General features: G+C 51.9%; 1 protein-coding gene across 8 annotated transcripts; it reads left to right on the top strand.

Annotated features, from left to right (window-relative positions):
- The first annotated feature begins 8845 nt into the window (after positions 1 to 8845).
- CTNND1 (catenin delta 1) lies at positions 8846 to 184264 on the top strand. Of its 8 annotated transcripts, XM_069233071.1 has the most exons (21): positions 9016 to 9250; positions 85163 to 85225; positions 111470 to 111595; positions 113935 to 114202; positions 119089 to 119160; positions 135275 to 135424; positions 136015 to 136541; positions 136979 to 137445; positions 137780 to 137963; positions 143276 to 143393; positions 146972 to 147122; positions 150785 to 150802; positions 159576 to 159644; positions 165489 to 165616; positions 169248 to 169398; positions 176558 to 176750; positions 176991 to 177105; positions 177594 to 177681; positions 180531 to 180581; positions 180744 to 180829; positions 182591 to 184264. In XM_069233071.1, exons 4-21 carry the CDS (start codon positions 114011 to 114013, stop codon positions 182600 to 182602), a joined length of 2772 nt encoding a protein of 923 aa, XP_069089172.1. In that variant the 5' UTR covers positions 9016 to 9250; positions 85163 to 85225; positions 111470 to 111595; positions 113935 to 114010; the 3' UTR covers positions 182603 to 184264. The 8 variants fall into 8 exon arrangements, with proteins under 8 accessions (XP_069089170.1, XP_069089173.1, XP_069089176.1 ...); XM_069233069.1 differs by lacking the exon at positions 85163 to 85225 and having other exon boundaries at positions 8846 to 9250; XM_069233070.1 differs by lacking the exon at positions 85163 to 85225 and having other exon boundaries at positions 8992 to 9250; positions 113932 to 114202.
- The last annotated feature ends 88245 nt before the right edge of the window (positions 184265 to 272509 follow it).

The raw sequence follows: 272509 nt of genomic DNA on the forward strand, positions 1-272509 counted from the left end.
TTGAAATGCCGGTACACAATCCACGTGTTGAATTGACGAAGATTGAGCACCAGGCGGGAACTCCCTCCATTTTTCTGGACCAGGAAGATAGTACTGATAAACCCTCTGGAGTGAGGATGAGAAGGAACAATGGCCTCTTACCGAAGAAGCGCTTCTACTTCTTGATCTAAGAAAGTACTCTCTTGATGGGAAAAACTGAGAGGGGACGGAATCAACGTTTGTTCAGGAGTTGAATAAAATTCCAGATGATAATCTGCTACCGTCTCTAGCACCTATGAGTCGTGTGTGATTAAAGACCAGTTGTGCACAAACATACTCACTCTGCCCCTCAATAAAATCTCCCTGGGAGAAAGAATTGTTACCTGATTGAGAGGAACTCTGGTTGTACTGTCCTCCTCAGTGAGGCCCCCTGGGATTGCGACCTCTGTAACCTCTGCCTCTCGAAGGGTAAAAGTTGGAGTTGTTTTGGTAGCCGGAGGTTCCTCTGCCTTTATAGTATGGACGGGAGGTCTGGGAATTGAACCGGCCTGGCACTCGACCTCCGAAGCATCTGACCCTGTGAAAAAGACCACTGTTAAACACCTTCTTGATTGAGATTTGGGCCTTATCCAAAGCCGAGAAGGTAGCAACATATTTGGCCAGGTCTTTGACGAATCTGTCGCCAAACAAAATGCCATTAGCCGCAGGACCTGCATCAGAAAGCACTAATTCTGCCAATTTATGATCAATACGCAGCAGGAGAGACTTCCTACGTTCCGTGGAAATTGAGCAATTGGTGTTTCCTAATAAACAAATGGCCCTTTGGGCCCATTCTAGCAGGACGTCAGGATCTATTAATTTTTGGGTCTCTTTAGCTTGAACCGCTAAATCTAAAATCTTAGTGAGGGGACCATAAATATCTAACAACTTGTCCTGACATCCCCGCCAAGCTCTCTCAATGCCTTTTTTCAAATCCTTAGCATATTTTTTAAGGAAAGTCACCATGTGAGGATCCAGTTCAGGACTCTCCGTAACCTTGCCGGAGAAAACAGTGCAAGGGCATTCTGAACGCAATGTGCTGCAAATGACCTTCTCAAAACTTTTCCGGAGTCTGGATTGAATATACTCTGCCACCTCTTGACATGGGGTTCATTCCGTGGGACTGGGATGTACTATAGCATCAGAATCAAATTGTAAATTCTTACTGGGGGGGAATCAAAGGGTCCCCAGCATGATGAGTCTTACGCTTGCGTTCGCCCTGGGTTTTGTTAGGGGTTGACTCATCGTCCAAATCAGAAGAATTGGACTCCCCAGATGTATTCAGGGTAGTTTGAAATGAAGGAGTGGATTCATGACTCTTAAAGGCTTCATACTCTTGATCATTCAAGATCGCATTAATGGACTGTTCCAAAGGGTCATATGATGATGACTGGCCAGGCTCATTTATATTGACCTCTACAGGGGTGGGCTTTCCCGAGCCTGCGCCAAAGCGCCTAATGCCAGAGTTGAAGATAGGTTGCGCAGACGGGTGCAGGGCTTTCACTACAGAATCTTGAACGTGGAAGTTTGGAGCCTCCACAAGGCGCTCTTCCATGTGCTGATCATAGTGTCCAGCATCATAAGCTCCGTACTGGTCACCGTCTCGGTGTTGCTGGGCCGTGATTTTCAGTGGAAAAGTAAGATAATAATATAATAGAGGTCGCAAGTGAAAGTGCACTGTTAATGTATATGGGGATACCCAGGTGCTAAAAGGGAGCTACCTCCCTGCCGGTATTTCCAGATCAAGTATATCAAAAAAGTGAAGGAGGCAGCGCCCGAATCCCCTCGAGTCAAGCTCTATCGATTATTTCAGCCCCTCCGGGCGTAGATCGGGGGCGCACGGAGCACAAATATAACTTTCTCTCTGTGCCGAAGCGCGCTCACACCGAACTCAAAAAACGGGTCCGTGCGCATGCACGAAAACGGCAACAGAAAGAGGACTGCTCTCCACACTCGGCCTCCCCTGGCACTCCTCACCAGCGGCATTTGTAATCGGCAAATATTTATGCTGAAGTCAAAATGACCTTATCGCAGCGAGTGCGAGCGACAGCGTACCACAATCAAGGCGCCTGAAGGCAATAAGCCACGCCAAACATAAATAGAAACATATTGTCAATCATGAAATCGTAAGGCAAAAGGTGAAAGAGGACGAACTATAGTATTCATGCTCTATATACTAGATGGTGGGCCCTAATTGGGGGTCATAACGAGGCTGTAAAGCTCTTGGGAAATGTAGTGCTGTTTTCTTATTGGCTGCTGTGTGTTGACAGTAAAGAAAGAGAAAGCATAATCCGAAGCCTCCGGTCCTGACATAGAGTCATGGTGTAAACTTTGCTTGGTACACTCGTACCTGTATGATCATCAACACCCCCTATTAACGTTCTGTTGCTCTCGAGCTAGGTTTGCACTATATAAATAGCAACACACACAACAGGCCCAGCAGCTGGGACTACTCTCCCAGGCCAAGATGACCACTTTGGTACCGCAGTCTGCTGCTCTCAAGCTAGGTTTGCAGTATATAAATACTAACACACACACACAAAAGGCCCAGCAGCGTGGACTGGTATCCCAGTCCAAGATGGCCACTTTGGTTCAGGTACCACTTGCGGTTGCTCTCAAGCTAGGTTTGCACTATATAAATACCAACACATACACACACACAACAGGCCCAGCAGCCGGGACTGTTCTCCCAGGCCAAGATGGCCTCTTTGGTACCGCGCTCCGCTGCTCACGTGCTAGGTTTGCACTATATAAATACCAACACTTGCACACACACAACAGGCCCGCAGCGGGGACATTGCGACTGCTCTCCCAGGCCAAGATGTGCGCTTTTATAACGCACTCCATTGCTTATAGGTTTGCACTATGTAAATACCAACACACATACACACAATAGGCCCAGCGGGGGGGCTGTGCAACTGCTCTCCCAGGACAAGATGGACACTTCGGTACCGCGCTCTGATGCTCTCGAGCTAGGTTTTCACTATGTAAATACCAACACATACACACACACAACAGGCCCAGCAGCGTGGACTGCTCTCCCAAGCTAATATGGCTACTTTGGTACAGGTACCACGCACGGTTGCTCTCAAGCTAGGTTTGCACTATATAAATACCAACACACACAACAGGCCCAGCAGCTGGGACTGCTCTCCCAGGCCAAGATGTCCGCTTTGGTAAAGCTCTCCGCTGCTTTCAAGCAAGGTTTGCACTGTATAAAAACCAACACATACATACACACAACAGGCCCAGCCAGCGGGGACAGTGCGACTGCTCTCCCAGGCCAAGATGGCCGCTTTGGTGACGCGCTCCGCTGCTCTTGAGCTAGGTTTGCACTATATAAATACCAACACATACACACCAGGCCCAGCAGCGGGGACAGTGCGACTGCTCTCCCAGGCCAAGATGGCTGCTTTGGTAACGCACTCCGCTGCTCTTGAGATAGGTTTGCACTATATAAATACCAACACATACACACCAGGCCCAGCAGCGGGGACAGTGCGACTGCTCTCCCAGGCCAAGATGGCCGCTTTGGTAACACGCTCTGCTGCTCTTGAGCTAGGTTTGCACTATATAAATACCAACACATACATACCAGGCCCAGCCAGCGGGGACAGTGCGACTGCTCTCCCAGGCCAAGATGGCTGCTTTGGTAACGCACTCCGCTGCTCTTGAGCTAGGTTTGCACTATATAAATACCAACACATACAGAACAGGCCCAGCAGCCGGGACTGCTCTCCCAGGCCAAGATGGCTGCTTTGGTGCAGGAACTACTCCGAGGGAACTTTTGTCTAGTATCTTCTTGCAAATAACTGCCTTCTACTAGAACTTTTTCATTTACCATAGAATTGTTTAGGTTGCATTTCATATTAAATATTGCAACCCTAGGTGCAGAAACATATTTATTTAGTCTTAAAAATTAAGAAATAAAAATGAAATTCAAAAGGTTAATGATTATATTTCAGTTTTCAGGGTAAATTGTATCGTTTATACCAGAGGCAGGTGCAAACGACGACGTAAGAACTCGTCCTTACAGCAGCACAAAGTTGAAAATCTGTCTTTTTTTTAAACACTAACGATTTTCAAGATAAAAACACAAGTTCAATATTAGGTGATCAGAGCATGAAGGCTTGCCTCTTGCCTTGTTATTCAAATCTCAGAGCGGCCAATGGGATGAGAGATAGTTTAAAATAAACACACACCTAACTTCCTGGCGCCGCATATGAAGGCATCCTCTAAACACATCCTCTCCGGGAGCCTCGGACTCCTGCTCCCTTCCGGACAAAACAGCTTCACTCCCCCTCCGCCTCCCCGAGGAGCTGTAATCAGCACTGCAGCGCCTGGCATCCGGACAGGTGGGCACATGGGCAGTGTCACCTGCTCACCAGGGGCAGCTGCCAGGCCTGGCTGCAGTGCGCCCTGGCACCGGCAGGGGGCGCTCCAGCACCAGACATCCCCCACGGCCCTATGGTGTGCCCATGCCCCACCCTGGGTATGCGACCCCCCCACAGCCCTGTGGTGTGCCCACGTCCTACACTGGGTATGAGACACCCCCACAGCCCTACCCTGGGTATGAGACTACCCCCACGGCCCTGTGGTGTGCCCATGCCCTACCCTGGGTATAAGACCCCCCCACAGCCTTGTGTTGTGCCCATGCCCTACCCTGGGTATGAGACAGCCCCCAGCCCCACCCTGGGTATGAGACCCCCACGGCCCTGTGGTGTGCCCAAGTCCTACCCTGGGTGTGAGACCCCCACAGCCCTGTGGTGTGCCCACGTCCTACCCTGGGTATGAGACCCCCCCACGGTCCTGTGGTGTGCCCACGCCCTACCCTGGGTATAAGACCCCCCCACAGCCCTGTGGTGTTCCCCTGCCCTACCCTGGGCATGAGACAGCCCCCCAGCCCTACCCTGGGTATGAGACCACCCACAGTCCTGTGGTGTGCCCATGCCCTATCCTGGGTATGAACCCCCCAACCCTGTGGTGTGCCCACGCCCTACCCTGGGTATAAGACCCCCCCCCCCACACACACACACAGCCCTACCCTGGGTATGAGACACCCAGCCACAGCCTTACCCTGGGTATGAGACACTCCCCCCCCCACAGTTCTGTGGTGTGCCCACGCCCTACCCTGGGTATGAGACCCCCTCACTCCCAACACAGCCGTACCCTGGGTATGAGACCCCCCACAGTTCTGTGGTGTGCCCACGCCCTACCCTGGGTATGAGACCCCCCACAGTCCTGTGGTGTGCCCATGCCTTACCCTGGGTATGAGACTACCCCCACGGCCCTGTGGTGTGCCCATGCCCTACCCTGGGTATGTCCTGTGGTGTGCCCATGCCTTACCCTGGGTATGAGACCCCCCCACGGCCCTGTGGTGTGCCCATGCCCCACCCTGGGAATGAGACCCCCTCAGCCCTGTGGTGTGCCCACGCCCTACAATGGGTATGAGACACCCCCACAGCCCTAACCTGGGTATGAGACAACCCCCCCCACACAGCCCTACCCTGGGTATGAGACCCCCCACGGTCCTGTGGTGTGCCCACGCCCTACCCTGGGTATAAGACCCCCCCACAGCCTTGTGTTGTGCCCATGCCCTACCCTGGGTATGAGACAGCCCCCAGCCCCACCCTGGGTATGAGACCCCCACGGCCCTGTGGTGTGCCCAAGTCCTACCCTGGGTGTGAGACCCCCCACAGCCTTGTGGTGTGCCCACGTCCTACCCTGGGTATGAGACCCCCCCACGGTCCTGTGGTGTGCCCACGCCCTACCCTGGGTATAAGACCCCCCCACAGCCCTGTGGTGTTCCCCTGCCCTACCCTGGGCATGAGACAGCCCCCCAGCCCTACCCTGGGTATGAGACCACCCACAGTCCTGTGGTGTGCCCATGCCCTATCCTGGGTATGAACCCCCCAACCCTGTGGTGTGCCCACGCCCTACCCTGGGTATAAGACCCCCCCCCCACACACACACACAGCCCTACCCTGGGTATGAGACACCCAGCCACAGCCTTACCCTGGGTATGAGACACTCCCCCCCCCACAGTTCTGTGGTGTGCCCACGCCCTACCCTGGGTATGAGACCCCCTCACTCCCAACACAGCCGTACCCTGGGTATGAGACCCCCCACAGTTCTGTGGTGTGCCCACGCCCTACCCTGGGTATGAGACCCCCCACAGTCCTGTGGTGTGCCCATGCCTTACCCTGGGTATGAGACTACCCCCACGGCCCTGTGGTGTGCCCATGCCCTACCCTGGGTATGTCCTGTGGTGTGCCCATGCCTTACCCTGGGTATGAGACCCCCCCACGGCCCTGTGGTGTGCCCATGCCCCACCCTGGGAATGAGACCCCCTCAGCCCTGTGGTGTGCCCACGCCCTACAATGGGTATGAGACACCCCCACAGCCCTAACCTGGGTATGAGACAACCCCCCCCCACACAGCCCTACCCTGGGTATGAGACCCCCCACGGTCCTGTGGTGTGCCCACGCCCTACCCTGGGTATAAGACCCCCCCACAGCCTTGTGTTGTGCCCATGCCCTACCCTGGGTATGAGACAGCCCCCAGCCCCACCCTGGGTATGAGACCCCCACGGCCCTGTGGTGTGCCCAAGTCCTACCCTGGGTGTGAGACCCCCCACAGCCTTGTGGTGTGCCCACGTCCTACCCTGGGTATGAGACCCCCCCACGGTCCTGTGGTGTGCCCACGCCCTACCCTGGGTATAAGACCCCCCCCACAGCCCTGTGGTGTTCCCCTGCCCTACCCTGGGCATGAGACAGCCCCCCAGCCCTACCCTGGGTATGAGACCACCCACAGTCCTGTGGTGTGCCCATGCCCTATCCTGGGTATGAACCCCCCAACCCTGTGGTGTGCCCACGCCCTACCCTGGGTATAAGACCCCCCCCCCCCCCACACACACACACACAGCCCTACCCTGGGTATGAGACACCCAGCCACAGCCTTACCCTGGGTATGAGACACTCCCCCCCCCCACAGTTCTGTGGTGTGCCCACGCCCTACCCTGGGTATGAGACCCCCTCACTCCCAACACAGCCCTACCCTGGGTATGAGACCCCCCACAGTTCTGTGGTGTGCCCACGCCCTACCCTGGGTATGAGACCCCCCACAGTCCTGTGGTGTGCCCATGCCTTACCCTGGGTATGAGACTACCCCCACGGCCCTGTGGTGTGCCCACACCGTACCCTGGGTATGAGACCCCCCCAACCATACCCAGGGTATGAGACTACCCCCACGGCCCTGTGGTGTGCCCATGCCCTACCCTGGGTATGAGACCCCCTCAGCCTTGTGGTGTGCCCACGCCCTACACTGGGTATGAGACACCCCCACAGCCCTAACCTGGGTATGAGACAACCCCCCCCCCCCACACAGCCCTACCCTGGGTAGGCGAGAATAGCCCCCCCACACACACACACACAGCCCTACCCTGGGTATGAGACCCCCCACGGTCCTGTGGTGTGCCCACGCCCAACCCTGGGTATGAGACCCCCCACGGTCCTGTGGTGTGCTCACGCCCCACCCTGGGTATGAGACCCCCCACGGTCCTGTGGTGTGCCCACGCCCCACCCTGGGTATGAGACCCCTCACGGTCCTGTGGTGTGCCTACGCCCTGTCCTGGGTATAAGACCCCCCACAGCCTTGTGTTGTGCCCATGCCCTACCCTGGGAGTGAGACCCCCTCACCCTGGGTGTGAGACCCCCTCACAGCCCTGTGGTGTGCCCACGCCCCATCCTGGGTATGAGACACCCCCCACAGCCCTACCCTGGGTATGAGACCCCCCACGGTCCTGTGGTGTGCCCACGCCCCACCCTGGGTATGAGACCCCCCGCGGTCCTGTGGTGTGCCCACGCCCCACCCTGGGTATGAGACCCCCCACGGTCCTGTGGTGTGCCCACGCCCCACCCTGGGTATGAGACCCCCCACGGTCCTGTGGTGTGCCTACGCCCTGTCCTGGGTATAAGACCCCCCACAGCCTTGTGTTGTGCCCATGCCCTACCCTGGGTGTGAGACCCCCTCACCCTGGGTGTGAGACCCCCTCACAGCCCTGTGGTGTGCCCACGCCCCACCCTGGGTATGAGACACCCCCCACAGCCCTACCCTGGGTATGAGACCCCCCCAACCATACCCTGGGTATGAGACCCCCCACGGTCCTGTGGTGTGCCCACGCCCTACCCGGGGTATGACACCCCCTCACTCTCTCACAGCCCTGCCCTGGGTGTTTCCTGGAGTGGGGTCACTGAGAGCCAGGCCACCTCCCTGGCTCAGAACCAGTGACACTTCCGCACAGGCCGCGGAGGGGGAGCACTGTGTACCCCAAAACACATCTGACCTTTGAGTGCAGGGCGCCCCCTGGTGGGATGGGCGCCCCCAGCCTGTGCAACAGGCGCTGTGACCTCACAGGCCCCCCGCTGGGACCCTCCCTTGTGTGTCCGGCCCCAGCCCTGCAGGACAATGAGGGAACTTAGGGAGGACAAAAGGAGTGAAACCCCAGACACAGGAGCAGCGGGGGGGCACCTCCCCCCGCCCCTTCTCTCCTTCCTGGTATGCAAGGTGTGTCCCCCGTGACCCCGCCCCTGTCTCTGTCCCGGGGGGGGGGCGCCCCCTCAGTATGCACAGAGTACATCCAGGTGTACACTGATGTATTTTGTGTGACCTAGCGCTTGGGTTGGCTAAAGTTCGCCTCTCGGTGCTGTGTACAAGCCGGGCTGTGATTGGCTGGGCCGGGCCCCTGGTTCATGGCAGCCTCCTAGTGGCTGCCTGCCCAAGGTGACATCATCCAGGGTGAGGTGACCCCCCCTCCCCGCCCCTCCCTGTCTTTTTTCCTGTCTCATTCTCAGCCTTCCTCCCTCCTCCCTGTGCCTTGGGTCCAACTTCCATTTTAGGTGCTAGAGCTCCGAGGAGAGGAGCTGCCCCCCCCCGGAGGGTCCGAGAGCGCCCCCACCCCCTCCTGGCACCCCTGGACTTGGGAGCAACCCCCCTTTTGTCCTGCACTGGAAGCGGGGAGCTGCCAGGGCTCCTTGTTAAGCTTCAGCCTTCTGGATTTTTTTTTGTGTTTTTCATTTTTTTCGCTGTGACAGGAACTCAAGAGCACTCGGGGATATTTTGTGTTTTATTTTTTGTTTTTCCTGCACGTTCTGGTATTTTGTCGCGACTTTAAATTGGGAAGAAACAGCAGAAAGTCACCGGAGCAGCGCAGGGCTGCGGGGCCCCGAGGGAGGTGAGTACCCGCACTTTTTCCGGGGATGTTCTTAAAGTGCTGCTTTAATTCCGCCTGTTTTGGGGCGTCTTGTGCTCCAACGCGAGTGAACACCTTCAGCTGTGAGAGGGAGTAACAAGGGGCGTCCGCCCCCTTCCTGGGATTGCCTGAGACTTTGTTTCCCCTCTGCTTGTTTGTTTATTGTAAGTTGTGCGGTTGTTTTCCCCGCACGGGTGGGTGGGGGCCCCTCTGTACCTCCGAAGTTGTCGTTGTTGGTAGAAGTTTGTGCGCCTGTGTCCTGCCCTCCCCAGGGCGTGGAGCCCCCCCTCCCTGCCAGGTGAGGCCTGGGTGTGTACCTGGGCGGCTGCTTCCTGGGCCGGAGGGGGGCGGCAGCTTTCAGAAGGCGCCTTCCACCGTTTTATAGTTCTGTGTGCCCCCTCCGGGGGGTGTTCTTGGTATCCCTCTCATTCCACCGTTTTATAGTTCTGTGTGCCCCCTCCTGGGGGTGTTCTTGGTGCCCCCCCTCTCCCTTCCACCGTTTTATAGTTCTGTATGCCCCCTCCTGGGGGTGTTCTTGGTGCCCCCCCTCTCCCTTCCACCGTTTTATAGTTCTGTGTGCACCCTCCGGGGGGTGTTCTTGGTGCCCCCCTCTCCCTTCCACCGTTTTATAGTTCTGTGTGCACCCTCCGGGGGGTGTTCTTGGTGCCCCCCTCTCCCTTCCACCGTTTTATAGTTCTGTGTGCACCCTCCGGGGGGTGTTCTTGGTGCCCCCCTCTCCCTTCCACCGTTTTATAGTTCTGTGTGCACCCTCCGGGGGGTGTTCTTGGTGCCCCCCTCTCATTCCACCGTTTTATAGTTCTGTGTGCCCCCTCCTGGGGGTGTTCTTGGTGCCCCCCTCTCATTCCACCGTTTTATAGTTCTGTGTGCACCCCCCGGGGGGTGTTCTTGGTGCCCCCCTCTCATTCCACCGTTTTATAGTTCTGTGTGCACCCTCCTGGGGGTGTTTTTGGTGCCCCCCCTCTCCCTTCCACCGTTTTATAGTTCTGTGTGCACCCTCCTGGGGGTGTTCTTGGTGCCCCCCCTCTCCCTTCCACCGTTTTATAGTTCTGTGTGCACCCTCCGGGGGGTGTTCTTGGTGCCTCCCTCTCCCTTCCACCGTTTTATAGTTCTGTGTGCCCCCTCCTGGGGGTGTTCTTGGTGCCCCCCTCTCATTCCACCGTTTTATAGTTCTGTATGCCCCCTCCTGGGGGTGTTCTTGGTGCCCCCCTCTCATTCCACCGTTTTATAGTTCTGTATGCCCCCTCCTGGGGGTGTTCTTGGTGCCCCCTCTCATTCCACCGTTTTATAGTTCTGTGTGCACCCTCCGGGGGGTGTTCTTGGTGCCCCCCTCTCCCTTCCACCGTTTTATAGTTCTGTGTGCACCCCCCGGGGGGTGTTCTTGCCCCCCCACCCCCCCCCCCCCACCCCCCCCCGTCAGCAGCTCCCTGTATGTGAGTTATTCCAGTGTGTGTCTGTGCACGCCCCTTGAAACAAGCAGTGCACACGTTGTCATTAAATACACTGAGATTGCGAAACTGCGAATTAAGGGTGCGCTCTCTTTATTCAATCCGGGGTGCCAGGGCACGCGACGGGGGGTTCTGGACCAGTAATTGATGTGAATCGTTTTAGGAGACAGGGTTGTGTTTTCAGTAATGTTTGTGTCTGGGACTGTGGCTGGGGCGTTGAAAGGTGCCCCCCAAATCCCAGAGCTGAAGTGTCTCTTGTGATTTTTCACAAATGCGGTGGCTTCTATCAGGTGCGTCAAAGCCACAGCTCACTGAGACCCAAGGGTAGGCGCCTCCGAGTGAACACGTGTCTGTAGCGCCAAACACCCAGAGCGGTTTTATTTTCATGGTTATTCAAGCAGTGAATAAAGGTGTCCTCCTTTTAATCGCTCCTTTGTTGCGCGTCCTGAGTGTCCCTTTGAACCCCAAGGTTTCTGAGTCTCATGTGGGAACCTTGGAGTTACATGTGGCTTTTCATAAACAGCTGAGTAAACACGCCCGGGCCCCACCACCCGAGGGTAGGCGAGGGGTGGACGGGACAGGTGGAGAGGGGCCTACCTGCAAAAAGAGGGGGGGCACGGCTCCCTGCAGGGTGTGTGTGTGTGGGGGGGGCACGGCTCCCTGCAGGGTGTGTGTGTGTGTGGGGGGGCGGGGGGGGTCAGGGTCTCTGCAGGGAGTGGGGGGGGGGGGAGCTTTCAGGGCTTGGGTGGGTGAAGTGGGCACAGAGGTGAATGGAGGGGAGCCCCCTAGACTTGGGTGGACGGAAGGCACACCCGCAGGACTTGGGGGGGAGAGGGGAACGCAATGGCCCCCCTGCAGAACCAGTCGTGATTTTGAAGGGCGTACAGGTGGTATGGTGTGTTGGGGGGCATTCTGTAGGACGGGGTGGGGCCCTGCTGGACTGGAAGAGGGGTGCTGGCCGCACAGTTGGGGTACCGTTTCATTACTGATTGACACCCCTGAACCCTCTGTCTGCACCTTACTTGCTCTGCCCCTCCCCCTTCCAGGTTTTACTGCACTGTCTGCCAGTAGGGAGGGGGCTCCCCAGTAACCTACGAAGGACCCTCGTTACTCTCAGGGTTGGGGGCGGGGGAGCTGCAGCCCCGCCCCTCACCCAGGTGTGCTCAGGTACCGACCACCCCGGGAGATCAGTGGCCCTTGCTGGGGTCGCTTCTTTCTCTTTGAGAGTCAGCGCTGTGAGGCGAGGGCCCCTCTCTTGCCCAGCGCCTTGTCAGTAGGCGCTACAGGGTCAGTGCTGAGATTATACACTGGGCTGGACGGGCGAGGCCCACAGCTGTGCCAGTGTCGTGTACATGGTTAGGATAGAGACCCCGTGTGCATGTGTCATGTGTACATGGTTAGGATAGAGACAGTCGTGTGCCAGTGTCACGTGTGCATGGCTGGGGTAGAGACAGCCGAGTGCCATGTGTGCATGGATGGGGTGGAGACAGCCATGTGCCTGTACATGGCTGGGGTGCAGGCTGGCTCTGGCGCGGGCCTGTGAACACATGCATGTTAGAGATGTGTGGGTGCCAGTCCGGGGGTGCGGGGCACTAGATGCCAGCTCTCGGTGGCAAGGGGAGGCTCCTGGGGGCTCCATACAAAGCTCTCTACATTGGCGATGCCAGTCCAGGCGATGCTGGTTTCCGCCTGGGGTTGCATTCCCTGCAGAATTGGCTGCTGGTTTCAGTGAGTGATGTGTACTAGAAGGGCTCTGAGCTCCCTCAGGTGTGAAGGTCATTGATGGTCCCTGCACCCCCCAGGGGAAGGCTCCCTTGCCAGAAGACCAGGCCGCCACGTGGTGGGTTCTGTGTGGTAATTCGTTAAGTCTGTTCTTCAAACCACAGATTCAGTCGGTGGTAGGCACGTGGTTTACTCAGTCGGTGGTAGGTACATGCTCTGGAATGCTGCCTGCACTGACCCTTCTGGCACTGAGCACCTCAAGAATGGACTATGGGAACGCCCTCTGTCCTGGACTTCTGAGTATCTGCTGTACAGACTTCAGGTGGTCCTGAATGTGGCACCCCGCTTTCTCTTGAATCTACCCGCAGGATGCGTATGTCCCCGCACCCTCCACTGACTCCCACTAAGGAAAATAATTCTGTCTAAGGCATTGGTGTTGGTTCATGGGGTGCTTTATCAGACGGGGCCAGGCTGCCGCAGAACAGGGTTCAACCTGTATGCCCCTACAAGACATCTGTGGGGTACTAGTGGCCTTCTTGCTAAGATTCCCAGAATTGGGTGCTCTAGAGCTGGGGGCGGCCACTCTTCGGCCTAGGACCACCGGCATTGGATTATCTCTTTGGATTCCGTCTGTGTTCCCAAAAAGGTTGAGACCCCATCATAGGATCCTTCATCACACTGACCATGAGCTGAGCGCCAGGACACTCCTTGGAGTAGCTGTGTGCGGTACAAATAGCTTTTCATTCACGTGGTCAGTGGGACCAGATAAACCAGGCTGCTTCTGCTTGTGACCACAGACCATGGAGATGCCAACGGCCTTGAGAAGCACATGTCTTCTCCAAAGACTGGACTCTGCCGTTCTTTTGTTTTTTCCCTCCTGGTGGGAACTCATCACCCAGAGGATGTCCTTGGACACCCACCAGCAGGGCTCGTCATCTTAGACTGAGCTGGTGTGGTCCTTAGTGGAAGATGTTGGCCAGGCTTGGAGTTGGCCAGGCTTGGAGTTGGCCAGGCTTGGAGTTGGCCAGGCTTGGCCACCCACAGCGTGCCGTACCTGGCTTCTGAGCCGAAGCAAGAAGGTGCCAAACCAGGTTTGGCTTCATTCTTCATCTCACAGATAATTGTGATCTGTCATCGCTCGGAACTGTTTTGTCTGCACTTTCCATTTACTCACATTCTGTTCCTTATCAGTTTTTAATCTCCCTCCCCTCAAAGTATGGTGGCTTCCGACCATAGACCTTTAAAATCTAATTTCTTTGGGAATTTGTCAAACCCTTCCTAGAGCAAACTCCATCGGCATAAGCGACACTCCAAGGACATTGTATGGACTGCATGGCTGGTGGGTGCCGAGAGCAAAAGAATTGTTGGGGAACTGCTTCTCGGACAGGGCGGAGCTTGATGTGGTGAGATGCGAACATCTCCTCTGTGACTTAGTGTTGCGTCCATTGGAGCCTCAAAGACAACTCTGACCTCCATTTAACTTTGTGCTCCAAGTGCCTGGAACCCCTTGGAGTTGAGGATGGAATGATTTGTGGTGATCTTAAGCGGTGTGGTATCAGCCTGTGATCACGAACAAAACTCTCAATTTTAGAAGTTCTAAGGTGGAGTGGAGCGCGTTGTCGTTTCCTCTTGGTGGCCATGATCTCAACACTGCTAGGTCTTTGGTGATATTGGAATGTAGTTGGTGGCAGGTGCCGCTGAGCAAACCCTACACGCATTATATCTACAGAAGGATGAACTGAAGATCAACAAAGCCGATTTGCCAGGAGCAGTGTAAACAAAGCATAGTGGGATGAGTAAATGAGGGATATACTCCCAATTAACACTTCTGGATTTCTTTCCTCCTCCATTACTCCTGTCAATCTAACTAACAAACTCTCATATCCGCAACTCAAATTAACTCTTGATAATAGTAAAACTGTACTCATATTTCCCGATACCAATCCATCACTAATTCTTGTTGGGTTCCGGAGTAGTGTGCTACTCGCCGAAAAGCACTTCAACGCCTCGTCAGGGGTAGTAAGCACTATATAAATACTATTACAATTACAATATTGTGATAGGGACTGCGAGGCAGGAGTGAACGCTGGACATGTTCATATACACAACGACCAATTGTCTTAAAAAGATTGCAAAAAGCATACCTCCATATGGGGTGACCCCAAATTATATGGAACTCAAGAAGATTACTTGAATTAGGTATTAATTCCAGGTAGGATTTGTAGATCTTTGAGACCGGCTGTGTAGTCCTGGTGAAGCCCATAAAGTTTGGGCCGAAACATCAACATATTTTAGGTTATTGGAAATCCTTGACAGTTCTGGTAGATTTCCATTCAAAACAAACTGAAGGCACAACCTTTGCTTTTGTGATTTTATGTGAAACTGCAAATATTTGCTCTGTCAAGGAAACTGCGCCGTCTGCACTTAAATTGTTTACCTACAACGATTTATATGAATAAAGTAAGCATCTTCTGAAAAGAGTAGCCCTACGTGCATCTGTTTGTTTATTAATGTGGTTAATAGAAACGTTATACTAAAGAATGAACAACCGTCTTGCTCAGGTACAACCTTAAAAACGAATCCCATGTTAGAGGTGTAACGCTTACGTCTGCTTTACTCCAGGCCCTTTTGGCTACAGAGGGTCTATCTGCGCTAATGTTTATCCTGAAAAGTGAGCGGGGATCCGGCCCTCCTGTGCTTGAGTTGAACTGACAGTGCCAATAGGCCTGGGTTTCATGTGCGGAGACTGAGACCCATGTAGGGGCCCGCACTTCAGTGCCCGCACTGTAAGCGGAAGGATACACTAGTACACCCAATAGCATTACGTGAAAGACTGCTACTCGGCCTGCTGAGCCTTGACGTTGCCAACGTGTGAACCTATTGGCTGAAAGGGGCAGGTTGAAGCAACCAATGGCAAGGCGCCGGCCCAGAGCCCGCCCTGTATACACTGTGTGCAGAGAGGCCTGTTGACTGCAGAGTTGTCAATGCCCAGACCTAAGGACATGACTTGGTTTGTAAACCCAGGAACCGCCTCTAGTCAGTGGGCACCTCTCTGCACGGTTTGTTGTTGGCGCTTCAAGGTGGCAAGGGCCGGGCTCTCTTGACAACCACCACCCCCCAGCTGGTGTTTGTTCATCCCTGGCCTGGGGGCTTGGATTGAGTCTGAGCCTCATGTGCCCCCCCCCCCCCCCCCCCCCCCCAGCAGCTGGTCCCCCCTGCACACCTGTTGGGTCACTTAGTGGCCCTTGCATCTCTGCCCTGTGCTCGCTGGGGGCTGACAGGGACATGTGCACCAAGGGCCACAGGTGGCTATTTCTGTGGCTTACACTGGGGATGTGACGCCACACGTGTCGGCTGAAGGTGGCAGCTGTGGGCCCTCAGCTTGGCAGTGACAGCTTTGTGACCCCCCTACCCATGTTTGTATACAGACTGTGAGTGGTTAGCGCCGGCCGTGTGCACACCAGGGCATGTGGGTGGCCAGAGTGAATGCATGGAATGCATACCGTGTACCACGTGTGTATGTGGTGTGCACGCTGTGGAGTATGTCTGCCTGTGCACGGATTGCTTCAGTTGTGTGACTGTCTACAGCTTGGGGTGTATCATTAGTACAAGATGTCTGTCCTTACACTATAGGCCGTGTACATTGAGTGCATGCAGTATACCACCTGTGTGTGTGTGTGGTGTGCACGCTGTGTATGTCTGCCTGTGCACGGATTGCTTCAGTTGTGTGACTGTCTACAGCTTGGGGTGTATCATTAGTACAAGATGTCTGTCCTTACACTATAGGCCGTGTACATTGAGTGCATGCAGTATACCACCTGTGTGTGTGTGGTGTGCACGCTGTGTATGTCTGCCTGTGCACGGATTGCTTCAGTTTTGTGACCTGTCTACAGCTTGGGGTGTCTGATCAGTACAAGATGTCTGTCTGTCCTTACCCTATAGGCCGTGTACATGGAAAGTATGGACCGGCCTTCTCTGGTTCTAGTCTCTATATAGGGGGACAGCAGAGCACATATATATAATATACCCACTCCCTTAGTAGAGAGCCCAGATTTCCCCCTCGAGGAGCGCTCGGATAGCGGAGGGTGTTGGCGCTACATGTATCCAAGATGCGGCGCTACAGTCAGTGTCCGCCTGTTCTGCTTCAGACCGGGCCCCGGCCCCCCGGATATTCACATATATTGATTTTACTATTGTTGGCAGAATGCGGACTCGGTAACCCACACTTTGGATTCAGATCTGATTTGCATATCCAGTTCATTTGTTTGGGCAACGAAGGCGCTTCGATTTGTTAAGGTGACTTGGATGTCGGGTGTGAATACGTTTTTAGGGGGCGCGGTTGAGGGTCTCTTTAAGTGGGGGGGGATTGTGGAAACTATTGGACCCCAGGGTGGGGCATGCAAAGCTCTTCAACTAATACAAAGTTACTGCAAAAACCAATGACTTATTTTAAGCACAATCTCCCGCCCCCGGTATAGCGCTGCGTTGCTTTCCATGGCGCCCTGTGCTGTACGAGTCAGTTCTTGATGCAGCATTTAGACGCCGTCAGCTCTCTCCAACTTTTCAAAAAACAAATAAATACAACTCCCTAGGTGTGCGCGGCTTCAGTTTCATTGGTCTGTTGACTCGTCGCTCACATTCTGCCCACCCAGCTGGCAGGATAGAGCAGAAGCCCCGCCCTCCCGGCCAGGGCTGCCTCAGCCTGAGTGACTGTCTCCGGCTGGGTCGTCTTTGTTTCCTTATCTTATTTTTCTGCCAAAATATGGCGGCCACCTTGAGAAGGTAACACTAGCTGTATTACTTTTAATGCTGCTTTCATATATTTGCAAAAACAGTCCCGTTCCTGGCTTGCCATAGCAAACGGATTGGCTTTGCTAATGCTTGTTTGATTTGGTTTTCTGAGGTGCTCCAGGAAAGGCTTATTTATTGCTGAAATTACCACACTTTCAGCCACGTGCAGGGCCTGACATAAACCTGTATCTTCTTTCACCCCTTTCCTTGCAGCCCCCCATTAGTTCCTCACACTCTTTGGCCGCGATAGAAGTTGTGCTGAGTTCTGGGTAGAGCGCCATGAAGCCTCTTCGGTTTAGCTGCTTGATATAATACTCTTAAATAAGGGCTACTGGCGCAAAGAGGACAATACTAGCTGCAAATATTGTGTGTTTTTCTATTTAGTAATTACGGGGTGTGCAGCAGTGTGAAGAGCTTTAGGGGTGCACAAGTGTCATAGTGAGTGAAGACCTGTGCAGAGCAGCAGTGCTATATACTGGAGGGAAAGGTGTATAGTCTGCCTAGCGCTATATTGCTGTTTTGATGGCACTTTCATGCCTCTTGTGAGGCCTAGTGCTTTCTGAGTGGGCCGACTGCGTTCTCTATATAGCGCCTAGTCCCCTTGGTGATCTTCTGAAGCGCTCTGGTGTGGTTCTGGTTCATGGCCGCCCTTCAGATCATCGTGTGTGAGTCACGAATGACCCGGTGGACTCGTGGTGTGCCTAATATCACACTGCTCATGGGGGCTGAGGTGGAGAGCATGGGAATGCTCTTGTGCACACGCAAGTACTCACCAGCGTTTGGATTAAGTGTCAAGTGGGTACCCTGCTGATTAAGTGGATGGGGGTCCACTCAGTGGCATCAAGAGTCCCAACCGGTAAGGGGCGCTGTAAACCACCCAAGAAGTGCTATGGGGACTCCACCCGGGGATGACCGAGGACCTGCTCACAGGGATTCTTATAATGGGGGCAACGGAGGGGCGACCCGTTGGGGGTGATCTTAAACCACCAAGGGGTGGTATCTGCAGTCTGCACATGAAGGGTCCTGGTGCTATAGTGACTTCACAGTGGATGTTTCATGCAGTGTATAAACCTACTAAGACTTCACTCCAGTGGATCACAACCTGTGGTCTCGGGAGCCCTGGGGGGGGGGGCCCGCGAAGCCTCCTCCAGGGGTCCATGACTGCTTAGAAAATTAAATAATATTAACAGATCCGGCCCCCAACTTTCAGTTATGACTCTGGGGGATCGTGATTCTTAAACCGAGCTTATAGGAAAAAGTCTGTTTTATTTTTTAAAATGTTATTTTTTGCATTTATCAGCCAGGGGGTCATTAATGCAGCTGTAGCACACGTTTTACAGCATTTCCTCTAAATTTACATTTTAACGAATTCACTGAAACAGTGCTTGCTTGGAGCAAGTGGTTTCTGGTGGGGGGCACCCACACTTATTTTTTTCTACCTCAAGAATTTCCTGCAAGCAAAAGACACACATGGGAAAGACTGAGGAAGAGAAAAATGGAAAAGCGTTACAAAGGGAGAAAGCTGCAAGCGAGCTGAAGGGGCAGGGAGTAGCGGTAAATGGATTAAAGAGGCCTGAGATGGCTTCAGGATTACGCTGCCGGAGGGCTTTGGGCACCGGCACGTTTTTATTTACAAATTGAGCACTGTACTGATACAGGGAAATAACAGTTTTAGGTGATGGGAGCAGGGCAGGTCCATTCAACTGAATATTGTACAGATGATGTGTGGTTTGAGTTGAATTTAGAAAAGCTCCAACCTCCTTATTCAATTTATTTTCTTTATATACTTGTTTGCAATTTAAATAAAATGTCTGTATATGCATTTGATGTAACACTTGCTTCGGTGTTTTGTGGTTCAGATAATTGCTAATGTTTAAGCCTGGGTCTCTGGCTTGCAGTAATGACTCAGTGGGAATCCTTGAGTTCCAATAATGAGAAAGTGGGGTACACAGATATCAAAAGGTTGAGAACCACTGCTTTGCTTAGTATCTAAGTGTGACATCTCCACCAGCATGTTACATCTTCAGTAAAGTTATTTGTTTTCCATTTAGAGCCCCCCTTTGTATTTTTTTATTTTTTAAAGCCTTCATCCCTCTGCTTTCCTGAAGTTGTTGTGCCCCAGTAGTTGTAATTTCAGGGCGTGCTCAGGCCAGTTATGACTGTTGTGCACGTCCAGTATCTGTGTGATAACTGTTTTTTTTTTTCCTCCGAGTTGCAACTAGACTAAAAAAAGCCAGAAGTGTTTTGTAAAGAGTGAGGGTGGGTGTGGAGGGTCAGTCCCACGCAGTATCATTCCACACTTGGGCTGGGGCGGTCAGGGCTTGAATCACAGCAGGACGTGCGGGTGGTGTAATGTCATTGTTTTCCCGCCGTTCCCCACCCCAAGGTTTGGTTGCAAGGAGGATGTACGCAGGCGGCGGGACATCTTTTGTATCCAGCAGCAGAGAAGTCTGGTCTGGGTGCGCGGTCACACCACAGCTAACAATACCCATAAAGTGGCCTCTGGGTCCGCCCCTTTCAGCCATTGGCTTTTATCCACCAGCTTGTTCCAGGCACTGGATAGAGCCTCTGTCAGTCATGTCTTGTTCAGTCCACTGGAGTTTTATCTCTCCTCTAATGCTATTGGCTGTTTGGGTGTATCCTTGCAGCTCTGATCCAGTGCTTGCATTGGACTGTATGTGGGACTACTTTCCAACTTTAGCCCTCACTGTGTGCTACGTCTGGCTCCAGCCGGTGTCTAACATGCTTCTGCTGCAAGTGTTGGCATCTTAAATTCACGCCTATATATATATATTTTTTTTAATAAACCTTTATTTGAGGTTTTCAGCAAGTAAGGTTCTTCAATGCACTGGCGTTGGTTATACAGATATTCTATTCACAACTAGCAGAGCGCCTGTGAGAGGACAGTGTGTTGCTGTGGGGGTTGTGTATAGCTCGGTGTGGCACCCCACTGCAGAATGGGTTTTCAGCTCTGACCAGGGCCCTTCGGAGCTGACGGCACCTGCATTACTCTGGGGGTTTAACTTCCATGGCTGCCTCCTGGCAGGGAGGGTAGGGGCTCTGTGGGCATGCAGCGGGTGGTAAGGGTATATATCTCAACTCCAAACAAGACCTCGCCCAGGAACGTCCCTCAGGTCTGGGTGCCCTGTCTCCTCCTGGCACATCTCGTTCTAGGTGTGGTGAGGCCCCCGGGTGTGTCTCGGGGGGGATCTCTCTGTAAGTGTCAGATTGTGCACTGCAGGATGCCATGTCTCTGTGCCATTCCCTGGTCAGGGGCCGTGTGCGACTGGCCCAGGGCATCGCCACCCTACGCCGCAAGTGGGCGAAGCCTCTTCCCCCGTCTTCTTCACCAGGCCTCTTCCCCCGTCTTCTTCACCAGGCCTCTTCCCCCGTCTTCATCATCACCAGGCCTCTTCCCCCGTCTTCATCATCACCAGGCCTCTTCCCCCGTCTTCATCATCACCAGGCCTCTTCCCCCCCGTCTTCATCATCACCAGGCCTCTTCCCCCGTCTTCATCATCACCAGGCCTCTTCCCCCGTCTTCATCATCGCCAGGCCTCTTCCCCCGTCTTCATCATCGCCAGGCCTCTTCCCCCGTCTTCATCATCGCCAGGCCTCTTCCCCCGTCTTCATCATCACCAGGCCTCTTCCCCCCCGTCTTCATCATCACCAGGCCTCTTCCCCCCCGTCTTCATCATCACCAGGCCTCTTCCCCCCCGTCTTCATCATCGCCAGGCCTCTTCCCCCCGTCTTCATCATCACCAGGCCTCTTCCCCCCCGTCTTCATCATCACCAGGCCTCTTCCCCCGTCTTCATCATCGCCAGGCCTCTTCCCCCGTCTTCATCATCACCAGGCCTCTTCCCCCGTCTTCTTCACCAGGCCTCTTCCCCCGTCTTCTTCACCAGGCCTCTTCCCCCGTCTTCATCATCACCAGGCCTCTTCCCCCGTCTTCATCATCACCAGGCCTCTTCCCCCGTCTTCATCATCACCAGGCCTCTTCCCCCGTCTTCATCATCGCCAGGCCTCTTCCCCCCGTCTTCATCATCACCAGGCCTCTTCCCCCCCGTCTTCATCATCACCAGGCCTCTTCCCCCCCGTCTTCATCATCACCAGGCCTCTTCCCCCCCGTCTTCATCATCACCAGGCCTCTTCCCCCCCGTCTTCATCATCACCAGGCCTCTTCCCCCCCGTCTTCATCATCGCCAGGCCTCTTCCCCCCCGTCTTCATCATCGCCAGGCCTCTTCCCCCCCGTCTTCATCATCGCCAGGCCTCTTCCCCCCCGTCTTCATCATCGCCAGGCCTCTTCCCCCCGTCTTCTTCATCGTCGTCAGGCCCCTTCCCCCGTCTTCTTCATCGTCGTCAGGCCCCTTCCCCCGTCTTCTTCATCGTCGTCAGGCCCCTTCCCCCGTCTTCTTCATCGTCGTCAGGCCTCTTCCCCCGTCTTCATCGTCGTCAGGCCTCTTCCCCCGGACTTTACTCTTTAATTACCGAGGGTTTCACTCCAGACACCGGGGAGATGGCCAACGTGCCCTGTGGCATGAGGGGGCGCAGCTCTGGGTGTCGGGGTGGCACTCTGTGCAGGTCGGTTGGAGTGCTTCTCATTACCCTTTCCTGTTTTGTCTTTGTGGCTGGAGAGTTTCAGTCCGGATGAGCAGGTGGGTTGTAAAGTCTCGTCCCCACAGGTGGAGACACCAGCGCTGCTTGGAACCTCCAATAAGAGCCCTCGAGGCTTCCCCCTCCCGGCGGTGCCCCTGCGAGAGCCCCTGGAACCCACTTCTTAAAATAAACTGAACTCTTGGGCACCCTGTCTACTCTCCATGGCTGCTGCCCACAGGGGCTGCTCGTTACTTTGGGGTCTGTTTCGCAACCATTGCTGTGTGTGTTGCTGGCCTTTGATGATCAGTCTGCGCGTCGCACTGATGGTTTCTTCCGTGGGGTGGTCAGTGTGGAGTGTTCTGCTCTGTGCACTGCACCCACCAAGGATGAGTAGGTAGATGAGTGAGTGCTACACCCAGGTGGACCAGTGCTGAGCTGCTTTGGAGGTTCTGCCCCTGAGATGCCCCACCCGCCTCCGGTGGAGCCCTCATTCGTCTTCATGCAGCACTGATGGCTCCTGGCTCTTTGGCAGAACTGACATCTGCTCACAGCTTCTCTCTCAGCCCCCCTTGTTTACACTGATCAGTCACTTTACACGGACGCTCACTCTTCATGGAGCGCAACAGACAACCTCCGACTCTCTTGAAGAGGAAGTAAAACTGAATGTACAAGAGTCCAGCCTTCGTGGCAAAACTCACTCAGTAGTTCAGTCACGAGCCAGCGATAAAGGCTGTCGGTCCCATCGGCTTTATTACAGCACATTTATGGGTCAGCAGGTCGGTCTTACTGCTTGTGCTAAACTTGCGTTAAAGCCAGTAGGCCTTCGCGGGACGGCGGCGGTTACACGGATGAAGCCGGCAGGTACTTGGTGACATGAGAACTCACTCATTACCGTAGCGGGCAAGAGATCTGCTCTGGGGGATCCCTTCTGAGACCACAGGGGCGGAACATGTGACCCTCTGACGACCCCTTTAAGGCTCTTCTCAGGTGCCAACTCTAATTTGGCCCAACCTTGTATTTTATGTGTAGTGTCTGAGGGTTTTTTTTGGATTACCTTTTAAGGTCTGTAATTTAGGCGATACTAGTGAAAATAAATATTTAACAAAAATACATACTTAGATGGACTCCGGGTCAGCCCTTTAGAGCTGTTGGTCTGCTCGGGTGTTACCCAGGATTCGCCTCCACTCGCTCACCTGGGCCATTGGCTCCGCCCTCTTCAGGCATTGGCTCCGCCCTCTTCAGGCATTGGCTCCGCCCTCTTCAGGCATTGGCTCCGCCCTCTTCAGGTATTGGCTCCGCCCTCTTCAGGTATTGGCTCTCTTGTCCTGCACTTAACAAGCACACCTGTCGCAGCGCCACCCCTGGTGGATTCCTCCTCATTAGCCTTCCATTCCCTCGTCGTACAGATCCCCTTTCACTGCTTCACATTTATTTCTGTATTTATTATTATTATTTTTGTTTTGAGAAGGCGACCTCCCGAGAAGCTGCCCCTACGGCTGCTCCTTTAACCTGCGGGTCACTGCACCAAGAAGTCATCTGCTTGTAAACCAGGCAGCCAGCTTGGAATGGTATTGCCCATGGTGAGTCCATGTAATGTTCCATGATGGGTGACTGACCGGAAGTGTGCTGGTGGCAATGGGGCAGAATGGAATTCGCTCACATTGAAGTTAGCCAATGGCTGAAGAGGGCTGACCCACCGTCCCATACTGTAGTGGGAAGGTGAAAAATTGAATGACTCAACAGACCATTCGATAAAGAAGGCTGACAGCCCCTATAAGTAAATATAGATTGTGCATAGAATTGTAATAACGCCAGACTTAAGAAGATACACAACTATTAGTTTCAAGAGTAAATGTTTTAATTTCTCACAAATGACACCCCAAACTCTGATCACTGGTAAGCCTCACCCTTGCCCCTGGTCTTGTGGCACTTGAAGGCCAGGGGCCCCGTAGAGAAGGGCCCTCGGTCTGCCCCAGCTGGGGTAGTTTACATGTCCGAGTGCCATGGTGGTTTCTCTCCTGCCCAGGAGAGCAGTGGGGCTGTTTGCTGGTATCTGACAGGGGTGGTGGGGTAGCTGGAAGTCACTCATGACTCAAACTGCTGGTTGGGTGGTCTTTCTTGAAACCTCTGGACACCCCTCTGCAGCAGCCCCTCGGGGAGGGGGGGTAAGCTGGAGGTCATTCATGCCTCAGGCTGGTGGTTGGGGTGGTGTTTGTTGAAAAGAGCCTGTCCCCTCTGGACACCCCTCTGCAGCAGCCCCTCTGAAGGGGGTGGGGTTGGCTGGAGGTCACTCATGCCTCAGACTGGGGGTATTTCTTCAAACGAGTCTGACCCCTCTGCAGCAGTCCCTCTGGGGGGCTGGCGGTCACTCATGCCTCAGGCTGGTGGTGTTTCTTTGAAGGAGTCTGTCCGCTCCAGACACCCCTCTGCAGCAGTCCGTCTGGGGGGCTGGAGGTCACTCATGCCTCAGGCTGGTGGTGTTTCTTTGAAGGAGTCTGTCACCTCTGGACACCCCTCTTCCGCAGTCCGTCTGGGGGGCTGGAGGTCACTCATGCCTCAGGCTGTGGTGTTTCTTTGAAGGAGTCTGTCCCCTCTAGACACCCCTCTGCAGCAGTCCCTCTGGGGGGGGGGGCTGGAGGTCACTTATGCCTCAGGCTGGTGGTGTTTCTTTGAAGGAGTCTGTCCCCTCTAGACACCCCTCTTCAGCAGTCCGTCTGGGGGGCTGGAGGTCACTCATGCCTCAGGCTGGTGGTGTTTCTTTGAAGGAGTCTGTCCCCTCTAGACACCCCTCTGCAGCAGTCCCTCTGGGGGGCTGGAGGTCACTCATGCCTCAGGCTGGTGGTGTTTCTTTGAAGGAGTCTGTCCCCTCTAGGCACCCCTCTACAGCAGTCCCTCTGGGGGGGGGGCTGGAGGTGACTTATGCCTCAGGCTGGTGGTGTTTCTTTGAAGGAGTCTGTCCCCTCTAGACACCCCTCTTCAGCAGTCCGTCTGGGGGGCTGGAGGTCACTCATGCCTCAGGCTGGTGGTGTTTCTTTGAAGGAGTCTGTCACCTCTGGACACCCCTCTTCCGCAGTCCGTCTGGGGGGCTGGAGGTCACTCATGCCTCAGGCTGTGGTGTTTCTTTGAAGGAGTCTGTCCCCTTTAGACACCCCTCTGCAGCAGTCCCTCTGGGGGGGGGGGGGCTGGAGGTCACTCATGCCTCAGGCTGGTGGTGTTTCTTTGAAGGAGTCTGTCCCCTCTAGACACCCCTCTGCAGCAGTCCCTCTGGGGGGGGGGGGAGGGGGGGGGGGGGGCTGGAGGTCACTCATGCCTCAGGCTGTGGTGTTTCTTTGAAGGAGTCTGTCACCTCTGGACACCCCTCTTCAGCAGTCCGTCTGGGGGGCTGGAGGTCACTCATGCCTCAGGCTGGTGGTGTTTCTTTGAAGGAGTCTGTCCCCTCTAGACACCCCTCTTCAGCAGTCCGTCTGGGGGGCTGGAGGTCACTCATGCCTCAGACTGTGGTGTTTCTTTGAAGGAGTCTGTCACCTCTGGACACCCCTCTGCAGCAGTCCCTCTGGGGGGGGGGGGGGGGGCTGGAGGTCACTCATGCCTCAGGCTGTGGTGTTTCTTTGAAGGAGTCTGTCCCCTCTAGACACCCCTCTGCAGCAGTCCCTCTGGTGGGGGGCTGGAGGTCACTCATGCCTCAGGCTGGTGGTGTTTCTTTGAAGGAGTCTGTCCCCTCTAGACACCCCTCTTCCGCAGTCCGTCTGGGGGGCTGGAGGTCACTCATGCCTCAGGCTGGTGGTGTTTCTTTGAAGGAGTCGGTCACCTCCAGACACCCCTCTGTGCTCACACACTCTGGGGATGTGGCCTCACCACAGCATCACCACTTCCTCAAGTGCAGGCCGGAAGGAGGCGATGAGCTGAGATCTGTGTAACCACAAGTGCCTCGGATTGGGGTGGGGGAGGCTAGAAGTCTGAGGAGCACAGGCAGGTGGAGGGGGCATGAGACGGGCAGGGACAGGTGGAGCTCAGAGGAACAAAGACAGCCCCCCCGCTCCAGTCTCTTGCACGAGTTTAAAGGCCTAGCGCTACGAATGATGTCTGGTGAGAGATGTTAAATGACGCTACTTATGAGTCTGCGGGCAGTGAGAGGGGTCTGGCGGTGTTGGGGGGGAGGGGGGGGGTCCCCTCACTCGGGTGTTCACTCTGTGAGTACTGCAGAGGCGGTGAGTGATGTCTGACGGTACTGGGCGTCCTCGCACAGGTCTGCACTCTGGGTGCACAGGGGGATATGAGTGGTGTCTACAGTGCTAGGGGTCCCCTTGAAGGGGGGGGGGGTGGGGGGGGGTCTTTACTCTTGGGGTGCCTCACGGCTTGGGAGGGGTGTCTAACTGTGCTAGGTGTCCACTTGCGCAGTTCTTCATTCTCTGGGTGCTGCAGGGGCTGAGGGTGGTGTCTGACGGTGCTAGGGGTTCCCATGCACAGGTCCTCATTCTCAGGGTGCTGCAGGGTCTGAGAGTGGGTGCTGCCGGGGCTGAGAATGGTGTCTGACGAGTCTAGGGGTCCCCAAGCACAGGTCTTCATTCTCTGGGTGCTGCAGGAGCTGAGAGTGGTGTCTGGCGGTGTTAGGGGTTCCCAACTCACAGGTCCTCATTCTCTGGGTGCTGCAGGGGCCGAGAGTGGTGTCTGACGGTGCTAGGGCTCCCCAAGCACAGGCCTTCATTCTCAGGGTGCTGCAGGGGCAGAGAGTGGTGTCTGACTGTGCTAGTGATCCCCAAGCACAGGTCTTCAGTCTCTGGGCGCCTCAGGGATAGCACTCATTCCTTCCCTCAGTCTCTACAGAGCACAGTTCGCTGAATTCCTGCCGCTGAGCACATGGTTGGCAGACTGAGCGCTGACAACAAACAGTCAAGTGTTGTGTGTCTGACCCACCATGGACCCAACACACAGGCCTTTGTTGACTCTGAAGCCATCAGACACCAGCTTTGACAATGTTTTCCGGTGTTCAGTGGGGGTGGCAGGGCTGCTGGGGGGAGGGGGGACTCTTTTATCTTGTGCACGAGAAGGCCCAGTCACCTTGCTGAGCACTAGAACATTCCCCCGGTATGACCACACTCCACCGCCCCCGGCCTCAAGGCGCTTATTTATCTCCTGTCCTCGAGGTGTTATCAGGAGAATGTCCAGACCCTGAGTCACACTGAAGCCCTGGGATGGGACAGAAGGAAACCCAGGATGTGGGCGGTCCTGGCCTCAGCTCTCCACAACTGGGGGTGAGTGTTCCCCTTTCACCCTCACTTCACCCAGAGACCAAGACTGCCTCAACTGAGGGCACCCCAGCCTGGGAGGCTGCAGCTCGGTCTGTCTTCACTTTCACCACTGCTCCTGGTGAGACTACAGCTCGGTCTGTCTTCACTGTCTAGACTTGCACCACTCCTGGTGAGACTACAGCGCAGTCTGTCTTCACTTTCACCACTGCTCCTGGTGAGACTACAGCTCGGTGTGTCTTCACTGTCTATACTTTCACCACTCCTGGTGAGGCTACAGTATGGTCTGTCTCCACTGTCTATACTTGCACCACTCCTAGTGAGGCTGCAGAATGGTCTGTCTATACTTTCACCACTCCTGGTGAGAGTACAGCTCGGTCTGTCTTCACTGTCTACACTTTCACCACTTCTGGGAGGCTGCAGGATGGTCTGTCTTTAGTGTCTAAAACTAGGAGGTACGAACAGGGTACCACACACGGCGTCCTCATACACTGAGGAGTATGAGGCACACCCAGTTGTCTTGACAAGAATAGTCATATACATTTCGTCATGACATGGACATATGCAATGAGCCCTGATGAAGCCCGTGTATGAGCGAAACGCGTCGGCTGCTTTTATATGAAGGAATAACGAGTAAAGAATCTATTTAAATGATGTGGGCTGGAAACACTTCTAAATATTGAGTGTTGGGTTTTGTGTTTAAAAACCTTTGAAAGTAGATTTGACATAAGTTGCCTGTTATTATTGGATATATCATTCCCAATGCTGGGTTGTTTGACAGCCATCACATAGAGGTGGACAATGCTCCTACACCAAGGGAGTACCTTGGTCCTTGGCTGTCCAGGTTATTTGCATGTATTTGTAATCTAGCATAGGGTAGAGCCATGTGTCCGTCGCCCCCAGACCCAATGATGCAGGGACCCGGCACCCTAAAATCTAGAAAGCGCCCAGGACGCACAAGAGCCAATCAGGTGCTCTGGTTTCGGGTAGGGTTTCTTCCTGTGCAGGGACCGTGTGCAGAGTTCATCCCCTGCCTGCCTGGGATGGTGCTCGATGCCGCTTGTGGGTGTGATGGGTGTTACTTGATCTCACCACTAACACCGTCCCCTGACACCGGCCAGGACTGACTGTCGCATCCCACTGCTGGATCTGCTCACCTTACGGGGTTGGTGAGCCTGCTTCGGAGGTGGCTCCAGTTCTCAGTGTTTACAAGAACAAGGATTTCACCAGTAACTAGTATTTTAGCTTGGAGACATCCGTTCACTGGAGGCGCTTGGAAGCAGAGGGCAGGGGTGGGAATCGCTGGAGGCGCTTGGAAGCAGAGGGCAGGGGTGGGAATCGCTGGAGGCGCTTGGAAGCAGAGGGCAGGGGTGGGAATCGCTGGAGGCGCTTGGATGCAGTGTAGGCAGGACTGGTATCACTGAGGGAGCTTGGAAGCAGTGTAGGCAGGACTGGGATCACTGGAGGCGCTTGGAAGCAGTGTGTAGGCAGGACTGGTATCACTGAGGGAGCTTGGAAGCAGTGTAGGCAGGACTGGGATCACTGGAGGCGCTTGGAAGCAGTGTGTAGGCAGGTCTGGGATCACAGGAGGCGCTTGGAAGCAGTGTGTAGGCAGGACTGGCATCACTGGAGGAGCTTGGAAGCAGTGTGTAGGCAGGACTGGGATCACTGGAGGAGCTTGGAAGCAGTGTGTAGGCAGGGCTGGGATCACCGGGGGAGCTTGGAAGCAGTGTGTAGGCAGGACTGGGATCACCGGAGGAGCTTGGAAGCAGTGTGTAGGCAGGACTGGGATCACCGGAGGAGCTTGGAAGCAGTGTGTAGGCAGGACTGGGATCACTGGAGGAGCTTGGAAGCAGTGTGTAGGCAGGGCTGGGATCACCGGGGGAGCTTGGAAGCAGTGTGTAGGCAGGACTGGGATCACTGGAGGAGCTTGGAAGCAGTGTGTAGGCAGGGCTGGGATCACTGGGGGAGCTTGGAAGCAGTGTGGGCAGGACTGGATCACTGGGGGAGCTTGGAAGCAGTGTGTGGGCAGGACTGGATCACTGGAGGAGCTTGGAAGCAGTGTGTAGGCAGGGCTGGGATCACTGGAGGAGCTTGGAAGCAGTGTGTAGGCAGGACTGGGATCACTGGAGGAGCTTGGAAGCAGTGTGTAGGCAGGGCTGGGATCACCGGGGGAGCTTGGAAGCAGTGTGTAGGCAGGGCTGGGATCACTGGAGGAGCTTGGAAGCAGTGTGTAGGCAGGGCTGGGATCACTGGAGGAGCTTGGAAGCAGTGTAGGCAGGACTGGTATCACAGGAGGAGCTTGGAAGCAGTGTGTAGGCAGGGCTGGGATCACTGGGGGAGCTTGGAAGCAGTGTGTAGGCAGGACTGGTATCACAGGAGGAGCTTGGAAGCAGTGTAGGCAGGACTGGTATCACTGGAGGAGCTTGGAAGCAGTGTAGGCAGGACTGGTATCACTGGGGGAGCTTGGAAGCAGTGTAGGCAGGGCTGGGATCACTGAGGGAGCTTGGAAGCAGTGTAGGCAGGACTGGTATCACTGGGGGAGCTTGGAAGCAGTGTGTAGGGAGGACTGGTATCGCTGGAGGAGCTTGGAAGCAGTGTGTAGGCAGGACTGGGATCGCTGGGGGAGCTTGGAAGCAGTGTAGGCAGGACTGGGATCACTGGGGGAGCTTGGAAGCAGTGTGTAGGCAGGATTGGTATCACTGGAGGAGCTTGGAAGCAGTGTGTAGGCAGGTCTGGGATCACTGGGGGAGCTTGGAAGCAGTGTAGGCAGGACTGGTATCACTGGAGGCGCTTGGAAGCAGTGTAGGCAGGACTGGTATCACTGGGGGAGCTCAGAAGCAGTGTAGGCAGGACTGGTATCACTGGGGGAGCTCGGAAGCAGTGTGTAGGCAGGACTGGGATCACTGGGGGAGCTTGGAAGCAGTGTGTAGGCAGGACTGGATCACTGGGGGAGCTTGGAAGCAGTGTGTAGGCAGGACTGGATCACTGGGGGAGCTTGGAAGCAGTGTGTAGACAGGGCTGGGATCACTGGGGGAGCTTGGAAGCAGTGTAGGCAGGACTGGTATCACTGGAGGAGCTTGGAAGCAGTGTAGGCAGGACTGGTATCACTGGGGGAGCTCGGAAGCAGTGTAGGCAGGGCTGGGATCACTGGGGGAGCTTGGAAGCAGTGTGTAGGCAGGACTGGGATCACTGGGGGAGCTTGGAAGCAGTGTGTAGGCAGGACTGGGATCACCGGAGGAGCTTGGAAGCAGTGTGTAGGCAGGGCTGGGATCACCGGGGGAGCTTGGAAGCAGTGTAGGCAGGTGTGGGATCAGTGGAGGCGCTTGGAAGCAGTGTAGGCAGGACTGGGATCACAGGGGGAGCTCGGAAGCAGTGTGTAGGCAGGACTGGGATCACTGGGGGAGCTTGGAAGCAGTGTGTAGGCAGGACTGGATCACTGGGGGAGCTTGGAAGCAGTGTGTAGGCAGGACTGGATCACTGGGGGAGCTTGGAAGCAGTGTGTAGACAGGGCTGGGATCACTGGGGGAGCTTGGAAGCAGTGTAGGCAGGACTGGTATCACTGGAGGAGCTTGGAAGCAGTGTAGGCAGGACTGGTATCACTGGGGGAGCTCGGAAGCAGTGTAGGCAGGACTGGATCACTGGAGGAGCTTGGAAGCAGTGTAGGCAGGACTGGTATCACTGGAGGAGCTTGGAAGCAGTGTAGGCAGGACTGGTATCACTGGGGGAGCTCGGAAGCAGTGTAGGCAGGGCTGGGATCACTGGGGGAGCTTGGAAGCAGTGTGTAGGCAGGACTGGTATCACTGGAGGAGCTTGGAAGCAGTGTAGGCAGGGCTGGGATCACTGGGGGAGCTTGGAAGCAGTGTAGGTAGGACTGTATCACTGGAGGAGACTGAATCATTGGACCGGATCACTGGAGGAGACTGGATCACAGAGCAGGACTGGATCCCCTGAGGGCCCTGCCAGAGCCATAGGAAGCTGCACTAAGGGCAGGATAGAGGTGATCTGGCAGGGCCATCATCCGAGGTGCTGTTGGGCTCTCTGTGCCTCTGGTGATGTGAAGAGGAAACTGAAGCTTCCTGTTTAGAGGAAGTGACCTCATCCGGCACTTCCTGTCGAGCCCGGGACAACACGTCCCACATTGTGTCCTGCAAACATCCTCTGCTCCAGGAGCAGAGCTCACCGACCAGGGCCTCTGTCTACAGACCACATCAGGGGGATAAAACTCAAGCCATGGTCAGTCAATCAGTGCTCTCGCTGCCTACGGACCAGGGCAGGCAGTCAAGGGGTCTCTGCCTACAGACCAGTCGAGGGCTCTCTGCCCACAGACACCAGGGGCAGGCAGGCAGTCGCGGGCTCTCTGCCCACAGACACCAGGGGCAGGCAGGCAGTCGCGGGCTCTCTGCCCACAGACACCAGGGGCAGGCAGGCAGTCGCGGGCTCTCTGCCCACAGACACCAGGGGCAGGCAGGCAGTCGCGGGCTCTCTTGCCCACAGACACCAGGGGCAGGCAGGCAGTCGCGGGCTCTCTTGCCCACAGACACCAGGGGCAGGCAGGCAGTCGCGGGCTCTCTGCCCACAGACACCAGGGGCAGGCAGGCAGTCGCGGGCTCTCTGCCCACAGACACCAGGGGCAGGCAGGCAGTCGCGGGCTCTCTGCCCACAGACACCAGGGGCAGGCAGGCAGTCGCGGGCTCTCTGCCCACAGACACCAGGGGCAGGCAGGCAGGCAGTCGCGGGCTCTCTGCCCACAGACACCAGGGGCAGGCAGGCAGGCAGTCGCGGGCTCTCTTGCCCACAGACACCAGGGGCAGGCAGGCAGTCGCGGGCTCTCTTGCCCACAGACACCAGGGGCAGGCAGGCAGTCGCGGGCTCTCTTGCCCACAGACACCAGGGGCAGGCAGGCAGTCGCGGGCTCTCTGCCCACAGACACCAGGGGCAGGCAGGCAGTCGCGGGCTCTCTGCCCACAGACACCAGGGGCAGGCAGGCAGTCGCGGGCTCCCTGCCCACAGACACCAGGGGCAGGCAGGCAGTCGCGGGCTCCCTGCCCACAGACACCAGGGGCAGGCAGGCAGTCGCGGGCTCTCTTGCCCACAGACACCAGGGGCAGGCAGGCAGGCAGTCGCGGGCTCTCTTGCCCACAGACACCAGGGGCAGGCAGGCAGGCAGTCGCGGGCTCTCTGCCCACAGACACCAGGGGCAGGCAGGCAGGCAGGCAGTCGCGGGCTCTCTGCCCACAGACACCAGGGGCAGGCAGGCAGGCAGGCAGTCGCGGGCTCTCTTGCCCACAGACACCAGGGGCAGGCAGGCAGTCGCGGGCTCTCTTGCCCACAGACACCAGGGGCAGGCAGGCAGTCGCGGGCTCCCTTGCCCACAGACACCAGGGGCAGGCAGGCAGTCGCGGGCTCCCTTGCCCACAGACACCAGGGGCAGGCAGGCAGTCGCGGGCTCTCTGCCCACAGACACCAGGGGCAGGCAGGCAGTCGCGGGCTCTCTGCCCACAGACCAGCCTAGAGTCCGCGGGCACCACTGCACACCGCCTCCTGAAGAGCTGGGGCGGTAGGAGCATGGGGGGGGGGGGGGCTCTGCTCCCCGTGTTTCCTCAGCATGGATAGACCGGAGGAACCGGATTATTAGCCAGGATTACAAGAGCAGGAATGTGGCCCCACCTCTCCCCACGCCGCCTCATTCCACCTGGATTGCTCAGTGTGACCCAGGCTCCCTCCACCAGGGCAGGCTCAGACCTGCAGGGGCCCAGACACTAGCACAGCTGTCGGGGTCCCCGGGGGGGGGGGGCAGGACTAGGGGCTAGTCGCAGGGACCCACAGCACCCTTACACCTGAGTGGTCACCTGTAAACGTCTCAGTGGGTGATGGGACCTCCCGTCTCCTCTCTGGGCCTTTTATCCACATGGAGGGGGCACAAGAGAAGCCAGATGCTTGGGGGAGGCGGGGGGGGGGGTCCTGCTGCTAGAAGCAGTGCCTGTCCTGAATGCTGGGGTCCAGGGTGTGTAATCTGCCACTGCTCTTTCTGGGCTTCGGAGGCTTGCAGTGTGCACTGTATCCGAGGGAAGCGTGCACTGCTGCTGTATGAGGGAAGCGTGCACTGCTGCTGTATGAGGGAAGCGTGCACTGCTGCTGTATGAGGGAAGCGTGCACTGCTGCTGTATGAGGGAAGCGTGCACTGCTGGTGTATGAGGGAAGCGTGCACTGCTGGTGTATGAGGGAAGCGTGCACTGCTGCTGTATGAGGGAAGCGTGCACTGCTGCTGTATGAGGGAAGCTTGCACCGCTGCCTCCTCTGTAAGTGGGGTGTGAGCTGCTGCCTCCTCTAAGTGGGGTGTGAGCGGGGCTTGCACCGCTGCCTCCTCTGTAAGTGGGGTGTGAGCGGGGCTTGCACCGCTGCCTCCTCTGTAAGTGGGGTGTGAGCGGGGCTTGCACCGCTGCCTCCTCTGTAAGTGGGGTGTGAGCGGGGCTTGCACCGCTGCCTCCTCTGTAAGTGGGGTGTGAGCGGGGCTTGCACCGCTGCCTCCTCTGTAAGTGGGGTGTGAGCGGGGCTTGCACCGCTGCCTCCTCTGTAAGTGGGGTGTGAGCGGGGCTTGCACCGCTGCCTCCTCTGTAAGTGGGGTGTGAGTGAAGCTTGCACCGCTGCCTCCTCTGTAAGTGGGGTGTGAGCGGGGCTTGCACCGCTGCCTCCTCTGTAAGTGGGGTGTGAGCGGGGCTTGCACCGCTGCCTCCTCTGTAAGTGGGGTGTGAGCGGGGCTTGCACCGCTGCCTCCTCTGTAAGTGGGGTGTGAGCGGGGCTTGCACCGCTGCCTCCTCTGTAAGTGGGGTGTGAGCGAGGCTTGCACCGCTGCCTCCTCTGTAAGTGGGGTGTGAGCGGGGCTTGCACCGCTGCCTCCTCTGTAAGTGGGGTGTGAGTGAAGCTTGCACTGCTGCCTCCTCTGTAAGTGGGGTGTGAGCGGGGCTTGCACCGCTGCCTCCTCTGTAAGTGGGGTGTGAGCGGGGCTTGCACCGCTGCCTCCTCTGTAAGTGGGGTGTTAGCGAAGCTTGCACTGCTGCCTCCTCTAAGTGGGGTGTGAGCGAGGCTTGCACCGCTGCCTCCTCTGTAAGTGGGGTGTGAGCGAGGCTTGCACCGCTGCCTCCTGTAAGTGGGGTGTCCTCTGTAAGTGGGGTGTGAGCGAGGCTTGCACCGCTGCCTCCCCTGTAAGTGAGGTGTGAGCAGAGCTTGCACCGCTGCCTCCTCTGTAAGTGGGGTGTGAGCGGAGCTTGCACCGCTGCCTCCTCTGTAAGTGGGGTGTGAGCGGAGCTTGCACCGCTGCCTCCTCTGTAAGTGGGGTGTGAGCGAGGCTTGTACCGCTGCCTCCTCTGTAAGTGGGGTGTGAGCGAGGCTTGTACAGCTGCTGCCCGCCCTCTTCTCTTTCTGTGCCATAGTAAAGCTTGGTGAAATATTGTCACAATACAAACGATGAAAGGGTTGCTTGTTTGTCCTCCTCTTTTGCTAATGAACCATCAGTTCAGCTCTGGCTCTAGTTTACAAGTGTAACAGTGAAGATGTGCTGATCATAAACAACCAGGAGAGTGTAAGCAACAGACACTGCGCTGTGGCAGCTGCAAGAATAAGCACTGGTAAAGCTAATGGGTCTCACCTATGTGAGAGCTGTTGGCTTTGCCAATGTCTTAGCCACGTTGTACAGCAGCTGAAAGTTAGTGGCGTAGAGTAGTACAATTGTGGGTGTAAGTAACTAAAGTGTTAACAGAGAGGCGTATATGGTGAAAAGGAAGCCGTATGCGTGTGTTTAAAAGTAGGAAAGCACATTGCATCATGAAGTAGAAAAATAGTACGCAGTAAAAAAGACTAGAAATAACAAAGATGTGGAAGACCATGTACTTGGTCCATGCTCCAGGGAGGGGCTAGGGCAGCCAAGCAATTGAAAGATTGCAAATGAGTGACAAGGAAAACAACTAATGGTGTGCTGTGGGCGGGCTGCAAGCCCACTGACTGTAAACAATACTTTACTCCTCATTACTTGATAAACTGGACAAAGTTTTGGTTCTGGGGACCTGCGAAGTCGCACAGTGGTCCCAAGTGCAGGTCTGTCTTACACCAATTATCACTCGGTCTCTTGACTGACACCCCACAGGAGAGGATCTTGCTCACAGGCGCAGCTCCTCTGTTAGGGCGGAGGAGCGTGCCCCCCCAAGTCAGGCCCCCCTCCCCGTCAGCAGCTGCAAATCACCTTTAACAAACAAAAACATGGTTTATTATCGTTTTGTTTGTTAAAGCGTTCGGGTCCTCTGGAGTGACGAGTGGGGGGGGGGGGGGTGCACTGTACACTCCCCTCACCGCGCATGTGTGTTTGGCCGGCCAGACATGCATGCACAGTAGGCTGTGGCCTGACTGCCCCCCAGCCCCCCCGCACTCCTCGTTTCACCCTAACAAAGCCCCACCAGCCTCTCCTGCTCTCTCAGCATCAGCCTTCAGGGGTACCAGTGGCTATCTGCATGTCACGGATGACTGCAGTGGTACCTCGGGAGGGGATACTCCGCCTATGTACTAGAAGCCTTCCTTTCACTCCTGCAAGAACATTGTGCTAGTCTTCATTCATGAGAAGCGGAAGAGGTTCTTGCACTTCCTGTGTCTCTGACTCCTATCTAGACTGGAGGGGAGGGAGAGGCTTTGCTCCTCTGTAGTCGAGCATTCACACCTCAACCTAAACCCTCAGAGGTACAGTGCCCAGAGGCCCTGCATGTTCTTAATTCTGTCCGCGATGTGAGCAGGGACCTTTTGTCCAGTCTGAGGTAGAGCCCTGCATCCATGCCCTCCAGTGGGAGAGAGGGAGAGAGGCCCTCACTCCAGGTCTTCCAGTCTGAGGCAGGGCCCTGCATCCATGCCCTCCAGTGGGAGACAGGCCCGTCCTCCAGGTCTTCCAGTCTGAGGCAGAGCCCTGCATCCATGCCCTCCAGTGGGAGACGGGCCCTCACTCCAGGTCTTCCAGTCTGAGGCAGGGCCCTGCGTCCATGCCCTCCAGTGGGAGACGGGCCCTCACTCCAGGTCTTCCAGTCTGAGGCAGAGCCCTGCATCCATGCCCTCCAGTGGGAGACGGGCCCTCACTCCAGGTCTTCCAGTCTGAGGCAGAGCCCTGCATCCATGCCCTCCAGTGGGAGACGGGCCCTCACTCCAGGTCCTCCAGTCTGAGGCAGGGCCCTGCGTCCATGCCCTCCAGTGGGAGACAGGCCCGTCCTCCAGTCTGAGGCAGGGCCCTGCGTCCATGCCCTCCAGTGGGAGACGGGCCCTCACTCCAGGTCTTCCAGTCTGAGGCAGAGCCCTGCATCCATGCCCTCCAGTGGGAGACGGGCCCTCACTCCAGGTCTTCCAGTCTGAGGCAGAGCCCTGCATCCATGCCCTCCAGTGGGAGACGGGCCCTCACTCCAGGTCTTCCAGTCTGAGGCAGGACCCTGCATCCATGCCCTCCAGTGGGAGATGGGCCCTCACTCCAGGTCTTCCAGTCTGAGGCAGGGCCCTGCGTCCATGCCTTCCAGTGGGAGACAGGCCCTCACTCCAGGTCTTCCAGTCTGAGGCAGAGCCCTGCATCCATGCCCTCCAGTGGGAGACGGGCCCGTCCTCCAGTCTGAGGTAGAGCCCTGCGTCCATGCCCTCCAGTGGGAGACGGGCCCTCACTCCAGGTCTTCCAGTCTGATGTAGAGCCCTGCATCCATGCCTTCCAGTGGGAGACGGGCCCTCACTCCAAGTCTTCCAGTGGGAGACGGGCCCTCACTCCAAGTCTTCCAGTGGGAGACGGGCCCTCACTCCAAGTCTTCCAGTGGGAGACGGGCCCTCACTCCAAGTCTTCCAGTGGGAGACGGGCCCTCACTCCAAGTCTTCCAGTGGGAGACGGGCCCTCACTCCAAGTCTTCCAGTGGGAGACGGGCCCTCACTCCAAGTCTTCCAGTGGGAGACGGGCCTTCACAAACATGTCAAACAGGCCTTCAACCAGGGAAAAGTTACGGATTATCTGTGTATCTAGTGCACTAGATTAGATTCTAATCACAAACCTTTAGATACTCAAGCTAGGTCGTGTCCAACGTTATGGTGCTTAACTCTTCTTTGAGACATACAATCGCTTTTGATGACTTGTTAAGGTAAAGGTTGTGCTGCACCAGGTGTTTGAAGCAACCTGCCTGTCGCTGGACACTTCTGAAAAACTCGTGAACAAGATGTGCCCGAAACTCCTTTTTTTTTTTTTTTTTTTTAACCAATCTGCCATCCTTCTCGAGCTTAGCGCAGTGGGTCCCAACCTGTGGTCCGGGGATGGGGGTCCAGAAGCCTCCGTAGGGAGTCCATGACTGCTGAGAAAATGAAATGATACGAACCGATTAAGTCCCCAGCTTTCAGTAATGACTCCGTGGGGGGTCCCTGGATTCTAACAAACATTCAGTGGGGGTGCCCGGGTTCCAGTATTGATAAAGCGGGCGTCCACAGAAGTCCAAAGGTTGGGAACCACTGGCCTAGCGTGTTGGTTGGCGTTGTCAAATGCCTACCTTGTATTTGACTTCAGTGTGGATCATTTTGCGCTGGTTCTAAAACTGACCGAGGTGACCTCTGGGCTGAAGACAAGCCTTCCAAGCTTTGTTTGCAAGTCTTCAGACATAAAGCATTGGCCAAGCCATGGCCTCCCAATGATACTGTCGGGAGACCGAAGGAAGACCTACTGTTCCCTCATCGTGGGCTCTGCCACCTTCTATGAACGGAAACCATCGCCCCTGCTTCATTAATTGTTTGATCTTATTCACTTTTTACCCAACTTGCCCCTAAAAGGCCATGTAGGAAGTTGGCTCTGTATGTGCTATTTCAAAGTAAGGAATAGCATGCACAGAGTCCAAGGGTTCCCCTTAGAGGTAAAATATTGGTAAAAGAGATAATACTAATGCTCTATTTTGTGGTAGTGTGGTCGAGCAGTAGGCTTATACAAGGAGTAGTGTTAAGCATTTGCTGTACATACACATAGACAATAAATGAGGTACACACACTCGGAGACAAATCCAGCCAAAAGGTTTTGTTATAGAAAAATATCTTTTCTTAGTTTATTTTAAGAACCACAGGTTCAAATTTTACATGTAATATCTCATTTGAAAGGTATTGCAGGTAAGTACTCTAGGAACTTTGAATCATTACTTTAGCATGTATACTTTTTGCATAAAACACAATAAGCTGTTTTAAAAGTGGACACAGTGCAATTTTCACAGTTCCTGGGGGAGGTAAGTTATTGTTAGTTTTAACAGGTAAGTAAGTCACTTACAGGTTTCAGTTTTTGGTCCAAGGTAGCCCACCGTTGGGGGTTCAGAGCAACCCCAAAGTTATCACACCAGCAGCTCAGGGCCGGTCAGGTGCAAAGGTCAAAGAGGTGCCCAAAACACATAGGCTTCAATGGAGAGAAGGGGGTGCCCCGGTTCCAGTCTGCCAGCAGGTAAGTACCCGCGTCTTCGGAGGGCAGACCAGGGGGGTTTTGTAGGGCACCGGGGGGGACACAAGTCAGCACAGAAAGTACACCCTCAGCAGCGCGGGGGCGGCCGGGTGCAGTGTGCAAACACGCGTCTGGTTTCCTTCAGTTTTCAATGGGAGACCAAGGGGTCTCTTCAGCGGTGCAGGCAGGCAAGGGGGGGCGGGGCTCCTCGGGGTAGCCACCACCTGGGCAAGGGAGAGGGCCTCTTGGGGGTCACTCCTGCACAGGAGTTCCGTTCCTTTAGGTGCTGGGGGCTGCGGGTGCAGGGTCTTTTCCAGCCGTTAGGAAATTGAGTTCAGGCAGTCGCGGTCAGGGGGAGCCTGGGGATTCCCTCTGCAGGCGTCGCTGTGGGGGCTCAGGGGGGACAACTTTGGTTACTCAGTCGTAGAGTCGCCGGAGGGTCCTCCCTGAGTTGGTTGTTCTCCACCAGTTGAGTCTGGGTCGCCGGGTGCAGTGTTGCAAGTCTCACGCTTCTTGCGGGGAGTTGCAGGGGTCTTTAAATCTGCTCTTTGTAACAAAGTTGCAGTTCTTTTGGAGCAGTGCCGCTGTCCTCTGGAGTTTCTTGTCTTCTTCGAAGCAGGGCAGTCCTCAGAGGATTCAGAGGTCGCTGGTCCCTTGGAAAGCGTCGCTGGAGCAGGGTTCTTTGGAAGGCAGGAGACAGGCCGGTAAGTCTGGGGCCAAGGCAGTTGGTGTCTTCTGTTCTTCCTCTGCAGGGGTTTTTCAGCTTAGCAGTCCTTCTTCTTGTAGTTGCAGGAATCTGTTTTCCTAGGTTCAGGGAAGCCCTTAAATACTAAATTTAAGGGCGTGTTTAGGTCTGGGGGGGTTAGTAGCCAATGGCTACTAGCCCTGAGGGTGAGTACACCCTCTTTGTGCCTCCTCCCAAGGGGAGGGGGTCACATCCCTAATCCTATTGGGGGAATCCTCCATCTGCAAGATGGAGGATTTCTAAAAGTTAGTCACTTCAGCTCAGGACACCTTATGGGCTGTCCTGACTGGCCAGTGACTCCTCCTTGTTGTTTTCTTTGTTTCATCCAGCCTTGCCGCCAAAAGTGTGGGCCGTGGCTGGAGGGGGGCGGGCAACTCCACTAAGCTGGAGTGTCCTGCGGTGCTGTGACAAAGGGGTGAGCCTTTGAGGCTCACCGCCAGGTGTTACAGCTCCTGCCTGGGGGAGGTGTTAGCATCTCCACCCAGTGCAGGCTTTGTTACTGGCCTCAGAGTGACAAAGGCATTCTCCCCATGGGGCCAGCAACATGTCTCTAGTGTGGCAGGCTGCTGGAACCAGTCAGCCTACACAGATAGTCGGTTAGGTTTCAGGGGGCACCTCTAAGGTGCCCTCTGGGGTGTATTTTACAATAAAATGTACACTGGCATCAGTGTGCATTTATTGTGCTGAGAAGTTTGATACCAAACTTCCCAGTTTTCAGTGTAGCCATTATGGTGCTGTGGAGTTCGTGTAAAACAGACTCCCAGACCATATACTCTTATGGCTACCCTGCACTTACAATGTCTAAGGTATTGCTTAGACACTGTAGGGGCACAGTGCTCATGCACTGGTGCCCTCACCTATGGTATAGTGCACCCTGCCTTAGGGCTGTAAGGCCTGCTAGAGGGGTGTCTTACCTATACTGCATAGGCAGTGAGAGGCTGGCATGGCACCCTGAGGGGAGTGCCATGTCGACTTACTCATTTTGTTCTCACTAGCACACACAAGCTGGCAAGCAGTGTGTCTGTGCTGAGTGAGGGGTCTCCAGGGTGGCATAATACATGCTGCAGCCCTTAGAGACCTTCCCTGGCATCAGGGCCCTTGGTACCAGAGGTACCAGTTACAAGGGACTTATCTGGATGCCAGGGTGTGCCAATTGTGGAATCAAAAGTACAGGTTAGGGAAAGAACACTGGTGCAGGGGCCTGGTTAGCAGGCCTCAGCACACTTTCAATTCAAAACATAGCATCAGCAAAGGCAAAATGTCAGGGGGTAACCATGCCAAGGAGGCATTTCCTTACAGGCCATATTACCCAATTAAATAGAACTCTCTTCCAAGTTATTTTTCCGAACTCCTGAACAATCTTTTGCAAACCTTACAGACAAATATTTTATAGGCTTGCTGTAAAGTGGATGTCAGGTGACCCTACCACTATATAAAGAATTGCAAACCAATAATGCTGGACTGAGTGACCAAGATGTGGACATCTGCACATGCGTGGGGACGTATATCTGCCAGCAGCATGTCCTGGTGGTGTGTTAGGTAAGAGGCCTTTAGCTGTACCGTCTAGGTTTGTTCTGGATGTTTACTGCACAGCACTCTGCGTAGATAAGGAAGGCTATTCTGGCAAGAAAAATAAGTATTGGCAAAGACAAAAGCTGCAGCTTGCACAATGACTACCAACTAAAATGTTTTAAAAGTCTGCTTGCTCCAGTGGGGGGGGGGGGAAAAAAAGTATTTATAAAATGCACCTTTTGAGATGTGAAATAGTCCTTCATGCATTGGATTGTAGGCACGCCAGTGGCGGCGGAGCGATACACCAGGCGGCCAATGGCATGAGGTGAGAGGGTTCTACTCCTGGGGCGGAGCCACGCCTACTGTGTGTGAAAGAATTGCTAACAGTAGGTCCTGCAGGCAGCGGTGCTGTCGGACAGACCTACAAACCTCGTCTTCCTAGAAGAACTACCCGAAATGGCCAAGAGCAGTAAAGTGTTGAAGGTGAATGACCGGAATGAAAATCAGACCGTGAAAAATATTTGCCTTTTCATAACCTAGAAAGTGAAAGCCGGGCCGGCTGAGAACAGAGTGAGTCCAGGTGTTTACTTGGCAGGTGTCTGCTGAAGGACAGACCTTGTGCCAGCTGCTGGGGGGACTTCCGGGCCCCGGATTAAGATGCCCACATTCATTGGCTCGGGCGTGCCAGGATGCTGGTTTGGGGATAACCCTCAAGAACAGCCCCCCCAGTGTTGCACAAAGGCCCCGGACCGTGGGGGGCGCGTGTCTTGGTTGCTGGAGTTGAAACACAGGGCGCGCTCTTTGGTTGAAATACATTTTATTTTATTTTAACTAATGTACGGTCCAGCGCCACATTCGTCATCCCAGCAGGGTCGGTGTCGATTACCTGTTCAAAAGTTTCATGGTTTGGAACAAAGTTGGCGCTTCAGGCAGCGGAGAGAAGTTAGATTCTAACTTCTGGCTCCCAGTGAGCCTGACCTTGTGCACAGACAACATGCTGCAACTTGTAGATGGAAGGGGAGCTCCTGGCCCCCATCAATGCTGGAGCCCAGGTCACTGGTTCAGTCCTGCAGCAAATGAGGTCTGTGGCAGGGAGAGTCGACGCAGCCGGGGATGGCTGTCAGGGCTCCCACCTCTGCCTACAGACCAGGGATTGCTGTCGGGGCTCCCACCTCTGCCTACAGACCAGGGATTGCTGTCGGGGCTCCCACCTCTGCCTACAGACCAGGGATTGCTGTCGGGGCTCCCACCTCTGCCTACAGACCCCAGGGATGGCTGTCGGGGCTCCCACCTCTGCCTACAGACCAGGGATGGCTGTCGGGGCTCCCACCTCTGCCTACAGACCAGGGATTGCTGTCGGGGCTCCCACCTCTGCCTACAGACCAGGGATTGCTGTCGGGGCTCCCACCTCTGCCTACAGACCAGGGATTGCTGTCGGGGCTCCCACCTCTGCCTACAGACCCCAGGGATGGCTGTCGGGGCTCCCACCTCTGCCTACAGACTTCAGGGATGGCTGTCGGGGCTCCCACCTCTGCCTACAGACCAGGGATTGCTGTCGGGGCTCCCACCTCTGCCTACAGACCCCAGGGATGGCTGTCGGGGCTCCCACCTCTGCCTACAGACTTCAGGGGTGGCTGTCGGGGCTCCCACCTCTGCCTACAGACCCCAGGGATGGCTGTCGGGGCTCCCACCTCTGCCTACAGACCCCAGGGATTGCTGTCGGGGCTCCCACCTCTGCCTACAGACCAGGGATTGCTGTCGGGGCTCCCACCTCTGCCTACAGACACCAGGGATGGCTGTCGGGGCTCCCACCTCTGCCTACAGACCAGGGATGGCTGTCGGGGCTCCCACCTCTGCCTACAGACCCCAGGGATGGCTGTCGGGGCTCCCACCTCTGCCTACAGACCCCAGGGATTGCTGTCGGGGCTCCCACCTCTGCCTACAGACCCCAGGGATGGCTGTCGGGGCTCCCACCTCTGCCTACAGACCCCAGGGATGGCTGTCGGGGCTCCCACCTCTGCCTACAGACCCCAGGGATGGCTGTCGGGGCTCCCACCTCTGCCTACAGACCCCAGGGATGGCTGTCGGGGCTCCCACCTCTGCCTACAGACCCCAGGGGTGGCTGTCGGGGCTCCCACCTCTGCCTACAGACTTCAGGGGTGGCTGTCGGGGCTCCCACCTCTGCCTACAGACTTCAGGGATGGCTGTCGGGGCTCCCACCTCTGCCTACAGACTTCAGGGGTGGCTGTCGGGGCTCCCACCTCTGCCTACAGACCCCAGGGGTGGCTGTCGGGGCTCCCACCTCTGCCTACAGACCCCAGGGATGGCTGTCGGGGCTCCCACCTCTGCCTACAGACCCCAGGGATGGCTGTCGGGGCTCCCACCTCTGCCTACAGACCCCAGGGATGGCTGTCGGGGCTCCCACCTCTGCCTACAGACCCCAGGGATGGCTGTCGGGGCTCCCACCTCTGCCTACGGACCAGGGATGGCTGTCGGGGCTCCCACCTCTGCCTACGGACCAGGGATGGCTGTCGGGGCTCCCATCTCTGCCTACGGACCAGGGATGGCTGTCAGGGCTCCCTCTGCCTACAGATCAGGACAGGATGATGCAGATGCCCCCGCCCTTACCCACTCCCCGTGCAATCCTGCACATGATACAGAGCCCCCTCCCTCCGTCCACAGGTGCAGATCATGCAGAGATCCCACCCCCAGTGCATGATCTGCACATAACGTAGAGGATACACGTGTGTGCAGACCCCCACCCCGTCCCCAGATGCATATGATGCGGAGATCCCCCTCCCCCGTTCCACTAGTACACAGCCTCCACCCCTCCCGCACATGGTGAACAGCCCCTTGGTATTGTACCACAGGTGAAGGGGTTGCGCATGATGGACAGGCCCTTGGTATTGTCCCCCCAGGTGCCTGGTCTGTGATGGACAGCCCCTCGGTATTGTCCCCCCCCAGGTGCCTGGTCTGTGATGGACTGCCCCTTGGTATTGTACCCCAGGTGCCTGGTCTGTGATGGACAGCCCCTTGGGATTGTTCCCCAGGTGCCTGGTCTGTGATGGACCGCCCCTCGGGATTGTCCCCCAGGTGCCTGGTCTGTGATGGACCGCCCCTTGGTATTGTCCCCCAGGTGCCTGGTCTGTGATGGACCGCCCCTTGGTATTGTCCCCCAGGTGCCTGGTCTGTGATGGCCAGCCCCTCGGGATTGTTCCCCAGGTCCATGGTCTGTGATGGACAGCCCCTTGGTATTGTCCCTCAGGACCCCTTGGCATTGTCCCCCAGGTGCCTGGTCTGTGATGGTCAGCCCCTTGGTGTTGTCCCCCAGGTGCCTGGTCTGTGATGGCCAGCCCCTCTGGATTGTTCCCCAGGTCCATGGTCTGTGATGGACAGCCCCTTGGGATTGTCCCCCAGGTGCCTGGTCTGTGATGGACCGCCCCTTGGTATTGTGCCCCAGGTGCGTGGTCTGTGATGGCCAGCCCCTCGGGATTGTTCCCCAGGTCCATGGTCTGTGATGGACAGCCCCTTGGTATTGTCCCTCAGGACCCCTTGGCATTGTACCCCAGGTGCCTGGTCTGTGATGGTCAGCCCCTTGGCATTGTCCCCCAGGTGCCTGGTCTGTGATGCACAGCCCCTTGGTATTGTCCCCCAGGTGCCTGGTCTGTGATGCACAGCCCTTTGGTATTGTACCCCAGGTGCCTGGTCTGTGATGGACCGCCCCTTGGGATTGTCCCCCGGGTGCCTGGTCTGTGATGGCCAGCCCCTTGGGATTGTACCCTAGGTGCCTGGTCTGTGATGGCCAGCCCCTTGGTGTTGTCCCCCAGGTGCCTGGTCTGTGATGGCCAGCCCCTTGGTGTTGTCCCCCAGGTGCCTGGTCTGTGATGGCCAGCCCTTGGTATTGTCCCCCAGGTGCCTGGTCTGTGATGGACAGCCCCTTGGTATTGTCCCTCAGGTGCCTAATCTGTGATGGACAGCCCCTTGGGATTGTACCCCAGGTGCCTGGTCTGTGATGGACAGCCCCTTGGGATTGTACCCCAGGTGCCTGGTCTGTGATGGACCGCCCCTTGGTATTGTCCCCCAGGTGCCTGGTCTGTGATGGACCGCCCCTTGGTATTGTCCCCCAGGTGCCTGGTCTGTGATGGTCAGCCCCTTGGTATTGTCCCCCAGGTGCCTGGTCTGTGATGGACAGCCCCTTGGTATTGTACCCCGGGTGCCTGGTCTGTGATGGACAGCCCCTTGGGATTGTACCCCAGCCCAGGTGCCTGGTCTGTGATGGACAGCCCCTTGGTATTGTCCCCCGGGTGCCTGGTCTGTGATGGACCGCCCATTGGTGTTGTCCCCCGGGTGCCTGGTCTGTGATGCACAGCCCCCCTTGGTATTGTACCACGGGTGCCTGGTCTGTGATGGACAGCCCTTGGTATTGTCCCCCAGGTGCCTGGTCTGTGATGGACAGCCCCTTGGTATTGTCCCCCAGGTGCCTGGTCTGTGATGGACAGCCCCTTGGGATTGTACCCCAGGTGCCTGGTCTGTGATGGACAGCCCCTTGGGATTTTACCCCAGGTGCCTGGTCTGTGATGGACCGCCCCTTGGGATTGTACCCCAGGTCCATGGTCTGTGATGGACAGCCCCTTGGTATTGTCCCCCAGGTGCCTGGTCTGTGATGGACCGCCCCTTGGTATTGTCCCCCAGGTGCCTGGTCTGTGATGGTCAGCCCCTTGGTATTGTCCCCCGGGTGCCTGGTCTGTGATGGACAGCCCCTTGGTATTGTACCCCGGGTGCCTGGTCTGTGATGGACAGCCCCTTGGGTTTGTACCCCAGCCCAGGTGCCTGGTCTGTGATGGACAGCCCCTTGGGATTGTACCCCAGCCCAGGTGCCTGGTCTGTGATGGACAGCCCCTTGGGATTGTACCCCGGGTGCCTGGTCTGTGATGGACCGCCCCTTGGTATTGTCCCCCGGGTGCCTGGTCTGTGATGGACCGCCCCTTGGTATTGTCCCCCGGGTGCCTGGTCTGTGATGGACCGCCCCTTGGTGTTGTCCCCCGGGTGCCTGGTCTGTGATGGACCGCCCCTTGGTGTTGTCCCCCGGGTGCCTGGTCTGTGATGCACAGCCCCCCTTGGGATTGTACCCCGGGTGCCTGGTCTGTGATGGACAGCTCCTTGGTATTGTACCACGGGTGCCTGGTCTGTGATGGACAGCCCCTTGGTATTGTCCCCCCGGTGCCTGGTCTGTGATGGCCAGCCCCCCTTGGTATTGTCCCCCAGGTGCCTGGTCTGTGATGGACCGCCCCTTGGTGTTGTCCCCCCGGTGCCTGGTCTGTGATGGCCAGCCCCCCTTGGTATTGTCCCCCAGGTGCCTGGTCTGTGATGGACAGCCCCTTGGTGTTGTCCCCCCGGTGCCTGGTCTGTGATGGACAGCCCCTTGGTATTGTACCCCAGGTGCCTGGTCTGTGATGGACAGCCCCTTGGTATTGTACCCCAGGTGCCTGGTCTGTGATGGCCAGCCCCCCTTGGTGTTGTCCCCCCGGTGCCTGGTCTGTGATGGCCAGCCCCCCTTGGTATTGTCCCCCAGGTGCCTGGTCTGTGATGGAGAGCCCATTGGTGTTGTCCCCCGGGTGCCTGGTCTGTGATGCACAGCCCCCCTTGGTATTGTACCACGGGTGCCTGGTCTGTGATGGACAGCCCTTGGTATTGTCCCCCAGGTGCCTGGTCTGTGATGGACAGCCCCTTGGTATTGTCCCCCAGGTGCCTGGTCTGTGATGGACAGCCCCTTGGTATTGTCCCCCAGGTGCCTGGTCTGTGATGGACAGCCCCTTGGTATTGTACCCCAGGTGCCTGGTCTGTGATGGCCAGCCCCCCTTGGTGTTGTCCCCCCGGTGCCTGGTCTGTGATGGCCAGCCCCCCTTGGTATTGTCCCCCAGGTGCCTGGTCTGTGATGGAGAGCCCCTTGGTGTTGTACCCCAGGTGCCTGGTCTGTGATGGACAGCCCCTTGGGATTGTACCCCATGGGTCTGTGATGGACAGCCCCTTGGGATTGTACCCCATGGGTCTGTGATGGACAGCCCCCCTCGGGATTGTCCCCCAGGTCCATGGTCTGCCCATGGTGCTGGCTGGCTGTGAGTGCTGGCAGGGCCTGGCATCTTTCCTTGGCGTGAGCCTGGTATACAACCGGCCCCGCCGAGTAGGTGGCACTGGAGGCCCTTCCCTCAGAGTGGCAGGGGGTACATGGGAGAGCGCTAGAGACGGGGTGCCCCCGTGCGCAGAGGAACATGATGGCTCTGAGGGGTGCCGGTGGGGGTTGGGGGTACCTGGGCGCCGCTGGCAGTGTGGTGCCCCGAGTGTGCACGGGTACTAGAGGGGGGTGACGGGGCATCAGTACAGCTGGGGGCACCTGACGCCTGCCCCCGGGATGCCCCTCCACCCAGGGCGGTACGAGGGTGAGCTGGCACCCTCCCAGCGGGCACCACAGCCCCCCCTCGGGCAGGGCCCGGTCCTCCTGGACTTTGCCCCCCGGATGCTGATACCTGCGCGCCTTATCTCCGCACAGGGCGTTGTTCTGTGTGCTCGCTGCCCCCGAGCCCGTGCCCGCCTTATCTCCCCGCGGGAGGGGCCGGGCCCGGGGGGGCTCTTTGTAATAGCCCTAGTGAGGCACTTCAGCCGTTTAGTTTATTACTTCACTCTTAAAGCTTCTTTCACAAGCTCAATAAAAACCCTTTCAGTGTCCGCCTCCTGCCCCAAAACGTCAACCTAGGCAGAGCACCAGGACACTGGCTGTTACTCAGCAGTACTCCCAGCTCTGACCGGGGGCTCTGTGGGACTGTGCAGGGGGCGCTGGAAGTGCAGTGCCAGGGGGTGGGCATGTTACTTCAACAGTACTCCAGCCCTCACCAGAAGGGTTGGCTGTAAGGACAGCGCCAGGGGGTGGGCATGTTACTTAAGCAGTACTCCATCCCAAGCAGCAGGGATCACTGTAACAGTACTGCGGGGTATGGGCATGGTACTTCAGCAATACTCCAGCCCTCACCAGAAGGGTTGGCTGTAAGGACAGCGCCAGGGGTATGTACATGTTACTGCAGCAGTACTCCTCCCAAGCAGCAGGGAGCTAGTATGGACATGTTACTTCAGCAATACTCCATCCCAAGCAGCAGGGATCACTGTAACAGTACTGCGGGGTATGGGCATGTTACTTAGCAGTACTCCCAGCTCTGACCGGGGGCTCTGTGGAACTGTGCAGGGGGCGCTGGAAGTGCAGTGCCAGGGTGTGGGCATGGTACTTCAGCAATACTCCAGCCCTCACCAGAAGGGTTGGCTGTAAGGACAGCGCCAGGGTATGGGCATGTTACTTAAGCAGTACTCCATCCCAAGCAGCAGGGATCACTGTAACAGTACTGCGGGGTATGGGCATGTTACTTCAGCAATACTCCAGCCCTCACCAGAAGGGTTGGCTGTAAGAACAGTACCAGGGTATGTACATGTTACTGCAGCAGTACTCCTCCCAAGCAGCAGGGAGCTAGTATGGACATGTTACTTCAGCAGTACTCCATCCCAAGCAGCAGGAATCACTGTAAGAGCAGTGCAAGGGCATGGACATGTTACTTCAGCAGCTCTCAACCCTCGCCAGCAGGGTGCGCTGTAAGAGGAGTGCCAGGGTATGGACATGTTACTTCAGCAGTACTTCATCCCTGACCAGCAGTGTTCAGTCCTAAGGGCAGTGCCAGGGTATAGACATGTTATGTCAGCATTACTCCAGCCTTCACCAGCAGAATGCGCTGTAAGAACCGTGCCAGGGTATGGAATTGTTACTTACAGTACTCCAGCACAGGCCAGAAGTGTTCACTATAAGAGCACTGCCAGGGAATGGGCATGTTAGTTCAGCAGTACTCCAGCCCTCATAGCAGTCTTCACTGTAAGGACAGTGCCAGGGTATGGGCATGTTAATTCAGCAATACTCCTTCCAGCCCTCACCAGCAAGGTTTGCTGTAAGAGCACTGCTAGAGTATGGATGTGTTACTGCAACGGTACTCCGACCCTTTCCACTAGGGTTCGGTATAAGAGCAGTGCCAGGGTATGGCCATGGTACTTCATCAGTACTCCAGCTCTCATCATCTGGGTTCACTCTAGGGGCAGTGCCAGGGTATGGTACTTAAACACTACCCCAGCCCTCATCATCCGGGTTAAGTCTAGGGGCAGTGCCAGGGTATGGGCGTGGTACTTCAGCAGTACTCCAGCTCTTATCTGGGTTCACTCTAAGGGCAGTGCCAGGGTATGGGCATGGTACTTTAGTAGTACTCCAGCCCTCACCAGAAGGACTGGCTGAAGAACAGTGCCAGGGTATGGGCATGGTACTTCAGCAGTACTCCAGCTCTTATCTGGGTTCACTCTAAGGGCAGTGCCAGGGTATGGGCATGGTACTTGAGTAGTACTCCAGCCCTCACCAGACGGACTGGCTGAAGAACAGTGCTCGGCTCATTGTTAAACCTCTCGAATGGTTGAGTTACCACTGGATGCACCAGGGCAGGCTGTGGCCAGATCGGAAGGCCAGTGGTGTTGGGGGTGGCAGAGTGGCCGCTTCCCACCTATGGTGGGGGACAGTCTTTTGGGGTACTTAAGTCTCCGGTACTGGCGCCCTCTCTTCACTGGATGAGAGCATGCACTGGTCGGTCTCCAGCTCGCTGGTATTAGTTTGGGGTGATCCTGTGCCCACCTACCCGCCAGTAAGTGGGTGTGCGAGCAGGAGTACCTCTGGTGTGGGACCCAGGTATGGATACCCGGGGTACTCTTCGGGGGTCTGAATGTTGGGTCCTCTCCAGTTGTCTGGTCTTGGGTGGTGTTGGGGTGTCTGTCGGTGCCTCCTTCCCTCCTGCGGTGCATTAATCCAGATGTGTCTTGTCCTGATGTGCAGTCACTCCTCAGCACGAAGACCCATCAGTGCAGACTATACCCTGCCCACTACCCTCGGGCTCCTGCCCCTTGTAGCTGTGCCTGGGAGGTGGGCTGTCTGAAGCGTGAGTGCTCTGAGGGTCTCACTCCACCATGCTGCCCATCTTGGGGTGCACCCAGGCGGGTTCTGGGCTTTGCTCCACATTCTACATCAGTGGTTCTTGTGGACCCCTCCATTATAGGCGCCCGGGGAGCTCTGCTGGGTCACTATAGGCGTCCGGGGGAGCTCTGCTGGGTCACTATAGGCGTCCGGGGGAGCTCTGCTGGGTCACTATAGGCGTCCGGGGGAGCTCTGCTGGGTCACTATAGGCGTCCGGGGGAGCTCTGCTGGGTCACTATAGGCGTCCGGGGGAGCTCTGCTGGGTCACTATAGGCGTCCGGGGGAGCTCTGCTGGGTCACTATAGGCGTCCGGGGGAGCTCTGCTGGGTCACTATAGGCGTCCGGGGGAGCTCTGCTGGGTCACTATAGGCGTCCGGGGGACCTCTGCTGGGTCACTATAGGCGTCCGGGGGACCTCCTGCTGGGTCACTATAGGCGTCCGGGGGACCTCCTGCTGGGTCACTATAGGCGTCCGGGGGACCTCCTGCTGGGTCACTATAGGCGTCCGGGGGACCTCCTGCTGGGTCACTATAGGCGTCCGGGGAGCTCTGCTGGGTCACTATAGGCGTCCGGGGAGCTCTGCTGGGTCACTATAGGCGTCCGGGGAGCTCTGCTGGGTCACTATAGGCGTCCGGGGAGCTCTGCTGGGTCACTATAGGCATCGAGTGATCTCTGATGAGCCATTGTTGGTTTCCAGGGGCCTCTGCTGAGTCACAATAGGCATTGGGGGACCTCGAGGACCTCTGCTGGGTCGTCATTGGATTCCGGATATCTCTGCTGAGTCAGTAATTGGAATTCAGGGAGTGCGGCCCTCTTAATTTCAATAATTTGAACCTTAAAACAATATATAAAATTTGCACAAACAACGTTCATCGAGCAAATGCACTAGTGATGAAATGTTTGATTAATTCACAAACAAATTATTAAAATGTCAACGACTTAATTTGAATGGGAAGGTTGGTGTTTAGCGCTTTCAGTGGTGGCCACCCGGTGTCCGCCATGTGTTCTGCTTGATGCACGTGCTCTGATTGCAGACCAGAGGAGGCCGCTTACCCTGAATCCTCCGCACTCAGTGTCCAGTGTTACTCTGCCTCTCATTATATGCACGTCAGTCATGAGGTGTCTATTAGGCGGTTGCAGCCCCCCTGGTCGGACGTCGCAGGCACCCCGGGGGCGCAGACCACACAGGTGACCGTCCACTGCTAGCGAGCCGTGGCTCCTCCATTACTCCGAGCCCCCCCACTGCACCATGGGGTCGCAGACTCTAGGACTGGCCCTGGGTGTCTTGGGGTGCGTCAAGACCTCATGTTTACTTGTCTTCTCACTCGTTCCTCGGCTTTACTTTTGTTTTTGGGGGGGGGGGGCCTTACTTGGTGTTGACTCCCGACCCCCCAGGGGGTAACTTCCCAGATGGGGGTGAGAGCTGCTGATGGGGTTCAGACTTGTCCAGCCTGTGGAGGCTGGGGTGCAAGAGGCCTGGGTGGGCACTGTGCCCCGTTGTACTCGCACCATCTGGTTGGGGCGTCCTTGTGCGCTTCAAACAAGGTTTGGGGGCGCCAGGCTGGGGTGCCCCGAGGGCCTGTGCCCTCACCCGGGTTGCTGTGTTGCAGCTTCTCCCAGTGGTGTTTGCACCCTCTGCTCGGGGGGTGTCTGCCTCCCTCCTGTGGGAGGGGGTGCAGTGTACCCCAATGCTAGGCAGCCCCTGCCCCCTCAGATGACCCTGGGTTTGGGGCGCACTCTGCTCCCTCTGGAGGGGGCGGCCGTGGACTGCGGCCCAGAGGCCTCCCGTGCCCCGGCTGAGGTTCTTTGTGTCCAGCGCCTGGAATTCGTTGGCGCTAGGCCCAGAATGTCGGCTTTATTTTTAGACGTGGGCGGTTCGGGCTCCTGCTGCTGCTGGGAAGAGGGGGGCAGCCACAGAGGGGGCGAAGGGTGCACGAACCGTGGGGGGCTGTTCGTGCCCCTAGGGGGCAGGCAGTAGGTGATGTCCGCAGCAGGGGCCTGGGATTACACCAGGGGTTGTGCCCACCACCTCCTGGGCGAGCTACCCACCGGTGCCCGGTTTTAAGGCTGGTCGGGTGACGTGCTTGGCCGGTGCCCCCCTGCCCTCCGGTTGAGGTGCCGGCAGCTCGTCAGTGCGGGGCTTCAGTGCCCAGCTGCCTTCAGGTGAGAGCTCTTCGCCTGGTCCGCTGCCCTGGGGTGAGATGCCAGGCAGTGCCCAGCTGTCCCGGGTAACACCCCTTCCTTCAGGGCGCTCTGATGAGATACCTGCATACTGCTAACTTAAGCATTTTAGTGCCCTTCAGTCCTTCCTTGCAGGATGCCTCCTCCCTGCCTGCGTGAGGCGCCAGGCGGTGCCCTTGGACCCTTGGGTGCGGTGCCCTTGGACCCTTGGGTGCGGTGCCCTTGGACCCTTGGGTGCGGTGCCCTTGGACCCTTGGGTGCGGTGCCCTTGGACCCTTGGGTGCGGTGGCACGCGGTGCCCTTGGACCCTTGGGTGGGGTGCCACGCGGTGCCCTTGGACCCTTGGGTGGGGTGCCACGCGGTGCCCTTGGACCCTTGGGTGGGGTGCCACGCGGTGCCCTTGGACCCTTGGGTGGGGTGCCACGCGGTGCCCTTGGACCCTTGGGTGGGGTGCCACGCGGTGCCCTTGGACCCTTGGGTGGGGTGCCACGCGGTGCCCTTGGACCCTTGGATGAGGTGCCACGCAGTGCCCTTGGACCCTCGGGTGGGGTGCCACGCAGTGCCCTTGCCCCCTCGGATGAGGTGCCACGCAGTGCCCTTGCCCCCTCGGATGAGGTGCCACGCAGTGCCCTGCCACCCTTCCTCACAGGGTGCTCTGCTCCGCCGACTGTGCCAGGGGGCCCCGGCTTGGGCAGGAAGTGTCCAGCATTCTTCGGATGTTTGTCCTGCCAGGCAGCTGACTTTGGCAGAGGGTGCGTCCGGCCTGTGGCTCCCTGGGAAGGCGGGAGTGGGGGGGTCTTGGGGTACGGTGCTTTACAAGGAATAGCCACAGGCATCCGAGCTTCAAGCGCTGAAGCCCAGTAGAGTCGCTGACGCACGGTGTGCTCCTGGGCACATGGTTCATTGGAGTCCGAGCAGCTGTGCCTAGAAGAGCAGTGTCCTCGCCGTGTGGAGCTGTGGATGGGCCTTGGCGCTGGTTGTTCAGACCAGCGCCATGTCGTGCCTGCTCCAGGGATCGTTCAGGAGTGGGTACAGCTGCGCCTAGCGCTTGGAGGCCGTCCTCTGCCGCACAGTGCCGATGGAGGGGTGTGATCTGTTCCAGAGTCCTGTCTGATCCTGATCTGACAAACCCTGGAATGTCATCAGAGGACTCCATCTTTGTTTACATTCCGTCCTAGAGGAAGCCCGGCAAGGCCCAGACTCACGAGGCGCTAAACTGCTCCTCCTGCGGCCCTCCACCTTCAAGCATGAGTGATGCATGAACAAGCCCTTCTCCGGAAGTGCCTCAGAGGGACTGAACTCCCTCCGAGCCCCACCTGGCCACATCATGTGGCGCTCGATAAATACCTCAAAGCGCTTCTCTTTGAAGGACACCTGTCGCAGGCGACCTCAAAGCGCTTCTCTTTGAAGGACACCTGTCGCAAGAGACCTCGAAGCGCTTCTGTTTGAACGACACCCTGCCTACCGCTCTAACCCTCCCCGCCCCCTCAAAGTGCAGTCCAACCTCGAGCATCATGAAGGGAGGTTGTCCGGCTCAGGGCGCTATCACCTGCTGGTCACTATTGTGTCTGGCAGTGACCACGTCTGAAGCGCTGTAGCTCACAGGGAGGCCAACCTGGCGTTGTCTCCTCCTTCTGTCTTACCTGTATATTGTCTGTCTATTGATACGTTCTGCTTTTTGGAAGGCGCTTTGATACCTACGGGCCATGTCCGCGCTACATCAAAATCACAAAACAAACTGTGCTGATGACATCTCCAAGTAATCCCTGTGTACAGCTAGGCGCTTGGTGGGAGGGGCCCTGCCCTCCTCGGTGAGATGTAGGCTCCTCCAAGTAATCTAGATGTACATCTAGGCGCTTGGTAGGAGGGGCCCTGCCCTCCTCGGTGAGATGTAGCCACCTCAAAGTAATCCAGGCGTACAGCTATGCGCTTGGTAAAGGGGTCCTGCCCTCCTTGGTGAGATGTAGGGTCCTCCAACTAATCCAGCTAAACACTTGGTAAGAGGGTTCTGCCCTCCTCGTTGAGATGTAGGGTCCTTAAAGTAATCCAGGTGTACATCTAGGCGCTTGTTAGGAGGGGCCTTGCCCTCCTCGGTGAGATGTAGGCACCTCAAAGTGTACTTAGAGGCGCTTGGCACAGGAGCTCACGCCCTCCAACTTCCTGGGCACCTCTGAGTTATCCCTGTGTGCAGCTAGGCTCTTGGTAAGAGGGGCCCTGCCCTCCTCGGTGAGCTGTATGGTCCTCAAAGTAATCCAGGTGTTCCTAGAGGCGCTTGGCACAGGAGCTCACGCCCTCCATCTTCCTGGGAACCTCTGTGTGTAGATCTAGGCGCTTGTCGTGGAGAAGCCCCTGCCCGACTATCTCCTGGCTGAGAGATGCAGTACACAGCCGAGGGTCGGTGCCATGCGCCTCCCAGGCTAGAGAACTGTGGGGAATCTAGCGCTTCTGGGTGAAATCTCCGGTGTGGGCGCTTTAAGTGTTATTCACGATCATAACCCAGCGTTTATGAGCACACCTAGCAGGGCTGTCCTGATCAATCTAGTGGGATGGGAGCGGTTGTTACTTCTTTTTATATTAGGTCTGGCCATGAGGCTGCGTTTCATTTTTGGCACGTCATGTAAAATAACTAACTACAGCCCTGTAGACCTACATAGAAGAGCTTTGGGCCAGTCCCGTTCGTCCCTTGGTATGTTAGTGGCATTCACCAGGGCCACAGAGTGGCGCAGACGGTAAGCCCACGTCAGACACTGACTTGCACCGTGAGTGGTCACTTCATGATGTGCACATCCGCCTAAAAAGAAGTGCCCTTCAGAGCCAAGGCTGAAGGGGCGCCTACTTTACTTAACCAGTGCTTTTTTTCTCCATCCTAGTCCTCTTTCTGTAAATTACAGCTTCAGTTTACAGTAATTTAAACATTGGAAGCCTCCTTTGCAGCAGTAAGGATCATGTTTTCCTGTAATGTGCATTGGGTCGTGCAGAGAAACCCGCCTTAGTTTCAGTGCCCCTGCCTGCTAGGAAGCACCCCTGCCTGCTAGGGAGCACCATGCCGCCAGTTAAAGGTACATGCCTGCTAGGGAGCACCCCTGCCTGCTAGGGAGCACCATGCCGCCAGTTGAAGGTACCTGCCTGCTAGGGAGCACACCTGCCTGCTAGGGAGCACACCTGCCTGCTAGGGAGCACACCTGCCTGCTAGGGAGCACACCTGCCGCCAGTTAAAGGTACATGCCTGCTAGGGAGCACCCCTGCCTGCTAGGGAGCACCATGCCGCCAGTTAAAGGTACATGCCTGCTAGGGAGCACCCCTGCCTGCTAGGGAGCACCATGCCGCCAGTTAAAGGTACCTGCCTGCTAGGGAGCACCTGCCTGCTAGGGAGCACCTGCCTGCTAGGGAGCACCCCTGCCTGCTAGGGAGCACCATGTCGCCAGTTAAAGGTACACGTCCAGTTTCCATTGAATGTGTGCTGCGTCCGTAGGCCACGCCAGGCTCCCGCATGCTCTTTTCCTGCTAGTAAGGACACCCAGCTCGAGGCCAGGCTTCCAGCTCATCCTTCCACAGTCACGTTGGGATTCATTTTAACTATCCTAAGAGGGATGGGGACCAGGCTGCACCGTCCCTTTGGGTTCCTTGACAGAGTTTAAGCTCCCAGAAGACCTTCAAGGCGCTATAAGGAGTGTGCGATGCTGTTGTCCGTGCTGTGATTTGGGTCCAGGTGACGCACAGGTCTGTAGCGAGAAGGCCCCCACCTCCACTGAGTGCTACATTGTGAAATGAGGCTCCTCAAGCTCCTGGCAGTTATTGAACGGCTTCTGGGAGCTGCGCTGGTAGTGAAACTAGTGCTAGGAATCCAGTCACTGCCGGTGAAGCCAACAAAACTTTCGCCAACATCCCTCGAGGGTCTGGGGTGATCATAAGCGTTTGATCCTTGGCGGCCACGAACCAGAGGACTTGCAGCCCAGGCTTGTGTAAGCTCTTTAGGTCTCGCCTCCTAGACCGCGCGAGCTGACCTAGCGTCCGCTTACAATGGGCTTGGGTCCGCCCTCTGGTTTTCTATTGGATGGCCATGTGTCACTCGTGTTTGCTTGCTTTTTCATTGGCTTGTATCAGCTTTATTCTTGTATTTGGCCCACCCCTTGGAGCATGGTTGGATTACTTGTGTACTTCCGCTGCTCATTTTTAGGGAACTCATTTTTCCTTTCTGGTTAACTCTCTGAGAGCGCATGTTTTTCCCAGCGGTCTCCCTTTGCACTTCTCTCCCCTCCCCGCTTCGTGATGCGCTCATCCTCGTGTGCTCCTTCCCCTCTCTGCGTTCCTTCCCTGCCCATACTGCTCTCCCAGCTTCTTGCTCTCTCTCCAGGTTTAGACCCCTTCCCCCCCCCTTCGTAACCCTGGTACATGTTTCTCTCTCCATGCCATTTCCTCCCACCCCTGCACCCTTTGTAGTGCTCCCCCCACCGACTTCATGCGCCCTCTGTGTTGCCTCTCCCCCCACTCGCGCCCTCCATTGCCATTCATGTTTTTTTTGGGGGGGGGAGGGCATTTTTTTTTTTTTTTTTTTAAGCCATGGCGCACACGTCATTGGTGTTTACCAATGGCAAAGTGAAACAGTCCCAAAGGCAAGACCTATTGGTTTTGCCAATGCTTGTTTTCAGTATGTCACGTGACAGCTGCCTTTCGAGACATGCTTTTTGTGATCACTGGTGCCCCGCAGGTTGGACTCCTAAGCAGTCACTGGCACTGCCCCTTCTGGGAGTGTGGTAAAATGCACCGCTTGCCTTCCAGTCTGATAAGACCTCTAGCCCTGAAGTCTTTGTGGTAGTGTGAGGGGCGTAGAGGGTGGTATCTACTGTGCACTGTGTCCTGCAGATAACAGCTCAGTGGCTGGCCAGTCTCATTGTGGTAGTGTGGGGAGGTGGTGGTGGTGGTGGTGGTGGTGGTGGTATCTGCAGTGTACTGTCTCCTGCAGACAGCAGCTCAGTGGCTCTCCGAGGCCAGGCATCTAAACCAGTTGGCTCTGAACCTTGGAGCGAAGGTACCTTTGCTGTTCCGACTCCTGCAATGGAAGAAGGGGTGTTTAGAGAGGGTTTAAAACTAAGTTTGGTCTTTAAACCTGACCCTACCCTAGTGTAGTGCCAGAGCACCATGGCTGCAACAGAACATTTGCTGTTACTGGTATCCCAGCAGAAATGGTGCCAGTCACTCATGGAGTTGAATTGGCCACTAGTTTGTATGTTATGACACTTACACCACCTTGAAAGCTGTTTCTAAGCACTTTGAGGTGTGATGAAAAGCTTCAGTAAAGGCGGACTGGGTTTCAAAATGTGAGTTTTGTGGTGGAGAGATGTGATTAAAAGCAGTAGGTTAGGCAGACCTCCGGGTGGTCAGCCCGTCTCTGGGTTTTGGGAAGCCTTGACCAAGTAGAATTGGATGAATTGATGGAGCCCAGATGACGGATCCCTGAGTGTGCAGAGGTCTGCCAACCAACTTGTAATCTTCTGGGGGAGGTGCAGATTGTGGGGGCATCTGGTCAGTCAGTGGGGTAAGAACCCTTTTCCCAAGCACCCAAGAGCATCTTAATGTAGTGAGCCATGCACTGGCAGAGGGCTTCAATGGGATGAGCCTTGGCTCATATGTGCCCAGTCTGTGCCAAGCGGCTGACTAATCCCAAGGCATCTGCCAAAGGTTTGTTTCACTCATGCGTGTGGTTGTTTGGTAGAAAGGGGGCAGCAGGAAGGTTGGTCACCCTCGGAGCACTACTGCCCATTGAACTGGTGGCCTCCTTTCACACTTTGTGGGCATGATAGTGAACACTTTTGGCCAGGCTCTCATAGATTGTATGACTGTAAACGTGCTGGACCACATCCCTAGTGTGAGATGGTGAACATGTGCTACACTGACCCCTGGGCCTTTGCAATGGCTGCAGATGGAAGCCTTCCTTGTACTTGAGCGCACACAGTCCTACCGACACCCCGGCCCCTTCTCTGGAGTCGGGTTATTTTGGTACCATCCGTTAAGTTGACCGGGGTCACCTTTTTCTGCTTGCACCCATGTCTCTAGAAGGAAGTGTGGTCATTAAACATGGTCTCGGTCTTTTCACAATTGTTGTGAAAGAGGGACTGGAAAGCCTCTTGCCAGCAAGAGGTTTATAAAGTGGGTGTACTTCCCTCGTGGGGTTGTGTGGATGTCATTAGATTCTTGATGGTTGGTGGGGGGCGAGGAGGGTGAGGTCCCAGACAAAAGCCTTTTGTGTGGCTCGGCGAACGCCCCACAGAATCCTCTTTGATGGTATCACATGCAGTGATTCCACATGATCTTGGTCCCAGATCAGAAGAGCTGAGCATGGCTTTTAAAAGAAGATGGCATCATATGAAATAATTGACATGACCAAAGTGAGTGATGCTTGAACTGTGCTTGTGGGTCCAGCGAGGTATGTCTGTCAGTACCTAACCATTTCAGACTGCAGTTTTCCTAAAAGTAGTCTGAGGATTAGGACATCTGTAGGGTGCAGCCTTAAGAACATGGATGCCTACCTCCTAAATCATGCATTCCAGGTTTTGGGTGGTCCTTGTGTATGCACTCCACAAAGGGCTGGGTTGTATATGACACACATACTGGACTGAGCGTGTCAGTGGCTGGGGAAGTTTGTGGTCCTTAACAAGCTTGTTTGGTGAGGAAGTGACTGGAGGTTGAAGCATGTCTTGGGCTGAGTTTCTTTTTCCCTTTCTATCTTGGGGACACTTTGAGATTAGCAGAAGCTCCTACCTTGGCCGTATCTGTGGCGTGAGTGAGGAAGAAGTGCTTTGGGATTGGTTTATGCCCCGTTTTGCCTCTGGAGCTGGAAAGAATGCCAGATGGGAGTCGTATTTTGCCACAGAATAATTTGTTCTTTGTTGTGAGTTGTCTCCTGGGAGATCAGGAATTCCTCATCTTGGTTTAGTCCGAGAAGCAAAGGGATGCCAGTCCCTAACCAAGGTCACTGAGCAGACTTTGGGTGGAAGTTTGAATTTGTTGATGTACCAGTGTCATGTTGTGTAGCAAGTATACCTGTGCTACCTCGGAAAAAGTGACAAGTGATGAACACAGCCCCTTCCTGGATACAAATCACCCCCATTTTGCTCTTCAGGATGGTGAGAGTGTGATTCAATATTCTCAAAGGGTGGAAGGCTCTCCACACATGCAGTCCCTTAGTGACTCCTGCAAGTATGCATTCTTTAGTCCTTCCGGGTCCCGGGTGGTTCACATACCTGAGATGCCTGCCACCGACGTGCAGTGTGCTTTGACCTAGTCTGTTCTTGTCCTCTTGATAGTCTGATGTTCTGTATGACTCCGTCGTCTTCTTGAACTGGTCATACCGCGTGCCTCTCCACGGTTTCTCATGGTCTGAAAGAATACTACCTTAAAGGCTCAGGGGTGGGAAGGGATTTATCTTAAACTGGAGGCACCAGTGAGAAGTTGGACTGACTCCAGGTTCACCATGTTAAAAATTCATAAGCGACCCAGGGATGTGAAATTTAATAAAATATCTACTTGTTATTGGGACAAGTTGCTTCATGAATCTATTCATCCCATTTAAAAAAAAAAAAAAAAAAAAAATCTACCTGTCCCTTTTGTGCCATGCAGTGCGGCATCAAATTATGGCAGCAGTCTCATCATGGAAGAGCTCTGATACTAGCCTCTCATCATGCAATAGAAATGTCCTTATTTTGCCACCTTTTGCAGGTGTACTGACTGGTACTGGAGGTAGCGGTAAGCACTAGTTCGAGGGTTGGAATGCCCTTTTGAGTCTGTGCTAACATACTAACTTACATGATTTAAGGGTTGGCATCAGCTCTTCTCTAATCTTTTCCCACACCGAGAGAGGTTGGAAATTTACACCTGACAATGGCAGAAGTAACATTTCTTCCAGGGTTGGGGTTAAAAAGTGGTTGGAGGGAAACTGAACTTGTAAACACTCAACAGATTTTTCCCATGAGCAAATCTACACATGTAAATTTGTTTGAGATAAAATACAGTTCACAAATACTTACTGGCATCAATTTCCTGGTCTACGTCTGTACATTCTTGTAAAATCTGGACTAATGCAAAGGCGTGTACCATGGGCGCACATTCGTAACTTTAAGAATTGGGTCTAGCTTTAACCAAGACCTTTTTGTTTTTATTAAAATTCTGTCTCTCTTTCTACCCTTCGATCTGCTGGCTTCACAGTCTATTTCGCAAGGAGCATATGGGCACACAAATTAGTTTTGTTCAGTGTCAGAAACCAGCTACTGCAGCAATATGTGCTTTTTGAGACCAAGAAATATTATTGCTTCTTGCCAAGGTTTGTTACAATAGTGTTGGTCCAGCAGCTCCCCAACAATGACGTTTTACAAAAGCCATGTCAACGCAAGACAAGCATTGTCAAAACCAAAAGACTGACCACCAATGTTGGACTTACTGACTTTGCCATTGCTTGTTTATTTAAATGTTTCCTATAATCTTGTTCAAACTGGTTACACTGTCTTTCCATTATGAATATTTTTTTGAAATACTAACATACATCAACACATTTCTAAATGTGCTTCAAAGCAGTGGTACCTACACTTTCACAGTGGTTTGGAAAAACATTTTTTCCTAGTTGCATCTTTTTGTGAACATTTTATTTTGAAAGGGAAAGAACCATAAATCTTGCTTTCAAGCTTCTGCAGATATTTGCATCTAACGAAAGAGCATTCTTGGAGCATTACACGTACCCTCATATTGTTAAAATTTGCAAATGTGTGTACGCATTTTATTACTGGAACCACTGTCAGTAGTGCAGGCCGCGCTTACAATATTTATTTAGCGCGCTCACCCTAGTAAAGGCTTTGCATTAATGAACCATAAATAAAAGTTCGAACAGCATTAACATATGGACACAAATATTACCTCAGCTGCAGACAATTCACTTTCCAGCTGCATAATGTGGTATAGTAAATTGGTAGCCAAAGGGTTAGGCCTACTTGTCCCAAGGACAAAATAAACCTGAAAACCTGTTGTCCTTGACCCCAAGCAATATCTCCTGGGCGTTGGGCTGTAGGAATTCCACACCTCTGGCGACCACCAAGATCCGGAGGGTTTTCTGGTGGGTGAGGTTGAAGGCTGAAAAGAGATGTTTTGCTATTTCATAGATACTCGCAAACATTCTCCCAGGGCCCAATAAATTGGTTTGTAATGTGACAGAGGGTGCATTTTTGCCAGCGGGGTGGCAGTAGGATGAGTGGGGCTGGGGGGGGTTGACGGTAAGGCGGGTGTGCGTAAAGCGCAGCATATTCATCCAGTGGCTGGATTGAATATTGTGAAACCAGAAAACCTGGGATTAAACCCGGCTTCCCCGCTTTTACCAAACTGTGTGACCCTAGACAATTTTATTTCACTTCTTTCCCCCCTTTCTTCATCCTCATATAAAAAAGTACCTCAATACATGGCTACAGAATGTGCACTGTACAAAACCCTCTCCTGCGTTTGAAATAATAAACTATATTGTTCATGTATACTAGGACCCAGTCCACCACCGAGTGCTCATAACAAGAGACTGGTCTCTTTTGTTCACCGTTGGCATTGTGGCCAGGGTGGGCGGAGAATTAGTGTTTCTAGCTTCATGTTTGAAAAATATAACTTTTAAATTAATACTTCTCAATGCACTGATCAATCAGTTGGACAAAGGTGAAAAGGTTCTGCATATTAATTAAATACAGTTGTTTGAATTTTGAAGAGATGGTCCCATTTTTACACTTCTGCTGCAAGATGCTTAAAAATGCCAGCTGAGCTGGTTGGTGTCTGCATGCTGCTGGTGTCTGCAGGGTACGGTGTCTGGATGCTGCTGTGGTTGGTGTCTGCAGGGTGTGGTGTCTGTAGGGTGTGGTTGGTGTCTGCAGGGTGCGGTGTCTGGATGCATGCTGCTGTGGTTGGTGTCTGCAGGGTGCGGTGTCTGGATGCATGCTGCTGTGGTTGGTGTCTGCAGGGTGCGGTGTCTGGATGCATGCTGCCGTGGTTGGTGTCTGCAGGGTGCGGTGTCTGGATGCATGCTTCCGTGGTTGGTGTCTGCAGGGTGCGGTGTCTGGGTGCTGCTGTGGTTGGTGTCTGCATGCTGCTGGTGTCTGCATGCTGCTGGTGTCTGCATGCTGCTGGTGTCTGCATGCTGCTGGTGTCTGCATGCTGCTGGTGTCTGGATGCTGCTGGAGTCTGCAGGGTGCGGTGTCTGGATGCTGCTGGAGTCTGCAGGGTGCGGTGTCTGGATGCTGCTGGAGTCTGCAGGGTGCGGTGTCTGGATGCATGCTGCCGTGGTTGGTGTCTGCAGGGCTCGGTGTCTGGATGCTGCTGGTGTCTGCAGGGTGCAGTGTCTGGATGCTGCTGTGGTTGGTGTCTGCAGGGTGCAGTGTCTGGATGCTGCTGTGGTTGGTGTCTGCAGGGTGCAGTGTGTGGATGTTGCTGGTGTCTGCAGGGTGCGGTGTGTGGATGTTGCTGGTGTCTGCAGGGTGCGGTGTGTGGATGTTGCTGGTGTCTGCAGGGTGCGGTGTGTGGATGTTGCTGGTGTCTGCAGGGTGCAGTTGGTGTCTGCAGGGTGCGGTGTCTGTGTGGCTATAGAATGAAGCTCAGTGATCAGTACAGCACTTGGGCACGTGACCTCCATGTAACTCTTTCACTTGGATCCTGTCTTCAGAAGTGAATAAAACCTGCTATTCTTGGGGTGACGGCCTGACCCCCCTTGTCTGCTTGCACTCGGTTGCAGTGTTTCACTGGGGGGGTCACACACCTGGGTTCAGTAGAGGTGTGTACAGCAGTGTCCTATGCAGTGCTTAGTGCGGCCTGGGCAGATCCCAGCGCTAGGCGTGTGCTGTATAGTGCCGAGAAGTGTGTTTGGGACCTTTCCGCTCACAGAGTTGGGAGGTGCGCCTTGCACGGAGGGGGTCACTGGGGGAGAGCTCTCGCACTTCAGCTCACAACATTGTACATGTTTACAGAGATACAAATACAACCTGGGTATCACACTGTCGTCTTTGCATAAAAAGGAGCCTCGCAACTGCCCTTGTGTAGGGTGTCGCTATGTGTGTAGGTGCGGCGTGTGTGTGTGTGGGTGTAAGGTGGAGGTGTGTGCGTGTGAGGCGTGTGAGGGGTGTGGAATGTGTGGGTGACTGGTCTGTGTAGGAGGGGGATGTGTGTGTGGGGAGGGGGTGTGAGGGGTGCGGGTGGTGCGTGACTGGTCTGTGTGTGGGAGGGGGGGTGTGAGGTGGGGGACGTGTGTGTGTGTTGGAGGGGTGTGGGTGACTGGTCTGGGTGTGTGGGGTATGTGTGTGGTGGGGTGTGTGGGAGGGGTGTAGGTGGTGGGTGACTGGTGTGGGAGGTGGGGGATGTGTGTGGGAGGGGTGTGGGTGACTGGTGTGTGTGGTGTGGGAGAGGTGTGTGAGGTGGGGGATGTGTGTGGGAGGGGTGTGGGTGAGGTGGGGGATGTGTGTGGGAGGGGTGTGGGTGACTGGTCTGGGTGTGTGGTGGGGTGTGGGAGGGGTGTAGGTGGTGGGTGACTGGTCTGTGTGTGGGGTATGTGTGGGAGGGGTGTGGGTGACTGGTCTGGGTGTGTGGTGGGGTGTGGGTGGGGTGTAGGTGGTGGGTGACTGGTCTGTGTGTGGGGTATGTGTGGGAGGGGTGTGGGTGACTGGTCTGGGTGTGTGGTGGGGTTTGTGGGAGGGGTGTAGGTGGTGGGTGACTGGTCTGTGTGTGGTGTGGGAGGGGTGTGGGTGACTGGTGTGGGAGGGGTGTGGGAGAGGTGTGGGATGTGTGTGGGAGGGGTGTGGGTGACTGGTGTGTGTGTGTGGTGTAGGAGGGGTGTGTGAGGTGGGGGATGTGTGTGGGAGGGGTGTGGGTGACTGGTCTGGGTGTGTGGGAGGTGTGTGTGGGAGGTGTGTGTGTGGGAGGGGTGTAGGTGGTGGGTGACTGGGATGTGTGTGGGAGGTTGGGGGGAGGTGGGGGTGTGGGAGGGGGATGTGTGCTTGTGTGTGAGGTGGGGGACGTGTGGGAGGGTGTGGGTGACTGTTCTGGGTGTGTGGAGGGGTGTAGGTGGTGGGTGACTGGTCTGTGTGTGGGAGGGGGATGTGTGTGGGAGGTTGGGGGGAGGTGGGGGTGTGGGAGGGGGGTGTGTGAGGTGGGGGACGTGTGGGAGGGTGTGGGTGACTGGTCTGGGTGTGTGGAGGGGTGTAGGTGGTGGGTGACTGGTCTGTGTGTGTGTGGGTGACAGGGATGCTATTGGCACGTTAGTAAATCCCGTCCAGAGGTGCATCACAGCGCCAAGCCACCACAAGCCTAAAGCGCCGAAACCTCAGCCTGGAGGCTCGGAAGTACAGCCGCACCCCCTTTACCTAGGCCTAGTGTGTCCCGGATGTACCTCTTAATGTAAAGAACCCGACTCTAGCTTAATGGGGGCATTAACTTTGCAAACATCGCTGAACACGATGCAACAAAGAACAGTTTGTAAACAAACTGCTGGAGTCCATGTTGCTGAAAAGAGAAGGCTGTAATAAATTGTGATTTGTGTGAGCAGTCATCCCCCCCCCCCCCCCCCCCCCGCCCTCCCTGGGAAGTGTGTGATGTGGACGTGCAGCTTCATGTCCGGAGCATCCTTTGGGAGGGGAGGGGAGGGAGATGGAGATGGGACATCACTGAGCTCATTCCCTCAGGCATCCTGCAGTGAGGGGTGCGTGGGCCCAGCAGAGCCTCGGTCACTTCAGAAGCCTGCAGGCCTCAGTGCGCTGTCTGCATCAGTCATGCCTTCCTTCTAAAGCGCCCCCTTCAGGTGACCCAGAAGCGCAGACACTGAGCCAGGCTCATCCCTGAGGCAGAAGCAGGGGGGCTCCTCGCGTGGCCCAGGAACATAAAATCACTGCGCACCTTCTGTTTGACAATTGTGTTAAAATTAGATTTCCTAAGGTTCCACTTGTGCGCTCGTGTTAGGCATTTATTAAATTATCCTCAATACGGATATTATTATTTTTTTGTATGTATAGCACAAAGAAGACCCAAAGGGGTGACGGGGCGCTTTAGGGTCAGAGCATGAACACTTCAGGACCCTTGTCGTTCATTTACTACAGACAAGTTCCAGGAGAAAAATATATTTTTAAGGTGACCGTTCATGTGCAGAACTATCAGCCAACCTGCATGCCAGGGATGATGGGGAGGGCATTCAGAGATACAGGCTGCCCGCGTGCTGGGTATTCATCACTCTGGCCTCGCCGCCAGGTCCGACCGGGCACCCCTTTCACATTGTGGGGGAATAAGGTAAACACCACTAGAGGGAAGTGGAGCCGGGTCTCCCAGGAGCAGATCTCTGCTGACTCCGTGGCAGGGAGTGACTTTCAGTATTAAGGCCGCTTCTCCAGCTGATGAGAAGGTTACATAGTTGAGTGGTGGGTGGCCACTTCTCCTTCCAGTATGGCAGCGACCATCGCTCCCTAGAGATGTGGTTTCAGTTTGAACACAGCAGGTGTAAAGACGCAGCCTCAGTGTGGGACTCCAATATGGCTGCCTCTAAGAAAGCGCCTGGATCTCCCTGCCAGGATCCAGATGAGGGGGCGAGCAGCGCCCCTCCACAGTGGAGGCCCATACCTCTTCCGCTGCTCATCCACTGTCTAGGTGGAGTGATGGAGTTCTGAGGCAAGTGTATGAACACCGGAGGGGGGCCAGCACCTATGACCAGCGGGGGGATATCAGTCCACACCACATGAAGAACCTGGTGACCAGCAGGGGGATATCAGTCCATACCGCAGGGCGAACCTGATGACCAGTAGGAGATATCAGTCCTTACCACATAGAGAACCTGATGACTAGCAGGAGATAATCGGTCTTTAACACATTTAAGAACCTAGTAAGTGAAAGAAACTACCATGTTATCACTCTGAAGAGGGTGAACGGTCGAGATGAGCTTAAAATTGTGTGGGGTGGCCACGGGGAGCGCGCAGTAATCAGTTGATTCCTCGGCCTTGAGTGGTACAGGGGGATGCAGCAAATGTTCACATTGAGGAAAAAATAAACATTTTGCGCAGATTGGGTTGTGTGTGTTTGTGTGTGTTTTATTTTTTTTATTTTTTTTTATTTTTTAATGGTACAAAATGTGAACCACCTTGAGTCATCCAGCAGCTGTCTGGCAAGCCCAGAAGCAGGCCAAGGCGCATGTCCAAAGAAGAGTGCCAGTTCGGAAAACAAATCCAAGCAGTTGGTCAAATTTGTCAATGTCTGGACATTCCATAAGTCTAGACGCAGAAAGGGAGAGTTTGAAGCCTGAAGCTGCAGTGCGGCCACCGCCGGGCCAGGAGACCCAGTGAACCGGTTGGTTGCTGGTTCCGCTCCACTGTGGCATGCACGGTAGGGATTACAAATGCCAGATTGGATGTCGCTGTGATGGAGTGGAGATCTTTAGACTATATCTCCTGGAATAATGCTAGAACAGAGTTTGATTAATCCTATCAACACCTGTGGACTAGATTGCATCACCTGCCACCCACAGGAACGCTGGTCACATGGTTGTGTTCGTGGTTTAGTGCCAAATTAGGACCTGGACTTGGCAAATGGTTCAAAATATTCCTTTAGGAGGGAAGACCATGGTTTGATGCATTAGTACTTTTAAATCTCAGTCTCCCAAAATCCATGGGGGCCTTAAGAGTCCGCACACAAAGGCGGCCAATGATCTGCATCCACAGAAAAGTGGAGGTTGCGTCGGAAGCTATAACTGCATCGGCTTACTTCGCTCTCCCAGACCGTGGCATCCTAGCTTTGGACGACTCAACGTACCTCCCACAAGAATATGTGGAGATGTTCTTCAATGGGCAGAGGATCCAACAACTCATTGTTATGGCATCCAAGTCAACGAGAAGGTGGTCCGTGTGCCACTGAGGGCAAAGCACCAGACGACCGGTCCTGGTGTTCATTACCCCTGGTGCTCTCCTACAAAGGAGTCGTCCAGAACACATCCCCTAGCAGTGCGAGGGCACAGAGTGTACTCCATGTGTCGACCCCCAGAAGCCTTCTTCTCTGAAGCCTACTCTCATTGCAAGATGTTGCTACCAACGGGTCCACATCAGTGTTCCAGGTAAGAAACACCTCAGGGTGGTGCCTTAATCACAACCTCGCCTTTTGGCATAAAGTTGGCGCTTGGAGCGTTCACGAGATGCTAGTTCCTGTAGAGAAGCCAATGAGACACCACCAAGATGGAACCACTCGGACTGTCAACATAGACGACTACCTCCGGGGGGGGGGGGGGGGGGGTCACATCTTGCATAAGAAAATAGGGCTTCACGGCGCATATGTGGATCCTGTGGGGGAAGCACAAGTGATCGTGCGGTCGTGCATTAAATGTGTGGTCACACCACTATAGGAGTAGCTCTGCTGTCAGTGGTACTTATCTGCTGGGGGTTGGGTGATCGCTGGTGGTGGAACCTTTGATCGTGATGTCCTTGCATTGGTAGAACGTTCCCGGGCTTGCTTCTAGAGACCTGTCCTCTGATAGTGTAAATGTTGTGCAAGGGACAGTCCAGCTCTCTCCCGCTCAGGCTCCTCCAGGTGGAATGCCCAGAACTCTGGAATTTCCTGAGCATAAAAATTTGTAGCTCAAGGCAACTGCCTGGAATTCCATCCCACGCCAAGCATTCCTCATGTGTCCAGTCTTGGGCTAACTCTGCCCTTGGTAGACTTTGTCCTTGCGTGTCTCCGCCATGCTCTGCGACAGAGGTCACTATGGCGTTGGTTTTGCGGTTCACCTCTGTTGAAGGCCTGTATGTTCTGTAGGAGTCCCTACATGTTGTCTGTCTGCTCTTGTCCTGAAGGTACTCCACATCGGCACCACTTGCTCGTTCAGGGTTTTTGTTTCGCTGGTGGGCTGAGCACCTCTCATGGTTCCTCGACTTCTAAAAAGGACTTTGGGGTACTATCTAGGACTACTGTAAAGGGCTGTGAATGATCGTGAATGAGTGCATGACAATTTTCTTCCTCGTCCAGACTTGCAACCTGATTTAGAGTTTAGCAGATGGGAACACTCCCTCACAAACGTGACCGATATCCCGTCCCCCGTATTACGATCCCATTATATCCTATGGGAATAGTAATACATCGGATGAGATATCCGTCACGTTTGTGGTTGAGTGATCTGTCAGCCACACTCTAAATCAGACCCCAACTCTTACAATCAGAGTGTCTTGGGAGAAGATTTTTCTTTCTACAACCAGAGCTGAGTGGCAGGGTCTTTAGCTCATGGTTGTTGATTTGGCGGTGGGTTTATGTAATTTGCTCATTTCTGTAGTAAAAATGTGAATTATGTCCTTATATTTTATGCTTGTATTAGAAGAAATGAATTTCATTGTCAAGCATCGCCTTTCTTCATGCCCAGCCTTGGTGTATGTGGCGCTGTTCACATTGGGTCATGGCTGTCAATTGGGATGCTTCATTGAGTGTTGAGGCTTTGGCGTGTGGAGTTTGATTCCTCATGTTACAGGGAGGGAGCAGTGACCCTTCTCTTGGTCATTGTGTGACCGGTCCCTTATCCGCGACGCCTGACGGTAGCGTAGTCCTTTTCTCAGTTGGGTGAAGGGCATTTTACAGTTGAGGTTCAAGTGTCCTCAGGTTTCTGCCACTTTGGCATTATTCAATATATAAATGTTGGCATTATAGACTGAAGCTGTGGCGGGCCCCCGGTTCCTTGTTTTGGGGTGTAAGTGAGGCCAGGCTCGGTAGGTGTTTGGTGAGAGCTGGTGATTCTCTTGACCTCAAAGGCTTTGTGAGTTGTGTCTTCGCCTTTCTGCTAGCCCTCGTCCAGTTCCGGGACTATCTCCCTTCTAGCACCACTCTGTAGGGTCTCCCACTGGGGTACCCCGTGATCAAAAAATAGGTTTCAACTGGAGTAAAATTGAGAACCCTGTGGGGTACCTAATAGTGTTGCTAGAAGCCAGAGACCATCCTGGGACGGGACGTGTGCTAACCCCCATTTCATGCCTGCACCTACAGTCGCAAGCTGGCACCCAACAGGCCGACCAGTAGAAGAGTAACTGTGTCCACTCCAGGATCAACTTGAGCAGTGCGCCGATACCAATATTTACAACTTTTGGCCTCATGCTCCACATTGACAGGTTTCAGGGCTCCCGGTTGTGCTCAGTATTCTTCCTCTAAGGTTGTCTCCTAGGAGTGATGCTGCCATTCACTTACTCGGTTTGGAGGAGGAGAACTTTCTGAAGCACTCGAAGTTGAGTATTCATGCTTCTGCGCCGGCTTCAGGTGGACAATTGAAGAGTCCGACTGTCGTCAAGCACAGGTCACTCTTTGTAGGTGCCCAAGGTGAGGGGGAGTGAGCCAGGAATGCTGGAACCACGGATAGCCAGGGTTGGTAAATTGACCTCATGCAGACATGGCCTTTACATAAAGATGTGTATGTAATTCGAGCAGACGAGCGATTGCACACGTACCTCGATTACCTTCTGACCAGAAGACTAGGGGTGATCTACCAAAGGCAGAGGTTGCTGACTTGAGTCAGGAGATCTTGTGAATGTTGAGCAGAAGTGAGCATAGATCAGATCCAGAGAGCCCTCTGCTGATCCTTATCCTGGTGGACCTTGCCCTGCACAGTATCTTCTGACAGTGTTGTGGAGCTTAATCTCATCTCAGGCCACAACCAACTCCTTCCAGTTTAGAGTAGGCAGGTACAGTGGCCTTCCAACTTTAATGCTGCACCCCCATGGAAAAAAATAAATAATAAATAATAAATGGTGGGTGGCAAAAAATGACAACATATTTAATCATAATTATTCTATAAAATTGACAGATGTGAGTATATGTACCCACCCAAACATTGGTGCTGTGTTCAGTGTTCTCTTTTAAACACTTTAAATACATGACTGCCAACGTGCTAGCAGCAGCCTGGACTTCTTAAATGTGTAAGATAGAGAAGTTTATTGAGACATGTTCTAAAAACATAATAAAAAAATACTGTGCAATAAAATGAAATAACCTAAAACATGATATGGTAGAACACAAAATAAAATGTACAGTTGTCTTCAACCGGGCTCTGTTTGATGAAAAATAATTGTGCAATTCCTATTGCAACATTTAAAAAGTTCATATTGGCAAAAAGTGCAATTGCCCAATGACAGAACTGTAATTATATTTTTTTTAAAAACCACTGGTTTTAGAAACCTTTTACGAGCAAATGTATAAAAAGAACCATTAAAACATCAAAGCATTTTATACTTAAAAAACAAAATTGACCTGCATCATTATTATGCAGCATGTTTTTGTGCCATTCTTCTCTTGAGAAGATTAGATGACAATTGAGCGCTTTTCTACCTGTTGTATCTGTGGGCTTTTAACCACGTCCATCTCACCCTCATTCCCATCACTCATTCCTGGGTTTGCCCTTCAAAAGTCCCTTGATGTCATTGGTAAATGCTTTACGTTTGTCTCGCCTTGAGGCGGTTTTGTTACCACCTTGCAGACTGGCCCGTTACGTGGATTATTGCACGATTGCCGATACGTTTTACTGTGAGCGGACTACTTTTTTCTTTTCTCCCCTTCGCGCTGATGGGGGGCCATGGCACTTTGAATCGGTTCACACTGCGGTCCCCCAGCACCTCCCACCTGTTCCTGAGTTTCCTGTTCGTGTCTGCCCGTCCCGCGTCGTTGCTTGTTTGTAGAACTTAAGCTGCAGTGTTGCTGGAGGAACCCTTGCCCTGCTCTCCAGGCAGTAACTTTGGAAGGGGGTCAGTCGCAAGCGCTTTTCTTTCCACTTTCCTTTTGTATGTAAAATATCATTTTCGTGTTGGAGAACCTCTGTAGTGTGTATGTGGGATTGAGCCAGTGTGGAGTGGTGTATCGTTTGGTGGCCTTTCGTTGATAATTGTGGATAAAGTCGCAGAATGGCTGTTGCTTAAATAAAAACCAGTTCTGCTTTCATCCATGCCTAGCAGGAGCCATGGCATGCAGAGCTCTCAGTTCACACACATGGCCACGCCAGTGCCTTTAAAGCAGCTGTAACCCCAGTTTACTCTGCACTGCCAGTTTAAACCTGCTGACAAGGCATTGTACTCTCCTCCATGGACATGCACTCTTTACGTGTGAGTGCAGGGCACTAGGTAAAAGGCTCAACATCTGATTGTTAAAGCCGCCCTCTGATTTGCAGAATTGCTCTTTACTCGCATAGCTCTCGAGTCTCTTCAGCATCTGCCTATTCTTGTTGTGTTTGAAAGTTTCAACTTTATTGTTGCATTTGGCTGTACGCTTTAATTTTGCAGGGAGAACACTTTCTATGCCTCCTAGTTACAGCGTATTAGGTTTAAATTCTGAATTGTGTTGCGGATCATGTCCGTATCGCCTTTTCGGCAGGCTCTTTATTATACCACGAGTTGTCTCTGACAGACATTGGGCCTTAAATTTACCATAACTTGAATCACAGTCGCATTTATTGTCCCCACATCTGGCTTAGCTGAAGAAAGTCCCAAGTAATGTTTATATAATTTTAAGACGCTGTATTTCAAAATCCTAGAGCAAAACACCGATGCTCTGCAGTCGCAAGTGTATTCCATATGGAACAAGTCTGCAGTCCATGATTTAGAATAATATCCTTGTAAGTGGGAGCTGCATGTCATTGTTAGGGTCGAGTGCGCAAGCGCTCTGGCCTGTCGTAATCTTTCTGTGAGCTTTTAGCCACGCCCACTCTTGCTATTCGTTTGAGCTTGTCTTAAATGCTTCATTTTTATTGGTGCATTCTGTGAAATGTCCCTCCTTTGTGTGCTGCGTTCCCTCCCCAGGCGATTTCACGAAGGGGATATTTTTGTTGCCCATCACGCTTCCTCCTGTTACAGCATGTCATAGCCCCTCCTCCGGTTTCGGTTTGCCTTTCATCCCATCCGTGATCCTTTCTAGACATTCACGCAGAGAGCCAATAACACTCACGCTCGTGGCGGCCGTTGCACTTTGAATTGACTCGCTTATGTCAACTGTCAAATTTGTGGCAAGAAAAGTTCAGTTAGAAATTTGTAACGCTAACAGCTCTAACTTGAGCAAACACGAGATCCATTGCATTGCAAATGCTTATTTTATATCCTTTTTTATTTATGTATTTTTTTTTCTTATGTATTTTTTTTCCTTTTTCTGGTTTAGCGTGTTTTTTTTCGCATTATTTGCTTTTGTCAGACAAATGAATGTCTGCACAGGGACAGATTTCCCACTTAAAATCCAAACATGTTTGAACCTGTACTTTGTCAAAACTTTCATAGGTACTTAAATGCTCTTTTGGCCTGTAGAGCTTTGTAATTGTTACTGAACACAATTTTTGGTCGAGCATAGCAGCGCGCGGGCGTGCGGTCATTTAGTGTAACATAGCATTGAGTAAACATGATAGATAAAACACCACCAATTACTGAGCCCTGTAAGTGTCCTTTTTACTGTTTGTTTAATTCATTAGCACCAAGAAGATTTGGTGATGTAACAATCTGTAAGAAATAACATATGTGAGGACCAGCTAAATGTGAATTATATGGAACATAATGTGGGTACTCGGTCTCGCAGCATCCACTTCGAAGGTAAATGGAGGCTCCTTAGTTATATGCAGGGCCACTGGAATTCTATGGCAGAAAAAGACAATTATGAGGCAGGGTTGACCAATCTGTGGCACGAAAAGTCCAGTTATAAATTTACAGCGCCAATAGCTCTAACTGCAAGACCCTTTGTATTGCAAATGCTTGTTTTATTATTTCTGTGCGCAACTTAGGATCAGGTCAATTTGTTAGATATGGAAAGAAGTTTGCGTAATCTAAAATATTAAGTGTAAACTTAGTAGGTTTCTTGGACAAATTAATTTCTAGCCTATGAGACAGTTGAAGGATCGGCTTATTTTTATATATATATATATATATATATATATATATATATATATATATATATATATATATAATCTGATCCTTCAACTGTCTCATAGGCTAGAAATTAATTTATATATATATATATCTCAACAGATGGAACAATAACCATCCGCCGGCTGCACCAGTCCCTTGGTTAAATCCCAACCATTAGAATATATATATATATATATATATATATATATATATATATATATATATAATCTCAATGGAAACAGCACCTATGTTCCAATGCAACGATTTTTAACTTTATGGATTCTCTTGATCAGAGCTCTTCACTCTTTTCTGGTCGCGGGTAAGAGCTTCCTCCAGACATAGCTGGTATTTTTGTGGTGTGGTCCACCAAAGCCCGCCTATTTATAAAATGTAGAAGACATGTGCCTGCCATATGATGCCAAGACATTGGGATTGACTCTCATACAGTGCTTTGGACTATGGTCGTCTTGGGTATTTTCAATATGCTTTAATGCTTTGCTCTGCTAAGACTCCCATATATTGTTGTATTCTATCCGCAAAATATCAGCCGCCTACAAATCAGAGGGGGAATTTGACACCCCGTTTCATTAGGGGTGTCTATGAGAACCCCGTTATCCCGGAGTAATCTTCACACGGTATCCTGTTGGCAGCAAATTCTCACTTTTTTCATATGGCTACCCCACCTTAATGCTCACTAAGCAGCAATCCTAAATATTTATACCAGTTTACTACCCCAATCTGTTTTGCACCAAGTAACTATTTTAGGTGTTACTTTTTCTTGAGAATCACAATTTTTGTTTTTTCTAAGTTTATTTTCAGGAAATTGTCTTTACAGTTGGTTGATAGCACATCACCTGTGGACCCACAGCTGTTTTGTCTACAAGGAATAAATAATTTACATAAAGAAGCCACGGAATGTGGGTGGAGCTCAACTTGTGTATTAAGTATTTGTCTGTTTCTATAAAAAATTAAAAATTGAGTAGATCAAACCCGGGTAGATCCGACACGTATAGGCTAGAAGAGATGCCGGGACCTAGCCTTGACACAGGCCATTCTATATCTTCTTGGATAACCTTGGAACATATCCAGATCCACCTGTGCCTAGTTGGCCGTGTTACGCCTGTTCCATGATCAACGGTCCTGCGATATATTTAGTGCGGTCAGTGTTTTTCCACCATATCGAGGACACTGCAGAAGTCAATAGAACAGCAGCAGAGACTCTGATCTATTGTCAAAGATTTGTCAATAATCACCTACATGACTGGCAGATCAATGATCGATGCTAAAGTGGCCCTCCCAGGACCGCCTTGGTCAACGGAAAGATTATTGGCCAAAACCCTTTCTTCTAGGTAGTTCAATAAAAAAAAAAATGTGAGACCCTTCTCAGAAATATCTACCAGACTCCTGAATCTGTAGTTTGGCAGGCTTCTATCAACTTTTTATAATAGGGTTCTACCACAGGCCTTTCGCTGTATCCGGGAGCTATCCAATGAAATAAATGCCCACCTTCCGCTCTTCCACTTAATGTCCGGGATATTGCCTGCGGCTCTGCTCCGTTGTGGATTTAATTTCTTTCAGACTGGAGTGGTTGGATTTGCTGTCCTTGGTGTGCGACTGTGGTAGTACCTGCATCATGCACAGGCCAAGAATCCACCACAGTCCTGCGTTGAACTGCACCTGGGTAACAATTGCTGACATCCTGGGGTGACACAGGGCATCTTGCAGCAGCGGGAGAACCCGGTCTAGATCTTTGTCCACTGTTGAACTTGCAATGTCCAAGGTTTTGCTCCTTGGAGTTTCTGAAAGAACGCTTGTTAGTTCTGGATGGGATGCAATGCTGGGCTCCTATTTCTTCCTACCTCTGCCTATTCTGCCTCTGAGTCTTTAAAATAAATAAATCAAGAATGATTGGGCACAAGCCATCCTAGTGGCCTCAGACTACACCGGGTGAGTGTGGTGGCACGAAATTTTGGGCGCAAGAATGCTTCCTCCAATTAGGCTACCACTTCAGGGGGGAGTTTCCTTTCTCAGCAAGAGGATGGTTCTCTGTCCAGATCTGCACCTTCTTGCATAAAGACTGACCAACGGTAACTGACTGCTTTTGACCTGCCACCTAAGGTGGTCGATGCCATCCTTGCTGCCTGGTGCCCTCCACTAAATCACTTTGCGTGGATGCTGGACAACCTGTTGCTATTTGTGGTGCCTGTAAGACTGACTCCCCCGAAAGCAAAGCTGTTGAATGTCCTTTTGTTTTTGTCTGTAGCCCAGTAGGGCCTTGCCAGAGGCACCACTAAAGGGCATTTGCTGGAATTTGGGGCAGCTGTCATTGTTTAAACCACCCGTCGTGGTGTGACTTATAACATGTTTGATGCACCTGTCCCCTCCCAAGCGTGTTGTGATACCACCGTGGGACCCGAACCTGGTCTTGAGGTTTCCGATATGCACTCCGATGATGCGTAGTGGCTCATCTTTCGACTCTGGAGAGTGTCTGCTCATCACCCAGGTAAACTCCAGGCACTTGCAGTTCAAGCGCTATACCGCATCTTTGTCCCAGCCAAGTGTGTGCGGAGCACCCAACAGCACTTCTTACCCAACACTGACTCCCTTTCACGTGGGGCAGTCCATCACCCGCCTGCGTTCTTTGTTGCCCCTCATCCCTTGGGAGTGGAGGAGCGGCTCCATCGACTGAACCTCCAGAGCTTTTAGCTTTTACATTGACTGTACCAACAATCGAGTGGACGCTCTGTTATCTGTAGGGTTCTATAGACAGAGAAAGGGAAGGTTGTGCATATGAGGGGTTTGTTGAGGTGCATAGTCCTGTGGATTAAAATCTGCTACGCACTGGCCAAGAAGCAGCCGCAAAGGTCCGAGTCCATTTCAGTAGCGCCAAGACTACTACCAGTGTGTTGGCTTGTGAAGCGCTCATCCTTGACATCATAGGCCGCGCCTTGGCTGTGGGTGCATAGGTTTACAAAGCACTGTGGTCTTCATAGGCAGGTCCAGGGGGGAGGACAGTTTGCCCGCTTGGTCTCGCAGGTTTTTTTTGGTCCGAGTCCAGTCCACAGAGGTGACACTCGGGAGGGTACACTTTGGTGTCTATTTCAAGGTGTGCTTAGAAGCATCGGAAGAGCGGGGATTTACTTTTATGGGTGCCGTATCTAAGCGCAGGCCCTGCACCGCCTGCCCGTATCACTGTTCTATAGTGGGACCTCTTTTTAACATCTAAAAAGATCCTAAGTCGGAGATAAGCTCACTGTACCAGGATCTGTTCACGTTCCGCGTCTGGAGTGTTGAAAGGGAAATGAATGGCCCTTAGCTCTGGTGGGCTCTTATATGTGGCTCTGCCCAGTCACGTCTGTGATGGTACGGTGCCAGTGTGCAGCTGCATAGCCCCACCTAGTGGCGGGCAGGAGCGCTGCCGAGGACACTGGCTGGATCCAGTCTGGCCCCTGGGGAATATTCTAAGATGAGCAATCTGTAGTTACACTCCACCAGAAAGATCATTCCTGAAGGCTAGTCATTCCTTCTTCTGTGTGCACTGCTGTCTGCCTCGAATACCAACCACAATTAAGCCATTTTGTTGTCCAGAATCGATGCTGTTGTGGACAGCAAGTCCAGTACAGACAATTAGTTATTTAATAATGCATTAAAGAGGGGTTGGGTTTGAAGTTGGGGCTGTCAGAGAGGGAGACTTGTGCACTGTCTGGGGGGGCTGGGCCGGGGTGCACAGGGTTGTCTGGGGGGAGGGGGGGGAGCAGTGGGCTGTTGAGAGAGCTGTGGGGGTGGGGGCACTGGGCTGTCGGGGGAGACTTGGCAGGGGTGCACTAGGCTGTCGGGGGTGGGGCGGGGGGGGGGGGGTCCGGGTGGGAAAGCACTGGGTTGTCGGGGGCAGTGGACTGTTGAGGGAGCCATGGGGGGCACTAGGCTGTCGGGGGGAGACGAGGCTGGGGTGCACTGGGTTGTAGGGGGAGGGGGTGCACTGGGCTGTCGGGGGGAGGCATTGGGCTGACGCGGGGGGGGGGTTGTTACTGGGCCCCCTAATGATGAAACCCTTGACACTGGGATACAGAAGGTGCAGTTGAGGTCTTGGGCGCAGTGAGGGGAAGCAAAGTATCAACCGTCCTGAGTGTGGCTGGGTTGGAGTGTGCCAGGAAACGTTAATATAGTGCTGTTACCCTTTAGTTTCATCACTTTACAGCACTAAAACGTGACAATGAGTGTTGTAGTTCTTGATTCTATAAAATGATTCATGCACACTCCGCATTGTAGTTTGCACACATTGCGATAGTACGGACAAGCCATCAGGCTGGTGCCCCCCAGGATTGCATGTACATCAACAGTGAGGTGTTTGTGGTCACAGGCACCGCCCCAGCCCCTCGGACTCTCATACCAGCCTTCAATTACTTCCCTCACTGGGCTTCTCACCTCCTACCCCTGGCTAAACTTTCTAGTCTACTGTTTTTGGCCCTGGCTTTGTCTTCCCTCCTGCCCTGGTTCAGACTCCCTACTCCCTACTATGTTTGTGAAGATCTAATCAACCCCTCGCCTCCCCTCCCCCTTCCGTTTGGGGTCTGCCCCCCCCCCCCTCTTTTTACTTCTGGGGTCTACCAGACCCTCAACCTGCTGTGTCTGGGGCACACCTGCCGCTTGCATCTGGGGTCTGCCTTCCTGCCCCTCGCCTCCTGACTGAGGTCTGTTTGCCCCCAAAACCCAATCCATGTGGGGGGTTTGATTGCCCACAACACCCATTGTCTGGTCTGTCTGCCCCTGCATCCTCGTCGGTCTGGGGGGGCTGATATCTGCCCCTTCCCTTTACTTCTGGGGTCTACCTGCACCCACTGATCCAACCTGTCTGGGGGTCTGCCTTCTCCACTCTTCAGTCTGTTTACCCTCCCGCTCGTCTGGACTTTGCCTTCACCCCCTCTTATCTGGGGGTTTCTGCCTTCCCTGTTCCTTAACTTCTGTCTTTCGGCTTCTCCACCCCCCCCCCCCCCCCCCCCCCCCACTTGGCCATCCACCTGCCTCATCCCATCCTGTCCGGGGGTCTACCTCCCTCCCTGCCAGTTTTGAGGGTCTGTTTGCTATTCTTAGTTGCCGTTCACCCCCCCTACCAAATGTTTGAGGCGCCCTTAACCCAGCACCTTCTGTGGGATTCTGTGCTCTACACCCTGACCCCACCTGAGCCTGGTTTGCTCCTCCCAGCCCTGCCTGGCCCTGGTCTCCCGGCTCTGTCTGGCCCTGGTCTGGCTCCTCCCGGCTCTGTCTGGCCCTGGTCTGGCTCCTCCCGGCTCTGTCTGGCCCTGGGGTGGTGTGTATGTGGGTTGGGGGGAGGGATCTGCGGTATTCTGGAAGTTGTGGTGTGCTGTAGGTGTGTAATGTGGGATGTGTGCTGGAAGTGTGTGTGTGTGCGCATGGATGGAGTGCTAAAAGGTGTGCTGCAAGTGTCTGTGTGGCGTGCTGGAAGGTTGGGCTGGCGTGCTGGAAGGTGGGAGGGCGTGGGTGGAGTCCTAAAAGGTGTGTAGTGTGCTGCAAGGTGGGGTGTAGGTGGTTTGCTGGAAGGTTGTGTGTGTGTGTGTGTGTGTGTGTGTGTGTGTGTGTGGTGGAAGGTGCATGGAAGGGTTTATGGTGTACTGCAAGTGTGTATGTGGTGGAAGGTGTGCATGTGGGAGGTGGTGTGCGGAAAGGTGTGCGTGTCTGTGTGGGTAGTGTGCTGGGAGGTTGGATGGTGTGCTGGAAGGTGGGTGGTGTGCTGGAAAGTGTGTGTGTGTGGTGTACTGAAAGTGTGTGTTTGGTGTACTGGAAGGTGTCTCTCACTGTGGGTGGTGTGCAAGAAGGTTGGATGTGTGCTGCAAGATGGTGTGTGTGTGTGGTGCGCTGCAAGGTGGTGTGTGTGTGTGGTGCGCTGCAAGGTGGTGTGTGTGTGTGTGGTGCGCTGCAAGGTGGTGTGTGTGTGTGGTGCGCTGCAAGGTGGTGTGTGTGTGTGGTGCGCTGCAAGGTGGTGTGTGTGTGTGGTGCGCTGCAAGGTGGTGTGTGTGTGTGGTGCGCTGCAAGGTGGTGTGTGTGTGTGGTGCGCTGCAAGGTGGTGTGTGTGTGTGTGGTGCGCTGCAAGGTGGTGTGTGTGTGTGTGTGGTGCGCTGCAAGGTGGGGTGTGTGTGTGTGGTGCGCTGCAAGGTGGTGTGTGTGTGTGTGGTGCGCTGCAAGGTGGTGTGTGTGTGTGTGTGTGTGGTGCGCTGCAAGGTGGTGTGTGTGTGTGTGTGTGGTGCGCTGCAAGGTGGTGTGTGTGTGTGGTGCGCTGCAAGGTGGTGTGTGTGTGTGGTGCGCTGCAAGGTGGTGTGTGTGTGTGGTGCGCTGCAAGGTGGTGTGTGTGTGTGGTGCGCTGCAAGGTGGTGTGTGTGTGTGGTGCGCTGCAAGGTGGTGTGTGTGTGTGGTGCGCTGCAAGGTGGTGTGTGTGTGTGGTGCGCTGCAAGGTGGTGTGTGTGTGTGGTGCGCTGCAAGGTGGTGTGTGTGTGGTGCGCTGCAAGGTGGTGTGTGTGTGTGTGGTGCGCTGCAAGGTGGTGTGTGTGTGTGGTGCGCTGCAAGGTGGTGTGTGTGTGGTGCGCTGCAAGGTGGTGTGTGTGTGGTGCGCTGCAAGGTGGTGTGTGTGTGGTGCGCTGCAAGGTGGTGTGTGTGTGGTGCGCTGCAAGGTGGTGTGTGTGTGGTGCGCTGCAAGGTGGTGTGTGTGTGTGGTGCGCTGCAAGGTGGTGTGTGTGGTGCGCTGCAAGGTGGTGTGTGTGTGTGTGGTGCGCTGCAAGGTGGTGTGTGTGTGTGTGTGTGGTGCGCTGCAAGGTGGTGTGTGTGTGTGGTGCGCTGCAAGGTGGTGTGTGTGTGTGGTGCGCTGCAAGGTGGTGTGTGTGTGTGGTGCGCTGCAAGGTGGTGTGTGTGTGGTGCGCTGCAAGGTGGTGTGTGTGTGGTGCGCTGCAAGGTGGTGTGTGTGTGTGGTGCGCTGCAAGGTGGTGTGTGTGTGTGTGGTGCGCTGCAAGGTGGTGTGTGTGTGTGTGGTGCGCTGCAAGGTGGTGTGTGTGTGTGTGGTGCGCTGCAAGGTGGTGTGTGTGTGTGTGGTGCGCTGCAAGGTGGTGTGTGTGTGTGTGGTCCGCTGCAAGGTGGTGTGTGTGTGTGTGGTCCGCTGCAAGGTGGTGTGTGTGGTCCGCTGCAAGGTGGTGTGTGTGGTCCGCTGCAAGGTGGTGTGTGTGTGTGTGGTCCGCTGCAAGGTGGTGGTGTGTGTGTGTGGTGCGCTGCAAGGTGGTGGTGTGTGTGTGTGGTGCGCTGCAAGGTGGTGGTGTGTGTGTGTGGTGCGCTGCAAGGTGGTGGTGTGTGTGTGTGGTGCGCTGCAAGGTGGTGGTGTGTGTGTGTGGTGCGCTGCAAGGTGGTGGTGTGTGTGTGGTGCGCTGCAAGGTGGTGGTGTGTGTGTGTGTGTGTGTGTGGTGCGCTGCAAGGTGGTGGTGTGTGTGTGTGTGTGTGGTGCGCTGCAAGGTGGGGGTGTGTGTGTGGTGCGCTGCAAGGTGGGGTGTGTGTGTGTGTGTGGTGCGCTGCAAGGTGGGGTGTGTGTGTGTGTGTGGTGCGCTGCAAGGTGGGGTGTGTGTGTGTGTGTGTGGTGCGCTGCAAGGTGGGGTGTGTGTGTGTGTGTGTGGTGCGCTGCAAGGTGGGGTGTGTGTGTGTGTGTGGTGCGCTGCAAGGTGGGGTGTGTGTGTGTGTGTGTGTGTGTGTGTGTGGTGTGCGCTGCAAGGCGGGGTGTGTCTGTCTCTGGTGTGCTGGAGTGTGTGTATGTATGTGTGTGTGGGTGGTGTGCTGGAAGGTGTGTCGGATGGAGGCGGGTGGGGCCGGCACAGAACCAGTTGGACCGGTCTAGGACAGGTTCAGGTGCAGCTCTGAAGAACAGCACAGCCTGCCCCACCCCGGGCCCAGCTCTCAGGTAGGGGAAGAGACGGGTGTGGGTGGGGTGGGGGAGACCAGAGTGCAGGACCCTTGTCACAGCCAGTGCTTAACCCAGCCTTGGAGCCCAGGACACTGGGGTCTCTTTGGTCTGGTGACCTCCATGAGAACAACCCCCCGCCCCTTCCTACAGCAACTTGTGTGATCCTTACTGAGTCCAGCTCAGTCTGTGGCACTGGAGGGAGCCGGGCCGCTCTGAGGTCCCACAGTCTTACCCCTGAAGTGAGGGGGCGCCTGAGGGTGGCCTGGGGTCCCACAGTCTCACCCCTGAAGTGAGGGTGGCCTGAGGTCCCAGGGGGCTGTTAGTGGTGAGTTGGGGGTGGCCTGTTAATCCTGAATTGAGGGCGGCCTGAGGTCCAACAGGCTGTTGGTGCTGAAGTGAGGGCGGCCTGAGGTCCAACAGGCTGTTGGTGCTGAAGTGAGGGCGGCCTGAGGTCTCGGTGCTACTCCTGAAGTGAGGGCGGCCTGAGGTCTCGGTGCTACTCCTGAAGTGAGGGCGGCCTGAGGTCTCGGTGTTACTCCTGAAGTGAGGGCGGCCTGAGGTCCAACAGGCTGTTGGTGCTGAAGTGAGGGCGGCCTGAGGTCTCGGTGCTACTCCTGAAGTGAGGGCGGCCTGAGGTCTCGGTGCTACTCCTGAAGTGAGGGCGGCCTGAGGTCTCGGTGCTACTCCTGAAGTGAGGGCGGCCTGAGGTCTCGGTGCTACTCCTGAAGTGAGGGCGGCCTGAGGTCTCGGTGCTACTCCTGAAGTGAGGGCGGCCTGAGGTCTCGAAGTGAGGGCGGCCTGAGGTCTCGGTGCTACTCCTGAAGTGAGGGTGGCCTGAGGTCTCGGTGCTACTCCTGAAGTGAGGGCGGCCTGAGGTCTCGGTGCTACTCCTGAAGTGAGGGCGGCCTGAGGTCTCGGTGCTACTCCTGAAGTGAGGGCGGCCTGAGGTCTCGGTGCTACTCCTGAAGTGAGGGCGGCCTGAGGTCTCGGTGCTACTCCTGAAGTGAGGGCGGCCTGAGGTCTCGGTGCTACTCCTGAAGTGAGGGCGGCCTGAGGTCTCGGTGCTACTCCTGAAGTGAGGGCGGCCTGAGGTCTCGGTGCTACTCCTGAAGTGAGGGCGGCCTGAGGTCTCGGTGTTACTCCTGAAGTGAGGGCGGCCTGAGGTCCAACAGGCTGTTGGTGCTGAAGTGAGGGCGGCCTGAGGTCTCGGTGTTACTCCTGAAGTGAGGGTGGCCTGAGGTCTCGGTGTTACTCCTGAAGTGAGGGTGGCCTGAGGTCTCGGTGCTACTCCTGAATTTAGGGTGGCCTGAGGTCTCGGTGCTACTCCTGAATTTAGGGTGGCCTGAGGTCTCGGTGCTACTCCTGAATTTAGGGTGGCCTGAGGTCTCGGTGCTACTCCTGAATTTAGGGTGGCCTGAGGTCTCGGTGCTACTCCTGAAGTGAGGGTGGCCTGAGGTCTCGGTGCTACTCCTGAAGTGAGGGTGGCCTGAGGTCTCGGTGCTACTCCTGAAGTGAGGGTGGCCTGAGGTCTCGGTGCTACTCGTGAAGTGAGGGTGGCCTGAGGTCTCGGTGCTACTCGTGAAGTGAGGGTGGCCTGAGGTCTCGGTGTTACTCGTGAAGTGAGGGCGGCCTGAGGTCTCGGTGCTACTCCTGAAGTGAGGGTGGCCTGAGGTCCCAGGGGGCTGTTAGTGGTGAGTTGGGGGTGGCCTGTTAATCCGGAAGTGAGGGCGGCCTGAGGTCTGTGTTACTTCTGAAGTGAGGGTGGCCTGAGGTCCCACGGGCTGTTGGTACTGAAGTGAGGGCGGCCTGAGGTCTGTGTTACTCCTGAAGTGAGGGTGGCCTGAGGTCCCAGGGGGCGGTTAGTGGTGAGTTGGGGGTGGCCTGTTAATCCTGAAGTGAGGGCGGCCTGAGGTCCAACAGGCTATTAGTGCCGAAGTGAGAGTGGCCTGAGGTCCCCCACACTCTGGAGTGAGGGTGTCTGGAGTCCGCAGCAGAGCCCAGACTCGGGCTCTGAAGGAGTAAGATTACCCTCAGGTCGTCAGTGGGTGGGGGTGGGGGGGGTAAAAGGGTGTTTATCCTGAGTCCGGGGGCAGCAAGACCCGCTTGGGGCGTCTGGTAGTTGGACTGAGGTCCGACAGATCTAAGAATGGGATGTGTGCTTCGAGGTGCCCCATGTCCACGTCGGCGCTAGAGTACACTGCATTACAGCAAGGTGACCTGAGGCCCAGCAAGCAGCAGAGGTATTTGGAACAGTCAGTCGTGTAAAGGTGACTTATCTTTGGTGCCAGGGCCTGTCCGGCTGAAGCGCACACAGGGAAAGCGCTCTGGTTAATGGGCCCTGGGCTCGAGGCGCTGGAATCACACCGATGCACAGGTTGGCACTAGGAGGCTCGCCCAAGATCACACAGTAACATAGGCATAGCCGGGAGCCAGCCTGCCAGAGCTTCGGGTTGGACTGGGGCGCTCCTGGTTCACACGATGCCTCAGATCACACAGTGAGGGAGGCATAGCCGGGAGCCAGCCTGCCTGAGCTTCGGGTTGGACTGGGGCGCTCCTGGTTCACACGATGCCTCAGATCACACAGTGAGGGAGGCATAGCCGGGAGCCAGCCTGTCTGAGCTTTGGGTTGGACTGGGGCGCTCCTGGTTCACACGATGCCTCAGATCACACAGTAACATAGGCATAGCCGGGAGCCAGCCTGCCAGAGCTTCGGGTTGGACTGGGGCGCTCCTGGTTCACACGATGCCTCAGATCACACAGTAACATAGGCATAGCCGGGAGCCAGCCTGCATGAGCTTGGGGTTGGACTGGGGCGCTCCTGGTTCACGACGATGCCTCAGATCACACAGTGAGGGAGGCATAGCCGGGAGCCAGCCTGCCAGAGCTTCGGGTTGGACTGGGGCGCTCCTGGTTCACACGATGCCTCAGATCACACAGTAACATAGGCATAGCCGGGAGCCAGCCTGCCAGAGCTTGGGGTTGGACTGGGGCGCTCCTGGTTCACACGATGCCTCAGATCACACAGTAACATAGGCATAGCCGGGAGCCAGCCTGCCTGAGCTTGGGGTTGGACTGGGGCGCTCCTGGTTCACACGATGCCTCAGATCACACAGTGAGGGAGGCATAGCCGGGAGCCAGCCTGCCTGAGCTTTGGGTTGGACTGGGGCGCTCCTGGTTCACACGATGCCTCAGATCACACAGTAACATAGGCATAGCCGGGAGCCAGCCTGCCAGAGCTTGGGGTTGGACTGGGGCGCTCCTGGTTCACACGATGCCTCAGATCACACAGTGAGGGAGGCATAGCCGGGAGCCAGCCTGCCTGAGCTTGGGGTTGGACTGGGGCGCTCCTGGTTCACACGATGCCTCAGATCACACAGTGAGGGAGGCATAGCCGGGAGCCAGCCTGCCTGAGCTTTGGGTTGGACTGGGGCGCTCCTGGTTCACGACGATGCCTCAGATCACACAGTGAGGGAGGCATAGCTGGGAGCCAGCCTGCCAGAGCTTCGGGTTGGACTGGGGCGCTCCTGGTTCACACGATGCCTCAGATCACACAGTGAGGGAGGCATAGCCGGGAGCCAGCCTGCCTGAGCTTCGGGTTGGACTGGGGCGCTCCTGGTTCACACGATGCCTCAGATCACACAGTAACATAGGCATAGCCGGGAGCCAGCCTGCATGAGCTTGGGGTTGGACTGGGGCGCTCCTGGTTCACGACGATGCCTCAGATCACACAGTGAGGGAGGCATAGCCGGGAGCCAGCCTGCCAGAGCTTCGGGTTGGACTGGGGCGCTCCTGGTTCACACGATGCCTCAGATCACACAGTAACATAGGCATAGCCGGGAGCCAGCCTGCCAGAGCTTCGGGTTGGACTGGGGCGCTCCTGGTTCACGACGATGCCTCAGATCACACAGTAACATAGGCATAGCCGGGAGCCAGCCTGCCAGAGCTTGGGGTTGGACTGGGGCGCTCCTGGTTCACGACGATGCCTCAGGTCACACAGGTGGTAACAGCCCCAGCCAATGGTACGAAGGGCCACTGTGATGGAGATCACAAGCTTTGTAGGTTTAGAAGGTGTTTGTTCAGTCGGTCATCCTGCATGGGTCGGGGGGTGTTAAGTGCGTCCCCCCCCCCCCCCCCCTCTCACCGCTGCAGGATCACGGTTAGTAACTTGCTACAACTGCAGAAGACTGTACTATGTGCCGCTATGTTGGGTGGGCGCTTCAGGGATTGATGCGACCTCCGCCTCCTGCGTGCTGTCTGAGGGGGGCAGATTTTGGGTTCATGTCTCGCCTGTTCCCCCCTGTAGGGACTGCTGAAGGGTGAGGACGTCAGACGGGGAGCAGGAAAGCAGGCCGGACCCCCGGAAGAGGTACTCTTAACCTGCTGGTTACTTGGGCAGATTGTACATGCTGAATTGTTGGGGTGTGTGGGGGTGGTGGGGAGGGGGGGGGGTGAAATGTGTGGGGATCTCCACGGTCCTCTTATGCCATCTTTGTCCCCTGAGACTTGTACCCAGCCTGGATATCTCCTCTCTTCGGGATGCTGTGGTCACATCTGTGCCACGAGCACCGCGTCGAGGCGCTACGGAGCCCAGGGTGCCCTGCCTGTCAGGGGGCCTACTGGGCCAGGGGAGGGCACTACGCGCAGTGGCACAGAGACTGAGGGGAGACCCTACTGGCTCCGTTCATATCCCACAGATGGGACAGCAGAGAGCGCAAAGAAGCGAAACACATCCGTGAGAGCCAAGCCTAGAAATGCATGAATGTAGTAATGAGGGCAGAAAGAGCCTGGCAGAGAAGCGCCCACCATGGAGGCCACTCGCATCCCAGGTACCCATTTTGTGAACTCTTGAACTCTTTCAAGTGGGCATCCTGATTCAGGGTGCGGGCTCGTGATAGGATGGCAAAGGTAGGCACCTCCGGTCGGGCACCCCGCTCTCCCATCATTGCCCTGCGCTGTCCCGCCCCCCAGTGAGTCGGCATGGAAGGGGCCTGGTCTAGACATGGTCTAGACATGCTGGGTGATGTGCGCCCCCAGCAGGGGCGGTGTAGGCAGAATAGTCCAAATCCACGAACCCTGGTCTGCATAGCTCAGCTCTGGTCACCGGGTAGGGTTTCAAGGAGCTAATGTCCTGTTGATTTCCCTCCTGGCCACAGAGATGGGAGAGACCCTCCAAGACGGTGGCACTGGCGGGACCTGGAAGCCCTTTCTTCAAAGAGTTGAGGCTGCGCCCTTCGCCCGCGTTCAGCAGCTCCTCGGTGGGAGAGAGCAGCTCTGAGGTTTATTCAGTGCTGGCATCTCTGGATCCAGCTTTATAGCTGCCATGGGTATGTGCCAGTGGGCACGGGCTGTGCTTAAACAATACTGCGTGGTGTCTACGGTGCCAGGAGTGTCGGTTTTCGCCTCGTGGGTTTGATTTCTGATGCAAACCCAGCTGTGATGTGATGGGTGTATGTTTGTGAACCTACCTATAGCAAGGCGTGGACCGTTGTGGGGGGTGGGGGGTCTGGGATACAGAGGATGAAGGACGTGGAGTAGAGGGGTACCGAGGACCCCTTCTGGAGGAGGGATGTGTCTGGCACACTTTGTTTGATGCAGTTCTACACCCTCTGCGTGTAACAGCAGGCTTGGCACCAATCCCTCCTGGTCTGTAGTCTGGCACTGCAGGTGCAGTGGGTCATCTCTATGCCAGGGTGGTCTTGGTCCTGGATTCTGGAAGGGTGGGGTGGTGGCCTGGCACAGGAGGCGCGGTGGGTCTGCTGTATGCCAGGGTGCTCTTGGTCTGATTCTGGTAGGGGGGCGTGGTAGCAGTGCCTGGCAGGGGGTAGTGCAGCTGGACTGGAGGGTGATGTAGGTGGACAGGGGCAGGAACCTCTGCTGACCACTGAAGCACCTTGAAATCCCAAAGACGTTAAATGAGGGCGCTTTTTTCGAAGTGTTCGGTGGCTTTCTGGGGTGTCCGTAAGAAGGACCTGGCCTCCTCCTTTTCTCGGTCTATAGAACCCTACAGAAAACTGATCGTCCACTCGATTGTTGGTACAGTCAATGTAAAAGCTAAAAGCTCTCGAGGTTCAGTCGATGGAGCCGCTCCTCCACTCCCAAGGGATGAGGGGCAACAAAGAACGCAGGCGGGTGATGGACTGCCCCACGTGAAAGGGAGTCACAGTGCTGGGTAAGAAATCTGTAGGGGTGCTCCGCACACACTTGTCTAGGACAAAGATGCAGTATAGCGCTTGAACTGCAAGTGCCTGGAGTTTACCTGGGTGATGAGCCTCCTCCGTCTGGTATGATGGATGGAGTGAATTCGGCGCAGCGCCTGGACGGCGGCCTCCTAGCAGTCTTGTGGGAGAAATGAATTCCCTTCGGCGGAGACGCAGAGCTGGTTTTAGGTCCAGTGAGTCTTGAAGCTGAGGGCTGGGTGGATATGGAACCGGGCCGCAGGTGGTGGCCGTCTGAAGGTATCAATGTTCATACATGAAGCCATCTCCAGAGCCAGGCGCCTGCTGGTCCTTGCAATGGGCACAAGCCTGGTTTTCTTTGGAGCTGGGCCTTGGCCGCCCAGACCTGGCAGTTGTCCAAGCTGAGCTGCTCTTCAGCTGGGTGGTAGCTTGGATCCAGGTTTCCTTCAGGTAGAAGTGGACATCCCCCACATGCCGGAGGCTCCCGGTGTCTGTCGGAGACCACAGGCACGAAGATGGATCCGCAGGGATGGTGGCAGCTTGCAGCGCTGGCCTGTGGCCTTGAAGCACCTTTGGGCAGCTGTGGTCTCTTTAGCATTGATTTGGAAGAGGCCCCTCTGATTAGAACCGCTGGAACAATGGAGTTCGCCCAGTTAGTGACCCCAGGGTGTTGAGGGAGAAGAAAGAAGACCCACGGCAGGCCTCTGTCTCTTCAGTGAGGAGTCCCGTGTGTCGAGTGTTGGCTAACTGGTTGGGAGTCTCGTGTGGAGGGGCAGCCATGAGGGGCTGGTTGTGGCTGGAGGTGGGTGTGAGGTTGAGCAGGGGTCCCGTGTGGAGGGTCGGCTGTGGGGCAGCCATGAGTGGTGGTTGTGGCTGTGAGGTTGAGCAGGGGTCACGTGTGGAGGGTCGGCTGTGGGGCAGCCATCAGTGGCTGGAGGTGGCTGTGAGGTTGAGCAGGGGTCACGTGTGGAGGGTCGGCTGTGGGGCAGCCAGGAGTGGCTGGAGGTTGAGCGGGGGTCACGTGTGGAGGGTCGGCTGTGGGGCAGCCGTGAGTGGGTGGTTGTGGCTGGAGGTGGCTGTGAGGTTGAGCGGGGGTGTCGTGTGGAGGGTCGGCTGTGGGGCAGCCAGGAGTGGTGGTTGTGGCTGGAGGTGGCTGTGAGGTTGAGCAGGGGTCACGTGTGGAGGGTCGGCTGTGGGGCAGCCATCAGTGGCTGGAGGTTGAGCAGGGGTCCCGTGTGGAGGGTCGGCTGTGGGGCAGACATGAGTGGCTGGAGGTGGGTGTGAGGTTGAGCGGGGGTCCCGTGTGGAGGGTCGGCTGTGGGGCAGCCATGAGTGGCTGGAGGTGGGTGTGAGGTTGAGCAGGGGTCCCGTGTGGAGGGTCGGCTGTGGGGCAGCCATCAGTGGTTGGAGGTGGCTGGAGGTTGAGCAGGGGTCCCGTGTGGAGGGTCGGCTGTGGGGCAGCCATGAGTGGCTGGAGGTGGGTGTGAGGTTGAGCGGGGGTCCCGTGTGGAGGGTCGGCTGTGGGGCAGCCAGGAGTGGCTGGAGGTGGCTGTGAGGTTGAGCGGGGGTCACGTGTGGAGGGTCGGCTGTGGGGCAGCCAGGAGTGGCTGGAGGTGGCTGTGAGGTTGAGCGGGGGTCACGTGTGGAGGGTCGGCTGTGGGGCAGCCATGAGTGGTGGTTGTGGCTGTGAGGTTGAGCGGGGGTCCCGTGTGGAGGGTCGGCTGTGGGGCAGCCATCAGTGGCTGGAGGTTGAGCGGGGGTCACATGTGGAGGGTCGGCTGTGGGGCAGCCAGGAGTGGCTGGAGGTGGCTGGAGGTTGAGCGGGGGTCACGTGTGGAGGGTCGGCTGTGGGGCAGCCATCAGTGGCTGGAGGTGGCTGTGAGGTTGAGCAGGGGTCCCGTGTGGAGGGTCGGCTGTGGGGCAGCCATCAGTGGCTGGAGGTGGCTGGAGGTTGAGCAGGGGTCCCGTGTGGAGGGTCGGCTGTGGGGCAGCCATGAGTGGTGGTTGTGGCTGGAGGTAGAGCAGGGGTCCCGTGTGGAGGGTCGGCTGTGGGGCAGCCATCAGTGGCTGGAGGTGGCTGGAGGTTGAGCAGGGGTCCCGTGTGGAGGGTCGGCTGTGCGGCAGCCATGAGTGGTGGTTGTGGCTGGAGGTAGAGCAGGGGTCCCGTGTGGAGGGTCGGCTGTGGGGCAGCCATCAGTGGCTGGAGGTGGCTGGAGGTTGAGCAGGGGTCCCGTGTGGAGGGTCGGCTGTGGGGCAGCCATCAGTGGTGGTTGTGGCTGTGAGGTTGAGCGGGGGTCACGTGTGGAGGGTCGGCTGTGGGGCAGCCATCAGTGGCTGGAGGTGGCTGGAGGTTGAGCGGGGGTCACGTGTGGAGGGTCGGCTGTGGGGCAGCCATCAGTGGCTGGAGGTGGCTATGAGGTTGAGCGGGGGTCACGTGTGGAGGGTTGGCTGTGGGGCAGCCATCAGTGGCTGTGAGGTTGAGCGGGGGTCACGTGTGGAGGGTCGGCTGTGGGGCAGCCATCAGTGGCTGGAGGTGGCTGTGAGGTTGAGCGGGGGTCACGTGTGGAGGGTCGGCTGTGGGGCAGCCATCAGTGGCTGGAGGTGGCTGGAGGTTGAGCAGGGGTCCCGTGTGGAGGGTCGGCTGTGGGGCAGCCATCAGTGGTGGTTGTGGCTGTGAGGTTGAGCGGGGGTCACGTGTGGAGGGTCGGCTGTGGGGCAGCCATCAGTGGCTGGAGGTGGCTGTGAGGTTGAGCGGGGGTCACGTGTGGAGGGTCGGCTGTGGGGCAGCCATCAGTGGCTGTGAGGTTGAGCGGGGGTCACGTGTGGAGGGTCGGCTGTGGGGCAGCCATCAGTGGCTGGAGGTGGCTGTGAGGTTGAGCGGGGGTCACGTGTGGAGGGTCGGCTGTGGGGCAGCTATCAGTGGCTGGAGGTGGCTGTGAGGTTGAGCGGGGGTCACGTGTGGAGGGTCGGCTGTGGGGCAGCCAGGAGTGGTGGTTGTGGCTGGAGGTGGCTGTGAGGTTGAGCAGGGGTCACGTGTGGAGGGTCGGCTGTGGGGCAGCCATCAGTGGCTGGAGGTTGAGCAGGGGTCCCGTGTGGAGGGTCGGCTGTGGGGCAGACATGAGTGGCTGGAGGTGGGTGTGAGGTTGAGCGGGGGTCCCGTGTGGAGGGTCGGCTGTGGGGCAGCCATGAGTGGCTGGAGGTGGGTGTGAGGTTGAGCAGGGGTCCCGTGTGGAGGGTCGGCTGTGGGGCAGCCATCAGTGGTTGGAGGTGGCTGGAGGTTGAGCAGGGGTCCCGTGTGGAGGGTCGGCTGTGGGGCAGCCATGAGTGGCTGGAGGTGGGTGTGAGGTTGAGCGGGGGTCCCGTGTGGAGGGTCGGCTGTGGGGCAGCCAGGAGTGGCTGGAGGTGGCTGTGAGGTTGAGCGGGGGTCACGTGTGGAGGGTCGGCTGTGGGGCAGCCAGGAGTGGCTGGAGGTGGCTGTGAGGTTGAGCGGGGGTCACGTGTGGAGGGTCGGCTGTGGGGCAGCCATGAGTGGTGGTTGTGGCTGTGAGGTTGAGCGGGGGTCCCGTGTGGAGGGTCGGCTGTGGGGCAGCCATCAGTGGCTGGAGGTTGAGCGGGGGTCACATGTGGAGGGTCGGCTGTGGGGCAGCCAGGAGTGGCTGGAGGTGGCTGGAGGTTGAGCGGGGGTCACGTGTGGAGGGTCGGCTGTGGGGCAGCCATCAGTGGCTGGAGGTGGCTGTGAGGTTGAGCAGGGGTCCCGTGTGGAGGGTCGGCTGTGGGGCAGCCATCAGTGGCTGGAGGTGGCTGGAGGTTGAGCAGGGGTCCCGTGTGGAGGGTCGGCTGTGGGGCAGCCATGAGTGGTGGTTGTGGCTGGAGGTAGAGCAGGGGTCCCGTGTGGAGGGTCGGCTGTGGGGCAGCCATCAGTGGCTGGAGGTGGCTGGAGGTTGAGCAGGGGTCCCGTGTGGAGGGTCGGCTGTGCGGCAGCCATGAGTGGTGGTTGTGGCTGGAGGTAGAGCAGGGGTCCCGTGTGGAGGGTCGGCTGTGGGGCAGCCATCAGTGGCTGGAGGTGGCTGGAGGTTGAGCAGGGGTCCCGTGTGGAGGGTCGGCTGTGGGGCAGCCATCAGTGGTGGTTGTGGCTGTGAGGTTGAGCGGGGGTCACGTGTGGAGGGTCGGCTGTGGGGCAGCCATCAGTGGCTGGAGGTGGCTGGAGGTTGAGCGGGGGTCACGTGTGGAGGGTCGGCTGTGGGGCAGCCATCAGTGGCTGGAGGTGGCTATGAGGTTGAGCGGGGGTCACGTGTGGAGGGTTGGCTGTGGGGCAGCCATCAGTGGCTGTGAGGTTGAGCGGGGGTCACGTGTGGAGGGTCGGCTGTGGGGCAGCCATCAGTGGCTGGAGGTGGCTGTGAGGTTGAGCGGGGGTCACGTGTGGAGGGTCGGCTGTGGGGCAGCCATCAGTGGCTGGAGGTGGCTGGAGGTTGAGCAGGGGTCCCGTGTGGAGGGTCGGCTGTGGGGCAGCCATCAGTGGTGGTTGTGGCTGTGAGGTTGAGCGGGGGTCACGTGTGGAGGGTCGGCTGTGGGGCAGCCATCAGTGGCTGGAGGTGGCTGTGAGGTTGAGCGGGGGTCACGTGTGGAGGGTCGGCTGTGGGGCAGCCATCAGTGGCTGGAGGTGGCTGTGAGGTTGAGCGGGGGTCACGTGTGGAGGGTCGGCTGTGGGGCAGCCATCAGTGGCTGGAGGTGGCTGTGAGGTTGAGCGGGGGTCACGTGTGGAGGGTCGGCTGTGGGGCAGCTATCAGTGGCTGGAGGTGGCTGTGAGGTTGAGCGGGGGTCACGTGTGGAGGGTCGGCTGTGGGGCAGCCAGGAGTGGTGGTTGTGGCTGGAGGTGGCTGTGAGGTTGAGCAGGGGTCACGTGTGGAGGGTCGGCTGTGGGGCAGCCATCAGTGGCTGGAGGTGGCTGTGAGGTTGAGCGGGGGTCCCGTGTGGAGGGTCGGCTGTGGGGCAGCCATCAGTGGCTGGAGGTGGCTGTGAGGTTGAGCGGGGGTCCCGTGTGGAGGGTCGGCTGTGGGGCAGCCATCAGTGGCTGGAGGTTGAGCGGGGGTCATGTGTGGAGGGTCGGCTGTGGGGCAGCCAGGAGTGGCTGGAGGTGGCTGTGAGGTTGAGCAGGGGTCACGTGTGGAGGGTCGGCTGTGGGGCAGCCAGGAGTGGCTGGAGGTGGCTGTGAGGTTGAGCAGGGGTCACGTGTGGAGGGTCGGCTGTGGGACAGCCAGGAGTGGTGGTTGTGGCTGGAGGTGGCTGTGAGGTTGAGCGGGGGTCCCGTGTGGAGGGTCGGCTGTGGGGCAGCCATCAGTGGTGGTTGTGGCTGTGAGGTTGAGCGGGGGTCACGTGTGGAGGGTCGGCTGTGGGGCAGCCAGGAGTGGCTGGAGGTGGCTGGAGGTTGAGCGGGGGTCACGTGTGGAGGGTCGGCTGTGGGGCAGCCATCAGTGGTGGTTGTGGCTGTGAGGTTGAGCGGGGGTCACGTGTGGAGGGTCGGCTGTGGGGCAGCCATCAGTGGCTGGAGGTGGCTGTGAGGTTGAGCGGGGGTCCCGTGTGGAGGGTCGGCTGTGGGGCAGCCATCAGTGGCTGGAGGTGGCTGTGAGGTTGAGCGGGGGTCCCGTGTGGAGGGTTGGCTGTGGGGCAGCTATCAGTCGCTGGAGGTGGCTGTGAGGTTGAGCGGGGGTCCCGTTTGGAGGGTCGGCTGTGGGGCAGCCATCAGTGGTTGGAGGTGGCTGGAGGTTGAGCAGGGGTCCCGTGTGGAGGGTCGGCTGTGGGGCAGCCATCAGTGGTGGTTGTGGCTGTGAGGTTGAGCGGGGGTCACGTGTGGAGGGTCGGCTGTGGGGCAGCCATCAGTGGCTGGAGGTGGCTGTGAGGTTGAGCGGGGGTCACGTGTGGAGGGTCGGCTGTGGGGCAGCCAGGAGTGGCTGGAGGTGGCTGTGAGGTTGAGCGGGGGTCACGTGTGGAGGGTCGGCTGTGGGGCAGCTATCAGTGGCTGGAGGTGGCTGTGAGGTTGAGCGAGGGTCCCGTGTGGAGGGTCGGCTGTGGGGCAGCCATCAGTGGCTGGAGGTGACTGTGAGGTTGAGCAGGGGTCACGTGTGGAGGGTCGGCTGTGGGGCAGCCATCAGTGGCTGGAGGTGGCTGTGAGGTTGAGCGGGGGTCACGTGTGGATGGTCGGCTGTGGGGCAGCCATCAGTGGCTGGAGGTGACTGTGAGGTTGAGCAGGGGTCACGTGTGGAGGGTCGGCTGTGGGGCAGCCATCAGTGGCTGGAGGTGGCTGTGAGGTTGAGCGAGGGTCCCGTGTGGAGGGTCGGCTGTGGGGCAGCCATCAGTGGCTGGAGGTGACTGTGAGGTTGAGCGGGGGTCCCGTGTGGAGGGTCGGCTGTGGGGCAGCCATCAGTGGCTGGAGGTGACTGTGAGGTTGAGCGGGGGTCACGTGTGGAGGGTCGGCTGTGGGGCAGCCATCAGTGGCTGGAGGTGACTGTGAGGTTGAGCGGGGGTCCCGTGTGGAGGGTCGGCTGTGGGGCAGCCATCAGTGGCTGGAGGTGGCTGTGAGGTTGAGCGGGGGTCCCGTGTGGAGGGTTGGCTGTGGGGCAGCCATCAGTGGCTGGAGGTTGAGCGGGGGTCATGTGTGGAGGGTCGGCTGTGGGGCAGCCAGGAGTGGCTGTGAGGTTGAGCAGGGGTCCCGTGTGGAGGGTCGGCTGTGGGGCAGCCAGGAGTGGCTGTGAGGTTGAGCAGGGGTCACGTGTGGAGGGTCGGCTGTGGGGCAGCCAGGAGTGGCTGTGAGGTTGAGCAGGGGTCACGTGTGGAGGGTCGGCTGTGGGGCAGCCATCAGTGGCTGGAGGTGGCTGGAGGTGACTGTGAGGTTGAGCAGGGGTCACGTGTGGAGGGTCGGCTGTGGGGCAGCCATCAGTGGCTGGAGGTGGCTGTGAGGTTGAGCGGGGGTCCCGTGTGGAGGGTCGGCTGTGGGGCAGCCATCAGTGGCTGGAGGTGGCTGGAGGTGACTGTGAGGTTGAGCAGGGGTCACGTGTGGAGGGTCGGCTGTGGGGCAGCCATCAGTGGCTGGAGGTGACTGTGAGGTTGAGCGGGGGTCCCGTGTGGAGGGTCGGCTGTGGGGCAGCCATCAGTGGCTGGAGGTGGCTGTGAGGTTGAGCGGGGGTCACGTGTGGAGGGTCGGCTGTGGGGCAGCCAGGAGTGGCTGGAGGTGGCTGTGAGGTTGAGCGGGAGTCACGTGTGGAGGGTCGGCTGTGGGGCAGCCAGGAGTGGCTGGAGGTGGCTGTGAGGTTGAGCGGGGGTCACGTGTGGAGGGTCGGCTGTGGGGCAGCTATCAGTGGCTGGAGGTGGCTGTGAGGTTGAGCGAGGGTCCCGTGTGGAGGGTCGGCTGTGGGGCAGCCATCAGTGGCTGGAGGTGACTGTGAGGTTGAGCAGGGGTCACGTGTGGAGGGTCGGCTGTGGGGCAGCCATCAGTGGCTGGAGGTGGCTGTGAGGTTGAGCGGGGGTCACGTGTGGAGGGTCGGCTGTGGGGCAGCCAGGAGTGGCTGGAGGTGGCTGTGAGGTTGAGCGGGGGTCACGTGTGGAGGGTCGGCTGTGGGGCAGCTATCAGTGGCTGGAGGTGGCTGTGAGGTTGAGCGAGGGTCCCGTGTGGAGGGTCGGCTGTGGGGCAGCCATCAGTGGCTGGAGGTGACTGTGAGGTTGAGCAGGGGTCACGTGTGGAGGGTCGGCTGTGGGGCAGCCATCAGTGGCTGGAGGTGGCTGTGAGGTTGAGCGGGGGTCACGTGTGGATGGTCGGCTGTGGGGCAGCCATCAGTGGCTGGAGGTGACTGTGAGGTTGAGCAGGGGTCACGTGTGGAGGGTCGGCTGTGGGGCAGCCATCAGTGGCTGGAGGTGGCTGTGAGGTTGAGCGAGGGTCCCGTGTGGAGGGTCGGCTGTGGGGCAGCCATCAGTGGCTGGAGGTGACTGTGAGGTTGAGCGGGGGTCCCGTGTGGAGGGTCGGCTGTGGGGCAGCCATCAGTGGCTGGAGGTGACTGTGAGGTTGAGCAGGGGTCACGTGTGGAGGGTCGGCTGTGGGGCAGCCATCAGTGGCTGGAGGTGACTGTGAGGTTGAGCGGGGGTCCCGTGTGGAGGGTCGGCTGTGGGGCAGCCATCAGTGGCTGGAGGTGGCTGTGAGGTTGAGCGGGGGTCCCGTGTGGAGGGTTGGCTGTGGGGCAGCCATCAGTGGCTGGAGGTTGAGCGGGGGTCATGTGTGGAGGGTCGGCTGTGGGGCAGCCAGGAGTGGCTGTGAGGTTGAGCAGGGGTCCCGTGTGGAGGGTCGGCTGTGGGGCAGCCAGGAGTGGCTGTGAGGTTGAGCAGGGGTCACGTGTGGAGGGTCGGCTGTGGGGCAGCCAGGAGTGGCTGTGAGGTTGAGCAGGGGTCACGTGTGGAGGGTCGGCTGTGGGGCAGCCATCAGTGGCTGGAGGTGACTGTGAGGTTGAGCAGGGGTCACGTGTGGAGGGTCGGCTGTGGGGCAGCCATCAGTGGCTGGAGGTGGCTGTGAGGTTGAGCGGGGGTCCCGTGTGGAGGGTCGGCTGTGGGGCAGCCATCAGTGGCTGGAGGTGGCTGGAGGTGACTGTGAGGTTGAGCAGGGGTCACGTGTGGAGGGTCGGCTGTGGGGCAGCCATCAGTGGCTGGAGGTGGCTGGAGGTGACTGTGAGGTTGAGCAGGGGTCACGTGTGGAGGGTCGGCTGTGGGGCAGCCATCAGTGGCTGGAGGTGACTGTGAGGTTGAGCGGGGGTCCCGTGTGGAGGGTCGGCTGTGGGGCAGCCATCAGTGGCTGGAGGTGGCTGTGAGGTTGAGCAGGGGTCCCGTGTGGAGGGTCGGCTGTGGGGCAGCCATCAGTGGCTGGAGGTGGCTGGAGGTTGAGCAGGGGTCACGTGTGGAGGGTCGGCTGTGGGGCAGCCATCAGTGGTGGTTGTGGCTGTGAGGTTGAGCGGGGGTCACGTGTGGAGGGTCGGCTGTGGGGCAGCCATCAGTGGCTGGAGGTGGCTGTGAGGTTGAGCGGGGGTCCCGTGTGGAGGGTCGGCTGTGGGGCAGCCAGGAGTGGCTGGAGGTTGAGCGGGGGTCACGTGTGGAGGGTCGGCTGTGGGGCAGCCAGGAGTGGCTGGAGGTTGAGCGGGGGTCACGTGTGGAGGGTCGGCTGTGGGGCAGCCATCAGTGGCTGGAGGTGGCTGTGAGGTTGAGCGGGGGTCCCGTGTGGAGGGTCGGCTGTGGGGCAGCCATCAGTGGCTGGAGGTGGCTGGAGGTGACTGTGAGGTTGAGCAGGGGTCACGTGTGGAGGGTCGGCTGTGGGGCAGCCATCAGTGGCTGGAGGTGACTGTGAGGTTGAGCGGGGGTCCCGTGTGGAGGGTTGGCTGTGGGGCAGCTATCAGTGGCTGGAGGTGGCTGTGAGGTTGAGCGGGGGTCCCGTGTGGAGGGTCGGCTGTGGGGCAGCCATCAGTGGCTGGAGGTGGCTGTGAGGTTGAGCAGGGGTCCCGTGTGGAGGGTCGGCTGTGGGGCAGCCATCAGTGGCTGGAGGTGGCTGGAGGTGGCTGGAGGTTGAGCAGGGGTCACGTGTGGAGGGTCGGCTGTGGGGCAGCCATCAGTGGTGGTTGTGGCTGTGAGGTTGAGCGGGGGTCACGTGTGGAGGGTCGGCTGTGGGGCAGCCATCAGTGGTGGTTGTGGTTGTGGCTGTGAGGTTGAGCGGGGGTCACGTGTGGAGGGTCGGCTGTGGGGCAGCCAGGAGTGGCTGGAGGTTGAGCGGGGGTCACGTGTGGAGGGTCGGCTGTGGGGCAGCCAGGAGTGGCTGGAGGTTGAGCGGGGGTCCCGTGTGGAGGGTCGGCTGTGGGGCAGCTATCAGTGGCTGGAGGTGGCTGTGAGGTTGAGCGGGGGTCCCGTGTGGAGGGTCGGCTGTGGGGCAGCCATCAGTGGCTGGAGGTGGCTGTGAGGTTGAGCAGGGGTCCCGTGTGGAGGGTCGGCTGTGGGGCAGCCATCAGTGGCTGGAGGTTGAGCCCTTCAGGTCCATCACAGCCTCAAGTGGTCTCTGAATGCACTCACAATGAAGGGCTGTATTTACCTCCTAAGGCGCCGGAAGTGACGCATGGCCTGGGGTGTGGATGACGCAGGAGCACGTGGCACTCGTGACTAACAAGGGCCTCTGGATACCCCGGAGGTGCAGACTAACTCTGAGCTGCTGGAAGTGCAGATTGAAAGACAATGAAGCATCAGCTTTAGTCATTGAGTGCTCAGCAGGGGGCGCAGCTGTGACCCCCCTGCACTCTGTGACCCCTGCATCCCGTGTGACCCCTGCACCCCCCCGCCCTCTTTGTTAATGGCGCCCCCGGCCCTGAGGGAAGTAAAGTGCTTCTACATGTATGTTGTGTGCGTGCAGGCGTGTGTGAAACTAAAGGTCAAAGGGCGTCTGGCGTCACTTCCGCTACCCCGCATGTGACTTCAGGCCCGCTTGCCAGCCGTGCTTTAGTACAGGGACAGTGAGATCATGTACAAGAGCCGGCGCGGGGCCTGAATGAACCATGTGCGAGCGGTGCAGCGGCACCAGGGCCTCGCTCGGCTCCGGGAGGGCTCGGACTATAAACCCCTTTATATACACTACGGCCTACGTCACGGCGTGCAGTGCGTCATGGACGGCGCCAGTGACGTCACCGCGGCCGGGAGAGGGCGGACCGGGCCCCTGTGGGCAGGTCTGGGGCTGGTCATGGAGCAGGGACCCCCCCGGGTATCTTCTGCTCTTGGGGGTCGGGGGGGGCCCCCTCCCCAGACACAGGTGTCCCTGGGCCCCCTCCCCAGACACAGGTGTCCCTGGGCCCCCTCCCCAGACACAGGTGTCCCTGGGCCCCCTCGTGGGCCCTCTCCAGACACAGGTGTCCCTGGGCCCCCTCTCCAGACACAGGTGTCCCTGGGCCCCCTCTCCAGACACAGGTGTCCCTGGGCCCCCCCTCCACAGACACAGGTGTCCCTGGGCCCCCCTCCACAGACACAGGTGTCCCTGGGCCCCCCTCCACAGACACAGGTGTCCCTGGGCCCCCCTCCACAGACACAGGTGTCCCTGGGCCCCCCTCCACAGACACAGGTGTCCCTGGGCCCCCCTCCACAGACACAGGTGTCCCTGGGCCCCCCTCCACAGACACAGGTGTCCCTGGGCCCCCCTCCACAGACACAGGTGTCCCTGGGCCCCCCTCCACAGACACAGGTGTCCCTGGGCCCCCCTCCACAGACACAGGTGTCCCTGGGCCCCCCTCCACAGACACAGGTGTCCCTGGGCCCCCCTCCACAGACACAGGTGTCCCTGGGCCCCCCTCCTCAGACACAGGTGTCCCTGGGCCCCCCTCCACAGACACAGGTGTCCCTGGGCCCCCCTCCCCAGACACAGGTGTCCCTGGGCCCCCCTCCCCAGACACAGGTGTCCCTGGGCCCCCCTCCCCAGACACAGGTGTCCCTGGGCCCCCTCTCCAGACACAGGTGTCCCTGGGCCCCCCTCCCCAGACACAGGTGTCCCTGGGCCCCCCTCCCCAGACACAGGTGTCCCTGGGCCCCCATCCCCAGACACGGGTGTCCCTGGGCCCCCCTCCCCAGACACGGGTGTCCCTGGGCCCCCCTCCCCAGACACGGGTGTCCCTGGGCCCCCCTCCCCAGACACGGGTGTCCCTGGGCCCCCCTCCCCAGACACGGGTGTCCCTGGGCCCCCCTCCCCAGACACGGGTGTCCCTGGGCCCCCCTCCCCAGACACGGGTGTCCCTGGGCCCCCCTCCCCAGACACGGGTGTCCCTGGGCCCCCCTCCCCACACACGGGTGTCCCTGGGCCCCCTCGTGGGCCCTCCCCACACACGGGTGTCCCTGGGCCCCCTCGTGGGCCCTCTCCAGACACGGGTGTCCCTGGGCCCCCTCGTGAGCCCTCCCCACACACGGGTGTCCCTGGGCCCCCTCGTGAGCCCTCCCCACACACGGGTGTCCCTGGGCCCCCTCGTGAGCCCTCCCCACACACGGGTGTCCCTGGGCCCCCTCGTGGGCCCTCCCCACACACGGGTGTCCCTGGGCCCCCTCGTGGGCCCTCCCCAGACACAGGTGTCCCTCTGGCCCCTCGTGAGCCCTCCCCAGACACAGGTGTCCCTCTGGCCCCTCGTGAGCCCTCTCCAGACACAGGTGTCCCTCTGGCCCCTCGTGAGCCCTCTCCAGACACGGGTGTCCCTGGGCCCCCTCGTGGGCCCTCTCCACACACGGGTGTCCCTGGGCCCCCTCGTGGGCCCTCTCCACACACGGGTGTCCCTGGGCCCCCTCGTGGGCCCTCTCCACACACGGGTGTCCCTGGGCCCCCTCGTGGGCCCTCTCCAGACACGGGTGTCCCTGGGCCCCCTCGTGGGCCCTCTCCAGACACGGGTGTCCCTGGGCCCCCTCGTGGGCCCTGCACAGACACGGGTGTCCCTGGGCCCCCTCGTGGGCCCTGCACAGACACGGGTGTCCCTGGGCCCCCTCGTGGGCCCTGCACAGACACGGGTGTCCCTGGGCCCCCTCGTGGGCCCTCTCCAGACACGGGTGTCCCTGGGCCCCCTCGTGGGCCCTCCACAGACACGGGTGTCCCTGGGCCCCCTCGTGGGCCCTCCACAGACACGGGTGTCCCTGGGCCCCCTCGTGGGCCCTCCACAGACACGGGTGTCCCTGGGCCCCCTCGTGGGCCCTCCACAGACACGGGTGTCCCTGGGCCCCCTCGTGGGCCCTCCACAGACACGGGTGTCCCTGGGCCCCCTCGTGGGCCCTCCACAGACACGGGTGTCCCTGGGCCCCCTCGTGGGCCCTCCACAGACACGGGTGTCCCTGGGCCCCCTCGTGGGCCCTCCACAGACACGGGTGTCCCTGGGCCCCCCCTCCCCAGACACGGGTGTCCCTGGGCCCCCCCTCCCCAGACACAGGTGTCCCTGGGCCCCCCTCCACAGACACAGGTGTCCCTGGGCCCCCTCCTGGTCCCTCTCCAGACACAGGTGTCCCTGGGCCCCCTCGTGGGCCCTCTCCAGACACAGGTGTCCTTGGGCCCCCTCGTGGGCCCTCTCCAGACACAGGTGTCCCTGGGCCCCCTCGTGGGCCCTCTCCAGACACAGGTGTCCCTGGGCCCCCTCCTGGGCCCTCTCCAGACACAGGTGTCCCTGGGCCCCCTCGTGGGCCCTCCCCAGACACAGGTGTCCCTGGGCCCCCCTCTCCAGACACAGGTGTCCCTGGGCCCCCTCACTAGCAGTGCAAGTCTGTTCCCTTCGACCCGTGGGCGACTGGCACGAACTACAATTCCCAGAGTGCCTCTGGGTTCTGAAAGGAACGCTAGGGCTTCAGCTGCACATGGCAGGCTGAGTCTTCACAAGGAGGCTAGGTGGATGCCTAGTGAAGGTTGGAGTGGGGTGGGGTGGAGGGCATGACCCCCGGGGGAGAGTGGGAGGTGGAGGCCGCACAGCGGTCTGTAAGATCAGGCTGTCACTGTACAGACACGTGCACCCCCCCCCACCCCCGGGCCTCACCTGTTGGCTCCATCCCATGTCCCCTCTAAAGCCCCCGGGGGTGGTGGGGGCCTTTGTTTGTGCATCGCATTCCTGCAGCTGTCCCTGCAGCTCTGGGCTCGGTGACCCTGCCAGGCCGCAGGGGGTGACAGGTGTGCTGCTGTAGGGCTGGGGATGGGGGTTGTGGGGGCGACCTTGGAATTCCTTCTTGTATCACGAGCTCAGCTTCACGTGCTGATCACAGGCAGCGGCCTGTGGAGTATGGGGGCAGCTGAAGGAAGGGGTGAGCTGCAGGAATCTTGTGGGGTGGGGTTTCAGGGCCATGGTGGGGGATGCAAGACTGTCCAGACCTGGGGGTCCTGCAGAGGAAGGGACTGTCCAGGGCCATGGTGGGGGCTGCAGGGAGCTTGTGGGGTGGGGTTCCTAGAGAGGAGAGGGCTGTTTCAGGGCTATGGTGGGGGCCGCAGGAAGCTTGTGGGGTGGGGTTGCTAGAGAGGAGAGGGCTGTTTCAGGGCTATGGTGGGGGCCGCAGGACTGTCCAGACCTGGGGGTCCTGCAGAGAAAGGGACTGTCCAGGGCCATGGTGGGGGCTGCAGGGAGCTTGTGGGGTGGGGTTCCTAGAGAGGAGAGGGCTGTTTCAGGGCTATGGTGGGGGCCGCAGGACTGTCCAGACCTGAGGGTCCTGCAGAGGAAGGGACTGTCCAGGGCCATGGTGGGGGCTGCAGGGAGCTTGTGGGGTGGGGTTCCTAGAGAGGAGAGGGCTGTTTCAGGGCTATGGTGGGGGCCGCAGGACTGTCCAGACCTGAGGGTCCTGCAGAGGAAGGGACTGTCCAGGGCCATGGTGGGGGCTGCAGGGAGCTTGTGGGGTGGGGTTCCTAGAGAGGAGAGGGCTGTTTCAGGGCTATGGTGGGGGCTGCAGCACTGTCCAGACCTGAGGGTCCTGCAGAGGAAGGGACTGCGCCTGGGCCATGGTGGGCGCTGCAGGGTGTTCCAGACCTGGTGGTCTTATGAAGGATGGACTGTAGCACAGGTGGGAGGTGCGGGGTGTTCAGTCCAGGGTGCCGCAGAGGTGAGGGCTGTACCACTGCACCGGTGCAAGGCGTTGGGGTGCCTGGGGTGGTTCTTAGGGATGCACCCGTGTGGTGTGACTGATACTAGTGCTGGTCATCAGTGGTGCCACAGTGTGAAGAATGGCCCTGCGGGGTAGGTCTGGGTGAAGTGGGGGTTGCAGCGGAGGTAAGGGGGCACGGATGTTGGTTCTGCTGCCCCGAAGTCAGCAGCTGGGTGCCAGGTGTGAGTTTTCCGGGCACCTGTAGAGAGTGGCAGAAAGTGTGGAGACGGGTGGATTCCTAAGTGTAATTTTCTCAGTGGGTGAATCGCAGTGACTTGGGGAACTCCACCACTGAGGGCAGGATCTCCCGCCAATAGCAAAGTTCAAGCCAGTTTTAGGTCCAGCTCACAGCACATCCGTGGATTACCTTATGTAACCAACAGGAAGCTTTCAGAGGCTACTGAGGGAGGGGCCTCGCCACTCCCTGAGGCTGCCGACCGCAGCACAGGCTTTCATAGAGCAGGTGTGCTTCCGCCGAAAGAGCGCCTGTGTTGCAACATGTACCTCGTGGGAAAGTTTATGGTGAGCCAGCTGTACCGAGTTGGTGACTAGGGAATGATCAAGTCTGTAGGCTTGAACAGTATATGTAAAGCTCCAACCAAGGCCATAGGTCTGACTTAGTTATTGTGAAAGGCATTTGTTAAAGCCAGAGCCCGTAAGGGTGAGTTACTCAGCTAATTGCTGTAGATAGTCATTTATTTCCATGGAATCTCAATGATTACCATAGTAGGCCAAGGTTTTGGTGTTCATGACTCCCTCTGCCAAACTCTGGGGGCAGAATATTTTTTTTACTGTGACGATCTCTCTTAATCTGCTGTACAAGAATTTTATAATCTTTTGCCGACACCGATTTTTAAATATAATGTAATTATTGCTGTATGCCTTGTGGGAAAGCCTACACTACAATCAGTGTTAGTTGGTTACAGTCACACGCCAGTGATAAAGGCTGTAGGCCTGATTGGGTCTTTGCCAAAAGTTACGTCGGCTGCCCTACCTCTGAACTATTTACTATGGAAACTTGGAGGAGAACAGGAGGTCTGACTTGTTCACATGACAATCACATCTGGAAGAAAACTAACTTTAATCGTTGGATTGGTATCGCGCGTCTCGAGGCCGGTAGACCTTTTGTCACAGGGATTCTCACAGATTACCATAGGAAACGGATTTGTAATTTTTTTCTCCTGACAAATTTTGGAGTAGGAGTTTTGCACTGTGTGAATTCTTATTTTGCGGCGTGAACACTTTTCTGATTCACATGCTGTGCATTATTCTGCCATCTAGTGGTTGGTTCCTGCTTGGTCAGCTCTGATTTCTCTATATGTTTAATTTTAGGGCTGCGCACGTGATGGTTGCCTCACGAACAAACTCATGATCATTACGTTAGGCTTACAAAAAAGGTATAGATCCGACTCGTTTTATTAGGAAAAGTTGTGTCCAATTTCACCAGTCTGGTTTATTAACTCAGAAAAGCTGTCAGATAAGAGTTATAACTGGCTTATATTGTAAAACGTCTGTTAAAGACAATAGGCTTCTAAGGGTGGATTGTTACTACACAGGGCTACAGACTGTAGAGAGGTATTTCCATACGTGTAATCTCACAGATTAGTGTAGTACTCAAGCGTTTTGGTGTCGAGTACCGACAGTGACAGCCCCTGGGAGTAGAGGATTGGAATTGTGATAATCCTTGGTAGACTGTTAGGAGGACATGTCAAGTTATTACTCTGTAATACTGTTGTGATTAAAAAAAAAAAATAATAAAAAAAATAATAAAGTGTGTGTGTGTGTATATGTATATATATATATAACACACACAGCCTTTGGAGTAGTCATAGTTGGTCATTGGTCTGTTTGAGTATCATTCACTCTGTTTACACCTATAGCAGTATAGAGCATGGGTCAGTGGGTCAGCCCTCTCCATGGTTTGGTTTCATTGTCCAGTGGGGTGGTGGTGTTTTATCTGAACATGTGCATACCCCCCAAAGAAGTCTGCATCAGTGCAAGGGAAAGTGTGCTTTTAGTTTCCACATTTCTCATTTCACAGCTTCTTTTATTTATTTGCTTTTTCCTATATGGTGTATTTTTTAGGACATACTGCAGGTCCTCCAACAATGTCACTGGGCTGCTTGCTAGCCATTCATTCCATCTGCAGTGTCGCATACGGCGCCAACACTGCTTCTTAGCAGGGTGGCCATCTTGGAACTGTATTTTTCAGTGTCCCGTTGTTTAACCATTCAAAGATGGGAACCGCTGCCCATAAACACGGTGTGCGCGTTGGAGCTTTGAAAGAACTCTGTGTAGTTCCTTTGTGGCGTTTGGCCACTTGCTGATTTTGTTTATTTTCATTGGACTCACTTCTGCCGCTGGTTTAACCCAAACCCCCACACCCCTAAATTTAACCTTTTAAGTTATAGTGCTTAGACCTCACATATTACATCACTGATGACTTCTGAAATCTGTGGCGTTGCAAGGCCTGATTATTTCATTTACTTTTAACTGGCAAATTTCCATGTTTTTATGGTTTGGAAATAGTTTTGTTTTCCAATAATTTCCAATTGTTTTTAAAAACACAAATTCAAATCTTAGTACCCTCCTCGCATATAACTTCAGTTTAACCTTTTTCCCAATCAATAAAATAATAAATACATCTGAGGTGAGAGAGAGATGTAGAAAGATGCCCTTCACAGGGGGGGGGGAGGGATGCGAGAGTCCGGTGGGTGCAGGGGGCCTCCGGGTGCGACCCCCAGGAATACCCTGGTCCTGTATCCTTCACGGGGGGGGGGGGGGGGGGGGTTCGAGAGTCCTGTGGGTGCAGGGGGTCTCCGTGTGTGACCCCCAGGAATACCCTGGTCCTGCCTCCTTCACAGGGGGGTGGTGCGAGAGTCCTGTGGGTGCGGGGGTCTCCGGGTGTGACCCCCAGGAATACCCTGGTCCTGCCTCCTTCACAGGGGGGGGGGGGATGCGAGAGTCCGGTGGGTGCAGGGGGCCTCCGGGTGCGACCCCCAGGAATACCCTGGTCCTGCCTCCTTCACAGGGGGGTGGTGCGAGAGTCCTGTGGGTGCAGGGGGCCTCCGGGTGCGACCCCCAGGAATACCCTGGTCCAGCCTCCTTCACAGGGGGGTGGTGCGAGAGTCCTGTGGGTGCAGGGGGTCTCCGGGTGCGACCCCCAGGAATACCCTGGTCCAGCCTCCTTCACAGGGGGGTGGTGCGAGAGTCCTGTGGGTACGGGGGTCTCCGGGTGTGAACCCCAGGAATACCCTGGTCCTGTATCCTTCACAGGGGGGGGGGTGCGAGAGTCCTGTGGGTGCAGGGGGTCTCCGGGTGTGACCCCCAGGAATACCCTGGTCCTGCCTCCTTCACAGGGGGGTGGTGCGAGAGTCCTGTGGGTGCGGGGGTCTCCGGGTGTGAACCCCAGGAATACCCTGGTCCTGTATCCTTCACAGGGGGGGGGGGATGCGAGAGTCCGGTGGGTGCAGGGGGCCTCCGGGTGCGACCCCCAGGAATACCCTGGTCCTGTATCCTTCACGGGGGGGGGGGGGGGGGTTCGAGAGTCCTGTGGGTGCAGGGGGTCTCCGTGTGTGACCCCCAGGAATACCCTGGTCCTGCCTCCTTCACAGGGGGGTGGTGCGAGAGTCCTGTGGGTACGGGGGTCTCCGGGTGTGAACCCCAGGAATACCCTGGTCCTGTATCCTTCACAGGGGGGGGGGTGCGAGAGTCCTGTGGGTGCAGGGGGTCTCCGGGTGTGACCCCCAGGAATACCCTGGTCCTGCCTCCTTCACAGGGGGGTGGTGCGAGAGTCCTGTGGGTGCGGGGGTCTCCGGGTGTGAACCCCAGGAATACCCTGGTCCTGTATCCTTCACAGGGGGGGGGGGTGCGAGAGTCCTGTGGGTGCAGGGGGTCTCCGGGTGTGACCCCCAGGAATACCCTGGTCCTGCCTCCTTCACAGGGGGGTGGTGCGAGAGTCCTGTGGGTGCGGGGGTCTCCGGGTGTGAACCCCAGGATGGTCCTGTATCCTTCACAGGGGGGTGGTGCGAGAGTCCTGTGGGTGCAGGGGGTCTCCGGGTGTGACCCCCAGGAATACCCTGGTCCTGCCTCCTTCACAGGGGGGTGGTGCGAGAGTCCTGTGGGTGCAGGGGGTCTCCGGGTGCGACCCCCAGGAATACCCTGGTCCAACCTCCTTCACAGGGGGGTGGTGCGAGAGTCCTGTGGGTGCGGGGGTCTCCGGGTGTGACCCCCAGGAATACCCTGGTCCTGTATCCTTCACCGGGGGGGGGGGGGGGGGGGTGCGAGAGTCCTGTGGGTGCAGGGGGTCTCCGTGTGTGACCCCCAGGAATACCCTGGTCCTGCCTCCTTCACAGGGGGGTGGTGCGAGAGTCATGTGGGTGCGGGGGTCTCCGGGTGTGAACCCCAGGAATACCCTGGTCCTGTATCCTTCACAGGGGGGGTGGTGCGAGAGTCCTGTGGGTGCAGGGGGTCTCCGGGTGCGACCCGCAGGAATACCCTGGTCCTGTATCCTTCACAGGGGGGGGGGGGGGGGGGTGCGAGAGTCCTGTGGGTGCAGGGGGACTCCGGGTGCGAACCCCCTGGTCCTGTCCCCTTCACAGGGGGGGTGGTGCGAGAGTCCTGTGGGTGCAGGGGGTCTCCGGGTGCGACCCCCAGGAATACCCTGGTCCAACCTCCTTCACAGGGGGGTGGTGCGAGAGTCCTGTGGGTGCAGGGGGTCTCCGGGTGTGAACCCCAGGAATACCCTGGTCCTGCCTCCTTCACAGGGGGGTGGTGCGAGAGTCCGGTGGGTGCAGGGGGTCTCCGGGTGTGACCCCCAGGAATACCCTGGTCCTGTATCCTTCACAGGGGGGTGGTGCGAGAGTCCTGTGGGTGCAGAGGGTCTCCGGGTGTGACCCCCAGGAATACCCTGGTCCTGTATCCTTCACAGGGGGGGGGGGGGGGGGGTGCGAGAGTCCTGTGGGTGCAGGGGGACTCCGGGTGCGAACCCCCTGGTCCTGTCCCCTTCACAGGGGGGGTGGTGCGAGAGTCCTGTGGGTGCGGGGGTCTCCGGGTGTGAACCCCAGGAATGTCCTGATGCTGGCTCCTTTGCAGGGCAGGGGTCCTTTGGGTGGGGGGATGGCCTAGTGTGACCCCCAGTAATGCCTGATCCTTTACAGGGGACATTGTTGCTGGCTGTGGGGGCTGATGGCTGTCACTAGGGGTGTTAACTGTGGGGGCGATTGGCTGTGGGGCTGTGACTGGGGGTGCTGGCTGTGGGGGCGGCTGGCCGTGGCTGTGGAGGCGACTGGCTGTGGGGCTGTGACTAGAGCTGCTGGCTGTGACTAGGGGTGCGAAGTGTGGGGGCGACTGACGGGGTGTGGTTGTTTCTGTTTTGGAAATACTCAGCCCTGAGGAAGGTTGTATCATGAAGTCCCTGTGGGAACAGGACCCCGCACCCTCCTCCCTCCTGCTGTATCTGGGCTCCCCCTCCTCCCCCTGGCACCTCATGGCTCAGGAATGGCCAGGCCTTGCTGATCCGATCTCCTGTACCTGCCAGGTCCTGCCCTCCCATCCCTCACGCTCCCCTTGCGGGCCTGGCCTCCCCCTATCCCTGGAGGGCTGCGTGCAGGGATGTGAGGGAGGGGCGGCGGCCTCTTACTCACCCTCTGCACACCTTCAGCCACTTCCTCTCTGCACGGATGATGCGGACTTGACGCGGATCACACAGCGTGTGTGTTGGGTGGAGCAGGCAGCAACCCCTCTCCTTGGGGCTGTACTGGCCTGTGCCCCCTAGGCCTGCGGCCCACACCTTGGGGCTGTACTGGCCTGTGCCCCCTAGGCCTGCGACCCACACCTTGGGGCTGTACTGGCCTGTGCCCCCTAGGCCTGCGGGCCACACCTTGGGGCTGTACTGGCCTGTGCCCCCTAGGCCTGCGGCCCACACCTTGGGGCTGTACTGGCCTGTACCCCCTAGGCCTGCGGCCCACACCTTGGGGCTGTACTGGCCTGTGCTCCCTAGGCCTGCGGCCCACACCTTGGGGCTGTACTGGCCTGCGGCCCACATCTTGGGGCTGTACTGGCCTGTGCCCCCTAGGCCTGCGGGCCACACCTTGGGGCTGTACTGGCCTGTGCCCCCTAGGCCTGCGGGCCACACCTTGGGGCTGTACTGGCCTGTGCCCCCTAGGCCTGCGGCCCACACCTTGGGGCTGTACTGGCCTGTACCCCTCACCTAGGGACTGTAGTGGCCTGTACCCCTCACCTAGGGACTGTAGTGGCCTGTACCCCTCACCTTGGGCTGGTGTCTGTGTTGAGAGACGTGTACTACTGCGTCTGTCCTAAGCTCTTGGTGGCACTTAAACCTTTAAAGTATACAAAAGACAAAACTATTGGCTTTACAAGTGCTTGTCCTTTTAGTACTGCTACGTAATGGTGTCATTCAGTGGATCATGTTCGCACGAGGTCCTGTCCCTTGAGAATGGACAGGCTGTGCAGGCTGGTGCACGTCCCCATGGCCTGTCCCTCCCCCGGGGGGGCCTGATCGAAACTGCTTTCCAAGTCGAGCAGGGACTTGTTGCAGAGATGAACTCACAACCTGCAGCCCTTCCAAGCGCTGGTGCGGGGGAGCCTGTGGGCAGGGAGGGGCTGGAGGTATCTGTGGGAAGCTGGCTTCTGGGGCGCGCAGGAACCGGCGCATGGATGGATGGATTGGTGAATAAAACAGTGAATGGGAAACAGGCTATTAGGGCGCGCAGGAGAGAGGCGTACGGACGGACGGATGGATGGGATGAGTGAGAGAATGAATGAAACAGTGAATGGGAAACCGCCTTCTAGGGAGAGAAGGAACTTGGCGCACTGATGGATGAGTGAATGGAAATGCGGCTTCTAGGAAGCGCAGGGACTTGCTTTGAGGGCACAGGAACCAGGCGCTCAGATGGATGAGCGAGTGAGTGAAGCATTGAATGGTAAACCAGCTTCTAGGGAGGCCAAGAGATGGGTGCAATGATGGATGGATGAATGAGAAGCTGGAGTATACGCTATAAGTGAACCAGACTCTCTGCTGAATGAATGAGAAGTGATCTTGTAGGCGCACGGGTGGGACGGATGATTTAGCTCATGAGAAAGAAGCTGTCACCCAAGCGAGTGCAGGGACCAAGTGAACTGGACTGTGTCCCTGTACTATGTCGAAAGCAAGGTGCAGGACAGTGGGGCAATTATTCGGCACCACTTTTTACATTCAAGGTGTTATATCCACGTCCTGGAAAGGAAGTCTATCAATTCCAATTCATAGAACCAATACGTCATGCCTTTGGGACCTGTTGGCTCTGCCAGTGCTTTTTGACAGTGCACAATAACGTGGATCATTTTGTGGGCGCTTGTGGTGTTGCATGCGCGTGTGCAAACTGACGTGGATGCTTTTTTAAACATTTTTTTTTTTTATTCACCAATTTGAAGTATGTTAGTGGATTTAACAAAAACACGTGTGCAGAAGGGCTTTTTTTTGTTACGGTAGAGTGACTGCCAGCAGTTTGCTGCCTTGTTCCTATGCCTTCTCCGTCCCTCCCTCCAAATTATGTAAAAGGCCTGTGGCATTGGAGGAGTGAGGTATGAGGCGGGGAATGCAGCGCTTGGAGGAAAACAAGGGAGCGGCTAGAAGCAGACAAACGTGAAAGCAACACAGCGTGGGGGGAGGAGGCAAGCTTTGAGGAGCGCTGTGGGCACGTGTTCAGGAAGAGCACACAAGGGAGAGAGCTGGGAAACGTGCACTCTCATGGTATGATTAGGGAAAAAGAAACAAATGTTTCCCAAAAGTCAGTAGTGGAAGGATAGAAGCCAGCCAATCAGAGATGGTAAAGAGGCCCTGCTCCAGGGGAGGGACAAATGCATGAGTGACAAGGAAAGCCATTGAATAAGAAGTGAATGAATGACAGTAAAGCCACCCTATGGTAAGCGGTGGGAGAGCTGTGATCAGAGTAGGTCTTCTGCTTGTGCTGTCTGGCAGGCGGGACCAGAAAACGCTCCCGTCTCAACCTAAAATCTGTCCACGATGCATCGCCAGACATTGTCCGGCCTTGTGTTGGACACCACTGAGAGCAGGCTCACCAGGAAGAAATAGTCCCCATAGAAGAAACTGGCTTCTGCTCTGACCGCACTACTCTGGAAGCTAGAGGATTTAACTTTTTTTTTTTTTTTTTTCTTTTTTGTTCTAATTTTTAAAACCTTTTTAAAAATGTTTTTGTTTTTTAAAATATGCGGAAATAAAAAAAAAACAGCCAGTTTCACTTTTCTATTGGATTTGAGAAGTTAGACCCAAAGCATCCCATGGCAAGAACTAGCGGGCTTCCAGGCTGGGTACACTGTACTAAACGCTGTCATTTAATTACATTCTGATACTTGGTGGTACCTCCTGAACTTGTTTTAACATAGAATTTTAATTTTAATCTTTATATTTGTTGATTGGAAGCCAAAGGATTGGAGGGAGTTTGAAAGAAAAGTGTTTAGACCTCCAGGGAAAATAAATTCACTTAAGATACAATCTAAGAACATGTAAAGCAGAACCACCCCCGCCCCACACGCATTACTTCGAGGTGTTGAATTCATGACTTTAACCAAACATTGATTTCTCAACAACGTAGAAGAAAAACCGTAGAACTTTTTTCAAGAGACTTTTCCTGTCCATGTGATTCGCCTAGAATTGGCTTCAGCTTCTGAAGCGCTCGGTGCAGTTTTTAGAAAGGTTCACAGATATTTATTCTAAACCAGGGTAAAAAGCGCATTGAAGAATGACGTTGAAGCGCATAAGCGCTATGGTTATATGGTGTGCTAAAAAAAAAAAAAAAAAAATATATATATATATATATATATATATATATATATATATATATATATATATATATACTTGAGCGGGGTCTTCAAACCCCTCGTCTCTCTTGTGATCTTCGCAGATCCGATTTCATTTTAATTTCGCGCTTTATGCCAGGTATCATGTTCCGTTTGTGTGTCCACAACTAATTGAAAACTAAATATTTTTAAATATTGATTTAATTCAAAGTTTAGCAAAGGCTGCCCACCTTGTAACATTGGTGATAAGTCCTGAATCTCCACCGCTCATTTGCAAAATTCTTCATTTTTTTCCCAGTAGTTTCCTGAATTTAAAGAGCAGATTTTAACTATTGTATTTAATGTGTGGTGCAATGTTTGGTGTCCTAGAGTTTGCGGTTTTATCAGCCCATAAATGAGCTGAAGGGCAGGACAGAGTTTGAGGAGCTCAGGGGGAAGAGGGTTTAGGGGAGTGTCCTGGCCAAGTTTTGGAGAGATCGGAAAGCTATTTTCAACTCTTCCTAGACATTGTACAGAAAGGTCCTGTTTGTTAGCAAGGGTACCTTAAAGAGAGAGACCCCGTTAAACACCAGTAATTCGTTCAGGATGCTAGTCTCCTGGATTTGTTTTTCTTGAGCAGTTGAAAGGTCCAGAAACGTGACGTGAGCAGTAACACTGGTTAACCTCACCTTGTGCTCTTGGGCACCCCGCTTGTTCTCCGTTGTTACTGTGATCTGATGTTGGGGTGGCAGCTTGTTTGTGGGAGTTATCCTTGCAATGTCTCGCCACAATACAATATTGTTGGGTGTATTCGCATCAGCTGCCCCCCAGCTGGCGTCCAGGCGCTATATTGCATCCGTTGCGCAGTTTCCGCAGGGATCCCATCCCTTGCAGCCGGTTGGCCCCGCTGGCACCCGGGGTGCTCACCCCCTGTCTCTGCGCCCCCGGCTGTCTGCTCAGCTCACTGATGTCCCTTCTCTCCCCTGTCTGTGCAGCTCTCCCCTCTCTTCTGCTTCTTGGTTGGTGGCTGGGACCCCCTCCTGCTCATGGCTCTCTCCGCCTCGACGTAGCCTGCCCTCTTTAGCCGGGTGAACCCCCTCTTCCATCTGCAAACCCTCCAGGTGTGTATTACAAATTATTTCATTTCTTTTCTCTTTAACGTGAAAGGCCTTCGCAGGAGGGTGTTTCACGCTGATGTTTGCATGTGGTTGGCAGGTCACGGGGGGGGGGCGGGGGGGAGGAGTACAAAGAAAGGAAGCCTGTGGAGGGATGTCTTGGTGGGTGGGTGGGTGACTGATTGCCCACACCTCACAGATGGTTGAGTGGGGAGTGGCCTGTAATGGGGTTTGTTTTGAGCCTTCTGTTCAGGCCACCTTTGGTGATGCTGTACAGTGGACTGTTCCCTCCAGGACCGGGGCACCAGGATTGAATAACTTGTTTCTTGAGACCCTCTGTGGCTTTGAACACCAGGCGAGGGTCGGGTTTTCCCACCCCTTGGACGAGGGTGGGCTGTGGCGTCATTTGTTACTTACTCCACTGTCCTGCTTAGTTTTGGGACAGTGTTGCACTACATTCCTCCAGGGCTTGATCCCATTAGTGGCAGTGTGATGGATGGGCATCTGAGCCTGGGCCCTTCTGGTAGTGTGATGTGAGGCTCCCATCTCCGGGCTGACCCCAGGGCTAGTGTGTGTGTGTGTGTGTGTGTGTGTGTGTGTGTGTGTGTAAGGTAGACCTCTCGGGGGGGGGGGGGGGGTACAGTGTGTGGTGTCCCTCTCCAGTGCTGGGTTCCTCAGGAAGGGTACGGTGTGTGGTGTAACACTCTCCGGCTCTGCGTTCCTCAGGCAGGGTACGGTGTGTGATGTGTCCCTCTCCGGGTCTGGGTTCCTCAGGTAGGGTACGGTGTGTGATGTGTCCCGCTCCATTGCTGGGTTCCTCATGGAAGGTACTGTGGGTGATAGGTCCCTCTCTGTGAGTGAGCCTCTCGGGTAAGGTACTGTGGGTGATAGATCCTCCCCCGGGTACGAGTCCCTCAGGCAGAGTACGGTGTGTATTCCTCTTTGTGTCTGGGTTCCTCTGGGGTTTGGGGGTCCCTGGGTCTGATCCCCACTGGTAGTACGTGTGATGAAGTGCTCCATTGCTCCAGGTCTGCACGGAGGTGGGATCCCTCCGCCGCTGTGGTGGGGATCTCCGTCCACAGCTGGACAACATTAGTGGAGCGCTGCCTGAGGGACTGAAGCCGAAAGAACTGAGCCCCGAGGTGGGGCAACATTCACAGCGCAGGGAGTGACTCTCCTAGTAAGGTTAGGATTGGGGGGGCAGGTACTCTATGTAACTGGTGGCTGCTGGCTCAGTGGGACAGTTTCATAGCCGAGGCAGATAGGACAGCCCTTCTTACGCACAATCAGTGGTCTGTCGGCCTCACTCCTGCTGGCCTTCCCTCCTTCAAGATGGCTGCAGCTTGTGCCATGGATTAGTCCTGGTCTGGGATTCTGCTTCAGCTATGAGCCAGTGGGGCATCTGTGCAGAGTGGGTCCTTCTAAGTGAGGAGCCCCTGCTATGTACCCTTGGCCAAAGAGGTGACCTCTGATCTTGAAGGCTGACTGGTAATACTATAGGTCATCTGTGTTGTCGGTATTGCCATTCTTAGTCAGTTGTTTGAGAGACCCACTGTGAAGTTGCCCTTTGTAGACGAGCTGCTGCGGGAGGGAATCCTCCTTTCTAAAAGTTACTCCATTGTAATTTATTGATGCTGCATGTGGCCTGTTTGAAGCACCTAGAAAGAAAGCTCCCTGGATGAGCATCAAAGTGTCCACGAGCCCTTCTGAATCAGGCTCAGGGTTTGAGTTCTTTTCAGCCTCTGTGGGCACAACCGGAGGATTTGGGATTAAGGTGCATCCAGTGCTTAATTTGAGACGGTGCATTCAGGTTCTCTGCATCCACTATTGATTGTCTGCACCAGCACTTATGACAGCCTGCCACATGATGGCGCTGTTTGTCTACATTAGAGATAAGCAGAACAGTTTATTAATTTAATATACATTAAAACGAATTAATATCTGGTGTTTACGCCATTTTTTTGTATAGCTTTGGGGTCTGGAATAGTGACTTGTCACACTTGTGGTGTGTGATGGTACCTAGTTGTGTTGGCACCGTCACTGGCAGCGCTGGCTTTTGGTGCTGCCATCTACAGTGGCCTCTTGGCACCTACTGGGCGCATCCAGGCCCGAGCCACTCTTTGGGTTTGTGAGTTTGTGACTGGCACTGGAGTGAGGGGCCCCGGGCGGACTTCGGGTACTCACCGGGGGTGCAGGCAGCTGGCGGGGGGTGCCCCTGGGTGAACATGTGGTTTCTGCTCCCTTTCTCTCCTGCTGGTGCCTGGCTGCTGCTGGTGTTCTCTCTGCTGTCTCTAACTGGTGCTGGGGGTGTCCCCTCTTCTCTCTCCCTTTTTCTCTCCTAGCAGCACCCTCTCCCCCCTCTTCCCCTACACCCCCACCCCCTCGCGGGGCGCAGACCCCCTCCCCAGACCTTTGCTCGGGATGGAGGACCCCGAGGTGGAGTCGACGGCTAGCATCCTGGCCTCGGTCAAGGAGCAGGAGGCGCAGTTCGAGAAGCTGACGCGGGCCCTGGAGGAGGAGCGGCGCCACGTCTCTGCCCAGCTGGAGCGGGTGCGGGTCACCCCCCAGGAGGGGGCCCCCATGGCCAACGGGACCCTGACCCGCCGGCAGCAGGTAACGCTTCCCCCGCCCTCCTGAGGCCCTGGGGCCCCGGGTGAGAGCTGTGCGCCCTGCAGGTGGCTCCAGCCCGAGGCCTCTGGGCGAGAGGGGGCACGTCTTCCAGGGAGGGCGGCTCTGCATGGGTGGAAGACTCCACCACTGACTCACCCGGTGACTGAGGTCGCGCTTCCCTGGGTTCAGGCTGCAAAATGTGTGCACGGTCTACTGAGCGCCTTCTCTCTCTCTGTCCAAAACGCATCCGTTTATCACTCTTTCTGTTCCTCCTGCTTCCTTCCTCTAATCTCTGATCCGCTGGTGTCTGCGCTCACTCCTGACTCCTCACCACTTGGGATATGTCTGCCACAAAGTGCACAGTGGTGGAAATGACGCTCCCTGTACCGTAATGTGGCCGAGGGCGCATGCGAGGGTCGCTCATGGTTTTGCGCTGTAGATCCTTTGGTTGGTAGATCTGTTGGGGTGCTCTGCTGCGGTCAGGTATGTTCTTTCAGATGTTTACCTCTGCCCCTTTAGCCTTCACTCGGGGACGCAGGTCTCCCCTACGAGCTTAGACTATGCAAAATAAATAAATCCAATCCATGATTTGTAAAGCGCAGCAAATCACCCGTGAGCATCTCAAGGCGCTGAATTGTAGGTACCCACCGGGGCTGACGTCTAGCTCTGGCCGTTACACCACATCCTCCCCCCAAAAGAGATCTTTGCACCAAATGGTGCCAAGCCTCTGTCCTGACGGACCTCTGCTCCCGGCTGCAGCCGTCTCTTGGTGCGTGAAGATGGACAGCAGGTCCCGCTTTCCCCAAGAGTGGTCCAGTCCGTGAGGATGTCCACCCAGTGCACTCCACTGGAACCTGCCGTGTTCATCCCTGCTCTGCCACGGGCCTGTCCTGGTACACCGGCCAATCATTCCCTGATCCACACATGAAAAATATCTTGGCTTGCTTCAAACCTGAGGAAGTGGGGGTTCCGTCAGTTGCATTCACTGAGGAAGGTCTGGGGTGATCCTGTGAGTGCAGAAGTGTGTCAAGTCTGGAGTGGTCATCTAAAGAGAAGAGCCCACTGGGTGCCAACTGTGCCCTTCCTGGGCTTCTGGCCACCTAGAAGGGGCTGGTGCTCACTGCTGGCATCTGGAAGGTGTAGGAAGCTGGCCATCCATGTAGTGTACAAATGTAAGGAGCACGGTGCAGAGAGTACAGACGGCACGTGTTGGTTTACAGGGGTTAAGATAATCCCAAATGCTCTCTTTTGTGGTAGTGTGGGCCAGTGGTGTAACAAAGACCCCTGTGGCTCCAGAGGGCCCCACAGCACCTGGTCTGTATGAACCCCCCTCCATGTTCTTTGCAGGGTACCCCCTTCCAGTTTCGTTGCGCCACTGGTGTGAGCAAGGAGTTTAGGCTTATCTGAGGACAGTGCTAAGCATTTGTTGAACACAGACTCAAGAAGAAACTCTAGACCAATTTAGAAAAATAACAGATTTTTATACTAATTTAGACATCAGCATCTTCAAGATCATGTAAGTACTTTTTGAGCTAGTGATACTTAGACAATTAGAAAATACATCCGTCAGATTCGAGGCATGAGCCTCGAATGCGGTCATGTTATCCTACGGGGAAAACATAAACTGCTTAGGGTCATTTGCAATTGACTTATAGGACTGTTCTGGACTTAGGTAAGTAGTGGGCCAAGGTCCTTAGAACCACCAGCAGATTTGAGTTACCTGCCTGGTGTGTCCAGGTGCAGAAGTGCTCCTAGTGGTGGTTGCCTCGGATGCTATTTGGGGGGCGGAGGGGGGCTCAGTTCTGTTCTTGAGGGTCTCTACTCCACAGAGGAAGTCGCTTCTCTTGAGCCTGGGGATGGGAACTCGGGTGTAGAGATGTTTTGTCCAATGAGTCCCTGGTGTTTGAGTCTCTCACTTCTTGGGATTGACCTGCAGGTGGGTGAAAATGACAGCTGGGCCTCTATCTGTTCTGGCCTCCGTGATGCTGACGTCTCTCGTTGGTAGGTCAGTTTTTGCCGTGTTGGTTTCCGGCTAGGCACTAAACAAGTCTTGGTTCTTGCAGCTGCCTTCGGTACTCTGGGTATTGCTGCAGGGAGGCTCTGGGAAGGCTTAGCAAATCGAAGACTGGCTAGGTCGACGGGGCTGCACTCCTGACACTCTGGATCCTCGTCCTGCTGAGATGCTCCCTCTGTGGACCCGATGGTCTTCCAAACAGGGAATCGATGCTTGCAGTTGGTGCCTGCTGGTGCAGGAAGTGGCTCCTCCACTTCAAGGGGGATGCTGACAGGGGTTCAAAGAGCTGGCAGGGCTCTGGGTGGATGCTCAGCTGCAGGACGAGTCAGGACTTTGCAATTGTCGAGTCAGAAGCAGGCAAGGTTTTATACCAAGTCTGCGTCTCGTCCACAGTTCTTGCGTCTTCGGCTCTTCTTTGTCCTTCTCTTTGTAGTCAAGCTAATCTAAAGTCCTGGCGTCCAAAGGGCTACCTACCCCTGGGGTAACTACACCCCTATATGATCACTTCCTGTAGGGAGTAGGCATAACCCTGTTCCAGTGATCCTAGTTCCACCAAAAACATGATGGTGGAACCCGTCCTTTGTGGAGCACATCAGGCTTCTCACCTTAGGGGTGGATCTAGCCACGTCCACTGCATAACTAATTTCCCTCCTGTCCTGGTGCCAAACGTGACGCAGGGCAGGTGACATTCCCCAGGTCTGGGTGAAGCCAGGGTTGCATATCAAAGGACAGCTGAAGCTTTGAAACCTCCAGCCAAGATATGCTGACTTACTAGCCATCCTGTTGGCGGAGGTGAATACACCTTCCTCTAGAGCAGGCATCGTTTCGGCCTCAGTGTGGACTTTCACCTCCAGGGGGTCAGAAACCTGTGTGTGGTGGCAGGCAGGTCGATGCCAGTCAGGCTAGCACACTAGAGGATTAGTAGGTTTCAGAGGGCACCTCTAAAGTTCCCTCTGGGTGCATGTCCTAATATATCTGAGACTGTTATCAAACGCCTCGTCTTAATATAAGACATGGAGTGTATTTGGGCATTGCGCACGGTGTGTGCAATGTCGTGTTTTGGCAGTGGTTTGCTCGATTTCACGCATTCTGCAGTAGCAGTCTGCATATAATTTGTATGGGGATCCCTTAGGTGGCATAATACATGCTGCAGCCCTTAGGGACCCATGCCCTAGGTACCAGGGGTACCATTTACTAAGGACTTACATGGGTGTTAAAGTGTGTGCCAATTGTATACAGTTCAGAATTTCATTTTTAGTGGAAAGAGTACTGGTGCCTGGTTAGCAGGCTTCAGTGCAGTGTCAGTCATATCTAGCATCTAGTCGTTCAGATGAGGAAAAAAGTGGGGAGACATCTGCAAAGAGAAGTCCAGTTTCCCACAGAAGGTAAATTATTATCCAAAAGATCTTGTTTCAATAAAGTGAAACAAGCAAGTACGTACAGCGTTTCTTAAGACTACTCAGGTGCCCACACCCCTTGTGCTGTAGAGGTTGGCCACATTCAAGGATGCTGTCTGAGCTCGAGATACCTTTGGGTTGAGAGCACCTTGTTATCAGAATCAGATAGACTGCAACATTTTAGTGTCTACCAAAATATTGGTAGGTCTCTTCTGATCCTGAGAGCTGTCCTGGCAATGTCAGGCAGAGAAACCGCCAGTAGCATTGGTTACCCCTCATAACGGGCAGGTGGCTTTCCAAAACATGGTGTGAGAACGGGATACACACTTTCCAAGCAGGGGAGCAGGGTAGCCCCATATGCTAAACATGTACTGGTGTCATTGGATGGTGATAAAACATCTGAATAGTGCATCCGTATTGTTAGCTACTCGTAAAATAATCTGCTGGGGGAAGACGTGGGTGGGGGCGGGTGGGATTGAAGTGGGTGCAAACACCCGAAAACCATTGCAACTGGTGGGATTTAGGTGTGACTAGAATCCATAGGAGGTATCAGAAACTGTACCTGATGACGTCCAAGTGCATCAGTGAGGATCCACAGATTCATGGCGCCAACGGAGGGATTGTTCATGACCGCTTCCAATCCCAAAGCATCCATGGTTTCCCAGTGTCCTTCATCTCATATGTTACTCCCTTCTGGGCTTCTGATAGGTGGCACGCATGCACTCTTGGAGATCCAGCCATCTGCGTTTGTGTCACCTGTTAGACAGCCACTTGGACTGCCCTACATGCCTTCTGCAGGGACGTCTCCTGATCTCCACTACACATGGGCTGCGTTGCCGGCCTCTTCTGACCAGGCAGTGGTCTGCCAATCCTCCCTGCCCCTTTCCTGCTTTAAGAACATGCTGGAATTAGAAGTCATGCGCCCCCCTCCCCCGCCCGCCCGATCATCTGTACGTAAACCAATGTGATCTCCTTGCTCGTGAGTCAGGAGGTGAATGGCCCAGGGGTATGAGTAGTGGCTTCATGTATGAACCTCCTGTGCCTCTAAATCCCTCTTTCATAGCCGAGGTCACTTGCTGCTGTGGCCTGCACGTTGCCGTGCCCCGCATATGAAGGGGCCTCGCAGTTAGGCAAACACACAAGTTACACCATCAAGGTCTTAAATTCTGTTCATCTACTTCTGGCTACTTCCTCTGGTCATTGAGCTATTGAACGTTTTGTGTACCATCACGCTCTGCGCGTACCATCACCCCCCCTTCACGCTCTGCACGTACTGTCACCCCGCGTATCGTCGCGCCCCATCATGCCCTGCGACTACAGTCCCTCCCCGTCACACACTGCGTGTACTGTCAACCCTGCGTACCATCACACCCCCTTCTCCCATTGTTACCTCACTGCCTTTCCATGTGTTCTGCTGTTTGACTTTCAACTCTTCAGTTTTGCAATACATTCATCTTTTTTCTTTTTTTTCTTTTCAGAACGGGCGTCTGGTGGGCGATGTGGAGGTAGAGAGACCGAAATATCAAGAGCGGAAACTCAACGGACCACAGGTGAGTGTCGTGAGTGGTGACGCGGCCCTGCCAAGTGTCACACATCACGCTTCACAATAACGCATTTCCTGTCATTTTCCCTCATTACTGGAATGCGTGAGATTCACGCAAGTCCTGAAGTGCGGTAAAACCCTCTTGTTCCAGTTTCTCACTTTGCTAAGTAAACTTCGCGTAGTATTTATCCAAGGCCACAAGGTGGCGCTGGTGTACAACAGGAGGTATAGGATTTTTGATATATTACGATGTTTCTATGGTTCCCTCGTCTTAATCGCTTGACTTCGCTTGCGGGAAAGTGTCACTCGTAGTCATTGAAATGTCTCTCATAACTACACTGAAAGTTTGAAAATGTCACACACAGCAATCTGAAGTCTTGGCAGCTGTGGTGGGGAGGTGTTTGGTGGCTCTTGTGTTAACCCAGGTTAGGAAGGTTTCGGGACAGAAGAGTCTATTGTTGAAGACTTTGGAGCGATTCTGCGAGTGAGACCTTTGGTCCGGCTCATGGATATCCAGCTGTGCGGCTCGAACTAGTTCAGTGGAGGCAGCACTTGAATAAAGGACCCAGAATGCATTAGGACGACCACTGATGGGCAGAGGTGTAACCCCAGCAGGGACTTGGACTCTGTTCACCTTTGTGGTCGCACTGACCGAGAGTTAGACGAGAACCCATGGTAGAGAGAACTAAAGTCTTGGGGAGCAGCAGAGCAAGTTCAACTGCAAGTCCCCAAGGTAAGTTCCAAGGAGCCCCGAAAGTGCCTGAAGCGGTGAAGCTGGTAGCCCGGCGATGAAGGAGGAATGCTGCGTGGGCAGAAAGGATGTCATTCACACGGACAGGTGTGCTGGGGTCGAAATGAAGTATTACACTGAAATTCCAAGATACACCGGTCATTGTCAAAAGGAGTATGTAGGGATAACAAACTTCTCAACTCTGAGTCAGCTCATCTTTGCTCCACGTCACTGTCCGGCACCAAGTGTGAATCCTCTGGCGCTGTAGCGCTAGCGCGGGCCCCCTCGCACTGTAGCGCTAGCGCGGGCCCCTCTGGCGCTGTAGCGCTAGCGCGGGCCCCTCTGGCGCTGTAGCGCTAGCGCGGGCCCCTCTGGCGCTGTAGCGCTAGCGCGGACAATCTGTCCGCGCTAGCGCTACAGCGGACAATCTGGCGATGTAGTGTGAATCATCCGGCGCGCTGTACCTGCTCAACACATCATCCTGGTGCCCTCCTCTTGAGGGAATATTTCATTTCAAGCCACATTTGCTGCCAAGGATCCTGAGGGCCAGGTGGCACATTTCCCCTCTTGACCTCTGGAGCTGCCGCCCTCAGTGTTCCAGGACCTGTAGATATGTTTTCAGTTCCAAGTCTGATCCTACAAATCCCAGCATGCACTGGGCTGTCTCGGCAGCCACCTGTGACGGCGAATGCGTGCAGATCATGGGCGGTCAGTGAGGTACTGTCTCCGGCGTGGTGACCTGCAAATAGGCATGGGGTAGTAAGATGTTATGGGGGCTCAACACTTACCCCTGAGCAGGGGTGCTACTAGGGGAGGGGGGATAGTGGATTAAAGAGGCTTCTCGCCGCTTTCTCCCAGGATGCCCTCCAGGTTGACCAGAGGGAGGGTCTCTTGACAATCAGGATTGAAGAATAGATTATGCGGATGAGTGGACGGGAGCGCTGATGACCCTAGTAGACAAGGCGGATCCTGTCGGATCACAGTATGATCCCAGTATGATCCCAGCACCAGACGGGTCCTATCGGATCACAGTATGTATGATCTCAGTGGACCAGGTGGCTCCTATCAGATCACAGTATGTATGATCTCAGTGGACCAGGTGGCTCCTATCAGATCACAGTATGTATGATCTCAGTGGACCAGGCGGGTCCTATCGGATCAGAGTATGTATGATGCAAGGACCAGGTGGCTCCTATCAGATCACACTATGTATGATCCCAGTGGACCATGTGGCTCCTATCAGATCACACTATGTATGATCTCAGTGGACCAGGTGGGTCCTATCGGATCACAGTATGTATGATCCCATTGGAGCATGCAAGTTCTGTTGGATCACAGCATGTCATTCTGTACAATACCTCTGCAAATAGGGACTTTGTCGAAGGAACTATGGCCGGAAGATTGTTGTAATTTTCACAGTGACCGGGAGTCACTCGACGTCACAGGTGTCGTAGAAGAAGGTGCCATCACAGGCAGTTTGAGGTGGCCCCCTACAGCTTCTATGCTTTTCCTCAGTGTGGCCTCCAAGTTCTCCTGCATGTCCTCTGCATGCAAGCGGAGAGCATCCCACATCCATGTGAGGCCACACTGACACCTCGGAGGCTGGTGGGTACGTCTGATTGGTTGAATGACGTGTTGACCAGTAGTTTCCGTCTCTTCAAATGCTGCACTTAGGCACCAAATATTGCCCCTAAACTGGCAAGCGCGCCGCCCTCTCCATATACAAGCTGTTGTACTCTCCATGGGATGGACCCCTCCAAGGCTGAGGTACACGAAGCATCCTTAGTTGAACCCTGAGACAAGGCTACATTTACCTCTCGAAGAAGCTGTCTGTCCACCCTTTGGGGCCCATTTAGACATAGCACGAAGTAGCCGTGACTCACTAAGCTGTGAGTAAATGAGGGCATGTTCTAAATGTTTGTATAACCACTGTAAGGAAATGCCTCCTTGGCATGGTTACCCCCGACTTTTTGCCTTTGCTGATGCTAAGTTTGGATTTGAAAGTGTGCTGAGGCCTGCTAACCAGGCCCCAGCACCAGTGTTCTTTCCCTACCCTGTACTTTTGTTTTCACAATTGGCACACCCTGGCATCCAGGTAAGTCCCTTGTAACTGGTACCCCTGGTACCAAGGGCCCTGATGCCAGGGAAGGTCTCTAAGGGATGCAGCATGTCTTATGCCACCCTGGGGACCCCTCACTCAGCACAGACAAACTTCTTGCCAGCTTGTGTGTGCTGGTGAGGACAAAACAAGTAAGTCAACATGGCACTCCCCTCAGGGTGCCATGCCAACCTCACACTTCCTATGCAGTATAGATAAGTCACCCCTCTAGCAGGCCTTACAGCCCTAAGGCAGGGTGCACTATACCATAGGTGAGGGCACCAGTGCATGAGCACTGTGCCCCTACAGTGTCTAAGCAAAACCTTAGACATTGTAAGTGCAGGGTAGCCATAAGAGTATATGGTCTGGGAATCTGTCAAACACGATCTCCACAGCACCATAATGGCTAAACTGAAAACTGGGAAGTTTGATATCAAACTTCTCAGCACAATAAATGCACACTGATGCCAGTGTACATTTTATTGTAACATACACCCCAGAGGGCACCTTAGATGTGCCCCCTGAAACCTTCACCAACTACCCATGTAGGCTGACTGGTTTTAGCAGCCTGCCACACTCGAGACATGTTGCTGGCCACATGGGGAGAGTGCCTTTGTCACTCTGTGGCTAGTAACAAAGCCTGTCCTGGGTGGAGATGCTTATCACCTCCCCCTTGCAGGACTGTAACACCTGGCGGTGAGCCTCAGTCTCACCCCCTTTGTTACAGCACCCCAGGGCATTCCAGCTAGTGGAGTTGCCCACCTCCTCCGGCCACGGCCCCACTTTTGGCGGCAAGGCCGGAGGAGATAATGAGAAAAACAAGGAGGAGTCACTGGCCAGTCAGGACCGCCCCTAAGGCAACCTGAGATGAGGTGACTCTGACTTTTAGAAATCCTCCATCTTGCAGATGGAGGATTCCCCCAATAGGGATAGGAATGTGACCCCCTCCCCTTGGGAGGAGGCACAAAGAGGGTGTAGCCACCCTCAGGGCTAGTAGCCATTGGCTACTGCCCTCCCAGACCTAAACACACCCCTAAATTCTGTATTTAGGGGCTCCCCTGAACCTAGGAACTCAGATTCCTGCAACCTAAGAAGAGGACTGCTAAGCTGAAAAACCCTGCAGAGAAGACGGAGACACCAACTGCTTTGGCCCCAGCTCTACCGGCCTGTCTTCCCCCCTTCTAAAGACACTGCTCCAGCGACGCTCTCCCCCAGGACCAGCGACCTCTGAATCCTCAGAGGTCTGCCCTGCTCTAGAAGGACCAAGAAACTCCAGAGGACAGCGGCCCTGTTCACCCAAGACTGCAACTTTGTTTCAAAGGAGCAACTTTAAAACAACTGCGTTTCCTGCCGGAAGCGTGATACTTGCTACTCTGCACCCGACGCCCCCGGCTCGACTTGTGGCGAAACAACACTTCAGTGAGGACTCCCCGGTGACTGTGAGACCGTGAGTAGCCAGAGTTGCCCCCCCCCGAGCCTCCACAGCGACGCCTGCAGAGGGAATCCCGAGGCTCCCCCTGACCGCGACTGCCTGCTTCCCAGATCCCGACGCCTGGTAAAGACTCTGCACCCGCAGCCCCCAGGATCTGAAAGATCGGAACTCCAGTGCAGGAGTGACCCCCAGGAGGCCCTCTCCCTGACCCAGGTGGTGGCTACCCCGAGGACACCCCCCCCCCCCCCCCCCCCCCTTGCCTGCCTGCATCGCTGAAGAGACGCCTTGGTCTCCCATTGATTTCTATTGGAAACCGACGCGTGTTTGCACACTGCACCCGGCCGCCCCCGTGCCGCTGAGGGTGTACTTTCTGTGCTGACTTGTGTCCCCCCCCGATGCCCTACAAAACCCCCCTGGTCTGCCCTCCGAAGACGCGGGTACTTACCTGCTGGCAGACTGGAACCGGGGCACCCCCCTTCTCCATTGAAGCCTGTGTGCTTTGGGCACTACTTTGACCTATGCACCTGACCGGCCCTGAGCTGCTGGTGTGGTAACTTTGGGGTTGCTCTAAACCCCCAACGGTGGGCTTCCTTGGACCCAGACTTGAACCCCGTAGGTGGTTTACTTACCTGCAAAAACTAACTAACTCTTACTCCCTACATGCATGTGATTTATTTGAAAACTGTATATGCTATTTTGATTATTCAAAGTTCCTAAAGTACCTACCTGCAATACCTTTCATTTGAAGTATTACATGTAAAATTTGAACCTGTGGTTCTTAAAATAAACTAAGAAAATATATTTTTCTATACAAAAACCTATTGGCCTGGAATTGTCTCTGAGTGTGTGTTCCTCATTTATTGCCTGTGTGTGTGTACAACAAATGCTTAACACTACCCTCTGATAAGCCTACTGGTCGACCACACTACCACAAAATAGAGCATTAGTATTATCTCTTTTTGCCACTATCTTACCTCTAAGGGGAACCCTGGGACTCTGTGCATACTATTCCTTACTTTGAAATAGTACATACAGAGCCAACTTCCTACAACCACATAGATCTGCCTTTGCAGCAGTTCCTGCTGTCGAGTTGTGCTTTTTTTATTTTTTAAATTATAGTACTTTGGGTGACTATTTCTTCCAGATTGTTTCCCAAAATGCTGTTTGCCTCACTCACTTCAATCTCTAACTACCCCCACCCTGCACCATCTTTTCCACAGGCCAAAGTGCACCCAGTCACACCCCTCAGGGCCTGGATTTCTTTCCTCTCGGCGGCCAGGCCAGCATCCCTTTCAACCTCCCACACAGCACTCGCATCATAGCACACCTAAAGGAGCTCCACATGCACAGAGTTCAAACTCCTCACCCACACTTTCAAGGCACTAAATCACTGTGGCCTGGGATACCTAACGATTGCATCTGCTTTCAGAAACCTTAACACCTCTGCTCATCCAGAATTTCACAAATACCACGCATACAGAAAACCCGATCCGACGGTTGAGAAACCCCTACATCGCTCCTAAAGCGTGGACTGACCTGAAGCTACACATAAGAGCCCCCACCTCTCTTGCTTGAATTCCACAAAAAGCGCAAGAGCTGGTTTTTCGAGTAGGCCCAGGTGTGGCTAGACTCGTACCTTCTCAGCACCAGGATACACTCCAGGGTGATGGTCCGCTCTAAAAATCTGCATAATAGAACACCCCCCCCCCCCTCCCCTCATTATCTGCTCTCACCCCTCCTCTTGTCCTCATCCTCCTCCACCTGGTGGCTCTTTCTCTTCTGCCTTGTCTCCTTCCTCCCACTCGTCTGCCTCGTCCCCTTCCACTCAGCTTCATTCCTCCCGTCCATCGCCCCCTCCCTGCGAGCCCCATCACAAGCTGCCTGGAATGCCTGCTTTGGTTACACCCAGAGCCTGAGGCAACCTGGGGTGCCCTGATTTCCGGGTGCACTACTGGATATTGCAGCAGCTGAGCTGGTTCATTCTAGCTGCTTTTTCTCTGCACACGTTTAGTTGCTGGTTTTCTGATGAAGTGTGTGCAGAGAATAAATTAAGTTTTTTTTCTCCCGGGATACTTGTACTGCAGGGCCACAGATTTGCTTGCCCATGAACGAGCCCTGCTCACGCCTCGGCTTCCGTTCTCTCCCTTCAGTGTATTTTCCACCCCAGTATCTCATTTATGAAGATATTTCTCATCCTCCTCCCATCAGCTGTTTCAACCTCGTGTGTCATGCGGCTCTTCCTTTCAGCCTTCTCCTGTGTCATACAGCTCATCGTTTTAACCTTTGTGTCGTGCAGCTCTCCCTTTCAACCTCTTTGTGCATCATATGGTTCTTCCTTTCAGCCTCCTCCTGTGACATATGGTTCTTCCTTTCAGCCTCCTCCCGTGTTATGTGGCTCTTCCTTTCATCCTCCTCCCTTGAGCTGCCCTCTCCCTTGCCTTTTCCACCCAGTCTTCAGCCTCCTAGAGCTCTATCTTCTCCCACCATTAACCAGATCCTCTGCCTGCACCCCTCGTGTTACATTCTTTATCCTCCATGCCCTTCCTTGGCACCGGTCCACCCCTTCCTGCTTTACGTGTGGGGAGGGGTTTCTAGTGTGGTCTCTCCACTAGAAACCGTGCTTCTCCCATGCAACAAGTTCCAAGAAGAGTCTAGTGGACCTGTGGCTAGTAGCCAAGCTGTGGTTTGGGGAATAGAGGATAGCACTGTGCATAGAAGCCCGGGTCTGGTTGTCTGAAGGTGTGCTGCACCTAGAAGTACTCGCATCTACAGGTGTTGGTTGACAAACACGCTCCATCAGAGGTTTAGATCGTCCTCTCCTGCCCTCTGGTTGTAGGAAGGTTTAGCTGGTTGTAGGAAGTTGGCTCTGTGTGTACGATTTCAAAGTAAGAAATAGCATGCACAGAGTCCAAGGGTTCCCCTTAGAGGTCAGATAGTGGCAAAAAGAGATAATTCTAATGCTCTATTTTGTGGTAGTGTGGTCGAGCAGTAGGCTTATCAGAGGGTAGTGTTAAGCATTTGTTGTACACACACAGGCAATAAATGAGGAACACACACTCAAAGACTTAACTCCAGGCCAATAGGTTTTTATATACAAAAATATATTTTCTTAGTTTATTTTAAGAACCACAGGTTCAAGATTTACAAATAATACTTTAAATGAAAGGTATTTCACTCACGTATCTTAGGAACTTTGAATCCGCACAATAGCATGTACAGTTTTGGCAAAAATGGCAATAAGCTATTTTAAAACTAGACACTGCAAATTTCAACAGTTCTTGGGGGAGGTAAGTATTTGTTAGTTTTGCAGGTAAGTAAACCACCTACAGGGTTCAAAGTTGGGTCCAAGGTAGCCCACCGTTGGGGGTTCAGGGCAACCCCAAAGTTACCACACCAGCAGCTCAGGGCCGGTCGGGTGCAGAGGTCAAAGTGGTGCCCAAAACGCATAGGCTTCAATGGAGAAGGGGGTGCCCTGGTTCCAGTCTGCCAGCAGGTAGGTACCCACGTCTTTGGAGGGCAGACCAAGGGGGTTTTGTAGGGCACCGGGGGGACACACAAGTCAGCACAAAAAGTACACCCTCAGCGGCACGGGGCAGCAGGGTGCAGAGTGCAAACAGGCGTCGGGTTTGCAATGGAGTTCAATGGGAGACCCAGGGGTCTCTTCAGCGATGCAGGCAAGGGGGGGGCTCCTCGGGGTAGCCACCACCTGGACAAAGGAGAGGGCCACCTGGGGGTCGCTTCTGCACTGGAGGTCGGATCCTTCAGGTCCTGGGGGCTGCGGGTGCAGTGTGTTTCCCAGGCATCGGGTTCTTTGAAGCAGGCAGTCGCGGTCAGGGGGAGCCTCAGGATTCCCTCTGCAGGCGTCGCTGGGGGGGGCTCAACTCTGGCTACTCACAGGGTCGCAGTTGCCGGGGAGTCCTCCCTGTAGTGTTGTTTCTCCACAGGTCGAGCCGGGGGCGTCGGGTGCAGAGTGCAAAGTCTCACGCTTCCGGCAGGAAACGTGGAGTCCTTTTAAAGTTGTTTCTTTGTTGCAAAGTTGTTTCTTCTTTGGAGCAGAGCCGCTGTTATCGGTCCTTTTAGATGCAGGGTAGTCCTCTGAGGCTTCATAGGTCGCTGGACCCTGGGGAACGCGTCGCTATTGCAGTTTTTCTTGAAGTGGGGAGACAGGCTGGTAGGGCTGGGGCCAAAGCAGTTGGTGTCTCCTCCTTCTCTGCAGGGCTTTCAGGTCAGCAGTCCTTCTTCGTCTTAGGTTGCAGGAATCTAGTTTCCTAGGTTCTGGGGAGCCCCTAAATACTGAATTTAGGGGTGTGTTTAGGTCTGGGAGGGCAGTAGCCAATGGCTACTGTCCTTGAGGATGGCTACACCCTCTTTGTGCCTCCTCTCTGAGGGGAGGGGGCACATCCCTATTCGTATTGGGGGAATCCTCCAAAGTCAAGATGGAGGATTTTTAAAGGCAGGGGTCACCTCAGCTCAGGACACCTTAGGGGCTGTCCTGACGTGGGTGACTCCTCCTTGTTTTTCTCATTATCTCCCCTGGACTTGCCGCCAAAAGTGGGGGCTGTGTCCAGGGGGCGGGCATCTCCACTAGCTGGAGTGCCCTAGGGCATTGTAACACGAAGCCTGAGCCCTTGAGGCTCACTGCTAGGTGTTACAGTTCCTGCAGGGGGGAGGTGTGAAGCACCTCCACCCAGAGCAGGCTTTTGTTTCGGTCCTCAGAGAGCACAAAGGCCCTCCCCACATGGGGTCAAACTCGACTCTCAGTAGCAGGCTGGCACAGACCAGTCAGTCCTGCACTGAACAATTGGGTAAAATACAGGGGGCATCTCTAAGATGCCCTCTGTGTGCATTTTTTATAAATCCAACACTGGCATCAGTGTGGGTTTATTATTCTGAGAAGTTTGATACCAAACTTCCCAGTATTCAGTGTATCCATTATGGAGCTGTGGAGTTCGTTTTTGACAAACTCCCAGACCATATACTTAATATGGTCACATCTGTGCTTACAATGTCTAAGAATGTCTAGACTTAGACAATGTAGGGGCATATTGCTCATGCAGCTATGCCCTCACCTGTGGTATAGTGCATCCTGCCTTTGGGCTATAAGGCCTGCTAGAGGGGTGACTTACCTATGCCACAGGCAGTATTTTGTGTGCATGGCATCCTGAGGGGGATGCCATGTCGACTTTGCCATTTTCTCCCTACCAACACACACAATCTACAATGGCAGTGTGCATGTGTTAGGTGAGGGGTCCCTAAGGGTGGCACAACACATGCTGCAGCCCTTAGGGACCCTCCCTGGTCACAGGGCCCTTGGTACCACTTCTACCTTTAACAAGAGACTTATCTGTGTGCCAGGGGTGTGCCAGTTGTGGAAACAATGGTACATTTTTAGGGAAAGAACACTGGTGCTGGGGCCTGGATAGCAGGGTCCCAGCACACTTCTCAGTCAAGTCAGCATCAGGCAAAAATTGGGGGGGGGGGGGTAACTGCAACAGGGAGCCATTTCCTTACACTGGTCCTGGTCTGCCCTCTGGTTGTAGCAAGGTTCAGCTGGTCGTGGTCTGACCTCTGGTTGTAGGAAGGTTTAGCTGGTCCTGGTCTGACCTCTGGTTGTAGGAAGGTTTAGCTGGTCCTGGTCTGACCTCTGGTTGTAGGAAGGTTCAGCTGGTCCTGGTCTGACCTCTGGTTGTAGGAAGGTTCAGCTGGTCCTGGTCTGACCTCTGGTTGTAGGAAGGTTTAGTTGGTCCTCTCCTGCCCTCTGGTTGTAGGAAGGTTTAGTTGGTCCTGGTCTGCCCTCTGGTTGTAGCAAGGTTCAGCTGGTCGTGGTCTGACCTCTGGTTGTAGGAAGGTTTAGCTGGTCCTGGTCTGACCTCTGGTTGTAGGAAGGTTTAGCTGGTCCTGGTCTGACCTCTGGTTGTAGGAAGGTTTAGCTGGTCCTGGTCTGACCTCTGGTTGTAGGAAGGTTTAGCTGGTCCTGGTCTGACCTCTGGTTGTAGGAAGGTTCAGCTGGTCCTGGTCCTGGTCTGACCTCTGGTTGTAGGAAGGTTCAGCTGGTCCTGGTCTGACCTCTGGTTGTAGGAAGGTTTAGCTGGTCCTGGTCTGACCTCTATTGGTGAACAGGTGCAGAGCACCACCCAGGCTATCTACCTGCGGTTCCATCATGTGCACTCAGTCCCTGCTGCCTTCCCTCACCCCTCTTCACCTTCAGTCCTGAGCAGTCACTCTGCCGTCACTAACGGTGAACTTACCTCCGGCGAGAAGCGCTAGATCTGAAGATTGAGCATCTGTTCACGCTTTAACATTCTATAAAGGCCAAGCCATGATTGTTAAATAGAGTTTATAGGAAGTCGCCTGTGTCTTTATAAAGCGGTATAGCTATCTCGGTTCGTCGGGGGGCGCTCTTGCAGCGGTGACCAGGTGTCGCAGCGCTGGCTTTACACTTTAAGGTCCGTCCTGATATGGGGGAGCAGTGGCCGCCTGCGGAGCTGATCTGGTTCTTGTACCCCTTGGCATGGGCGTAGCTGCCAGGCCCATGCAAAACCGCGTTGTCCTTTATTTAAAATAGACTATGATGCTGAGAAGCGCTAGATGCAACCCTGGTCCGCCTGTGAGTCCGGAAGTTTCTGGAACAGATGAACTATTTACCAGGTGCCGTAAGCGCAGGAGGGCGGTGGTATCCGAGGGGCCCAGCCGGACCCCGACCCTCCACCGGGAGCCCGCCGGCTGAGGGGTCCTGTGTCCAGGGCCCAGCGGGGCTGTATGCTGGGGGGACTTGAGGGGGTGAAAAGGGAAGCAGTGGGCACTGACAGCTCTTCCCTCACGGAGGGGACCTACCCGCGCACTCTGCAGTTTCAAAATCCCGTTTTCCTTCGAACTATTTAGGATAAACAGCCCAGACTTCCCTGTTGTTGTCGAGTTATTTCTTCAGTACTTGAGTTCTGAGGGGTTTTGGGGGATTGAGGGGGTTCAGCTCAGCAGTGCCACACCTCTGGGATGTAACAGGGTCCAGTGTCCTTCCGAGCTCCGCAGGGAGCCTCTGGCCCATTCCTGCTCGCAGGGCCTGCCCTCGCCCCCTCCATCCAGGGGCTCCTGCCCCAAACCCAGTCACCCTTCCCTCAGTGTCGTATGAACCCCACCACCATTCCTCCCCGTGTCCTGTGACTCCTCCCCGTGTCCTGTGACTCCTCCCCGTGTCCTGTGACTCCTCCCCGTGTCCTGTGACTCCTCCCCGTGTCCTGTGACCCTCCCCTCTCACCTGATCCATGTACTGACCCTCCCCTCTCACCTGATCCATGTACTGACCCTCCCCTCTCACCTGATCCATGTACTGACCCTCCCCTCTCACCTGCCCCCATGTCCTGTCACCCTCCCTTCACCTGCCCCCATGTCCTGTCGCCCTCCCTTCACCTGCCCCCATGTCCTGTCGCCCTCCCTTCACCTGCCCCCATGTCCTGTCGCCCTCCCTTCACCTGCCCCCATGTCCTGTCGCCCTCCCTTCACCTGCCCCCATGTCCTGTCGCCCTCCCTTCACCTGCCCCCATGTCCTGTGACCCTCCCTTCACCTGCCCCCATGTCCTGTGACCCTCCCTTCACCTGCCCCCATGTCCTGTGACCCTCCCTTCACCTGCCCCATATCATGTGACCCTCCCCTCGCACCTGCCCCCCCCATGCTCTCCCCTCGCACCTGCCCCCCCCATGCTCTCCCCTCGCACCTGCCCCCCCCCATGCTCTCCCCTCGCACCTGCCCCCCCCATGCTCTCCCCTCGCACCTGCCCCCCCCCATGCTCTCCCCTCGCACCTGCCCCCCCCCCATGCTCTCCCCTCGCACCTGCCCCCCCATGCTCTCCTCTCGCACCTGCCCCCCCATGCTATAGGAAGGTGGCCTGCTGTGTGGTGGGTACCCAAGGTACTTGCACCTTATACCTGGTCCAAGGTTCCCCTTATTAGTGTAGTGTAGGCGGTGCCTAGAAGCCCGGCTGTCTGAGATAAGCCTCGGCTGCTCATCCACAGCTAAAGCTCTTGCAATACCACTGTAGTCACACAGCACTTACACACATGAAAGAAAATAGTGTTACAAATATAAAGGTACTTTATTTTAGTGACGCAATTACCAAAAACATACTAGGTACGTAAATACACTATATATGTACACTAATAAAGAGTAAGGCATAAAAGGTTGGAAAACAGTGTAAAATAGCAATATGCAATAGTAGCCCAAACCATACACTAAGAAAGTGGAATGCCAACACAGGGCCCCCACCTAGGTAAGTGAATCGTGTAGCGGGGTAGCTGGGAGTCCTAGGAGTACTAGGAAACCTCGCACGTAAGTAATGCAGTACCCCTCACCCCTCCCCAGCGACCAGGAATGCAGGAGTAAAACCCTGGATTTCCCCCAAACCACCCCAAAGGATGAAAAGAAGAAAATGAAGACACCCAGAACAGCCTCCAAAGAAGCAGCAGTGGAAAACCGAAGATGGAGACCTGTGGAGGGAGGGGACCAAGTCCAGAAGTGTCTGTGGAGTCCAGGGGGGAGTAGGAGATACTACCCACCCAGAGGTACCTTTTGGAGTTGGTCGATGAAGATGGAAGACAGGTCAGCGGTGCAGCACAGAAGCGGGAGAAGAGGTCCTGATGCGTGCAAAAGGTGTCCCACACTGGAAGCTGGATTGCAGATGGGTGTCGGTGAAGAATTTCAAACAACAAGCCTTGGCAAAGGCAAATTTGCAGTTGGAGGGAGAGGTGCTGCCTGGGATCAGCAAGGCCCAGTAGGACTCTACCCAGGAGGGAGAGTCACAGGGGACCCTCCATGTTGCAGAAGGCCCACAGGAGCAGAGGCAGCACCCACAGGTGTCCCACAGGACAGGGACACTGAAGTCACTGAAGCAGCCCACGCAGCACCACAGAAGTAGCTCCCACGTCGCAAGAGGCCCATGCAGAGAATCAAGCATTTCAGGAGATAGTGCTGGGGGCTGGCGCTACAGGTTGCCTGAAGTTCTCCTTGGAGGTGGAGCAAACAAGCTGTGGCAGTTGCAAAGGACACGGTGCATAGGGGTACTTTTGTGCATGGAGCGGAAAGAACTTACTGCCACCAAAGTGCAACAGCTGGTAGGGAGGGCCAAGGGGATCACTCCAGACCATCACCCGTGATGCAGTATCCACGCCATTCAGGATGAGAGTAGACCCACGCAGCCAGTTGTCGATGCAGCAGGTACCTGTGGATGCCAGAGAGTGATGCCCTCACCCTTGCAAGGGGGATTCCTTCTTCTTGTGCAGGCTGAAGAGTTGCAGTCTTAGGATGCACAGCCGGGGAAATGTTGCAAAGCTGGCAGGAGTTCCAGATACAATGTTGCAGAAGTCTCTTCCTCGTGGTTCTGCAGCTTGTAGGTTCCTTGAGGGTCCAGTTGTGCTTCGGTTACCAGGAGTTGAAGCAGAGGATGCAGAGGAGTCCTGCTGGAATCTTGCAAGCCGAATCGGAGGACTCACCCAAGAGGAAGACCCTATATAGCCCAAAGAGGGGGTGTAAGGAAATGGCTCCCTGTTGCAGTTACCCCCCACTTTTTGCCTGATACTGATGCTGACTTGACTGAGAAGTGTGGTGGGACCCTGCTAACCAGGCCCCAGCACCAGTGTTCTTTCACCTAAAATGTACCATTGTCTCCACAATTGGCACACCCCTGGCACACAGGTAAGTCCCTTGTAAAAGGTACCAGTGGTACCAAGGGCCCTGTGACCAGGGAAGGTCCCTAAGGGCTGCAGTATATGTTGTGCCACCGTAAGGGACCCCTCACCTAACACATGCACACTGCCATTGCAGATTGTGTGTTGGTGGGGAGAAAAAGGCAAAGTCGACATGGCATCCCCCTCAGGATGCCATGCACACAAAATACTGCCTGTGACATAGGTAAGTCACCCCTCTAGCAGGCCTTACAGCCCTAAGGCAGGGTGCACTATACCGCAGGTGAGGGCATAGCTGCATGAGCAATATGACCCTACAGTGTCTAAGTCTATCCTTAGACATTGTAAGTACAGTTGTGGCCATATTAAGTATATGGTCTGGGAGTTTGTCAAAAACGAACTCCACAGTTCCATAATGGCTACACTGAATACTGGGAAGTTTGGTATCAAACTTCTCAGAATAATAAACCCACACTGATGCCAGTGTTGGATTTATAAAAACATGCACACAGAGGTAACTACCTATCAGAGGGTGCCTCTGATGTCACCTGCCTAGCCTGGCCACTCAGATGCTTCCAGAGTTCCCTGCCAACCTTGGTCCTCTAAGGAGCCCCCAGAGTGCATGGAATCATATTTCCAAGACTTGCAACAGTATTCGGGTAGGATTCCGACATGTTTGATACCAAACGTGCCCAGGTTACCATTATGTAGCTGGACATAGGTAGTGACCTATGTCCAGTACATATATAAAATGGCGTCCCCGCGCTCACGAAGTCCAATAAAAAGAGGGTGGGGTGTGTGGGGGCACCTCTTCTAGTTCAGGGGTTTCCTCGCACACAGGCACCTGCATCCTGCCCTCTGGGCTGAGAGGGCTACTGTAGGGGTGACTTAGTGACCTGGTGCAGTGACCTATAGTGAAAACGGGTGCGTGCACCTGGTTCACGCAGACTGAAATGGCAGGCCTGAAGAACCCTTTGCAAGGGCTCCCTGTGGGTGGCAGAATAACTGCTGCAGCCCATAGGGATCCCCTGGAACCCCAATGCCCTGGGTATCTAGGTACCATATACTAGGGACTTACATGGGGGACCAGTATGCTAATTGTGGGGAGAAAAGGTAACCAAATTTAGAGGAGAGAGCAAAATCACTGGGGTCCTGGTTAGCAGGATCCCAGTGAACACAGTACAAGACACTGACAACAGGCAGAAAATGGGGGTAACCATGTCGAGAAAGAGGGCTCTTCACTGTACATGCCCCCCTCACCTGCCTCCATGCGCTCCCCTCACTTGCTTCCATGCTATCACCTGCCCCTAAGCTCTCCCCTCTCACCTGCCTCCATGCTCTCCTTTCTCGCCTGCCCCCCCTCCCTCCCCCCCCCCCCCCAAGCTTTTCCCTCGTCTCTCACCTGCCTCCCGCCTCCCCCCGGCTTTCCCTCCCCTCCCCTCACCTGCCTCCATGCCCTCCATCACTCCCACTGCATATTCTCCACTGTTCGGCTTCTCCGTCTCTCAGATACCCCCTACACTTTCAACCCTTCCTAGTGCTCCCTGCATTTCCCAAGTCAACCTCCTTCATGCCCCCCATTACCACCCCTGCCCTCCCTATGCCAGCCTGCTTCGTGCTCCCTCATATCTATCCCCCCCACCCCTCTCCCATTTCTGCCCAGGGTTGTGAGGTGCAGCGAGGAGAACTGGTGTCTGGTGAGGAGACTGCTCGGTCCTCGGCTGTGACTGATGGAAACATGTAAAAGCAGATGAGGGAGTGGAGGCGGCAGAACACTGGGGAACTGGAGAAGCAACTGGGTCTAGGGTGCTGGGGGTGGGGCCCTCCTGGCACCGGCGCCTCCTCTTGTCCCCGCCTCCTGGCACCGGCGCCTCCTCTTGTCCCCGCCTCCTGGCACCGGCGCCTCCTCTTGTCCCCGCCTCCTGGCACCGGCGCCTCCTCTCAGTCCCCGCCTCCTGGCACCGGCTCCTCCTCTCAGTCCCCGCCTCCTGGCACCGGCGCCTCCTCTCAGTCCCCGCCTCCTGGCACCGGCGCCTCCTCTCATTACCCCGCCTCCTGGCACCAGGGCCTCCTCACCCTTCTCTTCCTGCCTGGGGTTTAGCGGATAGTTGGGCTGATGTTGAACTTCTGCGTGTGATAGTCACTTGTCCCTTACGGTTCTCCTAACATCTGCCCTTCCTTCTCAGGACCGCATCTACGGCACCATTCCCAGAATGCAGGAACCGGGCCACATCGTGGAGGAGACCTACACCATCGACGAGGACCCCGAGGGTGCCATGTCGGTCGTCTCCGTGGAAACCTCAGATGATGGCACAACCCGCCGCACGGAGACCACAGTAAGAGGCAGACCTTGAACGGTTGTTGTGCTGCAGGCTAGGGTGGAGGTGCATTGCAAGAGCTGTGTGAGGGTGCAGAGCCGCATAGCATGCAGTGGTGCGTAGCTAGAAGCAGCTGTCTTTGCCGAGCTCAGGGTTTCACTGTTTGAATACAGCAGGTCAAGAAAAGTGCATTGGTGTAGAGCCTGTGGTTCCAGAACTGTGAGGCCTGGGATGCTGCAGTCCCTGATTGGTTCCTCCTGGGATGCTGCAGTCCCTGATTGGTTCTTGTACTGTAAGGACTGGGATGCTGCAGTCTCCCGATTGGTCCCTGTACTGTGAGGGCTGGGATGCTACAGTCCCCGATTGGTCCCTGTACTGTGAGGGCTGGGATGCTGTAGTCCTCGATTGGTTTATTTACTGAAAGGGCTGGGGTGCTGCAGTTTCCGATGAATCAGCATTGAGGGGGTGTTTGTAGGGTTCTGCAGTGAAAGAGTTGGGGTGCTGCTGGTCACGTTTGCATTGCATTGATGAAGGTGCATGGGAATCTGTGCTCGATCAGCCAGTTTCCAGACTGAAACTTACAAGTTTGGTTCATCTCTAATGCTTAGGTAAAGAAGGTCGTCAAGAAAGTGACCACGCGGACAATCCAGGTGCCCGTGGGCCCTGATGGCCTCCCTCTGGATGGCTCTGCAGTTCCTGGCGGCTACATTCAAACCCTGGACCGCAACTTCCGCACAAACAATGGCGAGGGAGGGTACATGGGCCCTGTGGGTACCGCCACTGTCCCACGCAACTACCACTACAATGATGGCTACGGTAACCCCTATGACACAGGGAGCGAGAACAACTACAGCAGCCTGTCCCGCATGGCTCGCATGGATGACCGCTACCGCCCGGTGGACGGCTACCGCACACTGGACAACTACAGGGCCCCAACCCACTCAAACCCATACGGGCCCCAGCCTCAGGTGCGTGTCGGGGGCAGCAACGGAGACCTGACTCGCTTCCGCCCTGACCACTATGGGCTGGAGGATGACCAGCGCAGCGTGGGCTATGAGGACCTGGACTATGGGCTAGCTCCAGACTACGGCACTGGCCGGCGGGCTGCAACACCGTCTGATCGCGTGCGGCTCAGGTATGCCAGCAAGGTGCTGGAGTAACTGGTCACTCAGTCCCCACCGGTTGAGTTTAAAGTGGTGTTGGGCCTTCTCCTGAAGTGTGTGTAAATGAGCAAGAAGGTTGGTGGATGTTGGGTGGTGTGGAGCAAGCAACTCATTTATGGGGTTCGTGTGTTTGCAGGTGGGAATTTTCTTGTGTGTAAAGGAGGGTTGGCTGTTGTGTCCTGTGTGTAGAGGGTGCCTATGTGCAAAAGAAAGTTCAGTGCTGTGTGTTGCAGGAGAGGGGTGGGGTTGACATTGATTTATGTGCAGAAGGTGGCCCAGTGGAGGCATCTTTGTGTTTGTGCAAAGGACTGTGATCGCGGTTTGCTGTTGTTTGGCAGAGGGTGGTCGCAGATGGAGGATTATGGTGTCAACAGTTGTTACTGACCTGTCCTACTGTTCTTCCCCCCAGGAGTTACGGTGATCCCCTTGTGGATGAAATGCAGCAGGACCCCTACTACTGGCAGCAGGCGCCCCTGGCTCAGCACGAGCGTGCAGGTAGCATGGCCAGCCTGGACAGCCTTCGCAAGCCCGTTCCCACCAATTGGCGCCAGCCAGAGCTCCCGGAGGTCATTGCCATGCTCAACTTCCGGCTGGATGCAGTGAAGTCTAACGCTGCTGCCTACCTACAGCACCTCTGCTACCAGAACGACCAAATCAAGACTGACGTGCGCAGACTGAAGGGCATTCCAGTGCTGGTGGGTCTCCTAGACCACCCAAAGAAAGAGGTGCATCACGGGGCTTGTGGGGCCCTGAAGAACATCTCCTATGGAAGGGACCAAGACAACAAGGTGGCCATCAAGAACTGCGATGGAGTACCAGCCCTGGTCCGGCTGCTACGCAAGGCGCGGGACATGGACCTTACTGAAGTCATCACTGGTAAGGTGGAAGAAAAACGGAGTGCTGGCAAATCCTTGAGCTTGAGAGAGATGACCGAGGGATGTAGGGTAGCAAAGTGTGTCTGAAATATTGGGGGCTCAACCAGGGTCAGTTTGTGAACTCGTATGAGCGCTCCGAGCTGACTTCAAGCTGGGATTCCAGCTTCATAATCCCAACTGAGAGGAGTTTGACAGAAGTTTGAACTCCTCAAACCCAATTCCTGCTTTGGATGATGAGGGATAAATTCCTTATTAAAGACTGCGAATTTGAGGTGTTATTACTTTCTCTCCCAATGTCTTTCCATTTTCTTTTCTTTTTTTTGTTCTGCTCCCAGGAACGCTTTGGAACCTGTCCTCGCATGACTCCATCAAGATGGAGATTGTCGATCATGCGCTGCACGCCCTGGTGGACGAGGTGCTTATCCCACACTCCGGGTGGCAGAGGGAGCCCCGCGAGGATTGTAAACCCCGGCACGTGGAGTGGGAGTCGGTGCTCACGAACACTGCAGGCTGCCTCAGGTATGGTCTACACTCCACGCAAAGCATTTTGATGCCATCTGTATGTTCCTTGTTGTGAAGAGCATGCTGTGTGGCCTCTCTGTAGTAGGTGAGGGGAAATACATTTGCAGTTGTAGGATGCTAACTACCTATGCCGCGCACCAATGTTGGGGTACACTACACATATAGTACAGGTGACCCTTATTGGCTTACAGCAGTTAAAGTAACCCTAAATGCTGTTTTGTGGTAGTGTGGGGGAGCAGTTTAGGCTTATCAGAGGGTAGTGCAAAGCATTTGTTGAACACAGAGTCAATATATGAGAAACTCAATGAAGAAACTAGAGACCAATTTAGAAAAATAACATTTTTATATTCATTTGGACACCATGATTGTCCAGCTTGAGCAAGTATTTGTTGAGTTAGCAGTGTTTCAAAACATAGAAAATACAGGTGTTAGATTTGAGGCATGAGCCTCAAACTTGGAAATGTTATCCTATGGGAAAACATATACTGCAAAGGGTCACTTACAACAGCTTACATGGCTGTTCTTCTGCACTTAAGGTAAGTAGGGACCACGGTCCTTAGGACCACCATCAGTTTTGGGTTATGTGCCCTGGTGTCAGTGTGCGGACGTGCTCCTAGTAGGGGTAGCCTCGGACGCTATGCGTTGAAGTCAACCGGCGCAGTACCTGCAAGAAAAGGACTGGGTGACTAGTCGGGCTGAACCCAATGGAGGGTTGGTTCTTGAGGGTCTCTTGGGCCAAGGCGCACTGTCACTTGACTCAGACTGTGGGGCTCGGGTGCATGGGTGTTTTGTCCATCGAGTCATTTGGTTTAGAGGCTCTCCCTTCTTGCGGTTGACTTGGTGATGGGAGTGAAAACAAAACAGCAGGGTCACACTCTGTGCTGACACTGGTTTGGCTGACTTCCCATGTCGGTAGGTCGGTCTTGGCGGTGTTGGTGTCCGGACTGGACAATAAACAAGCCTTGGTGCTTGCAACTGGCTGGGGTACTCTGGGTATTGGTGCAGGGAGGCTCGGGGTAGGCTCAGCGTCTCCAAGACAGGCCAGTATGACAGGGCTGCTCTCCTGGGCACTCGAGATCCTCTTCCTGGTGAGATAATCCCTCAGTGGACCTGATGGTCCGCAAAACAGAGAACCCGACACTCCTGGTTGGTGCTTGCAGGGAAGTGGCTCCTCTACTTCAAAGGAGATGCTGGCTGGTTAGACGAAGTGCTGGCAGCCCTCCGAGGCTTTTGGAAGATACATAGCTGCAGGGCAAGTCGGTCTTTGCTATTTTCAGGATAGGAGAAAGCAGGCAGGGTCTGGTGCCAAAAGTCCACTGCTGTCCAAAAATCTTGTGTTGGTCGGCTATTCTTTATGCTTCTTTAGTCAGTCGAATCTGGGCTCCAGGTGTCAGGGGACCCTAAATACTCAATTTTGGGGAGTTTAAGGGAGTAGCCAATGGGCTTCTTAAACCTGGGGTAACTACACACCCCTATATGACCACTCCGTGTGGAGTGGGCATAACCCTGTCCCAGAGTTCCTAGTTCCACCAAAAACCAAGAGGGTGGAAAACTTCCTTCGTGGAGCACATCAGTCTGCCCACCTTAGGGCTGTGACTAGCCTGGTAGTGTAGCACTCCTACTCACATACCTAACTTCCCACCTGTCCTGGTGCCAGATGGACCTCAGGACAGGGGGTGGTATCTCCCAGATCTGGAGGAAGCTGGGGGTCGCATAATCAAAGGCAGCAGGGTCTTTGAAGTCCCTGGCCTTGGTATGCAGATTCCCAAGCCGTCCTGCTGGAGGAGATTACACCTTCCGGAGCGGGCATTGTTTCTGGCCTCTGATAGCACGCGCTCCCACCTACAGGGGTCAGAAAGCAGTCTGTGGTGGCAGGCTAGTCCATACTAGTCAGCCAGCACACTAGAGGACTCTTACGGTTCAGGGGTCCCCTTGGAGGTGCCCTCTGGGTTTATGTTATAATAAATCCGATACTGGCATCAGTATGGATGTATTAAAATGAGTAGTCGGATACCAGACACCATAGGTTTCAGTGAAGCTATTATGCTGGGTAACTTGTGTTGGCCACTGCCCAGTACTTACCTTAAGATGGTTTCTCTTTTCATTTGCGATCTCTATTAATCAAACTAGACATCACAGGAGCATATCTCCTCATGCAGATATGTCCTCACTTACATTATAATGCACCCTGCCTTAGGGCTGCTTTAGGGGTGTAGGAAAGCACCATTTTTGGCATGGTTAGCACCCCACTTTTTGCCTGTATCTGATGTGATTTTGACTGAAAGTGCACTGGGTCCCTACTAACCAGGTCCCCCAGTGCCAGAGCTCTTACCCAAAACTGCACCGTTGTTCTCCACAATTGGCAAACTCTTTAGCACCTTCTGTAAGTCCCTAGTAAATGGTACCTAGGGTCCGTGGTACTAAGGACGGTCCCTGAGTCCTACGGCACCAGTTGTGCCACCTCCAGGGACCCGTCACCAAACCCACACAGTGGTGACACTGCAGACTGCATTTGTTGGTGCAGATCTAATTGAAAACGTGACCTGTCGCACACCCCTGTGTGCTGGGTTCCCGATCACTGCATGTGCCAGGTGTATGTCACCCCTAAGGCAGGGTGTATCAGGACACATGAGGGTATATCTGGATGAGCAGTAACGCCAATGCTGTGTCTGTCGTTTTTTTTTTTGTCTTTTTTTTAACAGACCTAGTAAGTGAACAGGGAAGCCCTTTTAAATACATGTGCTGGACACTGGTCACTACGACTTTCCCAGCTACATGATGACTTCTCTGAACCCAGGGATGTTTGGTATCAAACATATCAGGTTAATAAACCCTCACTGATTCCGCTGAGGGATTTGTTAAAAAAAAATGCACCCAGAGGGCACCTTTAGAGGGGCCCCCTGAAAACCTACCAGCTACTAGTGGGTTCGTTGACGGGTGGTGATCAGTTGCACCACCTTAAACACATTTCTGACCCCTCAAAGGCCCCTAAACCTAAAAAGGGGCACTTTACTACAGCTTTTTGCCAGTGTGACTCGCCGGAAGTATCCCTACAGCGGAAATGTAAGCGAATGAGCCTGGCAGCTGTTTGTAAGGTGATTAAGAACAACCTTTTGCGAACCCTTCTACGTGTGTTGCGCACTGATTTTGCTCATAAGCTCCTTAATGAAGAGGGCAGGGGATTGCAAAAGTGTTTTACTCAGTCGCAGCTGGGGCTTCACCTAGGAGACCTCTGTGCATTCTCTCCACCTTGTAGTTGGGTACTTGCCGACTGTGCTGGATTAAGCATGTTCTTGTAGAATAAAATACAGATTCACAAAAGCTTAAAAAGTAATGTTAAAGTGAAGCAATGGACAGAAGAACAGATGGTAACAATTGCGACAGCCGTTTCCCAATGTTGGGGAATCTGTCAGTGTAGGCCGAAGCCAGTTGAATCTGCTTTACACTTGCTGTACGAGGCTGTTGTGCCGCCCTCCCTGAAATAAACTGTCTTCATTCCTTGCTTCTGACCTGGCCAGGTGCACTTCACCTCCAACCTCATTTTCAGTAAAACTCCAGTAGTTATCTACTCCATTTGGTTCAGTGACCTTGTTCTTTCTTTCAGCTGCTCTGAGCTCTGTTCTCTTGGGCGTACAGTGTAGTCCAGAAGCTGGGAGCATTGGTGCTGCTGCACCTCTCCTTGCTGGGTAGACCAGACGTCCATGCGACTGTGGCCTGTCCATGTCTGGGTCACCTTCTTGTAGACTGAACTCGGAGCCAGTTGTGAACCCTGATTGCACTAGATGTGACCACCTTCAAGGCTCAGTCTCGGTCTCCTGGATCCTTCCTCTCGGGTGTTGCATCTCCACCTCCTGGGGTATTGGGTCTTCACCCCCTGTGTGTTCGTCTGGGGTCTGTCTCCACCCCCTGGGGCGTCTGTTGAGCTCAGATCTGTAGCATCCCTCCCAAAGTAGCCTCCTCTCCAGAGTCGTTACCATCAGCCGTGAGCGATTCTCTCCACACACCCCTTCCACCCCCCCCCCCCCCCCCAACCCCCCCCCACCCCCAGGACTGACCTGTTATCTAATCTCCTCACTCCTGGAGCAGTTGCTGTGGCATCTCGAGTGTAGGCTCGTGGAGGGCACATTCTGCAGAGACCAGCTGGAGGCCGAAGGGTGAAGAGAGCAGCCATGGTTAGTCCCTTCCTAGCCAAAGGTCCACAGGGCTGTAAAGCCTCAGTCACCTGATATAGACGCATTCCAGGCACTTGGATGAACAAAGCAGGAGCTGTAACTGCGAAGCAAAAATAAGAAGTCCTTGATTAGACTGTGGTGGATGTATAGAGTAAGTCCCTGGGGCAGGGGTCTTCAAACTGGGGGGCCTCAAGTGATCTCAGGGGGGGCACTAGGCTCTGGCCAAAAGAAGCATTGCACAGATAAGTGTTTTGTTTTTAGCAGAAACATGTTATTGCATTGTTAAAAAGGCAACACTACTCAACTGCAATGTTTAAATACACCTAGACACATTTAAACATTGCTATTTTTATAAAATAATTGTGAAAAATTCTGAGGGGAGGCAATGATTTGTTTTTCAACTGGGGGGAGTGGCATTAAAAAGTTTTTGGAGACCCCTGCCCTGGGGGCCTCAGTTTGTAGGCTTCCTTGTGTGTCTGCTTTGCAGTAGGCAGTACTGAGTAGTGTTGTCAGAACTGCTTTGGTGTTCATGGTCAGACTGTCACCTGCAACACACTGAGACAAGGGGAACTCGCGTGGCTGACTGCAGCACTGTGGTGGGTGGTGTTACATACTCTGCAAGACTAGTCTGGCTCCTGATGGAATAATGTAGTGCAAGACTTTGGGGCTCCTCTCAGTGTCCAGGCCTCAGTTTTCCAACGCTGAAGCTTCCTCCATTGCTCCCTCCTCGCCTCTCCCTCCCTCTCATTGCTCTCCCCGCAAGATGGCTGCCAGGGAGAGCACACATTACTCGCTGTAGGCCCTTGTTCTGACCTGAAGTGTTACCAATCATCTGCTGCGCCCTTCACACTCTCTGGTGGGGGTTCTCACCCTGGGTATCGCCCAGGACAGAAACCCATATTAGCGCACTTGTCTGTTGTATTAATACAAAAAGGGTTCCAGGCACATTCATTGCACACTGCACACCGCGCACACAAGCCATATGTATGCCATGCACCACACAACTTCAGCACTGCATTACTCTGAGACTGACCCACACCACACACTAAGTGCTTCAGTATGCGTGCCTGGTATACAGCTCTCACATGTGGCTGGTACGCTGCCCCCTTCTGAGATCCCTTCCTTCCCTCCTTGCAGGAACATCAGCTCGGAGCGCAGTGAGGCACGACGGAAGCTGCGGGAGCGGGACGGGCTGGTTGATGCCCTGGTCTACATTGTGCAGTCAGAGATTGGACAGAAGGACAGCGACAGCAAGGTGAGGCTCGCTGTCCGTTGGGTGGGTGTTCGGGGTCTCTCATGGATGCTTCTGCCCTGGAACTTTCTTGTGGCACAGCTGGCTTCTTACCCCAGGCAGTCCTCTGCTCGACAGTGTGACCTTCTCTCATTCATTGAGCTTTCTTCGACCGCTGCCTGTCTGGTCACCTGCCTCGTCCCCTGCCTGTTGTCCTGCCTGTCTCGTCCCTAGCCTGACCTCCTGCCTACCTTGTCTCCTGTCTCTCGTCCCTAGCCTGACCTCCTGCCTGCCTTGTCTCCTGTCTGTCTCGTCGCTAGCCTGACCTCCTGCCTGCCTGGTCTCCTGCCGGTCTCGTCCCTAGCCTGACCTGCCTGCCATTAAGTTCCTTCGAGTGCAGACTCATGGCAGATGTTGAGCTGTCCTAAAACTCAGTTTATTCGCCTTGTGCTTCCTTCCTGCAGCACGGCTAAAGTCATTCAGAGCAGAGTGGTGGCACATGAAAGATTTAAATAACCTACTTCCTGTAGCACTGCTCGCTCTCCCTCCTAGACTTGAAATTAACACTGTTTGCTCTCTCCTCCGCTTGCTAAATCATTTTTTGTGGGACTACTGAAGCAGATTACCAAGATGGCTGCCAACACTTCCTTGTTGAAGTGCTGGCAGCAATTCACATATCAGCACTGGGACAGTTGGATCTGCGGTTTATCCTCGATCCTAGATATCTATGTTTTTTAAACTTTAATTACTCTAAAACTACTAAATGGATTTACACCAAATCACAAAACACGTCCTTTCTGGACCAAGAACGAGCTTTCTGCCAAATTTGGTGTAATTCCGTTCAGCGGTTTGGGCTGTAGACAGGTTATAAAAAAAGAAATTGAAAAATCCCATTGATGTAGACTGGGTAAAGTGTTTTGGGACCCCCTCCTTTTTCTTGGCCCGTGCTTGACGGATCACACAAACCTTTCAACACAGCAGCTGAACCAACTGAAGTATAAGTTGTGAACATTTTATGAAGGTTCGTCAAACCAGGCCAGTTATTGGCAAAACAAAAAATAGTCTCGGAGTAAAAATGGTCCGAACTACAAGTACCAACAACCACCAGTAGGTGATATATTAAGTATATGTGTGTATATATGTAAAGTGTAGATTATTCTACGCTTAACATGTTCATAGGTCATTGCATAGTTTATATACAAGTTGCTTGATTAGATGCTTATGAGTCTCTCTGTTTTTATTTTATCTGTCACAATGGGTAAATATTATCTTAGCTATTTATCTACAAGCGTTTCACTGTTGAAATATTGAGGAAAGATAAAATGTTATAAAAGTGCACAAATGAATTTCAAATACTGCAACTCTTAAAAGTCTATTTTGATACGATACAACTTTAAATTTCAATATATTATATTCCTTACACATATATTCCCCTACTATGTAATGCTGTATCTGTATATTTATTAATTTAGTCCTAGAAGAGGAAAAAAATAATAAAGATAGATACATTATCACTTTAGCCCTGCAAGAGGGGAAAAAAATACTCTCTCAAAAGCTTTACCCAGTCTCACCATTACCCTACCTGTACCTCTATCAATCCGTCTTCCATCCCCACTCTGACTCATCCCAAACTAATTCTGCTACTGCGATCTCCAAAATATAACCCTCCCTAGACTCTTCCCTCCCGCCTCACCCCAAACATCAGTTTACTACTATGATCTCCCAAACAACCCTACTAAATTCTCCCTCATTTATCTCTCATTTGACTCATCCCAAACCACATTTAACTACTGTGATCTCCCTAATACCTTTCCACAGAATCTTATGTCCTCCACCTCTCCTTTACTCATCTTACTACTATGATCTCCCAAGTAACACTTCTGGATTCTTCCCTCCTCTATCCCTCCATTAGTCTAGTTAATCCAACTAACAGCCTTGCACCCTCGGCTCAGAATAGCCCCTATTCTAATATTAATAATGTACTGCTATTTCCCTATACTAATCCACCACTAATCCTTTTGTGTTCCGGAGTAGCGTGCTACTCGCTGAAAAGTGCTTTGATGCCTCATCAGGGCCAGGAAGCACTATACAATTATCTACTTTTGCCTCTGCAAACCAACTGGCGATCCACTGAGCTCTCTGCATGGAGTACTTCTTTTTGGTACACCATATAGAGACACACCTTCCCACATTGGTCTCCCCTGCCTGCCCGCTGGTCTCCCCTGCTTGATGTCAATCTTTTTCAGTATAGTCTTCTCAGCAGCTCTTCTCTAGGACTGTCCACCCTCCGGCTCAACCCGATCACTGCCTGCTTTTCTGCACCCTCTGCTCACCTGGGCTGTAGCCTGCTCCCTCTCCCTTCCTCATGCCTACCTCGGGGTCGCCTGGTGAAATGCCTACTTCGTTCTTTGTAGCACAGCTGCAGCTGCCGTGGTAGGGTCTCCCTTTGGGCTGTCCTGCAGCACAGGCTGCTCTTGTACCTACCACCACCAGCAGCATGAAATGCACAGCGCGGTTCGCCTAGCCTCATGCCTGGCACCAAGCTCTTCATGGCTTTCATACCTCCCTCACTCTTTATAGCACGGATCATCTGTCTGCCAGGGCTTCATTCCAGCATCCATCTTTATCCTTAAGGTTTAGGAAGGTTCATCCGGCTGGTATCCTGACCCTTGCGACACCTGCTGACCGAGTTGGTCGATGCTGTCGCCTGCGCTCTGTAGCACACTGTTTAACGATCACTCATGCGGACTGGGAGCGGTCGTACAAGGGTCTGGCCTTTCTGGGAGCGGTCGTACAAGGGTCTGGCCTTTCTGGGAGCGGTCGTACAAGGGTCTGGCCTTTCTGGGAGCGGTCGTACAAGGGTCTGGCCTTTCTGGGAGCGGTCGTACAAGGGTCTGGCCTTTCTGGGAGCGGTCGTACAAGGGTCTGGCCTTTCTGGGAGCGGTCGTACAAGGGACTGGCCTTTCTGGGAGCGGTCATCTGTCATACAAGGGACTGGCCTTTCTGGGAGCGGTCATCTGTCATACAAGGGACTGGCCTTTCTGGGAGCGGTCATCTGTCGTACAAGGGTCTGGCCTTTCTGGGAGCGGTCGTACAAGGGTCTGGCCTTTCTGGGAGCGGTCGTACAAGGGTCTGGCCTTTCTGGGAGCGGTCGTACAAGGGTCTGGCCTTTCTGGGAGCGGTCGTACAAGGGTCTGGCCTTTCTGGGAGCGGTCGTACAAGGGTCTGGCCTTTCTGGGAGCGGTCGTACAAGGGTCTGGCCTTTCTGGGAGCGGTCGTACAAGGGACTGGTCTGTCTGGAAGCTGTGATTTTTTTTTTTTTTTTGCTGCAGCATAAGCCCCTGTGGGCCACCCTTCAGTGCACTGTTGGTTGCTCTAGCGCACGTCCAGCCTGGGACCTCCAGGCCGGTGCACTCTAGTGCTGTGCCGGCTGTTTCCTAGGGCACCCTCGCTCCTAGGTTTCAGCACTGGATGCTGGTGATTTCTAGCACTAATCACTTTTCGGCTCTGATGTTCGTTTACCCTGGTGTGACTTGCAGGGATTATCGAAGGACGTTTCTGAGTTCTCTAAAATGTCTCCTTTCTCTAACCCCTTGCCACAGCTGGTGGAAAACTCTGTCTGCTTGCTCCGTAACCTCTCGTACCAGGTCCACCGTGAAATACCCCACGCCGAAAAGTACCAGGAAGTGCCTCTCAATAGCTCCAGCTCTGGCCAACAGAACGCGAGCTGCTTTGGGACCAAAAAAGGCAAAGGTGAGTCCACTGTCGAAGGTTCGTTTGTGCATGCCTGGAGGTTGGTCATTTTAGTCTGTGTTCCAGCAAGTGTTATTCTTTGTGCTTCTAGGCACTCAGCCAGTTTGAAAACCAACATCTGTTCAATGGCCTTTTAAGTGCCAGCCAACTGTGGTGATTGAGGTGTGATTGATTTTATAAAATGGCTACATTTGTCCCAGTGTGGTAGCTGGAGGGAGGCTCGGCCGCACGAGGCGACCAATAGTGCAAATGAAGCTTAACAACTGGGTGATGTTGGGGGTCCTATTTGCTCATAATTGTCGCTGGAGTTGTATGGGGTTTTCAGATTACACTTTTTTTTTTTCTTTTTTTTTTCAGGGGTTTCTAAGTCTGCTTTTCAGTCAGGTCATTAGTTCAGATTTATATATAATACGCTAAAAACAATTGGTGTAAATGCTTTTAAATTGCATCCCCCAAAATCCCTCTGCAACCCTTATCCCTACCTTTCCCTGAATCCTAAGAAAACCTTCCCCACCCTAAACTCCTGTCCCCACCCCTACGCTTCACCCGTTCCTGCTCCCCTAAACTCCTCTCCCACTCTCTAGTCCAGCCACCCCTGCCTCATATCTATCTAAATTAATTGCAAGTCAGAAACTAATGCAACAAAGTAAAGGTAAAGCTAATTAAAGAAACAGTAACACCCCCAGAACACAGCCCGATGTGTGGGGGCTCAGCAGCGCCAGGTGGGCCTGTTATTGGCTGCCTGATTGGATACAGCAGTGCGGCTGTGGGCAGAGTTTGACCCAATCACGCACCTTTGGCACGAGTTGGAATCTACTTCAAGAGTACATTCTCTGGAGGGTTGATGTGCAACGTTGAATTGCTTACATCTACGAGGATGAGCCTTGTAAGTTGAGAGCGCGGAGGTATTCTCAGAGCCCCAGTTTGGAACTTGCCCATTAGGCAAGTGCCTTGGTTATTCGCTTGTTTCATTTCTGTACTTGGAGTTTAAGTGCTCTGAAGGAACCGTTTGACCCATAGTCTACCAGTTTCCGGTGGTGGATGAAGTCAGTAGAGGTTTGGTGTGATTATTAGGGTGAATTAGGTGTGATTACTAGGGTGAGTTCAGACAAATAGGATAAGTAAATAAAGTATTGGAGGTTGGATATTGTGAGACTTCATGGAGTGATTAGACAGGAGAATGTTATATATGTGGGATTTATGAGAGTGGGAGAATCGATCGTTCAGAAAGATATTGGTACTTGTTACTCAGAAGGGGAGATTGATTTCTAAGGAGGGGTACTGTTTGTACTATACTTCAAGCGGCAGACGTGACCGAGTCGGGTACACTGGGAGCCAGTAAGGCAGGCAGACCGAGTGTAAGGAGAGGATCATTGTAATGGAGTGGCTGGAGCGAGAACCCCAGCTCTAAATCAATGTTTATTTTCATGCAGTTTTTAGGTATACGGTGCTGGTGAGAGACTGCAATATGAGGAAGTAGAAAGAGAGACTGAGTTGATTACCTGTGGGCAGGTGGCATTTTACTGTATCTTTGGTTGCTCTGATGGTAGTCCGTACAGAGAACCCTACAGAGACCTCAGCTTAACATGGAGTTTGTGGATCTCTGGTGGCTCAGAACGCCTTTGACTATCGGACAATGCAGTCTTCAGCGGTTCTTAGCTCACCTTAATCTGAGCCAGCTTCCATCCTTCATTGGACAGTGCTTTTTTGCTGGTCGACCTATCTCGATGTTCATGAGATGCTTGAGTTAGCGGACTATAGCCACTGGACTATATCTGCGGTCTGTTTATGTTGATGTCCTGGGATGCTTGAGTTGGCTCTCTGTCCCAGCTTTCATCTTTGATGAAGAGGGTGTTGATGACTGGTCAGTTTTCATGGCACTAATATGCTTGAGTTGGGGTCTATGCCCAAGCACCGGTATTCTTCACTAGACGATGGCCTGAATAATGGGCAGTTCTTGATGCTCTTGAGAGGTTGCTGTATCTTTTTCTGTGGCCGTTCTTCAGACTTTCTCTGCTGAAGGATGGTTTTGATGCTTGGCCTGTCTTGGGCCGATATGATCCCTAGTTTAGCTTTCATACCACAGCTCCCTGGAGGCCACTTGACAGTGGTTTCAGTGCTCGCCAGTCTTGGCCCAGTAGATACTCTGCTCACTTCCCTTGAGGCCACTGGATGATTATTTCGATGCATGGTTTGTGTTGGCTAAGTAGATATTCAGCTTTCAGTTCATAGTACCCTGGAAGACGAGAGGCATCATCCACCCGGTAATGATGCTTTGTTACTCTTGTGAGATGCTCAGTTTAGCATGTCTGAGGCTCCTTCCTCCCCACGATTGGCAGATGAGATGAGTATAAGATTCTTTTCGGGGCTCTGGCAGCCAGGAGCCCCCTTTGCTCCCTCCCATATGTAAACTCAACATAGACGATAGTGGTTCAATTCTTTGTTACATGAACTCGTCATGTGCTGTCATATTGCAATTCCTTGGGGGTGCAACGCTCCTTTTCCCGTCCTATGGAACTCTTGACCAATGGTCACAGGTTATTGAAAATGTCTTTTTAACTTGTTTTTTTGTGCCTGACTCTGGCATGTCGTATTGTATTGAACATCCTATTGCCTGCTGGTTCGTGGTTCTGGTCTCTGGCTCCATGAGCCTCCTCCCTCCCCTGTGGGATGAGGAACTGCTTGTGACACCAGTGAGGGCGAATTTCCTATGAGTCGCGTTCTGCGATTTTATAATATGTTGGTATTAATTGGTTTATTGGTACTCGATTTACTGGCCTCTGAAGGGGTGGAAAGAAGAAATGACCTTTCTGAAATTCAACCTCCCAACCTGAGTTCACCATTGTCCACAGCAAGAGCTTGGCTCACTGAGTTGTCTTGCCAGCAGCATCCTGTGTCTTGTGACGCAGTGTGGGGAGCCATGACCTATGGTATCGTCTTATGGGAAGCTGTGATCGCGTGTGGTATCCGTTGTCCCTGTGATTTCATGTAGGAAGCTGTGATTGCGCTTGTCTGCTAATGTAGTAACTTTTGCTTCTTTTGTTTTTTTTCTTTCTCTCAATGACCTGTGACCTTTGACCTGCTGTGGCCTATCACCATTGTTGCCTGGGCACCATCTCTCACGCTCGCTGCTTCTGATGGTCCTCTGCTGCCCCCTTGGCTTGTCCTTTCGGGGGTCGTCTTTTATACATCCCCCGGCTGACTTATCTCATCTTTTTACATCTTTCTCCCCCCCCTTCTTTCCATTCTTTCTTCTTTGTACTTGTTTCACTTACTTTCCAATCCTTCACTTCTGCTTCCTTTCCTTGACCTTCCCCTGTTGATTCTTTCTTTCTTTTTCTTAATTTGTCCATGTCTTTTCTGCTTCCTTCCTTTGTCCCTTTACACTCTTTTCATATATTTACTTTCTAATCTCCTCTTCCAACGTTTTTCCTCCCCTTGTGTACTTGGTTATCTTGTCCTTGTTCTCGCGTTTGCTCTTGTGTTCACTTACCCGCTCTTCCCAACTCTTTCTGTCCCTTTGTAAATCTTCGTTTTCTTCCCATTTCTTATCCCTCGATTCTCTGCACTTCGTTCCTTAACCTTGCATCGTTCTTCCATATCCAATTCCTGCTCTTTGCTCCTCTTGCGCACTCCTGTCTCTGCTTGGGCTGCTCTTCCAGACGAGTGGTTTGCTAAAGGTGAGTGGGTCTCTGGCCTCCATCCTCGCATGCTTTGAATGAAATTCAGCCTGTTTGTCTATTGCCTGTCATACTCCCTCTAACCCAGATCTTCACCCATCTCATCCTTAGCACCATCTTACCCATTCTTAATCCCCACATCCGTGTCTTCCTCCCCTCGTTACTCTAGCCACATGACCATCCTCACAGAACATAGCTGTTCGTCTTCTAATATTAATAGGAAAAGTGAAATAACATGTTCGATGGCATCTGTCGCTGTAGATACGCATGTTCTGCAATAGCTCGCCATCTGGTGTTGGGCCGGAGTGTTACAAGTTGTTTTTCTTCGAAGAAGTCTTTCGAGTCACGGGACCGAGTGACTCCTCCTTTTGTCTCCATTGCGCATGGGCGTCGACTCAATCTTCGATTGTTTTTTTTCCGCCATCGGGTTCGGACGTGTTCCTGTCGCTCCGAGTTTCGGAACGGAAAAAATAGTTAATTTCGGAAGATTTTCGTCGGTATTGTTGCGTTCGGGATCGGCGTACTTAGATTCCACACCGCATCGAAGATCAAAGAGCTCCGGTGCCCTTCGGGGTAGTTTTTCGATCCTCCGTCGGGGGCCTGGTCGGCCCGACCGCGTGCTGAAGAACGCCGATGGAACGGACCCCGTTCCGTTTCTGCCCCAAATGCCACAATAAATACCCCTACACAGACCAACACTTGGTCTGCAACCTGTGCCTGTCACCTGAGCACAGCGAAGACACCTGCGAGGCCTGTCGTGCGTTCCGGTCCCGAAAAACACTCCGAGACCGTCGAGCCAGAAGACTTCAAATGGCGTCCGCACCGACAGCCCAACGGGAGTTCGAGGAACAAGAAGAGGAAGGTACCTTCTCGATCCAAGACTCAGACTCCGAAGGATTCGACGATACACAAACCGTGAGTAAGACGTCGAAAACCACACAAAGAAACATTTACAAGGCCCAGGGGACGCCACTGCCACCAGGCCATGGCTCGACCCATAAATTCGGTGACCGACCGTCGGCACCGAAAAAGGCCCAAACAGTGCCGAGATCGTCCGACTCCGGTCGAGACACCGGCACGCAGCCTTCTCGGGACCGAGAAAGTGCTGGAGACAAGCCTCGACACCGAGATGCCGGTGTGGACACGTCTCGACGCCGAGACAGCGGCACCGAAACAGATCGACGCCGAGAGGTTTCGGCCCCGAAAAGGAAAAAAGTCACCTCGGAGCCGAAAAAACACGCAGACAAAGTTTCGATGCCGAAACAAACTGCAAGCGACCCAGCTTCAGGCTCTTATACAGAAGAGCACTCGCTAACCTCCCAAATGCAAAAGCATAGGTTTGAGGAAGAGCTACAAGCAACTGATGTGGACCATACGCAAAAGCGTATCTTCATTCAGCAGGGAACAGGAAAAATAAGCACCCTTCCCCCCATTAGGAGAAAGAGAAGGTTGGAGTTCCAGACGGAACAAGCACCACAACCAAAAGTGGTGAAAAGAGTTACACCACCACCCTCTCCTCCGCCCGTGATTAACGTTTCACCAGCACAAACGCCATCACACTCCCCAGCTCACACCACCATGAGCCAGGGTGACCAAGATCAGGACGCATGGGACCTATACGACGCCCCAGTGTCAGATAACAGCCCAGAGGCATACCCTACAAAACCATCTCCACCAGAAGACAGCACCGCGTACTCTCAGGTGGTGGCTAGAGCAGCACAATTTCACAACGTAAGCCTCCACTCAGAACAGGTCGAGCATGATTTCTTGTTCAACACACTCTCCTCCACCCACAGCTCCTACCAAAGCCTGCCTATGCTCCCTGGTATGCTCCGGCACGCAAAAGACATATTTAAGGACCCGGTCAAAAGTAGGGCAATCACACCAAGGGTGGAAAAAAAGTATAAGCCGCCTCCTACAGACCCGGTTTTCATCACAACACAGCTGCCACCAGACTCTGTTGTTGTAGGAGCAGCTAGGAAAAGGGCCAACTCTCACACATCTGGAGATGCACCACCCCCAGATAAAGAAAGCCGCAAGTTTGATGCAGCTGGTAAGAGAGTCGCAGCACAAGCTGCAAACCAGTGGCGCATCGCGAACTCCCAGGCACTACTTGCGCGCTATGACAGAGCCCACTGGGACGAGATGCAACATCTCATTGAACATCTGCCCAAAGACTTCCAAAATAGGGCAAAACAAGTGGTTGAGGAGGGACAGACCATCTCCAACAACCAGATACGTTCCTCCATGGACGCTGCAGATACAGCTGCACGGACAATTAATACATCTGTAACTATCAGAAGGCATGCATGGCTCCGAACGTCTGGATTTAAACCAGAGATTCAACAAGCAGTTCTCAATATGCCTTTTAATGAAAAAGAACTGTTCGGTCCAGAAGTGGACACAGCGATTGAGAAACTCAAAAAAGATACAGACACTGCCAAAGCCATGGGCGCACTCTACTCCCCGCAGAGCAGAGGGAATTACAGCACATTCCGTAAAACGCCCTTTCGAGGGGGGTTTCGGGGTCAAAGCACACAAGCCAGCACCTCACAAGCAACACCGTCCACTTACCAGGGACAGTATAGAGGAGGTTTTCGGGGACAATATAGAGGAGGGCAATTCCCTAGAAATAGAGGGAGATTTCAAAGCCCCAAAACCCCTACTACTAAACAATGACTCACATGTCACTCACCCCCTCCACACAACACCAGTGGGGGGAAGAATAGGTCATTATTACAAAGCATGGGAGGAAATCACTACAGACACTTGGGTTCTAGCAATTATCCAACATTGTTATTGCATAGAATTTCTACAATTCCCTCCAAACATACCACCAAAAGCACAAAATTTAACAACACACCATTCCAATCTCCTGGAGATAGAAGTGCAGGCACTATTGCAAAAGAATGCAATTGAATTAGTGCCAAACACACAAATAAACACAGGAGTTTACTCACTGTACTTTCTGATACCAAAGAAGGACAAAACGCTGAGACCAATCCTAGACCTCAGAGTAGTGAACACTTTCATCAAATCAGACCACTTCCACATGGTCACACTACAAGAAGTATTGCCATTGCTAAAACTGCACGACTACATGGCAACTTTAGACCTCAAGGATGCTTATTTCCATATACCAATACACCCATCGCACAGGAAATACCTAAGGTTTGTATTCAAAGGAATACATTACCAATTCAAGGTACTGCCTTTCGGATTAACAACCGCACCAAGAGTCTTTACCAAATGTCTAGCAGTGGTCGCAGCACACATAAGAAGGCAGCAAATACATGTGTTCCCATATCTAGACGACTGGCTAATCAAGGCCCATTCGTTAATAGAGTGCTCAAATCACACAAATCATATCATACAAACCCTCTTCAAGCTAGGGTTCACCGTCAATTTCACAAAATCCAAAATTCTGCCACGCAAGGTACAACAATACCTGGGAGCCATAATAGACACATCAAAAGGAGTAGCCACTCCAAGTCCACAAAGAATTCAAAATTTCAACACCATCATACAACGCATGTATCCAACACAAAAGATACAGGCAAAGATGGTATTACAACTCCTAGGCATGATGTCATCATGCATAGCCATTGTCCCAAACGCAAGACTGCACATGAGGCCCTTACAACAATGCCTAGCATCACAGTGGTCTCAAGCACAGGGTCACCTTCTAGATCTGGTGTTAATAGACCGCCAAACTTACCTCTCGCGTCTGTGGTGGAACAACATAAATTTAAACAAGGGGCGGCCTTTCCAAGACCCAGTGCCACAATACGTAATAACAGATGCTTCCATGACAGGGTGGGGAGCACACCTCAATCAACACAGCATACAAGGACAATGGAACGTACATCAAACAAAACTGCATATCAATCACCTAGAACTTCTAGCAGTTTTTCAAGCACTAAAAGCTTTCCAACCAATAATAGTTCACAAATACATTCTCGTCAAAACAGACAACATGACAACAATGTATTATCTAAACAAGCAGGGAGGGACGCACTCCACGCAGTTAAACCTACTAGCACAACAAATTTGGCATTGGGCAATTCACAACCAAATTCGCCTAATTGCACAGTTTATACCAGGGATACAAAATCAACTCGCAGACAATCTCTCTCGAGATCACCAACAGGTCCACGAATGGGAAATTCACCCCCAAATACTGAACACTTATTTCAAACTCTGGGGAACACCTCAGATAGACTTGTTTGCGAAAAGGGAGAACGCAAAATGCCAAAACTTCGCATCCAGATACCCACACAAACAATCCCAAGGCAATGCCCTATGGATGAACTGGTCAGGGATATTTGCTTACGCTTTTCCTCCTCTCCCTCTCCTTCCTTACCTGGTAAACAAACTCAGTCAAAGCAAACTCAAACTCATATTAATAGCACCAACTTGGGCAAGGCAACCCTGGTACACAACGCTGCTAGACCTATCAGTGGTACCCTGCATCAAATTGCCCAACAGGCCAGATCTGTTGACACAGCACAACCAAAAGATCAGACACCCAGATCCAGCATCGCTGAATCTAGCAATCTGGCTCCTGAAATCCTAGAATTCGGACACTTACAACTTACCCAAGAATGTATGGAAGTCATAAAACAAGCAAGAAGGCCATCCACCAGGCACTGCTATGCAAGTAAATGGAAGAGGTTTGTTTGCTACTGCCATATTAATCAAATACAACCATTACACACAACTCCAGAACATGTAGTGGGTTACTTGCTTCACTTACAAAAATCTAACCTAGCTTTCTCTTCCATTAAGATTCACCTTGCAGCAATATCTGCATACCTGCAGACTACCTATTCAACTTCCCTATATAAAATTCCAGTCATTAAAGCATTCATGGAGGGCCTTAGGAGAATTATACCACCAAGAACACTACCTGTTCCTTCATGGAACCTAAATGTTGTCCTAACTAGACTTATGGGTCCACCTTTTGAACCCATGCACTCCTGCGACATACAGTTCCTAACCTGGAAGGTGGCATTTCTCATCGCCATTACTTCCCTGAGAAGAGTAAGCGAGATTCAGGCGTTTACTATACAGGAACCTTTTATACAACTACACAAAAATAAAGTCGTCCTAAGGACCAATCCTAAATTTTTGCCAAAGGTTATTTCACCGTTCCATCTAAATCAAACAGTAGAACTTCCAGTGTTCTTTCCACAGCCAGATACCGTAGCTGAAAGGGCACTACATACATTAGATGTCAAAAGAGCATTAATGTATTACATTGACAGAACAAAGAACATCAGAAAGACTAAACAACTCTTTATTGCATTTCAAAAACCTCATGCAGGAAACCCAATTTCAAAACAAGGTATAGCCAGATGGATAGTTAAATGCATCCAAATCTGCTACCTTAAAGCTAAACGACAGCTGCCCATTACACCAAGGGCACACTCAACCAGAAAGAAAGGTGCTACCATGGCCTTTCTAGGAAACATCCCAATGCAAGAAATATGTAAGGCAGCCACATGGTCTACGCCTCACACATTCACCAAGCACTACTGTGTAGACGTGTTATCCGCACAACAAGCCACAGTAGGTCAAGCTGTATTAAGGACATTATTTCAGACTACTTCCACTCCTACAGGCTGATCCACCGCTTTTGGGGAAATAACTGCTTACTAGTCTATTGCAGAACATGCGTATCTACAGCGACAGATGCCATCGAACTGAAAATGTCACTTACCCAGTGTACATCTGTTCGTGGCATCAGTCGCAGTAGATTCGCATGTGCCCACCCGCCTCCCCGGGAGCCTGTAGCAGTTTGGAAGTTACCTTCAATTATTTATATATGTATCATCTCAACCTTAAATAGGTGCATACTTAGTCACTCCATTGCATGGGCACTATTACTACAATTCAACTCCTACCTCACCCTCTGCGGGGAAAAACAATCGAAGATGGAGTCGACGCCCATGCGCAATGGAGACAAAAGGAGGAGTCACTCGGTCCCGTGACTCGAAAGACTTCTTCGAAGAAAAACAACTTGTAACACTCCGGCCCAACACCAGATGGCGAGCTATTGCAGAACATGCGAATCTACTGCGACTGATGCCACGAACAGATGTACACTGGGTAAGTGACATTTTCATTATAAAGCGCTGCGTTCACCCAGAGAGATCTTGGTGCTCCGAGAGCCTCTCTGGAGCTGTAATGTCATTATACACAACATGCAAATAATTAAAGAACTGAGAAGCTGGTTCTTACGTAGTCCCAGAGTGTGTCAAAGGAGGATTCAGGATGCTGAAAAAATGACTTTGAAGTCCAGAGTCTCTCCACTGTGACAAAGCTCTTCCTCCGAAGGTAGCTTGTGAAACCTGGGAAGTCTTACCGAAAGAGCCTTTTCTGATCGGAGTGTCACAGTTTATAGAAGAACCTTTGCGGGTTGGGTTGTGGATGGAAAAGCAGTTTATGCACCAGGCAGGGATTTAAAAAATGACTTTGCTTTACTGAAAGCCAATATAACTTGGCTAATGCAGGTGAGATAGAATCAGATATTTTCAAACTCCAAGGCAGCCGGGCTGCAGGATTCTGAACCATCTGACGCTTGTTTAATGCCCTGGAATGTAGGTCACGATCAGTGGGATTGTAGTAATCCACAATGTAGTGAGCTGCAGCAAACTTATTTAAGATTCAGATTTTTTTTTTTTGAGGCAATAAAAAGATGTGTAATCTGCTTCAGTATGTGCAGTAGGTAAAGACTGGCGTTTGCCACCATATTGACTTGATCAGCCGTGGTTGTCACACTTGACTCCCTGACTGGCTGCGCAGGAGAGTGGGCTTTGCACCTAGAGCAGAAGGAACATCTAGAACAGGTGAATCTCTGAAAGGGGAAAGAATTTCTGTCTTGCTTCTGTTGAGTTTGTTACTCCAGAGACCTCTAAGACCCTGCACTTTATAAGCAGTCAGGGACATTATCCGCCATCAGCCTAGGATCCCCACCGTGATTGGAGGGTCATGGGCACACATCTTAATACAAAGGATTGAATGGAAGACGCCGGGGCAACCACATACAAATTCCAAGGGAGTGGGGACAACACAGATCCCTGTCGGACTCCTTCTCAGCTTTTTTTCTCTTTCTGAAAAAGAAATCCAAGGTTAAATGCAATGATCTGTCCTGGCTCCACGGTTGTTTGTGTAAAAGAGCTACGCCATTGGTCCCGAGCTCTGCCAGGTGGCCCCTCTAGCTGATGCTCCACAGAATCAAATGCTGTGGGGATCCAGGTGTGACCAAGGTAGCGGGCACATCAAGGTTGGTGCAGTATCTCGGAACTGCTCTCAGTGCAAAAAGCAGCCCTTGGAGGACGTAATGAGTTTGGAGGCTTCACAAGTTGAGAAAGCTGAGTAAATACAGCGCACTCGAGCAGTTGTGCTAATACGGCAACTGACAGAGAACAGCTGTTGAGCCAACCTACTCCTGAAACACTGAGACCTAACCTTCAAGGAATGAAAACCAGAGCGCTATAAAAACAAATGTTCTTGACTTAAACATTCTCAGTCTAGTGCAATGGAGAACAAGCCTGAAACCAGGAGTTCTGCTTAGGATATAGAGTGCCTTTGAAAGCAGTTTTGTTCTAGGATAGGTTCCTGCGGGGGAGGCTGACTGTCCAGGGCTATGGAAATTGTAGGTTTCTGTGCTACCCACCTGCCTTCCAGATGCAATATGAGGAATAATATGTTTGGTAAGGTTTATAAGCTGGAGGGACTTCTGGTCCAGCATCTTCCACCACCAAGTCTTCCTGTGAAAGTAACTGCCCATTTCAAACCGGTCTCTCCTCCCAGTTTGACTCCCATCCTGATGTGCCCAACACAAGCCACTGACTGGTCCAGCAACCCTTGTCTCACATCTCAGTCAGGGATGCTTCATGCCTCTCCTGCATCAAGAAGATCTGTCGCAGAGCGAATATTGAGGTGATGCTGCAACACCTAGGATAAGATTTCTTCCCCTCCCCCAGGGATACAGGATGGCACAGCTAAGAGCCTAAAAGCTGTTAGCTGGCAATTGCCCATAGTGTCACTCTAGGGCCTCCAGGACATCTGGCTGTGGCTAACTGCAGAAGTGACCCCACCCTCCTTTCGTTTGAACACCGACCTAGTAATCTGTATGTGCAGTAGCGAGCCCCTAGATGTGTAACTTAGATTGCTCCCACAGTATGTAGTCACCAGAGTTTTGTAATTGCCCCGGCAGCCAAAGCTCTCTTTTCTGATGGGAACTTCAAACCGCTGATTGCTCAGATAGTGAATAACCCAGGAGATTTGTTTTTTCGATCATTGTTGCTGCACGCTTGTAGGTGGTGTCATGCGGCTCTGTTGGCTTCGCCCTGCCCTGGAACTGACGCTGGAGCTGCATGACACCACCCACGGTTGGTTAGAGTATACAGCCGAAAGAGTTAGCGAGGGTGAGTAACTTGTTCATCTCATGCACAGAAGAGAACAAGCAACAAGGAGTGGAGATAATGCTGGTTAGATGGGAGTGGTGAGTGTTGTCATACGTCATCCATGTCCCCCACATCCTCCGTCTGATGCATTAACAGCAGCCACCACCCTGCATTCAGAAGACTAACAGTGTATGCTGGGGGAAGGAGCTCTGGGGTGCAGGGTACGTAGAGTAGGGAACTTTATAAAGCATAGGAGGAAGCTCTGTGTGCTGTGCAAAGGGAAGGGAGACCTACGGGGGGAGAGGGACCAGGAGCACCGGAGAGGGTCACCTAATTCTTCCTTTGTGTGTTTGTTTCAGGCAAAAAACCTGTTGAGGACCCAGGAGCAGACGTGGTGGACTTCCCCAAGAGAACTTCTCCAGCAAGAGGTAAATGAACTCCAAATTCCATGTCCATCAACAGACTTTCCCTTTTTGTTCCAGCTAGGGCTCTTCCAGCTCACAGCTGCTGTAACGTGGCTGGCACATTCCCAGGCTGCGCTGACCGGATGGAGCCAATAGTGAAGCAGAAGGTGCAGGAGGGTTCCCCCCCTCCCCCCCCCCCCCCCCCATGCGTCCTCTGCACATCTTCCTTTGTTCCTTATGTCTACTGACATGTGGTGACCAGAATTGTGCTGTTCAGACTTTTTTAATTTTATTTGTATATTACCTCATAGTTTACTGTCTGATATATTTTCTCATTCTGTGTATGGGAAGTGTATTAATGTGACTGGAGCTTAGCCTGTTTGTCACTGAGAGGCTTGCAGAAGTCTACACTTGGGTTAGATCTTCTCAGCCTCCGTGCCGTGGCTACTTCACCCTCAGAGGCCTTGGCTTCAAGGCTTCTCTGACTCGTTACTGTTGAATCTTCTGTGCCTCCCACACATTGACTTTGTTCTGCTGGGGTGAAAACCTGCCAAAGGCAAACATCCCAAATATTGAGGTTTCTGAACAGAGGACTATGTGGGTAAATGTTTTATTACATGCATTTAGCGCACTGAAACACTTCTTTGCCTTCGAAGGCTGGTAAGTTGCAGATCATTCATTAAATGGCTTATTTACTGATGTCATTTTGGAAATTTCCTATACAAGGAGTCTGGGTAGGAGTGGCTTGGTTTTCAAAGGAGGTCTTGGGATGAGCCAGGGCCAAGTATCCTGAAGACCACTCGTTGGCAGGCGCGCAGGACCGCTGCTCTACTCCTGTCCTGACGGGTCTCCTGCTCTTCAGTTGTGCTTTTCAGTGAACCTCTTAGAAGTGCTGACAGTCTGTGCTGAAAGCACATTGCTGTTGTCTTGAATGCTGAACATTGGCTTTTCCTGGCTTCTTCTGGCTAGATGGATCAGTTTCTCAGAGCCATCCTTGTGATGTTTTTCTGGAGCAGTTTGTCTGGGAGCCTCTACCCTAGTAGACATAGTGGCACAGGATGAAGATGTCCACTTTATTACTCCCCGTAGTAGGTTTTGTCAGTTCCGCGGCCCTTCTGCTTTGGACGACTGTCATTGATCAGCTTGCGGTGCTCTGGGCTGAGCTCAGACCTTGGCTTTCAATGAAGCGTAGACCAGGTGCTTCACAGCGGCATTCAGGTTAATAGTCCTCTGTAGTGGTTTATTCCACTTACCTGGAAGGGTCTGGTGTTGCCCTACACCACCTTAGGACTATCTGCCGAATCACGTTCCCTTCGTCACAGGCGCTTTCCATCCTGTTCTCAGGTGGCAGTGGAAAGCTAAGGCTTGACACTGGACATACCCATCTGGTGGCTTCAAGAATGCGGTGCTGGACCGACCGTAATCTCTAGTATGTGCTTTTGGAAACATCTTGCCTACATTGTTGATATTTCCCAGGGGCTCCATTGTGGGTGGCTCATGACTTGCTTGGGGCATCTCCCTATTCTGTCCACTAAGCAGACCCTCCAGGATATTGCAGCATTGATTTAAGAATCTTGAGGCATAAAAATGGAAATTTGCGGCGCACACTTGTATTTATTGTGGCATTGGAGCAGAAAATACTGTGACTAAAACGTAATTGTTATTCATCTTTTTATTCTTTTTGGGATACCTCAGTGGGCTACACTGTCTCAGAACATCATTCCAGGCATCTAGCTGCCTAGAAACCATCCCTAAAGACCTATATACTTGGCATGTTGCATTCCACGCAACCCCCCCCCCCCCCCCCCCACCTTCCCAAAAGACAGTTGACTTTAGAAATAAAGGCACTTGCATGAAAATCTGTTGCATGGTTTAGAGAAGCTGTACATTCCTGCTGTCCATTTTGTTTTCTAGCTTCGCCCTCATTGTGCACTAGTAAACGGTGCAAACCCATTGGAAGAGCACCGTCTCTTTTGTGCGTTTTGCCATCCATGCGGTGCTTAAGTGGCCAGAGTCGCCTTGCGTGTACTCCCCTCTCAAGGTGCTTCTGCCCTTCAACTCAAACTGTTGTAACTGGAAGTGATGGTTGTCGTAGTAGAGGGTCACAGGCTTTTGCTTCTGAACCTGTAAGTGAAGGATGCCCCCTGACATTCCCTACTTAAAGATCCATCAAGTCCCCATAGATTGGTTTGCTTGCTCTCAAGTGTGGCATGTGTGAAAGCTGTGTGTTGATGTGTATGTGGTTTACACAATAAAGAGTACATTGTGGTTCAGTTCTGACTCTGTGTGTATATTGGATGATGACTATCCTTTGGGAAAGCTGGGTATTTCCAGTCTGAGACTTCTCCCCCTCAGGCCAGCCGCCCCACACCTGCTCTAAAAGCAGAATTGTGAAGGATCACTGACCTGTTGCTTTGCTGTAAGTGGTATGTTATAATATTGTTACAATAAAAATCATCAAACAAAGTGTTTTAACACCCTACAAATGTATTGTGCAATTAGGTGTAGATTCTTTATTGTGAATTCCAGTGGGACGATAGGATGGCAAAATATACTTAGGATTGAATATTTCTGACAATATTTGGTTACAGTGTTCTGGTACCATGGTGCCCGAGTGAACCCCACCCACCCCCATCTTCCAGTATTATTGCCGTCCTTCTAGGAAATGCCAGCAAATGGGGAAATTGGGGTTGATCTACAATTCACAAACTAACCGGACCAGTCAGTACTACCTTGACCTGGGACACTTGGCTTTGTAGCCAAGTAAAGCTGTACAATGACCGAGATGCACTATGGCCACCAGAGGAGGACTACACTTAAGCCATTATTTGGTACATGGTCTGTGCTATGATGGGGCTTCTACATCCGAACAGGAAAGGATATTTCCGTAAGATCCTAGCCCTGCTGAGTTGCTACTTTCCATCCGTGTGGCTGAAGTGAACGAATCCTTTGTGAAACCACTGCAGTGACTTGAGAAAATGATGGCCTGTCTGACCGCATTAGGAGTTAGACCATGCCTGTCAGAAGAAGACCACTTGCTCTTAGCAATACCTGCACAATACCTGCTGACTGGAGCATGTGTGTGGAAGACCTGCCAGTGAGCCGTGGTCACTCAGTAGCTCAGCTGGCCAGTAGAAGAACAGAGATCATTTTAATATGAAATATCACCTGCCGCCAACAAGTATATAAGCCGCCTCCATCCATGCACTATCTTGTAACTGCAGAGGGCTATATTGGCTGTGCTGGGATAGACACTGAGCCACAAGCACATAAATTGTTATAATTCATCTACACAGGAGGGCACAGAAAAAGACCTGTGATTTGGATCTGTAAAGCTCTAATAAAAATGACTGAAACTAACCTAAGTGACCAGAAAGCAAATGGGAAATGGGGTTGATTAGTGACCTCGACTGAGAATGCAGTTGTGTCTTACAATATGCACACAGAGTATCAAGAAAGGCTTGCTTTAAATGTACACATTTTAATTTTCTTACTTTGCACTTGCTTAATTCCTAAAAAACTAGATAAGATATGAGACAACCCCATTAACAGTGTTTAGATGCTTACAGACTCTGGGTTTTATCATTTGGTATGCATCTACCCTGAACTTAAACAATGTTCAGAGGGCTCAATGAACAGCTTGAGGCGGGAAGGGGGAGAGTGAACATGTGCACGCCCGGAGGCTGTGTACGAGGCCGCTTCATGCGACCCAACGCTTAAAATAAAAAAATTGAAACAGCAGGTACCAGATTAGTAAGCCAGGCAGTTCCATTTGGCAAAACATTGTTCACTGTGGCCTGGAAATCTCACCCAGCCCCATCCCTGGACCAGGGGAGGCGATGGGTACAAACATGTCCGAGGCTGAAAGCGTGACGCTACACGGGGAAGAACCCTGAGCATTAAAGGAAGAAGCCTTGCACTGCAGGCGTCTGATGTTCTACTGATGTACTCACATCAGGATGGGTTTCAGCACAAGCTGTTGCGGGTTAGGATTCACCTGCCTCGGTGTACAATATGGGTGTTGTGGGGGGTGGGGAGATGAAGGCTTGAATAGTGAAGGCAAAAGGTTGAAGCCTGGTCTCACCAAATGTGTACACTGGGAGCCCCCACACAGGGTGTACAAAGCTTACACAGGAGCACTCACCTACCACAACTATTCCCAAACTGCCGGAGACAGCAAATTTAAACAAAGTACTACACCCCCAATTGCTGCCAACTCCATAGAAAGCATACACAGCGCTTCCACAGAAAGACGGTACAGTTCTTTAAGTTGGAAAGCTGCAGCAGCCACATGGTTGTGAGCTCCAGCCCCATTCCTACCAGAGAAAGTTCTCTTTTGTTTCTTCAGTTTAAAGAAGGTGAGATTGGCACTATAAAGGCCGGGGGCCGGATTTACCAATACTCTACATCAGTCTGCGTCCCTTTTGTAACACACACCAGGCAGTGTTGATTTTGGAATTTACTTTCCAGCACAAAACATGTTTTGCGCTGTAAAATGCTTCAAAATAACGCTTTGCACTACTTAGCAGTACCTTTCATCACTGGGGCATACAGTGGGTCATGCATGAGCCATTCTCATGCAAACAGCCTCATGGGTCTTGACAGACACCCCTGTCTACTAAAATTGATGAGATTTGCAACAACAAAAATACACACACCTGCTTGAAGCAAGTGTAACGTTGGAACAAAGATTTCTTTTGTCCAAACTTTTTAAACTTTACGTTGCATGTGTGCTGTACTCTACAGCACACATACAAAGTTATACCAGTGGTAACATGTCAAGGCACAGTATTTTGTACTGGAAGGGCCCCATTCCAGTACAAAACCTGTTTCACATCACACGCAGCCTTACACAATGGTTCGTGTGTGTGTGTGTGTACGTGCCTACTATCGAAAGAGCAACAGTGCACCGGCGCAGACACGACAATAGTGCTGTACCTTATTAGATCTGGCACGGTCCTGCCCTCTCCCTTTGGAATTCATGCTGCTGTGCTGCAGGAAATCTTTGTATATTTGGCACAGATTGCATAAAAACGACACCCCACATAGAGAGGTAACGAGTAAGGGTTTATGGTAAACAGTAAACAATTAACAAACTGGCATTGACATGTATCCTTGTGGGGACCCTCTCATTGCACTATTGAAGTGTCCACCACACGTCCAACAAATGCAATATTTTAAGGGCTTCGTTCCTGAATCTGTGGCTTACGGCTGTGCGTATCTTATGTTGCAATGCTAAAGGGTTCTGAAAAGTCCTCACTGTATAGCAGAATACAATTGGCTTTGATTGTCACAAATTCTGGAGAGCAGGAATGGGTTTTCAACCTTCCAGCTTGGACCATGAGCCTCAACACTGGAAGAAACTGTGAATGTTGGAATTGTACACCCCTTCAAACCATACCCCATCTTTGACGTTGGAAACCAGATCATTTACAGACTGACTTTAACTGGATACTTTCACCAGTTATCGTCCTATGCTTAGACGCTTTCTTCCAGGGAACATTGCAGTCCATAAAAACCCCCAACTGTCACTTTTATCAGAGTTATGGCAACTTCAGTCACTTTCTGGACGTGTGCACCAGTTGTGTAAATGCCTGGCAGCTGCTAGGACTTATCCTCACGCTCAGTTACACCGGCTCTTCCCTGACAGTTGTGCACTGTGATGCATGTTGCTGAAGTTGTGGAATGGTAGAAGTGTGTGCGTGGAGGTGTTACACTGTGCAATTTGCTGCTTTCGTCTGCCCCTCTCTTTCCTCCTTTTACCCAGACTGATAACATTTTCAATCCTCCTACCCTGGGTTTGTCAGCTCCTGTTAATACCTGCTCCAACCTGATCTCCTGGTCACCTTCTGATCTTTTCCTCTGCAGGTTATGAGCTGCTCTTCCAGCCTGAGGTGGTCCGCGTCTACGTTTCCCTCATAAAAGAAAGTAAGACCCCCGCCATTCTAGAAGCTTCAGCAGGAGCCCTTCAGAACCTCTGTGCAGGCCGCTGGCTGGTGAGTATTAGTGGTGGGCGCAAAAAGTGAAGAGACTGTGTGTGTGTGTGTGTGTGTGTGTGTGTGCACGCGCTTCAAGAGACCGACTCCAGTAGTGAGCCGGTCATGGGGACCAGCAAGGTCCTCTGGTAGTTACCCCAGGAGATGTGCTGTCCTCGGTCAGTTCCAGGCACTTTTATCTGTTGCACTGCTTTCCTATGGAAATGGTCCTAATGCAAGTGATGCAGGATGCTGAAGATATTAAAGATGCTGTGGATGCATTGCAGTCCATGGGGGTCTTCGTGCAGCTACTCCTTGGTCCACAAAGGTGGTGAGGCGGTCCTGATCACAGGGCTGACATCCCTTAAAGTCCTCCTGGTGCTAGTAGAAGTCCAGTTGCCCCTGGGCTACCAGTCACCCGGTATCGTGGTCACAACCAACAACTTGGCTTCTGGGCAATCAAGCTGCCCTTCGAGCGTTGTGTCCTAGTCCCTGCTGCTGCACGGCGGCGGTCTGAATTCAGGGCTACTAATTTCCCCCAGCAGGCTTCTCAGTTGTTGTGGGCCTGTACTGTGATCAGATCAGCCAACTGACCCTTGGAGTCTCTTTGCTTTGTCCGGGCTCCAGCGATGACTTTTTCATGAGCAGGACACAGCAGGCACAGTCCCTCTTTGCTAGCCACCAGCTGCAGCTGGTGCAGTCCGTCTGTTTAGCCTCTTTGCTGGTTCCATGGTGCAGCAGGCAGTCCGTCAGTCCTTCTTGCAGTCCAATCAAGATCTGAGTTCTGGATGCCAGGTGTGCCCTATTTATGTTAAGAAATTGCCCCAGAGTAGACGTAATCACTAGCCAATGGGCTAATAGTGCCCTCCCTCCTGTTGACCACTTCCTGGGAAGTGTGGCATCTGGGTATCCCAAGATGCACCATACTGCCCACTCCCAGCATGGCAGAACCCCTCTCTGTGTCCAGAGCTCCCCAGCCCAGAGGTGTGGCTACCAAGGGGATTACACACCCCTGAGAACAGGTTGCCCCTCTCCTTCCCGGGTGCCAGCTAGTCTGCCTAAACAAAAGGGCTGCCCCTCCCCAAGTGTTCCCCATTTGTTCTTCAACGACAGCTTCAGCTTTGATGCCCGCCTTTTGGGCTCCATCCACATGGCTTTCTGCAGGAGGGAGGTAGCCCCTCTCCAGTGCAGGCCTCTATTACCTCCTTTCCTGGGAGTCTACTGTCTCCCTAGGCGGGCAGAACGCTGGCTTGGCTTCAAGCTTCTTGTGTAGCCGTTGAGGGCACAGGAGATTGAACGCATCAAAGTAGCAGCTTTGTAAAAGTTGCACGCTGTAACTTGTTACATTAATTTCGTTTTGAGAATTCAGTCATGGTTAATGTCACAAGTTGTTTGGTACCTTGAAGTACCATTTATGGTCGCACGGTTAAGGAGGCGGCATCACTGATGGGTGTCAGCGTGTAACCCTGTACTTGGCAACGGGGCAACCAAGTCTTTCCACAGTAAAAACGCCAGTTTTGTGTTTTTACCACCAGAACATGTAATATACATGTTCTGCTCATGATATTTGCCACTTACTGCCTCATGACTCGGTAGGCCTGCCATAGTGGAGACATACATGTTTCAGGGGAACATTTGACTTTGCCATGGCTTTAAAGGGCAAAGTCTGGCAAGCGTTCAGAACTGCTCTTCCAGTTTGCAATGGAGGACTGGTAGACTTCGTCACACCCAGGGTGGCATAGACAGTGCTGCGGTCCCTGGGTGACTCTCTAACTTACATGCCATGGGTATCCTGGGTACCATATACTAGGGACTAACAGGTGGGTTAACTTGTGCCAGTTGGGTATAGCCAGTGTAACATACAAACTTTGGGTCGGGCACTGGCACCTGGTTAGCTGCCCTCAGCACACTCCGTCAAAACAAACAGCAGCATAAGTCAAAACTTTGTGGTGGTGATAATTTCCTTAGTGTGTGTGTAGAATGCAGGGTGTGTACACCAGATGTAGGCAGGGGGGATGCACCTGGAAATCCAGTGCATGTCCACAGAGAATATGTTGGTGGTTTTAAGCGTAATTAACAGTGAGTTGCAGGGGGACTGATGGGTTCTGGTGACTGGGAGGAGTGAACACTCACTGTTGGAGCTATGGTACCAGGATGCAGGTGTAGGGACAGGCGTGGGGGGGGGAGGGGTCACTGGGGTTGTGAGGTGGGTAGCATTGTGTGTAGCAGTGGAGTGTGCAAGGAATGGACACCTGACTAGTTGGTAGAATGAGGGCTCCTAGGATATCAGAGCTGGGGTTGACTCTCTGGGACGCAGGCATGTGTCTACCCTGTTATGACCATGAGTGAGGGCTCCTGAGGTTAAGGGCTGCAAGCACTAGGTATAAGACACTGGATATGAACAGCAGGTACCTGGCAGTTTTGGATTGCAGGATATCTAGCTCATCTGTGTAGCGGGTATTGTGTGTGGGCATCACTGTAGCTGCGGAGTATGTAAAAATCTCAGCCAAGATGGCTCCTTGGGTCAGTCAGTGATTTAAGGCATGTGGGGCAGGGAGACTGGTGCTCATTGGCAGGATCCGGATATGAATATTTTTTACTAAACAGAGGATTAATGACCGAATGTGGTGTGACTAGTCATGCTGTAGTTCAGTCTGGGAGCTGCTTGGGTCCAAATTCTTCAATTGCTCTAGCACTGTGCTAGTCTCCTGTGGTGGCAGGTCTGACATGACTGTGTGCACCCGCCAGTTAGTCTTGCCCTTCACAGGTGCTGTTGTTCTGTATGGGCTCGGCGCCCTGCACAGGTGTTTGTGTGGCTCGGCGCCCTGCACGGGTGTTTGTGTGGCTCGGCGCCCTGCACGGGGGGGGTGGCTCGGCACCCTGCAGTCTTTCCTGGGCCCGTAGGATGCCCATTCCTCCGAGGATAATCGTACCATTGCAGGGGGTAAACACTTGGATGCATTGGCAAGGGTGGTCACGTTGGCCCCTTGGGGACATGGTTCCACCCTGGGAGACCTAGCTATATATCTGGCGTTCAGGCTACTAGCGAGTACTGAGGAATAGGAGGATGTCCACTTAAGTTAAAGCAAGGGTAGCAGGTGTCTCTTACTTACCTGGTGGGTGGTGCAGCAGAAGTGGACACTGCTCCATTTACTTCCTTCATTTTCAAGTGGGAGAAGGGTCAGTTGTAGCTGCAGAAGCTCACGTGACCTCACATGGACTTTCAGACCCGCCTATTGGGCATACTGTATTAATTGCTGTGGGTTTACATGTATTTGCATGAAGAAGACCTAGGAGAGTTGAGGTGGGGACTGAATTCGCCACAGTATTTTCAATATATATTTGGTCCAGTGGTTGAGTCACCCTCCACATTGTTGAAGCTTGTCACAAATTTACCCTCCACATATTGAAACCATCATTCTAGGGCCTGCTGCAACAACATAAGGTCTTAATGTGGTGGGTTTCAGTTGAGAACAAAATCCTTGCTGTGGCCCTTCAGGGCCCCGGTCCAGGACCCTTCATTTGTTCTTTAACCCTCCGGGTCACGGTCCCTCCCCACCAGGTGTGTCCTGCTGAAGTAATCTGAGCTGTGAGGTGGATGTCCATGACTTCACTCACCCTTTGTCCTACCTTTCTCTCCTCCTGTGTGTAGTATGGCCGCTGCATTCGCTCCGCTGTGCGCCAGGAGAAGGGCCTGGCCAGCCTCACCGAGCATCTGAAGCATGATAACGAGCGAGTGGTGAAAGCTGTGTCTGGCGCGCTTCGCAACCTGGCGGTGGACGCACGAAACAAAGAGCTGATTGGTAAGTAGCCCACTCCTGGCGAGTACAGCTGAGGTGTCCTCTAGGGGACTTTCTTTATTCCATTTGGAGTCTCTCCTCGAGCCCCTTCCTGCAGCGAATACTTTCTCGGAGTGTTACAAGTTGTTTTTCTTCGAAGAAGTCTTTTGAGTCACGAGCTCGAGGGACTCCTCCCATTTCGGCTCCATAGCGCATGGGCGTCGGCTCCATCTTAGATTGTTTTCTTTCCGCCATCGTGTTCCTTTTCTCTCTGCGTTTCGGTTCGGAAAGATAGTTAGAATCTTTGAAAATTAGACGGTATTGTTTGCGTTCGGTATCGGGTTAGTTACAACAGATCGACACCGATATTTGGAAGAGCTCCGGTGGCCCTTCAGGGTTTTTTCGATCCCCCGTCGGGGCCTGGTCGGCCCGACCACGTGTCTCTTCAAGGCTGATGGAACGGACCCCATTCCGCTTCTGCCCCAAATGTCACAACAAGTATCCTTATACAGATCAGCATCTGGTCTGTAACTTGTGTTTGTCTCCAGAACACAGAGAAGATACTTGTGAAGCCTGTCGAGCGTTTCGGTCGAGGAAGACTTTGAGACCGAAGAGCAAGAAGACTGCAAATGGCGTCGGCGCCGACAGGACAAAGACACTTGGAGGAGGAAGAAGAAACCTTCTCCATCCAGGAGTCGGACTCGGACAAGCTCGATCCCGAAGAGACGCCTAAAACCGCGAGTAAGACGTCAACACATAAAACTCACAACAAGACCACAAAAGCCCAGGGGACGGCACCGCCAACAGGCCATGGCTTAACCCGAAAAATAGGTGACCGATCATCGGCACTGAAAAAGGGCACGCATGTCTCGAAGTCATCCGACTCCGGTCGAGATACCGGCACACTGCAACCTCAACCCCGAGACAGCGGGTCTGAGCAAGTTCGGCACCGAGAGGGCGGCACCGAATCAAATCACACCGAGAAACCGGGACGCCGAAAGTAAAGAAAGTGTTGTCGGAGCCGAAAAAGACTACCGAAAAGGTTTCCATTCCGAAACATCCAGCCTCGGAACCGAAATCAGGTTCCTACACAGAGGAACAGGGACTGTCCTCCCAAATGCAAGGACATAAGTTCGGACAAGAACTAGTCAATGGAGCCAGACTACACTCAGAAGGCTCCACATCCAAAAGGACACAGGGAAGATAAGCACTCTTCCACCAATTAGGATTAAAAGAGGACTTGCCTTTCAAGAAAAAGACAAGCAGCCACAGGCAAAGGTGGCAAGACAAACAACTCCGCCACAGTCTCCACCACCATCAACCCACACATCACCGGTAGCCACTCCACCACTGATGCAATCCCCAACTCATACTGGAATGAGTCAGGATGATCCCAACACATGGGATCTTAATGATGCGCCGGTGTCAGACAACAGCCCAGACTGTTACCCAGCGAGGCCGTCGCCACCTGAGGACAGTACAGCCTACACACAGGTGGTGTCAAGAGCAGCAGCATTTCATAATGTCACCTTACACGCAGAACCTATTGAGGATGACTTTTTGTTAACACACTGTCCTCCACTAATAGCCAATACCAAAGCTTACCTATGCTACCTGGAATGCTAAAACACTCCAAACAGGTGTTTCAGGAGCCCGTGAAGGGCAGGGCCATTACTCCAAGGGTGGAGAAAAAGTAAAAGCCACCGCCAACAGACCCTGTACATATCACGCAGCAATTAACACCAGACTCTGTGGTAGTAGGGGCAGCTCGCAAAAGAGCAAACTCTCACACCTCGGGAGACGCACCACCTCCAGACAAGGAGAGTCGCAAGTTCAACGCTGCGGGGAAAAGGGTTGCAGCACAAGCGGCTAACCAATGGCGCATTGCCAACTCACAAGCACTGCTGGCAAGATATGATCGGGCTCATTGGGACGAAATGCAGCATTTCATTGAACACTTACCCAAAGAGTTTCAAAAAAGGGCACAACAAGTGGTAGAGGAAGGACAAAGTATCTCAAATAACCAGATACGGTCAGCAATGGATGCAGCAGCTGCAGCTGCTAGGACAGTAAATACAGCAGTAACCATAAGGAGACACGCATGGTTGCGTACGTCAGGATTCAAGCCGGAAATACAACAAGCCGTGCTGAATATGCCTTTTAACGGACAGCAGTTGTTTGGGCCGGAGGTGGACACTGCTATAGAAAAACTATCAAAGGCCACTGATACAGCCAAAGCCATGGGTGCACTCTACTCCCCACAGAGCAGAGGCACATTTCGTAAAACACAGTTTAGAGGGGGGTTTTGAGGACAAACTACAGAACCCACAACCTCACAAACAAGGCCCACTTATCAGAGCCAATATCAGCGGGGAAGTTTTCGGGGACAATATAGAGGGGGACAATTCCAAAAGAATAGAGGGAAGTTCCAAAGTCCCAAAACTCCTCAAAACAAGCAGTGACTTCCACGTCACAACACCTGTGGGGGGGAGACTAACCACGTTTTACAAACATTGAGAGGAAATAACAGACACTTGGGTCTTAGCAATTATCCAGCATGGTTATTGCATAGAATTTCTCAAATTCCCTCCAAACGTCCCACCGAAAACACAATGTCAAAACAACACATAGACCTTCCAGGACTAGAGGTCTAAGCGTTGCTACAAAAAGAAGCAATAGAATTAGTACCAATTCATCAGAAAGGAACAGGAGTTTACTCTCTGTACTTTCTCATACCCAAAAAGGACAAAACTCTAAGACCTATATTAGATCTCAGAACGTTAAATACCTACACCAAATCAGATCACTTTCACATGGTGACATTACAGGACGTAATCCCATTGCTCAAACAACAAGACTACATGACAACACTAGACCTAAAGGATGCATACTTCCATATACCGATACATCCTTCACACAGAAAGTACTTAAGGTTTGTATTCCAAGGGGTACATTACCAATTCAAAGTGTTGCCAGTTCGGGATAACAACTGCGCCAAGAGTTTTTACAAAATGCCTGGCAGTAGTAGCTGCTCATATCAGAAGACAGCAAATACACGTGTTCCCGTACCTGGACGATTGGTTAATCAAAACCAACACGCAAGAACGGTGTTCACAACACACAAAGTATGTCATAGAAACCCTCCCCAAACTAGGTTTCTCACTCAACTACACAGTCACACCTTCAGCCGTGTCAAACACAGCAATACTTAGGGGCAATAATCAACACAACAAAAGGGGTTGCCACTCCAAGTCCACAAAGAGTACAAGCATTTCACAATGTAATACAGGCCATGTATCCAAAACAAAAGATACAGGCCAAGATGGTAATGAAACTACTAGGCATGATGTCCTCATGCATAGCCATGGTCATAAACGCCAGATTACACATGCGGCCCTTACAACAGTGCCTAGCATCACAATGGTCACAGGCACAGGGTAAACTTCTAGATCTAGTGTTGATAGACCGCCAAACATACACCTCGCTTCTATGGTGGAACAATATAAATTTAAACCAAGGGCGGCCTTTCCAAGACCCAGTGCCTCAATACGTAATGACAGATGCCTCCATGATAGGGTGGGGAGCACACCTCAATCAACACAGCATCCAGGGACAATGGGACACTCACCAAAAACAGTTTCACATAAATCACTTAGAACTACTGGCAGTATTTCTAGCGTTGAAAGCATTTCAACCCATAATAAGCCACAAGCACATTCTTGTCAAAACAGACAACATGACAACGATGTATTATCTGAACAAACGGGGAGGAACACACTCAACACAGTTGTGTCTCCTGGCACAGAGAATATGGCATTGGGTGATTCACAACCACATTCGCCTAATAGCACAGTTTATTCCAGGGATTCAGAATCAGTTAGCAGACAATCTCTCTCTGGATCACCAACAGATCCACGAATGGGAGATTCACCCCCAAATACTAAACACTTACTTCCAAAGATGGGGGAACACCACAAATAGACCTATTTGCAACAAAAGAAAACGCAAAAGGCCAAAACTTCGCATCCAGATACTCACAGGATCAGTCTCAGGGCAATGCGTTATGGGTGAGTTGGTCAGGGATATTTGCATACACCTTTCCCCCCTCTCCCACTCCTTCCATATCTAGTAAACAAATTGAGTCAAAACAAACTCAGACTCAAACTAATAGCACCAACTTGGGCAAGACAACCTTGGTACACAACACTACTAGACCTCTCAGTAGAGCCTCATGTCAAATTACCAAACAGACCAGATCTGTTAACTCAACACAAACAACAGATCAGACACCCAAATCCAGCATCGCTGAATCTAGCAATTTGGCTCCTGAAGTCTTAGAATTCGGACACTTAGACCTTACACAGGAATGTATGGAGGTCATAAAACAAGCTAGGAAACCAACCACTAGACATTGCTATGCAAATAAGTGGAAAAGAATTGTTTATTATTGCCACAATAATCAAATCCAGCCATTACACGCATCTGCTAAAGACATTGTAAGCTACTTACTACATTTGCAAAAGTCAAAGCTAGCTTTATCATCCATTAAAATACATCTTACCGCAATTTCAGCTTATCTGCAAATTACGCACTCAACTTCATTATTTAGGATACCAGTCATAAAAGTGTTTATGGAAGGCCTAAAGAGAATTATACCACCAAGAACACCACCAGTTCCTTCGTGGAACCTCAATATTGTCCTAACACGACTCATGGGTCCACCTTTCGAACCTATGCACTCGTGTGAAATGCAATACTTAACATGGAAAGTTGCATTTCTTATTGCTATCACATTTCTAAGAAGAGTAAGTGAGATACAGGCATTTACCATACAAGAACCATGTATTCAGATACACAAGCATAAAGTAGTCTTACGAACAAATCCTAAATTCCTACCAAAGTCATATCACCGTTCCACTTGAATCAAACAGTAGAACTCCCAGTGTTCTTCCCACAGCCAGATTCAGTAGCTGAAAGAGCACTACATACATTAGACATCAAAAGAGCGTTAATGTACTACATTGACAGAACAAAACAAATTCGGAAAACAAAACAATTATTTATTGCTTTCCAAAAACCTCATACAGGAAATCCAACTTCAAAACAAGGCATTGCTAGATGGATAGTTAAGTGCATTCAAACCTGTTATCTCAAAGCAAAGAGAGAGCTGCCTATTACACCAAAGGCACACTCAACTAGAAAGAAAGGGACTACCATGGCCTTTCTAGGAAACATTCCAATGACTGAAATATGTAAGGCAGCTACATGGTCTACGCCTCATACCTTTACCAAACATTACTGCGTGGATGTGTTAACTGCACAACAGGCCACAGTAGGTCAAGCTGTACTAAGAACTTTATTTCAAACTACTTCCACTCCTTCAGGCTGAACCACCACTTTTGGGGAGATAACTGCTTACTAGTCTATGCACAGCATGTGTATCTGCAGCTACACATGTCATCGAACGGAAAATGTCACTTACCCAGTGTACATCTGTTCGTGGCATTAGTCGCTGCAGATTCACATGCGCCCACCCGCCTCCCCGGGAGCCTGTAGCCGTTTAGAAGTTGATCTTGAACATTTGTAAATTTGTAAATATATCACTTTAAACTACATTATGTACATACACATTCACTCCATTGCATGGGCACTATTACTATAATACACAACTCCTACCTCACCCTCTGCGGGGGAAAAAATCTAAGATGGAGTCGACGCCCATGAGCAATGGAGCCGAAATGGTTGCATGAGTGTGGAATGCATAATCAATGGCCTGGCATGGGAGAGCTTTCATAGATGCGCATTGTTGACATATTTGTGGCCTCAGCTGTTGGACCCAGAGCAGCTCTGATTAAGAATACCACCATTGACACTAGGCTCTCCTGGCTCTGCAAACCAAGGAGAAGAACAGGGTACAAGCCTGCAGCACTGCATCTTGTGTTAGGCCAGGCTTGTTAATGACCTCTGCGGCGAGGAAGAGGTGAGTGATCGTTGCAGCAGAGTCACTGCCTCATGGGGACTAGCGGGATACACGGCTTTCGGAGGAGTCGTCTTACAGGTTCTGTGCATCTTCCACCTAGATATCGTCCCTCAATATGGTAAAATACTAAAATCATTCTACAGCTCTTACCTGAAGAGCTCACTGGGATGAAAAATGCCATTTTGTAGATGGTCGCAAGTACCTGCATCAAAGTGTCTTCCATGTGGCTGCTAGAGCAAGTAGGTGGTTTACCACAGGCATGTCCCTGGGTGTCACCCGTGGTTGCCGATGAAGCTTAAACTTGGCTTATCAGTGCACCAATCGATGGCACTGCTGTTCGGTCGGCGGCTTGATGGTGCTGTAGAGGTAATTGGAGAGGACACATGCATACTGGTCCATGTAAGGACCACAGGGAAACATCTGCTTCACATGGCTACAGACCAATAAATAGGTTATCCTTCCAACAGGCAAGTCATCCCATGGTACCAACCAACAGCTGGCATAGTCAGTCCTGCTTCTGCCAACAAGATGCAGCTTTTGAAAGGGCTCAGTATCCAGGAAGAGTCAAGACAACACTCCCCTAGAGTGCAGTTGTCGCCATACTGCCACCTGGCATGTATACTGCTGCACCCGCCTGGCAATGATCCCATTGCATCTGGGAGCCAGCCCCATTGAGCTTGGAAGGAGATATCCATCCCCATTCATCAACACAGTCCTTTTCAGATTATTTGAATGGCTGGGCAGCCAGCATGCTGAAAGAGTAGCAGTCTGGTTGGCCACTCTTATAGCCAATCAGAAAAGGCTGCTGTGTTATTGGAACATAGTGTTGGCTGATGGTAGCAAGTCAGAATTGCTTATGACCATCTGCAGTTCGTTTCTCTAGCCTACCTGTGATGGGTTTGAAATGCACTGCTTTCTCTGGCCTGCCTGCAAGAATGCATTTTACTATTCACAAGCTATTAACAGTGAGCAGTCTTCTAAATGAATTTACACAAATGGGATTTCAATCATTTTTCTAAACTTATTTGTGAAACTTGAATCCCATGGCCAATTTTGTGAACTTTAAGCTTTTGTTGTGAATGGTCTCGCACTGGAAGTCTAACGCATGTTTGCACTCACTGCACTCTGGGTCAGTTTTTCAAGTCTGGTTTCAGTCGTGATGCCTACTCTGTGAATCTCTCAATTTCTGTGCCTCTCTCTTAGGCAAGCATGCCATTCCCAGCCTGGTAGTCAACCTTCCAGGGGGGCAGCAGATGCCAGCCCGAAACATGTCAGAAGATACTGTGGTTTCCATCCTCAACACCATCAACGAGGTCATCTCAGACAATCTGGAGGCAGCAAAGAAGCTGCGGGAGACGCAAGGCATAGAGAAAATTGTTCTGATCAACAAGTCTGGGTGAGTGATTGCTTTTGAAATGTCTGCCAATTGGTGGTTTTTGGTTAAAACGTGATTCTCTTAAAATAGACCTATCTGAATCAGTTGCGTTTCTTTAATCATCTCCATTGTCATTATATCCTTGGTTGCTGACCTAACTTACCATGGTTTCCCCATCCATACCCCCATCTCCCCGCCTGCTTTCTCTACATTTGGCCCCAGGTGAGGTGTTTCTCTTATTAATTTCTCTTCTGCCACCAGAAACCGATCTGAGAGAGAGGTCCGGGCAGCAGGCCTTGTGCTTCAGACTGTCTGGGGTTACAAGGACTTGAGGAAACCACTGGAGAAGGAGGGCTGGAAGAAGACAGACTTTCAGGTACTGTCACCAAGATTCTGTGCAATGGGAATACCTTTGTCTTCAGAGCTCGCTATTTGTCGGTACCTGTGAGGGTTGGGTTTCATTGGGGATGTGAGCTGAACATAAGGCCCCCAGACTCTTGGCGAAGGCTCATGGCCCGAACAAGGGAAGGCTGGGACTCCTTGGTGTTTTTGTGTGCTTGTGTGATGTCAGCCTCTCACAGTCAGTTTGGTCCTATTGTTAGAACAGCATATTGATGAGGCAAGGATACCCCGCTAACCTTGAGCAAACCATGGTGTATCCAGGGCAATGTTGCACAGATGATCTTTGTTTAAATAAAAAAACATATTTGAGTTGTTTCTCTGGGCACTGGAGGCATTTCCAAGACCATTGCCGCACATGTGTAACTCTTGAAGTAGTGTAGCGTGTATCCATGTGGAAGGATGCTCAGGAGCAGATGAACACTGACAGAATCTTTTTTTGCTGCATTTACTGTTTGGCTGTAGGTAAATCTTGCCAACGGCCCTCGAAACCAGGGTGGCTCTAGCTATGATGACAGCACGCTGCCACTCATTGACAAGAACCAGAAGGCTGGTGAGTGTTTTTGTGACCCTTTGTTTTAGGTCTGGGATGCTTTCTTGCCTCACAGCATAGTGCCTTTCTTCTCCCTTATGGGTATATGTTGGAGCCGTAATGACTCCATTTGTAAGTATTTTCTCAGTAATGCCTCTTCTGGGAATGTGTAATGGCAGCGCTAGATCTGAGAACATTTTGGGTGACTCATTGTGCAAATGGAAGTAACCGTGCATGCAGTTGTAAAACTCAAGAAGTTCAACCCAGTCTTCAACGATAAATAAAAGACTACGACTCGTGATGCATCCAGCCACCAACTGTTGCTCATTGTGAAGATGAAATCCAAAAATCTGCAGAGTGTCTGAGCAGACAAAAAAAACTAATATTATTGAGTGATCGCTCCGGCCTGGCATCAAGTGGGATCTGTATAACATCCACTTCTCAAATCCCAGACGGATTGCCAATGTTTGAGCCAGTATTATCCAGAAAGGACCATCTCAAGACTCAAAAAAGCAAGATAAACGCAACTAAGTTAATACATTTTCCACTTATATAGCAAGAGTAAAACAAACTATTTACTTCTCGATTATGGTTCATAAAGGCAGGACACAGGGGTGGTAATGCAAACCCCAAAAAAAGAAAGGCCAAAAAAAGCAACATCACCAGCACATTGTTATTGTATTTATATAGTACTTACTACGCCTGGCGAGGCATCGAAACATGCTTCTCGTCAAAAAGCACTACTCCGGAACCCAAAAAGGATTAGTGATGGATTAGAATAGGGACACATGAATTAATTCGAAAGGTGCACGTGTGAGTCTTTTTGTTGGACTGAATCGGATAAAGGAGGGATAGAGGAGGGAAGAATCTAAAAAGTGTTAATTGGGAGATCATAGTAGTAAGATGAGGTTTGGGATGAGTCGGAGGGTAGGTCAAGGATATATTAAGAGGTATAGGTTGAGGCATAGAGTAGTGAATTACAGAGAGTCAAAGGTTTTGTCCTTCCCTTTTACAGTAGGAGGTATTTAGGGGTGTGTGTGTATATATTTGTGTGTATATATACACGTACATACCTAGAGAGGGTATACATGTATAATGTATAGGGTATACATGTATAAGGAAGATGATAAATCGAGATGTGAAGCTGTATTTTGTAGACTCAGACTTTCAAGCGTTGCTTTACTTTAAGCTAATTTATCTGTTGAGACTTCTAGTTCCAGATTCTCTTCCTTAAAATTCCCCCCAGGCGTCAGACAGGATCCAGAGATTTTTCTTCGGGCAGTACCCTTACGCGCCGTCAGGTCACGTTGGTAGACTTCGCATCTGTCATGGTCGCTGTGATGTTGCAGTCGTATATAGGTGCCACCCCGGTGCACTGACATCAGTTTTTTTCTTTCTGCCCCAGCCTACTTGCAGCTCCGATGAAGAGCTACTCATTCTCTTTTTGACTGACTTTTCAACCCTTTTGTCGAACTTATTGACTTCTTGGTGCATTGAGATGTCCTCATGTTGACCGGTTTCAAGCCTGTCACTGCATGATGTGTGACAGGCCTGCACCTTGTGTGCTTGTGGTGTCTGGACCATGACCCGAAGTCATGCTCCGAGTGTCGGGCCTTGAACCCGAAGGCTTTCAGGTAGCGGTCCCTAAAGCTCAGGGTGGCCGGTGCTTGGCTCCACTTTACTCCAGGTCTCGCTCGAGAGGAAGGTCACGAGAACGTTCACTGAGCCCATACCACTCGTCCTCATCCCACTCCAAGTCCTCTGGACATTTGGGTCACAAGAAAAAGTCGTTGAAGAACAAGCGTTCTTCAACTTTGCCCCGTCGCTCGGCTGATGTGACGTGTGAAGAGCGTCGTCCTTCTAGGCCTCTGTTCTCGGAGCCTATTTCTGGGTGGCTCCACGCCTCCCGGAGTTTCCGGGAACCAGAGCCACCCCTGCCCAACTCAGGGAGTTGGGTTGGGAGTTTTATGAGGGCCACGTGCCTCGTATTTGGGAAAACTGACAGTGTGTTTGGGTTGAGGTGGTTGTTCTATGGAGCAGTGAGCTTGGGTTGAGGTGGTTGTTCTATGGTGCAGTGTGCTTGGTTCAGGTGGTTGTTCTATAGAACAGTGTGCTTGGGTTGTTGCTCCATGGAGCAGTGTGCTTGGGTTGAGGTTGTTGCTCCATGGAGCAGTGTGTGTGGGTTGAGGTGGTTGCACCATGGTGCAGTGTGCTTGGGATGAGGTGGTTCTATGGAGCAGTGTGCTTGGGTTGCGGTGGTTCTTCTATGGAGCAGTGTGCTTGGGTTGCGGTGGTTCTTCTATGGAGCAGTGTGCTTGGGTTGCGGTGGTTCTTCTATGGAGCAGTGTGCTTGGGTTGAGGTGGTTGTTCTATGGAGCAGTGAGCTTGGGTTGAGGTGGTTGTTCTATGGTGCAGTGTGCTTGGTTCAGGTGGTTGTTCTATAGAACAGTGTGCTTGGGTTGTTGCTCCATGGAGCAGTGTGCTTGGGTTGAGGTTGTTGCTCCATGGAGCAGTGTGTGGGTTGAGGTGGTTGTTCTATTGTGCAGTGTGCTTGGGTTGCAGTGGTTCTTCTATGGAGCAGTGTGCTTGGGTTGCAGTGGTTCTTCTATGGAGCAGTGTGCTTGGGTTGAGGTGGTGGTTCTATGGTGCAGTGTACGCAGGTTGAGGTGGTTGTTCTGTGGTGCAGTGTGCTTGGGTTGAGGTGGTTGTTGTGTGGAGCAGTGTGCTTGGGTTGAGGCAGTATCTCCACAGAAGGACGAGAGTCCTCGGTGTGAAGCTTTGGCACAAGGTATCGATGAACCTGGTGTATGGCTGCTGTCTTAGACTGTGTCCCATGTCTTTTGGTGTTAACTTGCTCTCCTTTCTTCCAGATAATAAGAAATCAGATCGAGACATGATTCCAATGAACAGCCTGGGACCAGGTGGGTGTTGCCCTGCAAATCACCTTTTAGTCTCCTCCTTATCTTGACGTCACCACCTACTTTCTCTCAACTTCCCCAGTTATCTCCTCTTCACTCCTCCCTAGACCTTCCTTCAGCAAACTGTGAAAGTACTAACTGTCTCTCTTCCCTCCTGGACTCCAGACCCGTACTCCACACTCAACGAGCGAGACGCCAATAACAGGACCATGAACAGATCTCGTGATTTCTCAGAACTGGAACCATTAGAGGTGAGCTTCCCCTCTTCCTTTTCATAGCGTTTCTGACTTTTGGGCTGTTCCACGCTGGGTTCAATTATTAACTTTAAAACCCAAGCCACTCAGTCTTTTTATGGATTGGCTTCCAGCCAAGCTTGCATCATACCCAAGGCCAGCATCTATCTTTCCGTTAATTCTCCAGTCCACAGGATGATCCAAACTAATGCAACAACCATTCACCGATGGAACACCAATCTAAGAGTTCAGTTTTTCCACTCTACAGACATCAACCAATAAAGCACACCCTCTGTTTAATTGACTGACCAGACAATCCGCATTAAGCATCCATTTACCAAGCACTTGTTCAACACACTTTCCCTGTAGACTCACTCAGTGATCAACGCACTCTGCAAGATCAATGTCACCCACTCTTCCCAATGAATGACCCAGTGACTCATGCATCTGACCATTGAACACCAGAATACTCTTATAGCATGGCTTAGACAAGACCCACCCACCGTCCAAAAAACTGTTAATCCATTGAAACCCTTAATCTGGCTACCTGACCAGCACTTGATGTTCATAACTTGCAGAACACCAAAATATTCCCACAGCTATCTAACACTCTCAAGACCTGATGTAGTCAGCCTAGCGACTGAGATACTGATGTGTGATCTTGGAGGCTTGGATTTCATTCCCTTCCATCTGTGCCCCTTCCTCCGTTGACCATCATCTGCTTTTATTAGCCCACTGCAGAGATTAACATCTGTCCTCCATCATCTGTCTCTTCTTCAGGCCAGTCACCGTCATCATCCATACATTAAACTGTTATCTAGAAGACATCTTTGTGTCTGTAGGACACCTCTGCTTCAGCCCATACATACATCGATCCATCACCAGCATCTCACAGAGACTGGTGCATCCTCTCGCCAATGTTTCATTTGCTTGTCGGCCATCTGCTTTTATTCAAACCTATACTAAGTTTAATATTCCCAGTCATCAATTCTCTTCCACTGGACATCAGTCATTGCACCTGTTCAAGAGACTGTCCACCTTGTTCTCTTTGTGTTGGTGCACTGTCGTACACCAAGCAGCAGGGATGTATACGCTCTGGTATCTCAGCCTGTGTGTAGCTGTCTCTCTGTACTAACCATCTCCCGGGCAGATGATCTGGCTGTGGGACCGCTTTTCTTCCCTACTAACACCTTGTCCCCCTCCCAATCGCAGGAAAACTTTGCTGGCAGCAGGGTGTCTCTGAATCTCAGGGACGGGTATGAGGAACCGCTGTAGACTCCCCCTGTGTTCCATGTGTACGGTAAAGTCCTTTGTATTATGGGTGCCGCAGACCCTTGACGGTGTAATCGAGTGGCAATCAAATGAAAAATTGGGCATCTTATGATCACCAGACCCCAACTTCCAATGTAATTATTTGTATGCGCATGCCTGATCCTTGTCGATTTAACCATTTCTTTGATATGATCACCTTGCCTCATGGATGGTATGTTCAGCGCTAGCAGTTTATAGGCCCCAGCCGACATGGTCGCCGCAGATGTACCTATGGAATAGAGCTCAAAGTTGCTTCCCTGAAATAGATTCTATTTTTTTCCTGAGAAGTTGCTTCTAGAGAATTTAGACTGCAGTAGCAGTTCGACTTGAGGGATGGGTAAGCCGTCCTTGGTGAAGCCTGCAGGATTGTGTAACTTGAAATCTGCAATCAGAGGAGAGTTGGGGTGGGGAGGGGCCTGAGGGCTTGCTCCGAAAATCTTTTAATGCCTCCTTTTCTCTCTCTTTCAGCAAAGAAATTAAGTTACTGCCTCTAGTAGGGGTGAGTTTTCTGCTGCACCTGAGCTTTCTTTAAAATTTTGGACTGATGTCAGACTGGAAAAACCAAACTGAAAAATGTGCCAACTGCCAGATTTGCCAGCCCATGCCACCTTGGATTCCCAAGTGACAGCCCCAATGGAGACACCAGCTTCTCGGGAAACTGCACCTTGCCTCCTCTTTCTTCCCCATCTCGCTCCACCGGCAACAAACGTACATTGCTCGTGGCAGCACTGGCTGCCTCCCATGGCCACATCCTCGCCCACGGAGACCACTCTAATGCCTTTCTCTTCTATGCCGGGAACACTTGTGTGTGCGGCCCCTCACCGCTTCAGTTGAAATGCTGGTGGAGGGGGGGAGATTTACCTTTGGAACACTGGACCCTGAGAAGCCAACAACTGAACTTTGACCAGATACATTTTGGAGGAACATTTGTACGCTTCTGTAAAAATGTAAAAACTAAAAAACTTTCAGCGGGACAATCCATTTTTCTAACCTTGAGGGTCAGGCTTTTGGGGGGAAGTTGGTGTCTGATTTTTCTCTCTGAAAACACTAAAACATATTATATTTTTTTATTACTGGAAAGAGGATTTGGGGACCATGGTTACATTCCAGGGATTGTCGCCCGGGTGTAGCCGGTGGCACGGAGAGTCCAAGAGCGGCTGGGAGGACAGCAGCTTCAAGGAGAAGTGTAATCCCATTTAGATGTGTCTAGTTGGGCACATCCTGATGACCCGGGGTTCAGGTGCTGCGCCCCTTTGTAATAGAGGGAGGGCCACAGCTGAGGCGCACTGTCATGTGGCTGCTGTCAGCCTTGATGCGACTCAGCTGGGTAAATGATGGCTGCATTCCTGAGCTATTCCAAATAAAATGCATTGTTTTTCTGTGCTCCTTAGAGGGTTGTGGGGTACTTTTCTAGAGTTAAATAAATTCTGACCCTCAGACATCTGTGGCCTTCCCCCCCACCTTCTCACTGCTGCACCCTGACGCCACCAAGGCTGCTGTTGTCTTTGGGGTTATATCAGATGTCTTGGCTGGTGCATTTTATTTTTGAAAACCAGAAGCAATCCTGGGGCAGATATGGGTGGAGGAGAGGTAAGCATTGAAACATGGCATTACTGTGTTTTGAAAGAAGGAAGTGGGTGAGATACATTCCCTTTCTTTCCATACCCTCCAAAAGGAGGAGCCTTTTTTGTTTCTAACCTAATCATTTGTTTTTATACTGGAAATGGAGGGCCTAGGGCTTCTGTCTTGCAAAGCAATCGCTGTATAATTTCATTTAATGTAATTTTAACAAAGTAACTTTCCTCTGTGTGTTTGTGTGTATATAGGCCATTTTTATTTTGCAGGTTTGTTTCTCTGCTGCCTTTTTCCATGCAACCTGTACACGGCAGACTGTTTGCTTTGGAGGGGCAGCTTGTAATCTCGTTCACTACCAATCATTGCCTCGGATTCATAAATCTTGCGAGATCCGAAAGAAGTCTTGGCTTAAAAATCCACTTCCACCTCCCGAAAGGTTTTAAAACGTCACACGCGAGAGGTGCTGTGGGGATGGAGTAAGCCACAATCAGAATGTTTGTTGTGAATTTTTTTTTTATATAACTTTTCTATCACAATGTAGACAATTCCAGGGTGCCTTGAACAAAAGTTAGACCCCCCTCTCCCACCACTCAAGCTTCTCTGTCCTGTGTGAGACCGTTTGTCTGAGATCCAATACTGCACAGTGTACATTTTCCGCAATGATCATACTGTTCTCTTATTTTTTTTAATTTTGTTTTTAAGAGGCTTATCTTTTTATCTGGGTTTCTGTTGGGTCTTTTTTTAAATTGTCTTTTGTTGTAACTAAAAAAAAAAAATAACACTAATAAAGAAACTTAAAACAAGACAAAAGTATCAAAACTTCCAAAAATAAAAACCTGTGTTCTCACGTAGTAACAAACAAAATATTGGGTTTTGTTTGGCAGAGCCTCTTAAAAGCCCCTTTTGGGGAGATGGACCCTATCCATGGATTACCGCAATATCTGTATATAATTGTGGTGTTTGCTGAGTGCTTTAGTGAAAGCTGTGTTTTGAATGTGTCCGGGAGGGGTGGGTTACTGCCCCCACTCCCCAAAGTCTTGTTCTTGTAGTCAAACATTCTTTCATGTTGTCCTTTCCTTTTTTAAATGTAAATCTGGGGTAGGTTCAGGTTCTGGCCAAAATTCGGTTTAGTGGATGGGATGTGACAGTTCTTTTTCTCAAAGTTTATCATTTATCGACGGTGAGTTTTAATGATTTTTCCTGTGACATTGATCGACGCACCACAATGCCCCACGGCATTGGCTCTGCTTTAGATAGTCATTCACCACCCAACATAAACCCCAACAATAAGAGGACGGGCAGTTGTAGCTCTTACTGCGAATATCCGTCCAGTCGCCCATAATGGTGCCCACCTGGCTATTCTGGAGTGGGGAAGTGTGGATCTGGCATGCAATAAGCATTATTTTCATTAGAGTTTTGCGAGGTACTGTTGGGTACCATGTAGTGTCCCCAGAGACTTTTGGTAGGCCCATAGGGGAGAACATCTTCTAGGCTTGAGTGAATCAGTAAGCCCACCAAGAGGAAGGGTCTACGGTGAAGAGTCCTTGCACACTATGCAAACTTTAAAAAAATCTTTGGACAGAGACAAGAAAATGAAAAAGTGAGAGCGTAGGAAGCTGAAAAGAATCACAGAAAAATGCAAGAAACATTGTGTTTGGCATGTGTAGCTGTAGATGCACATGCTTTGCATAAGTCCGCCCTAGAGTGTTGAGCTCGGAGTGTTACAAGTGGTTTTTCTTCTAAGAATATTTTCGAGACACAAGATCGAGTGACTCCTCTGATACTGCACATGGGCACTGAGTCCTTTGTTGGATTGTTTTCTTTCCGCTCCCTGGTTCAGATGGGTTTCATCTTGCTCTGGTGGAACTTGGTTCGGTACTTCTGAACTCTATTCTACCCTTTTCTATATACACAGGTATAGTTTTGATTGTGTTTCTACTCTGTAGTCAATCCAGTTTAAATTGGGGTTGATTTTACGCCCTTACATGGGGCCTCTCCATTTTGGGCCTACTTCAATGTCAGGCTGATGGAACGAACTCTGTTTAGAGTCTGTCCTTGGTGTCACGCCAAATTCCCATACACTGACCAACATTTGGTGTGCAATCTGTGCTTATCTCCGGACCAGCAAGAAGAGACCTGCAACGCCTGTAGATCGTTTTGATCCAAAAAGACTCAAAGGGACCGTAGAGCATGCCAGTTAGAGATGGTGTCTAAGTCCACAAAAGAGACATCCGATAGTTTGGGAGAGTAGCACGCGTAGGAAGAAGGGGAACAGCGCACAGCCTTCGCCATCAGAGATTTGGACTTGGATCAAGATTCTGACGTCATCAGCCAGTCCATACCACCGGCACAGTACGTTAGACCACCCAAAGACAGTCAAAGACTTCTGCACTGGTCATCTGTTCACTACTGCCTTCAGGCCATGATGGGAGCTAAAAATTACATCCAGATGACCAACCTTCGGATTTGGTACAAAGAACCTCTAAGACCAAAGTGTCAAAATCGGACACTTCATTTTGGAGCCGAAAAATGAATACCACTTTCAGAGACAACACTTTTGGTTCGAATCAAACACTCTATTGAAGCATTCGGAATCGAAAATCATCAGTAGCAAACCTACTACAGCTACGGAGGAGTAATCAACTATAGAACTTATTTTTAGAGGTCATGGACGCTAAACAGCGCACACCTTACATTCAAAAGGGCATAGGAAGGATAATAGCTTCACCTCCTGTACCTATTAAAAGAAACCATACTTTTCAAAAGACTTTGGATGCTGGGCCTCCACCAAAAAAAGAGGAGAGATAAAAGGATACGCAACAGCAGTCTTAGCCACCACATTCTCCTTTCCTCCCTTCCACCAGCTTCAACAGAAACAGACCTCACATTTTTATACAAGAGGATCATTTAGAGGTTCTTACAGAGGATCTAACAATGGAGGGAAAGCATCTGCTTCTAGAGGTTCCTCTACCTCAACCAAGCAGTGACTTCCTGAACATCTCCACAGCGCGCACATCCCCTGTGGGAGGAAGACTGGTAAACTTTTATCCACAGTGAAACAACATCCTTACAGACCAGTGGGTTCTACCAATTTTCCAATATGGTTATTGTCTGGAACTCGTTACTACTCCGCCAAACAGTCCCCCTGGCTTACACAAGCTCTCAAGACCATCTCTCTATTAAAGGAGGCGGTACAGTCCCTGCTTAAAGGGGCCATAGAACCAGTATCTCTATCCCAACAAGGATCAGGGGTCTATTCACTATACTTCGATACCCAAGAAAGATGGCTCATTAAGACTAGTTCTAGATCTCTGGCCTCTCAATCTATACATCCTTTCAGAACACTTTCATATGGTCACTCTGCAAGATGTTATTACCCTACTACAGCAAAGGGATCACATGACTGCATTGGACCTCAAAGATGCTTACTCCCACATTCCTACACAGGCAGCACATCGCAAGCACCTAAGACACGTCATTGCAGGAAAACACTACCAATTCAAGCTACTACAATTCGGGGTGGCAACAGCACCAAGGGTGTTCATCAAATGTTTAGCAGTTGTCGTAGCATTCCTAATTCCTCCATTTTGTGAGCCCAGCATTTTCCCTGCACCCCAATACAGCCCAGCGATCGAGGATTCCTAGGAGACCGATGTGAGGAGCCCCCAGACTTTTCTGGGAAATCTTTTTTGTTTAAAAGTGTTTTCTACGGCTACCCGTGCCTGTTTACTGTAGACTTATTTACGTATCGCGGCTCAAATTAACTCCTAATAATGCTAAAACTGTACACCTATTTCCCTATACTAATCCACCACTAATTCCTTTTGGGTTCCAGAGTAGCGTGCTACTTGCTGAAAAGCGCTTCGACCCATAGTCACAGATAGTAAGCGCTATATAAATACTATTACAATACAATACATACAAGTGTTCCCATAGCTAGACGACTGGCTAATAAAAGCCAATACAATTCACAGTGTAGTGAATCCTAGTTTGTTGTAATGAGATACAGAAGTTAGCTTAGCCTGTGGCTTTTGGACTTGTGCCCCCGTCACCCAGTGACTTTTACCCTACTTAGCTTGCTCTGTTTTAGCACATTTATTTAATTAAATCTTTTAAGATGGCTGCCTTGTTTTGAATTAGGCCCATGTTTTAGTTTGCGTTATCACTGTCACCGCGCTAAGGCATCAAGATCAGGCGACAGACAAAACTGTAGATGTTCACTTTAGGTACTTTCCCTCTTCATGCTTTCGAGGGAATGGTTTATACTAATTACCGTCCCAAGCACGCCTTGTTATCTATTGTTTGGTAACTAACCCACTTCAGGGGTCCAGGCAGATCTGTATATATATTCCTCACTTTATCAGATATAGGGATTCCGACCAGATGCCATCGCTGCTATCGATGCAACACGTCGCCTTGATGCTGACCCAGTCTTTGTGTTCCTACGGAGTCTGAGCTGGAAACCTGATTCCAAGGTAACAAGGGTTGGGGGCTCTTCTTACGGACATGGCATTGGCAGATTGAGGTTTAACATACCTAGCTCTCTTCTAGGTTAGAGGTTAGGCCTATCATGCTAGGGTATTAGGACATATCACACACTTCATGTTATTTCATGATATTGCAAGATGGTGGGGGCCTTTGTATTAATGACGCTTGTCTTTACAAGTCTATTACTTGCACTGTTCATTATCTTAATCATTGCAGCCCATGCAACTTATCGCAGATTGAAGTTTTGCCAAAATAAAACCTATTGAAACTCTACTGCATCTTGTTTATTACATGTGTTTGATTGAGACATGTTAATGTGAGAAAGGGATAATCGCGGTTTAACCACAACGCTCCCTGAGATGTCACATTCGAGTCCATGCGTAAAGGCTGCCACAATTCACTTTTTACTGTTTTGGGTTTTGGTGAGGTACTGCTTGTAAGCCGGAAGGGTTGGAACGACAGTTGCGATTTGTTGTAAGATTGGCATTGTCAACTACAGACATAAGTACTGTCATCCTTAAACCAGCAGTCTTGCCTAGAGCAAGAGTCCAACTATGACAACAGTTGCTAGCAACACACTCAGTACACTCTAGATCTTCTACACAGTTAGGGATTCACAAGCAACTACCTCAAATCCCACCTACAACCATCACAAATACAGCCGTATCTGGGAGCAAGTCTGAACACTGTCAGGATTAGCATATCCAAACCCAGTAAGGATTCAAGCATTTCACGATCTCCTTTCTCAACTACAACAAAGTCACACTTTGCAGTGAAGTTTGTGATGAAACTATTAAGAATGATGGCTTCCTGTAAAGCCATAGTTCCCCATGCAAGACTACACATGTGCCCATTGCAACAGTGCCTTTCTCAACAGTGGTCTCAGTCACAGGGTCACCTTCAGGATCTAGTGTTGAACCACCAGACTTGACGCTCTCTGCAATGGTGGAATCCCACCAACCGTTCAGAAGAGTGGCCCTCTCAGGACACTATGCCTCAGATCACACAAAAGATGCATCACAGATGGGGTTGGGGTGCTCATCTCAACCTCACCATACAGGAAAAATGGAATTCCATTCAGCAGACCATCATATAAATTACATGAAATTACTGGCAGTCTTCCTAGAAACTCAAGACATTTCTTACATATATCTCACCCCAGGTAGTGTTAGTACGCCTAGACAATATGACAGCAATGTATTTGCAAAAATGGGACGGGGAGGTTGGGAGGACACACTCATCCCAATTATCCCTTTTAGATCAGACAATTTGGAAATGGGTGATTCACATTCACCTTCAATTAGTAGCAGAGTATCTCCCAGGGATACACAATCAACTAGCGAACCTGTTAAGCAGGAATCAGCAACAAGTCCACAAATGGGAAACTCGCCCAAGTAAATCAAAATTACTTTCATCTATGGGGAACACCAGAGATGGATCTCCTCGACAAGGCAGAAAACTCAAAATGCCAAAGTTTTGCGTCCAGATACCCACACCCTCGGCCCAAGGGCAATGCTCTATGGATAAACTGGTCAGGGATATTTGCTTTTTCTTTTCCGCCTCTCCCACGCATTCTGTTTCTAGTACACAAAATGAAACGCACATCTCTCACCATGGTTCTTGTAGCCAGCATGTGGTAACATTAGCCTTGGTACACAACGCTGTTGGATCTGTCTGTAGTTCCACATCACTTGCTGTCGAAGGGGACACTCACCTGAAAAGCGGGATGTCTGCAGGGGCGATGGCATGCCACGACCTCCTGGACCATGTCTCAGCACTTTCTGGTGGACACAGAAACCCCGGCAGGTGTCCCAAAAGGAATGGAAGAGAAGGAGACAAAACACTGCCACGGCTTGCCGGTCCAGCCAAGCACCCTGTATCTTTCGGGGTGGGGGGGGCAGGTTGTTGTTGACAGTAATAGTTGAGTTAGTGCACTTAACTTCCTTGAAACTGAATCTCTTTCTGATATGGGCACGGGAGCGGTAGAAGAACACCGGGATGCTCCAGCACTTTTCTTGGATAATAATAACTGGCGGCACAATTACTAACACTGCATTACCAAAAAAACAAACTACAATAACAATAAGTACTGCGACACTGTGGCTGGCTTCACAGAGATTCACTGTTGCACACTAGTACTTGAGCTCAAGCTGATTTCCTGGAGCACATTTAGGCAAGTAACTACAATAATAATGTAGAATGTTCAGAAATGCATTTCTCTTCAAGATAAGCACTCTGCTAAAATACGAGGTCTAAAATACACCAGCTGTTCTAGGAAAGCGCGGCGCTCAAATAACAAATTCCATAGAGAATACTAGTCACTTAGCTGCAGTCTTTACCGGGGTGCTGGAGGAATGCCTGGTGTCAGCTGGTATAGGAACAAAGAAAATAATTGCCTCAAAAGTCCTGAATACGAGGATGACAGCAGGGGCTGGACTGCCAAATCAGATGCTGAGATCAGGAAGCAAAACAAAGCCAAGCAGGGAGGCATGCTTCACTGTGCTATTTATAGCCAATCAGGAAATCAGTTGATTTTCCACATGTGGATGAGTCACCACACCCAATTAGAAGCACATGTCTACACCTGCTCACATTAGCAAACAAGCATTGGTAAAACCAATTGTGTAACACAGCACATTATGTTTACTTAGAAACATGAAGGTTTAACCAAGAACAGAGATATGATTTAACCCTAATCCTTGGGGATGCTAAGCGATAGCGCAGGAGGCACCTTGGGGATTTCAGACAGTCCTCCCCACCAAGGGCCCTTTCATAGGGTGGGGCTTGGAAGGGTGCCGAAGATGGAATTTTTTTAGTAAGACGTGGAGCATGAACTGTGGACGCGGGTTCCCAGGAATTGTCCTTGGGCCCATGGCCTTTCGAAGCCAATAAATAGTGTAGAACACCACGGACGCACCTGGAGTCAAGAATTTTGGCCACTTCAAATTCCCATTGCCTGTGTACTTTTACCGGGGGAGGTGGTGGGGCATTGCGCGTATCAGGGGAATAGGGACGAAGTAATGACACATGAAACATGGGGTGTACCTTGAAATCATCTGGCAATGTCAGTTCTACTACCACAGGATTTATGATTTTAGCAATAGGAAAGGGGCCTAGAAAGCGGGGGGTTAATTTTCTGGATCCTGCAAGATGGCGATTTTTCTTTTTTTTTTTTTGATGGGAGCCACACCTGATCTATCTGATAAGAGGGAGCAGGTCTCCTTTTGTCTGCTTCTTTTTTTACTTGAGCTTGGTAGAGTTTTAAATGGTGGTGTACTTATTTTTGAATCTCCTGTAACTCTTTATGGTGTTTCTGTACTGATGGGACTCTTGTGGATGTTTGGGACCAGTTATCGGTAGCATTCTTGGGTGCAGACCAAACAAACAGTAAAATGGGGGATACTCCTGTAGCCATGTGGACACTGTTATATACAAATTCAACAAGAGGTAAAGCCTTATCCCACTCGGTAGACCATGTGTCAATGTAACATCCCAGGATTTGCTCCAGCGATTGGTTGGCACGTTCCATCTGCGCATCTGTTTGTGGATGATATGCAGAGGACAAGCTGACATCCATACCGACAGAAGAACAGAAGCTATGCCAAAAACCATGATATTAATTGGGGGCCACGATCGGAAACCAATGTGGTGGGCAACCCATGAAGCCGTACAATGTGTTGGACAAACAAATCAGAGAGCTTTAAAGCCGTAGGGAGGCATTTTAATGGAACAAAATAAGCCATTTTAGTTATTTAATCTACAACCACCCATATGACAGTGTGTCCATTGGAAGCTGGGAGATCAGAAATAAAATCCATACTTATGGTATGCCATGGGGCACCGGAATTGTCATGGGAAGTAACAATCCTGTGGCTGGAGTATTTGGGGTTTTAGCCAGAACACAGGTGGAACAAGTCTGGACGTAGCTTCTGACATCCTGCACAAGTGTGGGCCACCAAAACCATCTTTGACAGAGATCGAACGTCTTTTTCTCACCCAGGTGACCTGCAAGGACAGAATCATGTCCCCAATGTAACACTGTATCCAGTAATTCTTTGGTAGGGACGTACAACTGATCAGCATGGCATAGTAAACCCTCTTTTTCATACACATCAGTTGACCAGGGAACCTTGTGTTGGGCTACCTGTATTTTCTCAAGGAACTCTTGGGAAGTGCACACAGCCACACTCTTTTCTGGGGGTATAATGCTTCTGACCTGTTCTAGCACCACATCAGAGGAGAAACCCATCCTAGACAATGTGTCTGGCTTTTGTTGTGTAATACAGGGCCTATAGGAGATTACGAAGTCAAACTCATTAAAGAATAGAAGCCAGCGTAATTGACGAGGTGTCGGGGCCTTGGTCGCTTGAAAAAACTGTAAATTACGGTGATCTGTGTAAATAGTTACGGTGTGTCTAGCTCCTAGTTGGTGGTGATGCCATTCCTGGAAGGCAAGCTTGATGGCCAGAAGTTCCCGCTCCACCACTGTGTAATTTTGTTCTGCGGGTAGCAATTTCTTTGAGAAGTAAGCTACTGGATGGAAATGCCCAGACTCGGTCTCTCTTTGGGGCAAGACGTCACCTGCTGCCATTTGGGAAGCGTCTGCTTTCACAAAAAATGGCTGAGCCGGGTCATGATGATGGAGAATGGGTGCTTCAGTGAATGTGTTTTTCAGATGTTGAAGGGCTTTCTCAGCTTCTGCATCCCAGGGGAACTTAACTCCCCTTCGTAGGAGACGAGTTATGGGAGATACCATGGTAGAAAAGTGGGGTATAAATCTCCAATAAAAATTAGCAAAGCCCCAAAACTGTTGCACTTCCTTGATGGATCTTGGGGCTACCCAGTCCAGGATGGCCTGTACCTTGGACCTATCCAGGGAAATTCCATCGGGAGTGATCGCATATCCCAGAAATTCTACAGTTGTAGCATGAAAAACACATTTTTCCAGCTTGGCGAAGAGATGATGCTCACGGAGCCGTTGTAAAACTGCTCTTACATGCCCTATATGTTCCTCAGTGGAAGACGAATAGATCAAAATGTCTTCTATGTATACCACTACACAGATATCCAGACACTCCTGCCGCACTTCATTGATGAAAAATTTAAACACTGCAGGGGAGTTACACAACCCGAAGGGCATCACTGTGTACTCGAAGAGTCTGAATTTAGTTCGGAACGCCGTCTTCCACTCATCCCCCTCCATCGCTCGGATCAAGTGGTAGGCGCCCCAGAGGTCGAGATTTGTGTAAACGGTCGACTGACGTACCTGATCTAAAAGTACCGGGATCAACGGAAGTGGATACAGATTTTTTTTTTTTATATGGTCACTTTATTCACTGCGCAATAATCTATACAGGCGCTTCTCGCGATTCTTCTTGGGCATGAAGAACAAAGATGACGATACTGGTGATGTTGAATGACTAAGGAAACCCTTAACCAATAGAGGTTACCATCCAGGTAGTCTTGCAGGTATCGATTCTCAGGCTCAGAAGGAGCATACACCCTACTACATGGTAACGTTGCCCCTGGAATCAAGTGTATATGACAATCGTATGACCTATGTGGCGGCAGCTGGGTGGCCTTCTGTTCACTAAAGACATCATGGAAGTCTTTATACAGTGCAGGAATGGCCAGTGTGTCGTCCGGCTTGATAGCAGTACTATGTGTGGACCCACAATGCAAGGGTGTCACTAGTAATTGTTTGTCTTGGTAACAGGAGTGCCAGCAATGTTTAGAGTCTAATGTCACTGTCATTGCTGCCCAGTCAATTTTGGGATTGTATATCTGTTGGGTCTAGGAACATGATTAGATGGGTCAAATCAAGGGGCCTGTAGTACTGGAGATCTTTGTTTTAGTTTGACTCCTCCCCAGGGGGTGTCTTGTGGTTTATACAGCTGTAGTTCAGTGTGCAACTCCAGGTTCTCTTGCTTTAAGGAAAGAACTTCCTTCTGTAATCCCGCTAGGGCCCTAGTTAAATCTAATTAAGATGGACCATCCTGATCAGCTGGTAAAGCTAAACCTTTGAAAGTACCCATTGAGGAATCCATCGCCCAGGCAGCCCTGTATGTTGTGGCTTGGCTTTGTCGAGACTGGGCCACTCACCTGAAAAGCAGGATGTCTGCAGGGGTGATGGCATGCCCCCGACCTCCTGGAACACCTCTCAGCACCTCCTGGTGGACACAGAAGCTCCTGCAGGTGTCCCAAAAGGAAAGGGAGAGTGGAAGAGAAAGAGACAAAACACTGCCACGTCTTGCCGGTCCAGCCAGGAACCCTGTATCTTCGGGGGGCAGGCCATTGTTGACAGAGTGATAGTTGAGTTAGTGCACTCAACTTCCTTGAAACTGAATCTCTCTTTCGGATATGGGCACGGGAACGGTAGAAGAACACCGGGATGCTCCAGCACTTTTCTTGGATAACAATAACTGTTGGTCCAATTACTAACACTGCATTACCAAAAACCCAAACTGAATACCATAACGATAAGTACTGCAACACTATGGCTGGCTTTACAGAGATTCACTGTTGCGCACTACAATTAGAACTGTGGTTGCACTTATCATGCACAAGAAAGACAAACAAGGGCATTAATTATATCACGTATAACTTTCCTGCATGCATAGGGTTAAACTAAAAGGAACAAAAACAATCCAAAAAATACAAATGTTCACTCTGGGTTTAAACAGTTAGGGTGGCACAGTTTGATTTGGTTTCACTGTGTGTGTGAAAAACCCTTCAAAAGCAAATTCCTCAAGCCTGAAACACAGGCATGAATGACACAATTAAAATCCAAGAGTTATGCTACTAGAGAAAAAAAGTCACGTAAATGCTCTATTAAAATTGCACTGTCATTTTTGTAGTGCTTGAGCTCAAGCAGATTTCCTGAAGCACATTTAGGCAAGTAACTACAATAATAATGTAGAATGTTCAGAAATGCATTTGTCTTGTCAAGATGAGCACCCTGCCAAAATACAAGGTCTGAAGTACACCAGCTGTTCTAGGAAAGCGTGTCGCTCAAAGAAAAAACTCCCTGGAGAATACTAGTCACTTAGCTGCAGTCTTTTCTGGAGTGCTGGAGAAATGCCTGGTGTCAGCTGGTACAGGAACGGAGAAAAGAATGGCCTCAAAAGTCCTGAATACGAGGATGACCGCAGGGGCTGGACTGCCAAGTCAGATGCTGAGATCAGGAAGCAAAACAAGGCCAAGCAGGGAGGCATGCTTCACTCTTCTGTTCATAGCCAATCAGGAAGGCAGTTGAGTTTCCACATGTGGATGAGTCAGCACATCCAATTAGAAGCACATGTCTACACCACACCCAATTAGAAGCACATGTCTACACCTGCTCACATTAGCAAACAAGCATTGGTAAAACCAATTGTGTAACACAGCACATTATGTTTACTTAGAAACGTGAAGGTTTAACCAAGAACAGAGATATGATTGAACCCTAATCCCTGGGGATGCTGACAGATAATGGAGGAGGTACCGTGGGGATTCCTGACACTTGCTCCCAAACAGACCAGATCTGTTGACTCAAAGGAGAGGTCAAATCAGACATCCAAATCCCAGCACACTCAATCTTGCAATATGGCTCCTGAGGTCATAGAATTTGGTTACTTACAGATGCCATCTGAATTTATGGATATTCTTAAAGAAGCACACAAACCCACGAGACAATTTTATGCCGCTAAATGGAAATGTTTTGTATATTGTTGTAGGAAGCCAGCGTGGTGTGTGGTGAGTACCTGAGGTACTTACCCTTATACCAGGTCCAGGTATCCCATCTTAGTGAAGTGTAGTCGGTGTCTAGAAGCCAGGCTCTCTTGAGGTAGCTGGGGATGAGCAGCCTAGGCCAGGTTGCATGTAAATTTTACTTTTGATTGACAAACTGTCCCCAGTGTCAATGGTGTGTTCACACTATGTCGTCTGACCAGATGTCAGAGAACTGCCCTAGGAGGTTCCTGCAGTCCTCTTTCTGTGACTCAGAAAGCCATCAGCTGCAGTGGTGAAGAGGTCAGGGAGAGGTTCACTCTCCTCTTCCTGCCCCTTATCAGTGGCCATGAGCAGGATCATGTCAGCCCTCATAGTAGGGCTTAAGGCGGTTCACATGAAGCACCCTGAGGGGGCTTCTGGGAGTACCTAGGTCAATCAAATAGGTGACCTCACCCTTTTTCTCCACTTTAGTGTGGGGACCGCTCCACTTGTCTACAGGCTCCAGAACTCACACTTTATGTCCTGGCTGGTAAACAGTTGGGACAGCCTTCTGGTCATGCCACTGCTTCTGCATCCTTGATCTGAGACCAAGTACATAGCCCACAATGTCTTGTTTAGGGGGCTTGAGGGGTTGCTCCCAGCCCTCCCTTACAAGAGCAAGTGGACACCTGACAGGGTGTCCAAACAGAAGTTCAAAGGTGATGTGGCCCCCTCCCTTCTGAGGAACCTCCCTGTAGTCAAAAAGGAGGCATGGAAGTAGGACATCCCATCTTCCTCTGAGTTTTTCAGAGTCCCATGATTATGGCCTTAAGAGTTTTATTGAACCTCTCTACCGAACCATTGGTTTGGGGGTGGTAAGGTGTGGTGAACTTGTATGTTACCCCACATTCCTTTCACATGGCACTAAGGTATGCAGACATGCATTTTGTACCTCTGGCTGACACCACCTCTTTTGGAAAGCCCACTCTAGAGAAGATACCCAGGAGGGCTTTTGCCACTGCATGAGCTGTAGTGGTCCTTAGAGGTATAGCCTCTGGATACCTGGTGGCATGGTCTACCACCACCAGTATGAATGTCTTTCCAGAGGCAGTGGATGGGTCTAGGGAGTCCACAATAACCACCCCAACCCTCTCAAAGGGAACCTCAATCACTGGCAGTGGAATTAGGGGGGCCTTTGGGGTGCCACCTGTTTTGCCACTGGCTTGATAGGTGACAAAGGAGCAACACATCTCCTTTATATCTTCAGACATATGGGGCCAGTGAAAGTGTGGGACAAGTCTGTCCCAAGACTTACTTTGCCCCAGGTGACCTGCCTGTTGTATGTCATGGGCAAGGGTCAACAAAAGTTCTCTGCACTGCAGAGGTACTACCAACATCCTGATGGCACCAGGTTTGGGTTCCCTAGGTTCTGAGTGTAAGAGGTTGTCTTCCCAATACTCCTTGTGAGTGCCACTGACATCCCCTGCTTCTTGAAGGACCACTTGATGTCGTAACCCTTCCAGTGTGAGACGGGTTTTCTGAGCCATACTGAATACTTCCTTGGCAGGCCCCCCTGCACCTGAGAGTTCAGCTGTGTCAGATTTCAACTCTTCAGGTGTATGTTCTACCAAGGGAGTGGATTCCTTCTCCTTAAAAGGAGAATTCTCACTGGAGGGTGCGGTAGAGGGAAACCTTTTGCCATTTCTACCCTTGGCTTTGGGAGCCTCTTGGGCCATTGTTCCAAGCTCCAAGATTATTTTCTCTTTCTGCTCTTTCGCCTGTACCCTAGTCAAAGCAAACATATGCCCTTGGATGCTGCATGAGCCCAAGCTGAAGTCTCCAAGTCATTCCCTAAGAGACACTCTACAGGTAGGTCTGTGTGCACTACAGCTTTCTTTGGGCCTGTAATCCCCTGCCCCATTGAAATCAACAACTGCTGTGGTGTGGCACACAGTGTTGTTGTGGTCATCAGTTACTTTGTACTGGTGACCAAGTAAGTGTTGCTCAGGGGAAACCAGTTTCTCAGTCACCAGAGTGACACTGGCACCTGTGTCCCTTTAGGCCTCTGCCTGAACACCATTTATTAAGGGCAGCTGCCTGTACTTACCCATGGTAAGGGGACAGGCAGCAAGGGTGGCAAAATCAGTGCCCCCATCTGAGACTAAGCCTTAGTAGTCTCCCCAACTAATCCAGCCCCCCACCACACTTCCTAAAGTGAGCCCAGCTAAACCCTTGGATTGAGTATTGTTAGCTGACCCACCACTACTGCTGTTACTAGGGGCACAAGTGGTAGTGGTGAGGGTTGTAGTGGTGGGAGGGTTGGCGCCTTTCTTAGGACAGTAGCTGTCTCCTAGCCTATGGCCTTTGTTTTTACAAACATAGCACCAAGGCTTCTTGTTGTGGGAAGAAGAGAAATATGTTTTGGACCCACCCCAGAGGAATTTTGTGGACCTGATGACTCTAGGTTTGTTTCTGTCCCCACTCTTGTCCTGAGACTTGCCTGCTTCCTTTCTTCTTGTCTGCCACCCCCTATGTGAGCTTTCCTGCTCACCCTTGTTCTGACCCATTGTAGGAAGTTGGCTCTGGATATACTATTTCAAAGTAAGAAATAGTGTGCAGAGTCCAAGGGTTCCCCTTAGAGGTAAGATAGTGGCAAAAATAGATAATTTTAATGCTCTATTTTGTGGTAGTGTGGTTGAGCAGTAGGCTTATCAGAGGGTAGTGTTAAGCATTTGTTGTACACACAATACAATACAATACAATAAATGAGGAACACACACTCAAAGACTTACTCTAGGCCAATAGGTTTTTATGTAGAAAAATATATTTTCTTAGTTTATTTTAAGAACCACAGTTTCAAGATTTACAAGTAATACTTCAAATGAAAGGTATTTCACTCGGGTATTCTAGGAACTTTCAATAATCACAATAGCATGTACAGTTTTGACCAAAATGGCAATGAGCTATTTTAAAAGTGGACACAGTGCAAAAATCAACAGTTCCTGGGGGAGGTAAGTAAATCTTAAGTTCACAGGTAAGTAAAACACTTACAGGGTTCTAAGTTGGATGCAAGGTTGCCCACCGTTGGGGGTTCAAGGCAACCCCAAGGTTACCACACCAGCAGCTCAGTGCCGGTCAGGTGCAGAGGTCAAAGTGGTGCCCAAAACACATAGGCTTTCATGGAAATAGGGGTGCCCCGGTTCCAGTCTGCCAGCAGGTAAGTACCCGCGTCCTCGGAGGGCAGACCCAGGGGGTTTTGTAGGGCACGGGGGGACACAAGCAGACACAGAAAGTACACCCTCAGCAGCACAGGGGCGGCCGGGTGCAGAGTGCAAACAGGCGTCTGGTTTCTGATAGGAATCAATGGGGAGAACCGGGGGTCTCTTCAGCGATGCAGGCAGGCACAGGGGGGGCTCCTTGGGGTAGCCACCACCTGGGCTAGGCAGAGGGTCGCCTGGAGGTCAGTTCCTTCAGGTCCTGGAGGCTGCGGGTGCAGTGCTGGTTCCAGGCGTCGGGTTCCTTGTTACAGGCAGTCGCGGTCAGGGGGAGCCTCTGGATTTCCTCTGCAGGTGTTTTCTGTGGGGGGGGGTCAAGTCTGTGACTCACGGGCTCGCAGTCGCTGGGGAGTCCTTCCTGTAGTGTTAGTTTTCCGCAGGTCGAGCCGGGGGCGTCGGGTGCAGGGTGGAAAGTCTCACGCTTCCGGTGGGAAACGTGTGGTCTTTAAAAGTTGCTTCTTTGTTGCAGAAAGTTGCAGTTTGTTGAAGAGGGCCGCTGTTCTCGGGAGCTTCTTGGTCCTTTAGATGCAGGGTAGCCCTCTGAGGCTTCAGAGGTCGCTGGACCTTGTTGGATGCGTCGCTGTTGCAGTTTTCTTCGAAGTAGGGAGACAGGCTGGTGGGGCTGGGGCCAAATCAGTTGTCGTCTCCGTCTTTACTACAGTGCTTCAGGTCAGCAGTCCTTCTTCTTTAGGTTGCAGGAATCTATCTTCCTCGGTTCTGGGAGCCCCTAAATACTGAATTTAGGGGTGTGTTTAGGTCTGGGAGGGCAGTAGCCAATGGTTACTGTCGTTGAGGGTGGCTACACCCTCTTTGTGCCTCCTCCCTGTGGGGAGGGGGGCACATCTCTAATCCTATTGGGGGAATCCTCCTTCTACAAGATGGAGGATTTCTAAAAGTAAAAGTCACCTCAGCTCAGGACACCTTAGGGGCTGTCCTGACTGGGGGGTGACTCCTCCTTGTTTTTCTCACTATCTCCTCCAGCCTTGCTGCCAAAAGTGGGGGCAGTGGCCGGAGGGGCGGGCATCTCCACTAGCTGGGATGCCCTGTGGTGCTGTAACAAAGGGGGTGAGCCTTTGAGGTGTTACAGTTCCTGCATGGGGAGGTGAGAAGCACCTCCACCCAGTACAGGCTTTGTTCTTGGCCACAGAGTGACAAAGGCACTCTCCCCATGTGGCCATCAACATGTCTGGAGTGTGGCAGGCTGGCAGAAACTAGTCAGCCCACACTGGAAGTCTGGTATGTTTTCAGGGGGCATCTCTAAGATGCCCTCTGGGTGTATTTTACAATAAAGTGCACACTGGCATCGGTGTGCATTTATTGTGCTGAGAAGTTTGATACCAAACTTCCCAGTTTTCAGCGTAGCCATTATGGTGCTGTGGAGTTAGTGTTTGACAAACTCCCAGACATATACTCTTATGGCTACCCTGCACTTGCAATGTCTAAGGTTTTGCTTAGACACTGTAGGGGCATAGTGCTCATGCACATATGCACTCACCTGTGGTATAGTGCACCCTGCCTTAGGGCTGTAAGGCCTGCTAGAGGGGTGACTTATCTATGCCACAGGCAGTGTGAGGTTGGTATGGCACTCTGGGGGGAGTGCCATGTTCACTTAGTCATTTTCTCCCGACCAGCACCACAAGCTGGCAAGCAGTGTGTATGTGCTGAGTGAGGGGTCTCTAGGGTGGCATAAGACATGCTGCAGCCCTTAGAGACCTTCCTTGGCATCAGGGCCCTTGGTACCAGGGGTACCAGTTACAAGAGACTTACCTGGGTGCCAGAGCTGTGCCAATTGTGGAGACAAAGGTACAGTTTAGGGAAAGAACACTAGTGCTGTGGCCTGGTTAGCAGGGTCCCAGCACACTTTCAAATCATAACGTAGCATCAACAAAGGCAAAAAGTCAGGGGGTAACCATGCCAAGGAGGCATTTCCTTACACCCATTTATCTGCCTTCTTTCACAATTCTTGGGAAGAGGTCAGATCTGAGTCTACCAAGTACTGGTGCAACAAATCAGACACACAATTAAGTGTATGCTCTCTCAAAATCAGATTGTATAAGCCCTCCTAATCAGTGACCTTGCCACCATGTAACCAGCCTTCCAGTGCCTTCACAGAGCAATCCACAAAATCAACCCAATCCTGGGAGGACTCTGTAGGATGCTGGCTCTGTATATACGATATCAAAATGAGAGAGACTGTGCACAGAGTCCAGGGGTTCCCCAAGAGGCTTGACAGAGGCAATAATAGATAATAAATGCTCTATTTTGTGGTAGTGTGGTCCAGCAGTAGGCTTATCAGAGGGTAGTGTTAAGCATTTGTTGTACACACACAGGCAATAAATGAGAACACACACTCAATGACTTAACTCCAGGCCATTAGGTTTTTTATATAGAAAATATTATTTTCTTAATTTAGTTTCAGAACCACAAGATTCAAATTGTTGGTAAGTACATTAAATGTAAGGTACTTTGCGTAGGTATAGATAGAACTTTGAACCGAAACAGTAATGTACACCGTTTTTCATAAAATGGCAATAAGCTATTTTAAAAATGGACACTGCAAAATTCAACAGTCCCTGGGGGAGGTAAGTACAGTTAGGTTAATAGGTAAGTAAAACACTGACAAGTTCAGTCTCCGGGGGGGGAGGGTTCACGTCAATCCATCACCAGCAACACAGGGCTGGTCAGCTGCAGAGGTCAAACAGGTGCTAAAATAACATAGGTGCCTATGGAGACCGGGGGTGCTCTGGTTCCGGTCTGTTGGCAGGCAATTACCTGTGTCCTCAGTGGGTGTAGGGGGGGGTAGCTGACCAGGGGTGTTTAATAGAGCACTGGAGGGGCAAGTAGGTACACACAACACACCCTTAGCGACACAGGGTCGGCCAGGTGCAGTGGGCAGACAGGGCATCACGTTTGTAATAGGATTCAATGGAAGTAACCAGGGTGGGGGGTCACACAGACATTGCAGGCAGGGCATGGGGGTGGGGGGCTTCTTGGGCCAGCCACCGACTGGACAAGGGTGCGGGCTGCCTGCTGGTCACTGCTGAACTGATGGTCGGTTTCTCACAGGCCTGGGGGCTGCGGGTGCAGTGCTTCTCCAGGTGTCAGATATCTTCGTCCCTGGCAGTCAAGGTCACGGGGGTCCTCTGGATTCCCTCTGCAGGTGTCGTCATGGGGGTGCAGAGAGGTTAGCCCAGGGTGGACACGTCGTCGGAGTCACCTGGGGATCCTCTCTGGGTCGTTGGTTTCTCTGGACACGGGCCTGGGGTGTTGGGCGCAAAGTGGTGGGGACTCACGCTTCCGGAGTGAGGTAAGAGTCCCTTTAAAGATGGTTTCTTCTTCTTTGTTTGGACAGGTCCGCTGTCCACGGGAGTTCTTGATCCTTTGTAGTTGCAGGGCAGTCCTCTGAGTCGGCAGAGGTTGCTGGGCCTGCAGGATGTGTCGCTGGTGCAGGTTCTCTGAAGTTGGAGATTTCCTGGGTTCAGGGTTGCCCCTAAATATTACATTTAGGGGTGTGTTAGGGCTGGAGAGCAGTAGCCAATAGCTACTGTCCCTGAGGGTGGCTACATCCTCTTTGTGCCTCCTCCCTTTGGGGAGGGGGGGCACATTGTTATTCCTATTGGGCTAAGTCCTCCAAAGCAAGATGGAGGATTATCAAGGGGGGGGGGGGAGGTAACTTCAGCTGTGGTCAACTAAGGGATGGGCCTGGCTGAGGGGGTCACTCCTCCTGGTTTTTCTCATTATCTCCCCGGACTTGGCGCCCAAAGTGGACGCTGTGTCCGGGGGCGGGCATCTCCACTAGCTGGAGTGCCCTGGTGCGCTGTAACACCAGGCTGGAGCCTTTGAGGCTCACCACCGTGTTAGTTCCTGCAGGGGGAGGTGTGAAGCACCTCCACCCAGGACAGGCTTTGTTTCTGACCACAGAGTGCTCAAAGGCACTCACCCCATATGGTCAGAAACTCGTCTGGAAGTGGCAGGCTGACCCAGACCAGTCAGTCACACACTAACAGTGGAGCTGGCATACAGGGGGCATCTCTAAGATGCCCTCTGTGTGCATATTTCATAAATCTCACACTGGCATCAGTGTGGGTTTATTGTGCTGAGAAGTTTGATACCAAACTTCCCAGTTTTCAATGTAGCCAGTATGGAACTGTGGAGTTCGTTTCTGACAATCTCCCAGACCATATACTCAATATGGCCCTGCACTTACAATGTCTAAGATTTTGCTTAGACACTGTAGGGGCATGGTGCTCATGCAGCTATGCCCTCACCTGTGGTATAGTGCACCCTGCCTTAGGGCTGTAAGGCCTGCTAGAGGGGTGACTTACCTTTGCCACAAGCAGTGGGTTGTGGGCATGCACTCTGCGGGGAGTGCCATATCGACTTAGTCATTTTCTCCCCACTAGCACATACAAGCTGTGGGGCAGTGTGCATGTGCTGAGTGAGGGGTCCCCAGGGTGGCATAATTCATGCTGCAGTCCTTAGAGTCCTTCCCTGGCCACAGAGCCCAGGGTACCAGGGGTACCTTTTACAAGGGACTTAGCTGTGTGCCAGTTGTGGAGACAAAGGTACAGTTTTAGGGAAAACCCACTGGTGCTGGGGCCTGGTTAGCAGGGTCCCAGCAGACTTTCAATCAAAGCTGGCATCAACAAAAAGCAAAAGTTTAGGGATAACCATGCCAACAGTGGCATTTTCCTACAGACTCTTTCCTGGCCTCCCTGAACTTTATCCTGTATTGTTCAGTGGTAAGACCAAACCCATCCAAAAGAGTAGACTTCAACAGGGTGTTGTTATCAGCATCCTCCTCTGTGACAGTAAGGAGACTATCCCTATGCTTGTCAGAGAAGGAGAGCCAAGGGATGGCAACCCACTGTCTCTGGGGGACCCTATGTACTTTACAGGCCCTCACCAGAGCAGAGAACCACTTGTGGCTGTCATCCCCTACCTTGTAGGGGGGAACAACTTTACTGAGGTTTCTGGAATCAAGAGTCCTCCCTGACCCTGGGCTCCCTGAAACCAAAGTTGCTGCTCTCTACTGCCAAGGCCTCCCTATCTAGGACTAGCTGGTGGTGTTGCAGCATCAGCGCGGCCTCCTCCAGCCTCTGTTTCCTGCGCTCCTTGTCTAAGGAGTCTTCTTCTGGAGTAGAGCAACATGTAACCTCAGATACTGAGGTGACACGAGTGGGCAGAGGAGGATCTGTCCCTAGTTTTACTAACCCTCTGGACAAGCCCTCTGGGTACCCAGGGGGGCCTTCCAACATGGCTTTCCTTTATACTACCTGTGGTGCTCCCAGCTGCACTAGGGGGTTTTCTAGGGACCCTGTGATCTTCTGAGGGACTCTCCTGACATTCCCCAGTGTTTAGATCTTTTCTTTCTAACCCTGGAGGGCTAGAGTCTACATCCCTCCCTCTCCTCCTGGTCGTCAGCATGGCCCTGATCATCCTGGAGGAAAAGAGCTAGGAGCAGACTGTTGTTAGGTCCCCCCCACCTTGAGGTTCCTTTCTTTGCACTTCTCCCTCAATTCTTGGAAAGTGAGGCTCTCATAAGGAGAGTCCTTAGCCTGAGATGTGCTTGGTCCTGAAAAACTGTTTGTTAGTGGTGTAGGATGTGCCTAATGCCTAATCCCCCTAACGTCTAGTCTCTTTAAGAGAAGTTTGGAGCAAGGGCTATGCCTAGATCCTTCTCTTACCCAAACCCAAGAGACTGTTTCCTGACACTAGGTATATGTGTAGATCCCTGCTAGTAATGGTCTTTCCTGTGGAACGTACCAAGTGACAGAGTGTTAAGGCAATTGCAAGAGGTTATCCTACCGCTGCACCACCTATGTTGGAAGCTGGCCTGATGCGTGGTGGGTACCTGAGGTACTTACATCTTATACATGGTCCAGGTATCCCCTCTGAGTGAAGTGTAGGCACTGTCTAAAAGCCAGGCTTATGAGAGGAGGCCTCTTTTTGCATGGTTAGCCCCAATTTTTTCCTGCTCTTGATGTGTTCTAGAAGTTGGTAGTGCCCAGGGCCCCTGCTAAACAGCTTTCCTTGGCCAGAGCTCTTTCCCTAAATCTGTTGTGATGCTTGGCACAATTGGATATACTCTTAAATACCCCTATACGTACCTAGTAAATGGGTACCCCAGTATCCAGGGCAAGAGATATTAAGAGTAGGCCCCTGGGGGCAGCAGCATTGATTGTGCCACCCCAAGGGCCCTGCACCCAAATGCCCCCAGCACTGCCATTGCAGGCTGAGTGTACTGGGGCAACCCTAAAAGGACAAACTCGACATGGCACACTCTGTGTGCCCTGTCCTCTCAACACTGCATATATTATGGGTAAGACACCCCTCTGACAGGCCTTCCAGCCCTAAGGCAGGGTGCACCATACTATATATGACAGCATAGCTGCATGAGCAGTATGCCCCCACTGTGTCCTTGCCAAACCCAGGACCTAGTGAGTGAACTGAGCAGCCATTTTATGTGCATGATAGCTACTCTGCACCATGATTGATAAATGCAAACTGGTGCCAGTATTGGATTTATCCCTAAATGTACCCAGGGGTCACCTTAGAGGTGCCCCCTGCGAAAGCGAACCCTAACTGACAGAGTTGCTGAGTGGTTTCTTCCAGCCTGTCACTCCAGACAGCCAATCTACACACCTGGGGGAGAGCCATGGCTCTCTGGTTTGTAAGACTATGCCCTTCCTGGGTGGAGGAGCTAACGCCTCCTCTCTCAGGAATGTGCAACACCCTGGCGGTGAGCTTCAAAGGGCTACAGCCCCTGAAAATCTAGCCCCCAGGCCTGCTGCTAGCAGCAGTGGGCTTACTCCCCTCCCCCCCCCCCCCCTTTTGCAAATCCCCACTTTGGGTGGGAGCCAAGGCAGGAAACCAGACAAAGGGTAGGAGGAGTGGCCTCACTGAGCATGCACCACCCCTCAGGGCTGGCATGGGAAGTGGACACTCTGATTCAGTTTTTCCATCTTGGAATGGAGGGAAACAGCCAATGAGGTTTAGAGAAGTGACCTTTCCCTCAGGAAGTGGTCACTGTAGTGGGTGTAGCCACCCAAGGGTAAGTGTCCCATTGGACACTACCAGATTCCCCTAAAATGCCTACTAAATTCAGTATTTAGAGGGCTCCCCTAGACCAAGATTTTAGATTTGAAAAGGATCCCAGGAAGAAAAGACCAGCACCAAAGAACCCACCAAGATGAGAACAGAGGACCTGCTGCACCAGAAGAGGCACCAAGACCCCTGCTTGCTGCACCAGAGTCCAACAATCGGGACTGCGGAGGAGCTGAACACTGGACCGACCCCCAAGAAACCCAGGGGACCTCCAGGGTTCAAGGATCACCCCAGATCTCCCTCCTGAGTGGAGCCACCACTCAAGAAAAGCAAGAAACCTGCAAAGGACCAACAAACCAGTGAGGGGTCACGTCACTGAATCACCAATATCTCCGCGACCGGAAGTCACAGCTGGACCCGACGACTACCTGGAAGTGCCACTGTACCAAGTTTGGTGGCACTGCGCCCTCTAGTGGCTGAGATACAGCAATACCCTGGGTACTGGTCAGCTGACATCGGACCAGTGGAAATCCAGCTCCCCCTGAGCGGAAAAAGGATCAGGAGGAAGCCCCAGTCGATGGACTTCAGGAACACCACGGACCTCCGACCAGTGCCCCCTTTGTCCTGTAAGTCGCCCACAAAGAGACTCACCTCCAGCTGCAGTGAACTCCACTGCGCACAGCATCCAAGACCTTCAAAACGCCCTGCACCTGGCCGCCCTTGTCCTTGCATCACAGGATCTGCTGTGTGCCCCGGGTCCCCAACCCCTTACGACCTCATCAGCCCAAGGGGCCCCCACAGGAACCACCTTTAAATCTGCAAACCAGCTCCTTCTCCAAGTGGCCCCTCCAGGTGGCCCTGTGCCAAGAACCTCTCCAACGCTGCTCCCGCCGGAACCGGGAGCTGCCTGAGGCTCTCCAGCTGGCACAGTGTGCCCACCGACTGCTGCGACCACCCTGTAAAAGAAGAGACTGGTAACTCAACCCTGCAATTTTTAATGCATTTTTAACAGTGGCTGCCTATTGATTCCTATGGTGTGTAATTACGCACAGAAAGACTAACTTTGCTAAAACTTTAAACAGTAATAACAAGAAAAGTACTTAACGTATTCTAAAGATCTTGGTTGTAAATTTTATACAAGTCTGAAGTATTTTTTTTATAAATTCTTGTCTCGAGTTATTCATTGAGTGTGTGTGGTTCATGATTGGATTTGTGAGTACAGCATCTCCTGGATTAGCCTAACTGCTCGACCAGATACCTTAAAAATTGGAGCATTAGGTGGTCTGATTTTTACCTCTGGAAACCAACTTGTGGTTGCCTGAACCCTCTGCATAGTGTGCTTGGTTTTTCACACTGCATAGAGGGCCAGCCTCCAACAAGGCTCTCTAGAGGTAGCTGTGGATGAGCAGCCAAAGCTTATCTAGGAGACATGCAGAACCACTGCAGTCACACAGCACCTACATACATGAAAGTAAACGCAACAAACAAAAATAAAGGCATTTTTGGAACACAATACCACAAAATAATAGAAGGGCAACCCTCCAATAGGAGGTAGGTAATACACTAAATATATACACTAGTAAACAGTGATAGGCATAGAAATGGTTAGAAAACAGTGCAAATAGCAATAACCAATAGTGACCCTAGGTGGAGCACAAACCATATACTATAAAGAAATAGAATGCGAACACAGGAGCCCAACCTAGGTAAGTGGAATGTGTAGCTGAGGGGAGCTGGGAGTAGTAGAAAACCACAGAGGTAAGTAAAGAGGTACCCTTCAGCGACCAGGAAAGCAGGAGTAAGTCACTGGAATTTCCACAAACCATCCAAAAGCATAGAAAAGAAGAAAAAGAAGACACTCAGACATGACTGTAAGAAACCAGCGGTGGATTTGTGAAGACCTGTGGAGAGAGGGGACCAAGTCCAAGAGTCACAGTGGAGTCCAGGAGGAGTAGGAGCTACTACCCACGCAGCTGTACTTGCAGGAGTTGGTCGATGGCGAGGAAGAACAGGTCGGCAGAACAGCCCTGTGTAGGAAAGTACCATCTTGCCTGGCATGTTACCCCCATATTTCACTGTGTATATATATGTTGTTTTAGTCTATGTGTCACTGGGACCCTGCCAGGCAGGGCCCCAGTGCTCATAAGTATGTGCCCTGTATGTGTTCCCTGTGTGATGCCTAACTGTCTCACTGAGGCTCTGCTAACCAGAACCTCAGTGGTTATGCTCTCTCTGCTTTCCAAATTTGTCACTAACAGGCTAGTGACTAAATTTACCAATTCACATTGGCATACTGGTACACCCATATAATTCCCTTGTATATGGTACTGAGGTACCCAGGGTATTGGGGTTCCAGGAGATCCCTATGGGCTGCAGCATTTCTTTTGCCACCCATAGGGAGCTCTAACAATTCTTACACAGGCCTGCCACTGCAGCCTGCGTGAAATAACGTCCACATTATTTCACAGCCATTTACCACTCAATATAAGTAACTTATAAGTCACCTATATGTCTAACCTTCACCTGGTGAAGGTTGGGTGCAAAGTGTGTGGGCACTCTGGCACTAGCCAAGGTGCCCCCACATCGTTCGGGGGAAATTCCCCAGACTTTGTGAGTTCGGGGACACCATTACACGTGTGCACTATACATAGGTCACTACCTATGTATGGCGTCACAATGGTAACTCCGAACATAGCCATGTAACATGTCTAAGATCATGGAATTGTCACCCCAATACCATTCTGGTATTGGGGGGACAATTCCATGATCCCCCGGGTCTCTAGCACAGAACCCAGGTACTGCCAAACTGCCTTTCCGGGGTCTCCACTGCAGCTGCTGCTAACCCCTCAGACAGGTTTCTGCCCTCCTGGGGTCCAGGCAGCTCTGGCCCAGGAAGGCAGAACAAAGGATTTTCTCTGAGAGAGGGTGTTACACCCTCTCCCTTTGGAAATAGGTGTGAAGGGCTGGGGAGTAGTAGCCCCCCCCCCCCCAGCCTCTGGAAATGCTTTGATGGGCACAGATGGTGCCCATCTCTGCATAAGCCAGTCTACACCGGTTCAGGGATCCCCCAGCCCTGCTCTGGCGTGAAACTGGACAAAGGGAAGGGGAGTAACCACTCCCCTGACCAGCACCTCCCAGGGGAGGTGCCCAGAGCTCCTCTAGTGTGTCCCAGAACTCTGCCATCTTGGAAACAGAGGTGTTGGGGGCACACTGGACTGCTCTGAGTGGCCACTGCCAGTAGGTGACGTCAGAGGCTCCTTCTGATAGGCTCTTACCTCTCTTGGTAGCCAATCCTCCTTCCTAGGTAGCCAAACCTCCTTTTCTTGCTATTTAGGGTCTCTGCTTTGGGGAATTTTTTAGATAACGAATGCAAGAGCTCACCAGAATTCCTCTGCACCTCCCTCTTCACCTTCTACCAAAGGATCGACTGCTGACTGCTCCAGGACGCTTGCAAAACCGCAACAAAGTAGGAAGACGACTACCAGCAACCTTGTAGCACCTAATCGTGCCAGCTTTCTTGACTGTTTCCAGGTGGTGCATGCTCTGTGGGTAGCCTGCCTTCACCCTGCACCAGAAGCTCCGAAGAAATCTCCTGTGGGTCGACGGAATCTTCCCCCTGCTAACGCAGGCACCAAAAGACTGCATCACTGGTCCTCTGGGTCCCCTCTCATCCTGACGAGCGTGGTCCCTGGAACACAGCAACTCTGTCCAAGTGACTCCCACAGTCCAGTGACTCTTCAGTCCAAGTTTGGTGGAGGTAAGTCCTTGCCTTCCCACGCTAGACTGTAAAGCTGTGTACCCCGTGATTTGCAGCTGCTCCGGCTCCTGTGCACTCTTTCAGGATTTCCTTCGTGCACAGCCTAGCCTGGGTCCCCAGCACTCCGTCCTGCAGTGCACAACCTTCTGAGTTGTCCTCCGGCGTCGTGGGACTCCCTTTTGTGACTTCACGTGGACTCCGGTTCCCTTTACTTCCAAGTGCCTGTTGGGGTACTTCTGCGGGTGCTGCCTGCTTCTGTGAGGGCTCTCTGAGTTGCTGAGTACCCCCTCTGTCTCCTCCTACAAAAGGCGACACCGGGTCCCTCCTGGGCCCCTGCAGCACCCGAAAACCTCTACCGCGACCCTTGCAGCTAGCAAGGCTTGTTTGTGGTCTTTCTGCATGGGAGCACCTCTGCAAGCTTCATCGCAACTTGGGACATCCATCTTCCAAAGGAGAAGTTCCTAGTCCTCTTCTTTCTTGCAGAACTCCAAGCTTCTTCCGACCGGTGGCAGCTTCCTTGCACCTTCAGCTGGCATTTCCTGGGCACCTGCCCCCTCTCGACACTGTTGCGACTATTGGACTTGGTCCTCTTGTCTTACAGGTACTCAGGTCCGGAAATCTGTTGTCAGTGCACTGCTGGTGTGTGTTCTTCCTGCAGAATCCCCCTATCACGACTTCTGTGCTCTCTGGGGGTAGTAGGTGCACTTTACTCCTACTTTTCAGGGTCTTGGGGTGGGGTATTTTTCTAACCATCACTGTTTTCTTACAGTCCCAGCGACCCTCTACAAGCTCACATAGGTCTGGGGTCCATTCGTGGTTCGCATTCCACTTTTGGAGTATATGGTTTGTGTTGCCCCTATACCTATGTGCTCCTATTGTGATTCTACACTGTTTGTATTACTTACCTAATTTTGGTTTGTGTACATATAACTTGTGTATATATATTACCTTCTTACTGAGGGTTCTCACTGAGATACTTTTGGCATATTGTCATAAAAATAAAGTACCTTTATTTTTAATACTTCTGTGTATTGTGTTTTCTTATGATATTGTGCATATGACACCAGTGGTATAGTAGGAGCTTTACATGTCTCCTAGTTCAGCTTAAGCTGCTTTGCCATAGCTACCTTCTATCAGTCTAAGCTGCTAGAAACACCTCTTCTACACTAATAAGGGATAACTGGACCTGGCACAAGGTGTAAGTACCTCTGGTACCTCGACACCCAACTTATACTCTCCCTCACCAAGGACCCCGCCAGCGCCAAGACCAACCTACAAGAGGGTATGAAGGACGTCGCAGATTGGATGAGGCTCAGCCGCCTAAAGCTGAACTCTGAAAAAACTGAAGTCCTCATCCTCGGCAACACCCCGTCCGCCTGGGACGACTCCTGGTGGCCCACGGCCCTCGGCACCGCACCGACCCCCGCAGACCACGCCCGCAACCTCGGCTTCATCTTGGACCCCCTTCTCACCATGACCAAGCAAGTCAACGCTGTGTCCTCCGCCTGCTTCCTCACCCTCCGCATGCTCCGCAAGATCTTCCGCTGGATCCCCGCCGACACCAGAAAAACCGTGACCCACGCCCTCGTCACGAGCCGCCTGGACTACGGCAACACCCTCTACGCTGGGACCACCGCCAAACTCCAAAATCGCCTGCAACGCATTCAAAACGCCTCAGCCCGCCTCATCCTCGACGTACCCCGCAACAGCCACATCTCCGCACACCTGAGACACCTGCATTGGCTCCCAGTCAGCAAAAGGATCACCTTCCGACTTCTCACCCACGCACACAAAGCCCTCCACGACAAGGGACCGGAATACCTCAACAGACGGCTCAACTTCTACGTCCCCACCCGCCCCCTCCGCTCCTCTGGCCTCGCACTCGCCACCGTCCCTCGCATCCGACGCTCCACGGCGGGTGGGAGATCTTTCTCCTTCCTGGCGGCCAAGACCTGGAACTCCCTCCCCACCCGCCTCAGGACCACCCAGGACCACTCCGCTTTCCGGAGACTCCTAAAGACCTGGCTGTTCGAGCAGCGATAACCACCCCCTTTGTCCCTAGCGCCTTGAGACCCGCACGGGTGAGTAGCGCGCTTTATAAATGCTAATGATTTGATTTGATTTGATTTGGTACCCACTACAAGCCAGGCCAGCCTCCTACACCCTGGAGCCGGAGAAGAGTTCCTGATGGATGCAGAAGATGTCCCACTCTGGAGTGAAGATGGCAGACTGATGTCAGTGCAGGAATTCCACCAACAAGCCTTGGCAAAGGCAACCTTGCGGTTAGTGGAAAAGTGTTGCTACCGGGGTTCAGGAAGGCCCAGGAGGACTCAACCCCCGTAGGGGGGAATCACAGGGGACGCTCAGCAACACAGAGGACCCACAGAAGTGGATGCAGCACCCACAGGACGGGGACACAGAAGTTTCAGAAGGATCCCACGCCACAGGAGGACCATGCAGAGGGCTGTGCATTGCAGGAAGGGGTGCTGGGGACTAGAGCTACACATCGCATGAAGATCTCTTGAAGGAGATGCAAACAAGCCTTGGCAGCTGCAAGAGATTCAGTGCACGGGGTGGTACTGTCCTGCATGGGAAAGCAAAGGCTTACCTCCATCAACTTTAGACTGCTGGCAGAGAGGACCAAGAGAACTACTCTGGACCACCCCTTGTGATGCAGGATCCACACAGCTCAAGATGAAGGGAGATCCACGCAGCTGGTCGTTGTTGCAGCAGGTGCCGGTGGTTGCAGGGTAGTGACTCCTTCACTCCAAGGGAGATCCCTTGTTATGCAGGCTGAAAGGTTGCTGTCTTCCAAGGATGCACAGCTGGGGAAATGTTGTAAAGCTGGCAGAAGCCATGGGAACAAAGTTGCAGAAGAGGCTTCTTCGTTGATTTCAGCGTAGTTGGTTCCTGGACTGTCCATTTGCAGTTCCAGTGGCCAGAAGTCAAAGTGGAGGTTGCAGAGGAATCCTGCTTGAGTCTTGCAAGCCGAATCGGAGGACCTACCCAAGACAGAGACCCTAAATAACCCTGAAAGCGGGATTGGTTGCCTAACCAGGTAAGCATCTTTCAGGTGGGGGCTCTGACGTCACCTGCCTGGCCTGGCCACTTAGATGCTCCCAGAGTTCTTTGCCAACATTGGAAACTAGATGGCAGAACCCAGGGACCATCTGGAGGAGCTCTAAGCACCACCCTTGGGGTGGTGATGGACAGGGGAGTGGTCACTCCCCTTTCCATTGTCCCGTTTCTCACCAGAGCAGGGGGAGGGGAGCCTGAACCGGTGTGGAGTGGTTTGTGCATGGAGGACACCCAATGTGCCTTTCAAGGCAAAGCAGGGAGGCTACCCCTCCCAAGGCTGTCATAACTATTTCCAAAGGGAGAGGGTCTTGCCTCTCTCTTTCCCCAAGTAAATCCCTTGTTCTGCCTTCTTAGGCCTGATCAGATCAAGCAGCAGGAGGGCAGAAACCTGTCTGTGGGATGGCAGTAGCTGGGCTGCCTGGACAACCCTGTAAGACTAGTGGTAGCAATGCTGGGGGTCCTCTAAGGAGCCCGCAGGGTGCATGGAATCATACTTCCAATACTTGCAACAGTATTGGAGTATGATTCCGACATGTTTGATACCAAACATGCACAGGTAGATGGGTCTGGAGTTTGTGGGGGCACCTCTGCTAGTGCACGGGTACCCTCACATAGAGGTACCTGTGCTCTGGGATGAGAGGACCTACCATGGGGGTGACTTAGTGACCTGGTGCAGTGACCTATAGTGAAAACTGGTGCGTGCACCCGTTTCACGCAGACTGCAATGGCAGGCCTGAAGAACCCTTTGCATGGGCTCCCTATGGGTGGCAGAATAACTGCTGCAGCTCATAGGGATCCCCTGGAGCCCCAATGCCCTTGGTACCATGTACTAGGGACTTACATGGGGGTGGGGGGAGGACATGAAACCATGCCAGGTAAGCAGAACTTTCCTACCAACAGGTAATGAAAACTGTAAACCTAGAGAAGGTGTCCCCTACTCCAGAACAAGAAAAGATGTTTCTTGGCGCAAGGATCAGCTCCATCCAACGGAAGGTGTGTCCTGGGGAACAGAAGATACAGCCCCTGTTGCGGGAGATTGAACTTTACCAGAAGGGGCAAGCTCTGAGCGTAAGGCCAGTGGGGAAAGTACTAGAGAAATGGCTTTGTGTATCTCTTTGATTCCGTATGAGAGATTACACATGAGAGCAAACCAGGAATGGCTTCACAACCAGCGATCAAAAGCGTCGGGTAGCTGGGAGGATCTAGTGGTTGTCACGCAGAAAGTGCAGTAGGAGATGGCTTGATGGAAAAGAGCACATATAACACGGAAGAGACTTTGCAAAACCAACTCCAACAGTGACAGTTCTAACAGATGCCTCACGTAAGGGTTGGGGAGCTCACGGACGGTGAGGGGGAGTCGTGAAGTTACAGGTTGTGGTACAACAATCAATAAAAGCGTTTCAAAAAAGAGCAATGAGGAAAAACAATACTGATTCAAAGTGGCAATACAACTCCTGTGTTTTACTTTAACAAACAAGGAGGAACTTGGGGCCAGATGTATGAAAGGTTTTTACCCATTCTGTGTCAATGGGAAAATGTATTCGTACATATGGCCCTTAATCCTTTACCTTCTCTTGGCTAGCCCACGAGGTCTGGGGGTGAGGAATACAAATGAAAAGAGATAACAGCAGTTCACATTCCAGGCAAACATGATATGAAAGATGATGAGCTCAGCAGACCAGCATCATGCTCCCACGAATGGGAACTCAAAGGGCAACTGTAAAAGAAATACAGTATATATATATATATATCAGAATTTTGGAGAATTCCAGAAACTGATCTATTCCCAACCCCAAGGAAAGCAAAATGTCAAAACTTTGCATCCAGGCTACCGTACAGTCAATCTCTGGGGAATGCCCTGACGATTCACAGTTCTTACCCAAAAGTAGTTTCACGCTGCCACATAAACCACGCTATACAAATACCAAGTTTGTTTTTCTAAAATCCCAAAAAGTCAAGCAAAAAAAGCACCATACACATTAGACCCAGGACGCTCTATAATGTACTACGCTGTGAAGGGTCAAGCAGGAAGACTAAACAATTATTTGTCTACTTTGCAGCAACAATAGGGGAAACCTGCATTTAAGGGCCCAATTGCCAGACAGATCACAAACTATTCAGCTGTACAACAGAGAGTGCAGGGGAAAGACTAAGCTCAACCCCAAAAGCTCACTCCACAAGGAAAAAAAAGCACAGCGAGCAAATACGTTGTTACAAGATCTATTTATGGCAGCACTGTGGTCATCCCTACACACATTAACAAAATACTGTTGCAGAGACATTCAAATGAACAAGGAAGCTCAAGTGGGGCAAAGTGTTGAAACATTCAGCGTGTTTCCAACTGTCCGGGAAGGTGGCGGAAGTGAAGGAGAGGTTGATGATCTTGCGGAGTTTGGGGGCGATGGTGGCGTTGGCTGTGTTGAAAACATGATGAGGGCATGGGTCCGTGGGGGAGCCTGAGTGGATGGTGTTCATGGTTGCCATGGTTTCTGCGTCGTCCACGTGGGTTCAGGCGGTGAGGCAGCAGTCGCGGTTGGAGACGTCGGGGGGGGATATGGCGGTGGGCCGGTGTTGAAGCTGTTGTGGATGGTAGCGATTTTCTGGTGGAAGAAGGTGGAGAGGTCGTCGCAGAGTTTCTGGGAGGGCGGGATGTCGTTGGCGTTGGCTTTTGGATTTGAGAGTTCTTTCACGATGCCGAAGAGTTCTTTGCAGTCGTGGGCGTTGTTGTTGATGCGTTCGGTGAAGTGGGCGCGCTTTTTCTTTTCAGTTATTGAATGATCACTTGGCTCAGTGGTTCGGCACATACTGCACCAGAGTTGTTCTCTATCGCCAGTCACACAAGGGAAAGGGCTTCTGGGAGGGAGCAAGTTTGGAACAACAGGTTTGGAGAATCCACCAATGCGAGAGAACACGTTCCAACAAGAAATATTGGCATATACACAATTATCTAGTCTTTCTTAATTCTTAATTTGAAAGCAAATTTTACAGCCAATGTATGAAGATCAGATAAATCTGAAATAGTTTGAACTGGAGACTGTGTTGTATGTAAAACTCTGGTCTTTTCTCAGTTTGATGAAAGACTTTGATTTCAGCAGTCTTGCAAACTCATATGACTTAATTCATCAGTGTCTGCTGTATCCAGTATTTTAGCAGATGGGTCCATTTATTTCCAAGTTATCATTGGCCTCACTGATAAGTGTTTGGTTCTGTTTATCTTTGGGGCGAGGTGAAATATACCAATATTTGTTGTTGGATAGTGTGCTCTCTGCAGTTTGCATTGATTTTCTGTGCATCGAATTGCGGCAGTCCTTGTTGCATCTGCAAATTGAACGGAGAACCACCTTTTGAATCGTCTCAGGACTGATCGGGGAGTGCTTAACTCTACTATTACCAGAGCTTCTCAAATTAAGCTTTATGGAGAATACGTCATTCCATTTGTGCCTGAAGTATATCTCGAAGAACAGGTGGTTGGATCAGTATCTGGTCTGCAACCTCTGCCTCCCTGAAGACCACGAGGAGTTGAAGTGCTCAGTCTGCCAGGCTTTCGTCAAAAGAAAACTAGCTCTTATCACTGTGCACTCTACAGGGTACAGTGCAAAGTCTCTGCTCCGATGAGACTAAAAGAGCTTGCAATGGGGGCGTAAGCCCATTCAGCATACGTGCGACCCAGTAAGAGCAAAGCCTAGAAATCCTTTCCTTTGAAGGCTCCAATGTCTAGGAAGAGCCATTTGACTCTGAGAAGACCTGGGGCAAGGACAGACCTTACCCAGAGCCACCTTTCCTCTACTGAAATCAGAGGTTGGGCCCTCCAGGGTTTCACCTCGAACAGTCTCAACCAGAGGCTGAACCCTGCACCTGTGAGAGTCTGACTTCAATCCCCAAGACAGACAGGAGGTGCAGGAAGCTGGCTTTGCATATACAATATCAAAATGAGATATAGTGTGCACAGAGTGCTGGGGTTCCCCAGAGGCTCAAGTAGATAATAATAATAATAATAATAATGCTCTCTTTTGTGGTAGTGTGGTCGAGCAGTAGGCTTATCAGAGGGAAGTGCAAAGCATTTGTTGTACACACACAGGCAATAAATGAGGCACACACTGTGGGAAGCTGGCCTGGTGTGCGGTGAGCAGTTATGGTGTTATCACCTTATGCCAGGTCCATGCATCCCCTATTAGTGAAGTGTAGGCAGTGTCTAGAAGCCAGGGCTCTCTAGGGGTAGCTGTGGATGAGCAACCAAGACTTATCTAGGAGAAATGCAAAGCTTATGTATTCACACAGTACTTACACACATGAAAGAACCACACAGTGTTACAAAAAATAAAGGTACTTTATTATCGTAACACAAATACTAAAATCACGTATAGCCAATACCCCAATGGGAGGTAAGTAAAAACACTATCAGGAAAAAGCATAGAAAGCAATAGGCCTTAGTAAAATCGATAGCAAACAGTGAGGGCCCTAGAGGGGGGCCAGACCATATACTAAAAAAGTGGAATGTGAAAGGCAGTACCCCCTCCCAAGGAAGTGGAATCAGTAGAAGGGAGCTGGAGAAACTAGGAACCCCAAGAGGTGTGAGTGCCAGGGTGACCCACCAGCGACCAGGAGAGCAGAGGTAAGTACCTGGTTCTCCCCAAAACCAACAGTAGGACTTTGGAAAAGGATTGTGCAAGACACAACCAAGACTGGAAGAACCCAAAGGTGGATCCTGACATAAGAAGACCTGCAAAGGAAGGGGACCAAGTCCAGTTGGAGTGTCTGGTTGTGGCAGGAGCCACTACCTACTCCTCTGTGGATGCAGGTTCAGATCGACGTTGGATGAAGAAGGTCAGTGGTGCAGCACAGGAGCAGAAGAGGAGTCCCAGAAGTGATGCAAGAGAAGTCCCATGTCAGCAGTTGTATTGCAGTCGATCAGTGGTGCTGGGAAACCTCCAACACGCCTTGTCAAATGCAAGAGTCAGAAAAGAAGGTTTTTCAAGGCTGAAGAGGACCAGCAAGGTCCAGGGGACTTGACCCAAGGAGGGGAGTACAGGGTGACCCTCAGCAACTGGTAGAGTCATAAGAAGAGGAGGCAGCCCCCACAGGTGGCCCACGGGCGGCAGGCACAGTGAGGCCCACTCAGCACACCTGGAGAAGTGTCCCACGTTGCTGGAGCAGCAGGCAGGAGACTGTGTGTTGCAGGAGGAAGTGCTGGGGGCCGGGGCTACACGAAGCCTGAAGATCCCCTGGAGGAGGAACAAATAAACCTTGGTAGCTGCAAGAAGAGTCGCTGTGCACAGGTGTACTGTCCTGCGAGGAGAGGGAAGGGCTTACCATCTCCCAAGTTGGACAGCTGGTACAGAGGAACACTCCAAACCACAATGGATCCACGTGGTTCCAGAGAACAGAAGATCTATTGCAGTTGGTGCCTGTGGATGCCGTGGAGTCACTCCTTCACTCCAAGGGAGATTCCTTCTTACTTCTTGTGCAGGCTGAAGACTCATCACCCTCAGAGTATGCTCAGCCAGGGAAATGTTGCTGTTGCTGGAAGGAGCTGGAGAAACAATGTTGCAGAGCGGAGTCACCCCTGAAGTTGCAGATTGTCGGTTCCTGGAGGGTTCAGTTGCAGTTCCAGTGGCGAGAAGATGAAGTAAACGATGCAGAGGAGTCCTACTGGAATCTTTCATGTTGAATCTGAGGACCCACCCAAGAGGAAGACACTAAATAGCCCAGGAAGGGGGATTGGTCACCTAGCAGGGTGGCCACCTATCAGGAGGGGACTGTGACGTCACCTACCTGGTCACTCAGATGCTCCCAGGGGCCTCTGCCCACCTTCGATTCAAGATGGCAGAATCAAGTGGCCACCGGGAGGAGCTCTGGGCACCATCCCTGGAATGATGATGGACAGGGGAGTGGTCACTCCCCTTTCCATTGTCCAGTTTCACGCCAGAGCAAGGACCTGGCATCCTTGGACTGCTGCAAACCGGTTTATGCAAGGAGGGCACCAAATGTGCCCTTCAAACATACCAGTGGCTTGGGGAGGCTACCCCTCTGAAGCCATGTAGCACCTAGTTCGCAGGGAGAGGGTGTTACCTCCCTCTCCCACAGGAAATCCTTTGTTCTGCCTTCCTCTGCCTGAGCTGGTCAACCAGCAGGAGGGCAGAAACCTGTCTGAGGGGTGGCAGCCGCGCAGGCTACCTGGAAAACCCCCAGAAGAGTAATAGGAGCAATGCTGGGAGTCCTCTAAGGAGCCCCCCACAGTGCATGGAATCATACAATCAATACTGGCAACAGTATTAGGGTATGATTCTGACATGTTTGATACCAAACATGCCCATGTTCGGAGTTACCATTATGTACCTGGACACAGGTAGTGACCTCTGTCCAGTACAAGGGTCAAATGGCTTTCCCACACTTATGAAGTCCAGTGTAATGGAGCTGGAGTTCGTAGGGACACCTCTGCTAGTGCAGGGGTGCCCTCACACACACGTACCTGCACCCTGCCCTCTGGGCTAGGAGGGCCTACCATAGGAGTGACTTACAGTGACCTGGTGCAGTGACCTCTGGTGAAAGGGTGCATGAACCTTTTCAAACAGGCTGCAATGGCAGGCCTGCAGACGTATTTTGCATGGGCTTCCATGGGTAGCACAATGCATGCTGCAGCCTGTGGGGAATCCCTGGTGCCCCAGTGGCATGGGTACCTAAGTACCATCTACTAGGGACTTACATGGGGGCACCAGTATGCTAATTATGGGGTGTGCCAAGTCCTATGCAACCAAATTTAGAGAGAGAGGGCACAATCACTGAGGTCCTGGTTCGCAGGATCCCAGTGAAACCAGTCAAAAGACACTGATAGCAGGCAAAGAATTGGGGTAACCGTGCCAAAAAGAGGGTAATTACCTACATAAACCCTTCACCCATTTCCCCCCTTTGCCCCCCCCCATGAAGGATAATAAGACTAACCTTGCCCAGTTGAGTCTTCATTATCTAAGTGGAAATATCTGGAGAGTCCATCTGCACTGGAGTGGGTACTCTCTGGTCTATGTTCCACTGTGAAGTCCATTCCTTGTAGGGATGTGGACCACCTCAAACGTTTGGGATTTTCACCTTTCATCTGTTTTAACCATAGGATGGGCTTGTGGTGTGTTTGAATCAGGACGTGAGTGCCAAACAAGTATGGCCTCCGCTTCTTCAAAGCCTAGGCCACAGCAAAGGCCTCCCTCTCTATGGCTGGCCAACACTTTTTCCTGGGGGTCAACCTTCTGCTAATAAAAGCTACAGGTTGGCCCTGGCCTTCTTCATTCAGCTGAGACAGTACTGGCCCTATCCCTACCTCAGAAGAATCTGTCTGCTCAATAAATTGCTTGGAGTAGTCAGGGCTTCTCAGTATTGGAGCAGAGCACATGACCTGGTTAAGGCCATCAAAAGCTTTTTTGGCAGCTAGCTGTCCATAAAACTGTCTTGGGCATCCTTTTGAATGTGAGGTCATTTAAGGGGTCTACAATGTAGCCATAGTTCTTAATGAACCTCCTGTACTACCCTGTCAGGCACAGGAAGGCTCTGACCTGCGTCTGTGTGGTAGGGGCAGTCCAATCCAGAATGGTCTGGATTTTGCCCTGTAGTGGTTGAATCTGGCCTCCACCTACCAGGTGGTCCAGATAAACCACTTTTCCCTGCCCTATTTGGCACTTTGAGGCTTTGACAGCGAGGCCTGCTTTTTGCAGAACCTCCAATACATTCCCAAGGTGGACCAGGTGGTCCTCCCAGGTGGAGCTAAAGACGGCTATATCCTCTTGATAAGCTGCACTGAAGCTTTCCAGGCCTTAGAGAACTTTGTTCACCAACATCTGGAATGTGGTAGGTACATTCTTTGGTCCAAAGGGCATCACTGTAAAGTGATAGTGCCAACTAGGAGTGGAGCATGCAGTTTTTGGTTTGGCATCCTCTGACAACTTGATCTGCCAGTAGCCAGTAGTCAGGTCAAAGGTGCTCACATACTTGGTAGAAGCCAGTGTATCTATGAGCTCATCTGCCCTAGGGATAGGATGAGTGTCTGTTTTAGTTACAGTATTGAGGCCTCTGTAGTTTACCCAAAACCTCATCCCTCTTTTACCATTTTGAGAGAGTGGTTTTGGGACAAGGACTACAGGACTACCCAAGGGCTGTCTGAAGGCTCAATAACTCCCAGGTCTAACCTCTTTTTCACCTCAGATTTGATGAACTCCCCGACAAGATCAGGCTGCCTGTAAATTTTACTTTTAACAGGCAGCCTGTGTGAATGGTGTGTTAACACCATGTAGTTTGACCAGGGATTAGAGTGGATAGTTCAGATAACTATCCCAGGAGATTTCTGCAGTCATCTTTTTGTGACTCAGAGAGGTAGTCTGCAAGCACAACCTCATCTACTGAGCCACCCACTGTATTGTGGGAGAAGAGGTCCTGGAGAGGGTCACTCTCTTCTTCCTGTCCCTCATCAGTTGCCATGAGCAAGGTCATTTCAGCCCTGTCATAGTAGGGCTCAGGGAGTTCACATGAAGCACCATGTGGGTGTTTCTAGGAGTGCCTAGGTCCACCAAATAGGTGACCTCAACCTTTCTCTCCACAATTGTGTGTGGTCCACTCCATTTGTCTTGAAGTGCCCTGGGAGCCACAGGCTCCAGGGCCCACACTTTCTGACCTGGCTGGTAAAAAGTCAGCACAGCCTTCTAGCCATGCCAATGCTTCTGCAGTTCTTGGCTGGCCTAAAGATGTTTGGAAGCCCTCTTCATGTGCTCGGCCATCCTAGATCTGAGGCCTAATACATAGTCCACAATGTCCTGTTTTGGAGGCTTGGGGGTTGCTTCGAGACTTATTTTACAAGAGCAAGGGGACCCCTAAACAGATGTTTAAAGGGGCTGTAGCCCACTCCCTTCTGAGGAACCTCCATATAGGCAAGAGGAGGCAAGGTAACAGTCCCATTATCATGCCTTTGGGAGTTTTATTAAACTTCTCAACTAATTCATTTGTTTGAGGATGATAAGGAGTGGTGAATTTATAAGTGACACCATGCTCCTTCCACATTGCTTTAATGTAAGCAGACATGAAGTTTGCATCACTGTTTGATACCACCTCTTTAGGAAAACCCACCGTTGAGAAAATTCCAAGGAGGGCTTTGGCCACTGCAGGAGCTGTAGTGATCCTAAGAGGAATGGCCTCTGGATACCTGGTGGCATGTCCACCACCACCAGTATAAATCTATTGCCAGAGACTGTTGGAGAGTCCAGGAGCCAACAATATCCACCTCAACCATCTCAAAGGGCACCTCAACCAGTGGTAGTGGGATTAAAGAGACCTTTGGAATGCCACCTGTCTTGTCAGTGGCTTTGCAGTGACAAAGGAGAGACAAAACTCCTTGGTGTCTTCAGACATGTGGGGCCAGTGAAAGTGAGTGACAAGCGTGTCCCAAGTCTTGCTTTCCCCAAGTGGCCTGCAAGGGAAATGTCATGTGCTAGAGTTAACAGGAACTCCCTAAATGTCAGAGAGAGAACCATTCTCCTGGTGGCACCAGGTTTAGGGTCCCTTGCTTCTGAGTAAAGGAGGCTGTTATCCCAGTACACCTTATGGGTCTCTGGCAGGTGCTGGTGTGTGAAGAAAAAAAAGCAGAGTCACCTGGTGCTATGTAATGGCACCAAGTCACCTAACTATTAAGTGGTGGATCTGAACATGGTTTCACCCAAGACTGTATTAGTAAGGGTTTTATTAAACAGCATTAGAATTTCTGTTGGTGCTTCACCAGGCTGGAGCATCTCTGCCAAGGCATTGCTCTTCAGCTCCAAAGTGGGAAGTTTTAGCTCAAGTACTTGTGCCACCCTTTGCATAATGACAGCAAAGGAGGCACCTGTCTCAGTGGCAGGGCCAGGAGGCAAAACAAGGCCACTATCTGGGCCGCTGGCATCTTGGTGATCTTCATACCAACTGTCTTCATAATATTGGGGGCACAATCATTACCCTCATCAAAATCTTTATTGTCTGAATCACTGCCGAAAAGATTGTGCAAAGTCTTGGACAGACCTGGTAAGGGCAAAGTATTAGTCAGAAGGATTGCCCCGCTGGCTGTGCTCCGGTAGGATGCAGGTGAGTTCTCGGTCAAGGTCATGGTGGTTTCTGCTCAGAGTTAGAAAGCAAAATGGACTATAATTCCTCCTCTGGTGTTGATGCAAAGGGAACAGCGTAGTGGGTGGCACCAGAACTGAATATTGCACTGGAGCCAGTGTGGAACCAGATAGGGATTCAAGGGGCACAGACAGCACCAAGGGCAGACTAGCTGTAGGATGTCCAACTGGAGGCCCCTGTAGATCCGTGGGGCCTGAACAAAGTGGGAATGGTAAAGTGCTGAAAATGCGCAGAATGGCCTCCCTAAAGGTGGGCACTTGCTGCAGTGCTGCTGACAGATCCGGAAATTCAGGGTGAGTTGGGACCAGACTATGAATCGGCTTCGGTGAAGACTGGAAAGAATCGGGAGGCACAATGACACCCTTGCACCTTCTCTGGAGTTTGAGAGTAGGGGGAAGGGGCTGGCTCCCACTTTGATTATTTATGCTTCTTTTTGGGCTTATGCAAGGACTTCGACAATGATGATCTGCTATGAGAACAACTTTGAAAGGGGGAAAGGAACCTTCCTCTCGGCGGCTTTCGATGTTTGATGACGTACAGCCTTCGGATTCACTTAAGCACAGTTGTCACAGGCACTAGAATCATGCTCAGACCCCAGGCACCATTAGCCCCAGGACTTTTATGAGGGTTTGTCACAGACATACATTTGCAACAGTCCGTACACGGCTGAAACCCTGTTTTAGAAGGGTGACCTTGTACACTGTAGAATTAAAGAAAAAAAAAAGAAAAAATCTAAAAACCAACCTCCGGATCTGTGTCTGAAGGCACAGAAAGGAACTGATGTCAGAGCTCTTGGGTGGTGCTTGTATATGGTTCTTTCACCACTTCTGGATGATGAACAAAAGAAGCCACAGAGCCACATGACTCCACCTAATGGCACACAGAAGTACTGCTTTAAAGTTATAGGATCCATTCTGATGCTTGAAGAATAGTCACAAAGTGAGGAATCTGAGGTTAAATGTATTCATCAGAAACTGAGTTCTTGAAGGTTGTGAAACGTTCCGGGCAGAGTTCTGCCCTCTGTTGAATGGCCCTGCATCACCCGCCAGGTGCAACTTCCAATCATGATCCGACAGGCATTGCAAGCTGAGATCATCTGCTCTGGAATGTAAAGATCCCGCCAGGTGGTTAGGGAGCAGGAAAATGCTTTGACGCTTAATGCCCGTGGTGACCTGCACATTGTCTACCTGCCATGAAAGTGGTGAGGTGACAGTAGTGGGGTGGAGGGGCCTAGCATTGTGTACACATCAAACCTCTGGAGTAGCTCCGGAAGGACCGGAACTGATAAAGGGATCTGTCTGGCAAGTGTGTAAAGGCCTAATGGTGCACAATGGCTCAACATTCCTTGAAGCACTCCAGGGTGAATTCAGTTTCTTTGCCAGAAAGGCAAGATCCATCGAAAGGCATGTCCACGAGGGATGACTGCACATCTCCAGAAAAACCTGTGGATGTAATCCACGTGGGGGGGCGGAGCGCCACACTAGACTGCTCTCCTTGGGCAGTAGTATCCAGGCCAACCAGCATGATAGATCTGGTTGCATCCTGAATGGTTGGAGCCAAATGGGCCCTAAACTCTTCTGGGAGTGCCGGCAAGGTCTCACTGACCATGTGATGATGGCATGGGTATAAGCCTAGTAGACAACTGGTATTGACCAACCTCAAGGCTAGGCTGGCTGAAGAGAACGCCTCAATTCTTGCTGCCTACCCGTAAAGGGTGGTGTGGAGAATAGGGGGTGTCTGAGTGTAGGAAAATGGCTCCCTGTTGCAGTTACCCCCCACTTTTTGCCTGATATTGATACTGACTTGACTGAGAAGTGTGCTGGGACCCTGCTAACCAGGCCCCAGCACCAGTGTTCTTTCACAAAAAATGTACCATTGTTTCCACAGTTGTCACACTCCTGGCACACAGATAAGTCCCTTGTAAAAGGTACCAGTGGTACCAAGGGCCCTGTGACCAAGGAAGGTCCCTAACGGCTGCATCATGTGTTGTGCCACCCTAAGGGACCCCTCACCTAACACATGCACAAGTACAGTGTGTCCATTTTAAGTATATGGTCTGGGAGTTTGTCAAAAACGAACTCCACAGCTCCATAATGGCTACACTGAATATTGGTAAGTTTGGTATCACACTTCTCAGAATAATAAACCCACACTGATGCCAGTGTTGGATTTATTACAAAATGCACACAGAAGGCATCTTAGACGACGCCCCCTGTAATTTACCCAAACCTTCAGTGCAGGACTGACTGGTCAGTGCCAGCCTGCCACTGAGACGAGTTTCTGCTCCCCTGGGGTGATAGCCTTTGTGCTCTCCGGGAACAGGAACAAAGCCTGCACTGGGTGGAGGTGCTTCTCACCTCCCCCTGCAGGAACTGTAACACCTGGCGGTGAGCCTCAAAGACTCATGCCTTTTGTTACAGCACCCCAGGGCATCCCAGCTAGTGGAGATGCCCGCCCACCGGCCACTGCCCCCACTTTTGGCAGCAAGGCCGGAGGAGATAATGAGAAAAACAAGGAGGAGTTACCCACCAGTCAGGACAGACCCTAAGGTGTCCTGAGCTGTGGTGACCTCCTGCCTTTAGAATTCCTCCATCTTGAGATTGGAGGATTCCCCCAAAAGGATTAGGGATGTGCCCCCCTCCCCTCAGGGAGGAGGCACAAAGAGGGTGTAGCCACCCTAAAGGACAGTAGCCATTGACTACTGCCCTCCTGACCTAAACACACCCCTAAATTCAGTATGTAGGGACGACCCAGAACCCAGGAAATCAGATTCCTGCAACCTACAACAAGAAGAAGGACTGCTGACCAGAAAGCCCCGCAGAGACGATGGAGACACCAACTGATTTGGCCCCAGCCCTACCGGCCTGTCTCCAGACTCAAAGAACTTGCACAGCAACGCATCCGACAGGGACCAGCGACCTCTGAAGCCTCGGAGGACTGCCCTGGACCCGAAGGACCAAGAAACTCCGTGAACAGCAACTTTCAAAGACTTGACTCTTCCCCCTGTACACGTGAGACTTCACCCTCTGCACCCGACACCCCTGGCTCGAGCTCCTGAGAACCGACACTACAGGGAGGACTCCCAGGCGACTGCGACTTCGTCAGTAACCCGAGACGACCCCCCTGGACCCTCACAGCGACGCATGCAGAGAGAATCCAGAGGCTCACCCTGACTGCGACTGCCTGTAACAAGGGACCCAACGCCTGGACCAAGCACTGCACCCGCAGCCCCCAGGACCAGAAGGAACCGAACTCCAGTGCAGGAGCGACACCCAGGCGACCATCTGCATAGCCCAGGTGGTGGCTGTCCTGAGAAGTTCCCCTGTGCTCTGCCTTTCACCGCTAGAGTGACCCCCGGGTCCCACCATTGATTCCTATTACAAACCCGATGCCTGCTTTGCACACTGCACCCTGCCGCCTCTATGCCGCTGAGGGTGTGTTTTGTGTGCCTACTCGTGTTCCCCCCTAGTGCTCTACAAAACCCCCCTGGTCTGCCCTCTGAAGATGCAGGTACTTACCTGTTGGCAGACTAGAAGCGGAGCACCCCTGTTCTCCATAGGCGCCTATGTGTTTTGGGCCCTACTTTGACCTCTGCACCTGACCGGCCCTGTGTTGCTGGTGCAGTGACTTTGGGGTTGCCTTACACCCCCAATGGTGGGCTGCCTATGCCCAGGAACTTGAACTTGTAAGTGCCTTACTTACCTGAAAAACTAACCATTACTTACCTCCCCCAGGAACTGTTGATTTTTGCACAGTGTCCACTTTTAAAATAGCTTATTGCCATTTTAACTAAAACTGTGTATGTTACTGCTCTAATTCAAAGTTCCTATCTTACCTGTGTGGAGTACCTTGCATTTTATGTATTTAATTCAAATCTTGAATCTTGTGGTTCTAAAATAAATTAAGAAAACATATTTTTCTATATAAAAACTATTGGCCTGGAGTTAAGTCTTTGAGAGTGTGTTCCTCATTTATTGCCTGTGTGTGTACAACAAATGCTTAACACTACTCTCTGATAAGCCTACTGCTCGACCACACTACCACAAAATAGAGCATTAGAATTATCTAATTTTGCCACTATCTTACCTCTTAGGGGAACCCTTGGACTCTGTGCACACTATCTCTCACTTTGAGATAGTTATACAGAGCCAACTTCCTACACTGAGGGAAAAGAAAATAGAATTCACCTTTCTCATGGAGCCATGGACCACCCAACTCTGAGGTGTAGGATGCTGATTAAGAAAATCAAAGTTGCCTGGCACCAGTCTATGATGCCTGACCGTCCGTCTGTTCACAAGTCGGCAAGAGTGAGGTTTACATCAAGTACCCAAAAGAGTGTCCATTAGTGGAGGCTCAGCAGAATAGTAAGCACTTTTGTTTTAATCGCAACAGAAGGAAGTTGTAAAGTGAAGACGTCCGTAGCACATCTTAACTGCAATACAGGAAGCACTCTTCCTTTGGCAGCCTAAGGGCAAAAGTAAACACTATACGAGGGGAAATATCAAGCACACTGGGCTCTCATAAGACCATATAGACTATCAGCATAACATGAGGGTAAATTATTTCCACTGTCATTTCCAAGTGACGTCAAACTCTGATCAGAATCTGATCCAAAAAGCTGTTGGAGATCAAAGGACAGCTCCGTAGTAGCAGAAGTGTTTTGTCCAGATCAGACTGTACTGAAACCAGGTGTGCTCTAGTGCAGTCAGTGTAGGACCTCTGTAGTGGGGAGGCGTTGGGGGAGGGGGTCAAGACAGATTTGGACACTGGAGTCAGTAGAGGATATACTTCTGGTGCCATCAGGACCAGCACAGGTCTTGGAGCCAGTATAGAAGTCAGCTCTGAAGTCGATGCAGGAGAAGAGACTGGTTGCAGAGGCTCAGACGGTGCCAAGGCTGGATCACTGACGGTAACTCAACTGGAGGTACCTGCAGATCCTAGGGGTCAAAAGGCATACCAGAAGAAGCCAGACGTCTGACAAAAATACACAGTATGGCCTCCCTAAAGGCTTCGATATGTTGCGGGGTGCTTTGGGATCAGATGTGGGATCAGCTACTCAGTCCGGAGCTGGGAGCAAGATCAAGTGGCTCCTTGATGCCCTGAAACCTCTTTAGTTAGTCTGGCAGGATAGGTTTGAGTCTCACTTTATATTCTTGCGCTTCTGCATCAACCTGGAGTTCAACTTACCAGAGGACCATAACTGTGATGAGGACCTGTCCTCATGTTAAAGCGGGATGTGCATGGCGTCTTTCATTCAGCAACATACGACTTTGCTTCATGGTCTCAAATCGTATTTGGGCGTAATCCTCACACAACAGAGTTACGGCCCAGGCCCAAGCATCAGAGGGACACGTTCTGCAGGTCCATCACCGACATGTTTACAACAGTTAGGGCATGGTTTGAACCCTGTAGTTGTGGGTGGTGACATCTTCCCTTGCGCACTGGAATGCAATTTGAAAATCGTGTCATCTGCCAAAAAAAGAGTGAAGCTCTAGATCCGTGTTCCAGGCACAGAAGGAAACTGACATTACTGTGCATGGAGTGGCGCTTACATGTGGCTCCGCTCAGTTACTTCCAGAGTCTCTGATCACTGAGCCGCACAGCTCCACTTAGTGGCGTACGAGAGGACTGGTGTGAACATTTCCAGATCCACTCTGGCGATTGGAGGATGTCCTAAAGTTGAAGAATCTACAGTTAGAAGTATCCATCAGAAGTGCTCCCTACCCAGGAGTGAAGCACCTTGTGAATGGTCACGAGGAGTAACGGTCAACTGTGGTTGAGGGTCCTGGTCCAGAAACGGCCTGACTAGTGATATGTTTTTATCCTTCCACCATCTGACACTGTCCTGTCCTCTGGCCTCCACCAATACAAGGTCTTTCTCTGGACCAGCTGCTTGTGGCTATTGCCGCACTAGACCCTGTGGTAACAAGCGCACATGTAATTCTGTGGCGCTATACAAGAAGTAATCATTCCCCCAATAGTTTCATTAATTACAGTTAAAGAGCATGAAAAAGTTGGATCAGCTTTTAGAAAGCAGTCACCCTCTCTGTTGATTCGGACAGCGCTGCCTGTGATGTTATTTGATATAGCTCCCAGAAGCAGTTGGATTTGCTACAGGTTGAGATCCGACTTCATATTTACTGTAAGCCCTAACCTGTGTAGGAGTGACACTGTTGCCTGCGTGTGCTAGGAGTTGCCGGCTGCTGGTGCTCGTTATCCGACAACTGTCCATACATGGAAATATGTGAAAGACCCATCTGTGATGTGCTGTGTGTACGGGAATGTAGGCATCCTTGGGACAGGGGGTAACCATGTGGTCTCCTACGGAGAGCAGCGGGATGGCTTCCTGGTGGTGCAACAGGTGATCATCTTTGAAGGGTACATTGATGAGGTGGTGCTGGACTTCTGGGTAACACAGTCATGCATGGAGCCAAAGATAACAATTAAGTGAGCTCTCTGGAGGCTCCATCAGCTGCACCCGGGGCAAACTTATGTTGGCAGGAGATATTACACCTCTGACAGGCATTTCATCAGATGCTCCATCTTCCAGGAAAGGTAGTGACTGCATCTTGAGAGGACGCCCACAGAACTGGCAACATGGCACTTCGTTAATGCTTCCACTGCGACAAGTATTCTTGATCTCTAGTAGCTTGGGCACAAGCTCTTTTTCTAGTTGTATGGACGACCAGCGAGTCTGGTGGGCAATAACCGGATACACAGAGGATCATCTGGTAATGGCTTATACCTCTTTTAAGCTTAGTGTCACAACCCTAACTTTGACAAGTTCCTTGAAGTCACTTGCACTTTAGCACTGGTGAGCAGTGGTAAAGTGCTCAGAGTCCTAAAGTTAGCAAAAAGATACAGAAACAAAACAGGAGGTAAAGGCAAAAAGTTTGGGGACAGACCACCCTAAGGATGCCAGGTCCACAACAAAGTAAACAGGAAAGTCAGAGTCCATGTGGAAGGAACTAACAGACTCCTTCGCAAGAGCAGTCTGTGTGGTGGCTGAGGTGGTGGTGTTTGGTGTAGGTGGGGAAGTGGGCAGAGGAGGTTGAGGAACAGGCTAGGGCTCTGGGTTCTGCTATTTTTAGGGATGGGATAGAACTAATCCCTCTGAGATGCCCATTTCAAAGATCCATTTTCTCTATTTCCAGAGCATTGGTTTTGGTGATGGTGCCATCTCTTGAGGAAGTAAGTCTAGAATCTTCACCAAAAGTACATGCATGTTTATTTTTAATTATCTCACATTGTGCATTATCTGGGAGCTCGGTGACTGGTAAGGGCTTTCTCTGTGTTGAAACCTTACTCAGAGTCCGAATCAAAGATTTTGGTTTGGAAAGTAACTGGTCTTGGCTAGTTTGTCATATCCATGTTTGTAAATGCTAAGGCTCTGAGCCCTTGGTTGGAGGCTCCTCTGCAGCCAAGGTGGAGTCTCTGTGTCTGTGTCAAACAAGGTCTTTGCCATACATTAAGCTCAAAGGCCTTGTGTAGGAAAATGCCCCTTTTGCCATGGTCACCGCCCCACTTTTTGCCTGATATTGATGCTGACTTGACAGTCTGTGCTGGGATCCTGCTAACCAGGCCACACCACCAGTGTTCTTTCCCTAAACTGTACCTTTGTTCCCACAATTGGCACAACCCTGGACACAGCTAAGCCTCTTGTAAAAGGTACAAGTGTTACCAAGGGTTCAGTGACCAAGGAGGGTCCTTAAGGGCTGCAGCATGTATTGTGCCACCCTAAGCGACCCCTCACCTAACACATGCACACTGCCAGTGCGGATTGTGTGCACTGATGGGGAGAAAAAGGTAAAGTCGATATGGCATCCCCCCTCAGGGTGTCATGCACACAAAACACTGCCTGTGGCATAGGCAAGTCACCCCTCTAGCAGGCCCTACAGCCCTAAGGCAGAGTGCACTATACCACAGGCGAGGGCATAGCTGCACGAGCACTATGCCCCTACAGTGTCTAAGTCTATTCTTAGACATTGTAAGTGCAGTGTGGCCATATTAAATATATGGTCTGGGAGTTTGTCAAAACGAACTCCACAGCTCCATAATGGCTACACTGAATACTGGGAAGTTTGGTATCAAACTTCTCAGCACAATAAACCCACACTGATGCCAGTGTTGGACTTATTGTACAATGCACACAAGGGAATCTTAGAGATGGCCCCTGTATTTCACCCAACCCCTTAGTGTAAAGCTGTCTGGTCTGTGCCAGCCTGCCTCTAACAGACACGTTTCTTACCCCATCGGGTAAGAGCCTTTGGGCTCTCTGGGGACGTGCTTCACACCTCCCCCTGCAGGAACTGTAACACTTGGTGGTGAGCCTTAAAGGGTCCTGCCTTGTGTTACAGCTAGTGGAAGATGCCCACCCCCAGACCAAGCCCCACGTTTGGCGGCAGGTCCGGTAGGAAAAATAGTAAACACCAGGAGGTGTGCCCACCCCAGCTAGGACCACCCCTAGGGTGCCAAGAGCTGAGGTAAACCCCTCCTGGCAGAATCCTCCATCCTATTTTGGAGAGTGATAGCCAATAGGGTTAGGTATGTGCCGCCCTAACCAAAGGGAGTGGGCACAGGAAGGGTGTAGCCACACTCGGACAGTAGCCAGTGGCTACTGCCCTGTGACCCCTTTAACACCCCTAAATCTAGTATTTAAGGACACCCCTAAACCTTGCTCTTCAGATTCCTGGTGACCGCAAGAAGAAGAAGAAGGACTGAAGAGCCGCACCAGCAGAGAAGACTCCAGATGACAACTGACATGGTCCCAGGCCTACCAGCCTGTCTGCAGCTTGAAGAATCCTGCTACAAGAAGACGGCACATCCTGCAGGACCAACAACCTCTACAAACCCCCAGAGGAGTGCCTGCCTACCCAAGGACCAAGATTTCCCGGGGACAGCGGCCCTGTTCACAAAAAACCCTCCAAGAAGGACTCCAGAGCTGCCCCGGATCCACAAGTGCTACCCACTCTGTACCCAATGCCTATGGCCCGTGTCCAGGTGGCCCACCGGTCCAGAGAAGGTCCCCAGGTGATTCCAACCTCGAGTCCACCCTGGGTTGACCCCTCCTGACCAACTCGATGATGCCTGCAGCCTAAATCCAGAGGACCCCACTGACCGCAACCAGCTCGGGTGAAGATTTCCCGACGCCTAAAGGTACCCCTGCACCCGCAGCCCCCTGCCTTGGGGAACCCAACAGACGGTCAAGCCACATCCAGTGGGCTCTCTTCTTACCTGTTCAGCAGTTGGTTTTCTTCTGTCGAATCCCTAGACAATGCCTGCAGCATTTTTGTGTCCCCCGGGGACCCTTCATTGAAAAGCATTGGGTGCCGAACTCTGTGTTTGCACCCTGCACACGGCCGCCCCTGTGCCGCTGATGGTGTGTGTTTGATGCTTACCTGTGCCCCACCACAGTTCTGATCTAAACCCCCCAGGTCTGTGCACTGAAGTCACAGGTATTTACTTGCAAGCAGTTTATTTCTGAAGGCCCCCTGTCTCCATAGAATTCTATTGGGCACCTAACACCAACTTTGACCTCTTCTCCCGGCCAGCCATGTGTTGCTGGTTGTGCACCCTTGGTGTCTCCCTAAACCATGTCCTGTGGACATCCTTACCCCCAAAGACTATGATCGTAAGTCAAGTACTTACCTGTGAATTGTGTTGTTACTTTTCCTCCCCTAGGACTGCATTGCTTTCTGTGAGAAATTGCAATTTGTCAACTTTTAAAACTGAAAAGTATTACTTACCTGTAAACTATTTTATCTGTGAATTCTAAACAAAGTGATACATTCTTGAAACTGTAATTACCTGCAACAAAGGTACTTTTGGTTCTAGAAATAAAGTAACAAAGTATATTTTTGATACATAAAACATTTGCCTGGAGTTAGTCATTGAGTGAGTGCTTCATTTCCTGACTGTGTGTGTACAACAATTGCTTTGCACTACCCTCTGATAAGCATAACTTTTCGACCACACTACCACATAAGAGAGCATTAGTATTATCTGCTTTGGCCTCTGTAAAGCCTCTGGGGATCCACTGGACTCCGTGACACTAAACCTAACTTTGGTATAGTATTTAGAGAGCCCGCTTCCTACAGGTGTTACTCCTCCACTTGTACCAAAGAAGGGTGGAGGCCCTCATCTTATTTTGGACTTTCACCCTCTCAACACTTTCCTGCGTGAGGACGAATTCAAGATGCTCATGCTAGTTTAGGTCCTGTCAATCCTAGGCCCCGGAGACAAGATGGTGGGGTTGTATCTGTAGGACGATTATTTCCATATCCCTGTCCTGCAGGTCCACAGGTGATATCTGTGGTTCAGTAGGTCAGGAGCATTTTCAATTTGCAGGGCTCCCTTTTGGTCTTTCCAGTGCCCCATAGCTGTTCACAGAAGTGTTGGCAGTGTTCGCAGCACACCTTTGGAAATACGGGATAACAAGTCTTCCCCTACCTCAACGACTGAAGGCAGGTTTCATGCAGTCACTCATCAACCACCCACAGACAATGGCGAGCCTTTGAGACTACTAAGCTTGTTGGTTTCCTCTATCCTGCTGGGCAAACACACCAGATGGCACATGTGGGTTCTGCAGTGAGACCTCACGCCCCAGTGGGCACAGCATTGGGGTAATCTGTTGATTGGTCAACAGATTTCAGAATCTGATTGGACACATCCTTACCCTAACCATACCTGATAGCAGTCAAGGATGCATTACTACTGTGCTGAAGAGGCCATCTAGGTGAGATGGAAATCAGAGGCCTCTATGTTTTGGACTTGAGGGTGATTCGCTTGGCATTGAAGGTCTTCTGCCCACCATCAGAGGAGTGCTGGAGCTCATGGACAACACTAACACCGCATACTCTAACAATCAGGGCAGGGTGGGGTCTTTAGTCCTGTCCCAGAAGGTTCTAGGCCTCAATTTCTCTGGTTGGGAACCACCTAGCAGGATCTCTAAACACCAGGGCAGATAAACTCAGCCGCAGATGCTTTGTGTAGGAAAGTACCCTCTTTCTGGCATGGTTAATGGTTACCCCCACTTTTTGCTGTTGTCAGTGTGTTTGACTGTGTTCTCTGGGATCCTGCTAACCAGGACCCCAGTAACTGTGCTCTCTCCCTTTAAATTTGGTTGCTTGGACCACACACACCACACACTTGGCAGACTGGTGCCCCCTTGTACTTCCCTAGTATATGGTACCCAGGTACCATGGGGGAGCTCATGCAAAGTGTGTCTGGAGGCCTGCCATTACAGTCTGCGTGAAAGGGTGCATGCACCCTTTTTCACTACAGGTCACTGCACCAGGTCACTGTAAGTCACCCCTATGGTAGGCCCTCCTAGCCCAGAGGGCGGGGTGCAAGTACCTGTGTGTGAGGGTACCCCTGCAGGAGCAGAGGTGCCCCCATGAACTCCAGCTCTATTTTCATGGACTTCGTGAGTGCGGGGATGACATTTTACGCGTGTACTGGACATAGGTCACTACCTATGTCCAGCTACATAATGGTAACTCCAAACCTAGGCATGTTTGGTATCAAACATGTAGGAATCATACCCCAGTACTGTTGCCAGTATTGGAAGTATGATTCCATGCACTCTGGGGGCTCCTTAGAGGACCCAGAGGATTGCTACCACCAGCCTCATGGGGTTTTCCGGGCAGCCAAGCTGCTGCCACCCCTCAGACAGGTTTCTGCTCTCCTGCTGCTTGATCAGCTCAAGCCCAGGAAGGCAGAACAAATAATTTTCTTTGGGAGAAGGGAGTAACACCCTCTTCCTTTGGAAATATGTGTTGCATGGCTTGGGAGGGGTAGTCTCCCTAAGCCACTGGTATGCTTTGAAGGGCACATTTGATGCCCTCCTTGCATAAACCAGTCTGCACCAGTTCAGGGACTTCCAGTCTCTGCTGTGGTGCAAAACTGGACAATGGAATGGGAAGTGACCACTCCCCTGTCCATCCCCCCCAGGGGTTGTGCCCAAAGCGCCTCCAGAGGCTCCCTTGACTCTGCCATCTTACATCCAAGGTTTGCAGGGACCTCTGGGAGCATCTGACTGGCCAGGCCACGCAGTTGAAGTCAGAGCCCCCTCCTCATAGGTGTTCACCTAACTAGGCGACCAGTCCCCCTTTCAAGGATATTTAGTGTCTCGCTCTTGGGTGGTTCCTCAGATTCAGCTTGCAAGATTCCAGCAAGATTCCTCTGCAACCTCTACTTCGACCTCTGGACACTGGAACTACGACTGGACCCTCCAGGAACTGACAGTCTGCATCCACAACAGAGACTTTGCTTGCAACATTGTTTCCATGGCTCCTTCCAGCTTCTGCAACATTTCCACGGCTGTGCATCCACTGAGGGCAGCAAGGCTTCAGTCTGCACAAGAAGGAAGAAGGAATCTCTCTTGGAGTGAAGGAGTCACTCACCTGCATCCACAGGCACCATCTGCAACCTGCTGCGTGGATCTCCTCTCATCCTGAGCTGCGTGGATCCTGCATCACCGGGGTGGTCTGGAGTGGTCCCCTCGGTCCTCTCTGACAGCTGTCCAACTTTGGTGGAGGTAAGCCCTTGCCTTCCCATGCAGAACAGTACCCCATTGCACCTCGTCTCTTGCAGCTACCAAGGCTTGTTGTTACCTCCTCCTTTAGGCTCTGTGTAGCCCCAGCCTCCAGCACTCTTTCCTTTGACGTACAGCCCTCTGCGTGCTTCTCCCACGGTGTGGGACCTTTCTTCAGTTGTGCTGCATGGGCCCTTCAGCAACCCCTGGGTACTCCTCCAGTGGATCTCCTGTGGGGGCTGTGTTTTCTTCTGTGGGCTCTTTGCCTTGCTGAGGGACCCCACCATTACTCCCCCCATGAGTTGAGTCCTCGGGAGCCCTACTTTTGCTTCACCACAACTTCTGCCTTTGCCAAGGCTTGTTAGTGGCTTTTCCATGCCACTGACCGACTGCAATCTTCCATCCGGCGTGGGATGTCGACTGCATCCTCCAGAAACTTTTCACTGACTCCAGGGCTGCATTGCTGACCATCTTCGTCCTACTGTCGACCAACTCCTGCAACCACAGACAGGTGGGTAGTGGCTCCTGCCACCACCGGACACTCCTGCGACTTCTGGACTTGGTCCCCTCTCTCCACAGTTCTTCCTCTTCAGGAATCCACCGCTGGTTTCTTGCAGTCTTGTTGGGATGTTGCATTATCTTCTTATTAGTTCTTTTGGGTGGTTTGTGGAAAATCCAGCAACTTACTCCTTTCTTCCTGGTCGCTGGGTGGCACTGGGGTACTTACCTGTGGGGTTTCCTAGGTCCCACAGCTCCCTTCTACACATCCCACTTACCTAGGTGGGGGTCCTGTATTCGCATTCCATTTTTTTTAGTATATGGTTTGCGCTTCCCCTAGGGTCACTATTGTCTATTGCTATTGCACTGTTTTGTACTGCTTTTTATGCCTATTTCTGATTACTAGTGTACATATCTAGTGTGTTTCTTACCTCCCATTAGAGGGTTGACTATCTAGTTCTTTTGATAATTGTGTCACTAAAATAAAGTACCTTTATTTTTGTAACACTGAGTATTTTCTTTCATGTGTGTAAGTGCTGTGTGGCTATCGTGGTATTGCATGAGCTTTGCATGTCTCCTAGATAAGCCTTGGCTGCTCATCCACAGCTACCTGTAGAGAGCCTGGCTTCTATACACTGTCTTCACTACACAAAGAGGGGCTTCCTGGACCTGGTATAAGGTGTAAGTATCTCAGGTGCCCACCACACACCGGGCCAGCTTCCTACACTTAGCAGATCACAAACAGTGGTTGCACCTGGAAATGGTACAGGGCAATTTCTACTAATGGAGAGAATACGGGCACAACCTTTTTGCTGCTGATGAGCATGTGCAATGTCAGCAGTTTTGCTCATTGGAGTTTCCAAGGCGGCTGGGGAATCCTGCCTTCCTGCTTTTCCTGCCCAGCGTTCTGAAGATCAAAGACAATATGGCCCAAACAATTCTAGTGCCAGATTAGGAGAGTGTGGTACCCAGAACTCCTGGGCATGGGAATCTGTCCTCTGTTCAAGCTTCTGCTTTGGGAGGATCGTTTGTCGCGGCAGCGGGCAGGGTACCGCCCCTGGACCTGCACAATCTGCATCTCCGTGCCTGGTGATTGAGCGGCAGCAATTGACCTTTCTCCTAAGGGCTTTGATGTCATGCTGGCAGTGAGGTGTGTCTCTCAAAAAATGGTGTGCGCCAGTCGGGATAAAATTGTGGCTTGGTGCGGCACCTGGAAATCTGACATTACAAGGGATTTGTCGCTCCCCATGAAGACCTTGCTTTGGGTATGTTACATTTAGTACTCACTTTTTATGTGCACTCCTCTTGAGCCACTGCAGGTATTTATTAAGGCATTTGATGATGAAAATGGCCTTTCTAATCACCGTAAAATCGGCTAGGCATGCGAGTACGAAACAGGCTCATTCGGTCAGCCCATCTTTATATAACATCTTTTCCAGATAAGTTTGTGTTGAGGACCCCAAGCTTCCTTTCTACCAAGAGAGGTTACTCTATTTCTTGTCAGATAGGTCTGTTAAGAGTGGCATTTGCCTCCTTGGTCCTGCAGGACGTTTTTGTTTCGAGCCAATTCACAGACACCCATCCTGGGGAGGCCATGCTATGGTATCTGTTCATTAAGGTGAGGAATCTGAGTCAGAAATATCTGGCAGAAGATGCGGTATCTTACCTTCAGTTCCGCTCTTCTAGTGCAGTGGTTCCCAACCTGTGGTCCGGGGACCCCTGGGGGTCCCCGAAACCCCCCTCTGGGGGTCCGCGACTGGTTAGAAAATGTAATAATTGTAACAGACTAGGGTGGTCATTCTGACCCTGGCGGTCTTCGACCGCCAGGGCGGAGGACCGCGGGAGCACCGCCGACAGGCCGGCGGTGCTCCAATGGGGATTCCGACCGCGGCGGTAAAGCCGCGGTCGGACCGGCACCACTGGCGGGGTCTCGCCAGTGTACTGCGGCCCCATTGAATCCTCCGCGGCGGCGCAGCTTGCTGCACCGCCGCGGGGATTCCGACCCCCACTACCGCCATCCAGATCCCGGCGGTCGGACCGCCGAGATCCGGATGGCGGTAGGGGGGGTCGCGGGGCCCCTGGGGGCCCCTGCAGTGCCCATGCCACTGGCATGGGCATTGCAGGGGCCCCCGTAAGAGGGCCCCTACATGTATTTCACTGTCTGCTGCGCAGACAGTGAAATACGCGACGGGTGCAACTGCACCCGTCGCACAGCTTCCACTCCGCCGGCTCGATTCCGAGCCGGCTTCATCGTGGAAGCCTCTTTCCCGCTGGGCTGGCTGGCGGTCTGAAGGCGACCGCCCGCCAGCCCAGCGGGAAAGTCAGAATTACCGCCGCGGTCTTTCGACCGCGGAACGGTAACCTGACGGCGGGACTTTGGCGGGCGGCCTCCGCCGCCCGCCAAGGTCAGAATGAGGGCCTAGGTCCCCAGCTTTTAGTAATTACTGAGTGGGGGGTCCCCGGATTCCAATAATGATTCAGTGGGGGTCACGGGTTTCAGTAATGGTAAAGTGGGGGTCCACAGAAGTCAAAAGGTTGGGAACCACTGTTCTAGTGGATACTGTCATTTAACTGCAGATTGCTCACCGCCCTACCACCCCCGATCTGTGGAAGGGTCTCTCTCCGTCTATAAAACGGTCCTGTTCTAGAGATCTGCACACGATCACATCAGCTCAGTTATTGGGTTCTGCGTCTGACGTTGTAGACAAAGTCAAGAAAGAAACTTACGTCAGTGCGCAGGGGGGTGCTTATATGCAGCTCTGATGTCACTTCCTGGGTGGGACAAAGCAGATACGGGTCTGCACGATGGCACCTGCTGGCACGTAGCAGTAATACTGTGAAAAACACTCAATCCATTTGGTGCCTGGGTGTATTCCCAAGGTGAGGACTCTGTGGTTAGAGTATCCACCACGAAGAGTGTTACCAAAGGTAAATAACGCGTTCTTCACTTTTAGAACTGGGGAACACCAAGACTTAAGAGTCTGGGTACAACAGCTTCTTATGCAAATTCTGCATGACGTTTGGTAATAAACTATGCCTGCATGTTATGCTACAAGGTGGAAAAGATTTGCTTGTAAAACAATAAACAAAATGTTGGAACCTCTTAGACAATCAATGAAGGATATCGTTTTATATCTGCTACAGCTTCTAAAGGCAGGGTTAGCTCATAATTCTGATTGACTACTTTTAGCTACAGGAGTTGCTTACATGCAAAACAGACCTTTTTGTTCAAAATCCCTGCTGTTAAAACTTTCATGCCGATTGTCATTGGCCTGTACATGCAACCTAAATGTAGTGCTTGCAAGGCTCATGGGACCTCCGTTAGAGTGTTATACTTTTTTTTTTACATACAGTATCTATCGCTGAAGGTAGAGTTCGTTGTTGCAGTCACCTCACTTAGGAGACTTTGGAGGTGCCTACAGTAGGCAAACCCTTCCCTTTATTGAGGTTCACAACGATGATAGTTCTAAGATCAAATCCTTGAGGTTTTGTGTGAATCAGACTATTGAGTTGCCTGTCTTTTTTCCTACAGTCTAAGACGGTGGCAGAAAGGGCACTGCTCAGATTAGATGTTAAGAGAGCACCGACGCACTATATTGAAAAAAGAAAATCAATATGCAGAACATGCAAGTGTTTGTTGTTTTCCCAAAACCTCACTTAGGAAACCGTATTTTGAAGTCTGGGATGGCAAACCTGCTATGCAGTGACAAAATGCATGTGCCATTCTGTGTCCAGTGTACTTCAAGGCAGGTACGCAGGACTTCTTACAGAACTCACCAATAGCAATAGCATAAGGCTTCTATAAGGTCAACACCATCCATGTTCATATCCAAGCTAGCCTGGAGGCTTTGGTTAGCCAGACAAAATGTAAAACTTTATTGCAGTCTACTTGGCAGCGGCCACTTTTACGGGAGTGCATTGCATTCTAAGCGGAGTATCTACAACAGCAAATGTTACTTACCCTGTAACCATCTGTAGTGCCGTAGATTCTGCCTCCCTTGATGAAAGCAATGATTCCAAAGTATTTCTTTCTGAGACCTTTATTCACAGTGCATCATATACGTTTACTGTCCTGCTTCGTTGCACTCCAATTACCTGTTGCAGAAAAACAATTTGAGGTGCAGCCTTTGTTCTGATCCATTGTGAACTTCAGGGAAAAGTTGCAAAACATTTCAAAACCAAATACGACTTCCTGGAGAAAAACAACCAGCAAACATCCACACCCAACGCTAGATGGCAGGAGTATGCAGAGCATGTGAATCTACAGCATTATAAGCTACAAAGAGATGGTAACATGGTAAGAAACAATTTCCTTTCTGATTAGGCTTTGGCGAGACTTCGTGTGGATTCCATGAGTAGGATGTGCTCAGAATCTAAATCAAGCAGGGTGAAGAGGAGTGGGTCAGGGTGTCGCAAAGGTCCCACAGGACTATACATCAGCACCTTACGATCCCGCGCAGCACAGAAGAGACAGCTTCCTAAATGAAGAGAAACACTCTGAGATGTTCACAGTGTTCACATCAGCTTTAATGTTAGAATCACTAACCTTAGAATAAGTATTAAAGCTCTCCCAAACTGCTGTATATACCTGGCAAAGACGGCCCCTTAGCACACCCCACCTCCTAATAAGTCTACTCTATTGCCAGGCTATGTGGAGCAAAACCTGCAACTCTGTTATGAAATAGAATAAATTCCTGCAACTTTTGCATTATAGCATTCCATAATGCTATCAGTTCTGCCTTCTGTCTTCCAAGTCCACGTTGCTGCTTTCCAGTTAGCCAAATGTAGGTGATCCAGCTGTTTTTTCTTTTTTTTTGTTCAGATTTATGTCTTCCGATTTGGTGGGACGAGGGGACCTGGGTGGGATCAGGTACAGCTGACAATTGACCTGGTGACATTTTCCTCTGCAGAAGTGCAGCAATTTGGACCTCAAATAGTTGTTTTTTAGGTCACAGCCTCCCAAACAGCGTAGCTGTCTGGTTTGCTAACAACATCTTGGAGACCTTCAGAAAGCTTCCCTGAGAATGCATTCTACCCATTGCTTACCATTGGCCTTGTGGTTTGTAACTCACATTTTCAGACTTTCTGTTTGCTGGCTTTATTTGTTTTAGGCTGTCTAGTGTGAGTTTCTCCCTCCCAAGCAGTAAAGCATTTCCACACCAACTCACCTTGTATTCTTCCCCGACTGCTCCTTTCTGTAAACAGGCCTGTAAATCCTGTTCTTATCTTGTCACAGTTGCTACGCATTCAGAGACAGACAGGGTTGGATTAGCAGGGTGGGCCATCGGCCACTAACCGAGGGGCCTGTGGCAAAGGCCAGTTGGTGGGCCTTTTTTTACCTGTAAATAAAGTCCCAACATTTGTCTGGGCCACCTTGTTTGCTAGCCCACAACCCGAAATGCTGCTGTAGACGAAGAGCAGAGGTCAGACCTCAGTATGACCAAGTACAGACCCTGGTTGCTCATTGTCATGTGTAGTAGGACATTGGGCCAAACTGAGAAGGCACAGTATGTAGTAGGTCTCCCCCATCCTGAGTCACTGAGCGTGACAACGAGGCCTTGGGGAGCGTTAATACTGTTTTTGAGCATCAAACCTAGCACTAATGTAAAATGGGGTGGAGTGAAAGGGGGTTGTCCCTGCACAGAGCCAGACAACAAACAGTGGCCATTTAAGAGGCTCTACGTTTGTCTTTAGCAGCAGACAGATGACCCTCGGGTATCTCCTGCTACCTTGTTACCTTCAAAGCTGTGAGGGGCTCACCTTTTCCATTGAGAAAAAATAAAAAACATGAGGTTAACAACCAAACTGAGCAAGAAGAATCTGTTTTGACAACTCAAAACATTCGTCCTGGGACAAAATGTCAAAGAGAAGGGAGAATAGACATGGGTGTGGGTGACAAAATGAAATGAGCAAGGGGCACAGTGTGAATGGAAAAGTAAGATGTGCAGAGTGGAGAAGAATGACAAAATGAGGGGAAGAGAAAAGGAAATTAAACAAGAGCAAAATAACTACACTGATACTAAGTTAGCAACACTTTAGGAAAAGTCATTATACACAAGTGTGTGGCCACTTTTTTGTTTTGTGCCCGGGTCAAATTTCGATCCCAATCTGACCCTGAAGACCGAGGTTAAATGTCAGGTTTCATCTTCTGAGAAGGAATGAGATTTACTTCTCTTTCTCTGACTTCAAAGTGAGAGGATTTATGTGATCATCTTGGTGGATACTGGGGGTGGGAAAGGGTTTTTCTAGTACACAACAGTTAAATGAACTGCAAGTATTTCTGAATAGGAAAGCACAAATGAAGCACGTTTTTTTCTTAATTCTGAATCAAATACTTTAATATGATCAAAGCAAATCCATACACTAGGTGGTGCCATATCCACACATTGTTTGTGCGCAGTAAACCTGTCTATCTGAGCAAATGTTATGGTCATTTCAATTGAAAACGTGTTGTCTGTAATGGCAGTGCGCTGCCAACCCATGCATACTCCACCCCACTCCGCTCCACGCCACTCCGCTCTACGCCACTCTCTGCTCTCCACTGCTCCACTTTACACCGCTCCACACCATTACACTCTGCACCACTGCACTCTACTTTACGCCACCACCCTACTCTACACCACTGCACTCTACACTTCAGCCTAGGCCACTCCAAACTACTCTGCACAACTCCCCTCTACACCACTGCACCCTGTGCCAATACAAAGTCAATGAACTCTACTCTGTACCACTCCACTTTATACCTCTGCACTCTAAGCCAACCCACTGTATACCACTCTAATCTACTCTGCACCACTGCACTCTATGCCACTGCACTCTACACCATTGCACTTTACATCCCTACCCTGCACCACTCTACAACAGTTTACTCTAAGCTACTGCACTCTCTGCCACTCATATCCACTCTACCCCACTGCACTCTACTCTAAACCACTTTACTCAACGCAACTGCACTCTGTGCCACTGCGTTCTGACACTCTACACCACTGCATTCTATGACCCTACTCGGCAACACTGCACTCGATGCCACTGAACTCTACACCACTCTACACTACCTCACTCTACGCCACTTTATTCTGCACTGTAAGTCACTGCAATCTGCATCCCTGAACTCTACACCACTGCATTCTACGTCACTCCCCTCTGCACCACTCAAACCCACTGCACTCTCTGCCAATCTATTGTACTCTGTACCAGTCCACTCCGCGCTCTAATCTATCCGACTGTATTCTACAATGCTGTGTTGTACACCGCTTAATTCTGTGCCCCTGCACTCTACCACTGCGGTCTAGTCCACTATACTCTGCAACTCTCTATCAATGCACTCTACACCAGTCTACTCTACTCTGTGCCAATCCATGCCACTCTGCCCCACTCTGCTGAGCAGCACTCTACGTCGGTGCACTCTACTCTGCAATACTGCCCTCCATGCTACTCAGCTTTGTACTACTGGACTCTGAGTTGGTGCTTTCTACGCCACTCAACTCTACTCCACTCTACACTACTGTACTCTCCAGTACTCCACTCTATGCACTGCACTATTCCATTGCACTCTACTGCACTATACTGTAGTCTGTGCCTCTCTACTCCACTGCACTCTATACCTGTGCACTCTACTATGCAACACTGTAAGGATATACCTCCTTGGCATGGTTACCCCTTGACTTTTTGCCTTTGCTGATGCCAAGTTATGATTTTAAAGTGTGCTGGGACCCTGCTAACTAGGCCCCAGCACCAGTGTTCTTTCCCTAAACTGTACCTTTTTCTCCACAATTGGCACAACCCTGGCACTCAAGTAAGTCCCTTGTAACTGGTACCCCTGGTACCAAGGGTCCTGATGCCAGGGAAGGTCTCTAAGGGCTGCAGCATGTCTTATGCCACCCTAGGGACCCCTCACTCAGCACATGCACACTGCTTCACAGCTTGTGTGTGCTGGTGGGGAGAAAATGACTAAGTCGACATGGCACTCCCCTCAGAGTGCCATGCCAACCTCACACTGCTTGTGGCATAGGTAAGTCACCCCTCTAGCAGGCCTTACAGCACTAAAGGCAGGGTGCACTATACCACAGGTGAGGGCATAAGTGCATGAGGACTATGCCCCTACAGTGTCTAAGCAAAACCTTAGACATTGTAGGTGCAGGGTAGCCATCAGAGTATATGGTCTGGGAGTTTGTCAAACACGAACTCCACAACACCATAATGGCTACACTGAAAACTGAGAAGTTTGGTATCAAACTTCTCAGCACAATAAATGCACACTGATGCCAGTGTGCAATTTATTGTAAAATACACACAGAGCGCATCTTAGAGATGCCCCCTGAAAACATACCCGACTTCCAGTGTGGGCTGACTAGTTTTTGCCAGCCTGCCACACACCAGACATGTTGCTGGCCACATGGGGAGAGTGCCTTTGTCACTCTGTGGCCAGGAACAAAGTCTGTACTGGGTGGAGGTGCTTCTCACCTCCCCCTGCAGGAACTGTAACACCTGGCGGTGAGCCTCAAAGGCTCAGCCCCTTTGTTACAGCGCCACAGGGCATCCCAGCTACTGGAGATGCCTGCCCCTCCGGCCACTGCCCTCACTTTTGGCGGCAAGGCTGGAGGAGATAATGAGAAAGACAAGGAGGAGTCACCCCCCAGTCAGGACAGCCCCTAAGGTGTCTTGAGCTGAGGTGACTCTTACTTTTAGAAATCCTGCATCTTGTACAAGGAGGATTCCCCCAATAGGATTAGTGATGTGCCCCCCCCACCCCACAGGGAGGAGGCACAAAGAGGGTGTAGCCACTCTCAAGGACAGTAGCCATTGGCTACTGCCCTCCCAGACCTAAACACACCCCTAAATTCAGTATTTAGGGGCCCCCAGAACCTAGGAAACTGGATTCCTGCAACCTAAAGAAGAAGAAGGACTGCTGACCTGAAGCCCTGTGGTGAAGACGGAGACGACAACTGATTTGGCCCCAGCCCCACCGGCCTGTCTCCCTACTTTGACAAAAATTGCAACAGCGATGCATCCAACAGAGACCAGCTACCTCTGAAGCCTCAGAGGACTGCCCTGCATCCAAAGGACCAAGAAGCTCCAGGGAACAGCGGCCCTGTTCAACAAACTGCAACTTTCTGCAACGAAGAAGCTACTTTAAAGAGTCCACGTTTCCCACCGGAAGCGTGAGAGTTTCCACTCTGCACCCGACGCCCCCGGCTCGACCTGCAGAAAACAAACACCTCAGGGAGGACTCCCCGGCGACTGCAAGCCTGTGAGTAACCAGAGACGACCCCCCTGAGCCCCCACACCGACGCCTGCAGAGGATATCCAGAGGCTCCCCCTGACCACGACTGCCTGTAACAAGGGACCCGATGCCTGGAACCAACACTGCACCTGCAGCCCCCAGGACCTGAAGGAACCAAACTCCAGTGCAGGAGCGACCGCCAGGCGACTCTCTGCCTAACCCAAGTGGTGGCTACTCCGAGGAGCCCCCCGTGCCTGCCTGCATCGTTGAAGAGACCCCCAGGTCTCCCCATTGCTTTCAATACAAAACCCGACAGCTGTTTGCACTCAGCACCCGGCCGCCCCTGTGCCACTGAGGGTGTACTTTCTTTGCCTGCTTGTGTTCCCCCCAGTGCCCTACAAAATCCCCCTGGTCTGCCCTCCGAGGACGCGGGTACTTACCTGCTGGCAAACCGGAACCGGGGCACCCCTGTTTCCAGTGAAGCCTATGTGTTTTGGGCACCTCTTTGACCTCTGCACCTGACCGGCCCTGAGCTGCTGGTATGGTAACTTTGGGGTTGCCTTGAACCCCCAACGGTGGGCTACCGTGGACCCAACTTTGAACCCTGTAAGTGTTTTACTTACCTGTGAACTTAACATTTACTTACCTCCCCCAGGAACTGTTGATTTTTGCACTGTGTCCACTTTTAAAATAGCTTATTGCCATTTTTGTCAAAACTGTACATGCTATTGTGATTATTCAAAGTTCCTAGAATACCTGAGAGAGAGAAATACCTTTCATTTGAAGTATTACTTGTAAATCTTGAACCTGTGGTTCTTAAAATAAACTAAGAAAATATATTTTGCTATATAAAAACCTATTGGCCTGGAGTAAGTCTTTGAGTGTGTGTTCCTCATTTATTGCCTGTGTGTGTACAACAAATGCTTAACACTAGCCTCTGTTAAGCCTATTGCTCGACCACACTACCACAAAATAGAGCATTAGAATTATCTCTTTTTGCCACTATCTTATCTCTAAGGGGAACCCTGGGACTCTGTGCATACTATTTCTTACTTTGAAATAGTATATACAGAGCCAACTTTCTACACTGGTGGATCAGCGGTGGGGTACAAGACTTTGCATTTGCTGGACTACTCAGCCAATACCTGATCACATGACTAAATTCCAAAAATTGTCATTAGAAACTGATTTTTGAAATTTGAGCTATTTTTCTAAATTTTTAAAAGTCCTGCTAGGGCCTTGTGTTAGTCCCTGTTAGCATTTCTTTTAGAGTTTAAAAGTTTTGTAAAAGTTTGGATTAAGTTCTAGAGATAGTTTTAGATTCTTAAAAAGTATCCCAACTTTTAGAGAAATAATGTCTAGTACAGATGAGATGGTGGTGGTGCTCAACCTCACCCCTTACCTGCATCTTAGGATGTCAGAGTTAAGGACTCTCTGTAAAATTAAAAATATAAAAACTGGATCAAACCCTACCAAAGTACAGCTCCAGGAGCTTTTGGAAGAGTTTGCTAGAGACAACCCCTCTGAAGACAACCTTACAGAGGGGGATGCTAGTGACCTGGAGGAGTATTTCTCCCCTTCTGTCCTAGTTAGGGAGACCAGGGTTTCTCCAACCCTGACTCCACAAGTGATAGTCAGAGATGCTGCTTCTCCCACAGGGGAGTCCAGCAACTCTGGAAGCATTGAGGGCAGCCTCAATGAAGATGACCTCCTGTTAGCCAGGATGGCCAAAAGATTGGCTTTGGAGAAACAGCTCCTAGCCATAGAAAGGGAAAGACAAGAGATGGGCTTAGCTCCCATCAATGGTGGCAGCATCTTAAATAGGGTCAGAGAGAATACTGACATGCTAAAAATCCCCAAAGGGATTGTAACAAAATATGAAGATGATGATGATATCACCAAATGGTTCACAGCTTTTGAGAAGGCTTGTGCAACCAGAAAAGTAAACAGATCTCACTAGGGAGCTCTCCTTTGGGAAATGTTCACTGGAAAGTGTAGGGATAGACTCCTCACACTCTCTGGTAAGGATGCAGAATTCTATGAAGTCTTTAAGGCTACCCTGATTGAGGGCTTTGGATTCTCAACTGAGGAGTACAGGATTAGGTTCAGGGGGGCTCAAAAATCCTCGAGCCAGACCTGGGTTGATTTTGTTGACTTCTCAGTCAAAACACTGGATGGTTGGATTCAAGGCAGTGGTGTAAATGATTATGATGGGCTGTACAATTTATTTGTGAAAGAACACCTTTTAAGTAATTATTTCAATGATAAACTGCATCAGCATCTGGTAGACCTAGGTCCACTTTCTCCTCAAGAATTGGGAAAGAAGGCGGACCATTGGGTCAAGACTAGGGCGACCAAGACTTCCACAGGGGGTGACCAAAAGAAAGGGGTCACAAAGACTCCCCAGGGGAAGAGTGTTGAGACATCCAAGGGAAAAAGTAAAGAGTCTTCTACAGGGCCCCAAAAACCTGCTCAGGAGGGAGGGTCCAAAGCCTCTTCACAATCCTCATTTGGGTACAAGGTTACAAACTTTGATCCCAAAATGGCCTGGTGGCGTAGCTGTAATCAGCAGGGACACCAAACTGGAGACAAGGCCTGTCCCAAGAAAGGTTCCACTTCTACTACTACTCCAGTTAGCTCTGGAATAGCCAGTCTCCAGGTGGGATCAACAGTGTGCCCAGAGCAAACCAGGGTCCACACTGAAGCTACCTTAGACTCTGAGGGTGGGGTGGACTTAGCCACACTAGCTGCCTGGCCCCCTAATATGCAAAAATACAGGCAGCAACTCTTTATTAATGGGACTAGTGTAGAAGCCCTGAGGGATACAGGTGACAGACAAACTGGTTTCCCCAGGACAATACCTGACTGGACAAACTTATCCAGTCACCAACGCTGACAATCAGACTAAAGTACATCCCATAGCTATGGTAACTTTAGAATGGGGAGGGGTCACTGACCACAGGTGGTAGTCTCCTCTGCTATCCCAGTAGACTGTTTGCTTGGAAATGATCTGGAGTCCTGAGCATGGGCTGAGGTAGAACTCAAAACCCATGCAGCCATGCTGGGTATCCCTGACCTGGTGTGCGTCAAGACAAGTGCACAGTGCAAGGCTCAGGGTGAAAAAGAGGTGTTGGAGTCTGGAAAAATGCCCCAACCCTCCGAGAGAAAAGGAAAGAAGACTGGGGAACCAGCTTCAACACAGCAAAAGAAAAAGAACCTCTCTTCTCAGGAATAAGTTCTATCCCCTGAGGGAACTGAGCCTATGGAGTTGGAACCTTATCATGTTGAATTCTTGGGCCCAGGGGGACCCACAAGGGAACAGCTTTGTAAGGGGCAAGAAACCTGTCCCTCTCTTGAAGGCCTTAGGCAGAAAGCTGCTGAGGAAACAAAAGGGAAAGTTAGTGGAACCCACAGGGTCTATTGGGAGGATGGACTCCTTTACACTGAGGCAAGAGATACCAAACCTGGTGCCACTAGGAGAGTGGTAGTGCCTCAGGAGTTTAGGGAGTCCATTCTGACCTTAGCCCACGACATTCCACTTGCTGGGCATTTGGGACAAACCAAGACATGGGAGAGGTTAGTCAACCATTTCTATTGGCCCAACGTCCCAGAACTTAAAGGAGTTTTGTGCCTCCTGTGCCACCTGTCAAGCCAGTGGTAAGACAGGTGGCCACCCAAAGGCCCCCCTCATTTCTCTTCCAGTGGTGGGAGTCCCCTTTGAAAGAGTGGGAGTGGACATAGTGGGTCCACTTGAACCTCCCACAGCCTCAGGGAATCAGTATATCCTAGTAGTAGTGGATCATGCTACTAGGTACCCTGAAGCAATTCCCCTTAGGTCCACTACTGCCCCTGCAGTAGCCAAAGCACTCATTGGTATCTTTACCAGAGTGGGATTTCCTAAGGAGGTGGTTTCTGACAGAGGTACCAACTTCATGTCAGCATACCTTAAAAATATGTGGAATGAGTGTGGGGTGACTTACAAGTTCACCACACCATACCATCCACAAATCAATGGTCTTGTTGAAAGGTTTAACAAGGCATTGAAGGGCATGATCATGGGGCTCCCTGAAAAGCTCAAAAGGAGATGGGATGTCCTCTTGCCGTATCTGCTTTTCACCTACAGAGAGGTGCTTCAGAAGGGAGTAGGGTTTTCTCCCTTTGAACTTCTGTTTGGCCATCCTGTTAGGGGACCACTAGCTCTTGTGAAAGAAGGCTGGGAGAGACCTCTCCATGAGCCTAAACAAGATGTGGTAGACTATGTACTAGACCTACGTTCAAGGGTGGCAGAGTACATGGAAAAGGCAAGCAAAAACCTTGAGGCCAGCCAACAGCTCCAGAAGATCTGGTATGACCAAAAGGCTGCTATGATTGAATTTCAGCCAGGGCAGAAAGTCTGAGTTCTGGAGCCTGTGGCTCAGAGGCCACTTCAGGACAGATGGAGTGGCCCTTACCCAGTGCTAGAGAGAGAAAGAGTCAGGTCACCTACCTGGTAGACCTAGGCACTAGCAGGACCCCCAAAAGGGTGATCCATGTGAACCGCCTCAAACTCTTTCATGACAGGGCAGATGTAAACATGTTAATGGTTACAGATGAGGACCAGGAAGCTGAGAGTGAACCTCTCCCTGATCTCCTCTCCTCTGACCCTAAAGATGGCTCAGTAGATGAGTGGTCTACTTAGACACCCTCTCATACAACAGGTTACTGAGCTCTTTTCCCTAACCCCTAGGCAGACACACCTGTGTACCCATGATGTGGACACAGGAGACAGCATGCCTGCCAAAAACACATTTTTTAGACAGTCTGACCAAGTTAAGGAAAGCATCAAAGTGGAGGTCCACAAGATGCTGGAGTTGGGAGTCATTGAGCACTCTGACAGCCCCTGGGCTAGCCCAGTGGTCTCAGTCCCCAAACCTCACACAAAAGATGGTAAGAGAGAGATGAGGTTCTGTGTGGACTACAGAGGGCTTAATTATGTCACCAAGACAGATGCTCATCCCATTCCAAGAGCAGATGAGTTAATTGACAAATTGGGTGCTGCCAGATACTTAAGTACCTTTGACTTAACAGCAGGGTACTGGCAAATAAAAATGGCACCAGGAGCAAAAGAGAAAACAGCATTCTCTACACCTGATGGGCACTATCAGTTTACTGTGATGCCCTTTGGTTTAAAGAATGCCCCTGCCACCTTCCAAAGGTTGGTGAATCAAGTCCTTGCTGGCTTGGAGTCCTTTAGTGCAGCTTATCTTGATGATATTGCTGTCTTTAGCTCCAGTGGCAGGTTCACCTGGTCCACCTGAAGGTTTTGCAGGCCCTCCAAGCAGCAGGCCTCTCTATCAAGGCATCTAAATGTCAGGGCAGGGTACTGTGGTTTACTTGGGACACCTTGTAGGTGGAGGCCAAGTTCAGCCACTGCAACCCAAGATCGAGACTATTCTGGACTGGGTAGCTCCAAAAACCCAGACTCAAGTCAGGGCATTCCTTGGCTTGACTGGTTACTATAGGAGGTTTGTGAAGGGATATGGATCCATTGTGACAGCCCTCACAGAACTCACCTCCAAGAAAATGCCCAAGAAGGTAAACTGGACTGTAGAATGCCAACAGGCCTTTGACACCCTGAAGCAAGCTATGTGCACTGCAGTAGTCCTAAAGGCTCCAGATTACTCCAAGAAGTTCATTGTGCAGACTGATGCCTCTGAACATGGGATAGGAGCAGTCCTGTCCCAAACCAATGATGATGGCCTTGACCAGCCTGTTGCTTTCATTAGCAGGAGGTTACTCCTCAGGGAGCAGCGTCGTAGTGCCATTGAGACGGAGGCCTTTGCTGTGGTCTGGTCCCTGAAGAAGCTGAGACCATACCTCTTTGGTACTCACTTTGTAGTTCAGACTGACCACAGACCTCTCAGATGGCTGATGCAAATGAGAGGTGAGAATCCTAAACTGTTGAGGTGGTCCATATCCCTACAGGGAATGGACTTTATAGTGGAACACAGACCTGGGACTGCCCATGCCAATGCAGATGGCCTTTCCAGGTTCTTCCACTTAGAAAATGAAGACTCTCTTGGGAAAGGTTAGTCCCATCCTCTTTCATTTTTGGGGGGGGGGGGGTGGGGGGTGTAAGGAAATGCCTCCTTGGCATGGTTACCCCTGACTTTTTGCCTTTGCTGATGCTAAGTTATTATTTGAAAGTGTGCTGGGACCCTGCTAACCAGGCCCCAGCACCAGTGTTCTTTCCCTAAACTGTACCTTTGTCTTCACAATTGGCACAACCCTGGCACTCAGGTAAGTCCATTGTAACTGGTACCCCTGGTACCAAGGGCCCTGATGCCAGGGAAGGTTTCTAAGGGCTGCAGCATGTCTTATGCCACCCTTATGGGACCCCTCACTCAGCACATGCACACTGCTTCACAGCTTGTGTGTGCTGGTGGGGAGAAAATGACTAAGTCGACATGGCACTCCCCTCAGAGTGCCATGCCAACCTCACACTGCTTGTGGCATAGATAAGTCACCCCTCTAGCAGGCCTTATAGCCCTAAGGCAGGGTGCACTATACCACAGGTGAGGGCATAAGTGCATGAGCACAATGCCCCTACAGTGTCTAAGCAAAACCTTAGACATTGTAAGTGCAGGGTAGCCATAAGAGTATATGGTCTGGGAGTTTGTCAAACACGAACTCCACAGCACCATAATGGCTACACTGAAAACTGAGAGGTTTGGTATTGAGAGAGCGTAGCTTATATACTCAATATTAACATGAAATGTTTATGAACTAGTGTGTAATAATGCTGCATAGAAAATGTATTAATGTATTTTGCTAAAACGCGTGCTTGAAATGTGCCCACGGGGAGTGGTCGTCATTATATTCGAGGACTAATGAAACTGACTAATAATGATGAAATGTTATGTTAAGATATAGTTTTACACTAATTATTAAAGGTTATATGTTAAAGTTCTGCTAATAAATCATTAGGCCTTAGTTAGCATGAGTTGAGGCCTAGCTGCCCGGTTTCATATAAAATGTGTTTTTCTGACGTGCAGTGTGCTGACTTGCTGAAGGACATGAACTCTTGTTTTTTTCCAAAGCTAGGAGATGAATGTAACTGTAGTAGATCCGTTCTCATGAAATTCGACTTGCTTGAAGAAACATTTTAGCTGAATGCAACAGTGTAGATTAATCCCAGGTACAAGGTCGCCTGAAGGACCAATAAACTACGTGAGAACTGTTATGGGGTGACAAATTTGATGAGCTAATTGGTAACCTATTGGTTGGAGATAATGGGGTGCAAACCCCTATCCAATGAGAAATTAGGGGACTGTACAACGGAAAAGGGATAAAAACCCTTGACACAAGGAAGTAGTTTAGACTGGAGAGGGGAGATGCTATTGCGATTTGCTATGACCCAGACACTTTGTCACTCTGCATAGAGACTTTGCTGTTTGGTTCTTAAAACCATCCTTGCCCTTATATTGCCCAATATACTTTACCTCCTTATGAGGGAAGTACCCCTTTTTTACCCTTCCTACTTGAGCTGAGTTCCTGACTGATGGCGAATCAACTGACGTCCTGAGGACGAAGACAGAATCTGTATGCTGACCCAATACGGAGGGTAACTATATGACAATGAAATTGTGATTGTCTGTTTGCTTTTCCTTTCTAGGTACCAACTGCTTCTTTTGACAGAGACCTTAGTAGAGGTTTTTCCAAATTGATGTTACTAAATTGTTTTGCATGAAGCTCAACATGCCAATGCTAATTCGAGGTTAGTTAAGGGGGTTCACTAAACAAACGCAAATAGACAAATGACTAAATCTATACTTTTTTTAACAATGCGCTAACGTTATTCTGCTGAGATTGATCTATGTTAACGTCGTGTTATATTCTAATATCCGTGATCCTTGCTTTGATGAAGTCTTATCAGAGTTGCCATATCGTGACTGTGCTAATGTGCTTCTTGGTTTTGAGATGAATAAACTTGCTAGTAGAATTGTAATCAATAGGGAATAAATATCACAAAATCGTACTAAGTTGGTAGAGTCCAAAGGTTCCCCTTAGAGGTTGATAGTGGCAAAATCAGATAATACCAATGCTCTATTTTGTGGTAGTGTGGTCGAGCAGTAGGCTTATCAGAGGGTAGTGTTAAGCATTTGTTGTACACACACAGGCAATAAATGAGTACACACACTCAATGACTTAACTCCAGGCCAATAGTTTTTATATAGAAAAATATTATTTTCCTAATTTATTTTAAAATCACAAGATTCAGAATTGAAGTAAGTACAGAAATTGTAAGGTACTTGGCATACGTAAATATGCAACTTTGAATTAAAACAGTGATGAACACAGTTTTGGCAAAAATGGCAATAAGCTATTTTTAAAGTTTACACACTGCAAAAATCAACAGTTCCTGGGGGAGGTAAGTAATAGTTAGTTTTTCAGGTAAGTAAAGCACTTACAAGTTCAATCTCCAGGGCATAGGCACCCCACCGTTGGGGGTTCAAGGCAACCCCAAAGTTACCACACCAGCAGCTCAGGGCCGGACAGGTGCAGAGCTCAAAGGAGGGCCCAAAACACATAGGCGCCTAAGGAGAACAGGGGTGCTCTGGTTCCAGTCTTCTAACAGGTAAGTACCTGCGTCCTCGGGGAGCAGACCAGGGGGGTTTTGAAGAGCACTGGGGGGTTCACAAACAGGCAGACAAAATACACCCTCAGCGGCACAGGGGCGGGGGGGGTTCAGTGTGCAAAGTAGGTGTCGGGTTGTAGATAGAAATCAATGGAGAGGGTGCAGTGTGCAAAGTAGGTGTCAGGTTATAGATAGAAATCAATGGAAAGACCTGGGGGTCACTTTGGCGATGTAGGCAGGGCACAGGATGGCTTCTCGGGCCAGCCACCAAGTGGACAAGGATGAGGGCCGCCTGCTGGTCACTCCTGCACCGGTAGTTGGTTTCTCTCGGGCCTAGGGGCTGCGGGTGCATTGCTCCTTCCAGGCGTTAGGTTCTTTGTTACCAGGCAGTCGTGGTCAGGGGGAGCCTCTGGATTCTCTCTGCAGGCGTCGCTGTGGGGTTGCAGGGAGGTCATCTCAGGGTGTCCACGTCGTTGGAGTCACCTGGGAGGCCTCTCTGCAGTGATGGTTCTTCTGGACACGAACCGGGGGCGTTGAGTGCAGAGTGTTGGGGACTCACGCTTCCGGAGTGAGGCTGGAGTCCCTTTAAAAATGGTTGTTTCTTGGTTTCTTGGACAGAGCCGCTGTCCACAGGAGTTTCTTGGTCCTTTGGTTTGCAGGGCAGTCCTCCGAGTCCTCAGAAGTCGCTGGTCCCGCTGGATGCGTTGCTGTGCAGGTTCTTTGAGTCTGGAGACAGGCCGGTATGGCTACTGCCAAGCCAGTTGTCCTCTCCGTCATCTCTGCGGAGCTTTCAGGTCAGCAGTCCTTCTTCTTGTTGTAGGTCATCAGGAATCTGGTTTCCTAGGTTCAGGGTTGCCCCTAAATACTCAATTTAGGGGTGTGTTTAGGTCTGGGGGGCAGTAGCCAATGGCTACTGTCCTGGGTGATGGCTACACCCTCTTTGTGCCTCCTCCCTGTGGGGAGGGGGGGACATCCCTAATCCTATTGGAGGGAATCCTCCAAAACAAGATGGAGGATTTCTTAAGGCAGGGGTCACCTCAGCTCAGGACACCTTATGGGGTTTTTCTCATTATCTCCTCCGGACTTGCTGCCAAAAGTGGGGGCTGTGTCCGGAGGGGCAGGCATCTCCACTAGCTGGAGTGCCCTGTGTCGCTGTAACACCAGGCTTGAGCATTTGAGGCTCACAGCCAGGTGCTACAGTTCCTGCAGGTGAAGGTGTGAAGCACCTCCACCCAGTACAGGCTTTGTTCCTGGCCACAGAGTGACAAAGGCACTCACCCCATGTAGCCAGAAACCCGTCTGGATGTGGCAGGCTGGCAGAAACTGGTCAGCCGAGGAACTAGTAGTTGGGCTGGTATCCAGGGGGCATCTCTAAGATGTCCTCTGTGTGCATTTCTTAATAAATCCCACACTGGCATCAGTGTGGATTTATTGTGCTGAGAAGTTTGATACCAAACTTCCCAGTATTCAGTGTAGCCATTATGGAACTGTGGAATTTGTGTGTGACAAACTCCCAGACCATATACTCTTTATGGCTACCCTGCACTTACAATGTCCAAGAATAGGCTTAGACACTTGTAGGGGCATATTGCTCATGCACATATGCCCTCGCCTGTGGTATAGTGCACCCTGTCTTAGGGCTGTAAGGCCTGCTACAGGGGTGACTTATCTATGCCACAGGCAGTGGGTTGTGGGCATGGCACCCTGAGGGGAGTGCCATGTCGACTCAGTCTTTTCTCCCCACCAGCACACACAAGCTGTGAGGCAGTGTGCATGTGCTGAGGGAGGGGTCCCCCAGGGTGGCATAAGACATGCTGCAGCCCTTAGAGACCTTCCCTGGCATCAGGGCCCTTGGTACCAGGGGTACCATTTACAAGGGACTTATCTGAGTGCCAGGGCTGTGCCAATTGTGGAGACAAAGGTACAGTTAAGGGAAAGAACATTGGTGCTGGAGCCTGGTTAGCAGGGTCCCAGCACACTTTCAATCATAACTAGCATCAACAAAAGGCAAAAGGTTTTGGGGGTAACCATGGCAAGGGAGGCATTTTCTTACAACCACTCTACGCACTTCACTGTGCCATTGCACTCTATGGCACTATACTGTAGTCTGCACCTCTCTATGTCATTTCACTGTACACCACTCCACACCACTGCACTGTTTGCCTTTGCACTCTTACGTGTCACACTCTACCCCACTGCATTCTAGGACACTGCATTGTATGCTAGTGAATACTATGCCGGTGCACTGGATGCCCTTATACTTTACAACTCTACACCAATGGACTCTACACCAGTACACACTGTCACTCCACTGTACGCCACTCAACTCTAAGTAACTCCAATACACAACACTCTATGCCATGCTTTGCTATTACATTCTATGACACTCCATGCCACTAACATTAAACCATGTAGAACAGCAGCCTCAGTGGTAAACAATATGACAAAAGCACATTGGCATAGCGAGACCTACAGGCTTTGCCAGTCCTTGTCATTTCAATGTTGATGGCTTTCTCCCTCAGCTGACTGTCAAGTCACTCTTTCTGGAAGGTGGTGACCTCTCTCCATGCTTTAGGGGCCCCTTCTCTCTTCCCTTTGCCCGACTCTGATCACTTTTCAAACTCATGATGTAAGGAAATGCCTCCTTGGCATGGTTGCCCCCTGACTTTCTGCCTTTGCTGATGCTATGTTTACAATTGAAAGTGTGCTGAGGCCTGCTAACCAGGCCCCAGCACCAGTGTTCTTTCCCTAACCTGTACTTTTGTATCCACAATTGGCAGACCCTGGCATCCAGATAAGTCCCTTGTAACTGGTACTTCTAGTACCAAGGGCCCTGATGCCAAGGAAGGTCTCTAAGGGCTGCAGCATGTCTTATGCCACCCTGGAGACCTCTCACTCAGCACAGACACACTGCTTGCCAGCTTGTGTGTGCTAGTGAGGACAAAACGAGTAAGTCGACATGGCACTCCCCTCAGGGTGCCATGCCAGCCTCTCACTGCCTATGCAGTATAGGTAAGACACCCCTCTAGCAGGCCTTACAGCCCTAAGGCAGGGTGCACTATACCATAGGTGAGGGTACCAGTGCATGAGCATGGTACCCCTACAGTGTCTAAACAAAACCTTAGACATTGTAAGTGCAGGGTAGCCATAAGAGTATATGGTCTGGGAGTCTGTCAAACACGAACTCCACAGCACCATAATGGCTACACTGAAAACTGGGAAGTTTGGTATCAAACTTCTCAGCACAATAAATGCACACTGATGCCAGTGTACATTTTATTGCAAAATACACCCCAGAGGGCACCTTAGAGGTGCCCCCTGAAACTTAACCGACTGTCTGTGTAGGCTGACTAGTTCCAGCAGCCTGCCACACCAGAGACATGTTGCTGGCCCCATGGGGAGAGTGCCTTTGTCACTCTGAGGCCAGTAACAAAGCCTGCACTGGGTGGAGATGCTAACACCTCCCCCAGGCAGGAGCTGTGACACCTGGCGGTGAGCCTCAAAGGCTCACCCCTTTGTCACAGCCCAGCAGGGCACTCCAGCTTAGTGGAGTTGCCCGCCCCCTCCGGCCACGGCCCCCACTTTTGGCGGCAAGGCTGGAGGGAACAAAGAAAGCAACAAGGAGGAGTCACTGGCCAGTCAGGACAGCCCCTAAGGTGTCCTGAGCTGAAGTGACTCTAACTTTTAGAAATCCTCCATCTTGCAGATGGAGGATTCCCCCAATAGGGTTAGGATTGTGACCCCCTCCCCTTGGGAGGAGGCACAAAGAGGGTGTACCCACCCTCAGGGCTAGTAGCCATTGGCTACTAACCCCCCAGACCTAAACACGCCCTTAAATTTAGTATTTAAGGGCTACCCTGAACCCTAGAAAATTAGATTCCTGCAACTACAAGAAGAAGGACTGCCTAGCTGAAAACCCCTGCAGAGGAAGACCAGAAGACGACTACTGCCTTGGCTCCAGAAACTCACCGGCCTGTCTCCTGCCTTCCAAAGATCCTGCTCCAGCGACGCCTTCCAAAGGGACCAGCGACCTCGACATCCTCTGAGGACTGCCCCTGCCTCGAAAAGACAAGAAACTCCCGAGGACAGCGGACCTGCTCCAAGAAACGCTGCAACTTTGTTTCCAGCAGCTTTAAAGAACCCTGCAAGCTCCCCGCAAAAGGCGTGAGACTTGCAACACTGCACCCGGCGACCCCGACTCGGCTGGTGGCGATCCAACACCTCAGGAGGGACCCCAGGACTACTCTGATACTGTGAGTACAAAAACCTGTCCCCCCTGAGCCCCCACAGCGCCGCCTGCAGAGGGAATCCCGAGGCTTCCCCTGACCGCGACTCTTTGAATCCTAAGTCCAGACACCTGGGAGAGACCCTGCACCCGCAGCCCCCAGGACCTGAAGGACCGGACTTTCACTGGAGGAGTGACCCCCAGGAGTCCCTCCCCCTTGACCAAGTGGAGGTTTCCCCGAGGAACCCCCCCCTTGCCTGCCTGCAGCGCTGAAGAGATCCCTAGATCTCCCATTGACTTCCCTTACAAACCCGACGCTTGTTTCTACATTGCACCCGGCCGCCCCCGCGCTGCTGAGGGTGAAATTTCTGTGTGGGCTTGTGTCCCCCCCGGTGCCCTACAAAACCCCCCTGGTCTGCCCTCCGAAGACGCGGGTACTTACCTGCAAGCAGACCGGAACCGGGGCACCCCCTTCTCTCCATTCTAGCCTATGTGTTTTGGGCACCACTTTGAACTCTGCACCTGACCGGCCCTGAGCTGCTGGTGTGGTGACTTTGGGGTTGCTCTGAACCCCCAACGGTGGGCTACCTTGGACCAAGAACTAAGCCCTGTAAGTGTCTTACTTACCTGGTTAACCTAACAAATACTTACCTCCCCTAGGAACTGTGAAAATTGCACTAAGTGTCCACTTTTAAAACAGCTATTTGTGAATAACTTGAAAAGTATACATGCAATTTTTATGATTTGAAGTTCCTAAAGTACTTACCTGCAATACCTTTCGAATGAGATATTACATGTAGAATTTGAACCTGTGGTTCTTAAAATAAACTAAGAAAAGATATTTTTCTATATAAAAACCTATTGGCTGGATTTGTCTCTGAGTGTGTGTACCTCATTTATTGTCTATGTGTATGTACAACAAATGCTTAACACTACTCCTTGGATAAGCCTACTGCTCGACCACACTACCACAAAATAGAGCATTAGTATTATCTCTTTTTGCCACTATCTTACCTCTAAGGGGAACCCTTGGACTCTGTGCATACTATTCCTTACTTTGAAATAGTGCATACAGAGCCAACTTCCTACACATGAGAAGCATGAAGGTTTGTGGACACAGAGGGCCTGATTAAGACCTTAGTGGATGGGATACTCCGTCACAAACATGATGAATATCCTGTTATTCGTTTTACAAGTTCCATAGGATATAATGGAACTTGTAAGACGGCGGATGGGATACCTGTTACGTTTGTGACGGAGTATCACACCCGCCAAGGTCATAATCAGCCCCATAGTGTCTTTGACATCGAGGAGTCCTTGGTTTTGAATGTTTTCCCACTGCCTCGTACTTTGATGTCAACTGCAGTTTGTCTTTGTCAGTTTTTTTCAGCTCAGAATCATTGTGGCCTTTTAACCTTGTAACCATACATTTTGGCAATCTTAACACATTCTTTGGAACCTTCCTTTGCATCTCTTCTGTTCCTAAGACTACTGGTGTATGGTCCTCTGCATCAGACCCTTGCTGTTCCCCCTGGGCCTCTTCTAGGACTTCAGAATATTTGTGAAAATCCTACATCCCTGAGCCATACATTTCTAGACTGTCATGGCATACTGGGCCCAGCACTGAGTGTCCATGCTTTGCAATGTTCTGGGCAGAAAGTCTTCCCAACACTTACAGCCTTCCAACGTATGTTCTCTTGGAACGGTGAGATAGATTGCAGATTTTATGTGTATCATTTTGTTTTATGGACAAAATGTAAACAGTATTTCCCATTTCCATCTAAAAAGCTCAGACGAGCCACACGGATTCCCAGGAAACCCCTGACTATACATTCTCGGTCCTTGCCCAGTTGTGAATGTACTTTTAAAATGAACCGCAGCATGCATGAATGCCATGCGCAAGGTGCCCTTCGAGCAAGCCTCCTGCCGTTGCCTACCATGTTCATCTTCACTGCCCTTTGTATGTCTGTTCTGAGTGTCATTTGCTGTAACTGCAAACCCACACAATGTACTGCTGCCTGGAGCTCCAGCTCAAAGAAAGGTATTCTTGGGTTTGCAGATACCACAGACTCCTGCAGTTCCCTTTAGCATGAATACATTGCCTTGAATAGGCCATCACGTGCGGTACGTGAACCAAAGTGAGCTCATCCTGTAGGACGGCTACCTTTCTCCAAAGCTGCTTAGCCTTTATTGATTTACCTTTTAGGTCTCTGAATCCATTCTGGCTCCAGTGTGGGAGGTCTTTAAACATAGTGCTGAATATAAGGCTATTGGTGTGTGATCAGACAGATTCGCTTCCTGGAGGCCAGGAGGAGGACATGAATCTCTGCTATTTGTGCAGTTGGAACACCCACAGTTGTAGTGTGAGTGTGTAGCTCCTTGAAGTCCCGCTCTTGGGAGACTCCTTACACTGCTGCACAAGCTAACAAGTATTTTTGTTTAGTTCCAACTGCAGGCGGTGGAGGGCAATTCCTATTGAGCACACAAGCTCATGCATGAGTACATCACCCGTCTGCAGTAGAGTACTCCTGCGATTCGTAAGCTTTGGGGAGTTGTCTGGCCCTCATTATAAACTACATAGCTTAACAATTCTAATTTATATGCTTTTCTTGTCCTATCTCTGGGGATATTTTGCCTCTAGTATATCTACTTTCAGTCCACATGAAACAGCTGTATTTCTATATGTGCATTAAGGGCTTGCAACTTAAGGTGTTAGGCACCAGCAAGGTAGCATGTTTCTATGAGCAGTCTGGTGTCATTCCTTTCCCTTCACTGAGTAATTTGTATTCCAAAAAGATTGCATTAAGGTACCAAATGTTTGACTTGTGAAAATGTATTTTATACCGGTATAGAGCCAGGATAGTCACTATTCTGTACACCCTTTGTAGGTGTCCATTTAAGTCTTAATCTTTAATGTATATGTCATTAATGTATGACAACACAGTCGTCTCTAAGCATGCTGAGCACCATTACAACTAATTACAATTAGATACGGGGATTCAGGAACTATATATTCAATAAAAATAAATTAAGAATGTCCAAAATGGTTCTGTATTTCTTGTTAACTAAGTTCATCATCAGTCCAGAATTGTGACTGTCTGATTTTAACACCAGAAAAAGAGGATTGACATGGCACTCTAATACAGCACTTGATGCAGGGTGGCCCTTGCATCAAGCTTTGCATGTGGATTTAACTGATACGGAGCTTACACCTGTGGTTCACTCTTGAGAGGAATCGTCTGTGGAGCACAGACGCTATCCCACACCACTTGATTTCTGTACAAGGCTGAACTTTGCCTCAATCCCCACTTGCATGCATACTTGTCCCTCCTAAGATTCCCAGGCACTAAGGAGGAAAATGCTTATACCAGACCATGGCCAATATTGTGCACAATTTGCGAACTATCTTGATTTCTAAAACAGGAAAACCAGAGAGGGAGCACGCTGCCTCAGCGCCTTGAGACCCTCACCGGTGAGTAGTGCGCTTTACAAATTCCTGATTGATTGATTGATTGACTCCAGCATGCAGTCAGCCTCAGTGCATCATGGTATCTTGATTTCTACACTATAAATTCCGTTTGAATACGCATATTTGTTGGAGTCACAGACAGATGCTCTTTGAAAGTCCAGCAAACTGCCCAGAAGTTCTACTGTCTGTGTCCCAGTCCACAGAAGTACTCAGTCTCAGAGGTATGACTTTATCTTTTTTCAAAGCAGCCACCACTTCTTAAAAGAAGTTTTTGGTTCTGATCCATTCTCTCCTTTCTTTTTCACTAGGATCAGCATCATGTGATTGTCCTCTCTCGCTCTTGTGTTTCATATTTTCTGTGATAATCAGTTCAGCTGCTCTTTTTGTCTCTTTCTGTACATCACCCTTCGCTAGAATCCTGGGAAGAACGGCCATGAGTATACTGATACCAATCCAGCTTTCTACATTTTTTTCCACGGTCCCTCAAATTGCAGCCCCTCCTTCTACTGTGGGGAGTATCCAGTTCTGGTTTCTGTTTAACTTTCTGCTTTTCATTGGAATTTAGAGTCTTGTCCTTTACAATTACTCTCACACTCAGATTGAGTTATAGCTTTGAAAGATGAGCACCTACTGTTTCTCGACCTATGGATGTATCATGGCTGAAATGGTTCAAAGTTACCTAACAATTTCATGCCCAAATCATCTGTTAGAGCGGCCCCGTATTCATGTTATCTTTGTTTCAGAGTATCCAGTAATACTGCAAAAGAGTCTGCCATGTAGTACAGTCCTGTATGGATGGCACCAGGCCAAGGGGACCAAACATAGTCAAACCACTGTTTGCTTTGGGATGTTGTATGTCGATAGAAAACTTACAATTGATTTGTTTTATGAGCAATTCAAAATGGAATTTCATCTCGCTTAGTGGCTCTCCGACCATGACTGCATTTATAGCCTCTGGAATGATTGTGGCATTTGAGGAGGTGCTCACACAGCTACAGGTTTGCAGTGTTAATCTTGAATGTCTGCGCCACATTCTAGTGAAGGTGACTTCCTGTAGTCACGAAGGGCCTGATTTAGATATAGGTGGAGGGGTTACTCTGTCACAATGGTGATGTATATTGTTGGGTATGTATACACATGTGATCACCCGCCTCGCGCATTGCCGTGCGACCGTGCGGTGATCGCGTGCAATTGGATTTTAGAATGTTTTGTGGTGTTTGAAGGTTGCGGGGAGCGGAGGAGGAACCGGTGTTGGCTGACGGGAGTAGAGGCTGTAATATAGGAACTTACAATTAAAGGAGGAATTTATTCTGACCTGATCACGGAGTGAGCGTCTCCTTTTCAGTGGCGACGAGGGTTTTCCAGCCACAGCCTCTTCTTCCGTGTACAAGAATTTCCTCTGTGCACAGTGTCAGTCGAGCGTACCGGTACATCCTGCTCTACAGTTACTTCAACCGTCGGCTCTATCGTGCTGTGTACCTCTAAGAAGGCATCAGCGCTCCAATCTCTGCACGTTGGAATTGTCCAGAGTTGTTGTGCTGACATAAATGTCCCGGACACACTGGGAGCATGTTTTCCTGGAATCTAGACCGCAGCATCCACATCGCAGGGACACTTCGGCTGCCATCTTAGCAGCATACTGCACTGCTCATTTAGCTTGCGTGTCACGGTGACACGCACACCCCATCCAACCTACTGTTAGTTAACCGTGCTGAAGAGACATTCAGCAACCATTTTGGGAGTACTTTCCGTTTGTGCTGCGCTCCACTTTGGACTCCATCTTATGCTTGCGTGCCATGGAGCAATTTAAACACTTTGTTTATTAAGGGAGCAACCATTTCTCAGTGTGCAATTGAATGTAATTGGCATCTTTGGGGATAAATAATTAGCTTGTTTTGGTGACACGCACTCTTTTTATTTTATTTTATTTTTAGCATTCATTCAACTTCACTAATATTCGCGCATTTCTTCTTTAGCCACATTTTTTTTATTTTTTTTATTGTGATTGATTACCATTATGCAGCAATCTATCGCCCCCCCTCCTCCTTTTGTTCCCAATCCGGCTTTACCTGATGCAGATTGGGAGCAGTGGAAAGAGGCATTTGAGGCATACTTAGACGCCCTGGAGGGTGAAACCTTTACCCACAAAAGGAAATTTGCAATTTTAAAACATTGTTTAGGAAGTGAAGGACGTAAAATTTTAAAGTATATTCCTAAAGTACCTGTATTAGCAATTGAAGGGGAAGGCGACGGTGTCGAAGATGAGTACCAAACTGCTATCAACTCACTTGATTTGAGGTTTAAGAAATGCAGGAACGTCACCTTGGAAAGACATATATTTTACAAAAGGGTCCAATCTGAAGGTGAATCTGCGTCCAGTTATGTAGGGGCATTAAGACTTTTAGCTGTTTCTTGTGATTACAAAGAATTTGAAGAAGAAATGATAAAAGACCAACTTGTTGAGAAAACTAATAATAAGAAAATACAGGAAGCATTGTTGTCCACCCCCAACTTAACTTTACAGAAAGCCTTAGAGATTGCCACCAGAATTGAAAGCACTGTGTCATTCATGGAACAAATGTCAATCTCTGACAGCAGAAACCATTCGCTGCGTTCGGAGGTGTTAGTAGTTAAGTCTAAATACAAAAACAAGAACTTCAAGGGTGGCAGTGCACCACTATCTACAGGAAGCAAGACTGGGAAAAATGTATCGAAACCTTTAGAGTGTTATAGGTGTGGTAGTACTACTCACTTAGGTAATGCTAAATTTTGTCCAGCCTTGGATAAGATGTGTGCCAAATGTTACAAGAAAGGACATTTTGCGAGAGTATGTAAATCCAGCATGTCCAATGGTTCTGACAAACTTAACCACAAAGTTAATAGTATCGTTACTAATAATTACTCTTCTTCCAGTAGCGAGGAAGGGGAAATATTCATGGTGTATGACAAGGAACCCCTGATTGGTGAGGTAAGGGGTTCTGGTGTGAGAAGACCATTTTGCTTGGTGGAGATAGATGGTGTTCAGGTTCACATGATGGCTGATTCAGGTTCTCCTTTCACACTTTTGAGCGAGACCATGTGGAATGACCTGTTCAGTGCCCGAGGGTTCACCTTAAAGCCTTCACTAATCCATCCCATTGGATATGGAGGGAAGTCAATAGATGTGGTCGGTGAATTTCAAGCAGTACTCAAATTTAAGGATAGTATTACGTCTGCCACAATTTATGTAGCCAAGGATGACACATGCCTTTTAGGGTGGTGTGATCAGGGTAAATTAAAGCTGGTGTTAGATCCAAATAATCCTGAACAAGTTGTAATGAGAAATGAATATTTGCAAGTGTCTTCAATCAGGTGTGATAAATGGGAATCACGTTATCCGGAAATATTTAATAGTAATGTGGGTCTATTCAAGGGTTTTGCCCACAAGATTAAGATCAATAAGGATGCGCAACCAAAAGTACACAAGGTGCGTAAGGTTCCCCTCACTTTAAAAGATGATTTAAAGAAAGAATTAGATAAATTGTGTACTCTAGACATAATTGAACCTATAGAGTCCTCGAATTGGGTTGCACCTGTAGTTTTAGCCCGCAAGGCGAATGGATCGTTGCGAATGTGTGTGGACTTGCGCGATCTCAATGACCAAATTTGGGTAGATCAATATCCTCTACCCAACATCTCGGAAATGTTATCTTCCATTAAAGATGGTAAAGTATTTTCCTTACTCGACATGACTTCTGCTTACCATCAAATTAGTCTACATCCCAGCTCCAGACACTACACAGCTTTTATCACACCTTTTGGTTTATTTCAGTTCAAGCGTATGCCTATTGGGTTGGCGTCTGCGTCAGCCGTATTTCAAAGAACAGTGGAGAGCATGTTTAAAGAGTTGGACAGAGTGAAGGCATTTCAGGACGATATCTTAGTCTATGGTAAAGACATGTTTGAGCATGATGAGAGATTGAGTCGCGTGTTAGACATACTGAAACTGAAAGGTGTGACTCTTAGTTCTGCTAAGTGCCGATTTGGTGTGTACACTGTGAACTACTTAGGTTTCGAATTATCAGCTGAAGGTATCAAACCTAAAATAAGTTTGGTGAAGGCCATTCAGGATTTTATGTGTCCAGAAAATAAGGACCAACTGAGGTCTTTCATGGGGCTGATAGAGTTTTATGCCAAATCTGTACCAAATTGCTCAGAAAAGACTTACAACTTAAGGAATCTATTGAAGAAGAACGTTAAATTTTTATGGGATACTACTTGCAACCGTGAATTTGAGAGTGTGAAACAAGAGATTGCCCAAGCGATTCCTTTAAAACCCTTTGACACCCATGATCACTCTATTATAATGACAGATGCTAGCCAGAAAGGGTTGGGAGCTGTGTTGTTGCAAAGGAGAGATGGTAAGGACGAAGTCGTTGCATTTGCGTCTAGAAGTTTGAAGGGTGCAGAAGCAACGTATTCTGTGATCGAACGTGAGGCTCTAGCATGTTGTTGGGGCATCAGTTATTTTAAACAGTTTGTCTGGGGTTCTAGGTTTACTGTTAGGACGGATCACAAGCCTCTAGTTCAACTTTTCATTGCCAAGGGTGCTAAGAAAGCCACTCCAAGGATAGCCAAGTGGCAATACAAATTGCGTGAGCACAATTTTAAGTTAGAATATGTACCAGGAAAAAAAAAAAAAATTGGCGGACTGTTTATCTAGATTGTCTGGCTCTGATTCTTCTGTAGAAATGTCAACAGATATTGGTTTCAAAGATGACGATAATGACGTTGTGGTGTGTTCAGTTACTGAGCTCTTGGATGGTGCGCTGGATGAACAAGAATGGAGGGAGGCGTGTGAGGCAGATCAGGATCTGAAATCAGTCATGCATGCTGTCATCACGGGGTGGTCTTTGTGGTCCTTGAATGATGAATTAAAAGACAAGTACAAACATGTTTTTGATGAGTTATCAGTAATCAATGGATTGCTATTTAGGTCTAAGCAGATAGTTGTACCGGATAATATGAAAAAGAGAGTTTGGGGTTTAGCGCACAAAGGCCACATTGCTATGAAGAGAAGGGTCAGAGAAGGATTTTGGTGGCCGGGTGTTGATAAATGTATAGAGCATTTTGTGAGGGATTGCGTGTATTGTGCCGTTAGTGACAAGTCTCAAGTTACTGTGCCAAGCCCAATAGAAGCCATCAGGGTTCCAGATAAACCCTGGAGTAAGCTTGCAATTGATATTATAGGTCCAGTGAGCTTGTCTTATGGGTCCCAAGATTATGGTTTGGTGCTTATTGATTATTACAGCAGATGGCCAGAAGTAAAATTTGTTAAAGTTCCTGACTCTAACAATGTGATCCAGTGGTTGGAATGCATTTTCGCTAGGGAAGGTATTCCGGATGAGATCTTGACTGATAATGGATCTCAGTTTACATCAGCACAATTTGAAAAGTTCATGAAGTTTTTGGGCATTAGACATACTAAAACGTCGTTGTACCATCCTCGGAGCAATGGTCTTGTGGAAAGATTCAACAGGGCACTCAAGGATAGTATTCAGTTATCCAAGTCTAGTGGTCTTCACTGTAAATCGGAGTTATCAAAATTGTTATGGGCGGTGCATACCACGAACAACGCAGACACTCAAGTTTCGCCCTTTGTCCTGCTACGCGGCCGCATTCCATCCACAAAGTTAACTAGAGAATGGATGGGTCGGTTTTGTGTGCCATGGTACAAAGTTGAAGGTGTTATGGAGAAACGTTTAGGTGTGCAACAGAAATACACAACTAAGGTCGACACTAAGATTGCTATTGATTCAAATAAAGGGGGTCACATCCGTAAGATTGATTGGAAGGTAGGGGATCTAGTAAGGGTAAAACTTCCGAGGCTCATGGCAAAAGGCCAATCCAAATTTAGTGACTGCAGAAAGGTAATTCAAGTAGGAAACAGTGCCGTTAAGTTGGAGGATGGTAAATGGTGGAACAAAAGCAAATTATCCTTGTCTAGACCTGTGAATAAAACTAACGAGTGTCCCAGTAATCATGTTGATGGTTTGTGTTCTTCCGGAAATTGGGACCCTCCTGCAAACCATTGTAGAAGATCTTCTAGAAATGTTAAACCACCAAAGAAATTCAATGACTATGCACTAATGTGACTGTACTGAAATTAGTATGTTTGAGTATTATAAGTATAGTTTAGTCATTTACGTTCACCAAATATGTTATAACATATAAACGATTTATGTAATTTTGTTATTGTTTTTTTTGTTGTTGTTATGAGGGAAGAGATGTGTTGGGTATGTATACACATGCGATCACCCGCCTCGCGCATTGCCGTGCGACCGTGCGGTGATCGCGTGCGATTGGATTTTAGAATGTTTTGTGGTGTTTGAAGGTTGCGGGGAGCGGAGGAGGAACCGGTGTTGGCGGACGGGAGTAGAGGCTGTAATATAGGAACTTACTGTAGGAGACTGGACTGGCTTGTAGTGAGTACCAAGGGGTACTTACACCTTGCACCAGGCCCAGTTATCCCTTATTAGTGTATAGGGTGCCTAGCAGCTTAGGCTGATAGATAATGGTAGCTTAGCAGAGCAGCTTAGGCTGAACTAGGAGACGAGTGAAGCTCCTACAGTACCACTAGTGTCATATGCACAATATCATAAGAAAACACAATACACAGATATACTAAAAATAAAGGTACTTTATTTTTATGACAATATGCCAAAAGTATCTCAGTGAGTACCCTCAGTATGAGGATAGCAAATATACACAAGATATATGTACACAATACCAAAATATGCAGTAATAGTATTAGAAATCAGTGCAAACAATGTATAGTTACAATAGGATGCAATGGGGACACATAGGGATAGGGGCAACACAAACCATATACTCCAAAAGTGGAATGCGAACCACGAATGGACCCCAAACCTATATGACCTTGTAGAGGGTCGCTGGGACTGTAAGAAAACAGTTAGGGTTAGAAAAATAGCCCACCCCAAGACCCTGAAAAGTGAGTGCAAAGTGCACTAAAGTTCCCCAAAGGACATAGAAGTCGTGATAGGGGAATTCTGCAGGAAAGACACAAATCAGCAATGCAACAATGATGGATTTCCAAACGAGGGTACCTGTGGAACAAGGGGACCAAGTCCAAAAGTCACAAGCAAGTCGGAGATGGGCAGATGCCCAGGAAATGCCAGCTGTGGGTGCAAAGAAGCTGCTACTGGACAGTAGAAGCTGAGGATTCTGCTGGAACGACAAGGGATAGGAACTTCCCCTTTGGAGGACGGATCCCCCACGCCGTGGAGAGTCGTGCATAAGTGTTTTCCTGAAGAAAGACCGCCAACAAGCCTTGCTAGCTGCAAATCGTGTGGTTAGGGTTTTTGAATGCTGCTGTGGCCCAGGAGGGACCACGATGTCGCCAATTGCGTCTGGGGACAGAGGGGGCGTCGAGCAAGACAAGGAGCCCTCTCAGAAGCAGGCAGCACCCGCAGAAGTGCCGGAACAGGCACTACGAAGTGGAGTGAAACGGTGCTCACCCGAAGTCGCACAAAGGAGTCCCACGTCGCCGGAGGACAACTTAGGAGGTCGTGCAATGCAGGTTAGAGTGCCGTTGACCCAGGCTGGACTGTGCACAAAGGATTTCCGCCGGAAGTGCACAGAGGCCGGAGTAGCTGCAAAAGTCGCGGTTCCCAGCAATGCAGTCTGGCGTGGGGAGGCAAGGACTTACCTCCACCAAACTTGGACTGAAGAGTCACTGGACTGTGGGAGTCACTTGGACAGAGTTGCTGGATTCAGGGGACCTCGCTCGTCGTGCTGAGAGGAGACCCAGGGTACTGGTGATGCAGTTCTTTGGTGCCTGCGGTTGCAGGGGGACGATTCCGTCGACCCACAGGAGATTTCTTTGGAGCTTCTAGTGCAGAGAGGAGGCAGACTACCCCCACAGCATGCACCACCAGGAAAACAGTTGAGAAGGCGGCAGGATCAGCGTTACAGAGTTGCAGTAGTCATCTTTGCTACTTTGTTGCAGTTTTGCAGGCTTCCAGCGCGGTCAGCAGTCGATTCCTTGGCAGAAGGTGAAGAGAGAGATGCAGAGGAACTCGGATGAGCTCTTGCATTCGTTATCTAAGGAATTCCCCAAAGCAGAGACCCTAAATAGCCAGAAAAGAGGGTTTGGCTACTTAGGAGAGAAGATAGGCTAGCAACACCTGAAGGAGCCTATCAGAAGGAGTCTCTGGCGTCACCTGCTGGCACTGGCCACTCAGAGCAGTCCAGTGTGCCAGCAGCACCTCTGTTTCCAAGATGGCAGAGGTTTGGAGCACACTGGAGGAGCTCTGGACACCTCCCAGGGGAGGTGCAGGTCAGGGGAGTGGTCACTCCCCTTTCCTTTGTCCAGTTTCGCGCCAGAGCAGGGCTGAGGGGTCCCTGAACCGGTGTAGACTGGCTTATGCAGAAATGGGCACCATCTGTGCCCATGAAAGCATTTCCAGAGGCTGGGGGAGGCTACTCCTCCCCAGCCCTAACACCATTTTCCAAAGGGAGAGGGTGTAACACCCTCTCTCTGAGGAAGTCCTTTGTTCTGCCTTCCTGGGCCAGGCCTGGCTGGACCCCAGGAGGGCAGAAACCTGTCTGAGGGGTTGGCAGCAGCAGCAGCAGCTGCAGTGAAACCCCGGGAAAGGCAGTTTGGCACTGCCTGGGTCTGTGCTAGAGACCCGTGGGATCATGGGATTGTGCCAACTATGCCAGGATGGTATAGAAGGGGCAATTCCATGATCATAGACATGTTACATGGCCATATTCGGAGTTACCATTGTGAAGCTACATATAGTTAGTGACCTATATGTAGTGCACGCGTGTAATGGTGTCCCTGCACTCACAAAGTCCGGGGAATTGGCCCTGAACAATGCGGGGGCAACTTGGCTAGTGCCAGGGTGCCCACACACTAAGTAACTTAGCACCCAACCTTTACCAGGTAAAGGTTAGACATATAGGTGACTTATAAGTTACTTAAGTGCAGTGTAAAATGGCTGTGAAATAACGTGGACGTTATTTCACTCAGGCTGCAGTGGCAGGCCTGTGTAAGAATTGTCAGAGCTCCCTATGGGTGGCAAAAGAAATGCTGCAGCCCATAGGGATCTCCTGGAACCCCAATACCCTGGGTACCTCAGTACCATATACTAGGGAATTATAAGGGTGTTCCAGTATGCCAATGTAAATTGGTAAAATTGGTCACTAGCCTGTTAGTGACAATTTGAAAGAAATGAGAGAGCATAACCACTGAGGTTCTGATTAGCAGAGCCTCAGTGAGACAGTTAGTCACTACACAGGTAACACATTCAGGCACACTTATGAGCACTGGGGCCCTGGCCTGCAGGGTCCCAGTGACACATACAACTAAAACAACATATATACAGTGAAAAATGGGGCTAACATGCCAGGCAAGATGGTACTTTCCTACACTTACGATTAAAGGAGGAATTTATTCTGACCTGATCACGGAGTTTGCGTCTCCTTTTCATATATCCCGTCCGCCGAAATCTAAATCCCATCATATCCTATAGGATTTAGATTTTGGCAGAAGGGATATCTGTCACCGTGGTGCGGGAGTACAAACAGTTTGGAGCACACTGCCTAGCATCCCAGCATGCAGTCAGCCCAATTGCGTCATGATAAATGTAGTTCTTTAAAATGTCGTACTCCATTAATTTATTGAATATTTCACCTCAGATAGGTGCAGGCATTGCTGTGTAAATTTGTTCATCTCTGGACACGTGTTTCTGGGTTAATCCCTTCTTCAGCAGAGAACAGTAAATCATTTCCAGAGCTCGTCAGCCCAGTGGTTGTGCGGGAGTAACCTGTCCCTCAATATCTAAATCAGGCCCCAACTCTTTGACTGTCTCCGTTGGTCTTTCCTGGATGAAATGCTACTAAACCCAAGCCTGCCCCTCAAGTAAAACTATTGACCAACAGACATTTGGTTCACTTGGTGGGGGGGGGGGGCCTTATTCAAGTGAGCGAGCACACACCAGGTGCAATAAACAGGACTAGGAGATGCCTCACGGTAGCAACCACCACTAGCGTGTTGGCTAGCGATTGCAGCTTGCAGGGCTTCTCCTCACTGGTGTGCTTCTGTTGGCGAATAACGCCAGGCAACAAATAAGACTACAAGTCCCAGAATACAAAGGAAAAAAAAAAAAAAAACGGACTGGAGCAGCGCATCGTGCCTGGACCTGGGAATCTTGGCAGCGTCTCTACCTTGTGTTACGTGCTACTCACCAAAAAGCACCTCAACGCCTCGTCAGGAGTAGTAAGTGCTACAAAAACACAAATACACAGGAAGAGAGACTGTGAGAGGATATTGGACTGTGGTAGGCCACTTGTTCTAAGTTTTCTCATAGTTTGTTAGACATGCCTGCTGGGTAATGTAGTCCATGTTTTAATTGGGCGCTGTCAGTGAACAGTAAAGTTCTGTAATCGGAGCTTCTGGTCCTGACACTGCATCCGAGCTTCAGGTCCTGACATAGAACTAACATTTAGGACCGAAAACCTCTGAAATTCTGAATTTTTCTGTTCTATTACGTCAGCAGTTAGCCGGTTTCGTTGCCTGTCTCCAATATGGCCGCCTCCTTGGCGGAACACGTCCACGAGTAACCTGTACGCACGGAGTACAGTGAGACATGCGCGACGCATGCGTACTAAAGCCAAATCGAGGGAAAGAGACGACGGACGGGGAAGGGAGGGTTTTTAGAAACAAAGCGGCGGCCGCCATTGTGTAAACAGACTGTTGCGGGTCTGCTCTGGTGCG

This window comes from Pleurodeles waltl, chromosome 4_2 (genome assembly GCF_031143425.1).
Source record: "Pleurodeles waltl isolate 20211129_DDA chromosome 4_2, aPleWal1.hap1.20221129, whole genome shotgun sequence".
In the NCBI taxonomy this organism is placed as follows: Eukaryota; Metazoa; Chordata; class Amphibia; order Caudata; family Salamandridae; genus Pleurodeles; species Pleurodeles waltl.

Excerpts from the sequence above, each read along its gene's own strand:
- CTNND1 (XM_069233069.1), top strand. The coding sequence starts at position 114,011 with ATGGAGGACCCCGAGGTGGAGTCGACGGCTAGCATCCTGGCCTCGGTC. Across the intron at positions 137,964-143,275 it reads AACACTGCAGGCTGCCTCAG|GAACATCAGCTCGGAGCGCA; the intron begins GTATGGTCTACA and ends CCCTCCTTGCAG. Across the intron at positions 177,106-177,593 it reads GGAAGAAGACAGACTTTCAG|GTAAATCTTGCCAACGGCCC; the intron begins GTACTGTCACCA and ends GTTTGGCTGTAG.